This window comes from Bos javanicus, chromosome 8, assembly GCF_032452875.1.
Source record: "Bos javanicus breed banteng chromosome 8, ARS-OSU_banteng_1.0, whole genome shotgun sequence".
NCBI lineage: Eukaryota > Metazoa > Chordata > Mammalia > Artiodactyla > Bovidae > Bos > Bos javanicus.
Window position 1 is genome coordinate 102,364,850 of NC_083875.1, and position 265,982 is coordinate 102,630,831.

Here is a 265,982-nt window from a genome sequence, read left to right on the forward strand (position 1 = left end):
CCCGGGTTGAGAAAATCCCCTGGAGAAGGGAATGGCTACCCTCTCTAGAATTCTTGCCTGGAGAATTCCATGGACAGAGGAGCCTGGAGGCCTACAGTCCACAGGGCCGAAAAGAGTTGGACATGACTAAGTGAGTAACACTAACAATCTCCCCTTTGCTTTTTATTGTTCAGTCACTCACTTGTGTCCGACTTTTTGCGACCCCATGGACTGTAGCACACCAGGCTTCCCTGTCCATTACCAACTCCTGGAGCTTACTCAAACTCATGTCCATTGAGTTGGTGATGCCACCAAACCATCTCATCCTCTGTCACTCTCTTTTCCTCCTGCCCTCCATTTCCCAGCATCAGGGTCTTTTCCAATGAGGCAGCTCTTTGCATCAGGTGGCCAAAGCATTGGAGCTTCAGCTTCAGCATCAGTCCTTCCAATGAGTATTCAGGGTTGATTTCGTTTAGGATTGACTGGCTTGATCTCCTTGCAAGTCCAAGGGACTCTCAAGTGTCTTCTCCAGCACCACAGTTTGAAAACATCAATTCTTCAGCGCTCAGCCTTCTTTATGGTGCAACTCTCACAGCCATACATGACTACTGCAAAAACCATAGCTTTGACTATATGGACCTTTGTTGGCCAAGTGATGTCTCTGCTTTTGAATATGCTGTCTAGGTTTGTCATAGCTTCCTTTCAAAGAGCAGGAATCTTTTAGTTTCATGGCTGCAGTCACCGTCTGCAGTGATTTTGGAGCCCAAGAAAGAAAAGTCTGTCACTGCTTCCATTGTTTCCCCATCTATTTGTCATGAAGTGATAGGACCAGATGCCATGATCTTAGTTTTTTAAATGTTGACTTTTAAGCCAGTCTTTTCACTCTCTTTTCACCTACACATCAAGAGGCTCTTTAGTTCCTCTTCTGTATCTGCAATAAGGGTGGTGTCATCTCCATATCTGAAGTTATTGACACTTCTCCTGGCAGTCTTACCTCTAGCTTGTGCTTCATCCAGCCCAGCATGTAACATGATGTACTCTGCATATCAGTTAAATAAGCAGGGTGACAATAAACAGCCTTGATGTACTCCTTTCCCAAATTTGAACCAGTCTGTTCTATGTCTGGTTCTAACTGTTGCTACTTGACTTGCATACAGGTTTCTCAGGAGGCAGGAAAGGTGTTTTGGTATTCCCATCTCTTTAAGAATTTTCCACAGTTTGTTGTGATCCACCCTTTTGCTTTAAATGCAATCAAAATCTATATTAAAATTTCAGAGCATACATGCCAAACTATTAACAATGATTATCTCTCAAGGGTGATATTACAGAGAAAGTTTCACTTTTGTTAGATTGTTGGAATAATGTACTATGAGAAAAATACAGACATTATAATACAGCAAAGAGGTTAATATCTTATTGTTACTAATTAAATGAGTGGCAAAAAGTCATTGAACAACAAAAGGTACAGCGAGGAGTCCTGCTGGGAAGATTTGGTACATTGTCAGAAACCACTGTTGTATACGCAAAACCCCCAAGGATTTCTCCATTTCACCTTCTAAAGTAGGGTGTGCTATCTTGTGGGTGAAAGAAAAGAAAGTTTCAAGTGATCCCTGACTCTTCAAATGCCCTTGAAAGCACCTGCTCTTAGTCACATGGTATTGTTGGCTTCTGCTGCTAAGTCACTTCAGTCGTGTCTGACTCTGTGTGACCCCATAGACGGCAGCCCACCAGGCTCCCCCGTCCCTGGGATTCTCCAGGCAAGAACACTGGAGTGGGTTACCATTTCCTTCTCCAATGCATGAAAGTGAAAAATGAAAGTGAAGTCACTCAGTCGTGTCCAACTCTTAGCGACCCCATGGACTGCAACCTACCAGGCTCCTCCGTCCATGGGATTTCCCAAGCAAGAGTACTGGAGTGGGGTGCCATTGCCTTCTCCATTGTTGGCTTCTAACCATCAAATAATAATTTTACATTTGACTGAAGGAACCTAGAATATCTTAAAAGGCAAGTTGAAAAATTACAATGGCAAATTACAACACACTAAAGCAGTGTTTTCCAAATGGTAGGTTATGATCCATAAATGAGTCATTGAAATAATGTTGTAGGTTACAATCAACTTAAAAAAAAAAAACAGGGTAGTATACAATGGATTGAAATAAAATAGAAAAGTTAACTAGGTCTGGATAAAAAATTTATTTATGTGGGTTGTGGTCAACAAACTTGAGTGCATTATACACTTAAAAAATATATTATTATACAAGGTCAGGATTAGAAGAATCCTTATTTGATAATTTAAGATTAAACTTGTTTTTAACATCATGTGTGTGTGCTCAGTCATGTCTAATTCTTTGGGACCCAAAGGACTGTAGCCCACCAGGCTTCTCTGTCCATGGCATTTTCCAGGCAAGAATAACAGAGTGGACTGCCATTTCCTACTCCAGGGGATCTTCCCCAACCGGGGATCCACGCTGAGTCTCTTGAATCTCCTGCATTGGCAGGCGGATTGTTTATCACTGTGCCACCTGGAATGCCCCTTTTAACATATCCTTTGATATTTCAATTTAAGTTCATTTTCAATCTATGTGTTTGAAAACCACTAACACTGAAGAATTAAACTTGACAGACTTTAGAAGTCAAACTGAAGGCACATTTGCTTATTCTGTGATAATTGAAAAAATAGTAATACAGATTAGACCATCACATCCTGTTTTACTGATATAAAGCATTATTTTAAGGAACTTAAAATTTATGCATCCTCTTATTTCCCCTTTATAACGATCCTATAAAGAAATTTATGTTATTTTTGCCTTAATCCAAATCAGATTATAGCATATATCACAACGTTAACAAATTAACGTTTTGCAGTATTATATAATTGAGAATTTTAAAATACCAGTGCCATCTAGTGGTTATTCTCAACACGTTTCCTTTCTCTTGGGTATATACCCAAAAGTGGAATTGCTCTTCTGTATGTAGACATCCAGTGGCTGGTAACTATGCTTTAACTTTTGGAGGAACTGCAAAACTGTTTTCCAAAGTGGCTATGCTATTTTACATTCCCACCAGCAATGTTTGAGGGTGTCAACTACTTTACATCTTGGCCAACACAGTAATTTCCATCTTTTTTTTTTTTTTTGGCTGCACCAGGTGGCATGCAGGATCTTAGTTCCCTCACCAGGGTTGAAACTCAGGCCTCCTGCAGTGAAAGTGAGGAATCTTAACCACAGAACTGCCAGGAAAGTTGCTCCATCTTTTCTATTACAAATATCCAGAAGGCAATGGCACCCCACTCCAGTACTCTTGCCTGGAAAATCCCATGGATGGAGGAGCCTGGTGGGCTGCAGTCCATAGGGTCGATAGAGTCGGACACGACTGAGCGACTTCACTTTCACTTTTCACTTTCATGCATTGGAGAAGGAAATGGCAACCACTCCAGTGTTCTTGCCTGGAGAATCCCAGGGACGGGGGAGCCTGGTGGGCTGCCGTCTATGGGGTCACACAGAGTCGGACACGACTGAAGTGACTTAGCAGCAGCAGTGGGTGTATAGTGAAATCTCACTGTGGTTTTGATTTGTGTTTCCCTAATAACTAATGCTGTTGGGCCTCCTTTCATGTGCTTGCTGGTTGTTCACGTTTTCTTTGGAGAAATGTCTATTGCAGTCCTTTGCTCATGTTTAAATTGGAGGTTGCTCATCTTTTCCTTGCTGGAGTTGTAAGAGCTCTTGATAGATTCTGGATACCTTATCAGATGTATGATTTGCAAATATTTTCTCTCGTCCTATAGGTTGTCTTCACTTTCTTGAATGAATGGAGAGGATTTTTTTCACCTAACAGTTTCTATCATCACTCTTTTCAGAACACCCAATATGTCAACTCCTGGAGAAGGCAATGGCAACCCACTCCAGTACTCTTGCCTGAAAAATCTCATGGACAGAGGTGCCTGGTAGGATGCAGTCCATGGGGTCGCTAAGAGTCAGGCACGACTAAGCGACTTCACTTTCACTTTTCACTTTCATGCATTGGAGAAGGAAATGGCAACCTACTCCAGTGTTCTTGCCTGGAGAATCCCAGGGACGGGGGAGCCTGGTGGGCTGCCGTCTATGGGGTCGCACAGAATTGGACACGACTGAAGCGAGTTAGCAGCAGTAGCAGCAATATTTCAACACAGTGTTAAAGAATCTGCCTGCCAGTGCAGGTGACAGGGGTTTGATCCCTGGGTTGGGAAGACTGCCTGGAGAAGGAAATGGCAACACACTCCAGTATTCTCACATGGAAAACCTATGGACAGAGGAGGCTGATGGGCTGTAGTGCATGGGGTTGCAAAGAGTTAGACAGCCTAAAGAACACATTGGTTACTCCTCATTCCTCTTACATAGGGAGAGACCTTGGCTTTGCTTGGTCCAGCTGTATCTCCATCGACTAGCACCCATAATTGCTAATACTTCTTGAATAAGTAAATTCTCTGGAGTCTCTAAGGACCATATCATAGATGGAAAATTCAAATGCCTATGACACTGGAAAGTGATATAAATGAGTAAAGAGAGATATTTAATGGCTTCTGATAAAAGGGAGACTTCAGTTCAGTCACTCAGTCGTGTCCAACTCTTTGCGACCCCATGGACTGCAGCATGCCAGGCCTCCCTGTCCATCACCAACTCCCGGAGTTCACCCAAACTCATATGCATCGAGTTGGTGAGCACATATCCTATTTCCAGGTTAGTTTCTTCAGCTAGTCCTCACATAACAAGATTATCCTGTTCTACCTCTTCACCCTTGTTCTACCCTGTTCTACTCTCAGACAGCAAGGAGATCAAACCAGTCAATCCTAAAGGAAATCAGTCCTGAATGTTCACTGGAAGGACTGATGCTGAAGCTGAAGCTCCAAGACTTTGGCCACCTGATGGGAAGAACTGACTCCTTGGAAAAGACCCTGATGCTGGGAAAGACTGAAGGCGGGAGGAGAGGGGGGCGACAGAGGATGAGATGGTTGGATGGCATCACCGACTCGATGTACATGAGTTTGAGTGAGCTCTGGGAGCTGGTGATGGACAGGGAGAGTGCTGCAGTCCATGGGCCATAAAGAGGCGGACACGACTGAGCGACTGAACTGAACTGAACCTCTTCAAAACAGAATTTCTTCACGTCTCCCTAAAAGTATTGTGCCAGTCTCTAGTTCATTAGGGTAGCTGAGTTATGTCCAAGGTATACTACAAAAGCAATACTAAGTCCCAGAATTCACCTTATTCTAGCACTGAGCCTGGATGTTTCCTCGCCGAGACATTGACAAAGAGTAGAAAAACCAGAGTTAGCTCTGAGTTCTTCGGCAAGACTGACTACTGCAGAGCTCTGATTCAGAAGCTACTCCTCACCACAGGGCTGTCTAGCTGCACTCCGGCTGGCTTTAGTCCAGATTCAGTGGGAGAGTCGAAATGCGCCGCTGGCCGGCTTCTAGGAGAAGAGTGTGTTTATCTGCCCAGGAAAAGCGTTCCTAAGACGGGCCTCCCAGGGCGCGCGGGCAGCCAGGCGTCCTGGTGCCAGCGTGGACGGCGAGGGGACCAAGAGCCAAAGTCCGCTGGGAGGCAGCATCTCAGCCTTCAAGGTCCCTAATGCACATCTCAAATGGCCATCCTCCCCACGCCCCCCCGGCAAAGGAATTCCGCGTGGCAGCGCGGAAACGTTCATAGGCCGGGAAAAGGCGTACTCGGCGGCTGACGCGCCCAGTACCTCTAGACGCGCAGGCTGGAGACCAATTGTCACCGTAGAGACCCCGCAGGAGGGGCGGGGCGGAGTTGTTTCTCACAGAGCTTGCGCGTAGCGCCTGTTTCCAGAGGGCAGGCTGCGGAGCGAAGGAAACCAGCGTCGCGCGCCACCGAGGCCCACTGCGTGCGCAGGCGCACTCAGCCACCTCCCGCCTCTTGGAGCGCCCGGCACCTCCCCGCAGAGCTCGGGGGCGGGGCCCCAGGGGCGGGGTCTGGGGCGGGGCTAAATGCTGGGGGAAAATCAGCCTTTCTGTGGTCGCTCGTTGAGTCCGTTGTCGCCTCTGACTTCGATCTGCCGCAATCATGTTGCCCAACACTGGGTAAGCATAATTTGGCTCCGTGGGGGAGGAAACCGGGCCAGGCGGAGTGGATAGCTTGGGTGGCCCTGACCCGGCGGTAGGAGGATTAATGATACTGCTCGGAGCGATCTGGAACGCTGTTTGGCCCTGAATGCAATGTTCCTCTAACCTGCGGTAACTTGTGAAAAGTAGCGCAGAGGTATGTACTTCAGGGTGTCAGTCGTGTTAATATCTCACACATAAAGGATCCGGAGTGACGTATCCCGCTGCCTCTGGGGCGGGTCCCAATTTTGGGTTTAGACATACGGCTGCGTGTCCTGCTGGAAGTAGCGAGTTCTGGGTGAAAGGTCACCGGAACTCTTGTGCACTTAATGAGTCCCCCACTTGTTCAGAACTCTCAATTCTGGAAGGAGAAAATAAGGGGTGTTTAAAAAGGGATTTCAAGTTAGTAACAAACTAAGCTAACCTTAAAGGATGAGTGTCTTTGGCGAGGCTTTTTTTTTTTTTTTACTTTGAGATGATACTAAGTTGTGCTAAAATACACATAAGGTTTGCCATCGTCACCGTTTTTAAGTGTACAGTTAAGTAGTGTTAAATATGTTTGCACTGTTGTGCAACCAGTTTCCAGAACTTTTTCGACTTGAGAAGTAAACTCTGTACCCTCCTCCCATCCCATTCTGTTTTCCGTTTATGTACTGTATGGATGTTTTGAGCTGAGTGACATGTTCGTTCTGAAGTTAGCTTGAAACATACAGGCACGTGGCCAAAAGACTTAAACACCTCAGAACGGTGAGTTTCCTTATTCTTAACTTTCAATCCCCTACTTACTCTCTGGTGGGTTTCCAAAGGTACTCTGTGTATTTATAAACATATTTGGGTACACAATCCTAAACACGTACAAACACACTCCCCACTTTACAAAATAGTAGCAAAGCCCCGTTTTACATCTTGCTATTTTTACCTGTCATTTAATATGTCTTGGGACATATTTTCAGTACATTTAGATCCTTCTCACTTTTAATGTTCTATTTATTTAACCTACCCCCATCATTGGATGGGGCTTCCCTTCCCTGGTGGCTCAGAGGATAAAGCATCTGCCTGCAATGCAGGAGACCCGGGTTCGATCCCTGGGTTGGGAAGATCCCCTGGAGAAGGAAATGGCAACCCACTCCAGTATTCTTGCCTGGAGAATCCCATGGACAGAGGAGCCTGAAGGGCTACCATCCACAGGGTCGCAAAGAGTCGGACACGACTGAGTGACTTCACTTTCACTTTCATTTTCATCATTGGATACCGGATCATTTCTGCTTCAGTCATGTCCTACTCTGTGTGACCCCATAGACAGCAGCCCACCAGGCTCCCCCATCTCTGGGATTCTCCAGGCAAGAACACTGGAGTGGGTTGCCATTTCCTTCTCCAATGCATGAGAGTGAAAAGTGAAAGTGAAGTCGCTCAGTCCTGTTGAACTCCCAGCGACCCCATGGATTGCAGCCTACCAGGCTCCTCCGTCCATGAGATTTTCCAGGCAAGAGTACTGGAGTGGGGTGCCATTGCCTTCTCCGAGATCATTTCTAGTCTTCTGTTACTCCATCTTTGCTGCCATGATTATCCTTGTATTCACATATTCACATATCTTGTTTTTCACATATTTGAGTGTATCCACATAATAAATTCTTGGCAATGAAGCTGCTGGAGCAAAGAATGTAAGCATTTCAAATTTGATCAGTTCAGTTCAGTTCAGTCGCTCAGTCTTGTCCCACTCTTTGCGACCCCATAAATCGCAGCATGCCAGGCCTCCCTGTCCATCACCAACTCCCAGAGTTCACTCAGACTCACATCCATCGAGTCAGTGATGCCATCCAGCCATCTCATCCTCTGTCGTCCCCTTCTCCTCCTGCCCCCAATCCCTCCCAGCATCAGACTCTTTTCCAATGAGTCAACTCTTCACATGAGGTGGCCAAAGTACTGGAGTTTCAGCATTAGCATTATTCCTTCCAAAGAAATCCCAGGGCTGATCTCCTTCATAATGGACTGATTGGATCTCTTTGCAGTCCAAGGGACTCTGAAGAGTCTTCTCCAACACCACAGTTCAAAAGCATCAATTCTTCGGCGCTCAGCCTTCCTCACAGTCCAACTCTCACATCCATACATGACCACAGGAAAAACCATAGCCTTGACTAGACGAACCTTTGTTGACAAAGTAATGTCTCTGCTTTTGAATATACTATTTAGGTTGGTCATAACTTTCCTTCCAAGAAGTAAGCGTTTCTTAATTTCATGACTGCAGTCACCATCTGCAGTGATTTTGGAGGCCCCCAAAAATAAAGTCTGACACTGTTTCCACTGTCTCCCCATCTATTTCCCATGAAGTGATGGGACCGGATGCCATGATCTTCATTTTCTGAATGTTGAGCTTTAAGCCAACTTTTTCACTCTCCACTTTCACTTTCATCAAGAGGCTTTTAAGTTCCTCTTCACTTTCTGCCGTAAGGGTGGTGTCATCTGCATATCTGAGGTTATTGATATTTCTCCCGGCAATCTTGATTCCAGCTTGTGCTTCTTCCAGTCCAGAAGTTAAATAAGCAGGGTGACAATATACAGCCTTGACATACTCCTTTTCTTATTTGGAACCAGTCTGTTGTTCCATGTCCAGTTCTAACTGTTCCTTCCTGACCTTCATACAGATTTCTCAAGAGGCAGGTCATAGTTAATACCAAAAGCTCTCCAAAGAGGTTGCACGCTGAAAAGAATTAATGCGATTTCCTAACCCAATATACTGGTAAACAGCAAAATGTCTGATTAAAAAAAATACTTGTTTTGATAATAAAAATCTAACTAGAGAAAAAAATGGCACCTCATTATAGTTAAAATCTGCACCAAAGAGTGAGGAAGCAGATCTTTTTATATGTTTAAAGCAGCAGTTCTTGTTGAGGAGTATTTTTGATTCCCATAGGACATTAGGCAATATCTGGGAACACATTTTATTGTCACAATTTAGTGGGGTGCTACTGGCATCTAATGGGGGGTCCAGGGATGCTGGCAAACATCTTATAAGGCACAGGAGAGCCCTCTACAGTAAAGAATTATCTTGTCCAAAACGTCAATAGTGTAGAGATTGAGAAATCCTGGTTTAAAACCATCTGTGTATCTTTCCCTTTGCCTGGCTTACACAGTTAGGCTTTTGATTGATCTCTGAGATCTCTCTACTGAAAAGTAATTTGTTCTATATCATACATGTTAGAAAATTTTTCTCAGTGTTTTTTCGTTGCATCTTGAGTTTGATGATGCTATTTGTTTATCATGCAGAACCATGTGGTTTTATTGAATCAGAGTTATCAATGATAATCAAGTTATCTTTTAAGACTTTTGTGTTTTTGTGACAAAGCTATAAAAGGCCATCTTAAACAAAGATTTTTTTAATTTATAAGTATTCTTCTGGAATTTTTGTGGGCTTCCCCTGCCCCCTCCCCACCAACTCAGATTTCAGCATAGCAAGTGAGTTAGGAAACCCACTTCATTTTGGTTCAGATGGCTGGCTGTACAGTTTTTCCAGCACCATTTACTGACTATTTGTTCTTTCTGTTAAAAATTCCACCTCTGAATTCTTGTATGTATAGGGATCTTTTTTATTCTATTACTTTGGTCTATCTGTTCATGTACCAGTGCTAAATTATGTTAATTACTCTAATTTTATAAAGTGTTTTAGTATCTTGGAAGGCTAGTTACTGCCTCATCTGGATTTTTTTTTTCAGAATTTTCTTTGTTACTTTCAGATGTTTATTTTTCTAAATGAACTTTAACTTGTATAGTGTTTTTTGAAGTGATTGTTTTTTTTCTTTAAATAGTTAAAGATTCATCACATTTACCATGATTTTGAGGTACTAGGGAATTTTGGTATGTTGTAGTGCTAACTCTGCATTAGCAAGTTTTAGTCATCTACCAGTAGTAATGAGGAATTTGGAATCTTTTTGCTTTCTCACCTTCTATACTCTGGTTCTGATGCTTTAGAAATGGAGGTATAGACCCAGTGGTTTTCAGGTTAAGAGGAAAGCGGACTTTGCCCTTGTTTGTGCCAATGCCTGAGACCTTCAGCGTGAAAATACCCTTCATCCTACTGGGAATCAATCCAAGTGGACCAAAGGCAAAGGAGTAGAGCTTTTTTTTTTTTTTCTTAAATTTATTTTATTAAAGTATAGCTAATTTACAATGTTGTGTTAATTCCTGCTGTATGGCAAAGTGAGTCAATTATACATATATATGTACACACACACTAACATATATGTGTGTGTTAGTTGCTCAGTTGTATACGATTCTTTGCAAACCTATGGACTGTAGCCCACCAGGCTCCTCTGTCCGTGGAATTCTCCAGGCAACCATTCCCTTCGCCAGGGGATCTTCCCGACCCAGGGATAGAACCAAGTATCCTGCATTGTAGACAGATTCTTTACCGTCTGAGCCACCAGGGAAACCCACAAACATATATATGTATATATATAAACTGATAGCTTATGGGGAACAATGTCGGATTCGTGATCTCTGAAGAAGAGTTAGCTTTGGGACCAGGGATCAGGCTTGATCACTGAAGAGCTTTTGTGTGGCGGAGTTTTATTAAAGTAAGAAAAGAGACAGACAAAGCTTCTGACATAGACATCAGAAGGGGTCGGAGAATGCCTCCCTTTGCTAGTGTTAGCAAGGGAGTTATATACTTTTTAAATTAGTTATTACAGTAAATCAAAAGAATGTCTCAAGGTTGTAAAATTTTTACCAGACCCACTCCCACAATTTACATTTTAGGATAACAGATTAGAATTTAACAATAGAAAGATCCTACCAGACCCACTCCCATAATATACATTCTAAAATATCAGGGTTAATAGGAAGGTTTTCAGGAAGGAGAAACTGTCCTCAAGCAGGATACTTTGTTGTTATATAATCCCTAGTACAAAGTTGAAACTGAGTTGTTTGTTGTGTTATCATCAGTTCTGGGCTTAAAGGAAAAAAAAAAAAAAACAAACAAACATTTTATGTGATTAAGACTAAGAAATGTAGAGGGAAAAAAAAAGTTTGTCCTTTTCTCCTCCTCAAGAACCCCAGACCCCTCTCTCCTTGGGGAACCCCGGACTTCTTATCAACCTGCCTAGGAACTGACTCTCTCAAAACCATAATGGAAAAGGATATGAACATTCTTTTTCATGTGGGAGGATTAATGATACTGCTCGGAGCGATCTGGAACGCTGTTTGGCCCTGGATGCAGTGTTCCTCTAACCTGCGGTAACTGGTGAAAAGTAGCGAAGAGGTATGTACTTCAGGGTGTCAGTCGTGTTAACATCTCACAGATAAAGGATCCCAAGTGAGGTATCCCGCCGCCTCTGGAGAGGGTCCCAACTTTGGGTTTAGACATACAGCTGCGTGTCCTGCTGGAAGTCTCGAGTTCTGGGTGAAAGGTCACCGAAACTCTTGTGCACTTAATGAGTCCCCCACTTGTTCAGTTCAGTTCAGTTCAGTGGCTCAGTCGTGTCTGACTCTTTGCGACCCCATAAATCGCAGCACGCCAGGCCTGCCTGTCCATCACCAACTCCTGGAGTTCACTCAGACTCACGTCCATCCAGTCAGTGATGCCATCCAGCCATCTCATCCTCTGTCGTCCCCTTCTCCTCCTGCCCCCAATCCCTCCCAGCATCAGACTCTTTTCCAATGAGTCAACTCTTCACATGAGGTGGCCAAAGTACTGGAGTTTCAGCTTTAGCATCATTCCTTCCAAAGAAATCCCAGGGCTGATCTCCTTCAGAATGGACTGGATGGATCTCCTTGCAGTCCAAGGGACTCTCAAGAGTCTTCTCCAACACCACAGTTCAAAAGCACCAATCCTTCGGCACTCAGCCTTCTTCACAGTCCAACTCTCACATCCATACATGACCACTGGAAAAACTATAGCCTTGACTAGACAGACCTTTGTTGGCAAAGTAATGTCTCTGCTTTTGAATATGCTATCTAGGTTGGTCATAACTTTCCTTCCAAGAAGTAAGTGTCTTTTAATTTTATGACTGCAGTCACCATCTGCAGTGATTTTGGAGCCCAGAAAAATAAAGTCTGACACTGTTTCCACTGTTTCCCCATCTATTTCCCATGAAGTGATAGGACCAGACGCCATGATCTTCGTTTTCTGAAAGTTGAGCTTTAAGCCAACTTTTTCACTCTCCACTTTCACTTTCATCAAGAGGCTTTTGAGTTCCTCTTCACTTTCTGCCATAAGAGTGGTGTCATCTGCATATCTGAGGTTCTGGAAGGAGAAAATAAGGGGTGTTTAAAAAGGGATTTCAAGTTAGTAACAAACTAAGCTAACCTTAAAGGATGAGTGTCTTTGGCGAGGCTTTTTTTTTTTTTTACTTTGAGATGATACTAAGTTGTGCTAAAATACACATAAGGTTTGCCATCGTCACCGTTTTTAAGTGTACAGTTAAGTAGTGTTAAATATGTTTGCACTGTTGTGCAACCAGTTTCCAGAACTTTTTCGACTTGAGAAGTAAACTCTGTACCCTCCTCCCATCCCATTCTGTTTTCCGTTTATGTACTGTATGGATGTTTTGAGCTGAGTGACATGTTCGTTCTGAAGTTAGCTTGAAACATACAGGCACGTGGCCAAAAGACTTAAACACCTCAGAACGGTGAGTTTCCTTATTCTTAACTTTCAATCCCCTACTTACTCTCTGGTGGGTTTCCAAAGGTACTCTGTGTATTTATAAACATATTTGGGTACACAATCCTAAACACGTACAAACACACTCCCCACTTTACAAAATAGTAGCAAAGCCCCGTTTTACATCTTGCTATTTTTACCTGTCATTTAATATGTCTTGGGACATATTTTCAGTACATTTAGATCCTTCTCACTTTTAATGTTCTATTTATTTAACCTACCCCCATCATTGGATGGGGCTTCCCTTCCCTGGTGGCTCAGAGGATAAAGCATCTGCCTGCAATGCAGGAGACCCGGGTTCGATCCCTGGGTTGGGAAGATCCCCTGGAGAAGGAAATGGCAACCCACTCCAGTATTCTTGCCTGGAGAATCCCATGGACAGAGGAGCCTGAAGGGCTACCATCCACAGGGTCGCAAAGAGTCGGACACGACTGAGTGACTTCACTTTCACTTTCATTTTCATCATTGGATACCGGATCATTTCTGCTTCAGTCATGTCCTACTCTGTGTGACCCCATAGACAGCAGCCCACCAGGCTCCCCCATCTCTGGGATTCTCCAGGCAAGAACACTGGAGTGGGTTGCCATTTCCTTCTCCAATGCATGAGAGTGAAAAGTGAAAGTGAAGTCGCTCAGTCCTGTTGAACTCCCAGCGACCCCATGGATTGCAGCCTACCAGGCTCCTCCGTCCATGAGATTTTCCAGGCAAGAGTACTGGAGTGGGGTGCCATTGCCTTCTCCGAGATCATTTCTAGTCTTCTGTTACTCCATCTTTGCTGCCATGATTATCCTTGTATTCACATATTCACATATCTTGTTTTTCACATATTTGAGTGTATCCACATAATAAATTCTTGGCAATGAAGCTGCTGGAGCAAAGAATGTAAGCATTTCAAATTTGATCAGTTCAGTTCAGTTCAGTCGCTCAGTCTTGTCCCACTCTTTGCGACCCCATAAATCGCAGCATGCCAGGCCTCCCTGTCCATCACCAACTCCCAGAGTTCACTCAGACTCACATCCATCGAGTCAGTGATGCCATCCAGCCATCTCATCCTCTGTCGTCCCCTTCTCCTCCTGCCCCCAATCCCTCCCAGCATCAGACTCTTTTCCAATGAGTCAACTCTTCACATGAGGTGGCCAAAGTACTGGAGTTTCAGCATTAGCATTATTCCTTCCAAAGAAATCCCAGGGCTGATCTCCTTCATAATGGACTGATTGGATCTCTTTGCAGTCCAAGGGACTCTGAAGAGTCTTCTCCAACACCACAGTTCAAAAGCATCAATTCTTCGGCGCTCAGCCTTCCTCACAGTCCAACTCTCACATCCATACATGACCACAGGAAAAACCATAGCCTTGACTAGACGAACCTTTGTTGACAAAGTAATGTCTCTGCTTTTGAATATACTATTTAGGTTGGTCATAACTTTCCTTCCAAGAAGTAAGCGTTTCTTAATTTCATGACTGCAGTCACCATCTGCAGTGATTTTGGAGGCCCCCAAAAATAAAGTCTGACACTGTTTCCACTGTCTCCCCATCTATTTCCCATGAAGTGATGGGACCGGATGCCATGATCTTCATTTTCTGAATGTTGAGCTTTAAGCCAACTTTTTCACTCTCCACTTTCACTTTCATCAAGAGGCTTTTAAGTTCCTCTTCACTTTCTGCCGTAAGGGTGGTGTCATCTGCATATCTGAGGTTATTGATATTTCTCCCGGCAATCTTGATTCCAGCTTGTGCTTCTTCCAGTCCAGAAGTTAAATAAGCAGGGTGACAATATACAGCCTTGACATACTCCTTTTCTTATTTGGAACCAGTCTGTTGTTCCATGTCCAGTTCTAACTGTTCCTTCCTGACCTTCATACAGATTTCTCAAGAGGCAGGTCATAGTTAATACCAAAAGCTCTCCAAAGAGGTTGCACGCTGAAAAGAATTAATGCGATTTCCTAACCCAATATACTGGTAAACAGCAAAATGTCTGATTAAAAAAAATACTTGTTTTGATAATAAAAATCTAACTAGAGAAAAAAATGGCACCTCATTATAGTTAAAATCTGCACCAAAGAGTGAGGAAGCAGATCTTTTTATATGTTTAAAGCAGCAGTTCTTGTTGAGGAGTATTTTTGATTCCCATAGGACATTAGGCAATATCTGGGAACACATTTTATTGTCACAATTTAGTGGGGTGCTACTGGCATCTAATGGGGGGTCCAGGGATGCTGGCAAACATCTTATAAGGCACAGGAGAGCCCTCTACAGTAAAGAATTATCTTGTCCAAAACGTCAATAGTGTAGAGATTGAGAAATCCTGGTTTAAAACCATCTGTGTATCTTTCCCTTTGCCTGGCTTACACAGTTAGGCTTTTGATTGATCTCTGAGATCTCTCTACTGAAAAGTAATTTGTTCTATATCATACATGTTAGAAAATTTTTCTCAGTGTTTTTTCGTTGCATCTTGAGTTTGATGATGCTATTTGTTTATCATGCAGAACCATGTGGTTTTATTGAATCAGAGTTATCAATGATAATCAAGTTATCTTTTAAGACTTTTGTGTTTTTGTGACAAAGCTATAAAAGGCCATCTTAAACAAAGATTTTTTTAATTTATAAGTATTCTTCTGGAATTTTTGTGGGCTTCCCCTGCCCCCCTCCCCACCAACTCAGATTTCAGCATAGCAAGTGAGTTAGGAAACCCACTTCATTTTGGTTCAGATGGCTGGCTGTACAGTTTTTCCAGCACCATTTACTGACTATTTGTTCTTTCTGTTAAAAATTCCACCTCTGAATTCTTGTATGTATAGGGATCTTTTTTATTCTATTACTTTGGTCTATCTGTTCATGTACCAGTGCTAAATTATGTTAATTACTCTAATTTTATAAAGTGTTTTAGTATCTTGGAAGGCTAGTTACTGCCTCATCTGGATTTTTTTTTTCAGAATTTTCTTTGTTACTTTCAGATGTTTATTTTTCTAAATGAACTTTAACTTGTATAGTGTTTTTTGAAGTGATTGTTTTTTTTCTTTAAATAGTTAAAGATTCATCACATTTACCATGATTTTGAGGTACTAGGGAATTTTGGTATGTTGTAGTGCTAACTCTGCATTAGCAAGTTTTAGTCATCTACCAGTAGTAATGAGGAATTTGGAATCTTTTTGCTTTCTCACCTTCTATACTCTGGTTCTGATGCTTTAGAAATGGAGGTATAGACCCAGTGGTTTTCAGGTTAAGAGGAAAGCGGACTTTGCCCTTGTTTGTGCCAATGCCTGAGACCTTCAGCGTGAAAATACCCTTCATCCTACTGGGAATCAATCCAAGTGGACCAAAGGCAAAGGAGTAGAGCTTTTTTTTTTTTTCTTAAATTTATTTTATTAAAGTATAGCTAATTTACAATGTTGTGTTAATTCCTGCTGTATGGCAAAGTGAGTCAATTATACATATATATGTACACACACACTAACATATATGTGTGTGTTAGTTGCTCAGTTGTATACGATTCTTTGCAAACCTATGGACTGTAGCCCACCAGGCTCCTCTGTCCGTGGAATTCTCCAGGCAACCATTCCCTTCGCCAGGGGATCTTCCCGACCCAGGGATAGAACCAAGTATCCTGCATTGTAGACAGATTCTTTACCGTCTGAGCCACCAGGGAAACCCACAAACATATATATGTATATATATAAACTGATAGCTTATGGGGAACAATGTCGGATTCGTGATCTCTGAAGAAGAGTTAGCTTTGGGACCAGGGATCAGGCTTGATCACTGAAGAGCTTTTGTGTGGCGGAGTTTTATTAAAGTAAGAAAAGAGACAGACAAAGCTTCTGACATAGACATCAGAAGGGGTCGGAGAATGCCTCCCTTTGCTAGTGTTAGCAAGGGAGTTATATACTTTTTAAATTAGTTATTACAGTAAATCAAAAGAATGTCTCAAGGTTGTAAAATTTTTACCAGACCCACTCCCACAATTTACATTTTAGGATAACAGATTAGAATTTAACAATAGAAAGATCCTACCAGACCCACTCCCATAATATACATTCTAAAATATCAGGGTTAATAGGAAGGTTTTCAGGAAGGAGAAACTGTCCTCAAGCAGGATACTTTGTTGTTATATAATCCCTAGTACAAAGTTGAAACTGAGTTGTTTGTTGTGTTATCATCAGTTCTGGGCTTAAAGGAAAAAAAAAAAAACAAACAAACATTTTATGTGATTAAGACTAAGAAATGTAGAGGGAAAAAAAAAGTTTGTCCTTTTCTCCTCCTCAAGAACCCCAGACCCCTCTCTCCTTGGGGAACCCCGGACTTCTTATCAACCTGCCTAGGAACTGACTCTCTCAAAACCATAATGGAAAAGGATATGAACATTCTTTTTCATGTGGGAGGATTAATGATACTGCTCGGAGCGATCTGGAACGCTGTTTGGCCCTGGATGCAGTGTTCCTCTAACCTGCGGTAACTGGTGAAAAGTAGCGAAGAGGTATGTACTTCAGGGTGTCAGTCGTGTTAACATCTCACAGATAAAGGATCCCAAGTGAGGTATCCCGCCGCCTCTGGAGAGGGTCCCAACTTTGGGTTTAGACATACAGCTGCGTGTCCTGCTGGAAGTCTCGAGTTCTGGGTGAAAGGTCACCGAAACTCTTGTGCACTTAATGAGTCCCCCACTTGTTCAGTTCAGTTCAGTTCAGTGGCTCAGTCGTGTCTGACTCTTTGCGACCCCATAAATCGCAGCACGCCAGGCCTGCCTGTCCATCACCAACTCCTGGAGTTCACTCAGACTCACGTCCATCCAGTCAGTGATGCCATCCAGCCATCTCATCCTCTGTCGTCCCCTTCTCCTCCTGCCCCCAATCCCTCCCAGCATCAGACTCTTTTCCAATGAGTCAACTCTTCACATGAGGTGGCCAAAGTACTGGAGTTTCAGCTTTAGCATCATTCCTTCCAAAGAAATCCCAGGGCTGATCTCCTTCAGAATGGACTGGATGGATCTCCTTGCAGTCCAAGGGACTCTCAAGAGTCTTCTCCAACACCACAGTTCAAAAGCACCAATCCTTCGGCACTCAGCCTTCTTCACAGTCCAACTCTCACATCCATACATGACCACTGGAAAAACTATAGCCTTGACTAGACAGACCTTTGTTGGCAAAGTAATGTCTCTGCTTTTGAATATGCTATCTAGGTTGGTCATAACTTTCCTTCCAAGAAGTAAGTGTCTTTTAATTTTATGACTGCAGTCACCATCTGCAGTGATTTTGGAGCCCAGAAAAATAAAGTCTGACACTGTTTCCACTGTTTCCCCATCTATTTCCCATGAAGTGATAGGACCAGACGCCATGATCTTCGTTTTCTGAAAGTTGAGCTTTAAGCCAACTTTTTCACTCTCCACTTTCACTTTCATCAAGAGGCTTTTGAGTTCCTCTTCACTTTCTGCCATAAGAGTGGTGTCATCTGCATATCTGAGGTTCTGGAAGGAGAAAATAAGGGGTGTTTAAAAAGGGATTTCAAGTTAGTAACAAACTAAGCTAACCTTAAAGGATGAGTGTCTTTGGCGAGGCTTTTTTTTTTTTTTTACTTTGAGATGATACTAAGTTGTGCTAAAATACACATAAGGTTTGCCATCGTCACCGTTTTTAAGTGTACAGTTAAGTAGTGTTAAATATGTTTGCACTGTTGTGCAACCAGTTTCCAGAACTTTTTCGACTTGAGAAGTAAACTCTGTACCCTCCTCCCATCCCATTCTGTTTTCCGTTTATGTACTGTATGGATGTTTTGAGCTGAGTGACATGTTCGTTCTGAAGTTAGCTTGAAACATACAGGCACGTGGCCAAAAGACTTAAACACCTCAGAACGGTGAGTTTCCTTATTCTTAACTTTCAATCCCCTACTTACTCTCTGGTGGGTTTCCAAAGGTACTCTGTGTATTTATAAACATATTTGGGTACACAATCCTAAACACGTACAAACACACTCCCCACTTTACAAAATAGTAGCAAAGCCCCGTTTTACATCTTGCTATTTTTACCTGTCATTTAATATGTCTTGGGACATATTTTCAGTACATTTAGATCCTTCTCACTTTTAATGTTCTATTTATTTAACCTACCCCCATCATTGGATGGGGCTTCCCTTCCCTGGTGGCTCAGAGGATAAAGCATCTGCCTGCAATGCAGGAGACCCGGGTTCGATCCCTGGGTTGGGAAGATCCCCTGGAGAAGGAAATGGCAACCCACTCCAGTATTCTTGCCTGGAGAATCCCATGGACAGAGGAGCCTGAAGGGCTACCGTCCACAGGGTCGCAAAGAGTCGGACACGACTGAGTGACTTCACTTTCACTTTTACTTTTTCATATTCTTTTCCATTATGGTTTATCACAGGATATTGAATACAATTCCCTGTGCTACACAGTAGGCCCTTGTTGTTTATCCTTCCTATATGTAATAGTTTGTATCTGCTATGGATAGGGCTTTTTAAAGCAATAATTGGGACATTTTCATCTAAATACTTACATTTAAAAATTACTTTAACACTATGTATACTACCTTTTGTATAAAAAGGAAGGGAAAATTACACATACACACAGGATATGTTTTATATATATGTGTGTGTCTGCATATTTTTAAAAAAGGAAATATAATAAGGGTAAGTGGAAAATAAGGAATCTATAGACAAAGGATTGAACTTCTTTCAATACACACATTTATAAGGTTTGACTTTTTTATTGGCCACACAGTGCAGCTTGTGGGATCTTAGTTCCCCCAACCAGGGATGGAACCCAGGCCCTTGGCAGTGAAAGCACAGGAGTCCTAAGCACTGGACGACCAGGGAATTTCCAGATTTGACTTTTAAATCAAGTATAGGTTTTATAGTATCCCTCATCAAAGATGAGGGGAAAGTGATAAACTAAAGTGGACTGTCATCATAAACAGAGGACCTTAACTGTATATCAAGCTTTTCACATAAATATACATAGAAAAATAATTCAAATAATTTTAACATAGTAATTTGTATACCTTTAGAGACATCTGCTCTAAGGACAAGAGAGTACAGAGAAATCTTAAACTGTACTTGGTAGATTTATTATTGATAGTTGTATTAGTGTACTAATTTGAATACTGTTGCATCTTACAGTATTAATAAATATTAATAAAATTAATAAATATTAATATACCACCTCTTCTTGGTCTGATTCTTTAGCAGAAGAACTAGTGATCCTTACCCTTCCCTCTGCCACGAGTGAGAGTGTGTTCCTGGAGTCTTCTTCTCTTCTCTAACCTGTCTTTCCTTGATTGCTCAGTTGGTGAAGAATCCACCTACAATGCAGGTTCAATTCCTGGGTCAGGAAGATCTGCTGGAGAAAGCATAGGCTACCCAATCCAGTATTCTTGGGCTTCCATTGTGGCTCAGCTGGTAAAGAATCTGCCTGCAATGCAGGAGACCTGGATTCAATCCCTGGATTGGGAAGATCCTTTGGAGAAGGGAGGGGAAAGGCTGCCCACTCCAGTACTCTGGCCTGGAGAATTCCATGGACTGTGTAGTCCTCGGGGTCGCAAAGAGTTGGACACAACTGAGCAACTTTCATTTTACAACCCGTCTTACGGACTTCTTGTCCTTTTTCTGTTAGAAAGCCATGTCTTTGTTAGAATCCCATTCTTGTCACAAAAACTGTTAAGACCTGGAATTTGTATTTATCATGTTTAACATAAACAGTTTAAAGGTGTATATAACTTACCAGTGTCTGAAGTACATAAAATCCTATCATTCCCCCAAACAATACAAGGATCTAGAAAAGTTGAACTTAAGTCATTCCAGTTTAACTTTTGTTATTGTAATAATATATTTTAATTCTATTTTAACCTCTAAATGTTATTATTTATTATATCATTTATATTATTACTAATTAGCAGTATAAAAACTTTTTTTAGATTTCTGCACTTAATTTATCTTTGGCTTTTATTTCTTCCTGTAGCTCTGACCTTCCATCTGGAAACATTTTTTTTTCTTTCTTTAGTAAATAAGGCAGGAGAAAGAAAGAAAAAATATTTGGCTTGAAATGAAAGAAATAATGCTGTCATTATTTGCAGATGATATGATTATCTAAGTGGAAAATCAAAATAATGTACAACTAAATTACTAGATTTAATAAGAGTCTGATACACGGTCAGGATACAAAAGTCAATGATAAAAATTAGATTTCTGCACACAAGCAAAAGGGCTTCCCAGGTGGCGCTAGTGGTAAAGAAGTAAGAGACTCCGGTTCCATCCCTGAGTCAGGAAGATCCCCTGGAGGAGGGTAGGCAACCCACTGCAGGTGTTCTTGCCTGGAGAATCACATGGACAGAGGAGCCTGGTGGGCTACAGTCCATGGGGTTGCAAAGAGTAGGACACGACTGAAGCAACTTAGCATGCACTCACACGCACAAGTAACAGCCAGCAAGTACAGTACAATGGCTATAAAAATGAGAAGTTCAAAATCCAGAATATGGGTTGTTCTACAGATCTATATTCTTCAGCAAATAAATGGCATAAAGAAAACCTAAAATCTGTTATAGATTATAAGAGACTCAAAAGATGTACAGGCATACCTCATTTTATTTGTGCTGTACCTTTATTGCCCTTTGCAGATATTTTGTGTTTTACAAACTGAAAGTTTGTGGGAACCCTGCTTTGTCAGATGGTGGTTAGCATTTTTTAGCAATAAAATAGTTTTAAATTAAAATATGCACATTTTTTTAAGACATAGTACTATAGCATACTATAGCATATTTAAAAGACCACAATGTAAATGTAACTTTTATATACTAGGAAACCAAAGTTTGTGTGACTCACTTTATTTCAATATTCACTTTATTGTGGTGGTCTGGAATTGAACTTGCACTCTCTCAAGGTGTGTCTGTAACAAATTAATGCAATGTAAAGTCCTTACAGGATCCTGATTTGATCAAACCCACTGTAAAAAGATATTTTTGAGAGAGTTGTGAAACTTTGCATAAGGATAGGTACTAGTTGATTTTGAGGAATTACTGTTACTTTTCTTGGTTGTGATAATGACATTATTATATAAAAGTTGGAGGTACATACTGAAATGTTTGTAAGTGAAATTAAATGACTTTTGAGGTTTGCTTTCTGATAATTATTTTCAAAATTGTGATTGTTGTTGAATTGTTAAATAAACATGGATACTTATTACAGTATTTTTGTATTTTTGAAAATATTTGAAAATTCTATAATAAAAAATGGTCTTTAAGTAACTTTGCATTGATTGCGAGGGAAACTAGAGTAATTAAATAATGGGAAAATCTGATACCACCATGATTGGATGGTCAGAATATTACCTTTGATTACAGAGGGACATCCTGTGGTTCCGGGTGTGAAATAGAGAGTAATACCGTGTTCATGGACTGGAGCACTCAATGTCTTAAAGCTGGTGGTTCTTCTCACATTGTTGTGCTGTGTGCTTAGTCGCTCAGTTGTGTCTATTTGTGACCCCATGGACTGTAGCCCTCCAGGCTCCTCTGTCCATTGAATTCTATCAAAATCCCAACTGATTTTGCATGTGCAGTTAAATAAGCTAATTTCTAATATGTGGAAAAGCAAAGATCCAAGTATAGCCAAGAAAGCTGTTAAGATAGTGCAATCCATTTAACCAAATTAAACAGAAGACAGAGCCTAGAAATAGATCTGTTTGTTTCTGGAGACTCAGTCTGTGACAAAGCTGGCATTCAAGATCTGTGGGAAAGACAGGCTTTCAGACTGGAACTGTTGGTTGTCCATGTCGGGGAAAATGTAGGTCATCGGTCGGCATATGCCCTGGAGAAACTCTTGTACACGTGACTGGAAGAAGTGTACAAGATTCTTTTAGCACCATTGTTCATAATAGGAAAAAAAAAAAAAAACCTGGAAACCCTCCTCAAGGTCCATAAACAGTAGAATGACTAAATACCTAATAGTATCGGTTCAGTTCAGTCACTCAGTCGTGTCTGACTCTGCGACCCCATGGACATGCTCATATGCAAAATATTGTATATTAAATAAAGTAAGTGTAACTGTTTACACCAGTATGGATATGTCTCCATGTTTTGTGAAATAAGCAAACTATAGAATGGCATATACTGTATGAAGGGCTTCCCTGGTAGCTCAGCTGGTAAAGAATCCACTTGAAATGCAGGAGACCCGGGTTCAATTTCTGCATCAGGAAGATACCCACACCAGTATTCTTGGGCTTCCCTGGTGGCTCCCTTTATTCCTCCCTGGTAAAGAATCCACCTGCCAGTGCAGGAGATGTAGGTTCCATCTCTGTGTCAGGAAGATCCCCTGGAGTAGAAAATGGCAGCCCACTCCAGTATTCTTGCCTGGAAAACCCCATGAACTGCGGAGTCTGGTGCGCTGAAGTCTATGGGGGCGCAAAAGAGTCAGATATGACTTAGCAACTAAAACAACAAACAGCAACAACAAAAATGAAATTCTTTTTTGAGGGGAAGAAAGAATGTGTTTATTTCCTAGGGCTGCCATAACAAAAGACCACCGATTGAGTGGCTTCAAATGGAGATTTAAGTTCTGAAGACTTGAAGTCTGAAGTCCAGGTGTTAGCAGTGCCCTAGCAATGCTAGTGTTCCCTCTGAAATTATGAGCAGAACCCTTACTTGCCTCTCCCTAGCTCTGGTTATCATCGGCAGTCCTTGGCATTCTTAGTTGGTGGCTGCTTTACTCCACTCTCCACTTCTGTCGTCACACGGTGTCCTCCCTGTGTGTCTGTCTGTATGTAGTCTTTCTTCCTCTTCCAAAGGCACAGTCAAACTGAAGTAAGGATCCACCTACTGTCAGACGGTAAAGCGTCTGCCCGCAATGTGGGAGACCTGGGTTCAATCCCTGGGTTGGGAAGATCCCCTGGAAAAGGAAATGGCAACCCACTCCGGTACTCTTGCCTAGAAAATTCCGTGGATGGAGGAGCCTGGTGGGCTACAGTCCATGGGGCTGCCAAAAGTTGGACATGACTGAGCGACTTCACTTTCTTTTCTTCCTACTCCTGTATGACCTCATTGTAACTGATTACATCTGCAGCAACCCTGTTTCCAAATAAGGTCTCATTAGGGGATGCTGGAGGTTAGGACTTCAAAATACCCTAACACTTTGGTAGATAAAATTCAATCTATGACAGGGAGGTACAATTGTATTTTGGTGAATACAGTTCAATTTATAATAGCGAAATAGTGTTTGCTGAATTGGGGTTCAAAATCGATCATACGTGTTCATACACATAAGTGTTCAAAACTGTTCTTAGCTCCCACACTGTACACAAACAGATGGAGGGTCGGATTTGGCCCCTGGCTTAGACATAGATAAGTAGGTATTAGGAATAATGAAAAAAAAAAGGCAAGGAAATTAGTAATAATATTTAAAGTAGTTGTTACTTTGTGGGTCGGAAGGAAGAAGAAGGATAGAGAGGAGTAAACAGGTGGCTTCTAGGGTATTGATAATATTCTATTTCTTGGTATGCTTTTTATTTTGATCTTTAAGCTTTACACATTATTTATATATATTTTTTGTATTTTGTGGGTTTTTTTTTTTTTTTTTTTTACTAAAAGTAGTAAAAAGAACACCTCTTTATTCCCCTTCTTTCTTATTAAACCGTTTATTTCTTGTTTTGAAACACTTCTCCCACTTTTACCTCTGAACTTGCTTCTAAAGTGTAGTCTTTCTGATCTTGGCAAAAGCCTTACATTCTTTCCTAGCAAGCCTGCTTATCTGTTACCCTTGTCTCTGGTTACTGCCCCTTTTTCTGTTAGTCATTGTCACTTTGCTGCCCTCTCTTCAGCCTTCTCCTTGAACTTTATATGCCTTTAGAAAGTAAATAAGAAATGGGTTTCCTGCTCTGACTTAATTCAGGTTTTCTTCTCATCTAACACCTGAATAAGTAGAAAGTTAAAAGTGGGTGGTTGGATATATTATAAAAAAAGGGAATGGGCACGGAGAACTTCCCTCACATTTGGATCAGAGAATCTTTTGAACAACACCCACAGTTCTTTGTCAGCTTTCTATGTTTGTTTGTTTAACATCATTATTGAGATATAATTCACGCACCACACAATATACCCATTTAAAGTACACAATTAAATGGTATAGTCACAGAGTTGTGTACACACCACAGTCAACTTTAAAATATTTTTTCTATCCAAGAAAGAAACCCCATACCCCTCCTCCTCCCACCCCCAGTCCTAGGCAGCCTCTAGTCCTGTGTGTCTCTAGGTGTGCCTCTTGTGGATGTTTCATATAAATGGAATCATACATTATGAAGGCCTTGTGATGGCTTCTTTCACTGAGCATGTTTTCAAAGTTCATCCATGTGGACAGATCAGTACTTCATTCCCTTTTATTGCTGAATGTATCCCTTTGTATGTATTGATTTATAACACATTTTCAGTTCAGTTCAGTTCAGTCGCTCAGTCGTGTAAGACTCTTTGTGACCCCATGGACTGCAGCACTCCAGGCTTCCCTGTCCATCATCAATTCGCGGAGCTTGCTCAAACTCATGTCCATTGGGTCAGTGATGCCATCCAACCATCTCATTCTCTGTCACCCCCTTCCCCTCCTCCCTTCAATCTTTCCCAGCATCAGGGTCTTTTCCATTGAGTCAGTTCTTTGCATCAGGTGGCCAGAGTATTAGAGTTTCAGCTTCAGCATCAGTCCTTCCAATGAATATTCAGGACTGATTTCCTTTAGGATGGATTGGTTGGATCTCCTTGCAGTCCAAGGGACTCTCAAGAGTCTTCTCCAACACCACAGTTCAAAAGCATCAATTCTTCGGCACTCAGCTTTCTTTATAATCCAACTCTCACATCCATACATGACTACTGGAAAAACCATAGCTCTGATTAGACAGACCTTTGTTGGCAGAGTAATATCTCAGCTTCTTAATATGCTGTCTAAGTTGGTCATAGTTTTTCTTCCAAGGAGCAAACATCTTTTAATTTCATGGCTGCAGTCACCATCAGTGATTTTGGAACCCCTCAAAATGAAGTCTGTCACTGTTTCCATTGTTTCCCCATCTATCTTCCATGAAGTGATGGGACTGGAAGTTATGATCTTAGTTTTCTGAATATTGAGTTTTAAGCCAACTTTTTCACTCTCCTCTTTCACTTTCATCAAGAGACTCTTTAGTTCTTCACTTTCTGCCATAAGGGTGGTGTCATCTGCATATCTGAGATTATTGATATTTCTCCCAGCATTCTTGATTCCAGCTTGTCCTTCATCCAGCCCAGCATTTCTCATGATGTACTTTGCATATAAGTTAAATCAGCAGGGTGACAATATACAGCCTTGACGTACTCCTTTCTTGATTTGGAACCAGTCTGTTGTTCTGTGTCTAGTTCTAACTATTGCTTCTTGACCTGCATACAGATTTCTCAGGAGGCAGGTAAGATGGTCTGATATTCCCATCTCTTTAAGAATTTTCCACAGTCTGTTGTGATCCACACAGACAAAGGCTTTGATGTAGTCAATAAAGCAGATGTTTTTCTGGAACTCTCTTGCTTTTTTGATGATCCATCGGATGTTGGCAATATGATCTCTGGCTCCTCTGCCTTTTCTAAATCCAGGTTGAACATCTGGAATTTCATGGTTCACATACTGTTGAAGCATGGCTTGGAGAGAATTTTGAGCATTACTTTGCTAGCGTGTGAAATGAGTGCAATTGTGCAGTAGTTTGAACATTCTTTGGCATTGCCTTTCTTTGGGATTGGATTGAAAAGTGACCTTTTCCAGTCCTGTGGCCACTGCTGAGTTTTCCAAATTTGCTGGCATATTGAGTGTGGCACTTTCACAGCATCATCTTTTAGGATTTGAAATAGCTCAACTGAAATTCCATCGCCTCCAGTAGCTTTGTTTGTAGTGATGCTTCCTAAGGCCCACTTGACTTCGAATTCCAGGGTGTCTGGTTCTAGGTCATTGATCACACCATCATGGTTATCTGGGTCATGAAGCTCTTTTTTTGTATAGTTCTGTGTATTGTTTCCACCTCTTCTTAATAACTTATGCTTCTGTTAGGTCCATACCATTTCTGTCCTTTATTGTGCCCATTTTTGCATGAAATGTTCCCTTGGTATCTCTCATTTTCTTAAAGAGATCTCTAGTCTTTCCCATTCTATTGTTTTCCTCTATTTCTTTGCATTGATCACTGCTGCTAAGTCGCTTCAGTTGTGTGAGTCTGTGCAACCCCATAGATGGCCTCCCACTAGGCTCCCCCGTCCCTGGGATTCTCCAGGCAAGAACACTGGAGTGGGTTGCCATTTCCTTCTCCAATGCGTGAAAGTGAAAAGTGAAAGTGAAGTCGCTCAGTCGTGTCCAACTCTTAGCAACCTCATGGACTGCAGCCTACCAGGCTCCTCTGTCTATGGGATTTTCCAGGCAAGAGTACTGGAGTGGGGTACCGTTGGCTTTCTTATCTCTCCTTACTGTTCTTTGGAACTCTGCATTCAGATGGGTATATCTTTCCTTTTCTGCTTTGCCTTTAGCTTCTCTTCTTTTCTCAGCTATTTGTAAGGCCTCCATAGACAACCATTTTGCCTTTTTGCACTTTTTTTTCTTGGGGATGGTCTTGATCACTGCCTCCTGTACAATGTCACAAACCTCCGTCTGTAGTTCTTTAGGTACTGTGTCTATCAGATCTAATTCCTTGAATCTATTTGTTACTTATACTGTATAATCATAAGGAATTTGGTTTAGGTCATACATGATCAGTCTAGTGGTTTTCCCTACTTTCTTCAATTTAAGTCTGAATTTGGCAGTAACAAGTTCATGATCTGAGCCACAGTCAGGTCCTGGTCTTGTTTTTGCTGACTTTATAAGGCTTCTCCATCTTTGTCTGCAAAGAATATAATCAGTCTGATTTTTCTGTTGACCATATAGTGATGTCCGCGTGTAGAGTCTTCTCTTGTGTTGTTAAAGAGGATGTTTCCTATAAGAAGTGCATTGTCTTGGCAAAACTCTGTTAGCCTTTGCCCTGCTTCATTTCGTACTCCAAGGCCAAATTTGCCTGTTACCCCAGGTATCTCTTGACTTCCTACTTTTGCATTCCAGTCCCCTATAATGAAAAGGACATCCCTTCTGAGTGTTAGTTCTAGAAGGTCTTGTAGGTCTTCATAGAACCAGTCAACTTCAGCTTCTTCAGCATTACTGGTTGGGGCATAGACTTGGATTACAGTGATATTGAATGGTTTGTCTTGCAAACGAACAGAGATCATTCTGTCGTTTTTTGAGATTGCACCCAAGTACTGCATTTCAGACTTTTTTGTTGACTATGATGGCTACTCCATTTCTTCTAAGGGATTCCTGCCCACAGTAGTAGACATAATGGTCATCTGAGTTAAAGTTGCCCATTCCAGTCCATTTTAGTTCACTAGTTCCTAAAATGTCCATGTTCATTCTTGCCATCCCCTGTTTGACCACTTCCAATTTGCCTTGATTAATGAACCTAACATTCCAGGTTCCTATGCAATATTGCTCTTTACAACACTGGACCTTGCTTCCATCACCAGTCACATCCACAACTGGGCATCATTTTTACTTTGGCTCCATCTCTTCATTCTCTCTGGAGTTATTTCTCTACTCTCCTCCAGTAACATATTGGGCACCTACTGACCTGGGGAGTTCATCTTTCAGTGTCATATCTTTTTGCCTTTTCATACTGTTCATGGGGTTCTCAAGGCAAGAATGCTGAAGTGGTTTGCCATTCCCTTCTCCAGTGGACCACATTTTGTCAGAACATCTTCTCCACCGTGATCCGTCCGTCTTGGGTGGCCCTGCATGGCAAGGCTCATAGTGTTATTGAGTTAGACAAGGCTACAGTCCCTGTGATCAGTTATATATAACACATTTTACTTTATCCATTCATCAGCTGATGGACATTTAAGTTGTTTCCACTCTAGCTATTATAAGCAATGATGAGCATCTGTTAAATAATTATTAGCTTTTACGTAATTCCTTTTAAGTGGTATGTATTCATTGCAGAAAACTGAAAAACCCTGAAGAATATAAAGACTATGATAAAATTTATTCATAATCCCACCATTCAAAAGTAAGGTCCTTTTACAAATTTTTCAAAAAAAAACTTTAACACTTTTTCTGTGGGGAAAAAAAATATATGTTCATGTAGTTCATTAATTCCTCATTTCTTTTTAAGATTTACTCATTTGAGCAGATTTTGTTTGCAAAAATCATAGCAAATCCGGCCACTGCAGTTATAATTTATAGATCATTATACAATGGGAGTAATCAGGTATCAGATGGGGAAGGAGGAGGGTTTAGAGAAAGTTTGATAGAAGAGGAAACATGTTTTGTGAATATGTGCATGAGTTTTTGGTACTGATATCAATAAATAGAAACTTTGAGATTTCTAATAAGGCCATATTTGTTCTGTTGTAGGAAGTTAGCAGGATGTACTGTCTTCATCACAGGTGCAAGCCGTGGCATTGGCAAAGCGATTGCTTTGAAAGCAGCCAAGGATGGAGCAAACATAGTCATTGCTGCGAAGACTGCCCAGGCACACCCCAAACTTCCAGGCACCATCTATACTGCTGCTGAAGAAAGTATGTTTCAATAAATCGAGAATTTGCTGGAAAGTTTAATTATATCTTTCTGAAGTCTATCCTATAAATAATTTTATCTGGTTAAAGAAATATTTTGTCACCTTAGAGTGGTGTTTGGGGATCATTTTTCTCCCTAGCTTTTTTAAGTAATGGGAGTGATTTCCGTTAAAAATCATATGTCATGAGGCCAGTGGTTCTTGGATGAGAGCAAAGAGCAGAAGAGTAGAAGCAGAGGAAAGAATTTAAGAGGTGTATGGTGTGAATGAAAAAACGCTCCATGTTACCTGTTCTCTGCATAATTTGCAAGTCATTATTTTAATACTTTCAGGTCACAAACAGTTACTTTTTTTCTTTTAAAAAAGTTATTTACTTTTAATTGAAGGATAATTGCTTTACAATACTGTGTTGGTTTCTCCCAGACATTATCATGAATCAGCCATAGATATACATATGTGCCCTCCCTCCTGAACCTCCCTTCCGTCTCCCACCCCATCCTACCCCTCTAGGTTGTTACCGAGCCGAGGGAACACAAATAGTTATTGAGTGCTTATATTCAAGGCACTGTGCCAGGAGTGAGGGCTTCAGCTTCAGCTGATATGCTCGTTTTGTTAGTTATGTTAATAGTGCTGTGGTTATGTAAAGGGAATACATATGAAGCAATTATGAATGAAGTGATGCCTGGGATTTGTTTTGAAACATACCAGCAAAAAACGAAACAGAATTGGTGGTAGATAAATTTACTGCAAAACATGGTCAATCATTGAAGATAGTTAATGGATTCATGATAGTTCATTATACTATTCTTTATATTTTTGTACATTTTAAGAAATTTTCCATAGTAAACATCTTTTAAATTACCTTCCCCCCTTATTTCTTTTTAATAGCATTTTTAAAAATTGCCCTCTTTTTTGTTTGTTTTTTAAATAGAGATGACCTGGCTAGTCTGTAGATGGCTATGAATTCAGTCTGTCCTACAGCAGGACAGAGTTGCTAGTAGTTGGAAGACATCATTATTTATACTGATTTTCTGAAAATGGGGTACTTTTTCCTTTTGACTTATGTCAGAGGTGTGGTATCGATGAAAGTTTTAACATTTGAATGCATCTTTATTTATCCTTTGTAGTCAAAGCAGCTGGAGGAAAGGCCTTGCCATGTATTGTTGATGTAAGAGATGAAGAGCAAATCAGCAGTGCTGTGGAGAAGGCAGTGGAAAAATTTGGAGGTAGTGCCTTCATTCTGAGATAATTATTGAATATTGGTAAAGTATCGGTATAACTATCACTTTAATTTTTAACTTTCTTTTGATATGTTTACTCTTTAAGTCTTCAGAGTATAGCCAGAAATAGGTATTTGTTCCTACAGAAGCACAGTTTAAAACCATCTGATGAGTAACTGAATAATTGTTAAAAATTATTTTTAATATAACCAATCTCCCATCCAACGTAAAGTTAAGACCTTGACCATAACATATACATCTATACCCCAGATCCCATCCACTTGTTTTCACGTAACCCATCATTTGATGACTTTTTAATATTTATTGAGTAAAGTGCAGATTACCTATTGGCTTTCAAGACATTTCGCATTCTGATGTTAACAGACGTGTTTTGGCTCCATATTCTTTCTATATGCCTATGTAAACTCCCTAATCCAGCCAAAAGAGTTTGCTTCCATTTCCTTACCTTAATTTTGTCTCTTCATCTTTTCTCATCCCATTCCTGAAGCTCCTCAATGACCACTCCTCCACCTCCCACCCTTCCTGAAATGACCCCTTCTTTTTCTTTAGAAATATTTGTGCTTAAATCTCATCTACTTCATGAAGCCAATTTCCCAACTATGCAAAGTAATCACAAATGTACATTTTTCTTTCTCTGAATTCGTAGAACATTCCTTTGGTCCTCTTCTTGTAAAACTTCAGATCTTAGTATTTTTTCTTTTCCCCAAATTAATTCGTAATCTCCTAGAAGGCAAGTATTGGGAGTTGAATTAAGACTTTGATGGTATTATAGCATGGTATTTAGCTGTGTCCAAATCCTGTCCAAACCATTACCATTCTCTCCTTATATTATTCCAGAGACTGTATGTATATGCAGAGGATATTGGGGAACAAGGTAGTGCTTTATTAGCAAGTCTCATGCTTATAACCGCTAATGGAGAGTGCTATGTTCTTCTGGACTGGAGCACAAAGCTTTGACTCAAATGGGATCTCTTCCTTTAAATTCAAAATCTTACCCCTGGCTGGCAACCTTTCCCAAAGTAATGTGAATGCCCCTGAGAGAAGACGAGAGAGAATGCAAAATTACTGGGTGTTTTTTTTTTTTTTTTCCTTCTTCTTCTTACTGATAGGGTCCAAAATATGAAGGAAGAAGAAGAAGCCACATTCAAATGGGGGACCTTTATCTAAAATAACTTCTACCTACTAGGAAAAGTGACCAATTAGTGCCAGTTAGGACTTTACCTAATTAGTTTGAAAGTGAGACTTCTACCTACTAGGAAAAGTGACCAATTAGTGCCAATTAGGATTTAACCTAATTAGTTTAGCCACTCCTTTTTAGGGAGGAATTAAGGGATAAGGTGGTAAGGGTAGAAGAATAGAGCTTTTCCTTCCTCTGTATTCATCCAGTTTTAGTTCTTTCCATTGATCCATTGGTTCTGTCAACTGAGAGTGAATTTATCCTTTCTGGAGACGGAGATCATCAGAATGTAGGGGAGGACTGCTACCACCTTTGTCTGTGTCCTTTCTCAGTCTTAGTTTCTGTCCTCTAATTCTGTTAGAGAACATGAACAGTTCAGTTGTTGTCTGGTGTTGTCCCAAGAAACCTCTGAAATGGGTCAGGATGGACATTAACTATAGATACTGAAGGCCATACCATAATAAGCCCAGAATTCACCTCCTTTTTAACTTCCCATCTTGAATTCTAGCTGGATCCAGAAGGAGTTACACATTGTGTATTAGTGACAGCATAGTCCAAAAATATGCACCTGAGTGTCAAAATGTGAAGACCTCCACTTTCCAGGTTGGGGCTCTTCCAGAGTAGCTGGCATCTCACAAGTTTGTTTCTTCTCCTGTTGTTGCCACAGAGAATTTAAAGAGCCAAACTGAAATCTCTTTCTTGGAAGAATTAAAGCCCAGAAATCTCTCCTCTCCAATTTCCTAACTCTGTTTTGTCCCAGCCAAGGAAGTTTCACTCAGATGCATGGATGGTCTCGATTGGTTTAGCCACCATGGCTTAGATTGTCTTCCATTGAACCCGGCATCATTCCTTCAGCATCTTCAGTGTGGGATTGATCCAGCTTTGTCTATCAAGTGATCTACTTTCCCAGGAACAGACAGAGAAGATGAAAGGGACCAAAGCAAATCTTGTTTTTTGTTTCTTCAGAAGCCAGTTGATCCATATTAATTGATTTGGCATTCATATCCTGGAACTTAGCTGAGTTGGTAGAAATCTTCAGTCAAGAAGATATGCTTTGGACTTCCCTGGTCGTCCAGTGGTTAGGACTTTGCCTTCCAATGCAGGGAGTGCAGGTTCAATCCCTGGTCAGGGAGCTACGGTTCCATATGCCTCGCAGCCAAAAAACCAAAACATAATCAAGAGGTATGGTAAGAAGTTCAATGAAGACTTTAAAAAAAGAGAAGATATACTTTTCATATCTTTGGGGGAAGAAAATCTGCCAATGTATTTTGCTTCCTGTTGTTGAGATGGGCATCTGAAACACTTCTGTTTTCTTGCTAAAGTGCAAATTGGTGGTGGAGTTACCTCTCTTGGAATCTTCCCTAACATTTCCTTCCCTCCTCCTTAGGATCCACATTGATGTATTTAAAATATTTTGCTTTCCATTTGCCCATGAACTTCTGCTTTTCTGGCGTAATGATGCAGAATCTTAATTCTTTGGTGAACTCTGCTCGGCAACTCAACTGCTGCTACCTCCTAATCAGGATGGATGTCACATTTATGAGATGATTCAAGGCCTGCTCTTTTCTTCTCTCTGTATTTTTTTCCTCTAGATCTTCCAAGCCTTTATTTTTGGTTTGTTTGGTTTCAGTTCCATGCTGTGGTTGCTGCTGTTATGGTGTGGTTTGGAGTTTTGTAGGCCTTTGAAGTCTGCCTTTTAGAGAAGACTTTACCTTTCTCCTAACTTTTCTCTCTGCCAGGGAATTATCCTTAACAAAGTCCTGAGCAGTGGATGATGCTTTCCCTGTGCCCCTTGGGGACCTCTGCCACATAGTACTGCCTATCATCTTGCCTTCCTTCATCTTCAGAGTTTTTACGCCTTGAGTAGATTACACTATTTCATCAACCACAGATATAATATTTCCTGCCATCTTTTTTTCTGCAGCAGGCATACATGCCTTTTATTCTGTATCATTTCCCACCATTGTGCCCTGATTCATTAAAAAAATTTTTCTTTTTGGCTGTACCATGTGGCATGTGGAGTCTTAGTTCCCCAGCTAGGGACTGAACCTGTGCCCTTTGCATTGGAAGCCTGGAACCTTAACCACTGGACCACCAGGGAAGTCCCATCCCTGATCTGTTAGGTTGGTGCAGAAGTAATTATGGTTTCAGACCCTGAATCTTTATTAATCAAAATAGGAACCATTACAGTCAACACAATTTTGCCAACAAGAAATAAGTTTGTTTATCCTTGTAGTATAAAAATCCATGCTTTGGGATTCAACGAACTCTGGGAAAGCATTTTCTTCATCTTGTTGGTTGTAGAAGCATTTCCCCAGCAAAATGTTGTTGAGATGCTTGAAGAAGTGAGAGTTGGCTAGAGGACAGGTGACTATGGCAGATGAGGGAAAACTCTGTAGCCCAGTTCATTCAACTTTTCAAACGTTGGTTGTGCTAAGTGCAGTCAGGTGTTGTTGTAAAGAAGAATTGGGCCTTTTCTGTTGACCTGTGCTGGCTGCAGTCATTGAAGTTTTCTGTGCATCTCATCAATTTGCTGAGCATATTTCTCAGATATAGTGGTTTCGCTGGGATTCAGAAAGCTGTAGTGAACCAGGCTCGTAGCAGACCACCAAACAGTGACCATGACCCTTTTTCTGGTGCAGGTTTGGCTTTGGGAAGTGCTTTGGAGCTTCTTTTTGGTTCAGCCACTGAGCTGGTCATGGCCAGTTGTTGTATAAATTCCACTTTTTGTCACGTCACAATCCAATTGAGAAATGGTTTGTTGTTGTTGCATACAATAAGAGAAGACAGCACTTAAATGATTTTTTTTGATTTGCTGTCAGCTCATGAGGCACCCGCTTATCAAGCTTTTTCATTTTCACGTTTCCAATTTGCTTCAACAGCCAAATGACCACAGAATGGTCTGTTGAGTTCTTGGGTAACTTCTCGTGTAGTTGTAAGAGGACCAGCTTCAGTTATCCTCTCAATTGGTCATTGTCAGCTTCTGATGGTTGGCCACTACTCTCCTCATCTTCAAGGCTCTCATCTCCTTTGCAAAACTTCTTGAACCACCACTGCACTGAACGTTCATTAGTAGTTCCTGGGCCAAATGCATTGTTGATGTTGTGAGTTGTCTCTGCTGCTTAATGACCCATTTTGAACTTACATAAGAAAATCTCTTGAGTTTTGCTTTTTGTCTAACATTATTTCCATAGTCTAAAATACATATAAAATAAGCAGCAAGTAATAATTCATTAGCAAGAAATGTGCATTAAAATGATATATAACATAATCACATTTATTTAAGAATATATTTCAATATCAAATGGCAGAGTTCAACAATGCAAAACCTAAATTACTTTTGCACCAACCTAATATTTTTATTTGGCTCATCTGAGTCTAAAAATTTTGTTACCCCTTAATTGGACCCAGGTTTTTTTTCTTTATCATTGGCAAGTCAGATCCAGTTGGCACAATCCGTAGCTTCAGTCCTCATCTACTTTCATTTGCTTTGGGGCTCACTAGAGGATTTATTTGGCAAAAACAGAACTATATTCAGCAACATGGAACTGAACATTATTTTTCCTACAAAGTTAAAAGCACATTGTATCTCCTTTCTGACCACTTGCCCAGTCCCCATTTCTTTGAGAGATAAAGCTTCATCTAAATTATTTCATCTGATTGTTAATTGTCATTTGTAACTTTATTGCTACTTCAGTCTCGGGTATTCCTTTAGAAAGGTGGATGAATTCATTACATATTCTAATGTATTGTCTATGGATTATAAGATAAAGTCAAGCATGTATCTGCTAATACTTTTCAAGTAAAAGTAAAAGACCTGTTTTAAAACTGAAAAGTTAAAGACCTGTCTTTAAACTTAGAAATGCCTTAATAGTAGGCTTCCCTGGTGGCCCAGATGATAAAGAATCTGCCTGCAATTCAGAGACCCATGTTCTATTCCTGTGTCAGGAAGATCCCCTGGAGAAGAAAATGGCAACCCACTCCAGTATTCTTGCCTGGAGAATTCCATAGACAGAGGAGCTTGGTGGGCTACAGTCCATGGGGTCGCACAGAGTCGAACATGACTGAGCGACTATCACTCATTCACTCACTCACTCATAATAACCTCATTTAAACCATTATTCACACAATGTGAGAGAGGGGCAAAGCAAAGTCAACAGAATAGTAAAAGACATTTATGGCAACAGTCTAACCCCAGCAATAGAAGTTGTCATATATCTATTTGACAAAATATTAAATGTTCTTTAAAAAGAATTTTGGCAGCAACGTGGATGCAACTAGAGATGATCATACTAAATGAAGTAAGTCAGAAAGAGACATACCCTGTAGTATTACTTATATGTGGGATCTAAAATATGATACAAATGAACTTATCTATGAAACAGAAACAGACGCACAGACACAGAGAACAGACCTGTGGTTGCCAGGTGGGAGAGGGGTGGGGAGGGAAGGACTGGGAGTTTGGTATCAGCAGGTACAAACCATTACACATAGAATGGATGAGCAACGAGATCCAACCGTATAGTTCAGGGAGCTATATTCAATATCCTGAGATAAAGCATAATGGAAAAGAACATAAAAAAGAATGTATATATATGTAAAACTGAGTCACTTTACTGTATATCAGAAATTGACATTGCAAATCAACGTTACTTTAGTTTGAAAAAAAATGAATTATGAAGGCCATGTAGAAGTGCAAAAATGTGTTGAGATGCTTTTGTATTTTACCATTTTCATTTAACATTATTTAAGCTTGTAGCCATAAATGTTACATATGGATAAGGACTAGATAGAATATGCAGAAATAATTATGATTCTAGATTTAATTTATTTTGTGTATAAGTTTATCTACTTTGATGATTTGCCTAGAATTGAAACTCTGAGTCATTTCTACTTTCCCAGTTCCAAGACCAGAAAGGAGCTCTTTCATTTAAGTAAGGGCCTTCAAGGGAGAAGGGAGACCGGTGTCCTTGGAAGGAAGGCAGACCTTGGAAAGATGCTGGAGAGGAGGGAAAACTTTAAGGAAGTTGACCTAAGGTTTTGGAGACAAAGAGGGAATTAAGAGATCAGGAATTAGGAGAACAGATAAGGACGGAAGCGACAAACTACGGAGGACTAAGCGTCTTTGTGGTTTCCTGTGGAGCCCTGATGATGGGCTGACTTCACAGTGCCAGTGAAAATCATTTGCGTGCTGTTTTGACATAGCTACTGAGTCCTACGCTGGGAAATTGGTCAGTCATATTATCTAAAAGAAGTGTTTGTGAACTCAGGATTCAACTGTATAAATATTGTTTATTTCTTTCTGTTGTAAAGTCTAAATGACATTACTAAGAAGTTGATTATTTGAAAACAGGAATTGATATTTTGGTGAATAATGCCAGTGCAATTAGCTTGACCAACACATTGGAAACGCCTACGAAGAAAGTGGATCTGATGATGAACGTCAACACCAGAGGCACCTATCTTACGTAAGTTGAAGAGCTGTGGGACAGACTTTGCTGGTGGTCCAGTAGCTAAGACTCCTTGCTCCTAATGCAGGAGGTCCAGGTTCGATCCCTGGTCAGGAACTAGATGCCACGTGATACAGCTAATACCCGGAGCGGCCAAATAAATACTTAAAAGAAAAACATGGCTATGAGTGTTGCAGTGCTTTGTCAGAGAACTAGTTGTGAACATATTTGAATAGGTTAGCAATCAGTTTGAAATCTAGTCCATCCTTATTTGTATTTCTAAGTTTTAATTAAACATATCATCTCCAATGGGCTTCCCTCATAGTTCAGATGGTAAAGAATCCACCTGCAGTGCAGAAGACCTGGGTTTGATCCCTAGGTTGGGAAAATCCCCTGTAGAAGGGAATGGCTACCCACCCCAGTATTCTTGCCTGGAAAATTCCATGGGCTGAGAAGCCTGGAGGGCTACAGTCCATGGGGTCGCAAAGAGTCAGACACAACTGAGCAACTAACACTTAACTTATCATCTCCAGTATTATATGTGTTTGTATCATGTTAAATGCATGCTTATAGAGATTCTATAATAAGGCTCAACTGTATTTTTGAACAGTTGATCTTTCTTATACCCAGCTCACTTTATTCATTTATTCAAATGCCCTGTAGGCCTTTGAGCTTACAGCACTCAAAATAACATGATTCATGTGAAAGCTAAGAAGTGCAGTGCCTAGCACACAGTGAACTTAGCTGCTTTATTAAGCTCAAGATACTAGTATCTAAGTGTGGCGCTGAGTTTTCAGTATAATGAGTAAGATAGGGCATGTTGCCATGGAAAATGTACCTGGTTAGGGTTAGTGATGCTGAGGGTTAGGCAAGCAAAGTGCTGGTGGAAAGGTTTTGTCTAATAGATCAAAGGAGAAGCTCATGTTTATAATGTAAATAAAATGAACTTTTTCCTTTGAGTGTGAAATATGGTCTTATTGCTTGGAATAGGTTGTTCGTTTCCTATCAGTGTTTTGAGGTGCGGCTTCACTGTTCTAATGATTATCAGTGGTAATGTTGTTTGTCCTTCTTTCTCACTCCCATAATTATGAAGTACCTCTGGAATGGAAAAACAATATGTACAAAAACCCTTTACTTTACTGATATTAATTGTATTTGGTTTATAAACTTAAAATGACATTGTAGATGGTAACAAGAATTTTGTACATTAATAAGAAAGAAACTAACTTAAGAAGAATGGACTAGTTTCAAGTCCTAGAAGGTATTGAATGTGAAATAAAACTAAACACTATGAAGTTAGTAAGCTACAATATGTTATTAAGCTGTGTATTATAGCTTAATAGTTAAATATTTGAAAATATTGGACCTGTGTCTTTTGTAAAATACCTATCTTTTTGAATGGGATTTTTAAAAAAACAACTAAAATTGCCCCCAAAGGAATATTGCATTGTGTGTTGGCACAAATTAAGTTTGGTAATGTGTTGAGAATTAATATTATTAACTTACAGTTCCTTTGTGGTAGAAATACCATACCTACCAAGATGAAAAAAATCAGAATGTGTAAACTAATAATTTCAGTTGTTTATTTCATGTTTAATATATGTACTGTTCTAAGTACCTCATATATATTGTCTCATTTTAATCCTTTGGTCAGTCCTAGATAGTAGCAAGTATTACCAGCATTTGCAAATGAGAAAACTGAGAATCGGAATACTCTATGTATCTGCCCCAGATCACACAGTGAAGGGCAGAAGGAGACTTTGAACCCAGGTCTGTCTGACTTGGAATGATGTAGTTGAAGATAATCTAAGTTGGATTTAAGCCTAATGTGCTACTTACTTGATTGTTTTCATCAGGCAGATCATATTGTCAGGCCATTATATAAAGTTTCAAAGGATGAATATTAGTTGCTTTTCCTATCTTCATTCTTGATAAATGGGAAAAAAGCCAACAAAAGTATCCTATAAATTACTGAACAAGTTCAGTTGCTCTGTAGAAGTAGTTTAACATATGATTTAAAAAAGTAATGAAGCTGTTAGAAAGCTAGCAGTTTGACTTGTGTTTTCTTTTGCTTTCAGATCTAAAGCATGCATTCCTTATTTGAAAAAGAGTAAAGTTGCTCATATCCTCAATCTCAGCCCACCTCTGAACCTGAATCCACTGTGGTTCAAACAGCACTGTGGTAGGTGGTAGGTGAGGGGTGACTTGTTTAGTCAATCTGTTTCACATTAAATCAGTGTATTGATGATGTAATCACAGTTTGTACATACTGATAACATTAAGTTTTCTCTGCAGAAGTTGGTAGCATTTTGGTAAGTAGATTCTTAATCTTTTATCTGTCAGTTTTTAAATGGAGGTATAATTTACATTAAATAAAATGCATAGTTGTTAATGGTTGAGTCTGATGAGTTTTGACAAATAGATACACCTGAATAACCAATACTCAAATGAAGATATGGATATCCACCATCCTGGAAAGCTCCCTCAAGTACCAGTGGGTGTGTTTTACTGTATATAACTTATTCTTCAATAAAGTTGGTTAAGACTACCATGATTGACATGTATGCATTGCTGTGTTTTAAATGGATAGCCAACAGCAACCTGCTGTCTGGATCAGGGAACTCTGCTCAATATTATGTGACAGCCTAAATGGGTAAGGATTTGGAAGGGAGTAGATATGTGTATATGCATAACTGAATCACTTTGCTGTATACCTAAAACTAGCACAGCATTGTTGATAAACTCATATAAAATAAAATTTTAAAAAAAACTGTCCATGAATTACTTTACTTTTCACACCTAATGATGTAAGATGAGTATGCTAAATAACAGGCCTTCCCCAGTATCTCAGTGGTAAAGAATCCACCTGCAATACAGGAGACATAGGAGACATAGGTTCGATCCCTGGGTCAGGAAGGTCCCCTGGAAGAGGGCATGGCAACCCACTCCAGTATTCTTGCCTGGAGAATCCCATGGACAGAGGAGCCTGGCAGGTTATAGCCCATAGAGTTGCAAAGAGTCAGACATGACTGAAGTAACTGTGCTACAAAGACAGAAATATAGATCAATGGAACAAAATAGAAAGCCCAGAGATAAATCCACGCACATATGGACACCTTATCTTTGACAAAGGAGGCAAGAATATACAATGGATTAAAGACAATCTCTTTAACAAGCGGTGCTGGGAAAACTGGTCAACCACTTGTAAAAGAATGAAACTAGAGCACCTTCTAACACCATACACAAAAATAAACTCAAAATGGATTAAAGATCGAAACATAAGACCAGAAATTAAAAAACTCCTAGAGGAGAACATAGGCAAAACACTCTCCAACATACATCACAGCAGGATCCTCTATGACCCACCTCCCAGAATATTGGAAATCAAAGCAAAAAAAACAAATGGGACCTAATTAAACTTAAAAGCTTCTGCACAACAAAGGAAACTATAAGCAAGGTGAAAAGACAGCCTTCAGAATGGGAGAAAATAGTAACAAGTGAAGCAAATGACAAACCACTAATCTCAAAAATATACAAGCAACTCCTACAGCTTAATTCCAGAAAAATAAATGACCTAATCAAAAAATGGGCCAAAGAACTAAATAGACATTTCTCCAAAGAAGACATACAGATGGCTAACAAACACATGAAAAGATGCTCAACATCACTCATTATCAGAGAAATGCAAATCAAAACCACTATGAGGTACCATTTCACGCCAGTCAGAATGGCTGCGATCCAAAAGTCTACAAGCAATAAATGCTGGAGAGGGTGTGGAGAAAAGGGAACCCTCTTACACTGTTGGTGGGAATGCAAACTAGTACAGCCACTATGGAGAACAGTGTGGAGATTCCTTAAAAAACTGGAAATAGAACTGCCTTATGATCCAGCAATCCCACTGCTGGGCATACACACTGAGGAAACCAGAAGGGAAAGAGACACGTGTACCCCAGTGTTCATCGCAGCACTGTTTATAATAGCCAGGACATGGAAGCAACCTAGATGTCCATCAGCAGATGAATGGATAAGAAAGCAGTGGTACATATACACAATGGAGTATTACTCAGCCATTAAAAAGAATGCATTTGAATCAGTTCTAATGAGGTGGATGAAACTGGAGCCTATTACACAGAGTGAAGTAAGCCAGAAAGAAAAACACCAATACAATATACTAATGCATATATATGGAATTTAGAAAGATGGTAACAATAACCCTGTATACGAGACAGCAAAAGAGACACTGATGTATAGAACAGTCTTTTGGACTCTGTGGGAGAGGGAGAGGGTGGGATGATTTGGGAGAATGGCATTGAAATACGTATAATATCATATATGGAACGAGTCGCCAGTCCAGGTTCCACGCACGATACTGGATGCTTGGGGCTGGTGCACTGGGACGACCCAGAGGGATGGTATGGGGAGGGAGGAGGGAGGAGGATTCAGGATGGGGAACACATGTATACCTGTGGCGGATTCATTTAGATATTTGGCAAAACCAATACAATATTGTAAAGTTTAAAAATAAAATTAAAAAAAAATAAAAATAAAACCCTTAAAAAAAAAAAAAGAAGTAACTGTGCTAAATAACAAGATTTATGTACAGGTGCCTCCTTTGAGTTTATTGTATCATATACTTACTCCTTATTTCAACATAATTCCATAAAATTTGGAAAGGAGGACATTTGGAATAAGAACCCACAGAACAAAACTAAAACAAGTTCTGTTTTAATTGACTCCGTTAAATGAATTTGCAACCTTTTGTTTATGTTTTACTAGAAGTAGTCTTGCCAGGAAAATCCCATGGACGGAGGAGTGTGGTAGGCTGCAGTCCATGGGGTCGCTAAGAGTCGTGTCACTTTCCCTTTTCCCTTTCATGCATTGGAGAAGGAAATGGCAACCCACTCCAGTGTTCTTGCCTGGAGAATCCCAGGGACGGGGAGCCTGGTGGGCTGCCGTCTATGGGGTTGCACAGAGTCGGACATGACTGAAGCGACTTAGCAGCAGCAGCAACAGCAGTTTTCCTTTAAATGGCCAGTTTCATTGAAAAAAGGATAAAAAAAGAAACAATAATGTAATTTATCCCCATAATATTCAGAGGAATAAAAGTTTATTACTGCCTCTTTTTTTTTAAACAATTACTAGGATGGAAATATGTTAAAGTAGTTCATCCCTGATATATATAAAATTATTTACATAGAAAACTGTTCTTTTAAAAATAGTACATTAAAAGTTTTTGTGAAATGAAGAAGTGAAGTTGCTCAGTCGTGTCCGTCTCTTTGTGACCCCATGGACTGTAGCCCACCAGGATCCTCGGTCCATGGGGTTTTCCAGGCATGAATACTGGAGTGGGTTGCTATTTCCTTCTCCAGGGGATCTTCCCTACCCAGGGATCGAACCTGGGTCTCCCACGTTGTAGGCAGATGCTTTACCGTCTGAGCTACCAGGCAAGCCCAAAGTTTTTGTACTAATATAAATATTAAATAATTCTGAAAAATGTATCAAGGAAAAACAGTAATAGAAGGAAATTGGTTATTTATACTCACAAATTAATTTGTTTCCTAATTAAATTCTTGATGGTTTCTTTCAGCTTACACTATTGCTAAATATGGTATGTCTATGTGTGTACTTGGAATGGCAGAAGAATTTAAAGGTGAAATTGCAGTCAATGCATTGTGGCCTAAAACAGGTATGTACTTATGAAAGAAACCCATTTGTTGGATTCTCATTTATTGCCTTAGACACTCTCGGGTGGGTGCTGCTACCGCTAAATCGCTTCAGTCGTGTCCAACTCTGTGCAACCCCATAGACGGCAGCCCACCAGGCTCTGCTGTCCCTGGGATTCTCCAGGCAAGAACACTGGAGTGGTTGCCATTTCCTTCTCCAATGCATGGAAGTGACAAGTGAAAGTGAAGTTGCTCAGTCATGTCCGACTTAGCGACCCCATGGACTGCAGCCCACCAGGCTCCTCCATCCATGGGGTTTTCCAGGCAAGAGTACTGGGTGGGTGGGGTGAGTGCAAATGAGTAGATCATCAAAAGGAAACCTCAGTATGTCTGTTTGGAAACAAGTTCAGCTTTTTATTGTATGTGAAGGACCCTTTTCAGTCCTTCTATTTGACTACATGGTTGCTGTACTAGAAACACTAACACTGGAAGAGTCTCATAAAAGCCAATAGGAAGCCAGCTGCACTTCCCTAACCTTTTTTCCACCCTTGTCTTTGGTACCTTAAATTCTGCAGATTCTCTTGCAGTTACTTTTATTTTCTCCTCACACATCCCAGAAAATGCTTCTTTACTTTCTTGTACTCTTACTAATTTGTCTTTTTCCTTTATGAGAAGCTGACTTTTCTGTACTTTCACATAAGTTCTGAGTTCACAGAGTGTCTGGATCCCCTTTAGGTGACAGGGTAACCTGCCTATGGCTGGGCTTTGTATGCAGCTTTTGAGTTAAATGTACAGTGGAAGCTGATGGCTTGCAGGTTAGGGAACATGTTGTGTAAACATGAGGGGAGGAAAATGACAGAAAGGGAAGGCTTGTCCTACTTATCCTCCACTTATATATCAGAACAACTTAAAGGAAGAAAAAGAAAAAAAACTATTCTTATTCTACCTTTTTTTCATATATTTAATAGTGCCTATGAAAACCTTAACCTCTTTTATTTTCTTCACTCTAAATGACAATCCTACCCCACAAAAGTATGAAAAAGAGAAAACATAGTGGGAATCACTTTTTCATTTCACTTAAAAAAAAAATTAACAGAACCTTTGTTGCACTAACATCAGGACTCCAACATGTAAGTTAGTGTGACCCCTTTCTAGGGAATCTCCTTAGGGTCAATACAGGATTTTCCTGATTCTCCCCATTGGGTCATTTAATGTATTCCTATATCTTCTTGATATTGTTTATTCCCATTCTTCTTCCTTCTGGCATTGTTTTCTTTGTTCATTCATCACTCAACGAATATCTAGTGGACAGTTGCCATGGGGCAGACATTGTGCAGGGTTCAGTGGACACCTCTTTGGCCTTTTCAGCTCGTAAATGAGTCGGTTGATAGAGCTGTCTGCAAAAGAACATTTAATTCAGTATTTTGGCAAATTATAATGGTCCTAGAGGTGCTCTTGAATGGAACTGCCACGTACAGCAGTGTGGACTGTACCCAGAGTCGTAGCTTAGGAACAAAGGAGGGGTTTCTTTCACTTCCCATCTGCTGTGTGCAGGTGAGGACATTTCCTCAGCCCTGGCACTGGTGAGAGGCCTAATGGTCTATGCTATTGAAGCTGAGAGAACAGGAGGCTGTGGGGCAGAATTTATGGAGCCCTGGGATATGTTGCTAATGTAACTGTCAGGAAAATTTAGCCATTGCACCCAGCTCTCTCATCACCATCTTTGTTTTCTAATAAGAACTCCAGGAATTTAAAAAAAAAAGGTTTTTATGTGAAATGTAGTTGATGTAGGGCTTCCCTGGTGGTTCAGTGGTAAAGAATCCGCCTGCCAATGCAGGAGATGCAGGTTTGATCCCTGGGTTGGGAAAATACCCTGGAGAAGGAAATGCAACCCACTCCAGTATTCTTGTCTGGGAAATCCCATGGACAGAGGAGCCTGGCGGGCTACAGTCCGTGGGGTCGCAAAAAGGTCGGACACAACCTGGTGACTACAAAGCAGCAACACGGCTGATTTACAGTGTTACGGTAGTTGCAGGTGTGCAACATTGGCACTTGATGCTTTCGTACGTGGTGAACTGATCACTGTGATAAGTCTAGTAACCATCTGTCCCCATGCAAAGCTATTACACTAACATTCACCATATTCCTTATGCTACATGTTATATTCCTGTGGTTTATTATTTTATAACTGGAGGTCTGTCTCTCTTCATCACTTTCAGCTATTTTGCCCCACCCTGTACCCCACTCTCCTCTGGCAGCCACCTGTTTGTATCTGTCTGTTTTCATTTTGTTTTGTTCATTTATTTTGTTTTTCAGATTCCACACATAAGTGAAACCATATGATATTTGTCTTCCTCTGTCTGACATTTCATTTAGCATAATATGCTCTAAATCCATCCATGTTGTCACAGGTAGCAAGATTTCATTTTTTTAATGGCTGAGTAGTGTTCCATTGTGTATGTATGTATTATATATAACCACATCTTATTTATCTATTGATGGCCTTTTAGGTTGCTTCCATATCTGGGTTATTGTAAGTAATGCTGCAGTGAACATGGGTATGCATAAATATTTTTGAATTGGTGTTTTCATTTTCTTTGGGTAAATACCCAGAAGTGAAATTGCTGGATCATGTGGCAGTTCTATTTTTAACTTTTTTTTATGAGGAATCAGTTTTTTTTTAATATTCCATCTGCCAGTTTGACCAAGATTCCTTTATTTCCTAATCTACCAGGGTATCAGAACCATGATTTATTGCTTCTTCATTTCCCTTATGTTACTCTAGCAGACAAAATTCTTTTAAGATTTTCTAGAGAATGGTATTTGTTGCAATCAGGCAAAAGATGAGAGTGAAAAAACTGCTTCTACGATATTTTCAAACTACATGTCAAGACTCACTGGTGAGTCATGAAATCAATTTAGTGAGGCATGAAATCAATTTGGTGGATTGTGAAATTGATTTAGTAGATAGCAGCCAGAATTTTGTTGTTGTTTCATTTTATTTTTAATTGAAATAGAGAATATTAGAGAGCATTGCACATTGTAATAGTGTTTTTTGGTAAACTTTAAAACTTATATATGAATATCCTATATAAATGAAACATGCATATGTTTATGAGTGTTTATGTGTAGGTATTACGTGTTTTTAGTCTTGCTCATAAGAACTGTTACTTATTGTGAATCACAGTAAAACGGTTTAAAACTTGGACTTTTCTTTGCCTCTTTTTTTCAGCTTCTTTTCCTTCTCTCATCCTTTCTCAGCTTCCTCTCCCTGCCTTAATCACTGCTGTTTGCTGTTAAAGTTGATAGAGTCAGAAAGTTAGTATCTACATCTCCTTCACATCACTTACAGCATTTGAATTTAAATTACTGATAACAATAACAATAGTCGTTTAATGTCTTTCTTGCTAGAAAAGCTTCTTAAAGATATAGTATCTGTTTTGTCCATTTGGTTATCATCATTACAGACATTCAATAAATATTGATATTGATGAATGAATGAAGGCAGTATGATTAGTTTCCATGTAGGTCCATAACAGACATTCCAAATAAAAGGTTTATATAAGAAAGGGGAAGAATATTGTATGACTTGGAATGTGAAGGACATTATCAGGATTGGCAGGAGAAATCAGCTCACTACCTAGATCTTTGCTTTAGTTGAGATGTTCATTTTATTAATAGAAGGTTTACTTGACATCTTGGAACCCTTGGTATCGTTTGGGTCCTAGACTTGGATAATATAGTGAATTGAATTTACGGTCATGCTCCTTATGTTACATGGCATGATGAATGATGTAAAGGATACTTTTGAAACATAGCAAGAGGACCATGTAGCTCAGATGAAAAGTCAGAAAGGGAGGTCCTTTAATGAAACAATTGAAATAAGACTGAGGATGTTGGAATTAACAAGGAGAACTGAACAAGGCATTCTTGGCAGAGGGAACAACAGAGTCTGAAGTATGGGAAAATACTGGATGTTTGGTGGAACTGCAAGAAGGTGTTATGGTGTATCTATGATGGGGTGTGGACTTTTTATTTCCCTCTGAACTGGAGCGACTGGCGAATAGTTCGGATTGGCCTGGATGTTGGGGGGGTGTGAGGTTGTGGGTGAGACGGACAGACTGAGTCCAAGGGTTTTGATTGCCAAGTTTAGGAGCTTGAATTTTAACCTGTATTCAGTAGAGAGTCACTTTAGAATTTTAGAGGCAGGAGAGCAATAATAAGCAGAAGGCAAAGAGGAGCAGTGGTTTGTTGATGAGGTTTAGGAAGTTTAATTTAGCATCTGAATAGGCTAACTTGTAAGATTGTGGAAAGAGGAGGCAGGAAACCTAGCTAGAATATTGCATTATTTATGATGGAGGCACTGAAAATGGATTTGAAAGGGTGTTCAGGCTCCTCGCGGTTTCTGAGGCCTCGATTTAAAAGACACATCTTTTCTTTCTGGACCATATAGCGTGGTCCAGACGTGAAAACTCAGCTAACCAGGGAGGTCAAGGTGGCAGCTGGCCTCCGTGGTACTAGAAACCAAAACCAAAACTGGTTTCCATTTTCAAGGGACCTACTTATCAACTAGGTTAAGCAGTTTATACCATATTTCCTTGATTCTGAGATGCCCATGTTTTCAAGTTTACATCTTGGATACCAGGTTGCTCATATATAGTTGATGTGTTATAGTTTAACTGGCAGGTTTTTTCTCCTTGGTGGTTACACTTGATAATCAATGGTATCTTTGGTTCAGTGAGCACATACAAGAATATATGTGTATGTGCAGATACAGAGAACAGAGTAGCGGGTACCAGAGGGGAAGTGTGGGGAGGGTGAAATCGGTAAAGGGGATTAACTGTATGGTAATGGATGGAAGCTAAACTTTCGGTGGTTAGCATGCTGTAGTGTATACAGAAGTCTAAATATAAACACCTGAAACATCTATACTATTATAAACCAATTTATTGAGATAATTTTTTAAAAGATATTTTGAAAAGTTTTGGGAATGGATGGCAGTGATGTACTGCATTGTGAATGTACTTAATGCCAAAGAATTGTGCACTTAAAAGTGATTAATCTGAAATAAAACTAAGAATATACAAATGGGACCTAAGTAAACTTAAAAGCTTTTGCACAACGAAGGAAACTATAAGCAAGGAGAAAAGAGCCTTCAGAATGGGAGAAAATATTACCAAACGAAGCAACTGACAAAGAATCAATCTCAAAAATATACAAGCAGCTCCTGCAGCTCAATTCCAGAAAAATAAATGACCCAATCAAAAAATGGGCCAAAGGACTAAACAGACATTTCTCCAGAGAAGACGTACAGATGGCTAACAAACACATGAAAAGATGCTCAACATCACTTATTATCAGAAAAATGCAAATCAAAACCACAATGAGGTACCCTCACATGCCAGTCAGAATGGCTGCTATCAAAGAGTCTACAAACAATAAATGCTGGAGAGGGTGTGGAGAAAAGGGAACCTTCGTACACTGTTGGTGGAATTCAAACTAGTACGGCCTCTATGGAGAACAGTGTGGAGATTCCTTAAAAAACTGGAAATAGAACTGCCATATGACACAGCAAGCCCGCTGCTGGGCATACACACTGAGGAAACCAGAATTGAAAGAGACACGTGTACCCCAATGTTCATCACAGCACTGTTTACAATAGCCAGGACATGGAAGCAACCTAGATGTCCATTGGCAGACGAATGGATGAGAAAGCTGTGGTACATATACACAATGGAGTATTACTCAGCCATTAAAAAGAATGCATTTGAATCAGTTCTAATGAGGTTGGTGAAACTGGAGCCTATTACACAGAGTGAAGTAAGTCAGAAAGAAAAACACCAATACAGTATACTAATGCATATATATGGAATTTAGAAAGATGGTAATGATAACCCTGTATGCGAGACAGCAAAAGAGACACAGATGTAAAAAACAGTCTTTGGACTCTGTGGGAGAAGGCAAGGGTGGGATGATTTGAGAGGGTAGCATTGAAACGTGTATATTATCATATGTGAAGCAGATTGCCCGTCCAGGTTTGATGCATGATACAGGATGCTCAGGGCTGGTGCCAAGGGATGACCCTGGGCGATGGGATAGGGAGGGAGGCGGGAGGGGGGTTTTGGATGGGGAACACATGTGTGCCTATGGTTGATTCATGTCAATGTACGGCAAAAACCACTACAATATTGTAAAGTAATTAGCCTCCAATTAAAATAAATAAATTAATTTTTTTTTAAAAAAGGTTAATCTGAAAGAAAACCAATAACACGCACCTACGCCATCAAAAGGGCTTCTCCGGTGGTGAAGTACGCCTGCCAGTGCGGGAGACGTAAGAGATGTGGGTTCAATCCCTGGGTCAGGAAGATCCCCTGGAGAAGGGCACGGCAACCCACTCCAATAGCCTTGCCTAGAGAATCCCATAGACAAAAGAGCCTGGCAGGCTACAGTCCATAGAGTTGCAAAGAGTCGAACACAACTGAAGCGATTTTGCATGCACTCCAGCAAAAAAGTGGTTAAAATATATGTACATATGATTGAAAATGGTTAAAATATGTATTCATCTCTTTAGTAAAGCATTTTTTAAAAAAAGAAACAAAACTAAAATTATTTCTTGTGCTTAGAAGACATAAATTTTTTTTCATATACCAAGCTATAATCAGGAGGGCCATACTTTCCAGTTATTGCTTAATAAGACTTAAGTTTCAGGGTTGCTTTTAGGATTCTTGTGATCCAAGGCATATCAGCTTTCATTATAAATCTTGATTTTTTTTTTTTTTTGCCAGAAATCATCAGGGAATTTGATTTGATTCATCCTGTTATTAATCTGCTTTTATTGTCAGTTGTATTAGCTCTTGGGTTGGCCTGTTGACATTGTAAAACTTTTGTTGAGAGCAACTGCATGGCTCACTTCCTGATTTAGGGGGTTTATTCATGCCTTGTTTGTATTTTCCATAGAAAAGTAATTAAAGTAATGATAGGTTGTTTGGGAAACCATCCCTTATTCTTATATTGCATGTGTGTGTAAATACACACACACACACGTACATGACATATTCTTAATCATTTTTAAGACTTTGCATACCATTAATATAGTACACAGAGTGGAGTGTGTATGTATGCCTACGGTCTCATTGTCTGTATTGAAATATTTATAGAAAAATTCTTGAGTTTATAGGACTAAGATGATAACTGAACTCTACAAATGTTGATTAACAAAGTATGACCCATTAATCACATAGCGGCTAAGGGCCTGGCTCTGAAGTCCAGCTGCCAGCTGTTTGAATCCTAGCTCCTGTAACCTTGGACCTTAGCTCCTTGACCCCTCTGTGCCTGAGTACTGTCATCTGTAAAATGAGGATAATAATGGTGCATGCCTTGTGGAATTCATTCAGATAATATATGTAAAGTATGTAGCAGCATGCCCAGCACAGGGTACACTTCATAAATGTTAGCTGCTATTTTTCATTCATACGGTACCACTTCAAGAGTGAGGCCAGAGCTCTTGAACTATTGGTAAAGTTAAAAAATATATTCCTAGAAAAGGAATTTTAGTTATAATGTGAAGTATCTTCTAATTCAGTGCACTTGAGAAATTCCCCAAGTTCATGTGTACGCTTTGAAAGAGGGAAGTGTGCTAGGACGTAATTGCCATGAAAGTAGGGCCTTTGTGTGCTTTGCCCACTCATCTGTGCCCAGTACCCCCAGTAGTGCCTGCCTTTTTAAATGACATTCAGTAACTGTTGAATGAGGAAGAGTCAGTGGCTCTTAAAAACTACAAACTTTTCATCTTGTGGACTGAATTACATAGGTTATTTCAGTAAGTAATGATTTCAAATGGTGGTTTAACAGTAGAATGGAGAGGCGTTTATCTAAATTACTAGAAACTGAAGCCTAAAATACATTTAAACAAATTGATTTTCGTTGCTTTAAATGTAAATTGAGATAAGTTACTATTCACAACTTTGACAGTGCGTAATTAATAATGTAGTATTAATGGTAGAGTTTCAGGTTACTTCACAAAAACATAATTTAAAAATTATATGTATGGGACTTCCCTGATGCACAGTGTATAAGTATCCACCTGCCAGTGCAGGAGATATGGGTTCAACCCCTGGTCCAGGAAGATCCCATGTGCCTCAGAGCAACTAAGCCTGAGGGCCATAGCTACTGAGCCTGCGAGCCTTAGAACCTGTGCTCCACAGCAGAGAAGACGCCGCAGTGAGACGCCCTTGCACCGCAAGGAAGAATAGCCTCCACTCTCCACAACTAGAGAAAGCCCGCACCAAGCAGTGAGACTCAGTGCAACCAGAAATTAATTAATTAATTTAAAATCATATGCACCGAAAACAGTGGAAATTATATGCAAACATTAATAATAATTTTCTCTGGGGAGAAGGATTATAGTTTAAACATTCTTCCTTGGGACTTCCCTGGTGGTCCAGTGGTTAAGACTCGGAGCTTCCCCTGGATGGGGCATGGATTCATCATCCCTGGTCAGGGAACAAAACTGTGAGGTGAGGTGCAGTCAAAAAATAAACAACACTTTTTTTTTCTATTTCCTTCTCTTATTTTCTAGTATTTCATAAATGAAAGTAGTATCTGGATGTAAAAGGGCCCTCAAGTCCAACCAGTATTTATCAAATGTTTATGGTATACTTGTCATGGTTTTAGGCACTAGGGATACAGTGATGAGCCAGAAAGATAAAGTTTCTTTATTCTAGTAGAGGGAAAAGAGAAAATAAGCTTAGGAAAGGGACTCCATATTTTAGAGACAGGAAACCGAAGCCAAAAGATGTTAAAGTGGCCTGCCAAAAATCTCAGCGTAGTTGGCATAAAAATATCACTGACCTGATTTACAGTTCGGCGCTCTTGCTAGTATTCCTCACCGGCTTTCTTGTCTCTCAAGAACGGTATGCAAATTCTTTGAGCATTCTTAATCAGCAATCTAATTTCGCTGTGAGTCTCATGAAGGAGTCTTATATAAGGAAGTGTTGTGTAGAGTAAGGAACATGTGTTGTCTACCTAGTTATGTCAGTAAAACATTTGGCAAATCCTTTAAGCTCTCTGGACTGTGTTTTCATCACCTGAGCTATAAAGAGATAAATTGTCTTGCTTGTTCCTCACACAGTTCTGTTAATCAGTTTAACTTATGTCCGTGTATGTCTGTTTTCTCTACAGCCATACACACTGCTGCTATGGATATGCTGGGAGGATCTGGTGTCGAAAGCCAATGTAGAAAAGTTGATATCATGGCAGATGCTGCATATTGCATTTTCAAAAAGCCAAAAAGTTTTACGGGCAACTTTATTATCGATGAAAATATCTTAAAAGAAGAAGGAATAAAAAATTTTGATGTCTATGCCATTACACCAGGTAATGCATTTAGTTTTAAAAAGTAGTGATGTGTTTGTCCATGTTGTCTGCGACGGACATACATCTGTTTTGTGTACGTTTTATGTGATTATAACATTGATACACTCTTTTTAAAAACTGTCTTCCCAGGGAAGGGAAAGACCCAGACTAACACAACTTTCAAAAAAGAGAAAGGGAAAACAGAAGTGAGCCCGAAGACTTTTTAACAGATATACAGAAAAGGTCCCCTCAGCTTCTAACCCTTTCTAGATCTTAAAGCCAAAAACGAAAAATAGTTTCTGAAGTTGGTCTTAAAATAACATAGTAGAGATTTTGTTCAAGCACATGGTACAGATGATTCAGTGATAAGTTTCTTACAAAAACTTTCTTGTCTCTTTCCAACTGTTATCTCTTAAGTGCAGTCTAAGTGTAGCTTCATGATGAATGGTGAAGGTAACTCAACAGGGTCTGCCTCACATACCAGGCAGGGATTTGAGAAGTTCTCAGAAGACCCCTTGTTCAAAAATAATTCTTCCTGTTGTAACTACAGGGGATGATAGTGATGATAATGCATTTTTACTTTACATATAAAATATAATGTATAATAGACAATCATAGTCCCAAATGGGAATTGTATTTGTGCAGAAGTGTATTTTAAATATTAGTAATTAAGTTGAGCTCCTTGGTGACAGAAACCACATGTTTCTATTTGTATTGTCCCTGTCTCTTCAGTCTGAAACAAATTGAATGAAGTAGCTCTATATAGTTTAACAAAACATTTTTTTATATAGTGTTTATTTAACTTTCATAGCAGTCCTTTGAAGGAAGCAGTATTGTACAGAGATTAGGAATTGTGGAGTTTGGGAAGAGACAACCCAGTTCCCAGTTCTGTTTAGCTGCTCACTAGCGGGGCGGCCTTAGGCAGGTCACCTGTTTCCTCTGAGCCTCACTTTCTTTATCGGTTAAAATACGGGAAAGATAGCTTCTACACAGGATTTTTGTAAGAACTAAATGCAAAAATGTATATCATGTGCTTGGCACAGTGCCTGGCTTGTGGTACAATCAGAGTATTCAGTAGTTAATATTTGTAGTGGAAAGAGGTTCCAAGGAGATTAAGCCTTTGCCTAAGAGCAGTCAGCTGCTAGTAAGTGTCAGAACCTGAACCATACCCAGGTCTTCTGGATTCTAGTATAGTGAAACTGTCACTTTAGGTTTTAAAACTTGTCATTATACACAAAATTTTAAATTCAATTTAAATCAAAAATTCTATCATATTGTATTGAAAACAATATGATCATCTACTACAATTAAGTGTTAGGATATAACAAAGACTGGTGCATCCCTGCCCTCCAGTTTTTTTAATCTTCTGAGAGGGAAAAACAGACACACATTGACAGAGATGGAAACCAAGTTCTTAATGAGGAACCCCCTTGTCTTAAGGGGGCCAGGTAAGAAATGAGCCCTGAGTATTTTGGAGGGAGGTAGGACAGAAGGGTCGCATGAGTAGATGAGAAGGGGTAGAAAGCTCTGGGGAGAGCAGTTTAGGGCTTATCAACTCTGGTTGGATCTTAAAGATGAAATTTTCCATAGGAGAGGAGGATAACTACGTTACTGGAAAAGCGTTTTAGCTTAATGAAGGTAAGAGTTTGATATTCCTCCTGGGAGTCTTTTCCACAGCTCCAGAATGATCAGTGTAATAAAAACATATAATGTTTCTTAAACAGATGTTAAAATCTGAATGCAGAAGTTGTTCCATTAACCTGATTGTTTGGGGATCAATTTTTCAGGTCATCCTTTGTTACCAGATTTCTTCTTGGATGAACAGCCAGCTATGGTTACAAAGAAAGCAGACTCATATGGTAAGATGTAGACTGGATTTTCTGTGGGAAAATAAAGTTACTAGCTTACGTATATCTTCCAAAATGTAGAATTGTACATTTCTGCTTTTAAACTATTTCGTATTTGGCAGGAAGTTGGGGGCAGCGCACCATATGGCTTAAGGGATCTTAGTGCCGAGTCCTAACCACTGGACCACCAGGGAATTCCCTATTTTTGTAATTTAAACTAGACAAGTAATGTCGTAGTTAATTCTAGCAGAGGAGGTGTTTTTTTTTCCTTCTATTGGTAAGAAGTTTTTATTATATTCTTTTCATTTAAGGAAAAAAAAGTTGTCTTTAAAATGCACTTTTTAACAGTTTTATTTCTTTTCCTTGGCACCCTTTTTAGGTGTTTTGTGTTGATATTTTATTTTGAGGGAAAATGTGTCACGTTATAGTACGTCTGACACCATTCACAGAGTTTGTGCTATGAAATTAACTTCAAAGGAGGTTTGGATTTCTTTGTTTCCTTTTTTTAATTTAGAAACAACAGCTCCCTTAAATTGGTCCAGAGTTTACATTTTAATCTTTGTTGTCTGGCATTATGCCACTAACTTACTGAAAGGTGTCAGAAGAAACACTCTTCAGTGAAAACCCATTAGAGTTTCTCTCGGAGTTTATTAACAAGAATAGTGGTGCTTCCGCTGGACCCACACCTTATTTTCGTATTATAGACTGAGTCTCCTAAGTGACCATAGATTTTTTAGATGCGGTTAGAAAGTTGAAGACAACGTTTCTTCTGTACCTTTAGCAAACCTATAGAACCTTACTGCAATGCATTTTAGTCCCAAACCTTATTTCCAGCTTAATCTTTTTATTAAATTAGTTAATATTTCTGGCTGCACTGGGTCTTCGTTGCTGCTCTTGGGTTTTCTGTAATTGCGGTGAATGGGGCTACTCTTCATTGCAATGCATGGACTTCTCATTCCAGTGACTGCTCTTGTTGCAGTGTGTGGGCTCTAGAGAGTGGGCTTAGGAGTTGTGGCACACCGGCTTAGTTGCCCCTGGCATGTGGGATCTTCCCAGATGAGGGATCAAACCTGTGTCCCCCGAATTGGCAGGTAGACTCTCAACCACTGGACTACTAGGGAAGTCCTCTGTGACATTTCTAGGTTGTAGTTTTGGGAGTCAGGATGTCTCTGGTTTAGGATTCTCTGGCCAGGTGGTCCATGGCTCAGAGGCCTGTTAGCTCATCTCGTGTGTTAGTGATATCTACAGCAGCATTTTTAATACCTCAGTGATGTTACCAACAACAGGAATTTTAGTCAGCTCTAGTTAATTGGTATTCAGTTAGCCCAGAATTGAGATCAGAGGAAACAAGCAAAGGAATGAAGTTTTGGATATAGAGGTTAATCATAACTTACTAGACTCATTTTAGGAGAACTTGATTTCATTTCCTTCCCCAAAGTTTCCATGTTTGTTGTCTACTGACTGTCCCTTTGAAATATACTATGGTTTGTTTGTCTCCTATAGTTTTATTCTCTTGTGTAGTCATCATGCTCTGCTTAAATAGTCTAGGTGATAAATGATGCAATTTATCTCTTGGCAAGTGTCTTTCAAGACTACCCTGAAGTTTTCATTGCCGTCTCTTTGGCACCTCAGATGATACAGATGATATATCTTGATTAATGGACAAGTCACCTAAAGTAGTCACCTATTAGTAAGAGAGGTGTTCCAACAGTAATTGTATGATAAACTTAGTTCTGTCTGATGTGCCTTCTAAAACCAAATACATCCCTATATGTTTCCTGCCTCCAGAAACATGAAGCAAGCCTATGTCTTTGCCTTCTGCAGTTTTAGCAGCCTCTGCTGGGTCCAGTTCTGCTGAGTTTCTGTCTTAGTGCTATGCCCAGCCTGTATGTTGGCTATATAAAAATTACATAGTTAGATATAGAACACAATGTGGAGGAATATTACCCAGTCAGACTGCCTGGGTTGGGATTCCTGCTGTGCCACTTACTGCTGTGTAACCTTGGGTGGGTATTTCAGTTGCCATTTTTAGAACCTCACTCACTTCTTTTTACTTTAATTCTGAATTGCGTTTATTTTATTAAGCATACTGACGTGCTTTCTGAAACAAGATATGTTATAAACAGTAAGGAGAAACTAACTTTTTGTATTGACTTTATATCTGGTCACCTTCATGAGTTTTTGTTTTGTTTTGTTTTAGACTTCTAATAGTTTCTCATAGAGAAACAGTTACTGAAAGCATAGACTTTGGAGTAAGACAGATCTGGGTACGAGTCCTGTCCCTGCTACTTTTGTCTCTGACCTTGGACAAGTCACTTCAGCTCTTTGAAACAGTTTTCTCATCTCTTACTTTCCTTATACAAGTATCATGAGGTTAGGTATGATAGAGTATCATGTTGTGAATTTTATATAGCAAATTCTCTATATGCATAAGTTGGTATAATTATCATTGAGTAATTTCTTGAATTTCCTAAGTGGTCACACTTATCATCTGCATATAATAGTATCTTACAGGATTATTTCTGGCATGTATCTTAATATTACTGACTCAAACTTCCAGAAGCATTTGGAAATATTTATTGAAATTATTTGTTTTAGGTATTCTTCTTTTATTCTTAATTTTATTGAGAAAATCTTTAGATTTTATCCATAAGTAAGATGTTAGATGTTGGTTAAGATTTTTCATCAGTTATTTAGATTAATGTCTAAATTTTTGTTATTGTTTCCTATATTTTATTTTTTGTTCTGTTTTGAATACAGCATCAATTAGGGTAACTTTGTTTTTCCATGTTCTTTTTCTTGAAGGTTTGAAATGTCTCACTAAGTCATTTGAGTCTTTTCTGAAGTTGTTTCTTTGAAAATATTTTTACTTTCTCAATTAATGATTTTTTTTTTAAATGAAGAAACCCAGAACCAGCCATTTAAAGTTTTAAAATTTATTTAAGTATTGTCATGTAGTATTCATTTATAATTTAAGTTTTTTGTCTATTTTATCCCTTTTTATTTTATTTATTTATCCCTCTTTTGAGTTTATTTTTCTCTCCTTTTTTTTGGATTAGTTTTCTAGAAAGTTTTCAATTTTAGTGTATTTTATTATTTTTTGCTCTTAAGAACCAGGTTTTAAATTTTATTTCATTTTTCATACTTCTGCTTTTTTCTTTACTGATTCTTTACTTCTATTACAACTTTAAGGTATGATCTACATATACTCCAAACTCATCATTTTAAACTACGTCAGACAGTCAGTCAGTTCAGTCGCTCAGTCGTATCCAACTCTTTGCGACCCCATGAATCGCAGCACGCCAGGCCTCCCTGTCCATCACCAACTCCCGGAGTTCACTCAGACTCACGTCCATTGAGTCAGTGATGCCATCCAGCCATCTCATCCTCTGTCGTCCCCTTCTCCTCCTGCCCCCAATCCCTCCCAGCATCAGACTCTTTTCCAATGAGTCAACCCTGCGCATGAAGTGGCCAAAGTACTGGAGTTTCAGCTTTAGCATCATTCCTTCCAAAGAAATCCCAGGGCTGATCTCCTTCAGAATGGACTGGTTGGATCTCCTTGCAGTCCAAGGGACTCTCAAGAGTCTTCTCCAACACCACAGTTCAAAAGCACCAATTCTTTGGCACTCAGCCTTCTTCACAGTCCAACTCTCACATCCATACATGACCACTGGAAAAACCATAGCCTTAACTAGACCAACCTTTGTTGGCAAAGTAATGTCTCTGCTTTTGAATATGCTCTCTAGGTTGGTCATAACTTTCCTTCCAAGGAGTAAGTGTCTTTTAATTTCATGGCTGCAGTCACCATCTGCAGTGATTTGGGAGCCCATAAAAATAAAGTCTGACACTGTTTCCACTGTTTCCCCATCTATTTCCCATGAAATGATGGGACCGGATGCCATGATCTTTGTTTTCTGAATGTTGAGTTTTAAGCCAACTTCTCACTCTCCACTTTCACTTTCATCAAGAGGCTTTTTAGTTCCTCTTCACTTTCTGCCATAAGGGTGGTGTCATCTGCATATCTGAGGTTATTGATATTTCTCCCGGCAATCTTGATTCCAGCTTGTGCTTCTTCCAGCCCAGCATTTCTCATGATGTACTCTGCATATAAGTTAAATAAGCAGGGTGACAATATACAGCCTTGATGTACTCCTTTTCCTGTTTGGAACCAGTCTGTTGTTCTGTGTCCAGTTCTAACTGTTGCTTCCTGACCTGCATATAGGTTTCTCAAGAGGCAGGTCAGGTGGTCTGGTATTCCCATCTCCTTCAGAATTTTCCACAGTTTGTTGTGATCCACACATTCAAAGGCTTTGGCATAGTCAATAAAGCAGAAATAGATGTTTTTCTGGAACTCTCTTGCTTTTTCCATGATCCAGCGGATGTTGGCAATTTGTTCTCTGGATCCTCTGCCTTTTTTAAAACCAGCTTGAACATCTGGAAGTTCACGGTTCACATATTGCTGAAGCCTGGCTTGGAGAATTTTGAGCATTATTACTTTACTAGCATGTGAGATGAGTGCAATTGTGCGGTAGTTTGAGCATTCTTTGGCATTGCCTTTCTTCCTTTGGGATTGGAATGAAACCTGACCTTTTCCAGTCCTGTGGCCACTGCTGAGTTTTCCAAATTCGCTGGCATATTGAGTGTAGCACTTTCACAGCATCATCTTTCAGGATTTGAAATAACTCAACTGGAATTCCATCACCTCCACTAGCTTTGTTCATAGTGATGCTTTCTAAGGCCCATACTTAAAGTATGTAGTTAAGTAATTTTTAGTATATTCACAAAATTCTGCAACCATTTGATTCATTAATTTAAAATTTTCTTGCTTTATTTCTTTCTTTTTTGTTTTCTTTTTCAGATTGCATATTTTTGTTCTTTTCATGCTTGCTAGGCTAATACTTTATTTTTATTTCTTTAAAAATAATAAAATTATTTTGACTGCGCATTTACCCCCTTAATATAACTTTGTCCACATCCAAGAGATTTTGTAATGTACTTTAATCAATTCTGATATCATTTTAAATCAATTTATATATAAAAAGCTTAGTATAGAAAGAATAAAGAAAAATTCAAAAACCATGTGTAACCTGCCATCCAAATATAAATACTGTTTGTGTCTTGGTTTATTTGTTTCCAGTCACTTACATTTTCTGAAACTATAACTTAAAATTCATATCCACAAATATATATTTCACCTGATTGGATCATATTGTATTTAATTGTATATGCTTCATTTTACTTAATATTATATCCTGACTATTATCCATGTTTTCAAAAACAAATTTTTGAAATGGCAACTTAGTGTTGAGTGAATGTACTGTTGTATGAATGTACTGTTTATTTTAGTGGTTCATAATTGTTTCATTGTATAAATGTTACAGGATTTTCTTTTAGTAGATCACTAAAAGTGGATGATCAGGCAATGGGAGGGTTCCTGACACATATTACCAAGTTTCCTTCCAGAATTATAAATACTGGTTGTATATGAGTATCTCCCTCACTGCACTGTCAGCATTAAATATTGAAATATATATCTGAATTTTTTAATTGGCTTCTAAATAATAATACCTTAGTCCTTGGATCTTAAGTATTTCACCTTTAAAATCTGCTGGACTTTAGAAAAGGAAAAGGCTTTTACTGTTTTTTTAATTTGTCTGTGGAAGCATAATGGAAGGTAATTTGTATTCAACAAATTTAAGATACTTTTAATTGATTATATTGTCCTAGGTATATCTTTGTGCTGCTGATTAGATTTTATTTAATAGCCTTTGGTGAGTTTTATTGGGCAATATGCTGCTGCTGCCTCTGCTGCTAAGTTGCTTCAGTCTTGTCCGACTCTGTGCAACCCCATAGACGGCAGCCCACCAGGCTCCCCTGTCCCTGGGACTCTCCAGGCAAGAACACTGGAGTGGGTTGCCATTTCCTTCTCCAATGCATGAAAGTGAAAAGTGAAAGTGAAGTCACTCAGTCATGTTTGACTCTTTGCGACCCCATGGACTGCAGCCTACCAGGCTCCTCCATCCATGGGATTTTCCAGGCAAGAGTACTGGAGTGGGGTGCCATTGCCTTCTCCGATTGGGCAATATGACTAGGTATAATTTGAGTTGGGAAATAGATGGAGAACTGATCTTCAGCCTAAAGTATAGATTGTCCTTTGAGTTAAGTAACAAATTACTCTCACCTGTTTCTGGGTGCAGCCAAACTGCCCACAAATGATTCCAAGAGGATAAATAAAGACTTGTTCATGTTGAGGGACAGCTTCATACTAAGGGATACGAACAGTCCTGTGCACTGCAGATCTTCTCCCCTGGTCCATCGTATGCTGATTGGTCATTGCCAGTGGTTTAAGTGAATACAAAATGTTGCAACCTGTATTCCCATGGCCTTGGTTTCTAGGCAGTGGGGCCTTCATGAAACTAATACGTGGTTTGATCTCTCTCTTCATCAAGTGGGAGGGACCAATTGGACTGAAATTGGGAAAAGTAATGAGTTTGTGTGATTTAAGACATTTTGAGCCTTCTTTCTTTCAGAGTAGGCTATTCTCAGGTTTTACATGATTTTTACTTAAAGAGGCATTTCCATTCCCTGAAAGGAGGAGGCAGGTTCAATCCAGGGATGCAGTGAAAGTGAAAGTCGCTCAGTCATGTCCGACTCTTTGCTACCCCATGGACTGTATAGTCCATGCTATACAGTCCATGGACTATACAGTCCATGCATTCTCCAGGCCAGAGTACTGGAGTGGGTAGCCTTTCCCTTCTCCAGGGCATCTTCCCAACCCAGGGATGAAGAGACTAGGTGAATAAGTTTAATTTAGAGGTAAAATTGTTGAGGAGTTCACTTGGCTGTTGATTCAAGCTGCAGTTTCCAGTTCAATTCCACTAATTTATATAGTGATATTCTGATCTCCATCTTTCTGACTCCATGGTGTTCTTTCCTCATTTGGTTTTAGAACTCAGAGCTGATGATGAAGGAGTGATTAATTGTTACCACTAAAACTCCAGTAGTTTGTTTAGATCTATTTACTATAAACACTGTATAGTTTGTAATTTTTTTAACCTAATCTTGAGAGCTTTTTACTTGAAGAGTATAAACCATTTAGATTTGCAGTCGTAACTGATGTGTTTGGTTGTCATTCCATATGTTTGATTTGTGCTTTTAAGATGCCATTGAACATATTTAAGGTCATTTTGGTCAAATGGTAGCAAGTCTGTTCTGCTAATTAATTAATTTTGTGTGGCACCTTACATTGCCTGGGCCTTAAAAGCACTCACATCAATAACATTTTATAGGTGCTGTTCCAGAATTGAAAGAAGAGAAGACGCAGCCACCACCAAAAGCACGTTCTGGAGCTGTGGAGGAAACATTCAGAATTGTTAAGGACTCGCTCAGTGATGACATTGTTAAAGCCACTCAAGCCGTCTATCAGTTTGAACTCTCAGGTAACGGTTACTTCTGGTAATCTGTAGCTTTTATTGAAACAAAGTAGGGTATTTTCTATAGAAGTATATCAGCTTCCGGTAGTAATCACCTGGATAGATGGCTATATCCAGAATTCTTTACCCTAGAATGTAGACATTTAAGAATAGCAGATAACTACTGATTTGTATTTTTGTGTTTTCTTTTTGTTTTTTTTGCGTCTGTCAAAGCTCAGTTGGTAAATCATCTGCCAGCAATGCAGGAGATGTGGGTTTGATTCTTGGGTCAGGAAGATCCCCTGGAGAAAGAAATGGCAACCCACTCCAGTATTTTTGCCTGGAGAATCCCATGGGCAGAGGAGCCTGGCAGGCACAGTCCATGAGATTGCAAGAATCAGACATGACTTAGAGACTAAACCATCAACATCAAAGCTTTGGATTTGTGGTTATGTTGGGGTTCCTATATGTCAACCTATAATTACATCTACTTGTTTTAAACTGGTAGTTCACATATAAGTGATACACTTGTTTTCTACTTGTTTTTGTAGTTCTTATTTGTATTTTTAAGTTAATATCAGTGCATATGGACATATGTAAAATAAAATTTCCTTATAGATACTTCCAGTCTTACTTCCTTTCATACAACATCTTGGTGTATGAAATTGAGAGAAAATCTTATTTAGAAGACAGGTAGTATAATACAGTAATTTATTAACCATGGGCACCTTGCCTTTTTTTTGGGGGGGGGCTGCACCACACATGGCTTGTGGGATTTTACTTCCCTGACAAAGGACTTAACCTGAGCCCATAGCAGTGATAAGCACTGAGTCCTAACCACTGGACTGCCAGGGAATGCTCTTGCTATTTTTTAATCTTTGAGATTATTCTGATCAGTCTGAATGCAGTCAGCTTTTAAAATCTCTCAATATTTTTCTTCTCAGTACAGTTTTAATACATGTTAATGATAGTTTTAAGAATTAGCTACCACAGTCCCATTGCACACAAACTTTGACATTACCAATTCTTTTATCCTTTATCACTTCTACTTTATCTTAATCCATCTGCATCTTCTTGTTTTTACTTCCTTTCCCTAGAAGCCACAGTCCATTGCTTCAGTCACTGTCTTGCCTGTATCCTAAACTTCCTCACCTACTGCTTGTGTCACCAACTGTCAAAATCCTAGTCCTGGATGATCAGACTATCTGCCTGCTCCACACTTGAGTCCAGGCTGCCAAGTCTTGCTGGGAAAATGTGGGAAGGGGAGTCACACCACCAGTGAATCTGTACCAATAAAAATTCATCATTGGCCCTCTGCACCTGGGGTCTAAGCAGTACATCAGAATTCATTGTTTCCATAGTCAGCTTCTTGCCTCATTTTCCACAGTGACTGTTTTAAACCTTTCAGTGCTCCTCAAATCTCCTCTCTCTCCCTTTACCACTTTCCTGCACATTTCTGCAGATAATCCCACCTCCTCGTTCACAGAGGTAAGGGAAGCCAACAGATAGGAATTTATTTAGCTTCCTGCCATCTGATACCAAACTGATAGACCTCTCATCTTCCTCTCCCAGCAGGTCAAGCTCAACTCCAGATGCGTGCATCTTAAGCTTTAAGATCCATACTGATCCCCGCAGGGCATGCTAAAATGCAGAATCTGATTCAGTAGGTCTGAGGTAGGGTCTGAAGTCTGCATTTCTGACGTGATGACAGTATTGCAGTTCATGGATCACACTTTGAGTAGCAAAATTCTAGATCCCATTTTCTCTGGCCTCCTTAGGGAATATGTGTTGTCTCTTTCACCTGTTTGTCCTGAAGCCTCCTTCCCAGTGGCTTTTTAACATTCCCAAAGTCTGTTCTATCTTTAAAAAAAATACAACCCTTCCAATCACACTGCCCACCCCCCATCTTTCTTCTCCCTTTCAGAGCCAAACTTATTTTCACATACAACTCTCTCTGCTCTGGTGTCATTTTCTTCCATCCCCTGAATTTGCTCTCACCAAAGTCCTCAGTGACTTTTTTGTCACCAATGGGCATTTGTCATTCTTGCCTTGTCACCACTCTGCAACACTGGATACTGTTGACCACACTTTCCTTCTGGAAATGTCTGTTTGCTTTTCTTCTCTGTCTGTAATCATGCTTTGTCAGTCTCCTGTGCTACATGCTTCTCCATCCTTTTCTTAAATGTTGATAATCTTCAGGTCACTGTCTTGTAATTCTTTGTATTCTCCAGACTTTGTCTAGGAAAACCCCAACCACTCACATGGCTTCAGTAACCATCAGAGCTGCTTCCTTATGTATCTCTCTTTCTAGCCTGGTCAGACTTCATGTGACATTTTCACCCAGCTATCACAAAGATGCCTCAGTCTGAAAATGTTCATAATAATTCACCATTCCCAATACCCGCCTTTGGCACTACTTGTTAAATCTACTCTTCAATAATCCTCTCTCAGAAAAAAAAAAAAAAAAAACAACCCACCATTATTTATCCAGCTTCCCAAGCCAAAAACTAGCAAAGTAAATCATTCTTCTGCACCCTCCCTACCTTTCCTTCTTCATATGCAATCAGTTACCTAATTCTGTGGCACTGCTTTGATAAGTTCTCACTCACATATGCCAACTTTTACCCATTTTCACTGCTGTGATCCTGACCCAGGCATACAGCCTCAAGCTCCTGAACAGCCCCAGTCCCTTCCTAAACTGTCCTCTGCATCCTCTATTTATGTGTGGCTGCACTGGGTCTTCGCTGTCACACACGGCCTTTCTCCAGTTGTGCCGAGTGGGGCTCTTCTCTAATTACGGTGCATGGGCTTCTCACTGCTCTGGCTTCTCTGGTTGTGGAGCATGGGCTCTAGGGCAGGCAGGCTTCAATAGTTGCAGCTCATGGGCTTAGTTGCCCCACAACATGTGGAATCTTCCCAGACCAGGGATTGAACCCGTGTCCCCTGCATTGGCAGGCAGATTCTTTACCACTGGACCATCGGGAAAGTCCCTCTGCATCCTCTTTATCCCTCTCTAACATAGTATTCTCTACACTGCTGTAAAGTGCAAACCTAATGCCATTCTCCTTCCATGGTATATCCCATGGAATAAAGACAGGGACTGCCTTATGAGTTCATCTGAGGCCACCATCCACTCTCTTTCTATCTTCTGTACTTTTTCAGTTCCTCTTCTAGCAAATTCTTACCTAACTTTTAAATCTCTGCTTTGGCTGAACTTTCCTGACTCCACATTGCCCTCTATTTCGTCTTTTGCATGAACCATGTATTGCAGAGTGTTCAGAGCCTAGCCTAGTGCCTGGCACATAATAAGTTCTTAAATATTGAATTTTATAGAGGCCTGGGAATTTCAGCCTGGGTAACAGCATTATGTATGATTATTCTAACTGTACAGTTATTAAGAAGAACAGAGCTTCATTGACATTTATTTCTATATCTTTGTTTTCTGTGTAGGTGAAGATGGTGGAACATGGTTTCTTGATCTTAAAAGCAAGGGTGGTAATGTTGGATATGGAGAGCCTTCTGATCAGGCAGATGTGGTAATGAGTATGTCTACTGATGATTTTGTAAAAATGTTTTCAGGTGAGTTTTTAAATTTTACTAGTTGACTGATTGCTCAAGAAAAATTTTGTTCTAACATTTTTCTTTCAGTTCAGTCACTCAGTCACGTCCAACTCTTTGTGACCCCATGGACTGCAGCATGCTACGCTTCCCTGTCCATTGCCAACTCCCTGAGCTTGCTCAAACTCATGTCCATTAAGTCGGTGATGCCATCCAACCATTTCATCCTCTGTTGTCCCCTTCTCCGCCTGCCTTCAATCTTTCCCAGCATCAAGGTCTTTTCTAATGAGTCAGTTCTTCACATCAGGTGGCCAAAGTATTGGAGTTTCAGCTTCAGCATCAGTCCTTCCAAAGAATATTCAGCACTGCTTTCCATTATGATTGACTGGTTTGATCTCTTTGTAGTCCAAGGGACTCTCTCTTGAGAGTCTTCTCCAACACCACAATTCAAAAGCATCGATTATTTGGTGATCAGCTTTCTTTATAATCCAACTCTCACATCCATACATGACTACTGGAAAGACCATAGCTTTGACTATATGGACCTTTGTCAGTAAAGTAATATCTCTGCTTTTTAATATTCTGCTTTACATTACATTTTACTTTATCCCTTTTCAAATAATCAAGACTCAAACATGTTGTAGCAGTGCAATCTTAGTGACTATTTGTTGATTTGAAGAGTACCTAGTTTTGGAATGGTGATTCTTACTGTTACCTCTACTGACCTTTCTACTTCATCCAACAATGGGGCACAGATGTGAAAATACTCTTTTTTCATGACTGAAAAGCTAATAAGACAGTATTGGGAACTGAGAGAGAAATCAGAAGAACTCCTAGGTAGACTTCATTTCTGCCAATTGGACTAAGATATCATTTCCAATAACAGCTTGGAAACGGGAAGTGCTGAACTTAGCTGCAGCTCATCTATAGAGAGTAAGATCATGCTTCAGTCTTGCCAGCTACTGTAATAGGAAACTGTAGCCATATCCCATGGCCCAGTGACCCTGTTTCTGAGGAATCCATAACCAAGAAAAGCTTGTACATCATTTTCTATTCTGCCTATGTATCTTTAATTGTACTAGAAAAATGTTAGGGTAATCTTTTCTATTTTCTACTCTGCAACACAACTCCAGATGGGTAGTTAATTAACACATGTACTTATAGAGTGAAGTTGCTCAGTTGTGTCCTACTCTTTGCAACCCCATAGTATGTAGCCTGCCAGGCTCCTCCATCCATGGGATTTTCCAGACAAGAATACTGGAGTGGGTTGCCATTTCTCCAGGGGATCTTCCCGGGTTTGAACCTAAGAAGACCCAGGGATTGAACTTGGGGCTTCTTTATTGCAGGCAGACTCTTTACCATCTGAGCCACCAGCTCAAATACTGAAATAGTAGCACTTTAAACAAAAATATTATAACATTTTAGCCTCAAGATCCTACAGATTCATTTGAGTTATGAATGTTATTCTTTGTTCTCTTTTAACCTTCATAAATTGAGGGTCAGTCAGAATGTACTCTGTGGTGTGTAAATCTTGTTTTCCATTTCTAGCCCGGGATGCTCATGGCCTACATACTATCAGAGCCAGTTTGTGTTTGATGTGTATGATGTTACTAATGACTGAGGTTTCTTCAACATCTGCTCCCTGCCCCTATTTTTTAAACAGTAATGCTAAATATTCGTGGTTCAAAAATTAGAAAATATGCTTAGGAATAAGGAAAGTAAATAAAAATATCTTGATTGTACTACTGAAGAACGACCATCAGTTGATTTTTGGTTTAAAGTTTAAGCAAAATGTGTTTGGTTTAAATGCATTCTCCTTTAAGAAACCATAGCCATGTCTGTGACCTAATCTATATAGTGGATATGTTATAAATATAAAAAATATATATATATATTGAATGTATATAAATATGTATGTGTGCTTATAAAAACATGATTATATCGTTGTTTGGTAACCTTTTTCACTTATTACAACATCTTTTAATGTTAATGAAGAGTTATCTTTGTAATCATTTTTAATGGTTTCTTTAGTGTTTGTTTAGTATTTCAAAATCTGTTTCCCTGTAGGGCTTAAACACAGTGCTTTGGATGCTCAGTAAATGTTTGGAGATTTTGAACCTTATAAATATGTAATATTTTGAACTTAAAAATATTTAAAAATTAAAAAAATATTATTGTCATTTCACAAGTAGTTATAGCTCACATGTATATGATTACTGTTGAGTTAAGCAATATTCCCAATAATGGCTTGAGATAAAAGATTGTCTCCATTTTATAAAAAGAAAGACTAAAGTATTGATGAATTAAATAATAAATACAGAGTCACTTGGTGGGTGAGTCAATGTTGGAGTTAGGATTAGAATCCAAGCTAACTCCCAAGCTCTTACTCTTCTAAATCATTATGGTATTTTGCCCTTCAGAGGAGAAAGAGTCCAGTGACCTCTTTAATTTACATTTTATTTATGTAAAATAAACTTGTAACAGTGAACTTTACATTTATGTCTTTCTGTGAATGTGCCCCTGGATTGACTGGGGGAGGTCAGTCAGCTAAATGAGTAATTTATATATATATATATATATATATTTTTTTTTTTTTCTTACAAGATTTATAGCAGCAGTTCAGATTGGGAACAGATAAGCTTTGTTTCTGTTTCTTATGTCTTTTCATTCTTACTCTTTATCCCATCTACTCTCCTTTGAACTGGTGCAATTTAGGCCTCATATCGTAAGCATTTTCCTTTAAGAAACCATAGCCATGTCTGTGACCTAATCTATATAGTGGATGTGTTATTAATATCAAAAATCTCTCCTTTTGGCCAGTAGAGGCCACTGTATGGTAAAACATTATAACAAAAAGAAAATAAATTGTACAAGATTTACCTGATTAGTATTTTGGGAGGAGAAATACACACACACACACACGCATACATATAAAATTGTGCTTCAGATCAGATCAGATCAGATCAATCCCTCAGTCGTGTCCAACTCTTTGCGACCCCATGAATCGCAGCACGCCAGGCCTCCCTGTCCATCACCAACTCCCACCAACTCCCGGAGTTCACTGAGACTCACGTCCATCGAGTCAGGGATGCCATCCAGCCATCTCATCCTCTGTCGTCCCCTTCTCCTCTTGCCCCCAATCCCTCCCAGCATCAGACTCTTTTCCAATGAGTCAACCCTTCACATGAGGTGGCCAAAGTACTGGAGCTTCAGCTTTAGCATCATTCCTTCCAAAGAAATCCCAGGGCTGATCTCCTTCAGAATGGACTGGTTGGATCTTCTTGCAGTCCAAGGGACTCTCAAGAGTCTTCTCCAACACCACAGTTCAAAAGCATCAATTCTTCGGTGCTCAGCCTTCTTCACAGTCCAACTCTCACATCCATACATGACCACTGGAAAAACCATAGCCTTGACTAGATGGACCTTTGTTGGCAAAGTGATGTCTCTGCTTTTGAATATGCTATCTAGGTTGGTCATAACTTTCCTTCCAAGGAGTAAGCGTCTTTTAATTTTATGGCTGCAATCACCACCTGCAGTGATTTGGGAGCCCATAAAAATAAAGTCTGACACTGTTTTCACTGTTTCCCCATCTATTTCCCATGAAGTGGTGGAACCGGATGCCATGATCTTCGTTTTCTGAATGTTGAGCTTTAAGCCAACTTTTTCACTCTCCACTTTCACTTTCATCAAGAGGCTTTTTAGTTCTTCTTCACTTTCTGCCATAAGGGGGGTGTCATCTGCCTATCTGAGGTTATTGATAGTTCTCCCGGCAATCTTGATTCCAGCTTGTGTTTCTTCCAGCCCAGCGTTTCTCATGATGTACTCTGCATATAAGTTAAACAAACAGGGTGACAAAAGATTGTGCTTACTAGCAGTATTTTTCAGAACAGTTTTGTTAAAGTACAGTTTTGTTAACTTACATACCATAAAATCCACTTACTGTCAGTGTATATGATTTTTAGTAAATTTATAGGATTGTACAACATCACTTATAATCCAGTTTGAGAACATTCTATAACTCCTTCCAAAATCTCTGTCTCTTTGCAGTCAGTTCCTCTTTATTGCCCAACCAGCCCACACTGACTTGCTGTTTATAGATTTGCTGTTTCTGAACATTTCATATAAATGAAATTAAACAATATAGTCTTTCATTTTCTTTTACTTCATCCATCATGTTGTAGCATGTATCAATAGTTCAGTTCCTTTTCGTTGCTGAATAATATTCCATTATATGGATATAGCTCATACTTATCCACTCACCAGCTGGCAGGCATTTGGGTTGTTTTAAACAGCTTCCCTCATAGCTCAGTTGGTAAGGAATCTGCTTGCAATACAGGAGACCCCGGTTCTATTCCTGGGTCGGGAAGATCTGCTGGAGAAGGGATAGGCCACCCACCCCAGTATTCTTGGGCTTCCCTTTTGGCTCAGCTGGTAAAGAATCCACCTGCAATGCGGGAGACCTGGGTTCGACCCCTGGATTGAGAAGACTCCCCTGAAGAAGGAAAAGGCTACCTACTCCAGTATTCTGGCCTGGAGAATTCCATGGACTGTATAGTCCATGGGGTCACAAAGAATCAGACAAGACTGAGCGACTTTCACTTTCAAACAGTTTTTGGCTATTATGAATAATGCTGCCGTGAATATTTTCATACACATATTTGTATAGATATATATCTTCATTTCTGTTGGGTTGATTCCTAAGAGTGGAATTGATTATTTTCTGGGTAGAGATTTCCCGCTTGAAATTCATCTTCCCTTAGAATTTTGAAGTCATTGCTCCATCTTCTAAGATTACCATGGAGGATTTGATATTATTCTTTATTCTTAATCTTTTGTATCGACTCCTCCTCTTTCTGAAAGTTTTGGAATCAAAACGGTCTCTCTCTCTGTAGTGTTCTGAAACTTCACAATGATCCTAGGTGGTCTGGTCATTTTTCATTCATCTTCCTGGATAGTTGATGGGCCCTTTGGGAATGTATCTTATATTATTTCTTTGTTAGTTCTCAATTTTCTCACTTCTCACATTCTGAAGGAAATATTATATCTCTGATATAATGATCTCACATTTAAGGCCTTCTTATTCTTTCCTTTGTATTCCTTTACATATATATACATATATATCTGTAGATAGCTCAGTTGGTAAAGAATCCGCCTGCAATGCAGGAGACCCCAGTTAGATTCCTGGGTTGGGAAGATACACTAGAGAAGGCATAGGCTAACCACTCCAGTCTTCTTGGGCTTCCTTTGTGGCTCAGCTGGTAGAGAATCCGCCTGTAATGCGGTCGACCTGGTTTCGATCCCTGGGTTGGGAAGATCCCCTGGAAAAGGGAAAGGCTATCCACTCCAGTATTCTGGCCTAGAGAATTCCATGGACTGCATAGTCTGTGGGGTCGCAAAGAGCCAGACACGACTGAGCGACTTTCACTTTACATATATATGTATATAGTAAGGAGAGACTTCTTTTGAAAAGATTATTGTGTGTATGGGGGGGACTGGTTTGTGGAGAGAGGCTTTTTTAGTAGTGAGAGGAGGAGTATTGCAATAAAGAGACTGACTGCTGTGATCAGAAGAAGATTGCAAGTGTCTCCTTTCTATTATATTTTAATATTGTTGATGTATCAAAATCTTAATTTCCAAGAGTTCACTCACGTTTTCTCAGTTTCTTTCTTGTTCTTACTGTCCCCTTCTTCTTCTTCACTCTACTCCATTCTGTTCCCTTTCACCTGCTTCTCCCCCTTCCTTTCCTTCCTCTTTTCTCTCCTGCATTTCATCCCCTCCTCTTTTTCTCCCTTTCCAGGGCTTCTGCTCCTCCCAGACCCTTTCTTCCAGCATCCAGTTCTTAATACATTGTTACAGCTTCTCTTATCAATGAGGACATGAATTTTGTTTATTTACTACTTTTCCATTTTTCCTGCGCCTGCAGTCTGTTTCCCCCAAATTGCTTTCATCTGTTTTTGGTTTGGAGTGATCTATATATATATATATATATATATATATATATATATCAGAGATATTTGTCTCCATTTGATGTCCAAGCAGCAGCAGCAGCATCTTTACAGGCAAAGCTCTGTAAAGCTGATTGGAAGCTGTGTATGCATGAGTGGGGCTGTGGACTATGGTGGGTTTTACTAGAGAGTGAGAGAGCAAGCAGCAGTTTTTTAGCTGAAGCCTAACAGTGAAAAGACCGGGAAGTGAAAGCAGCAAGCAAAAACAAAGTTCTCTCCCTCCAGGAGCTCCTATTTATTATATGTTATTATTGCCTACAATTCTGTTTTAATGCTCTCCATTTTATATTCTGGCATTTCTGTGGTTAAAATACTGTTGAGACATACTTTGTATCTATACTTTTACTGTCATTTCTTAAAAATGTTATACTCATTTATGCCATTTGAGTTTTTGAATCTAAATTTGAAATATTAAGAGTTTTAATGAACTACAAAGGTTGAAAAATTAATTAAAATAGGTAGTATTTGTTTACTACAACTCATTTGAGGGCCATCTATTCTTTAGTGTTGTGTATCTAACATATAAATGGTACAGCTTTTTGACATCTTTTGTTGATTGTTGTTTTTATATTATCTCTTATAAGATACTGTTAAAATCTAAATCGAGGAGTTGGGATTCCCAAGACACTGATAAAAAAAATGGTATAAAAGAAATTTTTGTACTTCAGAGGTTTATAGAACTCAGAAATTCTTTTTTATAATGCATGTTCTTGAAGTGGTATATCCCTACGGGCATTAATGCTGCTTTTTCCTCTCTCATTTTCTCATTTTAGGGAAACTAAAACCAACAATGGCATTCATGTCAGGAAAATTGAAGATTAAAGGAAACATGGCCCTGGCAATCAAATTGGAGAAGCTAATGAATCAGATGAACTCCAAGCTATAAAGAAAAAAGAAAATATGTTGACTGCTAAGCTCAAAAAGTAAAAGGCCTCAACAGTTAAAACTGAATGTTTCTTTTCATCCCCATTATATTACAAGGATATGCATGTTTGTTCTGGAAAAAAAATAGAATTTCTGTATCTATAAGATTTGAAATTGTAATTAAAACAGCTATCCAACTAGACATAAGCATCATTAAGTAGTCTTGTATCTCATATACCATCATCTTCTAGGAAAAGTATTATTAGTGATCAGTCAGGGTCAGGCAGTAACATTAACTCTTTTCGTATCTTCTTCCTGTGTAAAATGAGACTAGACTGTTTTCAAATTTTCAGTTTAGGATTGTATACTAATGATATTTTAGGTTTAAAAATTTGTTTTAAAGAAGATCTTTTATAGTGCATTTTCAGAGAAATCATATAATAGACTACTTAATAAATACTGTTTGTGAATATGAATTAAAAACATTTTTTCATTTTGTTAACTACTTTTCTAAATGTAAGTTACCTATAGGAAAATATTATTGATATAATTCAACTAATTGCAGTATAGATCCTATTTTAAATTATGTAAGGATATTCTAAAATAAAATACTTTCTTTCCAGAAGCATGCACTTGGTCACAGTGTTTTGAAATGATAATATTAAAATAGATGGTTATGGGCTGAATGGTATGCCCCCTTCATATACTGAAGTCCTAACCCTGAAAATCTTAGAGCGTGATTGTGTTTGGAGGCCTTTAAACAATCAATTAAGTTAAAACCAGGCTTTTAGGGTGGGTCATAATCCATTCTGACTGGTATCCTTGTAAGAGGAAATTTGGACACAACACAGAAACCAGGGAGGCACAGAATGACCATGGGGGCGAGCAAGACGGCAGTCACCCGGAAGCCAAGGCGAGAGGCCCCGGAGGAAACCGAACCACTGACACCTTGATCTCAGACGCGTCTCCAGAAGTGGAAGAAACTTCTGTTGCTTTAGCCACCCAGTTTGTGGCATTTGTTATTGTAGTTCTAGCAAAGTAATACAATAGTTCGTTTGTATTTATGTTACAAACACAAGTTCCTGTGCCTGACCCACAGTGGAGGCCAACAAACGGAAACAAGGGAGTTTGGAGAAGAAAAAGGTTTATCATAGGGTCACCCACACAAGGAGAATGAACGGGTGGCTCCTGCCCAGAAAACCCAAACTCCCCAATTATTTTCAGGGAGAAGTTTTTAATAGGCAAACTTTGGGGTGAGGGCTGCAGGGTGTGTGACCTTATTCTGATTAGTTGGTAGTGAGGTAACAGGGAGGTGTGTCAGGAATCTTGACGTGAGCCTGAAGTTAACCATTCTCCACCTGGGAGGGGGAGCCTTAGTTCCTGCAGTAAAATCAAAAGTATTGTTATATATGTATCCCTTGAGGAGGAACCAGGACCCTGCCCCAAGGTGGTACTATTGCTTATGTAAGATTTTTTTTTTTTTTTTGATGTGGACCATTTTTAAAGTCTTTATTGAATTTGTTACAATATTGCTTCTGTTATATGTTTTAGTTTTTTTACCTCCAGGAATGTGGGATCTTAGCACCCCAACCAGGGATCAAACCTGAACTCCCTGCATTGGAAGTTGAAGTCCTAACCACTGGACCACCAGGCACTATTGTTTCTTGACTACTGCACCTCGCCTCACCTCCCCTCCGTTCTCTGATCAGCAACGGTTTGAATCTGCCCTTTGTAATTCAGTAGAGGTCAAGGAGGCTGAATGAAGCCTATTGAACACAGGAAAGTTTTGTACCTGGGACAGTCACATAGGGTCATGCTTTGTTCCATTTCTTTCTTTAAAAAAGCAAAACTTATTATTTTTTTTTTTAAATGCTCGTACTTTTTGTTGTTGTTCACTGTTCAGACTCTTGAGTCGTGACTCTTTGCAACTGTGTGCTGTGGACTGCAGCACACCAGGCTTCCCTGCCTTCACTATCTCCCAGAGTTTGCTCAAACGCATATCCATTGAGTCAGTGATGCTGTCCAACCATCTCATCCTCTGTTGCCCCCTTCTCCTCCTGTCCTCAATCTTTGCCAGCATCAGGGTACTTTTTAGTGATCCTTGACGGAGGGGTTGAACCCACGTCTCTTGTATCTCCTGCATTGGCAGGTGGCTTTCTTTACCACAACCCACTCCAGTGTTCTTGCCTGGAGAATCCCGAGCACAGCACAGCCTGGTGGGCTGCCGTCTATGGGATTGCGCACAGTCGGACACGACTGAAATGACTGAGCAGCAGCAGCAGCAGTGCCACCTAGGTTACAAAGGTGGGAGTCCTCGTGATAAAGATTAGTGCCCTTATAAAAGAGACCCCAGAGAGTTAGCTGATCCCTTTCACCAAGTGAGGACACAACAAGTGTTTGCATTTTCTTGAATTTTATTTTAATGGAATCATACAGTATATATTCTTTTCTGTTTGACTTCTTTCAATCTGCATGATTACTTTGAGATTTATTCTTGTCATTATCTATATCAATAGTTAATTCCTTCTTATTACTGCTGAGTAGTTTGTTATTATAGGAATATACCACAATTTGTCTATCCATTTACCTGGTGATAGACATTTGGGTAGTTTCCAGCTTTTAGCTATTAAAAATAAAGCTGATATGAATATTCATGTACCGAGTCCTTGTATTCTCTTGGGTATGAAATGGCTGGATCATATGGTATCTGTATATTTAACTTTCTAAGAAATTGCAGACTTTTTTCCAAATCAGTTGTACTATTTTTACATTTCATTAATAATGTATTGGATTTCATTTCTCCACATGCTCATTAACACTTGATATATTCAGTCTTTAAAATTTTAGCCATTCTAATAAGTATGTATTGGTATCTCATTGTATTTTAACTTCCAAATCTGATGCAATTGAGCATCTTTGCTGTGCTTAGTTGCTCTGTCATGTTGGACTCTTTGCAACCCTATGGACTGTAGCCCACCAGGCTCCTCTGCCATGGGGATTCTCCAGACAAGAATACTGGAGTGGGTTGCCATGCCCTCCTCCAGGGGATTTTCCCAACCCAGGGATTCAACCCAGGTCTCCCGCATTGCAGAGAGATTCTTTACCATCTGAGCCACTTTACATGTGCTTATTTGACATGTGTATATCTTGATGAAGTGTCTGCTCAAACCTTTGCCCACATTATATTCCATTGTTTATTATTGAATTTTGGGAGCTCTCTATATATATGTGAAGAACTGACTCACTGGAAAAGACCCTGATGCTGAGAAATATTGAAGGTGGGAGGAGAAAGGGACAACAGAAGATGAGATGCTTGGATGGCATCACCGACTTGATGGACGAGTTTGAGTAAGCTCTGGGAGTTGGTAATGGAAAGGGAAGCCTGGCGTGCTGCAGTCCATGGGGTTGCAAAGAGTCAGACACGACTGAACGACTGAACTGAACTGATATATATTCAGGATATATGTCATTTTCAGGTATTTGCAAATACTTTTGCCCTTTCAATAACTTGTTTTTTAATTCTCTTACCAGTGATACAACTTGAGATGGCGAAAGATTTAGATTTTTTTTTTCTCTTAACGAACTGCTTTCTGCTTTATTTCCTAACTTCTTGACTCTTCCATGAACAAGTTAGGAATCAGCAAATACTTTGAGGTGAAATGGTATGTACAATGCTGCTGCTGCTGCTAAGCCGTTTCAGTCGTGTCCAACTCTGTGCGACCCCATAGACGGCAGCCCACCAGGCTCCCCCGTCTCTGGGATTCTCCAGGCAAGAACACTGGAGTGGGTTGCCATTTCCTTCTCCAATGCATGAAAGTGAAAAGTGAAAGTGAAGTCGCTCAGTCATGTCTGACTCTAGCGACCCCATGGACTGCAGCCTACCAGGCTCTTCCGTCCATGGGATTTTCTAGGCAAAAGTACTGGAGTGGGGTGCCATGACAATGATTGACTCCTTTTACTGTGATTGCCTTTCTTCTGGAATTTAGCCTCTCAAGTCCAAGCTGCCCTGATAGACCTGATCTCCAAAATGTGTATCTCCAGCCCAATCAGACTGTTGAGAGCACTAGGGTGCCTCTGTGTGGTTTCTATACTTCTAGACACACATCAACAAAGCTCTGAGAAGGAAAGGTAGCTGAGGATGGAGTATTCACTTTAGTGTGTTTCCCTTCTTGCTGGGTTTTTGGGACTCTCAACCCTTGGCTGCCTGGGTGGTTGCTATATAACAGATTTATACAGCCTTTTTTATTTTAATGCACATTTTATAGTATTTTTGGGGGAGAGTTACTTGGTTCAACCAAGTACCTCATCATAGCTAGAAGCATGCATTATTTTAAAAAACTCATCAAGATGGAAATATCCTTGAAACAAGTGAGATTGCACTTAAAAAGTTCATTGTGATAAAAACAAATAATATAAAATTTATTTTTTTAACAATTTTAAGCGTACAGTTCAGTGGTTTAATTACATTTACACTGTTGTATAACAGATTTCTAGAACTTTTTCATCTTGCAAAACTAAAACTCTACATGGAACAGTAACTTTTCATATTCCCATCCTCAGTCTCTGGCAACCACAACACTCTGTTTCCATGATTTTGACAACTCTAGGTACCTTATACAAGTGAAGTCATAAAATATTTGTCCTTTTTGTGACTGGTTTATTTCATTTGGTATAGTGTCCTCAAGGTTCATCTATGCTGTAGCATGTGACAGGATTTCTTTTTTAAGGCTGAATAATACTCTGCTGCTGCTAAGTCACTTCAGTTGTGTTAGACTCTGTGCGACCCCATAGACAGCAGACCACCAGGCTCCCCCGTCCCTGGGATTCTCCAGGCAAGAACACTGGAGTGGGCTGCCATTTCCTTCTCCAATGCATGAAAGTGAAAAGTGAAAATGAAGTCGCTCAGTTGTCTGACTCTTAGCGACCCCATGGACTGCAGCCTACCAGGCTCCTCCGTCTGTGGGATTTTCCAGGCAAGAGTACTGGAGTGGGGTGCCATTGCCTTCTCCGGAATAATACTCTACCATATGTATATGCCACATTTTGTTTATCCATTCATCCATCCATGGATATCTGGGCTGCTTCTGTCTCTGGGCTGTTGTGAATAATGCTGCAGTGAACATGGGTTGCAAATACCTCTTCGAGGTCTTGCTTCAAATTCTTTTGAATATACACCCAGGGGTGGGAATTCTGGTTCATATGTTATTACATTTTTAGTTTTTCAGCTTTGTTTTTTTTTTTTTTTGGTAAGTTCCTTTTTGTGTATCTTGTATTTATTTGGCTGCGCCAGGTCTTAGTTGCTGCATGTGGAACTCTAGTCACCCAACCAGGGATTGAACCCAGAGCCCCTGTACTGGGGGCATGGAGTCTGAGCCACTGGACCACCAGGGAAGCCCCCAGTTTTAGTTTTTTGAGGAACTTCCCTAGTATTTTCCATTGTGGCTGCACACATTTTACATTTCTGCTAACGGTGCACAGGGTTTCCATTTTTCCACAGGATTATGTATTTGAAATGTGGCAATTAATTGGGGCTTCTTTGGACACATTATTTTGTCAAAAATTTTTACAGATTTTTAAATTCAGCCTTGACCAGGAGGAATGTTTACAGACAAAGGTGTTACGAATCCTTTTTATTTTGTTCAGAAGTTACTCTTTTCCTGCTCAGTCATATTCTTTCCTCTCACCTACCTCAGGGTAGGAGGGGCTGCGGCTTCCCTGTCACAGTTGGGATGAGGTCAATATGTAAGCACTGCTGCTGCTGCTGCTAAGTCGCTTCAGTCGTCTCCGACTCTGTGCGACCCCAGAGACGGCAGTCCACCAGACTCCCCTGTCCCTGAGATTCTCCAGGCAAGAACAATGGAGTGGGTTGCCATTTCCTTCTCCAATGCATGAAAGTGAAAAGTGAAAGTGAAGTCGCTTAGTCGTGTTGGACTCTTAGCGACCCCATAGACTGCAGCCCACCAGGCTCCTCCGTCCATGGGATTTTCCAGGCAAGAGTAGCACTACATATAGCTATTCAGATATGCTTTAAACGCTATTTATTATCATTATTATAATTTTGGAGACAGTGCTGTAGGAAGAGAAGAACACGGAGGCATACTACTTGGGATGAATCTGGGTTCCTCCAGCTACTATATGATTTGGGGCTGATTTCTAAGATCTCTGTGTCGCCTCTAGAAAGTGGCAGTGCTAACCCCACCCACTTCGTGGCATCTTTGGGATTACGTAAATCAGTATTCGCTAAGCACTTAGTGTGAACCCCAAGCACATAGTTCGTGCCACGTTTGCTAGATAAAATGAAGGTGGAGTGCACCTGGTCCCGCCTTACCTCCCTGGTGCCCAGGTGTGCAGGTGGTGTTACTGTATGCTTCCCAGGTTTTAATGTGTTTTAGGTGTTATTCAGCGATCTGGCTCCCTCCACGGGATGGGTGCGTGTGGTTTTAGTTGGATTTAGAAACTTCCACCACGCAACGTGACTGTGGGTTGCACATCTGTCGATGGGAAGTGTTCTTGCCAATGCCTGGGTGTAGAGGTGACTCCACTCAGCGCGTTAAAAGAGATGTCACACGCCTGACCAACGGAGTGTCCTGCAAGGTCTGATCCTGGCTTCTAGGGTGCAGCTGTACAGAGCTCCGAGGGGCAGCGGAGACCGCTGGCCCGGGAAGTGTGACAGAAAGGGGTGCTGCCCACTTGAGAACTCAGTGGGGATCGTGGATCCCACACCTGTCGGGCTGCGGAGACCGAGCTCGGGCGCGCGCGCGTGTGTGTAGTAGGAAGGTCGCTGCACACCGCCTCCGGGCAGCGACGGCCGTTAGCTCGGTGCGCGTCGTGGGAGGTGCCGTTACACACTTCCTGTGGGTCTCGCGGACCACGGCGCGTTTCCGGTGCCGGCTGGAGCCCGGGGTCCGAGCCCCCGCCCCGCGCGCCGGCCCCGCCCCGCCCGCGCCCCGCCCCCCGCCTGCCCGCCGCGCTCCGAGCCCGGCGCGCGGAGCCCGGGGCGCACGGAGCGGCGCGCGCCGGTCGGCCGAGTCAGGCTGGCGTCCCCCGCCCTCCCTCCCCGCTGTCCGTGGCGAGCCGGTGGCCCTCGCTGTTCCACTTGCCTTCGCTCCCCGGCCCCGCGGCCGCGCTCACTCCGTCCCTCCCCTCCGTCCCGCCCCGTCCAGCCCGCTCTGCCCGGCTCCCGCAGGCCCCCCTCGCTGCCCGCGTTCCTATGGACAGACGCACAGACACCTGCAGGTGGGTGAGAGCCCGTGCGAGGGGCGGGGACGAGCGCGCCGACGCTGCGCCCGGGGTGGGCAGCCCCTTTGTGTGGGGGGCGGCCGCACTGGGGTCCGCGCCGCCGCCCCCTCGGCGGCCTAGCGGTGACCCGGCTGAACCCTCCTTTTGTTCCTCTGCGGGGGCGGAGGGGGGGCGGGGGCGTGGAAAGGCGAGAGTCAGGGCTGAGAGCCGGGCGGCCGGACGTCGCCTGCGACGGGCTGGGGGGGCGGGAAACGGGTAGAGACCCCCGGCGACCGGGCCAGCGGCGGCGGCGGCGGGGCCGCGGCTCTGGGCTGTCTCTCCGGGGCCGGCCCGCCGCCGGCTGTCTCCTGGCGCAGCGGCCGGGGGCGCGCTGCGAGTCTGGCTCGCCGGCTCCAGCTCCAGGGTCTGTTGGAGGTGGGCAGGAGGGCGGGAAGGGGAGAAAAAAATCTCTCTTAGTTTCCAAGTCTCGAGGAGGTTACGGGAGAGAGAGGGAGAGAGGTGTTTTCGGAGCTCTGCCCGACTTGTTTCCCTCACTCGAGGCTCGCCGAGGTGCGTTTTGGGGCGTGTGTGAAGGAACGTGCATCGCTTCGGTCCCTTATTTATTGTTTCTAACGGAGGAGGGCTTTCTCCGAAGGGCTCTTCCGCCCCCCACCCGGTCTGAGGCTGCGCACAGTGCTTTGTGTTTGTTATCAAATACATCGAGATATAGATTTCCTTCGGGAGGAGGAGGTTGGGCTGACGAAAATCAAATCAAAATCAAAGAACGTTTTGTAGTTTTCTGGTAGTTTTCTTTCTTTCTTTCTTTTTTTAAAGATTAAGTGGGGACTTAAAGGGAGGAAATAAAAGATAAATATGGCTGTGATTTTACATATATGTATATTTTGTGTATATATAACTTTAGGGGGTAAAGTTTTGTTATTTCCCAGACTCCTTAGGATTAACATGACAGAATCTTCTACCTGTTAAATAGTTAACAAGCAAATCAGGTAGAAACAGCTTCCCTAGTGGAGATTAGTTAAACTGGAGTGTGATAAACAATTATCTAGCTTTCTGTTCAGGCTAAAACCTTTATTTTCGCTGATTTAAGATATGAGACCTTTCACGACGTATGGGGAGAACATGAATGTTAGAACTAATCATTTCCCCCTGTGATTATGCTCTCCCTGTTTTATTATATGTATTTCTGTATTCTCTGTTTATAACCTATCGCGTTGTATATGGTGGATAAAATTTTTGAAAAGTGTCGTGGGTGATGTTTCTGATTTATATTATTTCAGTTTTTCATGGACGGTTGCTATGTATTTTTAGATACTCAAATAATAAAGTCGAGTAAGCGCCCAGAAAATTAATTGTTCAGATTTTTAACGCAGGTATGGATTTATATCTTTGCATTAACCTCCGTCTACCTGGTCATTTCTGGAGGTTTTTTTTTTTCTTTTTTTTTTTTTGCCTATTGTGTGAGAATCCTTATTGACAAACTTAGATCTGATGATTACCGAGGAGATTAAGAAAAAAAGTTCTGTGGACACTAAGTTATATCTATAGCTATTTGTAGGAAATGGAATCTTTCTTAAAAAATAAAAAGTATTATCATCCAAACATGAAGAAATATTATGGTGGAAAAATATTTGCTATTTAAATTTTTGTTAAGTAAGATGTAGAAATTCGTCAGAAAACAATATACGGTAGCATCAACTAGGCAAACTGATTTTTGTCATTATAAAGAGGAGACAGTTTAAGTATGCCTAAAATAGTGGTCTTTTTCGAGGAGAAAAAGGTATCCTAGATTCTTGTCCTAGTTTTACATTAACAGATTAATATTATTGCATGCCTCATTTTGTATATGCCTGGAGTGTACATTATTATACTCTTAAAACTTAGAAGAGGCTACATCTAACAAAGATCATGCCAGCCTCTTTGATTAGTTCCTGCTTTGACTTCTGTCCTAGATTAGATAAATGAATTTAAACTCTGCACAGGGCTCTGTGCCAGGCACTGGTAAAACCCTTGAGCAGGATGCCTCTTCCTTTTCTAATAAGGATGGCCCAAAGAGGTTAAGTATAGAAATTTGTGCAGGTTTTATCATGAATGATGGAATGGAGTTCTAAAACACTCCCATGGTTGCAGCTCTCAGATACACACTCTTCATCAGCTCTCCCCAGTATTAAGAAAGGTAAGCTAACACATTGTATTGGTTTACATGGCTGTCAGTTGTGGCATTAAGGCTTAACAGAGAGTCACTGTGTAAACTAAACATTAAGAAAGTGTGGCCTTGCATTGAGAATTGCTTGGCAGAGTTGCAGCTGTGTCTAACAGTTTTCTGGGATTGGCACGGAGGATTTATTTGGGCTGGCTAAAAGGTAACACCTAGTTTTTTTTGTCTGTTTTTGTTTTTTGACTGTGATATGTAGATATTATTACTATTAAATAATTTGCTTTTTTACAATTAACAGTACTGTTTTAGTTAATCAAAGCATTCCAGATAATCTTTCATATTTCAACTAATTTTTCTTGAATATTGGTGTTTAGGAAGATGTAAATTATTTCTCACATCTCATGGTTTAAACTTTTTTGCTGCTTTGGATTATGACAAATGCTACTTCCAGAAATTGTGAATTTGTGCAAATCTGGATTTTTAAATATAGCTGAGTAGTAGGATCTGATATTTATCAGTTTTCTTTTTTTTTAAACACTAAGTTGTCCATGGTTAAATTTGACAGACTTTAAAATCCATAGGCTTTTTTAGTCTTTTCCTGTTTGTTGGTTATTAGTGTGTTGCCATTAAAGGACACTCAAAATGGCCACTTTATGTTACCTGGAACCCTCAAATGACTAGTATTATCATTAGTAATCACCACGGGGAAAGCTGCAAAGTTAACAATTATATTCTTTATATAATTTCTGTGACTTTCAAGTTCTTTTCAGGCAGCCTGTTGTAGATTGGGAAAGCAGGCCTGACTGTCAGAGGTGCGGACAGGGACCTCTCATTCCAGCCTTTATCGCCCTGCATTGTTTAAGAGCAGTACATACTCTGCTTCTCATGGAAAAATGCAGAATTCATTCTTGGATTAATATTCTGCTACCAGATGTATGAGGCTGGCTCTAAAGAAGCTTTTTCTCTTAAATACTGTCAAAAATAGAGAAGCTGAAGACTGGAGAGAAGCCATTTATTTTGAACAGTTTATTTTTTGACAGTTTGTGTTTGTAAAGAAACCTGCTCATAATATTTACTGAAGAGATCCACATAGTTGCCTGAAGAAACCCCACAGGTTTTCTTTTTTGCCTTGAAAAAAGTTTCCATAGAGCTTAACCCTTCTGTGGTACTTCTTGACTTAGCTTCTGATTAGTTGATTTATGGACTTTATTTACCAGCATGATTGGAGAATTCTTTAACTATACTGAAATTGCACTCTGCCTGTGCTCTCTTCTGTTTCCTAGGTAACAAATGCACTGCATAGATTCCATAATGAGGTCTGTGGTTGGCTAGTTACAGTGTAAATTCTGTTGTTTGGTAAAGCTTAGTCTCAAATTCAAATAAAGGTCAAGAAACTAAAAGTACTGAAAATGCAAATTTTTGCATTTCATCTTGTAGCCAGTGTCAACAAAGTTTAATACCCTTTTCTAGAGAAAGACAATTTATGCAGCATTATTCGGGTTTGTCTTGCACAGTCTCAAACTTAAACAGTTAAAGAGGTTTTTGAGTATTGCATATTGGTAAAACCAGTGTCTCTAGTGACAAAGAAGATGTATTTCAGAAACACTTTATCACACTTAATATAGAAAGCAAAGGGATGTGGTCTAGGACATCAGTAATTGGTCCTTTTGTACTGAAAGAAAAGTAGCATCAAAAGATGTCTCAAAAGATAAATTGTGCAACTTTATGTGAAAAAGAACTTTTAAAAACTCTAAGAAGGCGTTAAATCATTTAAGAAACTTTTAAAAACATTAAAAATCTCACCATAAAATGGTGCCGTTTTCTCCTAGCTTTTCCCCCCTCTAATCTGCTTGAATGTGGACTGGCCTGACGTCAGGGAGCAGGTCTTCAGGTTGGAGAATAGCTTTCCCTTCCACCTTACTTTACTCTCGGGCCTCTGTACCTCTGGATGCAGGCAAGAAGTAGTGCAGTTGCTAGCAGTTGTTACCTGTTTGTGTGTGTGTGTGTTTAAACCCACACAAATAACTTCCAAAGAATTCCATAAGTTGTTGTTTTTGTTCAGTGGCTAAGTCGTGTCTGACTCTTTGAGACCCCATGGACTGCAGCACACCAGGCTCCCCTGTCCTTCACTGTCTCCCAGAGTTTGCTCAGATTCATGTCCATTGAGTTGGTGATGCTAAATAACCATCTCATCCTCTCTGCCCCCTTCTCCTTTTGCTGTCTGTCTTTTAATACCCATTGCAAGTATCTTTTCATTTGATACCTGAAAATTGATTTTTATTTGTTAATCATCAAGGATTCCATTAGCTGAAATTAAAAAAAAATTCTTTTGAATTTTGGAGAATTATCCAGAGTTGCCCCCATTGGGCTTCTCTGATAGCTCAGTTGGTAAAGAATCTACCTGCAATGCATGAGATCCTGGTTCGATTCCTGGGTCGGGAATATCCACTGGAGAAGGGATAGGCTACCTACTCCAGTATTCTTGGGCTTCCCTTGTGGCTCAGCAAGTAAAGAATCCACCTGCAATGTGGGAGACCTGGGTTCAAAGCCTGGTTGTGAAGATCCCCTGGAGAAGGGAAAGGCTACCCACCCCAGTATGGAAACCTTGACAGACTTTATTTTATAAATAGGGCTTCCCTCATAGCTCAGCCAGTAAAGAATCTGCCTGCAGTGCAGGAGACCCGGTTTCTATCCCTGGGTCAGAAAAACCCCCAAAGAAGGAATTGACAACCCACTTTAGTATTCTTGCCTGGAAAATCCCATGGACAGAGGAGCCTGGTAGACTACAGTTCATGGGGTCACAAAGAGTCGGGCATGACTGAGCAACTAACACTTCACTTCACTCTCCCTTGCTTGGCTGAATTGTTTTTGGATTATTTATCTTTTTACTTAATTCACATTTCAGGAATAGGACACATCTTGGTTGGATTTGTCTGTCTCTTCTTGGTTTTCCTCAAAACTGACCCTTTAACCTTTTCTGTCCTCTTCTAATTGCCAGTATCGCATCCCTTCACTTTCCCCTTATCAATATCTTCCCTGTTTTCCCTTGTAAATACTTGCTGTTTAAACATTTTCATTGCTGCATATAAGCCATAGTCACCAGATAGAAAAAGCTCTACTTTGCTGTTTTGAGGCTTCATACTTACTGAATTATTATCAGTATCTGTGAACTCTTACCCGACTAGGACACTACTTTCTCTCTCCAGCCTGTATTCATTTGCAAGGGCTGCTGAAACAAAGTAAGACAGACTGGGTCACTTAAACAACAAAAATGTATTCATTTTTTACAGTTCTGAAAGCTTTAAGTCCCAGATCAAGATGTTGGCAGCGTTGGTTCTTCTCAGCCCTCTCTCTTTGGCTTGTAGATACCTGTTTTCTTAAGATATCTTCACATGGTACTTCCTGTGTGCCTCTCTGTGTCCTCATCTCCTTTCTTCCGATGAGACATCATTCTGTATCCTTAGGACTCACCTAAATGACCTCATTTTATTTTAATGCCCTCTTTAAGGCTCTATCTCCAAATACAGTCTCCTTCTGAAGTCCTGGGGGTTAGGACATCAGTGTATGGAGTGGGGGGAATACAGTTACAGCTCATAACAGCCTGTTCTTTCACCGGTGTCTTTCATGGGTTTCCCTGGTGGCTCAGATGGCAAAGAATCTGCCAGCAATGTAGGAGACCTGGGTTTGATCCCTGGGTGGGGAAGATCCACCTGGAGGAGAAAGTGGATGCCCATTCCAAGTATTCTTGCCTGGAGAATTCCATGAACAGTGGAGCTTGGCGGGTGACAGTCCATGGAGTTGCAAAGAATTGGACACAACTGAGCGACTGTCACCTTGTCTTTCATACATACATACATACATACTTCACTCCATGTGTGTAATTTTATAGTCGTTTTCATCTTTTTAATACCTTTTTTACTCAGCATTTTTTCACTTGAGTGCAGGGCCCAGTAGACAGCAACATCATCAACTTTGTATGCATTAAAAATAACCAAAATGGGTAGTTAAAGGCTTTTCATATTATTTTTAAATGCTTTATTTTGAATAGTTTTAAGTAGAAAAGTCTTAATCATTGGTTTCAAATGCAAGAGAATCTCAGTGGAGCCAAATATGATGAAACTGCTAATGCTGTTTTCTTATGAATTCTAAGAACCTGGTTCTTTTGGTGGTGTTTTTCAGATATTGGTCTTGATAACTTGCATGGTAAATTACACACCTTTCTGATCACTTCACACCTTCCTTGGCTGATGACTCTTGAATCTGATAACCACTCAGGGCATCTCTGCTGAATTTCAGATGTATGTACCAACCAGCTGGACACAATCATTTGATATTCCACAAACACTTCACATTCAGCATGCCCCAAACTTGACTTACCTTTCTCTTAAAATCCATGTCTTGTTAACTAGGGAACCATTCCCTAGCTTAGTGAGTGGTTCTGTCCATCCATTTTCCCAGTCCAGAAATTGAGTTATCTGTGACTTCTCCCTTATTCTCAGTCCTATTTTCTGTATAGAATCAAGGTCCTAAAGCAGTCAGTTCCTGCTCCCCAAGATTTCTCAGTTCTGCTGTTTGCCCCAGACAAATCACATACTACCCTGTCACCTTTGCCCATCATTGGTTTAGTTCTACACTTGCATATATTCAGTTTATAGCATAAGTCCTTGTGTTAAGCCTTCTGTAATCATTTGATAGTCTGAAACTCAATGAATCCTCATAAATAGCTCATGTGAGTATTATCTCTGTCTTTCACATTTAAAACTGTTTATCCGTGGCTTTTGTACTTGAAGGTCAGTTTGTCTGAATATAATTACTTGGCCTGCATTTTCTTCCCTCAAGAATCTTAAATATGCTATTCTGTTTTAGGATTTGGCAAATATTTTCTTAAAAAGACCAAATAGTAATTATTTTAGACTTTGTGGGCCATAGGTCACTGTCACAATTGTTTAACTGTGCCATATCAGTGCAAAAAATCCTCCGGCCAAGTGCGGGAAAGGCAAGAGACACAGACGAGTTCAGTCCCTGGGTCAGAAAAGTCCCCTGGGGTAGGAAATGGCAACACACTCCAGTATTCTTGCTTGGAAAATTCCATGGACAGAGGAGCCTGGAGGGCTATAGTCCATGGGGTCGCAAAGAGTCAGACACAACTCAGCGTGAACATGAGCATCCGTGCAAAGGCAGCCTTAGAGAATGTATAAATGAACAAGCATGTCTGTGTCCCAGTCAGAACTTCTATTTACAGAACTGGAAAGTCGGCATGTTTGGCCCGTAAGCTGTAGTCTGCTAAGTCTTACTATGTTGTATTCTGATAAAAATGTTGTTGTCAGAGTCTAATACCAGTATGATTTTCTTTAAGTGTCTTATCTTTTTCCCTAGATGCCGAAAAGACCTTTTCCCCTCATCTTTAAAGGCAGATAATTTTACTAGAATATATCTTAAATGTTGTCTGTCCTGTTAAGTTTTCCAGATATACAGTGTGTTTTATTATGTTGGCTCAGTTTTTTTAATAAATATTTTCATCAGTTTTATATTTTGGTATTTATTCATTTTCATTCTTTTGATTTTCTTCTTTGAGGTCTTCTGTTAAATTTATGTTGGATCTTCTTTGCTTATCTTTTATGTCTCTTCCTTCAAGTTCTTTTTAATTTTTTATATTTGCTGTATTTTTTCTTTTAATGTTTATTTGCTCGGCTGTGTTGGGGCCTAGCTGTGGCACGTGGATCTTTGGTGCCTCCTGTGGGGTCTTTTGTTGAGGTGCACACACTCTCTAGTTGTGCACATAGGTTTAGCTGCCCCGCAGCAGGTGGGGTCTTAGTGCTCCGACCATGGATGAAACCTGTGTCCCCTGCGTTGGCAGGCAGATTATTAATCACTGTCACCAGGGGAATCCACAGGTTTACTTTTTTAAGTAACTGCCAGACTTTTCCAGAGTGACTGTACCATTTTATATTCCCAGCAGCAGTACATCCAGTCTCTCCCCATCATTGTTAGCATTTGGTGGTGGTGCTATTTTTTATTTTAACTGTTCTGATGTGTGTTTAATAATATTGTAGTTTTAATTTGCATTTTCTTAATGGCTGATGTTATACATCTTTTCATTTGCCCATTTGCATCTGTACATCCCCTTCTGTGAAATGTCTGTTTGTGTCTTTTGTCTATTTTCTAATTGGTTTTTTTGTTTGCTTGTTTTACTCTTTTGAGAGTTCTTTATATGTTTTAGATACTAATCCTTTGTCAGAGATTTGGTTTGCAGATCCTTTCTTCCTGTCTATAGTTGTCTTTTGATCCTCTTCACATTGGCTTTCACAGAGCAAAAGTTTTAGTATTAACCAATTTTTCCTTTGATGGATCTTGCATTTGGTTCAAGTCTAAGAACTCTGCCTAGCCCTAAATCTCAGAGATCTTCTCCTGTGTTGTTTTGCAGTTAAGTGTATGATCCAGTTTGTGCTAATTTTTATTTAAGGTGTGAGGTTTAGGTCGAGGTTCATTTTTGCCTGTGGATGTCCAATTACTCCCGTAGCATTTGTTGAAAAGGCTATCCTTCCCCCATTGAATTGCTTTTGCACCTTTGTAAAAAGTTAGTTGAGCATATGTGTGGGTCTATATCTTGGTCTGCTCCATCTGTTTTTATGAGTAGATTTGAGGAGAGTCCAAAACTAAGCTTCTGCCACTATCCTGCTTGCTTAGAACTCCTTATTCCTTTGAATGATTTTTTGTTATTAGATTGGATATTGTTTTTTTTCCTATTGATTGAAGAGGACAGGTATCTGTGTAGGTTTAAAAAGAAGATAAGCAGTAATTTAACAATTTTGTAGTTTGTCTGTTTTATAATATAGTGATAAGCCCTTATGTATTTGCTTCAGAGAGTTTAATTCTTTTCTAACTTAGGTTGTTAACATTTTCATGACAGTTATGATTCAATAATGGAGAAGGCGATGGCACCCCACTCCAGTACTTTTGCCTGGAAAATCCCATGGATGGAGGAGCCTGGTGGGCTGTAGTCCATGGGGTCGTGAAGAGTCAGACACGACTGAGCGACTTCCCTTTCACTTTTCACTTTCATGCATTGGAGAAGGAAATGGCAACCCACTCCAGTGTTCTTGCCTGGAGAATCCCAGGGACGGGGGAGCCTGGTGGGCTGCCGTCTATGGGGTCGCACAGAGTCGGACACGACTGAAGCGACTTAGCAGTAGCAGCATGATTCAGTAATAATCTTTATTTATGTGGCATCTTGAGAAAACAAGAAACTCTACAATAAAGCATTTCTGTATAACTAAAATTTAACTCCTGGACAAAACTTAAGATTTTAATCCTTTTTAATGAAAATGGACCCCACGTGTAGTTTAAGTAAAGGTGGCATTTCAGTTGCTTTTAGAAATTTGCCAGAGGAATCATCTGGCATCTGGATGAGTCCAAGCAGATAGCAGAGACATTTTCAAGATTTTTTCACTGCCCTCCAAGTTCTCTTTTCTTACAGCTAATCCAAGGAAAGACTAATGTAACTCCTGGCCTAAGAGTTAAACTGATACAAATGATTAGGAGAAAAGCATACAAATTTGGCTAATAGTTTTATGTGCACATAGGAGTCTTCATAAGGAAATTGAAGACCCAAAGAAGCAGTTAGGATTGAGAGCTTTTTTGTATTTTTAACAAATGATAAATTTGTAGAGAAGACGTAGGCAAAGGAGTTTTAGCTAGGGCCTGTAAATTGTCAGACTAGGAAGTAAATGGGGACACTTAATTGAAGATAAGGGTTATTTTAGTAGGTTTGTTTGTATAGATGCATTCTGGCATTGACTCCTAGTTACCAGTGATAAGAATGTTCTTCTTTTCCTGTATAAAGAGGGCATCTTTCTCATGGGAAACTTTATGACCTGCTTTTAGGTAGAAAGAGGGAGGTCAGCCTTTTGTGCGTCTGATGATTCTCAAATGCCATCAGTTCAAAATAATCAGTATGCCAAAGCAGCATATTTTAGGGGATGGCACGTTATGAACCCCTTTTAAGTATAATTTACATTCAAAAATGAATGTGTCATGTGTACACTTGATAGATTTTTACAGATTGAACCTGTGACTAGCACTGTGATCAATAAGCAGTGTTATCAGCACCCCTGCAGAACCTCTTATATTCCTTCCAGTATCTAACACAGCCTTTCTGAAGAAAAACAGATACTCTGACTGCTGAGTAATGGGGTATATATTATATATGTTCAGCTTTAGTAAATACTGTTTGTTTTTCAAAGTAGTCGTATCTATCGATACCACCACCACCAGTGTGTCTCCGTTCTTGTTTCCCTTCCTCATGTTAATCATTTTGAAAAGCAGTTTGATAAAATATATCAAGAACCATAAATGTATTCATTCCCATTTATCTAGTGATTCTAGTAATTGCAAAGATAGGAAAAGATACTACAGAAGTGGATTTAGGGAAGCAGAGACCAGGGACCACAGGCTAAATCTGGCCTGATGCAGCCCCAATCCAGTCACAACCATTCCTTGTCTATGGCTGTTTTTGTGCTGTTTTAGTGGCAGATTTAAGTTGTTATAGAAAATGTCTGCCACCTAACCCTCTCCAGAAAAAACTTGATGACCCTTGCAATAAAGCATTATATGGAATAGTGCAAGATTGGCAATAACCAATATATCCATCATAAGGGAAGTTATTAGATAAATCCTGGTGTAAACATTTGATGGACTAGAACATAGCCATTTAAAATGGTGATTATAGAGGTTTTTCATCCAGCAAATATTTATTGGGCATTGCTATTTATTAGGCACTTTTCTAAGTGTCAGGAAATTAGTAGAAAAATTCCTTCCCTCATTGAACTTTCAGTTGAGGAGACAGAATAAACACGATAAATACGGAAAACAACAGAAGTGGGGTAAGTGCTAAGATGGAAAAAAGTAAAGCAGGGAAGGGAGATGTGAAACATTTTAGGGTGAGGGCTTGACATTTCAGTTGCTAAAGAAGACTTCACTGAGAAAATAGCTTTTGAGCAAGGACCTAAAATAAGTGTATGGACCTGACACTGAGGTAGATGGAGGAGGAACTTCTGAGGCAGAGGAAACAGAAAGGACAAAAGGCCAGAGTTGGAAATGTGACTCTGGTGTTCTAGGACTAGCAATAAGGCAAAGGGCTGCTGCGGAGAGGAGGGAAGAGTTCCAAGGGCTGAGCTTGCACAGGGTATTGGGTGATGACAGATCATGTAGGGCCTTGTGGCAGCATGAGAAATCCCTGCTATAAATTGTTCAGGTTTTAAAAAAAAGCTCTTTCCCTCTTCTACTTTCTCTCCCTCTTTCTCTGTTTAATAATGATAGTTATGCAAAGCAATACATAAGGAAAAGATTGGAAGAAAACACACTAACATGCTAATGTCCTGGGTTGTGAATTGTATTTTTCTTTTTGTTAAACGTTCTATAATTTTGAAGGCAGCTATGCTCACCATTGTAGCACCAATGCTTATAATTTGGCCATGTTTTATAATAAACATATTTTAAAACTTAAAAGGATTTTAAAGAAACTTAAAAGATATCTTTGTCTTTGAATACTTTAGAAATTGAGTACTTTAGATCCTCCTGAAGTTTATTGTAATCTGCTGGTAGGCAGCAGTGTCTTAAATCATCTGAGGAGTTGCTGCATTTTGGGGTTTTTTTTTTTTTGGTTGTTCCACCCTGGTGGCTCAGCTGGTAAAGAATCCACCTGCAATGCAGGAGGTCCCGGCTTGATCCCTGGGTTGGGAAGATCCCCTGGAGAAGGGAACGGCAATCCATTCCAGTATTCTTGCCTGGAGAATTCCATGGACAGAGGAGCCTGGCAGGTTACAGTCCATGGGGTCACAAAGAGTCAAACATGATTGAGTGACTAAGACAGACACACAAACACACACTCACACATACATGGCTGGCAGAATCTTAGCTCCTCAACTAGGGATTAAACTCAGGCCCTCGGCAATGAAAGCTAGGAGTTCTAATCACGGGGCCCGCAGGGAGTTCCCCATAGCTGTTTTTTTAATGATTAATTTTTCAGTGTTTGTACATTGTAGGAATGATCTGTTTTACATTTTAGCCCTTATATTTTATGGATAAGAAAACGATCAAGAGGAGAGAAAGAATTTGGGCTTCTAGTTCTTTTTTGTAGGTGTTTGTATGCTTCAGCACCATTTAATCTGAGGTTTTCTTAACACTTTAGTGATTTCTGTGATTAATAATTTACCTAATTTTTAACTTGAAAGTTCTTGCAAATAATAATGTCTAAATCTGTTCTGTCGATACCTTCTCAGCACAGAACTATTGTAGCAAATATGGTGATAGTAATGAATTCTTTTGACCAGCACCCTAGTTAAGAACATGGATTTGGGACTCAGACTGCCTCGGTTTAAATTTTGTTGCTGATCCTTATTGGTACTTAATCTCTCTGTGCTTTAGTTTCACATTTATAAAAAGGATATAATACTAAGTATTGGAGAAGGAAATGGCAGCCCACTCCAGTATTCTTGTCTGGAGAATCCCATGGACAGAGGAGCCTGGTGGCCTATGGTCCATGGGGTCACAAAGAGTCGGACACAACTGAAGCACACAGCATACTAAGTATATACCTCATAGGGTTGTTGTGAACATTAAATGAATTTATGTGAGCAGAAGGTGAGGCATATAGGACAGATTGTTATTGAGGTTTAGGTATCTACAAGGGAAGGCATTTAAACACTAGATCCTAGAGAAAATCAAGTTCAACAGATACTTCTTTATTGAAAGTCTGTGTATGCCTCTCTACTTTGACTTCATAGCTGGCACATAAACTTCCTGGTGGCTCAGACGGTAAAAGCGTCTGCCTACAGCATGAGAGACCTGGCTTCAATCCCTGGGTCGGGAAGATCCCCTGGAGAAGGAAATGGCAACACACTCCAGTATTCTTGCCTGGAAAATCCCATGGATGGAGGAGCCCGGTAGACTACAGTCCATGGGTTGCAAAGCTGGCGTATAGGAATTTATTAAGAATGTGTTGCTCAGTTGCTCAGTCATGTCCGACTTTCTGCGACCCCATGAACCGCAGCATGCCAGGCCTCCCTGTCCATCACCAACTCCTGGAGTCCACCCAAACCCATGTCCATTGAGTCAGTGATGCCATCCAACCATCTCATCTTCTGTTGTCCCCTTCTCCTCCTGCCCTCAATCTTTCCCAGCATCGGGGTCTTTTCCGGTGAGTCTGTTCTTTGCATCTGGTGGCCACAGTACTGGAGCTTCAGCTTCAGCATCAATCCTTCCAATGAATATTCAGGGTTAATTTCAAGATTGATTGGTATGATCTCCTTGCAGTCCAAAGGACTCTCCAGAGTCTTCTCCAGCACCACAACCTAATCATTTTAATCAACACAGTGGCTTCAAACAGTGTGCTATTGTAGCACTCACAGTATGTTCTTGTTCATTAGAAAAGACCCTGATGCTGGGAAAGGTTGAAGGCAGGAGGAGAAGGGGACGACAGAAGACCAGATGGTTGGATGGCATCACCGACTTGATGGACATGAGTTTGAGCAAGCTCCTGGAGGTGGTGGAGGACAGGGAAGCCTGGCGTGCTGCAGTCCGTGGGGTTGCAGAGTCAGACATGGCTGAACGGACTGAACAACAACAGTTGTAGCACTTACACTATAAACCCTTACGTATGGTTATCACAGTTCATGGAAAATAGTGTTTATTTTTATTTCAGTAGGAGAGACTCGTCTTAGATCTAAGTGGGTCATGTAGTGAGACGTGGGGCAGAATGAGTGGTAAAAGGTAAAGGACAGTGTCCAGCCACCTCTAGGGAAGATTGCTGGTTTACTGGAGCGTGCAAGAACTCTGCTTTGTGAGTATGTAGGTCAGGACAGTAAAGAACTCTATTAAATGGACACACAGTAGGGAAAGGGGATCAAATAGAGAGTGATACATGAGGCTGTGACTCTGTCCTTTGAGGTATATAACCAGGATTCTAGTATTTGGGTGTTCCCTAAATTCAGACAGGTTAAAGGCCATTGAGCTCACATAATGGTTGCATTTAAGAATTAACAATTTAAGTTTTTTTTCTAGAAAATGACAGTTTCCAAAATATCATATGGGAAAGCTTTTGGTAAAGTTTGAAATATGAAAAATAAAATTTAACTTACAGTGTACTGTGACGTTTTATTAAAACAGTGCGGGGAAAAAGTTAATTGTGTTTTCCTTCGTGTTCTTTGTTTTAGTTAAAGATAATTTTATACACATAGAATGTCCCTAATGTATTTTGTATGTTTGCCTATTTGTGGATTGCATAAGATTCTGTTGCTTTATACTCACTCGGAAAAAACGGAAATTTTTTTACAATGTTGACATTGTTCAGTGCTGTGTCTTCAGAAGTAGTCCTTCCTCAAGCTGCTTTTCTTAAAGAAATTTTTTAAACATATTTGGATCAGTGCAGATACGGTCAGCAGTGTTTCTGCCACAGGAGCTTTATAAGAAAGTTCTGCCTCCCTTGCAAAATCATGTGTTGTTACTTAGGGTTTCTGTGGGCACATTAATTTTGAATAGAACCTGGGAATGGTGCTTGTTAACTAGAAGTGTAGCGGTTTTAGTAGTGAGTTCCTAACAGGACTCCGGTACTGGAGTGCTCAGTAGTATATTGCTGTTGTAGCAGTTGTGGTATTTAATTGAACCTACAGGTCCTTGGGAATTTTTCTAGTTCATTATATTAAAGTGATTGGAAAGACTTCTGAGAAGTTTTCTAAAATGTAGTTCAGTGTTTATGGTTTAGTTAATAGTTAAGCTAAGGACTTTTAGGACCATTTAGGGGGAGGAGAAGGAAACCTTATGTTTACAGAGACCTTCGTGAAACATGAAACTGTGCCCCTGAATTAGCTTGTCTTGACCAGCCTCCTGCTGGTACACCAGGCTCTTGTCCTCAGATATGACTCCCCCTTAACACCCTTGTCAGTTACTCTTTTCAGGGCTTCAGTTGATACTTCAAATCCATGTAATTAATCTGGAGTGCTTAGGAAGGATGTGTGGGATCTCTCTTTAGGTTTAAAGAAATGACTATGAGTATTTTAATTTGATCCTTTTGAGTAGAAATCTTTGTTCTGTGTGATAAATGTATAGCATGTTAGCACCAAGGGAACTAAGTTTGTATCCATTGGACATCAGTCAAACTTTCTGTACTTGTACCATCAACTATGACTCTGTGAGAGTGTATCTTTTAGCTTTACTTGTTAATTCTTAATCTTTTTGTCTTTTTTTCACCCCTTTAGGAATCAGATTAAAAACTTTTCACTCTCAAGCAGCAAGGTCCTACTTAATGTAGCACAGGGAACATATTCAATATCCTGTAATAAACCATAATAGAAAATTAATATGAAAAAAGAATGTGTATGTGTGTACATTATAAAACTGAGTCTCTTTGATGTACAGCAGAAATTAACACGTTATAAGTCAGTATTTCAATAAAATACTTTTTGAAAAGAATAAAAAACTGCCTTCTCAGAAAGTGCACACTTGCACATGCAACATCTGATTTTGTATAAATTTTAGGAAGTATGTGGACCCCTGATGCATTATGCCAGCAAATTCTATTTTGTGTATTTTTGTTTTAGCATATGACTTTTTGTTTAAGGATAGAAACCTTAAAGATTTGAGATAAGGATTCGGAGAGTGAGCTCATGGGCATCCAGGGAAATTTTACTTTGTTGAAGGAGAAGAGGATAATATGGTTTTTTTTTCTTCATCAGAAATCCATTTAAACTGCTGTTTCTGATAAATGCGCTAGTAGTGTGCATCTGGGTAAATCAGTTTTCTGCACTATAGGTTTTAAAAAAATAGTGTCTCACTACTGGTGCACTCACAAAGGCAGTCTAGCAAGGAAAAATTAAAAAGCTTAAATTCTCATTCTCATTTCTATGGAATAAAGAGGGAGAATTCATTATGTCAAGCATTACAAATAAGCATGTATTAAAGTGGCTACATATGATGATTGCACATTGTTGGAACACCCCATGAAAGATAATTTGCATGGAAGATGATTATTCAGTAGGGCTTTAATTTACAAGAAACATTCCACCATTTAATTGAGCCCTTTTACACACACTGCTTCGCTTCAATAGATTGTGTTTGCTCCCTGCATATGTACAATGCCATAGGATGGTTTAAAATCTGATTCAGTCTAGCTGGAAGGTGAGACAGCAGCTGAAAGTCATGTCTTAAAAATATATATTATTAAACATTTGAGAATTGTTTTTTGTTTTGTTTTTAATATATTCTTACCATTTTGCTGTTGCTTTAAAAGTATGTGGTTGATGTACAATATTAGTTTCAGGTTTATTACATAGTGATGTACATTTTCATGCATTATGGATGATCACCATAAACATAATAATCATCTGTCTTCATACAAATTATGGCAGTATTACTGACCAAATTCCTTACACTGTATATTGCATCCCTGTGGCTTACTTATTTTATTACTGGAGGTTTGTACCTCTTAATCCCCTTCACCTATTTAACCCTCCCATCCCTAGCCCTCTCCCCTCTGGAATCCACCAGTTTGTTCTCTGTATCTATGAGTCTGTTTTCATTTTGGTTTTCTGTCTTACTTTGTTTTTAAAGTTCCACATATAAATGAAGTCATGTGGTGTTTGTCTTTCTCTGACTTATTTCACAAAAATTTTTAAACTTTTTATTTCTTATTGGAGTATAGCCGATTGACAATTTTGCAGTAGTTGCAGGTGGGTAGCAAAGGGACTCAGTCACACATACACAGGTGCCCATTCTCCCCCAAACCCCTCCCGTCCAGGCTGCCAAATAACGTTGAGCAGAGTGCCCCGTGCTATACAGTAGGACTTTGGTGGTTATCTGTTTTAAATATAGCAGAGTGTACACATTGATTCCAAACCCCCTAGCCCTTTACCCACCTTTCCCCTGCCTGGCGCCCGTAAGTTCGCTGTCTAAGTCTGCGAGTCCGTTTCTGTTTTGTAAGTAAGTTCATGTGTATCATTTCTTTTTAGATTCTATATATAAGGCTGTCATATGCTATTTCTCCTTCTCTGACTTATTTCACTCAGTATGACGGTCTCTAGGTGACATTATTTTGTTCTTTTTAATGGCTTGAGTAATATTCTAGTGTGTGTGTGTGTGTGTGTGTGTGTGTGTGTGTACCACATCTTCTTTATCCATTCATCTATGGATGGGCATTTAGGTTGTTTCCATGTCCTGGCTGCTGTAAATAGTGCTGCTGTGAACATGGGGGTGCGTGTATTTTTTTGAATTATAGTTCGATATGAATTATGTCTGCATACATGCCCAGGAATGGGATTGCTGAATCATATGGCCACTTGATTTTTCAATTTTGGGGGAACTTGCATACTGTTTTCCATAGTGACTACCATAATGTGAAAATTAACTCAAAATGGATCAATAAAAATATGTAAGAGCTAAAACTATAAAATAAATATAAACAAAATAATCAGAATTAAATTAAAATAAGTGACATTCAAATAAAGCAGAAGAAATATCATTCCTTGCTGTTTTTAACTCATTATTTATTTCTGTATAGATTGCTCTATAGAGCATCAGGTGGTTTTTATTAATCTATACTATTATTATACTAACATGAGACTTAACACAAATTAGATGTTTCTTTTTGATGTCTGAGATTATGATCATAGCATTGCAAACTGTTTAGGATCCTTTTGAAAGTATCATCTAATTTTTTTAATTGAAATGTAAGTTGATGTATAATATTATGTCAGTTGCAAGTGTACTACATGCTGATATCTCCCTACATTATGAAATGGTCACTATAGTAGGGTTAGTAATCATTTGTTTCCATACAAAGTTATTACAGTATTATTGACTATAGTCCTTGTGCTGTATACTGTATCCTCCTTGGCTTGTTTATTTTATTACTGAAAGTTTGTACCTTTTAATTCTCTTCACCTATTTTGCCAAACCCTTCAGCCTCTTCCCCTCTGGCAACCACCAGCCAGTTTGCTCTCTGTATCTGTGAGTCTGTTTTCATTTTGCTTTGTTTATTTGTTTTGTTTTTTGGATTCCACATATAAGTGAGATGATACAGTATTTGTCTTTGTCTACAGTATTTGACATTTCACTAAGCACAATACCCTCTGGATCCATCCATGTTGTCACAAATGGCAAGTTATCTAGTTTTTACGTGTTGGACACAGCGAGACATCACATGCTCTGGTATTTAAGTGTTATTTGACAGTAACAAAAGCGTTATCAAAGGCAAATATAGATGGCCTTTAGGAACTTGTTGCGGTTTTGAATTATTCTTGTGTCTCTTCTAAACATTTCTGTAATAATTTGTGCCTTTCTTCATGCCTGGTACATAGGTGTTCAGTGATTGCTTATTGGAAGAATAAATACTGTTTAAGAGAAGCAAAATAGGTGTGGTGATCATGAAAATAAATTCCAAATCATACAGTTCTTTCAGGCATTTCCAGCAGTTAAATATTGCTGCTACAAGTGATAATAATGAGAAGTGCTGATGTACATTTCAGAGCTCAAAAACATTTTTATACTAACTTGTTTCTGATAAAACTGCATGGGAATGATTTGATCCCCTTGGACTATGTTCATGTAATTGTTGAATTATTAAAGCGTTTAATTAGTATTTCAGTAAGTGCTAATATAAATACATCACTTTGTCTCTTGTTCCTAATTATGCAATATTGTGGGAAGTGGACCAGTATAATAGAGGAGAGGTGTTTCGGTCCCCTCGGTAATGTCATCTTAATTAAGATCAAAGAGTTCTTAAGTTTCATGTGTTTGGGAAAATGGCAAAGTGAAAACAGTTTTTTGCTATTTTACACTTGGCTTGATCGATTAAATTGGCTAATAGAGAGGAAGCAAATAATTCAAATTGCTTTTACATTTTAAAGACTCTTAAGATGGAAAATAGAAAAGACAAAGGTAGATAAACTACGTGTATATTATTTACAAGTAAATTTAATTCAGTCTAGCAATGGCTTTGAGTACAAGTACTACCCTTGAGTTGTAGATAAGATAATGTGTAGTATAATCTTGAGTAACTAGAGACAGAATGAGGATATTTTGAATTAGTTGTGCATTATTTAGTATGTCTGATAAAACAACAGCATATACCTGATGCTTTTACCACCACTTATATAACACTCTGTACTCCAGGTAAGTAGATATGTTGGTCCTAGGTGAACATTTTTACAGTCAAGAATTGTGGGCATCCTTTGTAAATTAACACCCACAAGCTTAACCTACAGATAAGAGAGTGGCAGGGGAAGCGGAAGCCCTGATCAGAAAGAAAACTGAAGGAACAGAAAAGTAAACAACACTTGAAACTGTGAGAAATAACATGGATTTTTTTCACTGTAACTATTCACTATAAGTATTCTAAAAGAGGAAAAAGCCCAGATCATCAAAAGTTTGTATTATTAAATACAAATAAATGTAAACTTTTCAGTTTCACTCTAAGTATTCTAAAAGAGGAAAAAGCCCAGATCATCAAAAGTTTGTATTATTAAATACAAATAAATGTAAACTCAGTTTCCAAAGTCAAACTACAAAGATTAAAAATGGGAGCTAGAAATGCTAATGTCAAGTTTTCCTTCTAGTAAACCTTTCTAGACCGTCTGTGGTTTGACCTCCAGCGTATGTTGGTCCTTTGAATTCTGTCCCCAGTTCTGGCATACAGTGCCTGGAGCTAGGCGGTGCTTACTAAACGATGTTTATATTTGATCTTTATTCTCCCTTACCATGTGACTTGCTAAGTTGCCATCTCCTTTGTTTTGTTTTCGATTCTGTTAATTTCTCCTTTTACCTTATAATCTCTTCTGTTTTCTTGTATCATGTTCAAGCTTGTTAATTTAATATTTAATTTTTAAATTTTTCAATCTTTTGAAACATTTTTTCTAATTTTCTAAAGCAGTTAAGGCAGTCCTCTTCCTGGGTCCATTAGTTTGCCTGTTCTCCTTGGGTTTTAAAGTGTGATATTCTTAGAGTCTTGTATTTCCAAATTACACACTACTATTTAAAATAGTATTTTAAAAATGCTTTTTATTTTGATTATTATTATAATTTTCAGGTTTGTTACATTTTTTTTAACAGGTTTTAAATTTTATTTTATTTTTGAACTTTACAATATTGTATTAGTTTTGCCAAATATCAAAATGAATCCGCCACAGGTATACCCGCGTTCCCCATCCTGAACCCTCCTCCCTCCTCCCTCCCCTACCCTCCCTCTGGGTCTGTACATTTTGATTATAAATAGGGTCTCAATGTTTTTTGGTTTGTTTTTTTTAATGTATTTTATTTTATTCTTTGGCCATGCCACATGACTTAAGGGATCTTAGTTCCCCAACCATGGATCAAACCCAGGCCCTCGGCGATAACATTGTGGATGGGGTCTTAACCATTGTACTGTCAGGGAATCCCCTGATCTGTATATGATTTGGGGCTTTGAAACTTTGAGAGTTTCTTTTTAGCATATTGCATTATCATTTTCCAGAAAGGTTCTATGTGCATTGAAAGAGTGTATTCTCTATTTGAAAAAAATTTTATATCTATTCTGGTCTAATTCTGTTTTTCTGATTTTCTCTTATCTGTTTTGAATCTATTCTTATTTATTTTTCATGTTATCAGAGTACAGTGTCTATTTTTGGCCCCAGTAAAAGTGAATTGGGCTGATTATTTTATACCTTTAAATGCCCTGAATGAAATGACTTTGTTTTGGTCCATATACTTGAATGATCACTGCTGGACATAGAATTCTGATTTTGAATAGCTTTTCCCCAAGAAACTATAGATCTTTCTTGTCCTCTAGTATTTTATGTTGCTGGTGAAGTAACTCACATTCTGTTTTAGTGCTTTATCCCTGATAACTGCTCTCCAGTAATAGCCACCCAAGTCTTAATACTGTCTTGGTATTTAGTATTCTACCATCTCTAAGTAGCTCTAGGCCAGCTTTCCTTTGCCTGAACCATGTTTGATATCTATCCTGTTGCTATGCTTCCTACACCTGTCTCAGCTCCTGGTGCCTTTGAAAGAACCATGAATGATTCCCTCCTCCTTGGTTCCATGCCGTGGACACGATTGGCTTGAAATATGCAGTCATTCTCATTGCTTGCTTTGACATAGACCCTGACCCTTGTTGAGCCCAATTGAGATCAGCTTCCTTATTTCCATCTGTCCTATCTCCTTTTCTGTGGCTTGATCCTTGGGTATAGCCATAAAGCTTATCCCCTTTATGCATGAGTCTACATGTGGGCAAGATGAATATACTAATTCAGGAGGACTTGGCTTAGCCCCTAGTGGGTCTTTGGTATAGCTGCCCGTGGCACTGGTACAGGGACTCAGTCTCATTATGTGGACCTAGTATTCAGCATCTGTCTTTTGGTCACAATAGGTAGAATGAAAATTTGAATTAACATGGCCCAGACTTCTTTTAGAGTCAAGTGGATGATGGGAGTACTCAAGGTGACGAGTGTGGGTGATCTAAATTAGCAAGATACAGGGCTGTGTGATGACAACTGGCCAGTATCTTTTCTGCCATCACAGCCATCCATCATTACAACTACTCATCCGAGGCTGATTTCTTTTTGGTGCTCATGACTCCTAATTTGAGAAGTGACATCAGAATCAGATGCTAAGGATAGAGGATGGTTTTGGAAAGATGGTGAGATTTTTCAGATAGACGCATTATTAGATATGTTGATTTTAAAGCACAAACCATGTGGCTTTAGAAGCTTTGTCCTGGATTACATGAAATTTAAGCCATTTGTCAGTCTGATCTCGGGCCTGGAATTTCCTCATCCTGGTTTACATTTTCGGAAGTCCTAGGGAAGGTAGTTTAGAATTTCTTAGTGAAATGTTTTTCTAAAAATGATTAAAAGTGAGCCTTTGTGCAAAATCATTCTGGAAGGTGTGTATATGAACATGTGCTCTAACATCATTTTAGTATAGGTTGTCAGTCTAGGCCTCTATGAAACCGGCCCAGTATTAGCAGGCACTGCCGAATCAGCTATTGAGGGGGTGTCAGGGTGCCATGTGGAGAGAGGAAGGGGCATTGGCTAGCTGAAGAGTGTACTCTGAGGTGCCATAATTAGTGAGCAGATGGGATCGGTGAATCTGCAAACTAGCAGAGGTGAGGTCAGGGGATAGGGCTAGTTTGGATGAGATGTGTTGTTCTGTAAAAATAATAGTGACCACTTATTGAGGATGGACTATGTGACTTGAGCGCTGAATATATAGCAAAACTGGAGAGGGGATTGACTGGAGTGGGCAGTGGCAGTCGTGCAGAGGTTTCTAAAAGCCTTTTTTTTTTTTTTTTTTTGCTGGACGTGATGTCAGTCTTTTACATGTGTTATCTTACTACAGCCGTAAAACCAAGGTACTATTATTTTCATCTTTAAAATGTGAAAATTGAGTCTTAGAGGTTAAGTGAATTGTTCAAAGTTATACAGCTAGTAATTGCTGGAGCCAGGATTTGAAACATATCTGTCTGATGCCAAAGCTTGTGCATGGTGTACTGACCCACTGTGTGCAGCAGATGAGATAAGACCTATGGGGTAATGTGTATCTTAAATTCTTTTCTTGAATTCTGAAAAAAAAAAAAAAAAGGCTCTAAGTTTGTCCTACTCTGTCTTAACAGACAGACTTAACAGGAACTTTGTCATGAATGGAAATTTGCAAGTAGCTCTTACATTTAAGATTTGTGTTTGGGATGAGGGCTGGTGTGTTCAGGATCCATCCAACAGTGCATCTGAGTGAGTTGCTGTATTGTTACAGGCGAGCCCACATCACACATATGATGCTATTTCAGGAGAGTTGGGTTCTTTCAAAGGCAGGTTGTTCCATCAGACTGGAAAGGTTTAAGTGTGGGTATTTTATCAGAACCATAGAAAATTCAATGTATATGACCTAAGCATGGTTGATAAAGTTGTTATTAGCATTTCTCTCTATATAAAGAACATGCTAAATCAAAACCCCAGATGGAAATACGTGGTAAAGTTGGCTCTGATTCAAATGGCTCCACTTTTATTCTTGGACCTATGGGTGGGTAGGCATTGCTTATGTGGAGAGTTGTGTTCTTAGAAGTCTCTGCATATATCAAATATGTTCCAAATGGGCAACCCCTCCTCATAGGTTAAAGCAGGATTTTTGAGTAAGATTTCATAACTGAGGGAGCACTGAGGATGGTAGTTGAATAATAAGCACAATTGTAGATCACATTACAGAGATTTTGAGCTATTCTTACCTTAGGCCCTTAGTCAACTCCACCCACCTCCCTCCCCACCCCCACCCCCCTTTACCCCCGCAGGCTTTTGCTGCCCTTGTTCTGTCCTGCAAACTGATTTACCATTTCTAATTTGAATTTCTAAAGAATGGAATTTTGTGGGTTTTTTGGTGTTTCTCTCCACCCTTCTTATTTCTCTTGTTGATTTCAGCTCTTTTTTTCAGTATTTTTTATTTTAAATTAAATATTTAAATTTCTTTCTAATTGGAAGATAATTGCTTTATAAGTTGTGTTGGTTTCTGCTGTACACCATAGTGAATCAGCTATAAGTATACGTGTATCACCTCTCTCTTGAACCTCCCTCCCACCCCCCCACCTTTTTTCAGTATTGATCCATCATTTCCCATCTGTATTCCCATGTATGCAAAGCCAACAAGATGTAATGGTGGCACCGATATTAGTGCCAAGGGATTAACAACTCTGAAGGGGGGAATTGTGTGTGTGTGTGTTGGGGTGGGTGGATTTGAGAACAGTCTAATAACAATGCTGTTGAAATAGAGTGTGGATGGATCCAACTAAGGATATGTGAAATCTCAAAACCAGAGCGCGGGTAGCGGTCCTGCACACGGACTGCAGGCATTAGCCTTCTTTCATATGTTTAGAACCACTTACAAATTCTTGGCTTTGGTGAGGCCCACAGTTGACGGGGATTCAGTTTAGTTAACTAGCCACAGTTTGTGCCACACCTTGGAATATGAGGGGAGAGTGTAACTGAGAAATATGCCTTTTGGGGGTGGGTAACATAAAATGTACTATCTTAACCCTTTTTAAGTGTGCAGTTCAGTGGCGTTAAGTACATTCACACCGTTGTGCTATCATCACTACCATCTGTTCCCAGAGAGCTCTTTTATGGTGCTCTGAGATGCTTTCCTTCATAAAGATGTTGAGTGGTGTTGTCTAGAACTTGCTGCGATGATGGAAATGTTCTAGAAATGTTCTCTTTCTGCACTGTCTGATATGGTCGCCATTAGCCTCATGTGGCTGTGAGCGTTTTGCATATGGCTGGTAAGGAACCAAAATTTTACTTATGTTTCATTAAGTTTTACTTTAAATAGCCACGGCAGAAGAGGGCTAGTAAGACTTCAGTGACCCTAGTGCCGCACTGATGCCTTAGGGGTCTTGCTGGATAGGGCTTTGATGCCTCCAAAGGAGTCACTGCTTACTGTCTAAGGTAAATTAGGACTGCATTTTCTCATAGAAATGATAAAAGTTTTTAATTGGCTGTTTCAAGTAGAAGTATAAGTTCTGTATTTCTGGTCAACACAGTGGGCTAAATGAATTTTTTTGGGTGACCTGAAAACCTAATCATAATAGCATTGTTTTATGATAAAATCCTTAATTGTAGTCTGTACCCGTTTATTTACCATCTGTGGGCCTCAGTCTTCTTGAAGAGACTTGCCATGTGTTGTATTTCCCCAGGTTCCCTCCACAGAGGGTTGCAACACAATGTATGTAAGGCAGATTTAACACATTTTGACTCTTAACTGGTGTGTCAGAGATAACTCCATCCCTAAAGGTATTTGGACAGGTGTTCGATATACTGAATAAGCAGAGAACATTTCACTGTGCTGGCTATGAGTTGACTGTGACATTTTCTTTTCTCCTTTATTCTGATTTCCCATTATTCACCCATTGCCCATCCTCTCAGGACCATAAACCCTAGAAGTACATTCTCTCCTGGAATCCACAGCAGTTGACCTCTCTATAAACATACAAATCTTGAGAAAATGAGCATTTCCTGTGGTTTCCATCTACTCATAATGGTTTGTTCTCAGTAAGGTGAAGTAGGCTGGTTCTGGGGACCACTGGCGGTCTGTGTGTTGCCTGCATTATTTGGCTGATCCTAATGATGCCATTACTGTTTATTGCTGCAATTATTCATATATAAAAGTAATTTTGCCCAGTACTTGTTACACGAAGGGAAATTTATTATGTATCTCTCTTGTAAGTAATTTTCTAGTCCTCATAGGGTCCCAATTGGTATTTCCTCTGGATGAGAGAAGCCACATTGTGCCCTTGATTATTGTTTCTGTTTTGTAGACTTACTGTATAGTCCAAATAGGAACAAACATACCCTTAACTTACTGAATCTGAGCACAAAGAGGACTAAAACAAAGGGACTCAGGCCCTGTTATTAAGGGCACTGGGAGTGGGAGAAGTTGGAAAACTCCCTTTACGGTTTTTTATTTGACTTATCCCTGTGAATTAATTCCCCTCAGTGCCATCCTAATCTTTGACTGTCAGGAGTCTTGATGTCCATATTTATTTAAGTTGTTCTACAGAGTTGAGTGAAAGTAACTCCCTTTGTACATTTTTGAGAAGCGCTAAACTGATTGAAGTTACTGGTTCTAAAAGCTTGGGAGGTGTTTGTGATGAAGTCATTCAGGCACTGACACGTTCATGTATCCACCTTTTCATCTCAGCTTTTAAATAGAAAGTATTTTCTAGGCATTAAGACACTTGGCTGTTTCATTTTCTTTACACTCAGTGTTCTCTTTGCCTGGAAATTTCCCCCTCACTCAGCTTCATGACTTGCTCCTTCGTATTTCTCAGTTCTCAGCTTGAGTCAGTTTTTCAGAATTACCTTCCTGAACCATCCTAATTAAGTCTCCTCAATAATTCTCTATCATATAGCTGTGCTTAGTTGCTCAGTCGTGTCCGACTCTTTGCAACCACTTGGACTGTAGCCTGCCAGGCTCCTCTGTGGGGATTCTCCAGGCAAGAATACTGGAGTGCGTTGCCATCCCCTCCTCCAGGGGATCTTCCCAATCAGGGATTGAACCCAGGTCTCCCACATTGCAGGTGGATTCTTTACCGTCTGAGCCACCAAGGAAGACCAAGAATACTAGAGTGGGTAGCCTATCCCTTCTCCAGTGGATCTTCCCTACCCAGGAATCGAATTGGGGTCTCCTGCATTGCAGGCACATTCTTTTCCACCTGAGCTACCAGTGAAGCCCATATCATATAGCACCTTGTTTAAATTCTTTTCCAGCATTTAACCATATCTGTGATTATTTCACGTCTGTATTTTATCTTAAGCTTCTTCTCTGATTGACCTTCAAGTTTCTATATCCACATACCTGTTAGACATTCATGCGTTTATTTATTCTTGAATATTTATTGAGTGTCTTCTGAGTACTAGATGCTAAGAGGACAAACACTCCTGGTCTCTGACATAATGTGTGAAGCTGCGTACTTGCTAACATTAGTGTGTAACTGAAATCAGTACTTGCTGCACGTCTGTAGTCATTCACAGACATGCACAGAGCAGCGAAAAATTAGAATTGATGCACACATTCCCAGCTGAAGCTGAACAGGGCAACGTTTGACCTTCTTATTTCACCTGTCATACTATACACAAATCTCTTTTTCATGGTCTATTTGGTGCCGTGTGTTTTTTGTGTATTTGTGCTTTTGTTGGTCTTTCCACTGTTCGTGGCCCCAGAGCGCACCAGAGTGCTGTGTAGTATTCCTAACACGAGAAGCTGTGATGTCTCTTACAGAGAAAGTACTTGTTAGATAAACCTAGACAGCATATTAAAAAGCAGAGACATCACTTTGCCAACAAAGGTCCATCTAGTCAAAGCTATGGTCTTTCCATTAGTCACGTATGAATGTGAGAGTTGGACCCTAAAGAATGCTGAGCACCGAAGAATGGTGCTTTTGCACTGTGGTGTTGGAGAAGACTCTTGAGAGTCCCTTGAACAGCAGGGAGATCAAACGAGTCAATCCTAAAGGAAATCAACCCTGAATATTCATTGGAAGGACTGCTGCTGAAGCTGAAGCTCTGATACTTTGGCCACCTGATGGGAAGAACTGACTCACTGGAAAAGACCCTGATGCTGGGAAAGATTGAGGGTAGGAGGAGAAGGGGACGACAGAGGATGAGATGATTGGATGGCATCATCAACTCAATGGACATGAATTTGAGCAAACTGAGGGAGATAGAGAAGGACAGGGAAGCCTGGCGTGCTGTATCCATGGGGTCACAAAGAGTTGGACACGACTTAGTGTGAACAGCAACAAAAGCTTTGTTCAGGCATGAGTTATAGCACTGTTGGCCATGAATTCAGTGTTCATGAATCAATACTGTACGTGTATTGAATAGGTATCGTTTAAACAGAAACACAGATAAAACAAAATCATGTGTTGTTCAGTTGGTGAAAAGTTTTTGACCAGAGGCTCACAGGAACCTAACCATATATTTCCTCTGGGAGTTCAGTATTCACTAATTCAGTGCAGTGATTTTCAGAACATAACCACTGCAGATAACAAGAATCAGCTGTACTTGTAAATTATATTAAGTGCAAAAAGGAAACAGGATGCTGTGATGCAGAGTGATTGATAAGAAAGAGACCTTCTTTTTGATTTGAACCTTTTCTGAGGTAACATTTAAGTGGAGATCCATGGAACAAATAGACAAAGAATATTTCAGGCAGAAGTAATGGCTCTAAGATGGAAGGAGCTTGATGTATTTAACGAAATGAAAGAAAAGCATTGTAGCTGGAGGAGGATAGCACATGATGAAGTTGGAAAAGAAAGCAAGAATTTGATTATGTTACCTTTTGGAGACCACACTGAGAAATTTAGTTTTGGAATATTTAATATGAAGGCATTGGCAGGTTTTAATTGCAAGGGTGAGATGATCTGCTTTATTATTTTTTTAAATAAAATTCACAAGATTTGCAGGTGAGGTTTTTTTAAAACATAATTTAATTTACATATTTAGCTATTTTTGGCTGCCCTGGGTCTTTGTTGCTGTGCATGGGCTTTCTCTAGTTGCGGAGAGCAGGGGCTCTCTTCATCTCAGTGGGCACGTTCTCACTGTGGTGGCTTCTCTCGTTGCAAAGCACAGGCTGTAGGGTGCAGGGATTCAGTGGCTGTGGCACGTGAGCTTGATTGCTGCGTGGCATGTAGGATCTTCCCGGACCAGGAATGGAATCAGTGCCCTGCATTGCAAGGCATACTCACAACCCCTGGAGCACCAGGAAAGCCCTGCTTTAGAAAGATAATTATATCTGCTGTGGGGGGAATGGATTGAAGATGGCAAGGGGTAAAATGGAGAAGTAAGAGGCATCACCATCCATATTCAATAATTGTCAGACTTGCCTATTTTACCTCCTAAATAGTTCTTAACTCTGTCCCCTCCCCTCTGTTTCAGTTCACCATCTTTGATCTGCTCCCACAACTTCACAACTGATAGCGCTCTGCCTGAACCCTGTCCCACCCATCTTTCCATGCCACTGTCTTCCTTAAAACCCTCTAGTGATTCCCTAGACCCCTGGACTGTCTGGTGCTCTTTGCCTCTCATGCACCAGCCATCACTACGCTTTGTACCCCGTAGACAGAACTTGTTTGGGCCCACCTGACCTTCTTTGTTTATGAATCCTTCTCCACCTGCCATCTCACTCAGAGTTAGATGCACTTTGGTATGCCCTCCCATGGTGCTCAAAGCAAGACCCTGATACTTAATCATTTTCTGTCTTTGTCATCTATGAATTGACCAGGTACTTAACTTTGTTTTTCAGTATTAGACTGTGAATTCTGTATATTTTGATTTTGAATCCCCAACATCCATCACAGTTTTTAGATTATAGTAAAGATAAAATGTTTGTTGCATGGATCTGTTAATGTTTTATAATTTCTTGGCTGGTGTTAGGTGATAGCTTATATTGTATTCTTTTTGTGGATGAAATTATAGAAATAAAACCAGTGTCACATAACATAAATGTTCATTTATTCATTCCAAAAATGTTTATTAGACTCCCTGGAGAACAGTGGAGCATGAGTAGTGAAAAAACAAAGTCCCTGCTGTCTTGGAACTTAGATGTGTGTATAATCTGTCTATTCCTGTATATCCATTTTGATCTCTCTGTCTGTCTACACACACACACACACACACACACACACACACAGTTGACCCTTGTACGACACATGTTTGAACTGCACGGGCCCACTTATACTCAGATATCTTTCAGTAAACGCTGTACTACTCCATGGCCTGCAGTTGGTTGGATTTGTGGTTGTGGAAGAAGGACAGATATGGAGGGGACTGACGATAAATGATATCTGGATTAACTCCCATGCTGTTCAAGGGTCATCTGTGTATTTGTGTGTGTGTGTGTGTGTACATGGATGTATGCACATGTATCTGTATATATACATGCCCTTTTAATTCTGAATAGTTTGTGATTTACGGAAAAGCAGTGAAGATAAAGTCCATTCTTTATTCCAAATCCTTAGTTTTTTCCTGATCTTCTTTTTCTGTCCACGATCCTATTCATGACCTCGTTACATTTGGCGTCATACCCTTTTTGGCTTCTCTGAGCTGTGGCAGTTTTTCGGAGTCTTTGTTTTTGATGACCCTGACAGTTTTCAGGAGTGGTGGTGCATTCTGTAGAGTTGAGAATGCCTCTCAGTTTGGGTTTGTCTGATTTTTTTTTCATGATTAGATGGGAATTACGGGTTCTTGGGGGAGAAGACTGCAGTGGTAAAGTGCCATTTTCAGCACATCATATTAATGGTGCATGCTATCAACATGCATTATCACTGTTGAGGCCTTGACTCAGATATCACTTGGCTGAGGTAGTGTTTATCAGGTTTTTACAGACTAAAGTACTACCCTCTTCCCTGGCCACCATTCTTTACTTTTTGGAAGGAAGTCACTATGTGGATCCCACATTTAAGGGTTGGGGAATGATGCTCCACCTTCTTGAGGAAGCTGCATTTACATAAGTTTTTCTGAATTCTTCTATACAGTAGACTTGTCTCTACTCTCCCATTTATTGGCAATCATTTATTTATATCAGTATGGACTGATGGATATTTATTTTATGACTTTGGTTTATAATCCAATTCTGCTTTATTTTATTGCTCAAATTGTTCTACTTTGGGCCATTTGGAGCTCTTTGAATTGGCTCTGTATTCCTTTGGCATATTCCTGTAGGTTTGTGTTTTGAGCATTTTCTTATTTTCTGATAATATCAGGGTGCTTGAATATCCTTTTTATTGAAAATTTAGTTTCCCTTCAGTGATTTCATGTAGAGTTTGAAAATAATTTGATGTGCTTATAGGGCTTCCCTGATGGCTCAGATAGTAAAGGATCTGCCTGCAATGCAGGAGACCCAGGTTCAATTCCCTGAGTTGGAAAGATCCCCTAGGGAAGGAAATGGCTACCCACTCCAGTATTCTTGCTACAATAAGCCACAGCCAGAGGAACCTGGTGGGCTACAGTCCATGGGGTTGCAAAGAATTGGACACTACTGAGCAACTGATGAATTTAAGACTATTATTAGGTAGATAAAACATCTTTCAATATTGATTGGTTTTATTTCTGTGATGATTTATGTAGCTACTTCTCATGTGTTCAGTTGCTTCAGTCGTGTCCGATTCTTTGCGACCCCACAAACCGTAGCCTCCCAGGTTCCTCTGGCCATGAGGATTCTCCAGGCAAGAATACTGGAGTGGGCTGCCATGCCCTTCTCCAGGGCATCTTCCCAACCCAGAGATTGAACCCAGGTCTCCATCATTGCAGGCAGATTGTTTATCACTTGAGCCACCAGGGAAGCCTAGCTACTTCTCATAGATAAATATATATATATATATATATGAGTTTTCTCAGAATATATTATGTTTATGATCAGTTTTATACATTCAGTTTGTTCAGATGTAATTTTTGCTTTGCAACTCATATTAGAGAACTTTTACATTTCTCTGGCTTTCAGAGAAATTTATGGTTGCCAGTAGCTGAGCAGATATCATTATGCTGGAAGTGTTTCAGTGATTATGTATGCTGAGTGGTAAGATTGCTTAGTCTAAAAAAGGACTCCATAATATTTGGCTTTTGGTTATAATTACCAGTCGTGCTTGCCAGAAATTAAGTTTAGCTTTTAGAAGCCTGGAATTCTTCATATGTTTATCTCTAACTAAATATTTCAGAGACTGTTATGAAACTGTCAGTAATTCCATTATGTATTATATGTTCAGCTTATTCTTGAGTTACAACTGATGGAATAACGAATGACATGTGATTATGCAACACCATGGGAAATGCTTAAGATAACGGCATGTAAACAGTAATATTTAGTTTGATTATAACTTTTGTTTAAAAGGAAATCTGAGTGACCCCAAGTACAAATAAAAGACTAGAAGGTAAAAACTGAAATTATTAATAGTGAATGCCTATTCTGTCTCTTATTCTGTGGTGTGACACAGCTTTCCTGTTATTTTCCAATTTAAAAAAAAGTTGGCATGTGTTACTTGTTTAATGAGGAAATGAGGGCATTTTTTTGAATTTTGGGAAAAGGATTTCTGTTAGTTGAGAATTTGTTTGCTCCATTCTGAATATTGAAAGTTAAATGGCCTTTAAAAAATATTCTGTAATTTGGTTGGTTTCTCCACTAATGATCTGGTGAGTCAGTTCTTATTTTTATAATAATAATACAGTTTACAGATTTAGACTATATCCTATTTCATTTAAAATCTTTAATAGATTTTCCTTCAATTATACACACAAATGGATCAGAGGTTAACATCTGGTGTTGATGTATTGAAACCATGACTTTGGTAATGGTCATCACTCCACTGGGGCAGCGGTGGAGACACAGGGCCTCAAAGGCCACAGAAGCCTTAGCTGCTTTGCTGCTGCTGCTGCTGCCACAGCTGCTAACAAGAGGGACCACATTTTGAGGGACAGCCTTACATTTCTCTCATAGGAGACTGATGGCCTCAATGGATACCTTGGGGAGCCTCTCTGGATTGAAAATACCTGTGCTATCTGCTTTGATTCTTCTTCTTATTTTTTTAGCTTATGGTGGTGAAGGGGAGGTGAACTGAGCCTTGGAAGTTGCAGAATAGCTTTTGTAGACTGATGTCTCTGGGTGTAGGTAATTGTAGTTTACAAACATGTTCCAGCCTTCACAAAACTTGCAAGAGTAACACAAAGTTGAGCTATTTCAAATCCTGAAAGATGATGCTGTGAAAGTGCTGCACTCAATATGCCAGCACATTTGGAAAATTCAGCAGTGGCCACAGGACTGGAAAAGGTCAGTTTTCATTCCAGTCCCAAATAAAGGCAATGCCAAAGAATGCTCAAACTACCACACAGTTGCACTCATTTCACACGCTAGTAAAGTAATGCTCAAAATTCTCCAAGCCAGGCTTCAGCAATACGTGAACTATGAACTTCCTGATGTTCAAGCTGGTTTTAGAAAAGGCAGAGGAACCAGAGATCAAATTGCCAACATCCACTGGATCATGGAAAAAGCAAGAGAGTTCCAGAAAAACATCTATTTCTGCTTTATTGACTATGCCAAAGCCTTTGACTGTGTGGATCACAACAAACTGTGGAAAATTCTGAAAGAGATGGGAATCCTAGACCACCTGACCTGCCTCTTGAGAAACCTGTATGCAGGTCAGGAAGCAACAGTTAGAACTGGACATGGAACAACAGACTGGTTCCAAATAGGAAAAGGAGTATGTCAAGGCTGTATATTGTCACCCTGCTTATATAACTTATATGCAGAGTACATCATGAGAAATGCTTGGCTGGATGAAGCACAAGCTGGAATCACGATTGCTGGGAGAAATATCAATAACCTCACATATGCAGATGACACCACCCTTATAGCAGAAAGTGAAGAAGAACTAAAGGGGCCTTTTGATGAATGTGAAAGAGGAGAGTGAGAAGGTTGGCTTAAAGCTCAACATTCAGAAAATTAAGATCATGGGATCCAGTCCCATCACTTCATGGCAAATAGATGGGGAAACAGTGGCTGACTTTATTTTTTTGGGCTCCAAAATCACTGCAGATGGTGATTGCAGCCATGAAATTATAAGACGCTTACTCCTTGGAAGGAAAGTTATGACCAACCTAGACAGCATATTAAAAAGCAGAGACATCACTTTGTCAACAAAGGTCTCTTTAGTCAAGGCTATGATTTTTCCAGTAGTCACGTATGGATGTGAGAGTTGGACTAGAAAGAAAGCTAAGCACCGAAGAATTGATGCTTTTGAACTGTGGTGTTGGAGAAGACTCTTGAGAGTCCCTTGGACTGCAAGGAGATCCAACCAGTCCATCCTAAAGGAGATCAGTCCTAGATGTTCATTGGAAGGACTGATGTTGAAGCTGAAACTCCAATACCTTGGCCACCTGATGCAAAGAGCTGACTCATTTGAAAAGACCCTGATGCTGGGAAAGATTGAGAGCAGGAGGAGAAGGGGACGACAGAGGATGAGATGGTTGGATGGCATCACCAACTCAGTGGACGTGAGTTTGAGTAAAGTCTGGGAGTTGGTGATGGAAGGGGAGGCCTGGAGTGCTGCAGTTCATGGGATCGCAGAGTTGGACACGACTGAGCGACTGAACTGAACACAAAGGCAGATGCGTTTACAATCTTTTCTTTTTGTAAAGCCTTAAAAAAAAAGTAGATCATACTTTTCTTTCCAAGTTTATGTTTAAAGATACATTCAAAGGAACATTATTTTTGGCCTTAAGCCAGAGGAAGATTTCTTCTATAAGACACTTGTCTGCCACTAGGAAATACTTTGACATGCAAGAGAAGAAAGACTGGAGTGATTATTTACTTGGTTGCCTCCTGGGCTGTTTTAATAGAAGATTCTGATTCATATATAAAATAGTGGAGTCATTCCCACAGCATTTGGTAACCTGACTCTGGAGTTAAGATTGCAACATCAAAACTGGGGTCTGCATTCTAGTAGTACCCTCATTTCATGATGTGAGGGGTATTAGATCCTCCAGTCTGCTGGTGTGCCAGTGTGTGGTATCAGCTTGTCCTGTGTCTTGATAGGGGAACGTACCTTTTAGTAGAATGCCCATGAATTCTTCATAATGGGATTGGTAAGTACACGAAAATGATAAAAAACTACAAAACTGCAGTGTTTCTTTTCTTAATAATGGCCCTTGGAGTAGCCCTTCAAAATCATTGCAATAAAACCTACCTATTCCAAAAATTATTTCAAAATTGAGATATAACTATATATCATATAATAAAAAACCATTGTTAACTTGTGGTCATGTCTACTTTACCCATCTTTATGTGTATATGTATATACACATATGTATGTATGTATATATGAAATTGTGTGCATATGCCCACGCATACTTTCTCACTGAACCATTTGAAAGCAAGTTGCAGACATGACACATCATGGCTTTCTTTTTAAGTACAGTTTGTCTGAACAGACCACCTGTTGCCCGGCTACTACTCCCTTACCCTCCTGTTACCCTCTCCTCACATTAGCACCCCCTATCTGGGTGACTCATATTGACATCCTAGTATGTAGCCTTCCATATTTATTCCATGCTGTTATAATTACACATACACATATATTCATATATGCAATTTTGTCTTGTTTTACAGAGATGAAATCATATGCACATTTTTCTGCATCTTGCTTTCCTTATATAAGCATACTTTGGGGAACACCTTTAAAAAAAGAAGTCAGTTGATATCACTGTAACTAATTTGTTTTTAATAACTTTTAGATATATTTCACATACTATAGATATGCCCATTTAAGCTAAATTATGCAATGTTTTTTCACATATTCGTAGAATTTTGCAATCCAATCACTCTCAGTCAATGAGAACATTTTTATCACCCTGAAAAGAAACCTGGTATGTATTAGTGTTTACTTTCAGTTTTCCCTCAAACTCACTCCTGTTTGTAAGCAAACAGTAGTCTACATTCTGTCTTTATAGGTTTGCCTACTCTGCCCATTTCATGTAAGCGTGATATGTATGCTTCCCTGGTGGCTCAGATGATAAAGAATCTGCCTGCATTGCAGGAGACTGGGGTTCAGTCCCTGAGTCGGGAAGATCTGGAGAAGGGACTGGCTACGCACTCCAGTATTCTGGCCTAGAGAATTTTGTGGTCAGAGGAACCTGGCGAGCTACAGTCCATGGGGTCGAAAGGAGTCGAACACGACTGAGTGACTAACACTTTCACTTCACTTTCAGTCCCATAAGTGACTTATTTCACTTGAGATAATGTTTTCAAGGTCCGTCCATGGACCATTAATATAATGTGTTCAAGCTCCCAATCCTGTGGCGCTCCTGCAGTCATCCCCTGCTGGCCTTCAGAGCCAAATGCTCTGGGGGCTCCTCTTTCTGGTGCCAGATCCCACACAGTCAGGGGCCTACCTGTGGGGCTGTACTCTCACTCCTGCAAGAAAACCTCTGTAATATAGTTATTCTCTAGTTTCTGGGTCGCCCACTGAAGGAGTATAGGGTTTGATTATATCATGAGTCCACCCCTCCTCCTAGTGATTTTGTCTTTATGTTTTTAGTTGTAGAGGATCTTTTCTGGTAGATTTCAGTCTTTTCTAATAAGGATGGTTGTTCTGCAGATTGTGATTTTGGTGTTCTCATGAGAAGAGGTGAACTTAGGGTCTTTCTACTCCTCCATCTTGGCTGCTCTCCAGAATATTTTTAATCATAAAAAGACATTAACTTTGGGGTGCTAATCCTGAAGGCTGGGAAGTCCAGAGTCATGGCACCGGCTGATTCGAAGTCTAATGAAGTCTTTCCTTCTCATTCACAGGCATCTTCTTAGTGTGTCCTTGTATTGTAGAGCTAGGTTAGCACATTTTGAGCAGTTTGAATGATGATGATGATGATTAGACTATTAATTTCTAATTTTTGATGGCAATCTCTTGTTCTAGTTTTAAGATTTTATGTTTTGGGATAAATACTGTTTATTGGATTAATGAAGTTTTCTTCTAACAGTAAAATTTTTAGTTAGGTAAAACAGAACAATCAAATCAGAGAATTAAATGGGAAAAAAACTGATGAAAAACAATTCTAAAAAGTAGAACAGAAATGATTAATGAAGGCAGAGAGGAGTAATCAGCTGATAGGATTGCTAGAAGTTCTTACATTCAGGCAAAAAAAAAATCCTGTTAGTCCTGAATGTATGCCAAATCAATATAGAGTGTTAGAGTAAAAGAAGAAAAGCAGAGAGATCCAAGAAGCACTGGGGTAGTACTGGTGCATGCCCAAATAGGTTTCATTGGGTAAATCCTAGGGCTAATGTATGCTTGGAGATAAAAGCCCTTCTAGAGGGAAGCATGCCAATTCACCAATAAAAACATATATTCTTAGCACTGTTTAAAGGAATGTTCATTTTGTCATAGGTTAAAACGTTGGATAGGTTAGTTGCCTTGAGAAATAATACTCTTCTTGAATATATACAATGAATATGATTATAGTCTCATGAATATATTCTTAACAAATCTATTGATATTCATTACATTTTAAACTGAGCTCAAAATTTCCCATTATGGTCAAGAGTACAGGTCATGAATATGAATATATGCTGATGAAAATGCGAATATCATCTTAATGAATAGTGTTGATATTCATTAAATTTTAAACCAGGTTCAAAAATTCCCCAATATGGTCAAGAACATAGCTCATGAATATGAATATAAACTTATGAAAATGTTCATGAATATATTGGTATTCATTAATTTTTAACCTGCGTTAAAACGTTTTCCCAGTAGGGCAAAGAAGAATATATTTGTGAATATATTCATAAGGAGGGTATATTCATGAATATAATCTTATAAAGAATATATTCACTTTTATTGAATATATTTGTTAAGAATATATTCATAAGAAAACTAAACCACTCTATAGCTCTTGCTTTTTTTTTTTTAAATTAAATAGTTCTTAAAATGCTGCTTTGAAAAGCAGCAAATACTAAATACTAAAGCAAATACTGAAATTTCGCTGGAATCTTCAAAGAGTGAAAGTATAAATTTGGTACATTTAGTGAATTGATCTGTTTATGAATTGGCTCCTAGTGAATAGTTTTTTGGCAAATTAATTTAGAACCCTCTCAACATCAGATGTGCATGCATGCTCAATTCACCCATGTCTGACTCTTTGTGATCCCATGGACTAGCCCGCCAGGTTCCTCTGTCCTTCACTATCTCCCTGAGTTTGCTCAAATTCATGTCCTTTGAGTTGGTTATGCTATCTAACCATCTCATCCTCTGCTGCCCTATTTTCTTGCCCACAATCTTTCCCAGCATCAGGGTCTTTTCCAGGGAGTCAGCTCTTTGTATCAGGTGGCCAGAGTATTGAAGCTTCAGCTTCAGCATCAGTCCTTCCAGTGAATGTTCAGAGTTGATTTCCTTTTGGATTGACTGGTTTGATCTTCTTGCAGTCCAAGGGACTCTTACGTGGAAGGGACTGTAGCAAATAGCTTCTGTTTCAGTCCCCTGCTTTCATCTTCCCAGTAAGGTTCAGGCTCTGTAGCTTGACCTTTGTAACTCTCCATGTTATTTCAGTCTATTTTTCTTAACTCCTTCTGCCATGTTCCTTATCTCCTCCATTCTCAAGCAAATGAAAATATTTGCTCTTCTCTGTACATCTTGAACTTCCCACCTTCTTTCCTTTACTCAACATTGTTTCCTCCCTATAATTCTGACATTCTGCATATCCCAACCCTATCCATTTAGTTAGTCTAAGTATTTGTTGAGACCTCATTATGTGCTTGGCACTGGGCTCAGAGCTGAGAGTGTAATGAATAAAATCATGCTCAGAGTGGATTTGAAAAGCCACTTCTGTTAACACTCTTAACAGAGGTGGACATTTAAGTAGGGTAACATAAGTCCCGGAGGAGCAAATGAAGTGGCACCTACAGAGTCTTTGGGTGGGGGGAACGGGGTTGAAGAAATGCCTCTAAATCATTGATTCTCATGGAATTGGGATAGAAGAAAGCATTTGACAATGTCTGGAGATATTTTTGTTTGTCGCAACTTGAGTGGGAGGGAGTGTGCTACTCACTTCTAGTGGGTAGAGGCCAAGGAAGCTATACATAGATCCTGTGCACAGAACGGTCACCACAACAAAGCATTATCCTGTCCAAATGTCAGTAGTGCTGATGGGTGAAAAACCTCGCACTAAATCAAGCTGCAAAGATTGAGTAGGATGATATTTAGTTAGTCCAAAAAAAGAGCAGTTTTTGTAAATATCTGAAGTTAGTTAAGATACCACAGCTGGAAACAAGAATGAATTAATATGGCTGGAGCTCAGCCTTTGAATGGGAATGAATTAGGTTAGAGCAGTAAGCCTCACTAGCAGGGCCTATATCCACATGCCTCAAAAAGCCATGTTGAGAAAATTGGAATGTCTTCTCCTTGGCTTTTTGGAGACTGATGGAGAGTGATTTTACTAGGCAAACCCTGAACACACACTAGGGTAAATTCACTGACAGGTAAACAGTTTATACAACTCTGGCACTTGATAACTAGTAACAAATCTGTTTATCAGTAGATACGATGGTAAAGCACTGTGACTGAGAACAGTTGTTCTATCACGTCTGAACTCTTCCTGGTTACTGTCTACTAAGGATTATTCATGAGGCTGTGTAAGGGAGGTCCTTGTTAGCTGAGGATAATTGGCACTGAGCCGCTTAAATTAGGGACAAAAATTTTATAGTAGCTAGTGAGGAGACTTGATGGGAGCTTTGTCTTGAGTGGTCCTCAAGACCACTCCCAGGGTTGATGACTTTCTGGGAATCACAGGAAAGCTCTTACACTCACTGTTACCATTTACTACAGTGAAAGAATATAGATTAAAGCTAGCTAAGGGAAAAGGCAGGTGGGTGAAGTCCAGGAGAAACCATGCATAGGTCAGACTACGTATTGTGGCCCAGTCTCAGGCATAGAAAATGCTCTTTATTAGGCAGGGTATTCCAGGAATTTAGGGGTTATCTCCCAAAAGTTGGTAAAGGGTTACTTCTCCTTTCATTGAATGTACAGGGTTTGAGCAACCCTAGCCTGCTGAATTGGAGAAGGCAATGACACCCTACTCCAGTACTCTTGCCTGGAAAATCCCATGGGCGGAGGAGCCTGGTGGGCTGCAGTCCATGGGGTCGCGAAGAGTCAGACACGACTGACCGACTTCACTTTCACTTTTCACTTTCATGCATTGGAGAAGGAAATGGCAACCCACTCCAGTGTTCTTGCCTGGAGAATCCCAGGGACGGCAGAGCCTGGTGGGCTGCCGTCTGTGGGGTCGCACAGAGTTGGACACGACTGAAACAACTTAGCAGCAGCAGCAGCAGCCTGCTGAATTAACCTTTTACTGCATGGGCTTTTTTGTTTTTTGTTTTCTTTAAGGTTTAAGGAAATTATGTTTTATTCCTGATTTAGTATGATTTTTTAAAAATTATGATAAAATCTACCATTTTGAGTGTACAGTTCAGTGGTATTGAATATATTCACATTGGACTTTATTATGCAGTCAAAACACCACTGTTCATCTCCAGAACTTTCTCATCTGAAATTGAAATTATATTAAATTGAATTATATGTACCTATTAAATGGTTACTCCCCATTCGAGTCTCCCTCAGCCCCAGGTCATTGCTATTCAACTTCCTGTCTCTTTGAATTTGATTGTTTCAGATAACTCATGTAAGTGCGATTATGTAGTACTGGTCCTTTTGTGACTGACTGACTTCGCTTAGTGTGGTATCTTTAAGGTTCATCCATGTTGTAGCATGTAATTAGAATTTCTTTCCATGTTCCAGCATGTAATTAGAATCTTTCCTTTTTAACACTTTTCTTTATTATACAGGCTTCAACTTGGGGGAAAAACCTAAATTAATAACAGTTTTTTTAAAATCTTGTATGTAACAAAATTTATATGATTGAAGCTCTGTGCTAACCCTTAGAATGAAGAAGAGCTAGAATGATCATTTGAGGGGCATGCTTTTCTGACAAAAGTATATGAGAGTACAATACAGTGCGCTTCGCCAGTCTCATCTCACGGAGCCAGGTCGGAAAAGAGATATTTTTGCAGAAATGTCCTTGGTTTCTTCAGTTTCCCTAAGGGCCTCTCTTAGTACCAGAAGATTTAATTCACTCTTTTTTGGAATATCTACTGTATCATCTTTGAGAATTCTCCACATTTGCTAACTGGTCTGAGTCTGCCAGACATTAATTTGTAAAAATGGTTTTGCATGTGATTAAAGCAGTTCTCCAGCATTTTTCAGCAACTTATTCAAATCATGCATTTTTGGAAAAGTTTGTAATTTCAGTTTACATTCATCCTGCTTTATGTGGGCTTCCCTCGTGGCCCACATAGTAAAGAATCTGCCTGCGATGCCGGAGACCTGGGTTCGATCCCTGGGTCCGGAAGGTCCCCTAGAGAAGGGAGTGGCTACCCACTCCAGTATTCTTGCCTGGAGAATTCCATGGACAGAGGAGCCATGGCAGGCTACAGTCCAGGGGGCTGCAGTCCATGGCATTGCAAAGAGTTAGACATGACTGAGCCACTAGCACTTTCACTTTTGGGGCACTTACGTGGTCAGGTACTTGCCATGTTCAAAAGTGAGAGAGTGACTTAAAGAGGTTCTAGTATTTAGAGAGGGAGTGAGGACTGGTCAGCTCATTGATGAATATTTGTGTTATGACAACTTTTGCTTCTCTTCACAGTCTCATGATAGGGTCATGGTTAATGTATCTGGATAATGAGGACTCTTGTATTTCATGAGAATAGTGAGTGAATGCTCAATAATTTGTTAGAAAATTTAGCTCATTAATTCACTCAGGGCCCAAAGTAAGTGAATGCTCCTCACAGAAATCCCACAGAATATGTTTCTTTAAGTTGTCATACTTTAAAAAGTTTGGCAGAATGACAGAAGCTTTTGGTTTTAAGCCTTCACAAGTTTCCCAGTTTCTAATGTCTTGTCTGCTCACTCTGTGTTCAAAGTACTTCATCCTTAGTGTTTATAGACCTAATGCACATGTGAGTATAGAAACAGATTGCCAGCCTACGGGCACCAACTCTGTGTCAACCAGAGTCATCACATGAAGCAGTCACTCTTAGCCTGAGAAGTCTGTAAATCAGAAATAACTGGACTTCCCTCCCGCCCCGCCCCACATCCTCATGAAACAGTGGTGCTTAATGTTCTAATATGTTATAATGTGGAGATGATTACCAAAAAATTATCAGCATGGGTGAATTGGGGAGTACTAATTTTGAAACAAGGAAAATCTTCCTTCTCTAGTACCTGGGGGTTATGGAGAAATGGATGCAGCTGTGGAAGTGCAAGGGAGGAGCTATCTCTTACTGAATGATGCAAGAGCTCAAGTTGGCATCAAGCTTGAGTACCATTTTTTGGAGCGCTGCAGCACATCATCCCTTTCTGATGGGCCAAGGGGTTGGGGAGCACACTGAGCCTGGTGTGGTTACAGGGTCCAGGACCATCACTGAGAGGTGGTGTAATGACAGAAATGGAGGCGTAGGGGCAGAAACGCAGGGTTGGTCAAGACTGAGAAATCTATACATGTAACTTATGATGTAAAAAAGAAAAAAGATCACATGTATAGTTGAGTAAATACTTGATAAAATCCAACATCCTTTAATTAAGAAACCTAGAACACATTTTTAACATAGTTAAAAGCTTACTAGGAACAAACATTTAACATGATAATTTGTTAACCTGGCCATAAAATTAAGAATCAGAAAATACTTTTGAAATGTAAGGGTAACAAAGAGGGATTTGTCTTCCCAAATATAAGAACATATTCAGCTACTGGGATTTTAAATGATTCAGTATTATCAAATAGATACATAGATCAGTGAATCAGAATATAAACTATAGAAATATATTTAAAAGCAAGGAAATTTTTGTGCTTTTGCAAAGGGACCATAATTCTCAACCAAAACCATATGACTTTTTAAATTCCTTTGCATTTCTTAGGGAAATGGTCTCTTTCTCTGAGTATGTACACAGATGAATGCTGTGGTCTTAAATTGGAGGATTTAGTCCTATTACCAGTGCCCTGAAATTCAAGTCATCTTGATACCTATTAAACCTTTTTCAGAGTTTCTAAAATATTTAGCTTTATGAACAAAAATAGGTTACTCACATTCTCAATTCCTGTCACTTACTCACCATCTCATCTGAAACAATTATTACCCTTTCAGTACTCACCATCTTCTTTCTTAAAAATGGGAGTCAGAATAGAGAGACTGTTAATAAGATATATATAGTAATTTCAAAATCTCATTCCCAGAAGCAAATATTTCACATTAATAAGAAAGACCTGTCCTGCCTTTCTGAGAATCAGTTAAGATATAAGAACTAATTTATGTATTACATAGCTATATATATAGCTGTATATTATGTAATTATATCTACACTTATTAAAAAACTTATTACCACATTTTAAATGTTTAAGATTTATCCACTCTGCATAAAGAAAATACATCTTTGTCTGAATGTTTCATCTTTTATTACATGCTTTAGAAGTGTAGCAGTAATGTAAACTAGAAGCTTTGTAAAATCTAGAAATTTTGGAAACAAGTGGCCAGAGGTGAGGTCTTAGAATTGAACCAGGCGTGGAGGTTCCTCTGCATAGAAATCAGTTCAATTCAGTGCTCAGTCGTGTCAGACTCTTTGTAACCCCATGGACTGTACAGCACACCAGACTTCCCTGTCCTTCACTATCTCCTGGAGTTTGCTGAAACTCATGTCCATTGAGTTGGTGATACCATCCAACCATCTCATCCTCTGGCATTCTCTTCTCTTTCTGCCCTTAATCTTTCCCAGTTTCACGATCTTTTCCAGTGAGTCAGCTCTTTGAGACAGGTGACCAAAGTATTGGAGTTTCAGCTTCAGCAGCAGTCCTTCCAATGAATATTCAGGACTGATTTCCTTTAGGATGGACTGGTTTGATCTTCTTGTAGTCCCAGGGACTCTCAGGAGTCTTCTCCAAACCACAATTCAAAAGCATCACTTCTTTGGCACTTAAACTTCTTTATGGTCCATCTCTCATATTCCTGTATGATTAATGGAAAAACCATAGCTTTGATTAGACAAATCTGTTAGCAAAATGATATCTTTACTTTTTAATATGCTATCTAGGTTTGTCATTGCTTTCTTTCAGGGAGCAAGCGTCTTTTAATTTCATGGCTTCAGTCACCGTCGACAGTGATTTTGGAACCCAAGAAAATAAAGTCTATCACTGTTCCCATTTTTTCCTGCATAGAGATGTGAAGAACGTATTGGAGTCAAAGGTGACTTGTAGGGTTTGGACTTCATCTAGTGAGGAGATGGTAATGCCATTTATTGCAGTATTAATTTGGATGTTAATTGTCAGGGTATGTACCTGATAACCAGATTTGTAGGGGTGGATGAGAGCATCATCTGGTGAGTGAGTAATATGAGAAGAATGCCAGGATTATTGATAAATTATAATTTTAAAAGTAAAAAAAAAGATGATGGATCCCAGCAAAGAAAACTGAGAAAGTAACAAGGCAGTATCATGGAATCCAAGGAAAATTAGAGTTTCTAGTAAGGCGAGAGCAGCTCTGAGAGCCACTGAGAGCTAAATGAGAGAACCGAGGCATGTCGGGTGAAGTCGTTGGCCTGGAGGTTACTGCTGACCTTGGTCAGAGCGGTTGCAGTGGACAGTAGAGCAGCGTGTTCTTGCACATTGTTCTCTGAAATCTGGTATCAGCCTTCCTTTACGTCGCTTACCAAGACGGGGCTGTATTTTCAGCTTCTAGGACAGATTCTTCATTATTAGACCTTTATGTCCTGGAAGATTCCATCAGGAGGATGAGGCTGTGTGAATTTAAACCCAGCTTTAGAATTGTTAACATCAGTCACTTTGAGATAGAATTTCAGTTTTTCTATTTACTGTGCTTCTTTGAGTGGGCTGTAAAGCCTGAATCATCTTGTCAAATCATGTTCATTGATGGGAAAGCCACTTTAAAAATGTCACTGAGTAATACTACTAGTCAGCACAGGGAACATTTGGAATGAATGGAATGCCGTTGTAATTGTAATTAGTTTTAATTCTTTTCTAATAGTAGTAGACATTATGCTTAGTATAAACTACAGAAATCAAAATCATGAATAACTGGGAGTTATCAAGAATTTGGAGGTTTTTAATGGGGTAAGTATTTTAGATACATTAATATTTTTAAAGCATTTTTTATATACTATCAGTACCAAATTATTGACTTAAGACTGAGGTATTTGTTTTTCATAAGAGTAGAAATTTTATTTAAAATTATTTTTTAAATTACTTATTTTCCTGGTAAAGGCGTAACTGGCTTATATGATATAAATGTGTATTTTAAGTTAGGACTTATAAATAGATGAGTCAAAGAGATGGTAAACAGCATTTGTTAGGAGGAAGTGGGTGAACTGTGGTGGAATGGGTTGTGTAAGAACTACTTCACATTGCTGCGTCTATTATCCTGACCCTGCGTGGTGTGCTTGGAGAAGGCAATGGCACCCCACTCCAGTACTCTTGCCTGGAAAATCCCATGGACGGAGCAGCCTGGTGGGCTGCAGTCTATGCGGTCGCTAAGAGTCGTACACGACTGAGCAACTTCTCTTTGACTTTTCACTTTCATGCATTGGAGAAAGAAATGGGAACCCACTCCAGTGTTCTTGCCTGGAGAATCCCAGGGATGGGGGAGCCTGGTGGGCTGCCGTCTGTGGGGTCGCACAGAGTCGGACACAACTGAAGCGACTTAGCAGCAGCAGCAGCAGCGTGGTGTGCTAGGATGTGGCAGGGTAGTTGCTAAAGGTGGTTTTATAAGGGGGAATTTCAGAACCTTTCTTAGGCCCTTTGCTTATGCTTATGCTTCTGCCTTACGGTAATCTCTTCTTTCCTTTTGCCCCCTCCACCTTCATCTATGAATTGCACTAATCCTTCAGCTCTTAGTTTAGATCCCACTTTCTCAGGGAAGCTTTCTCTGATTTCCCAGAATAGAACAAGTTTCTCTGCTTTTATGCTCTGTTAGCACTCAATATATATGACTTTGCAAAATTTTTATCACAATTGCAACAAAAATATTTCACGTATGATTAGTTGTTTGTCCCCTCCCACCCTGCTACCCTGAGCTTTGTGTAGTGACAGAGTGTGACTGTCTTGCTCACTAGTATTCCTAATGGCCTAAGGTCATTCAGTAATGGTAGATGAAGGGAAGTCCAGAAGATTGTTCTTTAGAAACACTGGGACTGAACTTTTAAGGTAGCTGCAGAATAAGTCCTGTATCGAGTTTAAGGATCTATATGCATGACTCCTAGGGATGTCAGGGTAACTGAGCCTTGTTCTGTGTTGCTGCTCTGAATTTAGGAGTGGACTTTGATGGGTCTGTGTTAATCTGAAGAGTCTGAGAAAGTTAAATGAGGACCTCATTCTTGACTGAGCATACCATACTGTAGTGTTATTTTTTTTAATCTCATTCTTCTGTGAGTGTATGGTGCTGTATCTCATGTTCTCTGTACAATATTCAGACCACCAAAATGGGGGGGAAAGCCCCTAATTTCAGTTGAACAGTTGTCAAGTAATTGTTCTGAGTGTTTTGTAGTATGAAAAGTTTAATCCTCACAATAACAGTATGAAGTTGGTGGTGTTCTTTTTTCTTTGGCCATGCTGTGAGGCATGTGGGATCTTAGTTCCCCCACTAGGGATCAAACCCACGCCCTCTGCAGTGGAAGCACAGAGTCTTAACCACTGGACCACCAGGGAAGTCCCTGAGGTTGATACTATTCTTACTGTCATTTTACAGATTAGGTAACTGGGGTGCGGAGAAGTGAAGTAACTTGCCCAAGGTCAGCAGCTAGCAAGTGGTAGAGTCACCATGCAAACTCAGGCATCTGGCAGTGGAGTGCCTGCTCTAATCCCCTGTGCTATCCCAGCCCACACGGGATGGCCCTTTGTACACTTCCAGAATAGTCTATGTACACAACTACTTTAGTTTTATTTTTTTTTTTTAATGTAAGATTGGTTTTGGAGGAGGGTTGGAGTTGGATTTCTAGAAAGTTTGATGTAACCTTCACTTAACCAGACTTATCCACAACTTCTACCAGTGAGGCGCTTTTTGGGAGACTTAGAAGTCCCTTTATCTACATTAGTCACTGGAGAATGTTCCTGATTCTTTGCTTTGCACCTGAGCGACCTCAACTTCCTTTTGTATCTGTCTTCCTATAATCCTTATTTTGATTTTCCGCATCTCATCTCTCAGGTAATCTCAACATTGACACTTGTCAGATGGTGTGTCTGCAGTCTCAGTTTAAGGTCATACATTTCATTCCCTTTCATCCTGAATTCCTGTATACAGAAACAGAAACGGGGGAGGGGACGTGCACCACTGAGATAAAGGAAAGTTAGCCGTCAGTTGCCAAGGTGACGCTTCCCTGTCTTTTCCCCCAGCACCATGACAAATTTAAGTAATTCCCTAAATGAACTCAAAATCCTTGAGTTCAGAGTTCACCAGGCTAATGCTAATGTCATTTTGTATGTCCAGTTTTTATCCTCTATATTATGATTGTGGAAAAATGTTCATATATACTTTACATCATTCCTTTTATCCATCTTTTGATACTGATCTATACGTATAGAGGATAGAAATGGTATGGACCTAACAGAAGCAGAAGATATGAAGAAGAGGTGGCAAAAATACACAGAAGAACTATACAAAAAAGAGCTTCACAACCCAGATAATCATAATGGTGTGGTCACTCCCCTAGAGCCAGACCTCCTGGAATGAGAAGTCAAGTGGGCCTTAGGAAGCATCGCTACAAACAAAGCTAGTGGAGGTGATGGAATTCCAGTTGCGCTATTTCAAATCTTAAAAGATGATGCTGTGAAAGTGCTGCACTCAATATGCCAGCACATTTGGAAAACTCAGCAGTGGCCACAGGACTGGAAAAGGTCAGTTTTCATTCCAATCCCTAAGAAAGGCAATCCAATGAATGCTCAAACTATTGCACAATTGCACTCATTTCACACGCTAGCAAAGCAATGCTCAAAATTCTCCAAGCCAGGCTTCAACACTACGTGAACCGTGAACTTCCACATGTTCAAGCTGGTTTTAGAAAAGGCAGAGGAACCAGAGATCAAATTGCCAACATCCGTTGGATCATTGAAAAAGCAAGAGAGTTCCAGAAGAACATCAACTTCTGCTTTATTGACTATGCCAGAGCCTTTGACTGTGTGGCTCACAACAAACTGTGGAAAATTCTGAAAGAGATGGGAATCCCAGACCACCTGACCTGCCTCTTGAGAAATCTGTATACAGGTCAGAGAGCAACAGTTAGAACTGGACATGGAACAACAGACTGGTACCAAATGGGGAAGCGAGTATGTCAAGGCTGTATATTGTCACCCTGCTTATTTAACTTACATACAGAGTATATCATGAGAAACACTGGGCTAGATGAAGCACAAGCTGGAATCACGATTGCTGGGAGAAATATCAATAATCTCAGATATGCAGATGACACCACCCTTATGGCAGAAAGCAAAAAGAACTAAAGAGCCTTTTGATGCAAGTGAAAGAGAGTGAAAAAGTTGGCTTAAAGCTTAGCATTCAGAAAATGAAGATCATGGCATCCAGTCCCATCACTTCATGGCAAATAGATGGGGAAACAGTGGAAACAGTGAGAGACTGTATTTTGAGGGGCTCCAAAATCACTGCAAATGATGACTGCAGCCATGAAATTAAAAGATGCTTGCTCCTTGGAAGGGAAGTTATGACCAACCTAGAGAGCATATTGAAAAGCAGAGACATTACTTTGCCAACGAAGGTCCTTCTGTTGGACCTTTGGTCTAGTCAAGGCTATGGTTTTTTCAGTGGTCATGTATGGATGTGAGAGTTGGACTATAAAGAAAGCTAAGCACAGAAGAATTGATGCTTTTGAACTGTGGTGCTGGAGAAGACTCTTGAGAGTCCCTTGGACTGCAAGGAGATCCAACCAGTCCATCCTACAGGAGATCAGTCCTAGATGTTCATTGGAAGGACTGATGTTGAAGCTGAAACTCCAGTACTTTCGCCATCTGATGTGAAGAACTGACTCATTTGCTGGGAAGCTGACCCTGATGCTGGGAAAGATTGAAGGCTAGAAGAGAAGGGAACGACAGAGGATGAGCTTGTTGGATGGCATCATGGACTCAATGGACATGGGTTTGAGTAAACTCCGGGAGTTGGTGATGGACAGGGAGGCCTGGCATGCTCCAGTCCATGGGATCGCAAAGAGTCGGACACAACTAAGGAACTGAACTGAACTGAACTCTATATATTCAGTTGTTTATTTGATACCTCCCTTTGGATATTTTAAAGGCACCTTAAACTAATATGGCATAAACCAAACTTTTTCTCAGTAGCCAAGTTCTTCCTTCCTTCTGCCTCCCAAATCTAATCTTTCATCTTCTGCATCTTAACTTGGTTTTCAAATCTGTCATTCTCATAAAATCCCTCCTACCACTATCCAGGGTGGGTTACCATTATATCTTGCCTGAATTACTGCATTCTCTCTCCTATCTGGATCCTTATCTCCAACTTGGAGAAGGCAATGGCACCCCACTCCAGTACTCTTGCCTGGAAAATCCCATGGACAGAGGAGCCTGGTGGGCTGCAGTCCATGGGGTCGCCTAAGAGTCGGACACGACTGAGCGACTTCACTTTCACATCTCACTTTCATGCATTGGAGAAGGAAATGGCAACCCACTCCGGTGTTCTTGCCTGGAGAATCCCAGGGACAGGGGAGCCTGGTGGGCTGCCATCTATGGGGTCGCACAGAGTCGGACACAACTGAAGTGACTTAGCAGTATCTCCAACTTGGCCCACTTCCAACTATTACCAGAATGATGATTCAAAAGTCACTTTCTTATAATCATAGAATACTTTTTTATTATCTCTATAATAAAGCCCAAAGTTTTTTTTTTTTTTTTTTTACATAGTCTAGAAAATCTTCTTGAACTGGTCCTTACCTGTTTTTTCAGATGCATCTTACACATTCTTCACTCCTTGTGGATCCCTCCTTAGATTCTTCTGTCCAGCCGTACTGAACAACTTCCATTTTCTCAAACGTTGTTCTCTGTGTTTTCTGAACCTTCAAATGGGACTCTCTTCCTGCCTCTCGCTCCACTAGCTTCTATGCATCCCTCTGTACGCAGCTTGCACATCATTAGGTAACTTTCCTTGACTCGTCTTGGTCCAGATTAGATGCCCATGCCTGTGTTCCTGTAACACCACGTTCTGTCTCTTTGTTGCACTTACTACGCTTGATTGCATGTCTTGTTTTATCGTTTGGCTGCCCTCTGGACTAAGCTCTGTGATGATGCAGACTATGAGTCTTTATCACGCTTCTCTTTCCAGGATGCAGCCAGTGCTTCGAAATGCTTAATTCACGTTTGTTGAAAGTATGGTTGACAGGTGACGTTTTACATTTGACTCAGTGAACACTGAATCTCTCTGAAGGCACATATTGTATACTCTTAGCCAAGAAACCTGACTAAAATGACTTTAAAAGTCAACTGAAATGGTTTTCAGTTTTCAAATTACCTTAACTGGTGTTGCAAAGTCAGACAAGGCATATACCCTTCATAGAAAGGCACACTTGTCTACCTGGGAGATAAATTGGGAGATTTTTATGTGTAAGTTGCATAGATTGTTCATGCTGTGCTATTAATATCAGTGATTCCTGAGTCTATTACTTTTTAAAGGGAATGGAACAAATCATCACTTCTAACCTGTACATTTGCTCTTCTTCCGATATTTGTCTTGATTGAGAACAGGTCTATTCTGGCTGGCCCTCAGGATAGAAACCTGGAAATTATTCCAACCTCTCTCTTCACCCTTGTTCCTCAAAAGCAGTTCATTCCCAGTTGCTGCCTGTTATCTTCTAACAGATCTGTACTCTCTTTCTCTTTGTTTTTAATTCCTTAGGCCTCTGGTCTAGACTTCTAAAATAGCCTCCTCTGCCCCTTGCTACCTTTTAATCTGCCTCAGAAATGATCTTTATACAAGTTTGGCCCATGCGTTTGTTTCTGGTTTAGGTCCTTCACAAGGTAAACTCTCCAGCTCTTTGATCATCATGCTTTGCCCCTGCATTTTTCTGCAGTTTAATCTTTTTCCGTTGTTCCCATCTTACATGACACAGGCCAGTAATATCTGAATCCTTATAGTTGCCTAAAGTCACCATACTGTTTCAAGTCACTGTGCCTTTGTGTAGAATCTCTTTCGGGAAGCAGATCCTGAGTTCCTTTGCATTCCTCAGCCAAGAAGTAGAATTAATCATTATCCCCATACTTGAAACATTTACTTACATTGTATTAATTAATTGACTTACACAGTGTGCTGTTAAACTCTGAACTTGTAGAAGTTAGGAACACTCTTTTTGTGTATCTTTTTTGGAATGCTTCATACAATGTCTTTAGTTTCCTGGGGCTGCCTAGCAAAGTACCACAAACTGGATGGCATTAAAAAAAACACATTTATTGTCCCGCAGTTCTGGAGGCTAGAAGTCCTAAATCGAGATGCTGGCAGGACCATGTTCTTTTTGAAAACTGCAGGGAATCTTTCCTCTTCCAGCTTCTCTCTGGTGGTTTGCTGGCGGTTTTTGGTGTTCCTTGGCGTGCTGCTGTGGAACACCAGTCTCTGCCTTGACTGTCACATGGCTTTCTCCGTAGGTATCTGTCTTCTTATAAGGACACCAGTCATGTTGGATTAGGGCCTTACCCTACCTCTCTATGACCTCATCGAAACTTAACTGTCTACATCTGCAATGACCCTGTTTCCAAGAAAGATGATTCTGAGGTAGTGGGAGTTAGGACTAAAATATATATTTAGAGGGGATACAACTTACTCCAGTTTAGCTTGTAAGTATTCAGTAGATATGTACTGAATTGAAATATAAATATATGTTATACAGTCATGATATATAATTAAAATATTTTTAGTGTGATTTTCAAAATTACTATGTACAAAGTATCTTTTACATTTATCTATTTCAAAAAATTACATAATAGTTACATGGTACTTGTGACATTTAAAAATTAATAAATATACTATATTAAAAGTAAAAGCAAGTATTATATTCTTTGAATTCTTTATTTTTAAGTCCACTTTTAATGTCTGTACTAATTTATATAATTTACATGTAAAAGTTTTGAAACAATAGATGTATTTTAAATTTGGAAAGCACATTGTAGGCCTCAATAGCAGTAAATACCCTGTCTATATCCTTTTTTTTTTTTTTGTCTATATCCTTTACTCTGTTTTTTTTAAGTTGTACCTCCTTTCTGCACACTATTTTACATTAATGTTGTAGCTTTTTTCTTCATATTTTTTTTTTTTTTGGAAAATCTGTTGAGTAGTTTTCCATATTTAACCTATATAATAAATTGTATTCTTTAATGGGAATATGGAGAAATTAAGCTTATGTGATCTACTTCTTAGGTTCTAAGAGTCCTAGTTAGTGGGCAAGTAAAATAGAAAGCTATGTCATCCTCAGTAAATAAGAAAACACAGGGTAACCTTATTTCTGTTTTTTTGTTTTTAAACAGCCAGTACTTCCCATTTTTTGTTTTATTTTCTTTTGTTTCTGGGTTTTTAAGTCACTGATCTGTTAGTTTAGTGAGACATCATCAGCTTTTTAGACCATACCCAAGTTTCCTTTGCACTGAATGTTACTCAGGGGAACTCTTGAAAGAAGTAACTATGTTAAGTGTGTTTAAGTTTAATGGATCTCCTCTCCATCCCTGATAAGGCCTAATAGTTACATTCCATTAACAATTGATGTAGTAAAATTTATTAGAATTTTTTTATGGCTAGTGCTTTTTGCATCCAAAGAAACTTTTGCCTACTCCAAGTTTACAAAGATAGTCTATGATTTCTTCTCAGAGTTTTCTAGTTTTAGGTTTTAGATTTAGATCTCTGATCCATTTTGAGTTGATTTTTATGTGTAGTGTAACTGAAGGTTGATTTTTTTTTTTAATTGATATCCAATTGATCTAGCACCATTTGTTGGAAAGATTTTCCTTTCCTATTGAATTATCTTTACAGTTTTGTCAAAAATCAGTTGACCAAATATGTGTGGGTCTGTTTTTAGATGCTTACTCAGTTCCATTGATGTACATGTCTTTTCTTTTGTCGGTACCCCCATGATCTTGATTAAAAATCTTGGAAATCATTTTAAGTCTTGAAATCAGGTAGGGTTAGTCTTCCAACTTTATTCTTATTTTAGAATTTTGCTTGTCCTAAGTTATTTGTATTTCCATATGAATTTTATGTGATAGAATTTTCATTGGGATTCCATTGAGTGTATAAATCAGTTCAGGATTGAATTGATCCTGAATTGAATCCTGAATTGATTGATCTTGAATTGATCCTAGGAATATTGAATCCTCCCAATCTACAAACATGGTATATATCTCTATTTATTTGGGTCATGTTTAATTTCTCTCATTAGCATTTTGTAGTTTTCAGTATAGAAGTCTTGGATTTATTCCTAAGTATTTAATATACTGGCTTCCCAGGTGGCTCACTGGTAAAGAATCTGCCTGCAACACAGGAGACTCAGGTTCAGTCCCTGGGTTGGGAAGATCCCCCAGAGAAGGAAATGGCAACCTACTCCAGTATTCTTGCCTGAGCAATCCCATGGATGGAGGCGCTGGTAGACTACAGTTAATGGAGTTGCATTAGTTGGACTTACTGACTAGTGACTTAGCAGCTAAACTACCACCACGTTTAATGGTATTAAAATAACAAATCCTTTGAAAGGTTCACTACCTCTTAAAGAGAGAGACTGCAACAACTGTGGGGCGATTGTTATAACCAAAGTCAGGTGAAAGCCAACTAGATATTCACAGTATTTGACTGGTAGCCCACTTTGTCAGGTTTTGGAAAAGTGACATCATTTTTTATACCTTTTTTTTTTCCTACAGAAAACTTTGTTCAAACTTTTGAAAAAAATATTTTCATGAGTCTTCTTTATACCTAGTGCTGGTTTAAGTTATTTTTTATCGTAATGTTACTTAAGTATGTTTATACATAAAATGCATGCTTATAGTTCTGATAAAGCTATAAATCAGAAAAGATATACAAATTCAACTAAGTAAAACTATAAAACCAACATAGGCTCAAGTTCACAACATTAATGTGCTAGAGGACTAGACTTGAGATAGTATTTTTCTACTGTTATATTGCTGGAAGCAGTATAGTATATTAATTAAGAGCACGGGCTCTAGAGTTAAGACCGAAGTTCAGATTTTGGCTCTACCATTATTTTTCCCAAGATGATAAGTTACCTAACTTATTAGGATTTTTGATAGAATTAGAATTATTAACATGTCAAGTCCTAGAGTAGTGCCTGGCAATCAATAATTGCTCAATAAATATTAACTGTAACAATTGTTTTATATTGTCATTCTGAAACCTAATGATTAATGTTAGGTTTGATGGTAGTAAGTCTGATTCTATGTTTAATATGTTTCTGATTTTGGCTTTAACGATATGAATACTAACACATAGAATGTCTGCTTACTTAGGTTAACATACGGTGTGGTGATAATAACTTTATAGCTTTGCTGATTTAGGATAATCAGATCTCATACTCAACTTAGACTCTGCTAGGCAGGCCTCCTTGAGGTTCAATTTTTTTTTTAATTTAATTTAATTTTTAAACTGTACATAATTGTATTAGTTTTGCCAAATATCAAAATGAATCCGCCACCGGTATACATGTGTTTCCCATCCTGAACCCTCCTCCCTCTTCCCTCCCCATACCATCCCTCTGGGTCATCCCAGTGCACTAGCCCCAAGCATCCAGTATCGTGCATCGAACCTGGACTGGCATCTCGTTTCATACATGATATTTTTAATGAGGTGTCCCATAATCTGTAACATTGAGTGTCTAATCCAATCATCATCCATATACAATTTGGGAAAATCTTTCCTGAAGTTATTTTGAATTCTTGAAAATACAGAAAAAGCATTATTTTTCAGCATAGAGCTTGTCATCAAACTGCTGAAGGAAATCAGCATATTCTAGAAACTATAGTTCATCCTTGAACTGCTTCTGGGTTAATCTGTGTATAATTTATAGTAGGAGCTCCATATCTCTGGTTCCTCAACAACCACGGATTCAATCAACTGTTGACTGTGTAGTACCGTGGTACTACTTACTATTGAAAACTACCAGTGTACAGGTACACCTGCACAGTTCAAATCCACATTGTTCAAGAGCTGGCTGTACCTATTCTCAGTAGTTTGAAAATACCTTGATTGCCTTATTTTTGATTCTCTTTTGTATAAACTTAGAATATATTGTAGTATATTGATAGCTATTCCTTGTCAGTTTAGACTCAGTTCATTTAAGTACCTTAAATATTAGCTAATTATGTTCTCATAACTACCAGTTAACATTGGTTGCCTGGTTAAATTATATTAATAGTAATACTGGAAAAATATTTTCATTTTATGGTACTTAAGAAAAGTTTAAGAGCCTCTTCATGAGATTGCAAGTGAGTTTCAGAATGTAATAAAAATGACTTATTATTACTACCTGTTCTTCTTAAAGTTGATGATTATTATAGAATTAAGTGGCTAAGCTTTTAATAAAATATAAAATTTTATCCACTTTGCCTTTTAATTATAACTTTTTTCTGGCCGTGGGTCTTTAGCAAACATACTATTTTACTTCTGTATGGTAACTTTTACCTGGACCAATAAGTACTTTTGACTTCCACAGGCATATACAGTTTTGTATTTTGATTCTGCCACATTTTTACAGTTTGAACAGTTATCATTTAAATTCTGTGCCATAATATATATGATTTTTTCCTATGAGCATGCCTATCATTTACTTCTTTTCTCATTAGCCTGTGACATTTAAAGAGGTGTATTACTTCACCATCACATATGCCATTTCAGTTCGGTTCAGTCACTCAGTTATATCCAACCCTTCGCAACCCCATGGACTGCAGCACACCAGGCATCCCTGTCCATCACCAACTCCCGGACCTTGCTCAGACTCACATCCATCGAGTCAGTGATGCCATCCAGCCATCTCATCCTCTGTCGTCCTTCTCCTCCTGCCTTCAGTCTTTCTCAGCATCAGGGTCTTTCTCTAATGAGTCAGGTCTTTGTATCAGGTGACCAAAGTATTTCGGCATCAGTCCTTCCAATATGCCATTTTCCTGATGTCAGATCATAATACTTTTCATTTGGCAATTAATAATGCAGAAAAGTAGTTTTGTATTTATATCTGGTAAAAATACATCATGAACAGGTTTCCCAACAAATGAAAGTTGAATGATGTCACTTTCGGTGATTATGGACACTAATGTGAGTATACATACAAAGGCAGAGCAGAACTGAAATTACAAGGCAATACTTAGATATAAGATTTAGATGATGCATAATATGCTTATATTAATTGTATTATGATAAAAATGAAAAGGGTTAACATTACGACATAGAATCGTAGCCCTCCCAAGGCTCATTTGTTGGATCCAGCCTGAGGAACGATTGTCCTAGAGCATAGTGCAAAGAAAAAGAAGGATTCTGCTGTAAGGTTTCTAAAACCAGACGTGAATGTTCTTTTTTTGTGTTAGCAGTTGCGTTTAGCTTTGTATAATCAAATACTCAGTGGCAGTGACTTAAGCTAGATCAGGGTTTAATCTTTCCCCTTATGTAACAAGGAATCTTAGGCAGTTCAGAGCTGATGCAGCGGCTCCATCATATTACCAAGCTCCTCTGGCTATTCTTTCCCATCCTTAAGTCCTTAATTCCTGTTCCTGAGATGACCTCTAGGGGTCCAGCCATCATGTCCTTGTTCCCAGCAGGAAGAAAGGAAAGGACAAAGGGAGAAAGGCAAAAACTGGACAAGTCTATATTTCTGAGGGCTTTGGCAGAAGCCCCACCCAGTGACTTCCGCTTGCGTATCATTGGCTATAACTGTGTCATATGATATTTTCCATATCAAAGGAAGCTGGGAAATATGTTTTAGGTGAGCATATTGCTGCCCCAACAGACTGGGACTCTGTAATAAATAAGAGAGAATGGATACTGGGTAGGCAAATAGAAGTCTCTGCCACACTAACTAAAAGCAGGTATGTTAAGAAAGTTCAAAAAACAAATACCAACGCCTCCCCCAGTCTTTCTCTTTTATCTGCATTTCTACTTTAAAGTTATATGAAAGGAATATGAATGAAATAAGATCCTAAATTGCTAGATCATGAAAGAAACATGAAGATCATAGTCCTGTCATTTTAGACTTAGAGATAATTAGTGAATTATTAGAGGCCAAAGACGTAAGTTCTAGAAGGAAAATCTGAAGTTCTTGACTCCCACACCAGTCCCTGGTCTTTTGATCTGTTGTGTCTGTGTGCTCAAACACTCAGTTGTGTCCGACTCTTTGCAACCCCGTGGACTGTAGCCCGCCAGGCTCCTCTGTCCAAGGGATTCTCCCAGCAAGAACGCCAGAATGGTTGCCATTTCCTCCTCCAGGGGATCTTCCCAGTTTGTGCTGCTTCATAAAATCTGGTTGTTCATGTATTACTCTCCTACATACACAAGACAGCTTGTTTCTGTTTACACCCTTGGGGAGAAAGTCCTCTTATCCCTTAAATGATTACAATAAAAGTCATAGGGAATTTCATGTTTCTTATTTGAGGGTCTTATATGTTGGTTTGTTAGTGTGGATGGTTCTTCCAGTATTTATATATTTATGCATTCACTCTTCATTTATATATTCAACATGTACAATAGATTATGAGATTTCAAGCACAACTGTATCTTATTAGTTTCTGTATCCCTAAGTAGGTCCTCATTGATGAATGAAAAATTGTGTCATAGTCCCTGTCCTCAGGTAATCCTTAGGCAAGTCTGGGAGATGGATAAGAAAGTCAGTGATAATGGTACAGTAAAGGCCAGGTTCTTTGAGATGATGGAAGTACAGGAAGAGAATCTAAAATCTCTGAGGTGCAAAGAGGATCTAGAATGACTTCAACAGAAGGTGGTCCTGAGGTCATCCCTGAATGGGTTTTCCAGGTAAAGAAAGAAGGCGGCTGCATATCAAGGCAAAGAAAGTTTTTAGCGGCCCAGGGCCAGTGAGAAACTGTGTTTAGGGAGGAGGAGGCCACAAGAAATGTGAGAGAAGGCCGTAGTAGAAAATGAGGCTTGGGACGTTGACTGTGGCCATGGCTGTATTAGAGAGGTTGTAGCACACATTATGAAATGTGTTAAAGGGTTTAAATTTACCAGACTCTGCTGATGGTGTGCCATGGAGCAGGGCAGAGAATAGAGGCTCAAATGCACCCTTCCGTGTGGTCACATGGCATTGCAGTTGGACCATGGCACCTTAGTACAGAGCCCACTGCCAGCGAGGTGCCTCTTGTTACTCCAGCTGCAGATGACCAGGGAACACACATCAAGATCCTTGTTCCTTCTCGCTAGTTCTTCCCAGGGTCTTCCTTTTGGCAGAGCCTTGTTAGACGTTTCCAATCGCACACAGATTCCGTCTGTACCTTTTTTCACTTTTTTTGCCTGTTATGTTGTCCACTCTTACCCAGTCAAGGACCCGTAACAAGTATTCTTTTTGACCTCTGTCCAATAAAGAATGATTTATTTCTATTTGGTAGTTGGTTATATACCAGCTTGTGTGTATAGGAACCTAAGATGGTAAAATAGACCGGATGAATCTTTTTAACCTGAATTGTGAGGTAAAGGCAGTGTTTCAGGAATTTCAGACAGCAAGAAGATGGGAAGCCTGCTCCTAAGACTTGGTTAGGGTCTGGCACCCGGCCTACCCATCCCTGCTTCTGGTCTGCAGCCTGCCCGCGCCCCATCCCAGCAGGGGCCTCTAGTGGCTCTCCTTTCAGTCTGTTTTCTCTTCTCTGTTAAAAGATTTTTCTTCCCCACATCTGATTTAGCCCCACATTTTCTTAATGGACTCCCAGTAATGTCATTTGTTTTCTGGTATCCAGCAGAAAACAGCCAGACTTCCCTTCTCTCCCATCCATCCTAGAATGAATCTGAGCCTTTGTTGACTCTTCCTCTAGTAATGAAGTTTATGGTGGTAGAAGGTGAAAGGGGAAGTTCATCCTCCTGGTTAATTGAACCTGTCTCTCTGTAAAGAGAAATGTGCTATGAAAGTAAAATGTGCTATGAGAAAGTTCACCTCTATTTTATTGCTTGTTTTTTTTTTCACTTTTTTTTCTTATGTAGACATTATATTAATAATAGTAAAGGAAATAACAGAAAATTCTCAAATCTCACAGCCAGAAACCATAAACTGTTTTTACTTTTCCCCTACATTCTCTTCCAGTCTCTGCCCATATACGTGATATTAACTGTTACTTTTATTGTGTGCCACCTAATCATAGTTCAAGGAAATTGAAGTGATTGAGATCTGGGAATATATTGGGTAATAATGGCTTCTTATTTTGATTATTTCCTTTTAGGAAAGACACTGCTGATCCTGTAACATGGAGGATTGCCTTCATACCTCATCTGAGAATCTATCCAAATTGGTCAGCTGGGCCCACAGCCATGGGACCATTTGCAGCCTCATTCCAAACCTGAAACATTTACTTTCAGAAGGTTCCCATGGGAACCTGACAGCAATGTGGGGCTGTAGTGCAGGCCACGCTTATCACTGGCCACTGACAGCTACTTGCAGAGCTGGCTCCCAGGAAAGGGTCTGTTTCCAGGATAACAGAAGTTTTAACTCTGATAGTCCAAGTATAATTGGTGTGCCCTCTGAGACTCAAACTAGCCCCGTTGAAAGGTACCCTGGGAGACCAGTGAAAACGAAGCTAGACTGTAATCGGACCAGAGACTCTTGTGACTTCTCTTATTGCAGTGAGCCCTCTGAACTGGATGAAGCTGTTGAAGAGTATGAAGATGAAAACACTCTGTTTGACATGGTTTGTGAGTCTTCTGTTACTGATGAAGATAGTGACTTTGAACCCCAACCGCAGAGGCCTCAAAGCATTGCGCGAAAAAGGCCTGGAATAGTACCATCTTCTCTTCATTCGAGCTCCCAAACTCAAATGATTGATGAATGCAGCAGTGATGTCATCATTAAGAAGATCAAACAAGAGATTCCTGAAGATTACTATATTGTGGCAAATGCAGAGCTGACTGGAGGGGTAGATGGACCAGCCCTGTCATTGACACAGATGGCAAAACCTAAGTCTCAGACTCATGCTGGTCCCTCCTTAGGGTCTGCTAAGCTGATTTCCCACGTAACATCTGCCATCAGCTCAGAGCTAGACCCACATGGTGTGTCCGCATCCCCCTCTGTGATGTCTAGACCAGTAGTCCAGAAGACCACCAGGGTATCTCTGGCTTCACCTAACAGAGGACCCCCTAGTTCCCATGGCACCAGCCAGCACGTGGCCATGCAGATGCCCGTGAGCACATCCCATCCTAACAAACAGATCAGCATCCCTTTGTCTGCCCTGCAGCTGCCAGGACAGGATGAACAAGTTGCTTCCGAAGAGTTCCTGTCCCATCTGCCCAGCCAGGTCTCCTCCTGTGAGGTGGCCCTTTCTCCCTCAGTTAACACAGAGCCAGAAGTGAGCTCCAGTCAGCAGCAGCCCCCAGTCGCTCCAACCATAACCACCGAGGCCACGGCACAGTGCATACCAGGTATGGCGCGTGAGGTGACAGAGTCCCTCGTTCACGTACATCAGAGACTTGTGCGCCGTCAGCACTCCTAAAACCTTTGGCCCAATTTGCTAGAATTTGGGCCTTTGTTATTCTCAGAAAGATAGAAATAATGAAATATAATATACTCAGGTGATATAAAAAGGAAATTCATCATCCAGTCGATGTACCTCAGGGCTGAGAGGACAGCTGTAGGATTGTGCTGTTGATATCACATGGCTAGATTTAAGGTTTATATCTGATCTGAAGCTGAATTTTTATATAGTAAAATGATTTTTGAAAGCTTTGCTCTCCTATCAGTATCAAGGTATTTGGTTACAGTTTTGAAGCCAAAATGATGTTGGGTTAGGCATATAACGAAAATAAACCTAATAATTTTTTTGCCACTATTATTTATAGGAACCAATTTAGCACTTTATTCATTTTAGTGGTGTGGCAATTTAAGACAGGTTTTTAAAAATAAAAACAAAACAAAACACCCAAATGTATCTGGAAGTAGTTTATCTTTTTTCTCAAAATATATAATAATCAGATAACTTGCATTTCTGAAATACATGGATCTACCTAGACTGGATTGAGAGGAGAAGAAAATAGTTACATGAGGCCCCTGTCTGTAATTCTAACATTCTAAACATTCTGTAATTCTAGCATTCAGTATTTATTTTATCTGAGCTGTTGTTATATAGAAGGGGTTTGAGTGTCATGCTTTTGGGTTCATGATTCAAATCTGATAGGCCAGAAGCGGAAACATGGAAGGGATGAACAGACACGCAGAGTACAATGGAGAAAGCAGACGTTCGTGGCACATTTTGGTTTCATATTAGTTCTTCTCATCAAGTCGTGTATTTCAGGAAAAGCTTCTGGAAGCCGAGAACCTATGCTTTTACCCTCTGACTTCCTGAAATGACATTGCTTTGCAAACATGCTTTCCCCATTTTAGTGTCAGCCTTAAGATTCCAAAAGGAAATCTTCAATTTATGATTTCCAAATATAATCTTGATATTAATAATAAAATATACAATGAAAATACTCATATCTGATTCAGAATTATGGTTTTCAGTTTATTCATCTTTCTTTTCAAAAGAACAGCTTTATTGAGATAAAATTCATGTATCTTAAAATAACTCTTTTAAAGTTTTACAATTTGGTGTTTTCTGGTGTACTCACAGAGTTGTGTAACTGTCGCAACTGTCTAATTTTGGAATATTTTCATCATCCCAGAAAGAAACCCCATACCCATTAGCAGTCATTTTTTCCCCTTGTCACAGCCCCTGTCAACTGCTAATCTACTTCTGTCTCTATAGATCTGCCTGTCGTGCACATTTCATGTAAATGGATTCTTATTTTATGGCCTTTCGTGACAGCCTTCTTGTACTACTTAGCATACTTTTTTTAAGGTTAATCTATGTGGTCGTGTCCTCGAGCATTATTTTCCATTTCATTATCAAATAATATTTCATTGTATGGATAGACCACATTTTGTTTTTCCTTCATCAACTGAGGGACACTTAAGTGGTCTCCAGTCTTTGGCTGTGGTAAATATTGCTGCTAATGTCATCTATGTACATGTTTCTTTTTTTTTTTTTTATGTACATGTTTCTGTGTGGACCTACGGACACGACTGAGCGACTGCACTGAACTGACATTTTCATTTCTGTTGGGCAGCTGTCTAGAAGTGGAGTCTCTGGTCATATGGTAGCTCCGTTTAACGTATTGAGGAGCTGCCACACTGTGTTCCAGAGCATCTTCACCATTTTACAGTCTCACCAACAATTTTAAATGATTCCTGCTTCTCCATATGCTCACCAGCACTTGTTTTCCATTAAAAAGAAAAAATTATCCTGCTGGGTGTGTGAAGTGGTGTCTTGCTGTGGTTTTAATTTGTATATCTTCTTTTGAGAAAAATTCGTTCAGATCCTTTGCCCATTTTCTAGTTATGTTGCCATTTTATTGGTGAGTTGTAAGGGTTCTCTGTGAATTCTGGCTTTAAGCCTTTTATTAAATATACATTTTGTAAATATTTTCTCCCATTCCTTGGGCTGTCTTTCCTTTGTCCTTCCTTTCTTGTTTTACTTCAATCACTTAATCACAAAATGGTCTTTGACTTAATCTTCACATCATAAGACACAACATTGTCTTTATTAGGCTGGTGAAAGTGTTTTCTAAGAAATCTGATTCTTTATATCTGTAGGATATAAGTAGTACCTTTTCACTTAAATAGTTGTGAATCTAGTTTACTTGTCCCCTTCCCCTTTTTGTGTGTGAAATAGGAGACAGCCTGACAACAGTTTCTACATGCTACTTGATGTTTGAGGATAGAATTCAGAAATGTGTCTTACAAAGTGGTCCATTAAAACAAAACAGCTCAGTAAAACTGCCGTCTGTGGCGTGTATCCTAATAATTTAACCATGCAGAAAGCACGTTGCAAGATTTCCTTGCATCTGCCTAGTGGATATCAGTCCACTGTACGTGTATAGTAAATTAGAAATTAAAGCTTGAACTAACTGTAACAGGAATCTCCTAAGGAGTGATCCTGATATTTTGATCCATTGTTCCATGAAAGATGTTATATTGTTAGGAAATTACTGGCTTTAGAGAAACACTTTGTGAACTGGAAGCATCAATGAGACAGATGAAAATCTGATTGACACTTTTCTTTAATGAGAGAGATATAAAGTTAACTTACAATTTACCTTTGTTTTGTGGAGCCCAAACTATGTTCTGTGCTCTTAAAAGTTTTATTTATTTATCAGTATTTGTGTTTTTTGCCTATTTGTAATAAAATGAAGTGAAGTGAAAGTCGCTCAGTCATGTCCAACTCTTTGGGACCCCATGGAACATAGCCTGCCAGGCTCCTCTGTCCATGGAATTCTCCAGGCCAGAATACTGAAGTGGGTAGCCATTCCCTTCTCCAGGAGATCTTCCCAATCCAGAGATCGAACCCAGGTCTTCCCGTATTGCAGGCGGATTTTTTACCATCTGAGCCATGAGGGAAGCCCTGATAGTAATGGAATAAATTTATTTGAAACATAGATTTTTTTAAAAAAGAAATTCAGAATCCAGCACATCCAAATGTATGTGGGTGAATATGTGCAGATGGACGATAAGCACTTACTGTGTAAAGCGTGCTTAGGACGAAGCAAGGAGAGGCTCTAGAAGAACTAGCTGAAAGCGACATCGGGCACTTTTAAAATGGATGTTATATACGCTCAAGTATTTATCAGATCATTGTAGAAATACTGTGTATCTTTGAATAATATTTTTAAAATAAATAATTTGACAAATGACTATTGAGTTAGCCAGAAACAAGAAGAAACTGTGCATTTTGTTTAGTTTTACTGATACCATTTAAATTCTGTTTCCTGGGAGTGCCTGGTGGGCCAGTGGTTAGGACTCCGTGCTTTCACCACCACGGCCCTTGGTTCAGTCCATGGTCATGGAACTAAGATCCCATAGGCTACAGCATGCCCCCTCCCCCTATTGGAAAGCCATTCTTATTTCTTTTCTATTCAGAACTAAACTCACAGAGTTATAAAATGTTAACAAGGTGTGGATAAAATTACCAATTTTCATGTTAGCTCTGTTAGAAAGCTCAACTCAAATCTTAGCAGTCATGCGTAAAGAGGATATCCATTGTTAGAAGAATTATTGTCTATTTCCAAGTGGTTTGGATTCTATTAATTTTTGAGATTTTTATGTAAATTTGGAGCATTTGTCACAAATTTAAATTTTTTATTGTATTATAAGTTGAGTTTTTATGTGTGTATTAAATATATATATACACACACAGCTTCCTTTATGATTTTGTGCAGGAACTCTCCCATTTTTTATTGAAGTATAGCTGATTTACAGTATTGTGCCAACCTCTGCTATACAGCAAAGTGACTCAGTTATACACATACATACTTTCTTTTCTTATATTCTTTTCCATCGTCTTTTATCACAGGATATTGAATATAGTTCTCTGTGCTACACAGTAGGACCTAGTTATTTATCCATTCTAAATGTAATCGTTTCCTCTGTTTGTATGCTGAGTCGCTCAGTAAAGTCTGACTCTTTGCAACCCCATGGACTGTAGCCTTCCAGGCTCCTCTGTCCATGGAATTCTCCAGGCAAGAATACTGGAGTGGGTTGCCATGCCCTCCTCCAGGGGATCCTCCCAACCCAGGGATCGAACCCAGGTCTCCTGCACTGCAGGCTGATTCTTTACCATCTGAGCCACCAGGGAAGCCCTACCGACCCGTCTCCCAGTCTGTCCCTCTTCCTTGCCCCATCCCCTTGGCAACCGCAAGTCTGCTCTCTGTGTCCGTGAGTCTGTTTCTGTTTTGTAGGGAGGTTCGTTTGTGCCATATTTAGATTCCACGTGCAAGTGATATCATGTGGTATATCCTTCTGACTTCAGTTAGCATGGTCATCGCTAGTTGCATCTGTGTGTGTGTGATAGTTGTGTTCAACTCTTTGTGACTCTGGACTGTAGCCTGCCAGGGTCCTCTGTTCATGGGATTTCCTAAGCCAGAGTACTGGAGTGGGTTTTCTACAGGGGATCTTCCTAACCCAGGGACTGAACCTTGGTCTCCTGCATTGCAGGCAGATTCTTTACCATCTGAGCCACCAGGCTGCAAACAGCATTATCTCATTCTTTTTTATGACTGAGTAGTACAGCAAATCTGGAAAACTCAGCAGTGGCCATAGGACTGGAAAAGGTCAGTTTTCATTCCAATCCCTAAGAAAGGCAATGCCAAAGAATGTTGAAACTACCACACAATTGTATTCATCTCACACACTAGCAAAGTAATGCTCAAAATTCTCCAAGCCAGGCTTCAACAGTATGTGAACCGTGAACTTCCAGATGTTCAAGCTGGATTTAGAAAAGGCAGAGGAACCAGAGATCAAATTGCCGATATCTGTTGGATCATTGAAAAAGCAAGAGAGTTCCAGAAAAAATCTGCTTTTGCTTTATTGACTACGCAAAAGCCTTTGACTGTGTGGCTCACGACAAACTGTGGAAAATTCTGAAGGAGATGGGAATACCAGACCACCTGACCTGCCTCTTGAGAAATCTGTATGCAGGTCAGGAAGCAACAGATAGAACTAGACACGGAAACCAGACATTTAGACTGGTTCCAAATGGGGAAAGGAGTATATCAGGGCTGAATATTGTCACCCTGCTTATTTAACTTATATGCAGAGTACATCATGCAAAATGCTGAGCTGGATGAAGCACAAGGTGGAATCAAGATTGCTGGGAGAAATATCAATAACCTCAGATATGCAGATGACACCACCCTTATGGCAGAAAGTGAAGAGGAACTAAAGAGCCTCTTGATGAAAGTGAAAGAGGAGAGTGGAAAAGTTGATTTAAAACTCAGCAGTCAGAAAACAAAGATCATGGCATCTGGTCCCATCACTTCATGGCAAATAGATGGGGAAACAGTGGAAACTGAGAGACTTTATTTTTTTGGACTCCAAAATCATTGCAGATGGTGACTGCAGCCATGAAATTAAAAGATGCTTGCTCCTTGAAAGAAAAGTTATGACCAACCTAGATAGCATATTAAAAATCAGAAACATTGTTTTGCTGACAAAGGTCCATCTAGTCAAAGCTATGGTTTTTCCAGTAGTCTTGTATGGATGTGAGAGTTGGACTATAACGAAAGCTGAGCACCGAAGAATTGATGCTTTTGAACTGTGGTGTTGGAGAAGACTCTTGAGAGTCCCTTGGACTGCAAGGAAATCCAACCAGTCCATCCTAAAGGAAATCAGTTCTGAATAGTCATTGGAGGGACTGATGCTGAAGGTGAAACTCCAGTATTTTGGCCACCTGCTGTGAAGAGCTGATTCATGGGAAAAGACCCTGATGCTGGGAAAGATTAAAGGTGGGAGGAGAAGGGGATGACAGATTATAAGATGGTTGGATGGCATCACCAACGAAATGGACATGAGTTTGAATAGGCTCTGGGAGTTAGTGATGGACAGGGAAGCCTGGCATGCTGCAATCCATGGAGTTGCAAAGAGTCGGACACGAGTGAGTGACTGAACTGAACTGAGTATTGCATTGTATACATGTACCACATTTGCTTTATCCATTCATCTGTCAGTGAACATTTAGTTTGTTTCCAGTGATGCGTCGAACTCCTGCCCTGGAAAGGATACCGAGACCAGTTCTACGCAGACCACACCACTGACTGTGGGAGTCAGATGGCAGTGTTCTTCCAGGGCCATTCTGGATTCTAATCTTAAAAGAGACAGCATACCAGAGATACCTACTGCTTTTTTTTTTTTGGAAGTCGCTTAGTCATGTCTGACTCTATGCAACCCCATGGACTATGCAGTCCATGGAATTCTCCAGGCCAGAATACTGGAGTGGGTAGCCTTTCCCTTCTCTCCCTACTATTATTTATATAGGGTTAGTTTTTGTTGTTGTTTTTTGGTTTTTTGATCATTTAGTTTTCTTTGTGAGGCAGATAGAGGAGTTATATATATATCATTCAAATGCTGGATGTACTAGAACAATGTTCTAATCTAAGGGATAAAAATATGCGTAAGTAAATATATGCTTATGTGTATATGTATGCATATGTATACATACATATACATGCAGACATAATTTTATAAGTTCCTTATTCCACAAGAAATATATGACTCTTCTTATCAGATGCACCAATACTAAATTTGCTTTCTTAGGCACAGTCTTTCCGGCACCTTCCTGCAGGAGGACGTGCAACACAAATTCTGAAAGCTAAGAGAAGCAGAATTAAAAGTCAGGCTTAGTTTATACCATCAGTTCCTCCTTGTTATAAAGGGGTGCTTATCTGAGGATTGATATGGCAGGGAGTGTGAGCACTGAGCTAGTAGAGCTTGGCCACTCAGAGTTTGGGATCAGACGTGCCTAGGTAGATTCCCAGCCCTGTCTCCTACTGGCCTTGTGACCTTAACTCAGTTCATTTCTGTGAGACTCAGTTTCTTCATTTGAAAAGTAATAACAATTGTCTGTCAGGATTGTTTGAGGACCAAATGCAAAGTATAGGTGAAGCACTAAAGAGAGTATATGACATATGATAAACATTCAGTGAACAGTAGTCTCCATCATTATTCTTTTCATTATCATTGTTGCTATTATTAGATTGTGCTCAATACTCTTGAATAGTCAAGTAGATTCTGATTTTGTGCATTAACATTCATTCATCTACTAAAATGGTCCATGAACCAGTATCACCTGGGTTCTTACTAGAAATGCAGATTCTCGGGTTCCACCCCAAACCCACAGAATCAGAATTTGCATTTTAATCATGATCTCTAGGTAATTTGTATGCACACTGAAACATGAGAAGCAGGGATGTAGGAAATGCAGGTTCCACGTTAGATGGCACATTGTTACTCCTTCTGACTGCACAGTGACTTTGAACACTCTTCCTGTTTGAGAGAATTCCCTCCTTTGTGTATACGCACTACCCCATTGGAGAGGCCAGAAACTCTCTTTTCCAAGTTGATATTTCAGTGAGGGCACAATCTTGTGACCTGAGGCTTTGCCATTCAAATGCACTCACTGTAGACTCTAACTAGAAGTACCTAAAACTTCCCTGGCCGTCCAGTGGTTAAGACTCAATGCTTACAATGCAGGGGGTATGGGTTCGAGCCCTTTTAGGGGAACTAAAATCCCACATGCTGCACAGCATGGCCAAAAATAAATAAGTAAAGAGGTCCCTACAGGAATCTGTTTTGGAAAATACATTCCAATTTCTAGAGGCAGCAGGAACAGGATTCCACCGTCCGAGGCCTAAGCTGGAGTTTGGTGGCTGGTTTGTCTCCACCAGGGCAAATCAGTGGCTTGACCACTTCCATATCTGGTTTCTTGGTGTTCTCGAAAATTATGTGGCCTTTATTAAATTCTTTTTCTGCCTAAACTAGCTAGACTGGGCTTTCATTGTTTTAAACAAGCTGGAGAAATAGAACCTCTGGATAATTTTACCCTTGAATTGCCTTCGGTAGTGAGTAGCAAAAATACAGAAAGTTTGGTAAGATCTAATAAGGGAGAGTGAGCTTTGTTTCATTAGGCCTCTTGTTGTTGTTGAGTTGGTAAGTCATGTCTGACTCATTGCAACCCCATGGACTGAAGCATTCCAGGCTTCCCTGTCCTTCAGTATATGCTGTCTATGTTTGTCATAGCTTTCTTTCCAAGGAGCAAGCATCTTTTAATTTCATGGCTGCAGTCACCATCCCCAGTGATTTTGGAGTCCAAAAAAAATAAAATCTGCCACTGTTGCCATTTTTTTCCCATCTGTTTGCTATGAAGTGATGATCTTAGTTTTTTGAATGTTGAGTTTTAAGTCAGCTTTTTCACTCTCCTCTTTCACCTTCATCAAGAGGCTCTTTAGTTCCTCTTGACTTTCTGCCATTAGAGTGGTATTATCTGCATATCTGAGGTTGTTGATATTTTCCCCAGCAGTCTAGATTCCAGCTCATGATTCATCATTCATTCAGCCTGGCATTTCACGTATTTTAAAAAAGCAAGGTGACAATATACAGCTTTGATGTACTCCTTTCCCAATTTTGAACCAGTCTGTAGTTCCATGTCCCATTCTAACTCTTGCTTCTTGACCTTCTTACAGGTTTCTCAGGAGGCAGGTAAAATGATCTGGTATTCTCATCTCTTTAAAAATTTTCCACAGCTTGTCGTAGACCTCTTAAAAGAAGGTAAGTGGACTAGATGCTTACCGAGTTTATTCATGCTTCTTCTCTTGTAATGCTCAGGGCGGCTTATTGGAGCTACCAAGCACTCTTCTCTTCAATCCCAACGCGTTGTGCACAGTACCCATGCAGTCATGTGTTGATAGGTAGTCAATGTTGAGAATGTATCCAGGGGGAAGTTAAATACCTGCTCCTAGGAGTTTCCAGGACTCACTGCTTGGTATTTGCAACATTATCTAAAAACAATGACTTTATTCCATTCAATTCTTCACTCACCTAATTGCACAAGGAGGAAATCAGGTCCCTCTCTCCCATTATGATACGGACTTCTTGTCCAAAGGAAGAAAGAGCAGGTCGAAACCTTGATGAAACTGCATATCCTTAAACGTGTTACTGACACTATGAACCTGTTAAGATATTTCTATCAGCACCCCTTCCCATAGCCTTTTGGAGGCTATCTTCTACCCTTCAGCCGAGTGTCACAGGTCTCAGTTGTTTCTGTACATGAAGATAACCACCTCTTAACTCTCCTGCCTGAGTGTCACAGGGTCTCCTGTCCGCTACCTAAGTGTCACAGATTCCCTTCTCCCCAGCCGATCAAAGGGCAGTTCTCAGAGTGGTAGTGGTGGTGGTGGGAGTTGTCTTAGGTTTTATCATGTGTAGCAGAACACCTGTGATCAGAATGAGTTTAAGGAACTGGGGATGGTGGTCTCCAGCCTCTGGCTGAGGGGCACTTTCCTCCTTCCTTCTTTCCTTCCTTTTTTGTAGTTCTTAGACAAGACAAAAGTTGTGGTTTTAAGTTAGTTTTTAGGCTTGTTTTCTACACTTGGGGAAGGGGATAGGGAGGAGATAATGTGATTAAGTACATACACCCTCTGTTCTAAAAAAGAATTGATTATATTGTCATGTCTTTTCAGAGTATTTAGGTTTTTACAAAGAAAGTTTTACCAAGGCAGTAATGAAAACCCATTATACCTTATATAATATAGTTTATTACTTATGATAACTTATATTATATATAACTTATTATAAAGCTGTAATAATTAAAGTGGAATAGTCTGACCAAAAAGATAGACAAATAGAGCGATGGAACAGAGTAGAGAACCCAGAAAGACACCTACACGTGTGTGGGAACCGTATGTGAAAGAGAGGTGTCATGGATCAGTGGGAGAGGATCCACCAGACAGTGGATGGCATTGCACAGGTCTCTCATGTAGAACAAGATAAAGTTAGATCCTTACCTCACATCAGGCATGATAGTAAGTCTCATATAAAGATCTAAATATGAAAATATAAAACTTGAAACAGCTTTAAGGAAATCTTGCTAAGTGGCCTTGGTGTTGGGAACAGTTTTTTAAATGAGACATGCAAAAAAAGCACAGACCATAAAGGAAAATATTGAAAATGCTGACAGCTATTAAAATTTTAACTGGGACAAGGGATATTGTAAAGTTAAAAGACAAGCAATAATCTGTGCGATTTTAATGCACATAACCAAGAATATTCATTTACAGAATATGTGAAGAACTGCCACAGATCAGTAGGGAAAAGGTCAAATAATCCAGTAGGGAAATGAGCAAGGGAAGTGAAGAGGCACTTCTAATAAGAGGAAACCCATATAGTTAATAAACATATGAAAAATGCTCAACCTCACTGGTAATCAAGGGAACGCAAATTAAAACAGCAATATGATACCATCAGAAAGGCAAAAATTATTAACTTTACTCCAAATGTTGCTTAAACTATGGAGAAATGCTGGCAGCAATATAACTTGGCACATTCACTTGGAAGAGCAATTTATAGTATCTTATAAAGTTAAGTGTGTGCATATCATACAACCTTGGAGTCCAGTTTCTAGGCACCTGTCCTAGAGAACTTCCTAACATGGAAAAGGAGAAAAGTACAGGGGTGTACATTGCAACTTTCTTTGTGATAACAAGGAAGAAAAATCGGTTAACAACCTTAGTGTCTGTCAGAAGATAAATTGTGATATATTTTTCAGTGGAATATAGACATCAGCCAGATCTGCATTAATTAGTATAGATATATCTTTGAAATGGAGTTGCAGAATAATAGATAGAGTACCAAACTTTAAAGTGAATAAACCTCACTGTGTGTTGTATGTTACGTTCTCACATACCACGTGTAGTTACGAAACGTAGGCTGGAAGGAGACATACCAGTACACGATGTGTGCCTTTGGGAGAGAGGAGGGATGACATTGAGTACACGGAAACTTGAACTGTATCTATGATGTTTTCTTTTAAAACTATGGAACATATTACATTATTAACATGTATTAAATCTGGCAGAAACACGAGTTCATGTTATATACAGGTAACAGAAGCACAGTGCTTCATTATGAAAATCTGGGCACACAACTGCCTAGGTTCAAGTCCCAGCTCCGTTACTTATTTTCTGGGTGACTTTGGCAGGTCATTTAACCTCTTTGTCTCTTAGCTTTATCATCTGTAAAATGAAGAAAATAGTGGATCTATTCTCTAGGGTTGATATAAGGGTTAAATTAATCCATATAAAGCCCTCTGGTTCATTGGTAAGCGTAATTTAGTATGCTTTTTTGTATGTTTTTAAATGTGAGTACTTTTATAATATAGCTCATGAAGCATCAAGTTGATTGTGGAATATTTATGAGATAAAGGCATTATGACATTGTTATTACTGAATATAGAAGGTTTTTTGGTAAGAAAGCAAATTTTACTAACATTGTCTCCCAGTATACTTGTTTATAGACAAAGAATTAGAGAATTAGTCTCACAGATTTCACTCTGGCTTTCCTCCTTATGATATGATGGGTGAGTTATTTTTTTGAGTTCTTCTATTGGAATGAATAAAAACCACAAAAGCAAAATGTCCTGTATTATCTGTATATATAGCACTTTCATTTCTAGGATCAACACCACTTGAGTTCTGTGAAGAAGGGATTGTTTCCTTTAGTTTACTGACTGGAAGTGAAGTACTAGATGATTTGCTTGGAGTTCCAAAAGTGTAGTTTCCTACTTTTTATCTAAGAGAGAAAGGGTTGGTACTCTGGTCCCTGGTCTCTTATCTCTGGCTGTCTTGGTGTAGGAATAGCCCACACCAAATTGTTTCTCCTCCCCTTTCTTTCATTTTTAGGTCATGCCTATCACTTTTCCAGAGTTTGGGCTGCTAGAGTATATCATAAAGCGATTATTTTTTCTGAGAATCATTTTTAGGAAAACCTAGGGTTTAATAGAAGGAGTCACTTAACCAGAAGCAGGAAACATGTATCACAGTCTCTTTTTCTACTAAACCCCTGGACAAGTTGCTTGCACTTCAGTTTATTAAACATTTATTGCAAGATCTGCTCTGTGACAGGACTAGTGAAAATACAAAGATGAATGGCAGATTCCCTGACCCCAGAATACCGTTGCGTAGAGAAGGAGGCAGACAGACCAACAAGACCATATCTAAGAGGTATATAAAATGCTGTGGAACACATGAAACGCAATTGTCTCAGCCTTTGGGACCCAAGGAAGGGTATTTCAGGGTGATGGAGCGACATGAGCAAAGACATGGGCGCATGAGCACGCAGGGAGGCAAAGGTCTGAGTGTGGTGCGAGTGAATTTCAAAGAGGCCAGGAGAGCTGCTGCTGGAAAGATGGACTGCAGCCACCTGTGGAAGACTGCACGTGAAGTCACAAACTTAAAGGGAGAGCAGAGGAGCACAGTTCCTCTGTGTGATCTTAGAAGATCACCCTGAGAGCAATGGGGAAGTAGGGACTGGGACTGAGGACTGTTTTACAGGGTAAAAATTGCAATAATTCAGATGGGAAATGGCAGTAAATGCTCAAATGAGGCAACAACAAAGGCATTGGAGAGCAGGAGACAGGTAGATGATTTGGGAATTTGATGATTTGATGATTTGATGACTTCTCTGTCCAAGGCGCAACACTGATTTAAGTAACACTGAAAGATCTTCAGGACCCCCAATACTTATAATATATTCAAGGTTCTCTGTATATAGGATGAAACAGCCATTAAGAATTCTGAAACATGCTATGACCATTTATTCAGCAAATATCTATTGGAAGCCTACCAAGTGCCAAGTCCAGGTTGGGTACTGCAGTTACTCAATGGACAAGTAATGAACAAGACAAAAACATGATTCTTACTCTGCCTGCCCTCTAAATGGGAGACAGGCATTTAACTCTTCCTCTCTCAAAACATTCCTAGTTTGAAAAAAACAAAACCTTGTCTTATATCCTGAGCTAAGATGCTGTTAAACTATCAGTGACTTTATAAGACTGAGTTATTTGCCTTTAGAGAGCATATTTATGAAGATGAGGGTGATGTATGGCTAAAAGTGATGAAGTGAACAATTAGGCCACTATGATAAATGAAAGGAAGGTCTTTCTCAGCTGGGAATTAAAAGTACGGGGGCTACAGGCAACCTATTTCACATCATAATTTATTTGAGACACTTTTTACATACCTAAAAATAACATGAACTTAGTTCAACTTGTAATATTGCTTATTTTTACAGACAACTAATGATCTTTCTTTAAGAATTACAAATATAATTGTTTACTAGTTTTCTGAAAGGCAGAAGTAGAAAATCAAGTTAATTGCTCTCAGTTGTACAAATGCATAATTTTCTGAGAAATTAATCAGTTTTATCAGCTTTTTTCCCCAATACTTCACTTCTTTTTTAAGTATCATTTGTCTTAATATTTTACAGGAAAATCTTCCCAGTTGACTTTTTATTTCTTTAAAATAGAGGCATTTTTCTATTTTACCAGTAAAAGTAGCAGAAACTGTTGTTTTTATATATTTAAAGCTGATCAGCATATGATTGAGACCTCCCAGATATGCAAAATGCATCCAAATACAGGAGCCTAGCAAATTGCTGTAAACCTGAAGATCTAATTCTCTTCAGTGAATTTGGATTTGAGTAAGACTGCTAGGAAACCAGGCGCCAGTTCAGAATTGAGGAGGCATTGACCTTGATTTTCTAGCCATGGTATTCATCCCTTGTGGTCTGGAGAGATGAAATAATGTACAACCTGTGGGCAGACAAGTCAGTGTCAGAGTACCGCAGTCTTAGCTTCAGACGTCATCCCTGTTTCTGTTTCCTGAAAGAAGCAGCAGGCTCCTCCCGCTCCTCCCAGATTGAGCTGCCTGACCATCTTGGGTCTCAGCAGGGGTGGGCAGAGTGCAGGTGACCTACTGTAGTCAGGCCCAGCAATAACTTCTCTTTCAGTCTGGATCTCATTTATATAACTAATGGCTTGTGTTCCCAAGGGTGTATTAGACCCAGAAAAAGTATTTATGTAACATGGCAAAAATGATGAGTTGTGCTTCTGTGACTGCAAGGTAATTTTAAGCTTTATTTTAGATGAGAACAGTGATGAGTACAGTGATCAGAGAACAGTAAATCTGACTTAGTGATTGATGCATCCTAGGTGCTTTATTGACTTCAGTTATGATACATGTAGCAGCCTGATTCTTCAGTACTGCCCTAAAACTTTGATTGCTTTCTTAGACAAAAACAATAATTTTATTGCCTTCTTCAGTGTTCTTCATTTTTGTCAAAGTTATTAATGTATTTGGCAGTCCATAAATGCTGAACAATAACAGTCTCACCTCATCTTTCATAACCTCATAATTCCACTCTTCAAAGGAAACTTCTTTTGAGTCTTTCTATTTTTAGTTCTTCCAAAATTTGAAATAAACTGTTTATACTTCTGTTTCTTGATTTTTTTTTTCTTGGTTTATCAACTTCAGAAAATACCTTCAGATTCCTTGTTATCAATGGTGAGGATTTAACTCAGTTTGTATTACCCTCCCATTATTTGATTATAACGTCACTAAAACACACAGTTCCCAACAGAAAACTAAAGATAATGAAAGAAGAAATAAATATGCTTTCTCAACCCAAGGGTGAAGGTGTTAGTGTTCATATGCTGCCTTCTGCTGTTCTCCCCCTCTTCTTGTCATCTTCTTAACTTCACAGGATTGTCAGGATTTTCATTTTCTTCTGTGGCCATAACTGGTCTTTTCTTCTTTATCCTTAGGTTGACTGTAAACATCCAAAACCATTTATATTGTTTTGACAGTGTACATATTGTGCATAACTATTAGTGTTCTCAGATTGAATTACTTTTCATTTTGATGAATTTCACAGCATTTGGGACACTGAAAGGAGAATGTTCCTAAGGGCTGTTATGTGGATTAATGACTCAATCCATGTAAAGGGTTTAAAACTGCCTGGTACAGAGAGTAAGTTCTCACCAAGTATGTCCCAGCATACTTTCAGAGCTGTTAAAATGTGAAGAAGTGCATCTTACAGTCAGTGAAATATGGTATGATTTTAGTTTGGGGGTTTTGTGTGTGTATGTGTTTTCCTAAGATTTTGGTAGCATATTTTGACAAAAGAACAGTGTGCTCTTACATAGCTTTGTGGTCCCACCAACGTTCGCACATTGGGCCTTCAGCCTTGCTGCTGCAGTTTGGACAAGTTGATTTAATGTAAGCCTGAGGTAACCCTCCCACCTATCCTGAGTTTCCCCCTGGGTTGTAACCACTGTTCTCTAGATTTCATGTTTCCCTTTACTTTCTCCTTTTTTTTTTTTTTGGTGGAGTTCATCAAATAATTTCCCAAGAATGGATAGGTAGGAAGTAAACTTTGAGTCTTTAAATTGCTGAAAATTCCTTTCTGAAATAACTTTTGAAAGTTTTCCATTAGTACTTGTTTCTTTTATGAAGATTATAGTTATAATAATTTGTCAAATCTTTGAGAATTTAAATTCAATTAAAAAAAACTACTTTCTGTCTTTGAATTTTTTTCCTTTCTTGTCTGTGTTCTTTTTTCTTCTTTCTTCTCTTCAGTGCAGCCGCTTTTCTTCTGATGTCTCACCTAATTGTTCACATTGAAGAACGCAGGACAGGAATCTGGTGTTGGTTTCTTCTCTAGTTGTGTAAATAGGTTTGCTTCCCCTCGGTCCTTTCCTGAGTGAAATGTAGGTATTGCCAGGCAGGGCTCTGTAGAGAGAAGAGTTGGAAAATTGGTGACTGGTCAGCAGGCCTCCAAAGGCAGGTCTCAGGCACCAGCGTGACATTAGAGGCCTCAGCTCTCCTGCCATGACGTGTTTGTTCAGTTTTCTTAGCAGTTTTGTCTGGCCCTTTTAGCATCTGCAGTCGTGTGAACAGGAGCATCTCCCTCTGTGTCCTTGGGCATGCAGGCCTGTTCCTGTGATGGGGCTGGAGCCAAGTTCAGGGTCCCTTCCGATTTTCCAGGGGCACGGATGAGTGTATCTCCTGCGAGGTCCCTATGTCAACCTGACTGTTGGTGACTGTGGCTGGGATGGGCCAGAGCCCTGTTGCAGGCCCTTTCAGAATCTCCAGACTAAGTTGTGTGGGCTTCCCTCTGGGACTCCACACCGCAGCCAGGAGAAGCTGGAGGCACTTAGGGTCCACAGCCAGAACCGAGATCTGTACGCTATTACCCAGCCTATGGGTGGGCGTGACTCCTTCTGCGTCTCTTGGCATATAGTGCTGGTGACAGGATCACAGCCACACGGGGGCGTAGCTGAGTCCCTCATGATATGGCACTGTTTCTGGCTCTGTAACCAGGACCGTAGTCGGTGAGTCAGCCACTTGGGCGCGAGCTTGCCTTCTCAAAACAGCCATCCTTGCTCTTGGACTGTACCAGGGTTTCACAATCTCTGACCCAGTCCCAAAGCTCCCACAAAGGCACTTTTGTACATGGATAGATGCCAGATTGTTGTTGGGAGACAGGGTGGGGATGTCTTACTTGGCCACCTTGCTGATGTCACGCCCTGAGAAATTTAAAAATTTGATAATTTAAGTATTACTTAATTTTTTACCTAACTTCATTCAGCAAGAAAAATAAAGGATCTTTATGATCCTAGAATGTGCTGTGCCTGTAAATTTGACTTTAGGGTTTGGTTCAGTGAATAAGAAATACATATTTATTAATACCTGAAATGATATTTCATATAGTATTTTTAGTCTCTGGAGTATATTCAGATTTATGTTACAAGTCATTAGCTTTTCAACACCTTCATACTGTTATAATTACTGCTGCTAAGTTATTATTTTATATAATGGAAAACAGCCATCTCATTGTTAAGAAAAGGGCTTTATTTTCCTGTTTTGCCTGTACTTATAAATGTGCAATAGAAAGCCAACCCATATAGATAAATATTAAAATTTTTATTTTATAATGAACTTTTCAAAAATATGTTTTGTTATTATCCATTGACTCAATTAAGAGGAATTGGCATCTTCCTATCCAATGGGTTATTACTTCTTGGATGGAATCTAATGAATATTAATAGCATCACTCAGAAAAGGAGGGGATAATTTATTAGAGTTTTGTGCATTTTCATTTTTACGTGTTATCTGTTTTCTTTTACTCTATGTGCCATACATCTTTTGTTTCTGAGTTGATGAATAATTCCTTTGTGGTTTTTACTGTATTATACATTTTCAGTAAAAGATACTGTCACATTTTGATCCTTATTAATTAAGATATGCAGTTCTGTAGATTGCATGGACATTTAAAGGAAGAAATGGTTTCTAATAAAAAGAAGTTTTCTGTAACCATTTCCATTGTGATATACCATTTCATCTCCTAAATTCATCAAATGTTGCCTCATGTATTGTGCTTGAGTTTGTTCTCACTCATTGAAGCCATAGAATTTTAGCAAACTCATGAACAGTCACTTTTCAAATACTCAGTACTGACATACTGATGAACTGTTAACAACAAATGGTGATGATTGTTTTACTTTCAAAATCCTCGTCAGTAGGCAGGGTCATATACGGTTAGCTCTCTGATTACTGCATGCAGAATAGCAGTTATAATAGCTAATACTTACAGACTGCTTATTATCTCACTAATTACTTCTGGTAACTCAGTTCTCACAACTCTGTGAAGTTAGGACTATAATTAACTCCATTTCGCAGATGAATAAACTAAGGCAAAGGCAGGTTGAACTTGCCCAAGGTCAGACAATAAGAGGATGGGGGAGCTGGGATTCTCAGCTAGGCAGTCTGGTTCCCAGGTTTCATGCTCTTCACCACTAGGCTATTCACCGTGGTGATTCTTCTCCTACACATTTCAGCATTCATCATTTTAGCACGTAACAGGCCTCTTAGGATGTGGCCCAGTTTTCCCTTAGTTTTTTTCATTTCCCCAAAACTTTGCCAAAACTTTTACTCTTCTTTTTTAGTTCCAGTTTCCATCTGCTTTTATTGTCTAATTGTCTCCACCACAAGGGGATGAAAATTAACAGTTGAGGAGACGTGTACAGATGTGCCTACAACAGTGCCTATCGTGTTGAAGCACCAAATATATTTTTATTAAGTGGTGAACCAAATATGCAAATACAAAAATTTCCGGAAAGAAAATAAGAGATAACGTTCATTTCCTGTTTGTTTTAGGAAAATTCATTATGGCTGCTGTGTGGAAAACAGTTTGAAAAGGGGCAAGAGTGGACATAGGGAATTCTCAATAGCTAAGAAAGGAATTTCTGTGAAATCAGTGGATAATAAATCCAGTTCTAAACTCTTATTAAAGTCTTAAAATATGTGATTTCAGATGATCAAAAGGAATATGTCAGAAATAGTAACTTATCCAGGAATTACCATGTTAAAGTTTTCCTCTTAAATGTGAGACAGAGCAATATTTTCAGAAAAAAAATTGCAAGAAAAGTGTATAGTTAATACAGAATGGACTAGACTCTTGGTGATTAAAGAATACTATTTTTAATTAAAATTTTAAATTGAAGAGATATATACCAAAATGTATCCAGTGGCTGTCTTTGAAGGATGGATTTATGGGCAGTTTTTCTCCCTTTTTTAACCTTTATTTTCTGGGGAAATTTTTTATATTAAGTGTGTCACTTTTATGATAAATGAATAAAATTATTTTTATTATTAAATGTGTTACTTTCATGATTAATGAATAAAATTATTTTTATTAGGGGAAGTATACTTGATCTTTTCCTCAGGTAAATAGGTACCCGTGTGAATAAAGGGCCATTAAGCCATATGTTTTTAGTGTGGGTTTAAAAAAAATTTTTTTTAATTGAAGGATAATTGTCTTACAGTGTTGTGTTAAGCAGTTATCCTCCAATTAAAAGTAAAAAATTTTTTAATGTATTTTAAAAATTTTCAGTATTTCTAACTTAGAAAATGCTTACATATGTAAAGCATATTTAAGAGTATGTAAACCCACTGAGGGAAAATGCATTCATGGCTGAATTCTTGAACTGCACAAGGACTAAGATTTACTTTTGAAAAGGGGTTAACATTCAAGAACATTTTACTCAGGAGTCAGATTTTGAAAGACAGGGAAAGGACACACAGAGGTTGGTGAAATAGTGCCTGTTTCACAGTGTTCCGCACTAGAAACGAACGGAGTTGTCATGAAATAAACTGAGTAGGAGAGTCACGCTGTGAAGCATGTGACTTCAGGACTGAAACCGTGGAAAATATGAACATCACATCTCCAGTGAATCCATGTATCTTCTGTGACTGACCTAAGTCAAGTAAAAATTAAAAAACAAATTCTTTTTGGAAATTGGGTATTAAGTGTTGTATATCCAAGTCTGATAGCAGCTCACTGTATATTTTATGTATCACACCAGCAGCAGATACTTCAGACACATCAGAAGGTGTTGTTGATTCAGTGTCTCTGGCAGTATAATAAAAAAAAATGCAGGAGAAATCTCTAGTCTCTAATAAGCAGTATATCAATGAGCGCTGTCAGATTCTGTAGAAAATTCCACAACATGATTTATTACATTAATTACAGTCATGTGGGTTTCATGCTGCTAAGCTTGAAAATGCAGCCACATTCGAAGGTTGATTTAAGAATATATTTTGGCCCAGATGAAAGTGCTCCTTATTGTGATTAATACAGTACAATATTTATTCTCTCGTTCTACGCTTTCGCCTTTGGAATACTAAATTTCTTTTCTGTGACTTGAAATTAAGTTTGAGATTTGAGAAGCTTCATCTAGTTTTTTATTCATGCCTGTCATCTGGTCTCCCTTTTGCCTTTTGTGTCTCCTTAGTTTGTCACGGAATGTTGAATCTCCTCTTTGTGAAGCCTGTTTGAATTTACTCCCTTCTAAGCAAGCATGGCTGGCCTTGAGCTTCCCTAGCTAACGGGGCTGCCCTCAAGACTTCCTGCGTCACAGTTGGGCTGCTGCATCTCTTTTTGAGTAGGAGGAGCAATTGAGGAAAAATCTTCATTTTCTTCATTTAATTCAAAATAGCAGCCTTCTTAGAAGAGAGAATTCCATGCTTATACCTTTGTTTAGTGCCTTACTGGAGTCATACAGTCACATCTTCTTACAGTGACACACTGAGCTTGTCAAATCACAGGATTCTAGGTCATGTGGAATGAAAGGTCTCCTGAGAGCCGTTTTAGAGATAGATGTTAACTCCAGTTGTTTCCATGTGCCCATGGTGGGATATGTTCACTTATGCCCAGTGTTGGTGGCCTTTATAAATCTGTCTTGGAAGAATTAGTAAATATTTGCTACAGATTAAAGCATCAGTAGAGAAGGACTCAAGTGAAGTAGGAAGATGTTGATTTAGTGAGTTGGAAGACATTTCTCAGCAGTGATATGTATAAAGAGTTGAATTAGATTATTTATGTGTCCAACACTGAGCTAAGTGGTTTGCTTTCCGACCTTAATTCTCATACAACTCTAAAGACATAGGTACAATTATTATATCCATTTTAACAGTGGAAAAAACCGAGGCTTAAGTTTAAAAGCGTATGCAGATTCACATAACTAGTTAAGTAGCAGAGCTGGGATTTGAACATAGGTGTTCTTATCAGCAGGAGCCATTAACCATTCACTACACTGCCTACATCAACTGCCCTGAAGGATGGAGCAGGCAAGGTTAGAGTTTAAAAATGATGTTTGGCAATTAGGGAAGCAGTATTGAACTTAATAAATTTGGAGGTATTATGAAAGAAAAAATCTGAATCCAGTGGGTTTCAGAGGGAAACAATTCTTTGACTCATCCGTTGTTTTGTTGGATGACAATATTAGTCCAGCATGATTTTTTATAGTATTTTTCACTGAATAGAAGTCACTTAAACACTTAGGAAGCACCTCTTCTGTCTGGGACATAAAAACGTTCAGATTGGAAAATTTGGCCATCCCAGCAGTGTGGCAGCTGCTGTGAGACTTGGGCTGAGGCTTATTTGAAAGAAGAGTCATTTTCTAGGCCTTGTAGGGGGAAGTAGAGATGAAGCTCTGTTTTTCAAAGCATGGCCTATTCACCCACAGCTCTATTAGAACCACCTGAGAACTCATTAAAAATGGAGACTCTGCACCCTGTTGGCCATAAATTAATTCCTTGTTGCAAGGATCTGCAAGTCAGTGCCTAGTCTTTACACAAGTGATGTCTTACCTTACCTTACAAACATAGCTCCTTGGCCTGATTTAATTCATATATGCAGACAGCAGTGAATATGGGTGAGGAAGAGGCCTCAGTTTCTTTGGCCTGCACTTTGTTTATTTAATAAATACTGGTGTTTTTTGTGCTCTATTTTTTTCTAAATTTTTATCAAGGAGAGAACTGTCCAGAGATTCTAGAGTCACATGCTGTACAACCAGGAGAAATGAGCAGATGACTAATGTTTAAGTGATTTCTGCTTCAGTGAAAAATACTATCAAAAATCATACCAGACTGACTGGTACTATTGTGCTAAATTTTCATGCTCCTGAGTGTATATGTAAGAAATATATTTTACTTCCATTATTGGAAATGATTAACCGAGCATAAAAATAATTTGCTGGTCAGATAGCTATAATAGCATATAAGTCTGGCTTCAATTAGTTAATGTTAACAATCCTAGAAAATAGCCTGAGTTTTAAGGTTTTAAGGAAAAAGCATTGAAATGTGCAATGAGTTGAGTGTTTAAAGGAGAAAGAAGACATTGACTTTTTAATACATTTTATGGTAGTTATAAGGGTATCTCACTTTGTTTTCTACCTATAAAGTAAATATACCTTTTTTTTTTTTTTAATAAATTTACAGGGGTTAGAAGCTATTGCTGTATTTTAAAAATGAAACATGAATATTGACAAATATGACTTTGGATCCCCTCACAAAATTAAAGTAGGCCTTGATCATAAGATTACCAACAAGGGCATATTTTTTTAAAGTACCAAGATCATTTTCCTTGAACATAGAAAGAGTCGTAAGAAAATTTATATCAAATGAACATATGTATAGAAGAAGTAAGAACGTAGTAGATGGATGACGCCAAAATGCCAGTATAATCTCTTTTTAAAGTGGAGGTTAGGATTGGGGGGATATATTGATTTTTGTGGATATATTAATTCTGGTATGGTTAAAGAATTACTACTTGTTTTTTCTTATCCCGATAGTAAGATAAAGATACTGTCCTGTAGCAATTTGTGTGAGAGCTGATAGATCCTTATTTCTTAAGGAAATAGCCCTAGGAAAAGCTTTCAGTGGGCTTATAAGTCATTTCATTATTACAGACATCCAGATCACTGTTCCTGACCACAGCTGACTCTGAAGAACCTTAATAAAGGATAAAGTGACTTTGAGACTCTGTGAGTCCCCAAATTGAATTTTATGTCACCTATTTTAATTTTTAGTTCTTCCCAAATGCAGTCAGTACAGTTGGTCTAAAGTATATTGTATAATTATGCACACAAAGTTATTTCAGAAACTGTCCTTTCAGCTTTGATGTTACTTCATTCAACAAAATATGAATGGTTATTGAATGCTCCTACTTCTCAAGAGCTTTTTCAGACCCTGGGAATAAAGCAGCAAAGTCCTGGCTTTTACAGAGCTCACAGCTCACCTGGGCAGAGATAAATGCTAAATAGGTTGTTGAGTAAATATATATTATGTTAGATGGTAGTAGGTATATGGAAGAAAATAACAGCATAAGAGGAGTAGAGACTGTCAGAGGTGGAGAAATGTTGGGTTGATTTTTTTTTTTTAAGTAGCTTCTACTTTTTTAAGTAGCTTTCTTAGCATGTGGAGGATCTTTGTACTTAGTACATTCAGTCTCCTTTCCTTAATGTATATCTTTATAATTACTATATAAGACTCTCTAAGTGTCCATCCTGCTGGCTTGGCTTTATTCCCCTTCTCCCACTCGCGAACCAGGGTCAGTGTTTCACAGTCCTCATGAGCACACACCTCCCATCCCGCTTTATTCCCCTTCTCCCACCCATGAGCCAGGGTCAGTGTTTCACAGTCCTCATGAGCACACACCTTCCCATCCCTTGCCCTTTGCGCATGCGGTTCTTCCTGGAATGCTCTGCCTTCCCGTTCTGTGTAACCAAGTGATGCCCATCCTTTAATACCTAACCCAAATCTCTGTTCCCCCATGGTATAGAGCTCCAACCCATCTCAAACTCATTTTGACTTCTCTCTCTTTTCTTTCTGAATTCCTGTAGGATCTGCAACCCATGCCACAAACTCAGTGCCTAATTACACAGTCGTGCATGGTCTTTTTAATTAGTTTTATGTGTGTTTCTTCTCTCTTCGATGCCATCTGTGTAAGCATCAGACTTGCCTTTGACTACACCCCACAAGTCGTCTTAAAATGCTAGGTAGGGCACAGTGTGTACTCACACATGTGGATTAAATATTAATTCCACTGCAGCCTCATAAATATAAATCTACACACCAGATTTCTTTTACTTTCTTTACTTTTCAAATTTAAAATATACTTTTATTTAATAAGCTTATGGGCTTATCTTTCACTGGTTTATAAAGAGAATTTGAACATCATTTCTGTATCAAGTAAAAAGACAAAATAGTCTTCTTGAACGAGTTAGAAAGAAGTTAAACATCAGGAAATGTTTAAATGTTTCTTATTGCTTCAGATGTATGGCTTTAATAAAATCACAAAAGGGATGAGATAGGTAAGTTTATTTTTTGTTAAATTGAGTACCACAGCAATAGGAGTAAACTGCTCTGAACTTAAATCTAACATACATCTCCTCAGATTAAATGAGAACACAAGATACTGAACTAATTGTGTGTTTTCTCATGCTATCTCCTAACAAGGGAGGAAATAATTGGATTAATGGGGCATAGAGACTATGTAAATAAGTACAGAAAAGCTCTCTGCATAAAAACTTTGCGAAGGCTTTCCAAAGAGTCCCTGGGCCGGTGCTGAGGCTCTTTCCTGGGGCCCTTCTCCAAATCATAGATCCCTTGAAAGTCAGTAATCTAAAACCTTTCAGTCTGTTGGCTACATTTGTCAAAGGCCCATGTCACTACACTAGTTTTATGGGGTGGCTTCTCTTTTTTAGAAACTTTGAGTACGTTTTAGTAATAAATATTATGGCAATAAATATTATGGATGGTACAGGCAAGAAATAAGTAACCATTGATCTGAAGAACCAGGGTCACTCACATCTTCTGTGTACTGAGCTTATCCACTCAACTTATAACCAAAACCATACTAGTGATAGTGATAACAGCAGTAGCCCAGCAGGCTTGTGATGTGGTGAGAAGGGAGGTAATCTAGACTGAAGGTCTGGGGGAGGGGCAGACCTTCTTAAGATCCATTTTTGCAAGCCATGCATGTCCAGAAGTTCTCCCTTTTTGTATCAGACTTAGACCAAAATTCAAGATGTTGAGTCATTTAAAATATATGTGCAGGATCTGTGGATTTAAAACTATTGGTACATATCCAGGCAGTCTTCAAACCCAGTCACCATTTGGTAGCTCTAGTGTGCTGGAACACATGCTGGCTACTCAGAATTCACAGATGATAAATACATGAAAAGCAATGTAATTAATGGGGCATGAGTGAAGTCGCTGAGTCGTGTCCGACTCTTTGCGACCCCATGGACTGTAGCCTAACCAGGTTCCTCCGTCCATGGGATTTTCCAGGCAAGAATACTGGAGTGGGTTGCCATTCCCTTCTCCAGGAGATCTTCCCAACCCAGGGATTGAACCCAGGTCTCCTGCATTGTAGGCAGATGCTTTACCACCACCAGGGAAGATTAATGGGGCATAGAGACTATAAATAAGTATAGAAAAGCTATCTGCTTTAAAACTTCATACCTTTTCTAATACCCTTTCTTGGAGGGGAGGTGGGTGTTGACTTGGATGTTCTGCTTGTTCCCTCAGGCTCTGACCTTCTGCTTCTACTGAAGAGGTTCAGGTTATGGATCATTTCATTGTCTGGGAATGTTTTCCACCAAATCATGCAGATGTGAACTAACCCCTATTTTAATATAGAGCAGAGTTTGTTGAAGATTTTCTTAGCATGGGAGGAGATAGGTTTATATCATAATAGAGTAGTACAAATCTGACCATGTAGTTTTCTGAGCAACTAGTTTTGTTAGGGTAAAATGCAGTGTATTAATAATGACTTACAGACACGACCCGACGACATCTGGCCTGTGGGTTTTCAGACCTCTCCTTGTGCCACTGTCCTTTGGATCACTTTTCTCTGGGTACACTGACGTTCTTTCAGGTCTTCTAACTCAGTTTCCATTGTAGGAGCTTCTCACGTGCTGTTCCCTCCTATAGTTAGTTAAGTCACTTCAGTCGTGTCCGACTCTGTGCGACCCCATAGACGGCAGCCCACCAGGCTCCCCCGTTCCTGGGATTCTCCAGGCAAGAACACTGGAGTGGGTTGCCATGTCCTTCTCCAATGCATGAAAGTGAAAAGTGAAAGTGAAGTCACTCAGTCGTGTCCGACTCTTAGCGACCCCATGGACTGCAGCCTACCAGGCTCCTCCATCCACGGGATTTTCCAGGCAACAGTACTGGAGTGGGGTGCCATCGCCTTCTCCTACTTCCTCCTATACTTTGTGTAATCGGCTTCTCATTTTCAGGTCTCACCTGAAAGGTCTTAGAGTCCTCCCTGGAACATCCATCCTTAAGCAGGTCATTTAATTCTTTTTCAGAGTACTCAGTTGTTTTACTTCATAGCACTTGTCAGTTTGTCTAAAATTTATTTATTTGTGTTATTGTCTGTTTCCTTCAGTCTATGATACATTCCACAAAAACACTCATCCATTCATACGCAGTTTACTTAATTCCTGACATGTTTTAGTTACTTATTAAATGTGCTTGAAATGTGGCGGGCCCAGCAGGACTTGATGGATTAGCTGTAGCAGGGAGGGAAAGCAGGTGTCAAGGATGGTACTCGAGTTTCAGGCTAGGGAACATAGGCTGGTGGTGGAGGCACTGACTGGGTGGAAGAGCAGATTTGTGGAGACAGGGCTAAGCTACGTTTTAGGTCTGGGTACTTACATTGATTAGGCTGGTGTGTGAGGGTCAAAGTAGGCAGAGGAAACGTGATTCTGATGCTTACTCATTCATCGTTTGTAAAACTTAGTTTCTAACTGTTAAATGCCCGATCTGTTTAGAAAATAAAATTTGTACTTGCATATTTTGGACTGCCACCTTGTCTTCTTCATCCAGTTTTCAAGACCTTTGGGATTTTACCCACATTCAGTTTAAATTGTTATTAATCACAACTTCCTTGATACAATAAAAGCATTGTGCTCATCTCAGTGCATTTTATTCATTAATGACAGTGGCTCATTTAGTTTGTCTGCTAAACCATATACATACTTCTTTTAAGAAAATAGAAAGTGATCTTTATCTTTGTGTTGAAAACAATTTTTGTTGTTATTTAGAATCCAAATTCTATTTCTTACCACATGCATTCAAGCAAAATTTAATGAAGTTTGCTGAGCTCTTGATGAATGCCAGAATCTTTCAGGAATGTAACACTACTTCATAGAGTATATTCCATGGATCAGAAAGCATTCAGTGAACATTTGTGGGATCCCTGTTCAGTGCAAGGCACCAAGTCAGGGACTAGAAGTTGCAACAGTTAGAAATTCCCTGGCGGTCCAGGGGTTGAGATTCTGCACTTGCAATGCAGGGGACCCAGTTCGACCCTGATGAGGGAACTAAGACCCCACATGCTGCGTGGTGTGGGCCAAAAATAAAATTAAAAAAATTAACTGAAGTTGCAGCAGTCTCATTCAGATACAAAGAGCTGCATCAGAATTCTGACTACTGTTTGAGAGCACTTCAAGACAAAAAGCAGCAGAAACAAACATTTTCTCAAATAAAACTAGAAATCTTCAGCTGGAACCATGGTATGTAAAGAAAGGCTGCCAAATGCAGTGATGAAACAGGGATTTGGATATGCTGCTAAGAGAAATGTGACTGTAACTATCAGATGGAGCTGTGAGACCTCAGCTTTCTTCTGCTGAGCAGCAGAATTAGCAGTCACTGTTGGACTCCCCTTGTGGTAGCACTTCCATAGCAGGGACCGTGGGTTTCCTCCTGGCACAGGGAAGTTCCGCGTGCAGTGGGATGTGGCCAAAAAATGAAAAAATTAATAATCACTTTTGAAGAACTGGAATGGCGAGCTTGGGTTGGTGATCAGAGCTTCCCTGGCCCCTGTTTGCCACCAGAGAATAGTAGAGGAAGCAGGACTGAATAGAGAACCACGGACACACTTGCCGTCTTTGCAGGAAGTCACTTGCTGTGGTGATAAGACAGTGGAGAAATGCTTGAATTTATGGCTTGGAAGGGCACACTGTGTACCAGAAGAAAAAAAGATGGATGCACAGTAAAGTTATAGCCATTCACAGATACAGAAATAATCATTTAGCTACGCAGCTCCCACTCCTATAATGCAATCAAGAGATCCCTAAGGGAGAAAGATTATGCTGACCGTTGGCTTCTCTACAACGTTGATCACCTCTGTTAATTAACAGCTACGTGGCTGTCTAGGAGGAAATATGTTAGTACCTGCCTTAAACTAAAGTTAAATTTTATTTGGCTTCTCAAAGCCTTTGATATCCCCAGAGTACATAACACAATAGGTTTGAGATGGAAAACTCGATCTTCATCTGAGAAAAATAGGTTTTAGAGAAGATTCCATGTGAAAGTTGAAGAACTGGAAATGTTTCCCCTAAAGTTGTCTATGAATGTTTATTTCTTAAAAAGTCTTTGTTTAAAGTTTGAAAACTCTTGTGATAAATGTTTGAACAAGTAGCCACAATGAACAGATGTGCTGACCACTTTGGCTTTGCACATAAACAGGGAAGTCAGCATGGTAAAAGGTTAAGGTGGCTTCACCTTTCTAATGGAAAGATATACATTTTTATTGTTGATCCAGAAACAGTTTCAACCAGAAGAAGGTAGCACAGCCAAAAGTTAAGTCTAATGAAGCATAAAATACACTGTTGTGTATTGGAATTTTGGAAATATCTCAAAAATATGCCTATAAAAATATCTAATTAGCTAGCTAGCTTAGTGATATTTTTTTCATTTTATACGTTACGAGGACTTGAGCGGTTATACCTTACAACTGTCATTTTAAAATAATAATGGACATTCATAAATGTGTACAATACAAAAATAGTGTGCTTTGTGAATAAAATTCAACTTATTAGAAATTTTATTTTTCTTATTTGTGGTTATTTCAAAGACTTCCTACTGAACAGCCTTACAAATTAAAGTTTTCCTAAATAAAATAATTGGGATAAACAAAATAATTTTATATTATACTTTAGAGTCAGAAATTATATTTTTATGTTGTTTTAAATTAACCTTAGTGTTTGCCTCTCAACATCCTTAGGATAACCTGGTTTTTCTATTGTGTGATTTCATTTTTAGAATTTCTCTTTTGAGTTTCACCCAGACCATGTCTGACATAATTGTGGTAATTTTGACAAATGTTTTCATTGTTAATGTTAACATCCCAATTTTAAATTACATGTTACTGAGAGGAAATTGTTTAAATGATACCGTTGAATTTAATCATTGTTTTAAAAAAATCTAGTAAAACAGAGTAGGGCTTCCTTCATAAGCCCTAAACACTGGAACTTTTTCTCAAAGTGTGTTCTCTTGAACCTTACCCTGAGCCTAGAGGTAATGCTAAATGCAGATTCCTGGGCCTGACCTAGGAATCTGATTTTGATTGAGGATCTTAAGTGATTCTGAAACTTACTGAAGTGTGAAAACCGCTATTCCAGAGCAACATTACTTAATCATGAGTGATTCATAATGGAAAGAGGTACCTCCAATCTTTGGTGGCAGAATATAAATAATAAATTAATAAAGTACAACTATCCAGGAAACATACCTCCTTCCTGACATCTTGTTTATAATAGCCTTACTCAGATTTCATTGTCCTTTCTTTTTAGCTATGAAGTTTTATCCTCATTACTTTCCCAAAACACCAAATTTTGTGTGTGTTGAAATATAGTTGATGTATGGTATTATATTAGTTTCAGGTATATTACACAATTATTTGACATTTGAATACATTATGAAATGATCACCACAATAAATCTAGTAACCATCTGTCCCTATACACAGTTATTATACTATTCATGGCCATAATCCTCATGCTGTGTATTTCATCCTTGTGAATTATTTATTATATATACCTCTTACTCCCCTTCACCTATTTTGCCCCACCCTTCCACCTCTTTACCATCTGACAACTACCCATTTGTTCTCTGTATCTGTGAGTCTGTTTTCATTTTGCAAAACATAGAATATTTTTTATCACTTTTTATAATCTGCCCTGTAATTACATACGGAATATTTATAAACTATGTTTACCTGAATTGCTGTAGAATGTCACATTAACTGCTATAAATGATCTATTTAGTAATTATTAAATATAGATCTCTATAGAGTTAATGCTAAATAACAAATTTGAATATTTTTGTTTTAATTCAATAAAATGGAACCAGTACAACCTCTGGTTTCACAAATGAAGTGGTTCAAAATGAGTATGTTGCTCTCATGGGGCCCTTGCACACTGCATTAGGATAAGTAGCACATTTCTGTTATTTTCTTTTTTCCCCCCCTAAAACAAAGGCTACCTCTAATTTCACTCTTTCCACAAATCTTCGTGCACTAAACTATGTGCCAGTGACATGAGAAGCTCGTTTTGACGATACTGAGTCATCTCATGTCTAGTACATCATTTGTGAAACTGAAGTTGGCTATTATAATGCAACAGGTATGTAAATAACATTTATCAGTGATCTCTGTAAAATTGTTTCCTTCTTCCCCTTTTCATTATAAAAGGAAACTTTATTTCAGAGTAGAAAGTGCATTGTCTGAACTCATGAACACCCTCTCTATCCCTCCCCTCCCCAATTTGTTGCAGACCAGGATGAAAGAGCAGCTGAGCTCAGCAGGGAGCAGAACGAGAAAACCATCCGGAGCACACAGACTGCGCTCCGCAATTTCCGGGAGTTCCTCATCTCCAAGTATCCTTCTGAAACAAGAGAGATCTATGTCATCCCTTGCAAGGAATTGGATGCCTACCTGGCCTCTTTCTTTGTGGATGCCAGGCAGAAGGATGGATCCGAGTATGAACCCAACAGCTTGGCCAATTACCAGTGTGGACTTGAACGGTACCTAAAAGAACACAGGTATGGCTACAGTATCACCAGGGATAAGGAATTCAAGCGCTCCCAAGAGGCACTCAAACAGAAGCAGATTGAACTCCGCTGCAAAGGAAAAGGAAATAAGCCACACAAGTCCATGAAGCTCACCTTTGCTGATGAGCTCATTCTGCGAAAGAGAGGGCTGCTAAGTCGCTATAACCCTGAGGGCCTGCTCAACCTCGTCTGGCTCAACAACACAAAAGCTTTTGGGCACTGCACAGGCTTCCACGGGTCTACCTTGAAGTGGGGTGACATTCGGCTCCGGGTAACAGAAACGGGACTGGAGTACTTGGAGTGGATGGGTCAAGACACTGGTGACCTAAATGCCAAAACCAAGAGAGGGGGCACAGACTCCCGTGTGTATGCCACCCAGCACGCGCCACAGACTTGCCCCGTACAGGACTATAAGGAGTATGCCCAGCGGCGGCCTCCTGCCATGCGCTATGAGGATGCCCCTTTCTACTTGTCCATCAAGCCAGTTGTGAACTTGGCGGCTCTGCATTGGTACAACTGCCAGGCCCTCGGCAAGAACAAGCTGGCCAAGATGGTAAAGACCATGTGCGAGAAGGGGAACATCCCGGGCAGGAAGACCAACTTCAGTGTGTATCAGAGCTGCAGCACCTTGTCCGAGGCCCAGAGCAACCAGCTGGTGCTTATCTGTAACAATCTGAGCCAGCAGGCCGCCCAGTCAGTGGCTGGGCACTCCAGCAGTGGCAATTTCATCGTCTCTGCCTCCTATGACTCGTCCTCAGACACGGCTTGACCAGGTGGCTTGGGCAAGATCCCAGTCTGGTTATTGTGTCCAGAGAAACTGTGATTAAGCACTGGTTCTTGTTCCCTTTCCTCTGCCCTCAGTATTAACTTTATACAAATATAAATATATAATATATTTTTCTTTTTACAAATAAGTCAATGCAGATAGTTTAGTATTACTGACATAGCATTTATAGGCTTAAAACAAATGTACTTGTGGTGATGAAATGTAATTACTGTTAAAGACTTTACAAAACCATATTCTCAGGCAACACAAACTAGAGAAGGAGTTTCGTTTTTGGAGTTTTTTTAAACTGTCAAAAAGGAAACTGAGAGTCAGCCTAGATACTTGTGTCCTCAACTCTTGCTTTTCCTTCCCACCCCCCTGCCTCTCATTTTTAGTCTATTTAATAAATGGCAGTATCTTTTTAATTTTTAAAATTCTCCATTAATCAGGAGGAGACAACACTAACTTTCCTGCTTACGCAAAACTGTCAGGTCCAGAATATGAAAATGTTGATATCAACTGGACAGATTTTTATATGCTTTTTTTTAAGAATAGTTAGATTTTAACTTCTCTGCCTCATTTTTTGCAATTTATGAAAATCTAGATGTTTAGCTAACTTGTTGTGGGGCAAAGCGGGTGAGAAGGTGGGAATGAAGGTGCCGTTCTTTTTAGAAGCTGTATAATTTTTAATATGCAAAGTCCAATATTATGGCAAAAAAAGACTGTTACTAGCTCATTTTTATTGTTCTTGAACCTGAATAGAATTTTTTAGTTGTTTTCTAAGAAATCAATGTAAATGAAATTTTATTATCAGATTTACAAGAAATTTAAAAAACTACCAAAGCTTTGAAATGTTCCCAAGCATTAGATTGTGTATCAAACATAAAGAGAGAGTAGAAAATGGAAAAGTCTTACTGAAAATCGAGAAACACTAGTCAGGACCACAAAAAACTTATACTCTTCGAAGCCCAAATCCCCTGACTATTTATTAGGACTGAATTTCAGTCTTTTCCCAAGGGGATTGCTTGACTCTGTAGTTGTGATCAAAGGAATATTGACACTCACTTTAGGTAACATTTTGTTATCAAATTTAGTTGAATTCAAAGCACTCTTGAACATGTGCTGTTTCTGCTACAGTAAATATAAATGCATTTATGTGTGATAATCCTCAATCATAATAATTATAATTTTGATTAAGCAACCCTTCGTGGTGGTTTTTCCAAGGTCTTTATTTTTAAGCCTGTGGTGAATTATTACTTGAGATACTTTAATAATAATAAAGGAGTTTAGATGAGCAAGGTTCCTATCCTGTATAATCATTAACACATTAAAAAAAAGTCCCAATCTTAATTGTTTTGTTGGATCTGGGCTTCCTGTTGGCAAGTATTTGTTCTTCAAAGCATCCTCGTAATTCACATTAGCTAGGAAGGTAGGTGGCATTTTATGTTTTAATTATACGACCAGGACACATTTTGTTTTGATTTGCTTTGTTGAGTCATCCTGTTAGCTGAGCTTTCCCATGACCAGGCAGCTCTTCCCAACACTAAGTTATAAACACATAAACCCATTTCTCTAAATTGTGACCTTTCCTTGGCTTAGGAGTGGGAAGTCTGCCATGGCCTTTGTGTTAAGCAATCAGCTTCATTTCATGACTTTTCTGTCATAGAGAAGCAGCCAAAAACAAGACCAGAAGATACCTTTCTTTAATTTTTTGTGTTAGTGATGATGATAGCCACTAGTTTTGAGCCACTCTCTGCGCCAGCAGTGTGTGTGCTTAGTGATGCACATGCTCTCCTTATATAAGTAGAACTAATTTATGAAAATTAGAAAATCCAGATAAGCATACAGAAAACAAAATATATACTCATAAATCTGCTAGCCAAAAATAACCACTGTTAATATTGTGTTGGCCAGAAGGTTCATTCGAGTTTTCCCATAACATCATATAGAAAACCCAAACAAACTTTTTGGCCAACCCAATATTTTGGTAACTATATATTCAAATTTCAGTACATACATATTTATTTCTGTATACGTAATCTTTAATCCCTTCCACAACTTTGAAAAGAAGGCTAATTATCTCCATTTTACGTTGAGATCAATCCATAACAGGTTATATGCTAGGGAGATGGTACTGTTGTCTGACTCCAGAGTTTTTTCTGTTTACCTGAGTTCCAGCCTGTAATTAGTTTCCAGTGATTTGAGCCAGAGATGGGGACACAGTGTCTTCCCATCTGTCAAGTCGATCTGATTAAAAGGAAGACTGAGTGATCTTTCATAATGGCACACTGTCTGTCCTCTAGTCCCCCCTCTTCTGCTTATTTTGAACCACAGAGCCTCATTCTCCCTGTTCTCTTGAAAAACATTCCTCTTCTTATTCTGTAGTGGGCTCAGAAATGCACATGACAGCCTACTGTGGAAGAACTCTTTTTAAAACAATTTTTCTTTTTTAACATAGGTTACCTCTCATAAAAAAAGATTTACATCGTGCATTTTGTTTTTGCATTGACATACTTTTAAAAATTCTTAATTTGTTATTTGACAGCAAAGTAGGTTTGTCATGGGGAAGGTTCGTCAGTATGCTCTTAGAAAGCAGAACTAGGAAATTTCGAATTTCTATTTGTGTATGTATATTGAGGTACAAAAGTGAAAAGCTCCTGTTTAATCCTCTAGCATTTTCATTTGGAAGAATGCAGATTGTGAATTATTTTTTACTTATTTATATTTTGCTTTAGTAACTTAAACCAAATAGGAACGTTGTGACATTTAGATTTAGAAAACTGTCTTCCGAAGAGTGACTTGGTAGAATTTTCACTGAATTGTATTATCTGGGATAATTAAATTATGAAAAATTATTGGCAGCTACCTCTAAATTTTGTGTTTTTGTATAAACGATACTGAGGATATACTACTGCCAGATGCCATATTTTTTATTTGTTATTTTAACTTTAAAAAACGTACATCCATATTGTGGCAGTAGTAGATGCCAAAATCGTGTTTGTGCTTTAGCAAAAATTCAGCAGTCCAGCAGTCTTCACTATAACTGACCGTGTTGCCTTTCCAGGCAATCCCATGGTTCATACAAAAACAATAAGACCGTATTTGCAAAGTTTACACTTTAAGGTCAGTGTAATGTCATGTAAGAAATTTTCTAGTGCCCCTCCTGTGACTGGAAGTTTTGGTCTGTCTACAACTAAAATGCCAAACCCCTTTGTCAGCATCTGGATGACATAGCTGCATAATTTAGTTTTTCTTCTATATTCATGTGGGTGACTGGCTATTGAACATCGTAGATGGTAGCAGTTTTTTTAAAAAAAATCAAACATAGTGCTTGAAAGGTTAGAGATATTCAGGATGTTTATCCAACGGAACTTACTCTGAAGAGTCCATCTGTTTCCATGGTTAGGGCTGGTCTGAATATGATTTATAATATATCAGGTACTTGAAGTATTTTTATTATAGTTATTTTTCCCTGTATTAAATCACTTCTGATCTGCAGAAGAATGTTCGAAGTGAAGATCGGGTCTCCCTGGTTAGCCGATACTTTCATTGAATTAATTTGTCTAAGTCACATGGCTTAGGTTCTAGGTACCGTGAAATCAGACGACTTAACTGAGATGAAAATTTATAGTCATATCATCAAATACTTGAAAACCTAGTGTCTAGAGACTAAGAGGGGTACAGAGATGTATAAAATAGTTCCTGCCTTCAAAAGGTTTATAAAAGATACCGTGATAAAAGTTTGATTTCATTTTTGAGAGCCCAGCAAAATACTCTATGCCAGGACTATTTTGCATAGTTTCTCGAACTTTGTACTCATACTATCTGACCATTATTTAGCCATTTAATGTGTTGGTTTGTTGTAGAATATTTAATACTGCTTTGAGTATTTTGTGGTGGATCTTCCTTAGACCCTGTTTTAAAGTCAGTAATAAGACAAAGCCATTTCTACACCATCCAATGTGTTTACATAGAGGCACACATGCATAGGAATGTGCAGATGATTGTCCGTGGGTGCCGGTTATCCCAGTTACTGAGTTCTTACAGTGTACCATGGTACTGAGTACTTCTAGATTGTTTCACTTAATTCTTACAATTGCCTGTGAGAGTATCATCATTTCTCTTTTACAAATGAGGAAAGCCAGAAAAGTCAAATAGGTTGCCCACATCACTTAATACATAAGGGCATCAGGAGCGGAAACTAGATCCAGATACCATTAAGCACTGGCCTTTTCTGCTGTAGCTGCCTGTTCACCAGATGATTTACTGTGCTTCTGTGGACTCTCTGAAGTGATAAATTATAAATGGAATTCCTGGTGTAATAAAATCATCCATATTTTTTCAACTCTGAATTGAGAGCAGCGCCCTCACCTGGCTATTTGTTGGCATAAAATTGTATAAGCCCCTCTAACTGGTTCTTTTGAGATGAAACATTCAGCAAAGTTTTTACTTTTTTTTTGCTTAGCCATGAATAGAGCGCAAAAGTTTGTATCATTCTTTAAAGAACTCTTAGTTTTGTCTTCTGAATGTGCATATGCACAAATAATTATATTTTTAACAAATGGTTGTCCTTTGTTTTTATCCCATGTAAACCAAAAATCCTATTTCAAAAGTTTCTTCTAATTTAGACAGAAACAGGGGAGGTTCTAGGCAGAGGGAATAGCTCTCTTAAGCCCAGGAGCTGATATTGTCATCCACTAGATACTGAATTTTGATTGCCAGTCTGCCAGAAAGTTTAGTCTTCTCTGCAAATCGGTGCTAGCAAATTAACTATTTAATAGAGGATTTTGTTATTATTTTGTTTTGGTTTTTTAATCAGTCAGAATTGTTTTTATCAGAAAGCCTGGTGGCTCAGACAGTAAAGAATCTTCCTGCAATACAGGAGACCCAGGTTCGATCCTTAGGTTGGGAAGATCCCCTTGAGAAGGGAATGGCTACCCATTCCAGTACTCTTGGAATTCCTGAAGAATTCAATGGACAGGAGAGCCTGGTGAGCTACAGTCCATGGGGTCACAGAGTTGGATACGACTCAGGGACTAACACTGCAGGAAAATGCTATCCTGTGATTCTCAGTATTGGAGATCAACTAGAACCACTCAAATTTTTTCTACTTTGACTATCTCCACAGTTTTAGATATTAGAGACAGACACTTCTGATTTTAATCAGCTTTCTTCTGATTAGTTTTCTTTATCTACAGGAAAGAAAAATTTTGATCTTTGTTCCTCTGGCCAACATAAAGCTGTACTATTTAACATCTATAGATAAAAACTCTCTACCATGTGATAACAGAAATAAATTTCTAAACCTAGGGAGAAAAATCTGGGAGAGTGTATGATAATTTATTACAGTAAGGTATTTTTAAAAGGTTTATTCATGAAAAAGTAGTTATAAATACTAAGGAATTAACAAGTTCTTTATCAATCAGTGTGAAAGATCTCTCTCAAATAGAACTCCTTTATACAAGGTATTATTTATCTCTACATGTCTACCATATGATATGATTTAGTTACTTAATAAGAAACACATCATTGGCAAGGGCATCCTCGATTATTTTTTGTTTCATTTTTCCCTTAATGCATGGTATTCAAGCATGGTATTCAAATAATTGCTTCTTCTCCCCACTGAATTTGGCTGAGGTGATGAATGCATAGCTTCTCATAAGGCAAAGTGATGAAAATATGATTTTAAAAGATCTTGTCATGCAAAATTCTGGGATAAAGAAATGTACTACGTGATCATCCTTTGGTGGTAGGTGTAATTTTTTAAATACGTCTATTTATTTGGCTGCACTGGGTCTTAGTTTGGCATGAGGTATCTAGTTGCTGACCATGGATGGAACCCAGACCCCCTGCATTGGGAGCACAGTCTTAATCACTGGACCACCAGAGAAGTCTCATGGTGGTTGATCTGTATCTAATGATACAAAAACAGAAAAGAGGGGATGATTTTGCTAAACCCCCTACAACTGTGATTTCACTTTCTAGACAGAAAAGAAAGAATCGAAATCTCTCGTACACCGCCCTATTTGTGAATTGACTGATTGGGCCTGCCAAGGCTGAAGGAAACACATAATTTGGTATTGAAGATTGCATTAGTTTTTGAAAGAAAGCATTGTAATACCTTTAAATTGTGTTTTTATGTAAACCATGACTTTATTGAATTAGACTCTTTAATTAGGTCATAGTACTAATTTGATCAGAATATTAATTAGGTCAGAGTATTAAAGTAACCTTCATCTTTATTGAGTGAATTATAATCATAAAGGCTAGACCTAGAAACGGAGAAGGCAATGGCAACTCACTCCAGTACTCTTGCCTGGCAAATCCCATGGACGGAGGAGCCAGGTAGGGTAGTCTGCAGCCTGGTAGCCTGGTAGCTGCAATCCATGGGGTCGCTAGGAGTCGGACATGACTGAGCGACTTCACTTTCACTTTTCGCTTTTATGCACTGGAGAAGGAAATGGCAACCCACTCCAATGTTCTTGCCTGGAGAATCCCAGGGACGGGGGAGCCTGGTGGGCTGTCTATGGGGTCGCACAGAGTTGGACACAACTGAAGTGAGTTAGCAGCAGCAGACCTGGAAAGGACCTAGGATCATCAGGCCTGGTGATTTTCAGTGCTGTGAGGAGTCACCATGTCTTCTTAGGAGGCGGGGGCAGGGAGGGCAAACAGATGGATGGAGATTGCATAGGGAGCACTTTCTAAAACAGATCCCCCAGGAATTCTCATGTTCCCTGTGCTCCTAACTTCTTACTTGGAGACTCACTAGACTGAATGAACTACCTCTATTACATATCCTTCTTGTGTGCCAGGCTGGAAAATAAGATTGGAAACATCTCATCTAATCCATCCCTCTTGTTTTATAGAAGAGAGAAACAGCCCCAGAGAGTTGAGATGAATACCTAGATGTACACACTTTGTTAGAATCAGAGCCGAAGTGTAATCCAGACACCCTGACTTCCAGTCTGTAGATAGGGCTTAGGAAGAACAACCCTACATTCCCACTGAGTAAGAAGCGGTATCCTTTTCTTGTTTTGAAAATTTTAATAGTTTTTTAAGCTCTCAAGTTTCTATTAAGAAATAGATTCAAACTGCCAGTTTCCAAATAGGCTATTTTGCATGTGAACTTTTACATTTCATTGTATAATGTTATACCTGGATTACAGCAACTTCTTTTGAGATTTGATGGGATAATCCTTAAATATAATCAGTCATCTTTTAACATCTTTCAGCCTACCCCATTTATATTCAGTTTTCATTTCTAGAGGAGAAACAAACTATAGTTTTCAAATATGTGAATTCCAGTCATAGATTATGAACTTAAAAAGTAACTTTTTATTTAAAGTGGTATTCTTTTGACTATCCAGATATATAGCATCTGTATTATTGGGTTTTTTAATGTACTTTCTTTTTTAGTCTGGAAAGTTTTTAGTTTGTAGGTAAAATCGTCTTAGAGGGTTGGGACATCTTGAATCAAAACGATTAAATTTTTATCAACATAACTAGGATGTTTGTGAAATGTATTTAGAGATAGACAGGGGAAGGAAAATGGGAACTAATGAAAGAGGCCTACAGCAGGAAGATCCACAGATACAAACTGTAAATTTCTATATTATCCACATTACTCTTCTAAACAAGGATTCAAACAAGTATACTTTAAATCTCACAAATTTTTATTTTGTAAGTTATATTTACCAGATCATAGTTGACGATGAAAGATGAAATTCTAAGATGTTAAAAGGTACAGGGGAATTATTTGTCTTTTGAATGCAGAGTTGGATTTTTCTAGGGTTCTAATGTTCTTGGTGTTACACTGGACTTAGACATTTTTCCGTCATACACTCATTTTAAGGAGCTTTAAAAATGCTTTGGCATAGTTTATTTATTTGTGGTAAGTAGAATTAGGAAGAATCAGCAATATAGAGTCCTAACAGTATTTGTGCATACTGTATTTAAGTGATTTTTATGCCTGTTTACTTTCTGTGATTCTTAAATTTTATAAATCAAATACCTTAGCATACTTCCACTAGAAATTAATTTATAATTGATTATTTATGCTGGATGAAGTAGAAGTTTCATTTTAGTATTAATCCACTCAGATTAACTGAACTTTTATATCTACAATTCATTATATTACAACTTTTTAAATAGCATTTATAACAAAAGAATTTTGTTTTATAAAGTATTTGTTACAAAAAAAAAAAAACAAAACACCATCTTGCCAAAAACCATTACAGTCTCTATGCATTGTGTATATTCTGTGATGTCACTGTTGAGATTTTGCATGTTGTTGTAGGTGCTCTTTCATATGTGTGTTTGTGGTGTTTATGTGGAATTGTTAACCATTGCTGCTATCACTTATTGTAGTTAATCTGAAAAACTGTGCGAAGAGGCTGTGCCCGTCAACATTTGTACGTGTGACTTGTGAAAGTACGTACTTCGCTGTTTGATACTTTGAGCCAGTACTTAGTGGCCTCTACAGAAGGAAGTGTTGTAGTTGTCAGGTGATGCCAACGTCAAAATCTTGCTTCATATTTATAATTCCAGGTCAGCTTTCCTTCTGCACTTTCCCTAACTCTTTGAAAGGGAAACATTTGTAAAAAGAGAAAGCAAGAATTCTGAGCTTTCCTAGTACCCCCCACCGTAAATTTTTTTTCCCCCAATACTAGAGAAATTCCATAGAATGTCAGTGTAGCAGCATAATTTCCCTTGATCTAGGTATTTTAGGTTGAAGAATATAACAACAGAAGACTGTGGTGGCGGATACATTATCTTTGTTGGTTATCATGCCATATTGTCTGAATTTCATTTAATAGAGTATTTAGCATTTTCCTTTTGTTTATAAGGGACCATGAAAAGCCCAGCTTCCCAGGTGGCTAGGTGGTAAAGAATCCACCTGCAAATGCAGAAGACATGGGCTTGATCCCTGGGTTGGGAAGATCTGGAGGAGGAAATGGCAGCCCACTCCAGTAGGCTTGCCTGAGAAATCCCATGGACAGAGGAGCCTGGCGGACTACAGTCCAAGGGGTCACAAGAGTCAGACATGACTTAGCAACTAAACAACAATATGAAAACCCCGGAGTTCCCAAATATTAACTTTTATATTCAGCATCTGCATAGACTTATAACATACCTGGTTGTCTTATGACCATCAGAATCCTTTCATGCCCACCTGTCTTTAGTTTGCTTCCTGATATTTGTGACTTGCCTCAACAATTCCCAACTTACTGTGACATTAGAATATTATTTCAGTGGGTTAATTCTACTTTATTAAAATTTAATGGAGGTAAATTGCATACGTACTTAATACATTATTGGGCTTCCCTTGTGGCTCAGCTGGTAGAGAGTCCACTTGCAATGCGGAGACCTGGGTTTGATCCCTGGGTTGGGAAGATTCCCTGGAGAAGAGAAAGGCTACCCACTCCAGTATTCTGACCTGGAGAATTCCCTGGACTCTATAGTCCATGAGGTCGCAAAGAGTCGGACACAACTGAGTGACTTTCACTTAAAATGGAAGGGAAATATCATAAAATGTTAAGAAAAAAGGCTCTTCTTAAAGAACCTTTTCACACCAACTTTGCAAAACTCCTCACTTCAAGTGCAGGATTTCCTTCTGTCTGTTCAGTGGGTTTATACTTATAATATCCTTATAATAAAGGGACAGTCTTCTGAGTTACATTGAGGCTTTCTGTGTGACTGTCGGTGACAGGCAATACTGTATTTGGAAACGTTGCTTCTGAAATTCTGGTTTAATTCTAAGAATATTAAAATGAATTCATCAAAGCCCCGGCCACTTCTTTGCTTATAGGAAAAGAAGGGTATATTTTATGTTGAGCCTTTTCTCCAGAATATGCTTTAAGCATTTGTTACTCAATGGAGGTGACAAAGAAATAAAGGAAATTCAATTATGTATGTTCTGAAGAAATCATGTCCTTGTACAGTGGCCTCTGGAGTGACACAAAAATATTTCTTGTTTCCTGCATCTGGAGTTTTCAGGCAAGATCTTTGTACTTAGAATTCTGTTTATATGAACACCAAAGATTCTGGCATGATATGTCCTGAAACGATTAAATAGCTATGGATACATTTATTGAGTCCTGCTTTTGGGTTTATTTGCCCTCTTTGGGTCTTTTGTACATTTTGTATGTCTGTCCTGAGGCCTTTATGCCTAGGGCAACTTTTTAATCAAATAATACATATATATTTATTAGGTTTCTAATGTATAGAGTTTGTTCTCACCATGACTTTAAACTTTATTTCATTGCTAAAGTTAGACATAGATTTGCCAGATTAGCCTCATAGTTTGGACATTTTTTGTTGTAACCTGAAAATGTAGCTTATAACCCCATAGGCCTGGTAGATGATGACTAGAAACATTTTGGATTCAGTAGAATCTCTTATAGAAACTCATTTATTTGTTAATGTAAAGAACTTGGTGATTTCATAAAATGAAAGCTGTATACAACTTAAGTTCTTCCATCTTTCTTGTAAGAATGACTTTAAGATTCTTTTTATTCTACCACTTATAAGTTAATTGGGAATAAAAAGGTAGATTTACCAATTTAGTATAATTTAACACTAAGCATCTGTTTAGAAATGTAATCACCACAGTTAATACTTAGAAAAGTCATATAGAAAAATACAGTACTGTTCTTTGAAGATGGATTTATTTCCCCCCTTTTGATGGATTGTCAATATGAATGTATATTTTCTGGCCACTTAGCTTTTAATTGATTTACGTGAAAAAAAGCATATGTGTGCCTGTTCACTCAAACCATATTTAAAATTCTCTTTTTAAGCTGCTACAATTATAATATATGAAAGAAGAAAGAGAAAGGTGAATTGAGGAAGAGGGAAATTTCTGTTAATATTTAAAATGTGTAACTGTGATACCCTTGGTTAATTAATCCTCTGCCTTTTGATATTTGTAATAATACAGGAGAATTTTTTTGTTATTAAGAATATACTGTTGGTTTCATTTTTGTTTTGCTGCTCACTGATCTTTAACACCAAGATGTTTTCATCTTTATCAGTTCAGTTTTTGCTTCATATTTGTCTGTGTACCTGTGCTCTAAATAAAATTATAGTTTTATGTCCCAGTGGCTTATTCTGTTATGTGATAATGGTTATCTCTAATGTAGTGTGACTTTCTATCGTTTTCAGTATTTGTTGGTACAGCCTAAAACTTATAGAAATAAAAAAATCCAATAAAATCAGTTAATGAACATCAGTGATGTCTCCATAATGAGAGCGTGCTTTAATCCTAGTGTTTTATCTGTGGTTGGGTATGACTAGTCTTCATTCATTTACTCAATGGTTTTCTGCAAAGCTGGCTGATTTTTTATAGCTACAACAGTTTAAAAGGCGAGTTAAACCACAGTTAAAAAAACTTGTCCTGTCACCACGCATTAGCCCAGGTTACAGTCAGTGCAGACTGAGCAGAGCGTTCTGCGTCAGTTGTTTTCTAACCACTGAGGAGGGCAGGTCATGCAAGTGCTCAGACGAAGCTCCTGAGTAGGGAAGACACTTTCGGAAGGCGTTTATAGCTAATTAATCATATGCTTCCTGGAGCCCCAGGCCTAAAAGTCCTGTTGGTGGAGCAGAAGTCTCCACTGCAAACTCGGTCTTTCTGTCCATCTGTGGAGTTGTGTCAGCCAGTTGTATGAAGTCATGCCAAGCTAAGTAGATGTCAGGTTCTAGACTTCCTCATTTTTAGGAAAATTTTTCGGTTCAGATACAATTCTCTGTGTGCAATTTGTTGCATTTAGCACATTTGACAATGTTCTTTGGAATAGGAATGGTTGTTCAAAGTGATTATAATTATCAGTTTCACACATCCTTGTTGTGTCACTAAGATTATTTAATAACCCCCCAGAAAATATAGTGTTTTCTCTCACAGTTCATTATTTTGCAAAAGTGCAAATAAATTTCTTCCATATCTGTGGATAGTCTCCCAAAGTATTTATTCATAGAAAGCTGAATATTCCTAATAGAAATAATTACTGTATTTTTGTATTATAATACTTTAAATTGTATTGGAAACTACTTTATACATAGTTATAACTAAGTTTGTGTTTTTAGAACTCTAGACACAAGGGATTCATCTTTAAATGTGTTCACAAGTTAAGCATTTAAAATGTAACAAATTTTATTTTCCCAGTAGGGGAAGAATATTAGAATTTAAGTTGAGGAATATTTACCCTACAAGTCAGAAAATGTTTTCTTTTTAAAAGTTTTATTCATCTATTTTAAATTAATGATAATCTTTTCTAAGAAGATTTCAAATTACTAAAAATAACTAATATGTATAAAATATTTAATGTTGGTACTATATCTAAAAAGTAATCTTTAAAAAAACATTGAATTTGGTGGCAAACATTTTCAGACTGAATATTTTTTGCTTTATTGAAATTCATAATGATCTAAAAATGTGAAAGCAATAATTGCCTTGCTTTTTTAAGCATTATTTACTCTCCGTGATAAATTGTAGAGTTTTGGTTTCCCAGTGCATAGAGTTATGTTTATACTATGCTGTAGTCTGTTAAGTGTGCAATAAGCTTTATGTCTAAAAGAACAAGTGTGCTTTTCCACAGTGGCTGCACCAGTTTTCATTCCCACCAACAGGGCACAGTTGTTCCTTTTTCTCCACATGCTCACCAACACTTACGTTTTTTGTCTTCTTGACAGGTGTGAGGTGGTATCTCATTGTGGTTTTGATTTGCGTTTGCCTAGTGATAAGTGATGTTGAGGATCTTTTCATGTGCCTGTTGGCCATCTGTATGTCTTCTTTACATAATACTTGCTTTCTTGGTTCCTTATTTTGTTTTTAATTTGTCTCAAGTTTTGCTTGATAGGTTGCAGATGTTAGACTTTTGTTTTTGTTTAACTTTTTCTGGCTAATACCTTTTATTTACTCTCTGATTTGAAAATACATTCTAATAGTTAATTTCTTTCATTTTTTTGTTTGTTTTTAACAAATTTAAATATATATATTTAATATAAAAATTAATTCACATTGGTCATCTCTCCCTTTTTTTCTTCTTTGTTCCTTATTCTTCCCAAAGAGGATGAGATCCTAATCATATTTTTTAATATCTTTCCTCTCTTCTTTTTCCCTTATTATTGAAATTATGGGGAATTTTAGTTCAAGATTTTGTTCCATCACACCCCATCTCTTTTCATAGTCTTAACAGTTGTGTTGAGCTCAGTTGCCACATTACCTAGCGTTAGGAGTAAATTATTTGCTTCTCACTCACTATACCTTGTACCCAATATCTTTCCCTCTCTTTGATTCAGTTTTTCTTTTGTTTGCAAATATCCATGACCTTTTTTTAATTTTTTTTTTAAGAAAGGGTGTTTGGATGATACTCTCTTTATGATTGATAATACCTTTCTTTTTCAAGTGATACTTTAGTTAGGTAATAGAATTCTTAATTTTGGTTGTTTTCCCTCACAACTCTGAGTAGACTTGAGTCAATGTATTTTAGTATTTGGTATCACAGCTGAAAAATCTAATTCTTGTTACTGTCGCAGTGGCTCTCCACAGCCCCTGCTCTAGAAAGATTACAAAGTTTTCTTTTTGTTCTCAAGCTTTGGAAATTTCACCAAGATATGTTTATGTGTCTTTTCAATGTGTGTGTTAGACAGTTCATGAACCTTAACACTCTTAAGGATTAAAATCTTTCTTTGATCAATGGGGTTTTCATATGTCTTGGATTATTTTATCCTGTTCTCTAACTTTTTCTTTTAAATTCTTATAAGATGGATTTTTAGTTTCATTAGTCTATCTTGTATGCCTCTTAGCTTCACTCTCATCAGTTTTTTACTACTTTGCCTGCCCTTCATGGAAAAGTGCTTCCTAGTAACTAATTTGTCCTTTAGCCATGTTCATTCTAATACTCAGCTCTTCGGAGGATTTTTAAAATGTGTTTTTCCATCATTTAAACTTTCCAGGATCTTTCTTGTTCTTCTCTTTTCCTTTTTTAAAAAAATTAATTTTTATTAGAGTATAGTTGCTTTCCATTGTTGTGTTAGTTTCTGCCGTTCAGCAAAGTGAATCAGCCGTACATGTACATGTCTCCCCTCTTCTTTGGATTTCCTTCCCATTTAGGTCACCACAGAGCATTCATTAGAGTTCCCTGTGTTATACAGTATGTTCTCATCAGTTATTTTATACTAGTGTCAATAATGTATATATGTCAATCCCAACCTCCCAGTTCTTCCCACCCACCCCCTTTCCCCTTGGTTCTCTTTTCCTTTTGCAATAAGAGCTGTTCTTGTTTTAAGTATGCATTATCCTCTCAAACCTCTGTATTGATCTTTTAAATTCTTTTTTTTTTTTTTCTGGTTTTCTGAATTGTCTGTTTTCAAGTAGAGGATAGGGAACATGAAATTAGTTGCTCTGCTTGTATAACTTGTTAACTTCCACGCCTTTAAGTTTTACCCAGTTGCCAGGTGATGCTTGTTTGTATGCTCACATTTTAAAATGAAAGTCTGGATTTAACATTGATAGCTTATAGGGATTTCCTTAGACCATGTTCAAGGGTCCTGTTTGAGCCTGGGCAGAGCTCACTTTTGTGGGTAATAGTTGAGCACAGGGTTCTGCAGGTGGACTTCACCCGGCTGTAATGCTGGACAAAGAAGTATCCATGAAGAAGCTTCCCTGCACGGTATAAAATAGAAGACAGGCTGGGAGCCAGGAGCCCTCTCCAGTGTAGACACAGCAGGGGTGCTACCTGAGTGATGGAGCACGTTGGGGGTTTCTTACTTTTTATAGCTGCTTTCCTGTTCTCCCCTCTCTATCCAGTGGGGCCGCCCAGAGTTACCGTAGGCAGTGCCCCCTTTTCTCTCTGACCTTGGGGGTAGTAGCCTTCCACTGCAGATCCACTCACTTTACACACTGTGCTGTAAATGATGTAAGTGGAAGCTGTGTATAGAAAGTAGGATAATCGTTCAGATCTGGCCATCCTTAGGCTCTACTCCCACAGCCCCTCCTAACTCTGAGCTCAGAGTTTGCCTGTTCTCTAGTGGGAAACATTCAAAGGCTTCTTTAGTAGTCCCTCCTTTTCCCTGTATTCAGCTGTAAGTTCTTACTTTTGTTTGTTTCTTCATGAGGATGCTCTCCTAAAAATGTCCCCAGCAACACAACACTACAACTTATACTCAGAATTTTTAAAAAGCAGTTAAAGAGACATAATTTAGTCCTTAAATACAGTCAATAAGGAACCGTGTATGCTGTTTTATTTTCACAGATTTCTTTTCCCATTATGTAAGCATACAAGCATTCTTTCCCTGTTTCTTTATATACTAGGACTTGGTTTCCATTTTCAGTGTACAGTCTTTGTTTCTGTGATAGAAAATTAAATTATTTAAGCCCTTATAATTGTTTAATGTAATAATTAAACTTAGGCATCCTGTCTTGCAATGTACTCTTTTCTACTCCTATGTATATTAAAGTGATAGGGACTAGACTGTGTTGCAAATAAGTCATTTTTGTATTGTTGTTCAGAAAAGCTATAGTGAAACTATAGTGGTTATTTAAATCAGACTTTTGAAGGTTAGTCTGAGTAAATTGGGAGGCAAGGATGTTTTTCAGAAGCACAAATGGCTAGTACCTAAATTGTGTTCCTTACTAAACGCTGTATCCCTATAGTACCTGATTCCTTTGCTGTAGTGACCAGAGTGGAGTCAGCAGGACCCAGGAGCAAACCAAGAGTTGGCTGTAATATTTTCCAACTCCATGACTTGGGACAGCACAGTGCCTGGTACAGAGAGAGTACTTCAGTAAATACTGGATTAATGATGGATGAACTTACTAAGTGTATGAGGTTCAGATTCCTTACCTGTAAAATAGGTATAACAGTAGGATTGCTTAGAGACACAGATAATTTATATGACCCTTAGCCTATAGTGAGCATTTAATTAGTGCTGGACATAATAGTAAATTTTATACTAGAATTCTTTCATTAATATCAAGCAAGTCCCAGAAATAATAGAAGCTACATGTCAGTTTAGGAGGGTGGTGAGAGGAATATGCCTACATGTCTCAGCTGCTTTGGAAAGCATTTCTAGCATTGTTTCTGTCTTACTTTAAGCATTTATTAAAGCAGATTGTGTGTTCAGCAATTCAAAGCCAACTTAAAGGGTGAAGACACAGTCTTAAGGAGCATATAAACCAACTGAAGAGATCTTCCAGGCACAATTAGATTATTAGTTCTAAGGAATAAGAAAGCAAATGTGGGGCTCATACCCAAAGCCAGAATAAGGGAGTTGGATTGTAAGGGAAACGAGTTTGCAATTGGAATTGAAAAAACACGCTGTTTGATCGGCACAAAGACCTGAGTGAGATTTCTCAGGGTGTGTGGGGAGGGGGTGATGTGGTGTCTTGGGCACAGGTGGATGCTGGAAAGCACAGGAGGCTGGTGGTTTGGGTTCCTCACTGGGAGCAGAGACAGGCGAGGTGAGTCAGATACAAGCACTTTGCAGATCACCTTGGTAATGTGTTAGCTATGGGTTTTGCTGTTTCTCAGCCTTTTTGAGCCTGGTTTGAATACAGAAACATTCCAAAGTGGGTCGCAATCACTGGTTAGAGTACAAGTTGGCATTGTTTTAACTTTGTGGTGGTTTTTACCTTGACTTTTTTTTCTATCGAAAGACAACAATTTGAACAGTTTAAGCCCAGCTTTAGTAGATCACAGTGTGAAGAAAGGCCAGATAGTTATAGATTTAGCTGTCTCTTTGGCAACCAGTGGACACATTGAAAAAGAAGAGTCTTCATCTAAAATCATTTAGCAGTTACAATTTACAATCTTTTCACTCTCAGATGAGAGCCTGTCTGGTGTACCCCTTCTCTTTCCCTAATATTCTACTTGACCTTCCATTCAGATTCTGAGCTAACAGATGGGTTGTAGATTCAGGGTTGAAATCTCTGTCTGTCAGTTTGTGAAAAGAAATAAAGAAATATGCTAATACCATTTAATTTGAAGCTGCCCAGAATGACACATAACACTTTTGAGACTATTACAGAAAAATAACAGTTCTACATGTGCTTAAGGTAAAGAGGAAGAACGTATAACTTGTCTTCCCTTTTCTTTCCCTTCTTTCTAGTTGAAATGCTATGTTTTTCAGTGAAAATTTTAGAATCATTCTTTGTTTCTCCTTGTTCATTTTTCCACAACTGTTACTGTAATGCCTGCGTTAGTGCATCAGTTAGTATATATGGCAAAATTTGGGGGATTAAATCCAAGGATACTGCATGATTTAAAGTTAGAAATATATTTTTATATATATATACTATATTATATATTATATACTATATTCTATATATAGATATATATATAGATATATATATATACTATATTCTAATATAGATATACTTGATAGAAACTTTCTTTTCTTAAAGGGTTGTCTCCTAGAAGTTTTCTGTTATTTAACATGATCCAAAGGTTTAATTCTCCAAAGATGGGAATGGCAAATTATTTTAATGCCTTTTATTGTTTTTCTTTCTAGCCTATTCTACTAAGCTCAACAAATTTCCTGTATTTAATATTAATGATGACTTGAATGATCTATGTACCAGTGCAGTAAGCCCAAACACGACCAAAGCCACGCGGTATGCCCTGAATGTGTGGCGATATTGGTGCATGACCAATGGGCTCAAAGATCACACAGACATCACCAAGGTAAGAAACTCTTGACTTTACTTCTCCTTACAGCCAGCTTTACTGAGCTTGCCTGTGTCAGGCAGGGTGCTAAGCACTGTGGGGAACATGGAACAGGTGCTTTCTGTCTGGGGAAACTTGGAAAAGACCCTAAAATAGAAAAATATCCACAGTACAAAGAAGAATTTAAATGCCAAAAAATCCAGATGGGTAAATTAATTTCACTTTGTTGAGACTGACAAAGGAATTGATACTTAAACTTAATTTTGTATTTTGAGAAAGAGGTAGAGTTTCAAGAGAACTGGATAAAGACATGAGTCTTCTAAATGAATCATGTAAGAAAGAGTAAAATTCAGAGGGACATATTCACCTGCCTGCAGCAGAGGCTTTGCGTATGGGAACAATGAACTATAAAAGCTGGATTCTCATAACCCTTAAATGCCAAGCTAAAATCTTATGAATATTGGCCACTAAAGATTTTTCCTGTGTTTCTTTATAAGGAGAGATTTTATTTGAAAGATGACTGCAGGAGCAGCAGGGAAGGGACTGTCGTAACAGGGAGAACACTGACCATAGGATCTGCAAGTGTCCTAAGGGTCAGGTGAAAGGGAAACACTGAATTTTTTTTAACAGGAAAGAATGTAAGAAATGTAACATTTTAGAGCAATTAACTGGAAGTGATGAGCAAAAATGTATTTGATAGATTCTTAATTTTCCCAGTTGTAAAACAAGCTCTTAAAATCTCTTCTAACTTGAAATGTTTGACAGTTGCTAATAGAAGGAAAAATTCTAGGACGTATAGAGACAGAAGTCAGAAAGAAAAACACCAGTACAGTATATTAACGCATATACATGGAATTTAGAAAGATGGTAATGATGACCCATTACGTGAGACAGCAGAAGAGACACAGGTATAAAGAACAGACTTTTGGACTTTGTGGGAGAAGGCAAGGGTGGAATGATTTGAGAGAATAGTATTGAAACGTGTATATTACCATGTGTGAAATAGATGACCAGTCCAAGTTTGATGCATGAAACAGGACACTCAAAGCTGGTACACTGGGACAAACCAGAGGGATCGGATAGGGAGGGAGGTGGGCGGGGGGTTTGATATGGGGAACACGTGTAAACCTGTGGCTGATTCATGTCAGTGTAAGGCAAAAACCACCACAATATTGTAAAGTAATTAGCCTCCAATTAAAATAAATTAATTTTTTAAAATGTAGAACAAGAGAGGTATAAAATCACCATAGAACACCACAATGATAATTGCTACAGGCAAGATCCACTGGTACTGGCAAAATTAGTGGTGAAAGTTTAAAGATAAACAGGATTTTTGTGTTGTGTCAACGTAAGACCCTCTTAAATATGTACTAGAGAGAAATAGTAACTATTCAGAGGAGAACCCTGGCAGATGCCACTTTAATAGTGATCAAGATTAATATTTCCCATGTGCTTAGAACAACACATTGCATGTATGGGATTTTTTTCTTAAAAATTAATAACTTCAGTGTACTCATGATAAAAAAAGCAGACAAATCCAAATTGAGGAAAATTCTACAAAATGCTTAACTGGTACTCTCCAGATGTATCAAGGTCACAGAAGATATTAAGATAGAGAAATGGTCACAGTTCGGAGGAAACGAAAGCGTGCTGCATTCCGTGCGGTTGCAAAGAGTTGGACATGACTGAGCGACTGGACTGAACTGAAGGAGACATGACAACTAAATGAAATGTGGGATTATATTGGTCCAGGAAGAAAATTTTACTGGAAAATGGGGAAATATGAGTCAAGTCTGAAGTTTAGCTAATAGCATTGCAAGAATGTTAATTTCCTGGTTTCAATAACTGTTCTGTAAGATATTAACATTAGGAGAAGCTCAGTGAAGATTCATTGGGGACTCTCTCTACTATTCTTGTAAGTCTAAAATTATATCAAATTAACATTTTTTTAAGACAAAAAAGAAGAGAAATACGTACTTTGATTTGGTTATGTTGCTGCTGCTGCTAAGTTGCTTCAGTCGTGTCCGACTCTGTGCGACCCCATAGATGGCAGCCCACCAGGCTCCGCCATCCCTGGGATTCTCCAAACAAGAACACTGGAGTAGGTTGCCATTTCCTTTTCCAATGCAGGAAAGTGAAAAGTGAAAGTGACGTCGCTCAGTCGTGTCCGACTCCTCGAGACCCCATGGACTGCAGCCCACCAGGCTCCTCCTTCCATGGGATTTTCCAGGCAAGAGTACTGGAGTGGAGTGCCATTGCCTTCTAAATAATAGATACATCTGCCAGATGGATATGTCAAATAAGCATTTGGGAACATGAATTTCAAACATGGGGGAAGTATTAAAGCCGGAAGTCTAGATTCAGAGGTGTTGCAAATAGAAGTCAAAGTTGAAGCCCAAAGGCGAGCGATACCTCTAGGTCTGGGTGATGTGTTTAGGGTACCAACTAAAGATAAAGTAGGAAATCCACGTTTCTACTTCTGGAAGCATGGTGCCCTAGATACTGTGAGGGACCTTTGCAAAAAGGAATGGAGTCATCCAAGGGCTGAAACTGAAGTGGTGTGAGATAAGCACATCTGAAAATCAGGCTCTCCCCTCAGGGCTTATGTTAATAGCATCCTTTGAGGAAGGAAAGTGACTAGGAGTGAAACTGAAGAATCCTTTATTGAGAAGACCCTGAAAGGGTCTAAAGAAGTTCTAAGTCAATAACATACCCTGGCTCCTTGCAGAGTCATATGCTAATAATCTTTGAAGGAAAACATCCAACATGTAGATGCAAATTTTTCACAGGTTAATAAAGATCAACTAAATATGTGCTCATTAAAAAAAAAAAAATCACGAGTCACTTAAGGAAATAAACCACCATGAATGAGAATGATTAGAAACAGAAAACAGATTTAGACAGCAGGAACTTCAGATAGTAGATTATAGGCTAAGCATGTATGTAATGTTTGTTGAAAGAATGAAAAGAATTATAAAAATGAACAAGCAACACCACACTAATCAAAATGATCCAGCAGATCATTTCCACTTGTGATCATAAGGGAATAGAAGGGCCCAGAATTACCCTCTGTAACAACCGGAAAACTGAGCAGAATGTTTGGAATAAGTCTTCCAACAGAGCAGACAACACAGGCTTGATCCCTAAGACGAGTGCCACCCCCTCTCAGGCTCTCTGCCTGGAGACAGTTTCTAAACTTCAGGGTAGAGAGGGGAGCCCAGACTGAGCCTGGCAATCTTGCTGAGTTGAGGGGAGACAGAAACAGAACTCAGGGAGGATGGGGACATGAGAACAACTAAAAAGAAACTACAACATTCATTGAAAAGATGGAACAATTCCAGAATTTAATAATGTAAAATCCATAGTTTCTAGCATCCGATCAGAAGTTGCTATTCATGGGATGGGAACATGTAACCCATACCCAGGAGAAAAATTAGCTAAATCTTTCACTTCCAACCAATTTGTTGAAGGAGATTTGCTCTCCTGCCAAAAACAACCAAAAAGCAGACAAATGATACAACTAATATGCAGGTTACTATGTAACGCACACAGGGCCGTGATCTCTGAGAGACGGGAAACAAGGTGAGCCTTAGGTGCATCCCAGCGTGCTGCCTTGAGAATCTGCGGGGCTGTGGTGCAGGGAGAGGGCATGCAGGCAGAGCCCAGCACCCGTGCTGAGTTGAGGAAATGGAGCTAAGAGTCCAGAGAGACCCAGGTGACTAGAACTGTCATAACAGAATATTTGAAAGTGGAGTTACCCAGAAAGAAAACCTGAGGGAACTGAACATATTCCATCTCAAATATTGAGCTGAATACCGATCAACATCTGCATGTGAGGAAACTGCCTGAGGAGGTCAAAATGAAACACCTGAAGAATGAAAGGTGTTAGAACCTGGGGCTCCACCGAGCTGGAGATAGTGCCTTTCCCCACCGGTCAGACTGGAGAGACCTCAGGATTCACTCGGTAGAGTATTCAGAGAGGTCTTGCATCACATGTGGAGAAGAATTAGCCATGGAACAAACTTTGCTGTGATCCCACCCAGCAAATCTTAAAAGCAAGACCCAGCTACATGAAAAGGTAGGACATCACTAATCATAGGGGAAATGCAACTCAAAACCACAATGAGCTGTCACCTCACATCTGTTGGGATGGCCATTATCAAAACAGGAACTACCATACAATCCTTTATCCAAAGGAAGTGAAAACATTAATTCAAAAGGATATATACACCCCTCTGTTCATTGCAACATTGTTTACAATAGCCAAGACATAGAAGCAGCCTAAGTGTCCATAGATGGATGAAGAATATATGGTGTTATATACACAGTGGAATATTACTCAGCCATAAAAGGGAAGAAAATCTTGCCATTTGCAACAACATGTTTGAACCTCGAGGGTATTATACACTCAGTGAAATAACTCAGACAGAGAAAGACAAATACCATGTGATCTCACTTTTATGTGGAATCTAAAAGCAAAAACCTCAGAGCACACAGAGCAGACTGGTGGTTGCTAGACATTGGGAATGAGGGGTATTGAAATGGGTGAAGGTAGTCAAAATGCCTGGGCATGTAATGTTACAGCTTGTTGACTACAGTGAATAAGACTGTATTGTGTATTTGAAAGTTGCTAAGAGAGTAAATCTTAAAAGTTCTCAATACAAGGAAAAAAATTAAACTATATGTGGTGATGGCTGTTGACTAGATTTATTGTGGTGATCATTTTGCAATATATATATTTCAAAACATTATTTATATACCCAAAACTGATACAATGTTATATAGAAATTACATCTTAATTTTTTAATGAAGAAAAAGCAAGACCCAAAAGGATCCAACAGTTTCTAAGTAATTTAACTATGTCCTAGAGCAAACCTTAACAACATTTATAGGATTATAAAAATATCCAGACCCCAAGAAATAAAATTCAGAATGTGTGACAACTAAGCAAGAATTTGCAGACATGCCAATAAGCAAGAAAATATATCACTTAAAAAATGAATCAATCAAAACCAATCCAGAACTGATACAGATTTTAGAATTAGCAGACAAGGACATTAAGCAGTTATTTTGACGAAGATAAAAGCACATGAAAAGATGCTCAACTTCATTAGACCTCAGGGAAATGCAAGTCTAAACCACATGAGATTCTACTTCACATTCAGTAGGAAGATTAGAATGAAAAAGAAAAAGATAATAACAAGTGTTGAAATTGGAACCTTCATACGCTCTTACACGGTACTGGTGGGAATGTAAAATGATGCAGCTGCTTTGGAAAGTCTGGCAGTTCCCTAAAAGTTAAACATAGAGTTACTGTATCACCCAGAAATTCCATTCATGGACATAAACTCAAGAAAATTTAAAACATATATTTATGCAAAAACCAGTACACAAGTGTTTGTTGTAGCATTATTCACAGTAGCCAAAATATAATCCAGACAACCCAAATGTCCATCAGCAGATAAAGGGATAAACAAAATGTGGCATATCCATACAATGGAATATTATTTGTCAACAAAAAGAAATGAAGTACTGATACATGGCTTACAGCATGGATGAACCTTGAATGTGTTATACTATGTGAAATCTCAGACACAAAAGAGCAAATATGTCTTATTCCATTTATGCAAAGCACGTAGAACAGTCAAGTTTATAGAGATAAAAAGTATAATAGAGATTACTAGGGGTGGCAGGAGGAGGAAATGTGGAGTTACTGTTTAATGAGTACAGTTTCTTTTTTAAAAAATTCTGGAAATAAGTAGTGATGCGAATGTACTTTTAGTGCCACTGGATGGTACACTTGTAAATTATTAAGATGGTGAATTGTATGTGTATCTTACTGAAATAACCTAGCAAATCAATGTAAATGTAACAATTCACCTTCATTCATAAAAATATAAAAACTCATCTCTTCTCGTAGGCCCTCATCACCATTTCTTCAGCCCTTAACCTTAACGTTTTCTAGGCCAGAGGGTCTTGTCTTCCAGACTTTGTGAAGTCGCTATGAAGACAGTTATCTGTTACTGGGAAGCTTTCCGCTTCCTTGCAGGAACCCGTGGAAAGAGCCGCAGCCCCACAACCTCCACAGCTTGGGTAACATACATACATCCCAGATGGTGAAAATATCTCACCTGTCCAGTTGAGTGTGCCTTCTGGGTAGTTTCTCCTGTGTTGTCTAGAGGAATGTGGATGAAGAAGAAAATGTATTTCAGTCCTCTGTCTCACATGGGCCACTTAAATATTTTTTTTTTTTTAAACTTTGCATAATTGTATTAGTTTTGCCAAATATCAAAATGAATCCGCCACAGGTATACATGTGTTCCCCATCCCGAACCCTCCTCCCTCCTCCCTCCCCATACCATCCCTCTGGGCTGTCCCAGTGCACCAGCCCCAAGCATCCAGCATCATGCATCGAACCTGGACTGGCAACTCGTTTCCTACATGATATTTTACATGTTTCAATGCCATTCTCCCAAATCTTCCCACCCTCTCCCTCTCCCACAGAGTCCATAAGACTGTTCTATACATCAGTGTCTCTTTTGCTGTCTCGTACACCGGGTTATTGTTACCATCTTTCTAAATTCCATATATATGCGTTAGTATACTGTATTTATGTTTTTCCTTCTGGCTTACTTCACTCTGTATAATAGGCTCCAGTTTCATCCACCTCATTAGAACTGATTCAAATGTATTCTTTTTAATGGCTGAGTAATACTCCATTGTGTATATGTACCACAGCTTTCTTTATCCATTCATCTGCTGATGGACATCTAGGTTGCTTCCATGTCTTGGCTATTATAAACAGTGCTGCGATGAACATTGGGGTACACGTGTCTCTTTCCCTTCTGGTTTCCTCAGTGTGTATACCCAGCAGTGGGGTTGCTGGATCATATTTAAGGCATCACTTAAATATTTTTAATGATAAATTCTTAAGAAAAGCCAGTCTCTTAGAGAATCAGCAGTATTCAGTTAAAAGGAATTGTGGCATCAAGGTCTACAGTCTTTAATCTCACTTTTTTGGTCCCAGTGCAAGGTATTTTGAGTCTAGTTGTGTCTCTAAAGATAGATATAGCTAGCAGCAGACAAGATAGTTACAGCTGTTGATCATGGTCTGGCAGCTGGCTTCTCTGGTGGCACAGACAGCATAGAATCCACCTGCAATGTGGGAGACCTGGCTTTGATCCATGGGTTGGGAAGATCCCCTGGAGAAGGAAATTTCTACCCATTCCAGTAGTCTTGCCTGGGAAATCCCATGGACAGAGGAGCCTGGCAGGCTTATAGTCCGTTAGGTCACAAAGAGTCAGACATGACTGAGCAGCTAACACTTCACTTCAGACCTCAAATTTAGTTTCTTTATTTTTTTAAGGAGGAAAGCAAGGAATCAGATCAGACTTCAATTCATCTCAATAAGCAGAATGAACCCTGCCAGTCTCACTCTTTCATTACCCTGTGGTCTACTACATGTGTTCCACAGAGTGTTTTTTCTTCATAAATGTAATCTAATCCTCACTAATACGTCTTTCTCAAAGTTGCTGTCTCATTGATTTATATATTCCTTAGCCTTACTGAGAAAATAGAGTCTCTTGAAGTTTGTATCTGTCTTTCTCAATAAATGGAAATTTGGTAGCTACAAAAGTGAAATCATTTTTGTTGTCAGCAATGGTTACTTGAAGATTTGTTTTGTTTTCCTATTAGAGCATATATAGTTCATGAGCATTTTCTCCACTTTCTTCATCCCTTGTTCAAGATTATCACAAAAGAAAGTTCGAGGCATTCCCCAAAATTAACTCTTGGTTTTACATGTCTTACAATTCTTTAAATTGCCAAGGATTACTACATAGTTCCAAAACTTTGGGATTTATCAGCAAGTCAGTCTTCTTATACTGTTCTTTCCTATTTAGAATCGTCTGCCCCATGACCAAGTTCTTATTTCTCTTTGGTCATTTTCACATCAAGGAAGCCAGGTTTGCAATCCATAGTGAATTTAATGTAGTAAATCTATTCAGAGTGGCTCATGGAGGGAAATAGTTTTTGGCAATGTTTTCATAACAAATTAAAGACCTGGAGGAATGACCATCATCCAAAACTCAATCTGAGAAAACGAAGGAGGCAGCCAACATGGGCCAGAATGAAGAGTTTCTTGTGTGCCGAGAATATAAATTTTGTGACTTGACATTTCTCCAGGAATTGCTTTTGCTATAATTTTTCTTTGAAACTTGTGGTATAAATCAAGAGAAATGATCTGCACCCTAAGTCAGCTTGATTCTCTTGACTCTGAGGTTAACTCCTTGCTTTAACCCACGTTTGTCCATGCATGGGGTATCAATGATAACAGTTCAGACATGCTAGTGGGGATCTTCAACATAAAGAACCAGTTGTGTATGAGATGTCATTCTTGCTTTCAGGAAGCTTTCAGTCCACTTTGAGAGACCTATAAATGGGGGGCTTCCCTCATGGCTCAGTGGTAAAGAATCTGCCTGCCAATGCAGGAGACATGGGTTGAATCCCTGATCCTGGAAGATCCCACATGCTGCGGAGCAACTAAGCCCTTGTGCCACAACTACTGAGACTGTGCTCCGGAGCCTGGGAACCACAGCTAGTGAGCCCACGTGTCTGCAGTTACTAAAGCCAGCACACCCTAGAGCCAGCAGTCCATGCAAGAGAAGCCACTGCCATGAGGCCCACACACTGCAACCAGAGAGTAGCCCCCACTCTCTCCTAACTAGAGAGAAGCCAGAGCAGGAATGAAGCCCCTGCACAACCAAAAAGAAAGAAATAAACACAGTTATTTGTTCTAAAAAGATTCATGAGATCCCACTTGAGAGAGTAACTTGCTCAGGGAAGCTTGAGTGGTCTTCTATTTTGAGCTAGATCTGAAATTAGGAATAGAGGTTTTCCAAATAGAGAAGATTAGTGGGGGAAAAAAGCTTTCTAGATAGAGGAAGTAGCATATGCAAACACTTGGAAGCATGGAAGAGCCTTGTGGTTTATATGACTGGCACAGAGTTCAGTGAGGCTGGAAAGCAGAGTATAAAGAAAATTATCACACAAAAAATAGATGTCCTTTTCATCATAGGGGACTAGAATGCAAAAGTAGGAAGTCAAGAGATACCTGAAGTAACGGGCAAGTTTAGCCTTGGAATACAAAATGAAGTAGGGCAAAGGCTAACAGAGTTTGGCCAAGAGAACCCACTGGTCATAGCAAATACCCTCTTCCAACAACACAAGAGACGACTCTACACATGGACATCACCAGATGGTCAATACCAAAGTCAGACTGATTATATTCTTTGCAGCTGAAGATGGAGAAGCTCAATAGCAAAACAAGCTCTACAGCAAAAACAAGACCAGGAGCTGACTGGAACAGATCAAGAACTCCGTAATGCAAAATTCAGACTTAAATTGAACAAAGTTGGGAAAACCACTACACCGTTCAGGTATGACCTAAGTCAAACCCCTTATACTTGTACAGTGGGAGTGACAAATAGATTGAAGGGATTAGATCTGATAGACAAAGTCCCAGGAGAACTGTGGACAGAGGTTTGTAACATTGTACAGGAGGCAGTTATCAAAACCATCCCCACGAAAAGGAAATGGCAAAATGGTTGTCTGAGAAGATCTTACAAATAGCTGAGAAAAGAAGAGAAGCAAAAGTCAAAGAAGGAAAAGAAAAATATATCCATCTGAATGCAGAGTTCCAAAGAATAGCAAGCAGAGAAAAGAAAGGAGGAGCAAGAATAGCAAGGAGATCCTCAGTGATCAGTGCAAGGAAATAGAGGAAAATAATAGAATGGGAAAGACAAGAAACCTCTTCAAGAAAATTAGAGATACCAAGGGAACATTTCATGCAAAGATGGGCACAATAAGGGACAGAAATGGTATGGACCTAACAGAAGCAGAAGATATGGCAAGAATACACAGAGTCAGTTGGCACAAATACAGAGTCAGTTCAGTTCAGTTGCTCAGTTGTGTCCAACTCTTTGTGACCTCATCAGGAGAACTGTACAAAAAAAGATCTTCATGACCCAGATAACCATGATGGTGTGATCACTTACCTAGAGCCAGACATCCTGGAGTGTGAAGTTAAGTGGGCCTTAGGAAGCATCACTATGAACAAAGCTAGTGGAGGTGATGGAATTTCAGCTGAGTTATTTCAAATCCTAAAAGATGATGTTGTGAAAGTGCTGCAATCAGTATGCCAGCAAATTTGAAAACTCAGCTGTGGCCACAGGACTGGAAAAGATGAGTTTTCATTCCAATCCCAAAGAAAGGCAATGCCCCAAAATGTTCAAACTATCGCACAGTTGCACTCATTTCACACGCTAGCAAAGTAGTGCTCAAAATTCTCCAAGTCAGGCTTCAGTGGTACGTGAGCCAAGAACTTCCAGATGTTCAAGCTGGTTTTAGAAAAGGCAGAGGAGCCAGAGATCAAATTGCCAACATCCATTGGATCATAGAAAAAGTGAGAGAGTTCCAGAAAAAATTTACTTGTGCTTTATTGATTATGCCAAAGCCTTTGACTGTGTAGATCACAACAAACTGTGGAAAATTCTTAAGGAGAATACCAGACTACATGACCTGCCTTCTGAGAAACCTGTATGCAGGTTGGGAAGCAACAGTTAGAACCAGACATGAAACAATAGACTGGTTCAAAATTGGGAAAGGAGTACGACAAGTCTGTATATTCACACCTTACTTGTTTAACTTATATGCAGAGTACATCATGAGAAATGCCGGGCTGGATGAAGCACAAGCTGGAATCAAGATTGCCGGGAGAAATATCAGTAACCTCAGATATGCAGATGACACCACCCTTATGGCAGAAAGTGAAGAGGAACTAAAAAGCCTCTTGATGAAGGTGAAAGTGGAGAGTGAAAAAGTTGGCTTAAAGCTCAACATTCAGAAAACGAAGATCATGGCATCCAGTGCCATCACTTCATGGGAAATAGATGGAGAAACAGTGGAAACAGTGTCAGACTTTATTTTTTGGGCTCCAAAATCACTGCAGATGGTGATTGCAGCCATGAAATTAAAAGACACTTGTTCCTTGGAAAAAAAGTTACGACCAACCTAGACAACACATTAAAAAGCAGAGACATACCTTGCTGACGAAGGCCCATCTAGTCAAAGCTATGTTTTTTCCAGTAGTCATGTATGGATGTAGGGTTGGGCTATAAAGAAAGCTGAGCACCAAAGAATTGATGCTTTTGAGCTGTGGTGTTGGAGGAGACTCTTGAGAGTTCCTTGGACTGCAAGGAAATCAAACCAGTCAATCCTAAAGGAAATCAACCCTGAATATTCATTGTAAGAACTGATGCTGAAGCTCTACTACTTTTGCCACCTGATGCAAAGAGCCGATTCGTGGGAAAAGACCCTGATGCTGGGAAAGATTGAAGGCAGGCAGAGAAGGGGACAACAGTGGATGAGATGGTTGGATGGCATCACTGACTCTATGGACGTGAGTTTGCGCAAGCTCCAGGAGTTGGTGATGGACAGGGAAGCCTGGTTGTGCTGCAGTCCCTGGGGTCGCAAAGAGTCAGACACAACTGATCAACTGATCTGAACTGAACGGATAGGAACAGGATGGGGAGAGGTCGTGGTGTCCGTCTTTCCAAGCAGTCTCCTGTTGTATGGAAGCAGATTGTGAAGACTTGCATATAAGGGAAAGATTTGGAACTTATCCTAAGGGCAACAGGAAGCTATCAGAAGTTACTTGTTTTATTTTTAGACACTAAGGTAATGGGATTTTCTGCTCAAAACCTCTTATGTAAGAAACCAGCGCTGTCCTGCAGTCCCCGTGGTTGCCACGGAAGCCGTTACGCTAGTAAGTGGTCCACCCTTTCGTCAGTTGTTTGCATCAAGAGTGGGCCAGTCGAAATCCTCCCTTCATGTTTTTTGTTCTACTGAAAATAAGGGTTGGCCTTTTGCTAATATTTGAAGCTGTGAGATAGAAACCTTGTGGAGTGCTAGGTGGCTACATAAAGAAAGCTGCTTTGTACAGAGAAGCAGAAGGTGAGAGATGGAATCCTGAAGGCCTTGGAATCCACCAATTCTGATAGCCCTCTTTGCCTAGGCGTGTCCAAGTCTGGTCTCTCTCTCGTAACCACAGGAATCCCAGCTAATACAAAGAGAGGTTAACACCTGCAGGTAGGGAGTTTCAAATGACAGCATAAAAATCTGAAACCAGCTGAGTTTGGGGTCATTGTAATTGGAAGTTATATTAACTCTTACTGGTATGTGAGAAAGCTACTGCTTTTTATATTTTATGTGCAGCTACTCTCCTCTTTCTGATGGCTTTTTGACTGAATCTCTTGGAGTTTCCTAGACCAACATTTAGATTATCAGAGAGGTTATATTTTGTCTTTTTCCTTTCCTGTATGCATATATACGTGTGTGTGTGTGTGTGTAATTTCTTTTTCGTCTCTTGGTCAGACTCTTTAGAGCAGTGTTATGTAATAGCAGTGATATTCATCATTCTTATCTTATTCCTCACTTCATGAAAAAAGATTTTAATGTCTTCATCTTGGGTATAGTTTTTATAGTTCATGTCTGTAAAATAGTCTTCATCATGCTGAGAGGGTATTTTTTCTTCCAATCTGAGTTTAGTTTGAATTTTTTTTCTTTTAATTTATTTTTTGGTTGCACTAGGTCTTCGTTGCTGCACGCAGACTTTCTCTAGTTGCGGTGAGCAGGGCTGCGCTCCGTCGTGGTGCTCCGGCTTCGCATTGCGGTGGCTTCTCTTGTTACGGAGCGCAGGCTGTAGGTGTGCGGGCTCCGGAAGTTATGGCTCTCGGATTCGGTAGTTGGGACTCTCAGCTCGAGAGCACTGGATCAGTAGTTGTGGCATACCGGCTTAGTTGCTCCCAGACATGTGGAATCTTCCTGAACCAGGGCTTGAACCAAGATCCCTGGCATTGGCAGGCAGATTCTTTTATATACTGTGCCACCGGGGAAGTTCCTAGTTTGGATTTTTAAAAATTTGAAATGGGGTAGCACATTCTTTCAAATAATTTTTCAGTAATTATCAAGTTCATATTACTTTTCCTTAGAATATGGAATAAGTTAGTTACCTTATTTATTACATTTGAATCGTCCTTACATTCTGTCATAATCCCTGCTGGTCTCAATGTCCATTGCTTTCCTGCAGTCCTGAATTTGATGTGATATCATAAGCAGCCCAGAGCCATGTCCTTGTTTGCATGGTTCTAACATGTATACATTTTGTTTAACATTTGTGCCTTGCAAAACAGAAATCACCAGTATTTTACTTACTACATTTATACTCATATACTTTGTTTTTTGATATAATATCTGACAGAGTTGGATTAGGGGAAAAAATGAAGAACGCTTCTTTTTTCTGTGCTCTGAAATTGTTTAAATACAAAAGAAAAGCTGAATTGACTCCATAATGCCATTTCTTTATGAGTGACATCCATCTTTGGCAATCATTTCACTCAGATCTTTTACCTCTTATTGAACCAACTTTGGTAACTTATATTTTACTAGGGAATTGTTCAGGTTATTTATATTTTCAAATTAATATGAATAAAGTTTATAATATTCGTTGTTTTTGGTACTTATAGTCTTTCTCATTCCTGAAATTGTCTATATGTATATTTCCTTTTCCTTCTCTTTCTTTCTGTCATATTTGCTAGGATCTTTTCCAGTTCATTAATTTGTTTTATTTTTATTGATTCATTCTATTTTTGAATTTGATCTACTTTTTCTAGCCTTTTGTGTTGAATAATGTTCTCATATTTTCAATAAAGTATCTAACAAAGTCATTTAAGGCTGTGATGTTTTTGGAATGTATTTGGACACATCTCGTACATTTTGATATCTAATGTTTTCAGTTTGGTTCATTTTATTTTACTTTACAATATTGTATTGGTTTTGCCATACATCAACATGCATCCACCACGGGTGTACATGTGTTCCCCATCCTGAACCCCCTCCCACCTCCCTCCCCATACCATCCCTCTGGGTCATTCATTAATGTATAATTCTGTTTTTATTTTCTCTTTGACCCAAGGGCTCTTAGAAGAATGAAAGTTACCTGTATAGTGTCTACTTTTAAAACATTTTGTATTGAGACGATCTTTTGTCCTAGAATGTGTATTCAACCTAAATTGACAATGAGCAGGGTCTGGTTTTATCTTTATGACTTCCTCTTGAAAGTAAAGCTTTCTTTCCAGCCAACCTTCCTGCTCCTCCTACCATACCTAAGGAGCAGTCTTTAATTGTCAGTATAATCATTAAGTTTTTCATATCTTTTGAGCAAATATTGATATTGAAACTCTGTGGAGCATTAAGTCAGAGATATTTCCAGACTTATTCAGATAAATTCAGGTAAAAAATCAAGGCAAAATCTTGCTGTACAAATTGCACATGTCAGTCGTCCTTCTCTATAGAATGTTTCATACCAGCTGTGCCACACAGTGCAGAGATCAAGGAAATTAATGTTGGAATGATTCAGTTTGATCAGTTTAATTCAGGCATGGTTCAGAGAGGATGGTTGGATTTTATTGAAGAGGAGGGAAGGAAATGATTTGCTAGAGAAGAGAAGAAAGGGCTTTCCAGAGACAAATAGTTACAAAGGCCAGTAATAAAACATATGTGTATATATACTTCTGTTGTATGTATATGTGTTCATTACTGTTTACAAACCCTTTCATGTCCACTACTTTAAGCATTACAGTAATTCTTTGAGAAGGTATAATTATTATTTCCTGTCTTGTTGCTTGAAACACTGATGTCTAAAGAGCCTAGTGTGGAACCTAGATCTCCCTAAGCATTACAATAATTCTTTGAGAAGGTATAATTATTATTTCCTGTCTTGTTGCTTGAAACACTGATGTCTAAAGAGCCTAGTGTAGAACCTAGATCTCCCAGCGTGAGGCCCACTGTTTTTTCCATTATTTCATGCTAAGAAGGCAGCCCTCTAGAGGGTTGTCCCCAGCACAGCCCCCAGTGAGGATCAGGAGAAGGAAGGAGGGGTCTGGCTACCTGGGTGTCCGCAAAACGTGTAACCTCAGTGTTTGTCTCATTTGAGATCCCTGCAGTGAAGTTGAACGAGTTGCTCGAGAACTTTTACGTCACCGTAAAGAAGAGTGACGGCTCAGACTTCCTGGCCACGTCACTGCACGCCATCCGCCGAGGCCTGGACCGCATCCTGAAGAACGCAGGGGTGGGCTTCTCCATCACCAGCAGCACCTTCAGCTCGTCCACCAAGAAACTCAAGGAGAAGCTGTGGGTGCTGAGTAAGGCAGGGATGTCAGGGGCCCGCTCTCGCAACATCGTCTACTTCTCCGTCTCGGACGAGGAGGAGATGTGGCAGACGGGGTGTCTGGGGGATGACAGCCCTATCACGCTCCTGTCCACCGTGGTCAAGTACAACAGCCAGTACCTGAACATGAGGACGCTGCAGGAGCATGCCGACCTGATGTACGGCGACATCGAGCTGCTTACAGACCCGCAGAACCATTCCTACTTCGCCCGGACAGACAGCGTCAAGCGGGAGAGCCGGAGCGCTTCCACCCGCGTTTGCCATGGCAAGATCTACCACGAGCATTCCAGGGGCCACAAACAGTGTCCTTACTGCCTCCTCTACAAGTACATGTATGTCCACCGGCCGCCCACCCAAATGGAGGCCAAGTCCCCTTTCTACCTTACAGCCAGGAAGGAGGCTGCAGACATGGGCAGGGTGTGGTATGAGGAGCAGAGGATGGGCCTGCGGTCTCTTCGGGGAGTTGTCCCGAACTTAGCCAAGAAGGTCAAGCTGGAAAACTGTGAGAACTTCACCTTCGTCTCATTCACTCAGGTGTCCAGAAGGCTCAGCTCCCACAGCTGCTGCCAGTGAGTGCCCCCTGCGTCCTGGCCACTACCCGACTCATCCTAGTCAGGGGGCGCTCCCCCCTGCAGCCAAGGCTAGAGCTCCGAGGCCGCCGGGATGACCATAACTTCATGGTCAGGGTGTGGGACTTCCTGTTTCTTTGACTTCAGATTTGTTTTTTTAACTGAAAGTAGACAAGTGAAGATTTAGAATGTTTTATCCAGATGTGTGTCACCTCTGTTAAATTATAGAATCTAATACAATGTATAAATGACTACATACACAAGAGCAAAGAAGTTCATTTTATCTAGTGCCTTTTTAGCACAGATTTTCTCAAAAAAAAGAAGAAAAAAAACTTTCAGTAGTCATTAAAAAAAAAAAAAAATCCCAGTAGCCTAGTAGCTTTAGAATGTTTTGAAGACTCTAAACACTTTAATGAATTACAGTAAGGATCTAGGAGGAGAGAGGCAGACAGGTTAACTACTTCCGGGAGAAAACTTGTGCTTGGCACTCCTCTCTATGTTTGGTTGGTGGATAACTTGACCCTGCAGAGCATGCAGCCTTGCTTGGTGGAAGGTCATGGAGCTCCACTCAGTCATGCTGATAGAAAAGCAGGGCTGCTCTCAGCCCTGGGAGGAACTTGAGCTCTGCATCAATGGAGACAGTTTTATGAAAAAAGATTAATACACCAAACAGTGCTTGTGAGAACAAGATTTCCAGTGAACGAGGTGGTTCGAGGGAACATCCTGCAGTGAGAGAAAGTGTCTTGGAAAAGCGATCTGTGATCAAAACGTGAAAAACCTCCTGAAGCAGAAGTGCCTACATTTTCTTTCTCAGTGTGCTGTGAAAGCTGTTTTCGTTTGAACACTGTTTAGAGGTTTTTTGTGTTTTTTTTTTCATCTGTTCTTTGTGCCCTGCAGTTGTTCTGTCAGCATATAGCACTGGATCTGTAAAACAACTGAAAGTAATTTTCAGGCTTAACCAGGAAAAAAATCCAACAAAATAAGCTGCAAAGAAAAAAAAAATCCCCAAATGTGTTTTTATTAAAGAGTTTTGAAGTATATTTGTCAAAGTACGACTCTTTCAGCCACAAGAGATGTCATCATTTGAGGTTGGCACCAATGCTTGGCACACGATGATGTGCCAGCCTACCAGGTAAGCAAACCCAGCATCAAGGACATAATGGTAAAAATCAGACCGGTGATAGGTTATTAACAGTGTGAACACATTTCACTCAGGTGGGATTTAATCTGACCGTATGTTATTCACACATTAACAGAAAGTTACAATAACTGCTCTCAATTATAAATGAAAAAAGGAACCCAAAGAGTACTAATTGACAAAAATAACTTCTAGGGAATCTTCATTTTGTATCTGAGGAAAGACTGCCACAACCTCACACCATTTTGTTCCTGTGTGTGCTTTCTAACCCACAGTTAAAATTCCAGTATACGTTCATTTTGCAGGAGTCCTAAAATTAGTCATATTTCTTTTTCAAAATTTTGTTTCAGTATTAATTGTTTTTAAAAAATCATTCACTGGCCCTTGAAATATGTAATACTTCCTTTACTGGAGAGGACTCAACCAATGCTGCCTTAAGGTTTCATGTTATTCCCTTTTTAGTTCCTGCAACACTTATTTTATTAGTTGATCTTTCCTGAATGTAGATTAACTTTGGTATGTCTCCATCTGTGTGTAAATAACAGGTAATATGTAATAAGCAGTATTATAAGCTATTGACTACTGTTCTGTTGTGGTTTCCTATAGGGATTTTAGGATTTTGATTAAAAAGAGACAGAACCTGAGGTACAGTTTCCCTCACTTGCTGAACACCCAAAGGAAATTTCACTTGAAGATAGCAAATGGTCATTTTTCTTGTCAGTACTGCTCCTAAACAGAAATATAACCTATGTGAAACTGTTGGGCAGAGCCTGCAGCCTAATTAATAAGACTTCCATCTTTATTTTAAATAGATTCAAGAAAAAATTGCCGTTAGGTGTCGCTGGGATCTTTTCAGATTTTAACGTTTCCAAAAGTAGTAATAACTGATCCAGAGGCTATAATCTTTCTGTCGACAGTGGCTTTTCATCAGCTGAATAACAGTCTCTGCCTCAGCTTTGTCGCTTATCACCCATGTGGTGAACTTTCAACCCTCAGAGTTCTAAAGGGGATGATTATGATTAGAGTCAGGAGGTAGAATCTCCAGTGATGCCTGATGGAAGGAAAGAGTCATTATCTCATTGTCCGAACTGCCCTTCATCAAACTGCCCTAAATGCCCTTCCCGTTCCTCCTTGGGGACTGGGAGTGAGAAAGAGCACATGTATCAGGGGTTGCTCTGCGCCATCCACTGTGTATTTGTATGTAGGGGTGTGTGTGTGTGTGCACACACACTTTAAGCTTATAGGTAGGAACACGTAATAAACCCGCTAACCTGGCAAACATCTGTCCTGCTACACGGCTGTGTCCACGGTCAGACGATCTAAGGGGGCTGCATAGCTAGCTCGCTAGCCTTCAGAGCTCAGGCCGTCGTTCTGTCTTTTCAGCCAGCTCTAAATCATACCTGCTGGGATCTCGGGGATTTTCTCCTCTTGGCCTGATAAGCCAGCGGAAGGGAGAACCCCAAGAGAAGAAAGGGGAAGGTTATGAGTACTTTCTCCACTTACCTGTAGTTGTTGTTTTTTTTTTTTTTAATTCATAAGTGGAATTGAGTAGGGGGAATTGGCATGTTCACAGAGGCAGAAGTTGCCGTGGCTCCTGTCAGGAATGGTGGGGCTGAAGGTACTTCGGGAGGACCCCGCAAGTCCTGTGGGTGAGCTCTTGCCTGCAGTGTTTCTGCATCTGCTCTAAAGGGAGCCCTGCTTGCTTGGTACCTCCTCCCCAGAATCTCCCCAGTCTCCCCTGGGAAGTTTATTCTGCCAGAGACACCTGGGGCATCAGCTTTAAGGGAGTGATTCATTGAAATGTAAAGGCGTTAGCACAGCACTGGACACACAGTAATTATGCAATAAGTCTTCCCTATTTAGTTACAGTCTTTGGGAAAAGCAATAATGATATTCAGCTAATCTGCTTTATACCACTTATTCCTTCCATGATGGAAAGTCTCCTTTAAACTGTTAAACTTGAAGAGGAAACCAAACCTTATAATCTGGTCACATTTATACCCAACACATCAAATTCTACCTCCTACACCTCGAAGCCCGGATACCTCAGATATAAGCAAAAACGATTAAAGAATTTCAGAGAAGCCCTGAGAGGCTTTGTGAGAAAGCTTTCCATTGTTTACTGTGTTTGCAAAGGGGAGTGTTATGGGAAAACCTAACCAAAGTTGTGAAAGGATTGGTCTCCTCAGTGATGTGGCATTTCCCAGCTTTCCTTGGGTTATGTGCTGTATTAACCTGCCCTGACTGACTCATGGTGTTTGTAGAAGTGTGAAACTCTTGTTACTTTGATTTTTATCTCAATTCAGCCTTATTAGAACATCAAGCACTGTGCCTACTTCTATCAGCATGTTCATAGACAGCCGCGGAGAAAATCTAGACAAAATAGTCCTCCCATAGAAGCGGAAGCCTCTGGCTATACAGGAAGGATGGCCAGATTGGCAGCGCCTTCTCTCCTCCGGTGGTCAGTGCTGGTCTCCATTTCCTCAGCTGTGCGGTGAGATGATTGGAATTGATCATCTCCAGAGTGGTCAGTGTTAACGTCCCTGCAGTTCCTTAAGGCCATCTAGTCAGGAAGTGGCAAAACCAGGAGGCAGAATTCCTAATTCCTCAAGACCATACACTTAGTCTCCTCAATGAGTGCTTCTCAGTATATTGGAATGCTTTCTTTAGGAATAATAATTTTCTTCAAGTTTCACAACTCCTTAAAATTAATATTTTGTTACCTCTGGAGGCAGCAGAATATTGATTATTTTTCTTAGATTAGGCCAACACCTAATGACCATTGGTAATTAACATGTATTGTTACCACTTAAAATGTTTAAATATTACGCTTATCAGATAATACATCCCTTTGTTGCTTTTTTTGAAATCTGGATTGCTCACCATTTTTGAGCTAGTAACCAATTACCTTTAGCCATCCAGGAATACAAACAATGAAGACCTCAAAGAAGAGTTACCTCATTTCCTCTAAGGAGCTCCAGTTTAGTCTAAGTTAAGGCCCATACATACTGAGTAACTGTTAACCAACAGCCCTGAGCCGAAGAATACATTAAAAGTTTCAAATTCATGTGTATCTTTAAATGCTTTTACTTTGGGGGTGATCTTTTAATGATGCTCTATTTTAAGAGAAAACAAATTTGTTTAGGCAGAGTTCTTAGGTAGGAATCTTTGTTGTATTTTCCCATATAAATTATTATCTGAGCAAAAACATGAGGGGGAGACTGGTGATGACCTAAAGCCGAACTCCCTTTCTAAGGGAAGAGGTGGCTTTGGGAGATGAGAACTAGTTTATCTGGAAATTGCTCTGTTCTGTACCCATGTATCCTGACACCGGGGGGTTTCCTAAAACTCCCCCGGGGGAGGTCTCCTGTCCTGGCCAAGTTCACCAATTATGATGATGATGGTTGTCAGCACTTCTAGTTCTTTACAGCCCAAGAAATCCAGAGAAGTTCCTTATGTTTTCATTGTTGATCAGAATCAGATTTTTATGCTCAATTAAAATACTGTATTATTTATCTAATGTGGTTCATTTGGAAGTTAATAATTTCAGGAAATAGTTATTAAGACCCAGAAAAAGATCACTGGATTATATGTAGATGCATATTGCTTCCATTAATATTAAAAGCAATTAGGTAGATCCCTCCCTGACATTGAGATGAGAATGGGCTCCTAAATAAAACAGTAAAACAGATTTGATTAATTTACATTTAGCCGTAGTTATTGTTACTGATTTACTCCAATAAGTTTCTGAAAGATTCAGATTTGACTATGGTAAGTGCTTCTCATGGCTGCCTTGTATTCTCATTTAATTCTCACAACAGCTCTGCAAGCTAGGTCTAATTATTCCTATTAACTGAGAAACCAAGGCTAAATCTCCCTAAGTCTCACAGAGTTAATAAATTGGAGAACTTAAGTTTGAGCCCAAGTCTTCTCACTCCAAATGTGCTCAAGGCATTGATGGTCCAGTGGTTAAGACTCTGTGCTCCTAGAGCAGGAGACATGGACTCCAACCCCAATCCCTGGTCAGGAACTAAGATCTCACATGGGTAGCCAAAAAAACAAACAAAAACCCCAACCCTAAACTACCTTCTTCAGGCCCAAAGAGGTCAATTTATCACAGAGCTTTTTTTTTTTTTTTTTAAATGTTGGTTTTTTGGCCACACTGTCCAGTATGTGGGATGTTAGTTTCCCAACCAGGGATCAACCTATGTCCCCTGGAATGGAAGCCCAAGTCTTAACCACTGAACCACCAGTGAACTCCCTATCACAGAGCTTTGAAAAATTAAACAGTTTCTGCTTGTTTGGGAAATATTTTTTCTCAAACCATATTGTGTCATACCTTGTATGTGCTTTCTCACTAATTCAGTATTTTTATATAATTCAATACTTCCTGGAAAGCCTGATTGTTTTTTGTGAATGAGTATGACATCGTCTGCCTATCAAGAACCTTCTGTGTTTATCCAGTAAATTACTTGTGTTATCTTTTGTCCACCTTAAAGGGAGATGATCATGCCAGTTTAGTCTAATAAAAGTCAAGTCGTTTACAAAGTGTACCTCTTTTGACATGGGTATTACTGCTGAAATGTAAAGGACCTCCTAACCTACATCACAATTATATGCTCAGGGTTTTTACTTTTGCTTTTTAATTTTGACATCAGAGAATTTTTACAATCTTTAGGCTAAAGCATGCTTATAGCAAAATATACTTATTTAGTCATTTGTTTTCTGTTCTTTCCTTTATGAGTACATGTTTTTCTGTTATGAGACTTAAAAAAACAAAAGGCTCTGGTTGTTTTGATTGTTAACTCTGAGATAGCCTAGGCAAATCCCCCTATTTTACCATTAAGAAATGGAAACTCAGAGATACCAAAGAGCCCATCCAAGGTCAGCAAGACAATAAGTAGTGGAGTGAAGACTAGAAAATTAATCCAGAATCTTCCTTCTATACCATAGCTGGGAAGATTTGGATTTTTTTAAAATTCATTAACGGGACTGCGTCTGGCAGAACATCTGGCTAGCAGAAGCCTCTGGTGAGTTCCAGCCTTCCCAGAAAAACACTCATAAAGACCCAGAAGAAGGCTGCCTCTCAATTCTAGAATCTAGGAGAAATCTTACAATTTACAAGGCATCTGGAGGCGGACTGAGAAAAAACGTTTCAGGTTGTAGCTTACTGCTTTCTTTTGTTTTGACTCATGAAACAGAGGTTCTGTGAAACAGAAAATCTGAAAGGTATTTAATACTTGTTCTCATTAACCATGTCTGTCTCCTTACTCAAAGCCCTGGCGCTAGAGAAGTAACTGGCTTATCCTTTCTCTTAACCAGATTCTCTGTCCTGCCCTTTCTTCCGTCTCCCCAGCCACCTCCTCTTCATTCAGTCCAACTCCAAGTCCTGGGGCTAACACGTGAGCAGAAAGCAGAGAGGGCCTATCAGTGGCATCATGCGTTTTGAGAAAAACACGGGAACAGTAGATAAGCAAGTAGCAGAATATGCAAATATTGTGATTTTTCACATACAGTGTAGGATCAGAGAGAGATCCAGAAAACCAAGCAGTAAAAAGGAAGAGGATGCCACTTCAATAGCAAAGTGTGAAAGTAGAAATTGGGCTTGGAAATATGCACATCTCTTTACCCTCAACCTGTACATCCAAAAGAAGGGATTTGACAAACACTTAGGTGGACAGATGGCATAACCAAAGGCAAATACGGAGTTTGAGGGATAAGGACAGCATTTAAGTATGAGAATAGAGAAAAAAACGGGGCATTAAAAAAAAATACGATTGAACCAAGGAAAATGAATAGCTTCCACAACACTTGAAAATGAAAGTGATCTGCAGGGAACAAAATTTTAGAATTCTCTGTGTCATATTTGAAGGAACTGAAGAGTCACTTCTATGTGGCAGTAATATGTTACCTTAAGATGGGGATGGACTAAACGAGAAAGACAGTGGAATACAATGAAAAAGACCAGAAAGAAGGATTTCAAGGGAGCTAAAAACACAGTAACAGATTAAAATCCACATTGGAAATAGAAAATAATACTGATGCTTAAAAAAACTAAACGTGAAGGACAAACTTGATATTTTCTTCCTAATGTTCTTTCAAAAGAAACAGGAGAAGAAAATATGGGAAAGATAATGGATTCAAAAAACAGAACATTAGCTAAATACTACTGACATTTGCTTTCCTGATGGGAAGACCAGATTGACAAAAAAAATCATTAGACTATAAAAATGAAACCTTCCCTGAACGAAATGAAAATCTGTGTTTAGATTGAAAGGTCTCACTGCATTCCAGGCCAAAAGTGAAATTTGTTCCTAATCACCTCCTGGCAAAATTTTAAACTACCAGGGAGAGAGAATGAAAAATCCTGCAGCCTTTCATTCAGTCAGACTCCAGACTGACTTTTCACTGTTGCACCAAGTAAGTGCCACGAAACAATAGGGAATTCTGAGGGGGAAAGTGACTCTGGGATATGATAACATTTATGTGTTGTACACAGTTTATGTGTAAAGATAAGGGACATATTCTTATGACATTCAAGAAAGAAACCATATTATGTACTATTCTTATAAAGATATACTGCAACCTACAAAGCTTGGTTAAAATTTTTTTTTTTTTTTTTACTGAATATGATTTCAAGGGACTCTGCAGTATCAGATCATTACCCACTAGAAGAAAGATATGTTTGCTTTTAAATAGATAATATGGCCAGAAGCCACATATCCCAAAATGCCCAAAGTCCTCACTCACTAAATGGACTGAACTAATACAAGAAAATGAAAAACAGTTGCCACCTCACAGCATCATATTTCTTCATTTTTTAATTACTGAAGTAATACTTGATCCCAAATAGTTCAGTTGGTAAAGAATCCGCCTGCAATGCAGGAGACCCCGGTTTGATTCCTGGGTCAGGAATATCCTTTGGCGAAAGGGATAGGCTACCCACTCCAGTGTTCTCGGGCTTCCCTTGTGGTTCAGCTGGTAAAGAATCTGCCTGCAATGCAGAAGACCTGGGTTCAGTCCTTGGGTTGGGAAGATACCCTGGAGAAGGGAAAGGCTACCCACTCCAGTGTTCTGGCATGGAAAATTCCACGGACTCTATCAGTCCATGGGGTCACAGAGTCGGACACAACTGAGCAACTTTCACTTTCATAGTATAAATAGAAAATTTAGATATCTTTTTACAAGTATAATTGCTCTATTTTCCTCACTACCATTTAAAACACTATCTTGATGGTCCCTTGCTTCCATATGAGAACAGGGAGGGGGGTCCCCACGTTTGTCTTGGAGTCTGAGAGCCCAGACCAGAGCTTGTGGAGGCCGTCCTGTGTGCTTCTCCACTATTCCCAAACTCAGAACTAACAGCAGGTGCAAAAGTAGAAAATTACAGAAGATAAATGTGTGTTGTAACAAGAGACCAGGAGAAATGAAACTTGTTTTATAAGAGTACAAATGCCAGAAAAGTTCAGTTTCAACAACAGAAACTGGCCAGAGGCATTTGAGGGGCTTTCCTCAGCTGTAATTGAAGTTTTACGTAATTGTGTTTAAATTCAGACAGTAAGAGAATAAAAGCAGTAAAAACAAAAGAGCTCACTATGTTACTTCCAGGGTCTACAGTGTCAGTGTTAGAACTTAAACCTGGGTTGCTTCGTTTTGGTTTTCATTTGGTTGCACTGGACAGACTTGAAAACACCCAGTAATACTGAGTATCGTTGACCTTGCCCAGGTCCTTCCTGGTGGTATGAAGGTTTTGTCTGTGCCCCCAAGTGGTCATGACAATTGAAACTGGAATTTACATTTTAAACAGCCTTAGCACGTTTGCTTTAAATTTAGCGATAGAAAAGTGAGTTGGTTGCTTTGCGTTTGTTTAGTTTTTCTTCTGAAGCACAGCAAAACCTCTTCCAGATGGAAGGAGTCTCTTATGGATAAATTCCAAGTGTAACCTTTCGCAGGGTCTCCTCTTGCTTGGCTATAACTGACAAAAGTCTGTTCACTCTAACTATTTGGACAAGAAACATGATGCTTTTATTTAAAATGGTAATGCTTTCTCTGTAGTTGTATGTTCCAAAAGATAGCAACAAAACTGTGTCCTGATGTTTTTGTTGTCTTGGATCTTTTTTTTAATGTAGAGAGGCTGTCCATAATTTCTTAATACTGGGAACATCATTCTGAATGACAGAGGAAATGGTCAATACCTTGAATTATTTTATTGTATCATTTTCAACTTTTTCTTTCTTCCTCCAGTGTGGCCTGCACATTTACTCCTATTTTTGTGCACATGTGATCTCCTGAGTGGGAAAGCGTGCAAAACCTTGATTTTCTGTCATAAGAGTGTCAGGGTTTCTTGTTCATTTAGCCCAGCCCTCTCATTGATAGTCTAGTGGAGTCTTAACGGTTTGCAAGGTTCTGGGTTTTTTTTTTAAGCTGTTGGTGTATTGTTCGGTTTGGTTTATGTACATGCAGCTTGACTGTTTAACCCAGATTTTTAAAAATAAAATGTTAATGTATATTTTATGTCTGTTTTATTAAAATAACTGAGTCGTTTTAACTTACTCAGCAGTATGTATGGTTTCTGGATTTTTTAATTTTAGTATCATGTTTCTGGAAATATGTTTTCCTTTGTATTTTGCAAAATGTTAGGATATTTTGAGCTGCTCTGTACCTGTATCCTGTGTCTCCTGGCTGTTGCTCTGGGTGAAATAGTTCTGACTGACTCTCCCTCTGGTTCTTTGACTTGAGTTTCTTCACTAGGTGGGCTGAGAGCCCATTTGGGAAACTCTCAAATCCTTAAGTATTTTTCAGAAACTTGTTTCTTAGGAATGATCTTAACTGTTGTATATAGAGCAATAAATTTCAGTGACTGTATATTGACCATTGTATATATGTCTCTAATGTTTTTCTGCTCTTTAAATTAGTATTTATGACTTTGTTGTTGTTCAGTCACTAAGTTGTGTCCGACTCCGCGACCCCCATGGATTGCAGCATGCCCAGGCTTCCCTGTCCTTCACTATCTCTCCACGTTTGCTCAAACTCATGTCCATTGAGTCGGTGATGCCATCCAACCATCTCATCCTCTCTTGCCCCCTTCTCCTGCCCTCAGTCTTTCCCAGCATCAGGGTCTTTTCCAGTGAGTTGGCTCTTTGCATCAGGTGGCATTTATGGTTTTAAGGGAGTGCATTTAATCCTGAAGCCTTTTAAAGTTGAAATTTACTGCTCTCTAGATATACAAGAGTTAAAATCATTCCTAAGAAACAAGTTTCTGAAAAATACTTAAGGATAAGTATAATGTGGTAATAGTGAAAAGATGAGAAGTTTCCTTCACAGTTATTGACCCTAAAGGCAGATTTCATCTCTGCTCATTGTTTTGCTTATAATTTTTAAAAAGACTCCTGAACCAGTTAAAAAATTTGATGAGTGCTATAGGTCATCTTCTGAAGAAGATCCATATTTGCATGCAACATTACACATATAAACCCACATTTAAAAACTTCTGCACTAGATTTCTAAAAGTTATCTTTTTGAGATTTATGCTAAAATAGTTAAGAATCTGTTTCAAAATAATCCAGAGGGATAGAGAAGGTGGAGGTGTAGATAGTACATAAACTGGCCTCAGAGTAGATCATTATGAAAGCAGATCATTGGGTACAGGAGAATTCATTATACTCTCCTGGGTTTTTGTAGATATATTTGAAATTTTCTCTAAGGCAGAGTTTAAAACAAACACACAAAAAAATTCTTTTATTAGAGATTCCCCAACCCTCCTCACCAATTGTAGAGATTCACAGAATTTTCAAGCTGAAAAGAAGGACCTAAGGAAAGACAAGAGTAACGATGCTGATAAGAAAGATCCTCTAGATAATACCCGAGGGAAATTTTCAGGCAAGAATGCTGAGTTGCAGTAGTAAGGGCAAAAACAAGTGAAATTTCTACCAGATGGGAACACATTTTTGTCTCTCAGTTTAATATAGAGAGAAGATCTGGGGAACTCCTGATTCCCGTGGTCTTAGGTATGACGTGGAGATGGGTACAACAGGTCTCTAACGATGGAGATGTGATCCACCACACTGAAAGTGCTGTGAAGATGGCCACCCTGAGCTGGGGTCCCAAGGGCCTGGGGTAGCACAGGGCTTTCTAGGCCTTGAGGACAAATACTCCTCACTGTGTTGCTCTGGAAACTACATGCTACCAGAATCTTGGAAGAACAGAGAACCTGCAGACAAGGGCCAGCAAGGGTGCAATTGTAGGGTAGACAGACACAGAGGTGTCCATGGCCTGGTGCCCCCACTCTCCCTTGGTGTCAAGACAGTATCTCTCAATGCCTGAGGGTCTCTCTCGTGACCCGTGCCTTTTGGCTTGTTTCGGTCTGTCCATCTCCTCTTTCTCACTCTCCCAGATTAGAACCTGGAGCCCCAGCCGGTGTGCAGCCTGTCTACCTTCCCCAGCACATTTCCTTTTCCGTTTCTGCTCAGTTTCCATTTTATTTCCTGCTCTGCTTAGGACCGTTTTCACTACCGTTTTTGCTGGGAACACACCAGGGACAGACACGAAAGACATTAAACAAGATCTATTTCAGCAATAAACAAGCTTCTTGTATTTCTCATGGGATCCCAAAGAAATAAGGATGAGAAATAAAAATTCCTGCCGGAGTATTTACAATGTACTCAGCTGTTGAAATGTTCCAAATGCAATCAAGGAAGTAATTTAGTACATTTCTAATACACTTAAGTATGGTAATAATGTGTAAGAGTTTGGTCACATTTAAAGAACCCTGTGAATCTTTCAGGACATTATTACAGAATCTAACGCCCACCAATAGCAAATAACATTTTCGACAGTTAATACTGTATTTGTGGTTTGCTGTTGTCGGTCCCTAGGACAATGGCCCAGAATTGAAAGGATATAATTGAGTCTTCCCCTAGGCAGGGGACAGCATGATCCGGATGGCTCCTTTTGTCCTACTGTCTCAGGATATGTGCAGACTATGTACAGTCCTCTGTCACGCATTTCTCCCTTAGTGTAACAACCCAGACAGGGCACTGTTGCCCAAGTGCCAGTCATTCATGTCCCTCCTCCACAATTCTGTGATAGCTATTCTGTTATTTACTATTTTTTTTTAAATGATCCATTTTTTTTTAAACTTGAATTTATTTTAAAGCTAGAAATAAGTACTTCTTCAAAAATCAGAGTTCCTGGAGTCAAACCTCTCAGGTTCAGATTCCAAGTCTGCCTCTTCCTAGTTCTGTGATCATGGGCAAGGTATTTGACCTCTCTTTGCCTCCATTTCTTCATCTTTAAAATGGATATAATAATATCTACCTTGTAGGGTTGTGGTGAGGATTGAATAAGGATTTTAACATATATAGAGCACTTAGTACAATGACCAGTACCTAGCAACTGTCAAAAAATAATAACCATTAGCTATGGTTGTTTATGGGCTTCCCAGACGGCACTAATGACAGAACCTGCCTGCCAGTGCAGGAGATGTGAGAGAGAATGGGTTCGATCCCCGGGTTGGGAAGATCCCCTGGAGGACGGCCTGGCAGTCCACTAGTATTCTTGCCTGGAGAATCCCATGGACAGAGGATCCTGCTGGGGTACAGTCAATAGGGTCGTAAAGAGTTGGACATGACTGAAGCGACTTACCACACACGCATGCCTGGTTATTTATATTGCCACATAATTGCTGTATTACTTGCAGTACATTGAGATAAAAATGCATAACTACTGAAGTTAAAAATGTTCACCCATATACACCTCGAGAATCCTCTCTAGCATAACACAGTAACCACCCTGTGGGAGCAGCTTGGCCACCATTCTCCTTGGCTTCCACGACTTAAGGCCTCACTGTCTCCCAGTTTTTTCGCTGCGTCTCTAGATTCTTTTTCAGGCACCTCATCCGTTGACTCTCATTCATACTGACTCAGTTTTATACACTTGGTCAGGGTGATTTCACCCACTGCCAGGGCCTGAGCATAAGCAGACCTATGTTATCGAAACCTTTCTCAACTGGGGCTCATCCAAACCACAGAACACAGAACTCGACTCAACTGCCTGTTCGCTCAGTTCTCCCAGGGACAGCTAGTGCCTTTCTAGATCAGGGGAGAGATGTTCCTTCCTTCCAGATGGTGAGGCCTTAGTGCTTACGGTTCTAGCGGAAGCCCAGCTGAGAAAGGCTCCCCAGCCCCCTGGCCCACCGGCACGTCTCCCTAAGGAAATGGCACCCATGTCCACCGTGCTGCCCGAGGCAGAAGCCTGGCAGTTATTCTCCGACCTCCGTCTTCCCTCTTCCCCGTTCCCCTCCCATCCTCCATTGTGTTTCCGTCTCTGGATAATCCCACTACTAACTTAGTGTTAGTAGTGTGAGTTGCTCAGTCATGTCAGATTCTCTGTGACCCCAAGGACTGTAGCCCGTCAGGCTCCTCTGCCCATGGGATTTTCCAGGCAAGAATATTGGGTTGGGTTGCCAGTTTCTTCTCCAGAGGATTTTCCCAACCCAGGGATCAAACCCGGGTCTCCTGCATCGCAGGCAGATTCTTTACCATCTGGGCTACAGGGAATAATTCTTGAATTTCTTCCCTTCCCATTCTCCTTTCTGCCACCAGCTTGGTCAGCCCATACCATTTGCCCCAGGATGACATACATCAACCTCAGTGGTTTTCGTGCCTCCACGATTCTATCCTCCACTGCTCCTTTGGAAAATCTCAGTACCTGCACACCTTATTACGTCATTTTCCCACCCATGGCTCTCCAAAGCCCTTATGATAAAGCTCCATATCCTCCATGTGGATGCCGGCTCGTGCTGTTACCCCATTCTCTCCTCTCTGCATTGGGCCAGCGCCTCCTTCACCTCTGCCTGGCATACCCTCTCCTTCCACCCACTCCTCTACCTTCACCCCTTTCTTTTGTGAAAGTCTTGATCTTCAGTTTTCGTCTAGCATGCTGGACACGTGAACTCCTCCTCTAAGGAGCAGCCGATGCTCTTGGGTTAGCAGCCTCGCGAGTTAGCAACTTTGAACTGGACCTACTAGCTGGTCACTGTCGCCCTACAGGGCCACTCCCATCCCCAAGGAGCCAGGTGTGTTCAAAGGGAGCAGCTGAGCCTTTGCCCCACGAATTGGCTAACCTGGGAGAGCAGGCAAGGGGCTGCGCTTCAGCTGTGGCTACTCAGAGCCTGTCTTTCCACTGTTGGATGTTTTCCTAAGAGAACTTGAATTAATAGATGAGTAATGAATAATGAGGGGCTGGCACACACTCCTGTTTTCTTAACAGAATTATGGCTGCCAGATTCACTGTGTTTGCTACAATATTGCAAGGCTCTGGAATCTCCTGGGAGACTCCTAGTAGATACAACATCTGTGGCATGGAGATGGTTTCCAAAAGATTGCACTGAAAAATCATCCAAAGAGGTACAGCTATGTTGGTTTTGACCAAAGAGTTTTAACTGGCACCCATGGCTGGGCTTCAAGGAGTCTAGGAATCCCCTAAGATTATAGGCGTAGTTTGAATGTCTGTGTGTACATTTGCTTGGGGAGAGGGTCCATGCTGGGGACCAAGATGCCAGTTTTCTCTTTGGATGATTAGACTTATTTCATTTATTCATTAAAATGAACACTTGTTATAATTTGCCAGACACTATCCTAAGCACAGCTTCCCCGGTGGCTCAGCGGTAAAGAATCTGCCTGTGATGCAGGAGATGTGGGTTGAATCCCTGGATTGGGACAACCCCTTGGTGGAGGGCACAGCAACCCACTCCAGTATTCTTGCCTGAAGAATCCCATGGACAGAGGAGCCTGGCGGACTACAGTCCATAGGGTTACAAAAAGTAGGACACGACAGAAGTGACTGAGTGTGCACGCAACCTAAGCACTGGGGGCATATATCAGTAAAACACACATACACAGAAAAGTATCTGCACTTACAGCCCTTATATTCTAGTGGGAGAAGGCAGATAATTAAAAAGTTAATTACATTCTATATTAGAGGGTGCCAAGCATCACAGAGAAAAAGTAAGCAAGGTTGTTTTGAGATGGATGAAGTTTTGAATACAGTGGTCCGAGAAGGCATTACTGAAAAGATAACATTAAGTAAAGACTTGAGACCTCTGAGAGAGCAAGCTACGTGGGTAACAGCGTGGGTAACGGGGAGAAGAGCGTGCCAAGCAGAGGGGTCAGCAGTGAACACCGGGGGGTATCCCAGTCTCTTCAAAGGTACTTTTACTTGACATTAAGGCAGACAGCAGGGTCTGAGAAAAGATCACCACCTCCCGGCAGAGTGGAACCGCTGAGCATCTCCGGTCAAACCATTTTCTGTTGGATGGACCAGGCTAGTCTGTCTAACCAAAGCGGCAGAGAATATCACTCTGGACCAGGGAGCAACATTCATTATCAGTCAAACCTGTTAGTTTTAACACGAGTTAGAAAAACTAACTAAACTGTTAGTTTTCACGAGGTGAAAGCACATATAACTTTTGGCTCAAATTTCCAATCGTCATTTTGGTCACTGGCCATTTTCAGGAGATCAACAGCCTCTCAGTAGAAAAGCTTACTAACTGTAAGGGAGAAAGAGAGTATATTAAGATTCAAGGGGGAGAAAATTTTAACTTTGATTGCCTGTTTTCAGCTAAATTCTCTTTGTTCCAACAAATAGACTCATTTGACAACATTTTGTAGATTTGTAATCCATTATGAAGATTTTGGCTTTACTCCTAGTGAGATGGAAACTTATTAAAGACATGATCTTACATTAAAATTATGGTAAAATATATATAAAATTGATCATCTTAACCATTTTTAAATGTTACAGTTTAGTGGCGTTAGGTACATTCACATTATTATGTAACCGTCACAACTATCCATTTCCAAAATTTTTTCACCACCCAGTAGTGTAACTCTGCTAAGTCGCTTCAGTCGTGTCCGACTCTGTGCGACCCCATAGACGGCAGCCCGCCAGGCTCCCCGTCCCTGGGATTCTCCAGGCAAGAACACTGGAGTGGGTTGCCATTTCCTTCTCCAATGCATGAAAGTGAGAAGTGAATGTGAAGTCTCTCAGTCGTGTCTGACTCCTATCGACCCCATGGACTGCAGCCTACCAGGCTCCTCCGTCCATGGGATTTCCAGGCTAGAGTACTGGAGTGGGGTGCCATTGCCTTCTCCCAGTGTAACTCAGTACCCATTAAACAATAACTCATTTCCCCCTTCTCCCAGCCCCTGGGTAACCACTGCTCTACTTTCTGTTTCTGGTGAATTTGACTGTTCTAGGCACCTCATGCAAGTGGACTCATACAATATTTGTCCTTCTGTGGCTTCTTTCAGTTAGTATATGGCTTTGGGGTTCATCTATGTTGTAGCATGTATCAGAATTTCATTTCTTCTTAAGGCTGAATATCCCGTTGTATGTATATACCACACTTTGTTCCTTCATCCGATGATGGCCATCTGGGTTATTTCCGCCTTTGGCTCTTGGGAATAATGCTGGTATGAATGTGGGTGCACACATACCTGTTTGAGTCCCTGCTTTCAGATCTTCTGAAGTGGAATCCCTGGATCACATGATAACTCTGTGTTTAATTTTTTGAGGAGCCATCCTACTGTTTTCCACAACAGTTGCACCATTTACACTCCCACCAACAGTGCACCAGTGTCGCCACATTCTCACCATCACTTGTTTTCTGGGTTTTGTTTTGTTTTGTTTTTGTTTTACAACAGCCATCCTGGGTCTGAAGTGGTCTTGTTGTGGTTTTTTATTTGCATTTCCCTAATGATTAGAGATGCTGATCATCTTTTCAGAGGCCTTACGTACATTTTTAAAGTATCAAGTTGGCCAAATAGTTCATTCAGGTTTTTCCATAACATCTTATGGAAGAACCCAAAGGAACTCTTTGGCCAGCTGAATATCACTCTGGCTGCTGTGTTGAAATTCTCAACTGTGAGGTGAGATGAAGGCCAATTAGAGGGGCTTCCCAGGTGATTCCAGGTAAACAACCCGCCTGCCAATGCAGGAGATGAAAGAGACACAGGTTCAATCCCTGGGTCTGGAAGATCCCCTGGAGAAGGGAATGACAACCCACTCCAATATTCTACCCCGGATGGACAAAGGAGCCTGGCGGGGTACAGTCTACATGGTCGCAGAGTCAGACACGACTGAAGCGACTTAGCATGCATACACACAGTAGTCTGGGTATATGGTGTTGGTGGCTTGGAACAAGATGATAGCAGTGGAACTTGGGAAGGAAGAGGGATAAGATAAGGTAAGGAGGTATGGCCCATCCAGGTAAGGAGCATGGCCCAAGTGGCGACTGGAGAAGGGGGAGGGCAGTCTCTGGAACCCAGGATGTCCTCTGGAACCCTGGGAGACTAGGGTATTAGTTCACACCAAAGTGTTTGCCTGTATCCACAGGACAGTAGCAGGGATAACACAGGGGAGGAGACAATCTGGAGTAGGACACAGGACCTGAAGGAATGTAAGGGAGCGCCTAGGCAGGATCCTTGGCAATGGCGGTGCTGGCGTCTTTAAGGGGAGGAGGGGGCAGGCATTTTTAAGAAGTGAATTTTGAAAGAAAATAAATGTTCTAAAGTGGCAATGGTCAGTGAGCCAGACACTAGGTGAACCTGCAGCCGGGATGCGAACCCCTGATCTGCCCCCGTGAGAGACACCAGAGACCTGTAGACCTTGAGAGGAAGGCAGGAACTAGGAAGAGCTCACACCTGTAGATGTATTTTGGTGATTGAACCAAAGGAATTCCAGAGATCACAGCAGGGTATCATCAGGAAAGGACACGTTGTGGGAGGGTTGGGGGCCGCGGGTGCATGGCCAGAGGCTGAACTGCAAGGAAGGGAAGCCCTGGCAGCTCACTCTGGTGTTGACTGAGAGCGGAAGGCCAGCAATGGGGGCAGCACTGGAGGCGAGGTGGGAGGAGTTCTGCTCTCTCACCCGCTAGCTGTGTGCCTAAGAGGTCACTTAGCAAGGTCATACATCCTGTGTTTCAGTTCAGTTCAGTTGCTCAGTCATGTCCTACTCTTTGCAATCCCATGCCAGGCCTCCCTGTCTGTCACCAACTCCCAGAGCCTACTCAAACTCATGTCCATTGAGTCGGTGATGCCATCCAACCATCTCATCCTCTGTCGTCCCCTTCTCCTCTTGCCCTCAATCTTTCCCAGCATCAGGGTCTTTTCCAGTGAGTCAGCTCTTCGCATCAGGTGGCCAAAGTATTGGAGTTTCAGCTTCAACATCAGTCCTTCCAATGAACACCCAGGACTGATCTCCTGTAGGATGGACTGGTTGGATCTCCTTGGAGTCCAAGGGACTCTCAAGAGTCTTCTCCAACACCACAGTTCAAAAGCATCAATTCTTCAGCACTCAGCTTTCTTTATAGTCTAACTCTCACATCCACACATGACTACTGGAAAAACCATAGCTTTGACTAGATGGACCTTTGTTAGCAAAGTAATGTCTCTGTTTTTTAATATGCTGTCTAGGTTTGTCATAGCTTTTCTTCCAAGGGGCAAGTGTCTTTTAATTTCATGGCTGCAATCACCATCTGCAGTGATTTTGGAGCCCTCCAAAATAAAGTGTGTCACTGTTTCCACTCTTTCCCCATCTATGCCATGAAGTGATGGGACCAGATGCCATGATCTTAGTTTTCTGAATGTTGAGTTTTAAGCCAACTTTTTCACTCTCCTCTTTCATCAAGAGGCTCTTTAGTTCTTCTTTACTTACTGCCATAAGGGTGGTGTCATCAGCATATCTTAGGTTATTGATACTTCTCCTGGCAATCTTGATTCCAAATTGTGCTTCATGAAGTCCAGCGTTTCTCATGATGTACTCTGTATATAAGTTAAATAAGCAGGTGACAATATACAGCCTTGATGTACTCCTTTCCTGTCTTGGAAACAGTCTGTTGTTCCACGTCCAGTTCTAACTGTTGCTTCTTGACCTGTGTACAGACTTCTCAGGAGGCAGGTCAGGTGGTCTGATATTCCCATCTCTTGAAGAATTTTCCACATCTTGTGTTTAGCTAGCTACTTTAATCTAGCTTAAACAATAATGAGAGCTTATTACTCCCATACATACCCTTCCAAAGAGGAAGGGCAGCACTTTAGGAACTGACTCAGCTGTGCAGTTACGTCCTCAAGGACCCAGTTTCTTTATATTTCTCTGTTGCACCTCTTATGGTGGTGGCTTCATTCTAAGACTGGTTTCACCTCATGGTCACATGGTGGCTGCCAAGAATACTCAGGAAAAAAATGCATTATTTCCTTCTAGACATGGACTGGAAGAAGCACAAGCTGGAATCAAGACTGCTGGGAGAAATATCAGTAACCTCAGTTATGCAGATGACACCACCCTTATGGCAGAAAGTGAAGAGGAACTCAAAAGCCTCTTGATGAAAGTGAAAGTGGAGAGTGAAAAAGTTGGCCTAAAGCTCAACATTCAGAAAATGAAGATCATGGCATCTGGTCCCATCACTTCATGGGAAATAGATGGGGAAACAGTAGAAACAGTGTCAGACTTTTTTGGGGGGCTCCAAAATCACTGCAGATGGTGACTGCAGCCATGAAATTAAAAGACGCTTACATCCTTGGAAGGAAAGTTTTGACCAACCTAGATAGCATATTCAAAAGCAGAGGGATTACTTTGCCAACAAAGGTCCGTCTAGTCAAGGCTATGGTTTTTCCAGTGGTCATGTATGGATGTGAGAGTTGGACTGTGAAGAAGGCTGAGCGCCGAAGAATTGATGCTTTTGAACTGTGGTGTTGGAGAAGACTCTTGAGAGTCCCTTGGACTGCAAGGAGATCCAACCAGTCCATTCTGAAGGAGATCAGCCCTGGGATTTCTTTGGAAGGAATGATGCTAAAGCTGAAGCTCCAGTACTTTGGCCACCTCATGCAAAGAGTTGACTCATTGGAAAAGAGTCTGATGCTGGGAGGGATTGGGGGCAGGAGGAGAAGGGGACGACAGAGGATGAGATGGCTGGATGGCATCACTGACTCGATGGATGTGAGTCTGGGTAAATTCCGGGAGTTGGTGATGGACAGGGAGGCCTGGTGTGCTGCGATTCATGGGGTCGCAAAGAGTCGGACACAACTGAGCGACTGAACTGAACTGAACTGAGACATTTAGAATGACTCCCTTTTAGTAGCAGTCTCAGAAAAATGTACACACACCTCTATACACCCAGAAAACCTCTCCAGCAGTCTCACTGGGGTTGAATTTGGGTAACATGTCCACTCTTGAACTAGTTCTCATGGTCTGTGAAATGCCGTGTGTCGACTGGCTATGGCAAAAGGGAGTTGTCCTGATCAGTTTGGAGCATGTAAGGCCCACCTGTTGCTGAGACAGTCAGCATATTGGCTGTAATGGGGAAGGCTCATGCTGAATAAAATCTGAGTATTGTCAAGAAGATGGGATTTCCAGGTGACTTGATGGTAAGGAATCCACCTGCCGATGTAGGAGACAGGGGATGCAGGTTCAATCCCTGGGTTGGGAAGATCCCCTGATGTAGGAAATGGCAACCTACTCCAGTATTCTTGCTTGGAGGATCCCATGGACAGAGGTGCCTGGCAGGCTACAGTCCCTAGGGTCACAGAGTTGGACATGCCTGAGCGGCTGAGCATGCACACACTATTAGGAAGGAGAACGAGTAGATTACTAAGAATGTCTGTCTACTCATAAACTGAGCCATCATGCAGACTCAACGAATACTGTGCAAGGGTGCCGTGCTTCTTCTTTCTTAACGGTTCTTGGAGGTAGCACTCTGGAAGAGCTGTGGGAGAGACGAAAGGCAGATGGGGGTGGAAGGAGGTGAGGAAACAAGAAGTTTGAGTTAAGGATCCAAGAACTAAATGGAAGAGAGCGGAGCTGGATGGGACTAGAGCTGAGGCATGGATGTAACGAGAGCATGCCTGTCTGAATTCTCAATAGAAATTAAGAGTAAATATTCCTCTGGTGCCTTCCAAGTTCCCCTTTCCCCAGAGCTGGTTAGGGCCTAATTTGTTCATCTCTGTACCTGTCTGTGCTCAAAAATGTTCAGTTGCTCCCAGCTGTTTTATGTCAGGCTAGAGACATTTGCCTCACCCTGGAATTCCAAACTCTCTAGAATGAGTACAGCCTGTGTTTGGCCTCATTTCTAATTATTGCTGTATACCAATTTTTCCAGTGGTCATGTATGCATGTGAGAGTTGGACTATAAAGAAAGCTGAGTGCAGAAGAATTGATGCTTTTGAACTGTGGTGTTGGAGAAGACTCTTGAGAGTCCCTTGGACTGCAAGGAGATCCAACCAGTCCATTCTGAAGGAGATCAGCCCTGGGTGTTCATTGGAAGGACTGATGTTGAAGCTGAAACTCCAATACTTTGGCCACCTGATGCGAAGAGCTGACTCGGAAAGACTGAAGGCAGGAGGACAAGGGGATGACAGAGGCTGAGATGGTTGGATGGCATCACTGACTCAATGGACATGAGTTTGGGTGGACTCCGGGAGTTGGTGATGGACAGGGAGGCCTGGCATGCTGTGGTTCATGGGGTTGCAGAGTTGGACACAACTGAGCGACTCAACTGAACTGAACCAATTTATCCAAATCCGTCCATACAAATCAACCAAACAGGACTTTTGGTTGCTTCACAACGCCCCCTACACCAGCTCTCCTGCCTGCCTTTGTGCAGGTTTTTCCTATGCTGTGAATATTGGTCTACCACCACTCCTGGCCGAATCTCTCATTTCAAAAGCCAAATTCAAATGACTGTTCTCTGAAGGAGCCTTCACTAGTCCTACGCTCATGTAGTCGTCCCTTCCTCAGTACTGGTGTGCTGTTAGCCTTTGCTACTAGTGTCGCCTGCTCTAAACTGTCAGATTCTTGAGGACAGTGAAGTTCTCCTCCTCCATCCATGTTCATTCTTTTGTTGTTGTTCGGTTCCTAAGTCATATCTGACTCTTTGCAACCCTATGGACTGCAGCATGCCAGGCTTCCCTGTCCTTCACTATCTGAAGTTTGCTCAAACTCATGTCCGGTAATGAGCATGAGCTCAATGAGCTCAAACTCATTGAGCCGGTAATGCTATCTAATATCTCATCCTCTGATGCCGTCTTCTCCTGCCCTTGGTCTTTCCCAGCATCAGGATCTTTTCCAGTGAGTCAGTTCTTCGCATCAGGTGGCCCAAGTACTGGAGCTTCAGCTTCCGCATCAGTCCTTCCCGTGAATATTCAGGGTTGATTTCCTTTAGGATTGACTGGTTTGATCTCCTTGCTGTCCAAGGGACTCTCAAGAGTTTTCTCCAGCACAATTCATTCTGTATTTGCTCATTTAAAAAACTATGGGTGTCTACTGCACACCAGTCACTATGCACACAGAGGTGAGGAAGCCGCACTGAGCAGACACTGGTTGGGCTTAATGCTACTGAAAAGGGACTCATGCCCGCTGAAGGGATTCCAATTAGGGGGACCAGCTGCACTAACGAACTGACGTCCTCTGTTGATATTCCGTTTCTGAATGTAACCATATCTGCCAAAACATTTGCCTCAACAGGACTTAAATGCATAGCAAGGTTGAGTTTTTATTGCCAAAGTAAAGCAAAGAACTAAGACAACTTAATGAGACAGCTTAAAATTTTTTCAGGAAAAAAATCAGCCTTTGAAATTACTGAGTCATTTCAGTTTTTATTCCAGAGTCATACAAAGCACTATCATCTGTATTATTTAGAAGTGGCTTTCAAAACATTTTTGCCATGACTCATAGTATATTAAAAAAAAATACCCTTTACATCACAATTCAGGTCATATTCATTCATTCCTTCATTAAGTATTGACCACCTACTATATGCCAAATACTATTCTCAGCAGGATACAGTAGTAAACAGGAAGAAGAACAAAAGCCCTTGCCCTCAAAGGCCTTACATGCAGGTGGAGCCTATGATAAAGTAAACTCACAAACGCACAGAAAAGGAAGATTCACGAACCAGAACCTCCTATTTCTACATGCCATGTACTCTGTTATTTTCTATTAAAAAAAAAAGCGGGCCACACCCCATTCAGCCATTTAGTTGGCCTCTCAACTCGGTAATGTATTGAGACCTGCACTCTGAAAAATACTGGTCTAGGTACTTTATGCATTAGGCCGTGTGTGCATTGTTCCCCTTTTACAGACGAGACAGAGCGACAGGGAAGTCCTAAGGTTAAGTGGGTTAGCCACACTCGCCTGCACCCGAGGGAGCACCGCTGGGGCCCACTGCCACCCTCCCCATTATCCTCTGCGGTCCTTGCTGTCGCAGCCCCTACTCTGATGATGAAATCCTGAGCTCTGCCTGGGGCAGACCTTCTCTCCCTGCCAGGGAAGACCGCATTAGTACCTTCTAGGCCCGACTAGACCGCGTGGCTCAGGTTTGGCTGCTCCCTGGCCCGCATTGGATGCTGCTTCCTCGCTGCTGCACCAGAGTGGGCTCCTCTGCACTGCGGCTTCTTTACAAGCAGGTCTTAGCTCTTCCCTTTAAAGCACAGTGCTTTACAGAGCAGGCGTTAGTAAATACGCATGGAACTGAACTGAATTTGTAAGGAGAGGGGTAGAGGAAGTGCTTACAAGACAGGACTGAAAGATTCAGATGTTTAGGTGATATATAAGGGCTGAGACCAGAAAAGATACCACTGGGAAAAAAGATCTTTTCACCCAGGTTATAAAAGTTACATGTTTGGTAGAAGCATCAATAGCATAAAAACTATTCAATCCAAAAATGTTATATCCCTAGCATCAGTAGATTTAGAATGATGCCAGTTGCTCAGGGATTGCACGGAAGAGTAACTTACATTGATTCAAGAAAAGAAGGGCCAAGGCTAGCTGTGTGAACCTGGACAGGCAGAGGCAAAGGCCCGGGTGCTCGCCAGCAGTGGGAGAAAGGGCACCTTTGCTGTAACGGTGACCATTACAGTGGGGACAGCTGCCAACTTCGCAAATGAGGAAAACCAGTCCCAATTCTCAACAGAGAGAATCTAAATGGCACAGCCATATCTAGAACTGTCCACTCCTGCTTCGTACAGTTTAGGTGAGATGGGGCTGAGTGCATGGAACAAATACCTAAGGGAAGGAAGGAGAATCTGTTCAAAAAGGGACATAAACTTTTCTAATTCTTGACTCAAACTGTAACTTCCAGTTTAAAATCTCATCCTACCACCAGACAGGATGGGGACTTAAGGCCAAGATGAGGTCAGTTATAAAAAATACTATATCTGTGATATAGTGTAAAACATAATTTCAATCCTATTAAAAGTAAAAAAAAAAATACTGTTAGCTCAATGACCTCTAAGGTTCAGGGACGTACACATGTATGGATTTTTAGATATCGTGAACACTGAATTCTCTAGCCCATGGTTTTCAGACTTTATTTTGAATTAGAGACACTAATTGCATAGGACTAAGGTAGTTGACTCATTGGAAAAGACTCTGATGCTGGGAGGGATTTGGGGGCAGGAGGAGAAGGGGACAACAGAGGATGAGATGGCTGGATGGCATCACCAACTCAATGGACATGGGTTTGGGTGAACTCCGGGAGTTGGTGATGGACAGGGAGGCCTGGCGTGCTGCAGTTCATGGGGTCGCAAAGATTCAGACATGACTGAGCAACTGAACTGGATTGAACTGAACTGAAGGTCAGTTGTGGGGACTGCATATTTAAGTAAGCATCCTGTATTCTGTTCAAAGTTGTATCATGTTGAGAAACTTGCTTAACCTAATTCTTTCCTCTTTAACTGAAAAGGGGCTCAACTTTGCTTCTAATTAGAGCAAAAATGGGCAATAAAACTGTTCAGGCACACCATTTATGTAGTAACACTAAATAAGAGCATGTACAAAATTTAAAGCTATATTTCTTATTGTTTTTAATAGCATTTAATCACATAATTTACAGTGGCATAGGTTTATAAAAGGTATTTACGACTGGCTGGTAACTTACTCGCATCTTGGGTTTTCTTTTAAAATTGAGAATAGGGAAACTAGTTAAAGGATATTTTAGGATCTGATGACTATAAACACAAAAGGTACACTGATATCAATTCTATAAACAGCAAATGTGAATGTAGCTTAAGCCTATTGGTTCACATTTTTAAAAAGCACCCTCATTTGTTTATAAAGTACTTTAAATGGTTCTTGAAACTCTACTGTAGACATGATATATTCAGTCCAACTAGTTTGGAAGGTGGGTTTTGTGACCACATCCAATTTGGGGTCTGATTCAGAATTAAAAATCAAACTGCCTTACACACAGATTATAGTCCTGAGCAGCAGCATCAGTTCCCAGATAATACAGCTTCCAGAGCTTTCATCATCCTGGTCAGCCTTCTTTTTTTGCTTTCACTTAAATATATCTTTCTTTTAAAGAAACAAAACATATAAAAAAAAGTCCACCAAAATTCTGAAAGTCACAGTTTGTATAGCACTGAATGATAGTAGCTTTGGCATTTGATATTACAAAGTCACTTCCGTTACAAATGTTTTCTTCATTCTGGGTCAAGGCGAGGTAAAACAGGAAGAATGAGATTCCCAAATGCAGAATCTTGAGTTATGAAGTATCCCGATGAATGTGCATGTGCATGCTAAGAGAGGTTTAAAAAAAAGAAAAAAAGGCAATTTAGTTATTAAGAGTCACAGTTCTTCAACCAAGGCATTAAAATTACTTACCCTTTCTGAGTGCTTAAGACCAAATTTGTTTTAAAAGCCAGTTCTGCTGCTGCTAATTTTGTTTAAATACACAGAAGATCTACAATAATAAAAAATTCACATTAACAAGTTGCACCAGGTACTAATTTATCCTCCCTACTCTCTTCCTTGTGGTTCTCATCAGTCAGTAATTGAGTCAAAGACGTGAATTACTTTGTTCCTGGAAGTGGGAAGGAAAACTAGCAACAAGGTCCCAGAGTGCTCTGCCCTTGGTCAATAAAGCAGGAGAGTGAGAAAGAACGGCAGAAGTTGGAAGGAGAAGGGGGAAGGCAGCTGATGGCTGGTGATTAAGATGCCAACATTTTGTAGAGAATGCTGGAATGTAAATAACAAAACCACCAGTGATGTCCTTTGTCACTAAACAAAGGACTGTTTATAGGTGGTCTAAAGGGAGATGATCTTTAGTGTAATGTCCCTTGCAATTCTGAGATTCTAAGGCTTAAAAGCATCAGTAACACTGTCTTGTCCAAGGTCTCTGAGAATCTTAAATTATCCAAGATCAATGAAATACTAAAACTGTTCATCACAGTCAGTTTTTTTAAGATGATGGGTTGTCAGATTTCCATATTAAGAGTTAAGTCTTGCTCAGTCGTGTCCAACTGTTTGCGACCCTACAGACTACAGCCCACCAGGCTCCTCTGTCCATGGGATTCTCCAGGCAAGAATGCTGGAGTGGGTTGCCATGCCCTCCTCCAGAGGATCTTCCCAACCCAGGGATTGAACCTGTGTCTCTTATGTCTCCTGCATTGGCAGGTGGGTTCTTTACCACTCAGATCAGATCAGTTGCTCAGTCGTGTCCGACTCTTCGCGACCGACCCCATGAATCGCAGCACGCCAGGCCTCCCTGTCCATCACCAACTCCCAGAATTCACCCAGACTCACGTCCATTGAGTCAGTGATGCCATCCAGCCATCTCATCCTCTGTCGTCCCCTTCTCCTGCTGCCCCCAATCCCTCCCAGCATCAGACTCTTTTCCAATGAGTCAACTCTTCACATAAGGTGGCCAAAGTACTGGAGTTTCAGCTTTAGCATCATTCCTTCCAAAGAAATCCCAGGGCTGATCTCCTTCAGGATATACTGGTTGGATCTCCGTGCAGTCCAAGGGACTCTCAAGAGTCCTCCAACACCACAGTTCAAAAGCATCAATTCTTCGGTGCTCAGCCTTCTTTACAGTCCAACTCTCACATCCATACATGACCACAGGAAAAACCATAGCCTTGACTAGACGAACCTTTGTTGGCAAAGGAATGTCTCTGCTTTTGAATATGCTATCTAGGTTGGTCATAACTTTCCTTCCAAGGAGTAAGCATCTTTTAATTCCATGGCTGCAGTCACCATCTGCACCATCTGCAGTGATTTTGGAGCCCAGAAAAATGAAGTCTGACACTGTTTCCCCATCTATTTCCCATGAAGTGGTGGGACCGGATGCCATGATCTTCGTTTTCTGAATGTTGAGCTTTAGGCCAACTTTTTCACTCTCCACTTTCACTTTCATCAAGAGGCTTTTTAGTTCCTCTTCACTTTCTGCCATAAGGGTGGTGTCTTCTGCATATCTGAGGTTATTGATATTTCTCCTGGCAATCTTGATTCCAGCTTGTGTTTCTTCCAGTCCAGCGTTTCTCATGAGATACTCTGCATATAAGTTAAATAAACAGGGTGACAATATACAGCCTTGACGAATTCCTTTTCCTATTTGGAACCAGTCTGTTGTTCCATGTCCAGTTCTAACTGTTGCTTCCTGACCTGCATACACATTTCTCAAGAGGCAGATCAGGTGTTCTGGTATTCCCATCTCTTTCAGAATTTTCCACAGTTTATTGTGATCCACACAGTCAAGGCTTTGGCATAGTCAATAAAGCAGAAATAGATGTTTTTCTGGAACTCTCTTGCTTTTTCCATGATCCAGCGGATATTGGCAATTTGATCTCTGGTTCCTCTGCCTTTTCTAAAACCAGCTTGAACATCAGGAAGTTCACGGTTCACATGTTGCTGAAGCCTGGCTTGGAGAATTTTGAGCATTACTTTAGTAGCATGTGAGATGAGTGCAACTGTGCGGTAGTCTGAGCATTCTTTGGCATTGCCTTTCTTTGGGATTGGAATGAAAACTGACCTTTTCCAGTCCTGTGGCCACTGCTGAGTTTTCCAAATTTGATGGCATATTGAGTGCAGCACTTTCACAGCATCATCTTTCAGGATTTGGAATAGCTCAACTGGAATTCCATCACCTCCACTAGCTTTGTTCGTAGTGATGCTTTCCAAGGCCCACTTGACTTCAGATTCCAGGATGTCTGGCTCTAGGTCAGTGATCACACCATCGTGATTATCTGGGTCGTGAAGATCTTTTTTGTACAGTTTTTCTGTGTATTCTTGCCATCTCTTCTTCATATCTTCTGCTTCTGTTAGGTCCATACCATTTCTGTCCTTTATCGAGCTCATCTTTGCATGAAATGTTCCTTTGGTATCTCTGATTTTCTTGAAGAGATCCCTAGTCTTTCCCATTCTGTTGTTTTCCTCTATTTCTTTGCATTGATCGCTGAAGAAGGCTTTCTTATCTCTTCTTTACCACTAGCACCACTCAAAACAGATATGCTGACCATTAAAAAAAGAATCCAAGCAACAATAAATCAGTAAGACTATCAAAGGACATAACAGCATGACCAATTTGAAAAATATATATGTACTATTAAACTAGCCAGCCAGTTTGGCTTCTTGCGTTCATTCAGGCCATCCAAATATCCTACACTCTTTTGTGCACAAGCAGTCTCTTCCCAGGTGCGGCAAAAAATCAATCATGACCACTTCAACAATATAAAAGATACTTTCATTACTCCTGTATTGCTCCTTCAAATCCTTTGGGCATGACTGAACATCAGCAAACCACTGCAATTATGTATGGAACATTTTTATTGATATTGCTCCAATGCAATACAAAATAAGAACTGTGCTGGTTTCCAAGCCCCCGGAAATCTCTGGTGAGACAAGAATGTCAGTCACACTTTTCTTACCTGCAAAGCTGCCTTCTGCTGGGCTGCAATATGCTGCTGCTCAGCGTGGTCCCGGAAGTCCTTGTTGAGGGCGGGTCTCGAGAGCGCAATGCTAAAATGAGAATCTTAGTTACTTGACTATTTAGAGACTCCTTTACTTCTGAATCACATTTGTCATTAGATATTCTATATAGGGATTATTTAAAAAACAAAACATCTTCCTGAATAAGTCTTTTCCCCTTCTTCCACTGTTTACATTAATTTATATGGAAAAGCCCATACATATTATTTACTAGTGCTTCAGATTATCTCCTTTTTATCAATGATTTATGGCCTTCTGCTTTCAAACTGATCTGAGGTACTCTGGTCTATCATAAAGTTACATTTATGATGAAAACTAAAGAGCTGACTATTTCAAGCAGATGGTAGAGCATACGAAGGCAGGGTTCAAACCTGACACATTTGAAGAAATTTATGGTTTAGTAGGACTGGAGGTCTGGAGAGGGGAGAAGTGGGTTGTCAAAACATGAGTCTAGGAAGGAAGGCAGGTACCAGGACATGTACAGCCTTGTGAAAGAAATCAAGAAATTCGATTCCTAGGCCAGGAAATTAAACATAAGAGAGTGATAAATGCTTGGAGACGGAAGTGAGAGGGAATAATAAACAATTAAAGTTCATGTTTCTGACTTTGATTACTAGTAGATCTGTACCACTCATGGCAACAAGTAAGCCAAGAATACTAAGTAGGTAGAGAGGGGAGATGAGTTCAGTATGAAACACACCAAGTGTGAGATGCCTGTAGGACATCAAAGTGCAGATGTCCAGGAGGCAGTCTGGTGCTTGAGAGAGGAATGGGCTAGAGATGTAAGCGTGTAAAAGTTATCAGCACATAAATAACAGGCTGTGAAAGTGGATGCAACTGCCAGTGAAAAGACGCAGACTGGGCGACTGGGTCTAGAACAGAACTCGGAGGAATACCAACATTCCAGAGACAGGCAGTGGAGAAATGGCTAAAATAGACACCAAGACAGTATAACGGTGAATGAATGCTCGGAGGAATACCAACATTCGAGAGACAGGCGGTGGAGAAATGGCTAAAGTAGACACCAAGACAGTGTAACAGTGAATGAATGGAGGCCAAGAAGAGTCCTTTAAGGAGGAGGAAGCTGTATACAATGGAATAAAAAAATAAAAAGCTTGTCATTTGTGATGGCAAATACCATATGAGCTCACTTATATGTGGCATCTAAAAAACAAAACGAAAACAGACTTCTATACACCTGAATCTAACACAATATTGTATATCAAGTATATGCCAATAAAAATTAAAAAATTAACCAGACTCACAGATAAACAGGTGGTTAACAGAGGGAAGGGGTGTGAGGTGGGAGAAACAGGTAAAGGGGATTAAGAGGCACCAGCCCGTTGGAAAATAAAGAGGTCACAGGAATGTAATATGCAGCATAAGAAATGTGATCAACAATGTTGTAATACCTTTGTGTAGGGACAGACGGTTACTTACTGTAGTGATCAGATCACAATGTACGCAGATGTCAAATCGTTATGCAGTAAACCTGCAGCTAACACAATACTGTACAGTAACTACATTTCCATTTTTTGAAAAGGAAGAAATCAGTGGTTTCAAATAATGATAAGCAGTCTAACAAGAAAAGGACTTTGGTTCATCAGATTTAGCCACAAGGAAGCTGCAAGTGACCTGGGCTCCAACCCATTCTTTGGGGCTAGGGTGGGGAGGCCTGGAAGTCAGACTGTAGTAAGCTAAGGAGTCAGTAAGTGAGAGAGCAGAGATGAGCAGGTACGGACAACTCCTTTAAGAGATCTGCCTGAAAGAGAGAAGGGGAAGTTAAGGTGGTGGCTGCAAAGAATAATGGGTGTCAGGGAAGAGATTTAAGATAGCAGAAATGAAATAAAGATCATTAAGCTACCTCAATTTTACCTACTTGGCATAATGCTTAAAAAGTGGGACATTAACAATAATTTCATGAATAACAACAACCAAAAAACACAAAACTCTTTTCTTTTTTTTGCAAGTAGCCTGTAGAGAAAATTAAATATTCTGATTAGAATGAAAATATTTAAAATCTAATCAATTTTTAAAAATCTAATTTCTTCAAATCCAACTAGGAAATAAAACGTCACATGTTAAAGAAACAAATCACTGCCAACCAATTTTAATTCTGTCCAAGACACTTTTTATATCACTAAATACAAAAACCAGATTATTCTTCTATACCTAGCTCCAGGATGATTTGTTGAAGATTGGTTCTGCATTAGTAACTTTCTTTTTTCTTTGTCCAGTTCTGCCAAGATTGCAACTCTATTTTTGTTTTGAAAACCTAAAATAAGAGAGGGGGGGCGGAATGAGAAAGAAAGAAAACAGATTAGAGCTATTTTATAAGCCTAGGCTACCTAGACATCCAGAAAGCAAAACTTTATTCTCTAACATGATAATAAACTACTAGTAAGCAGTTTCCTTCTCTACTGCCTGTCTTCAACCAACTGTAACGGCATTATACGCAGATAAAAGCAAAGTATAATACTGACTGAGGACTTTTAAGAGTGAGTTCTACAGAATTTTAATCGCCAAAGATGGGTAACAGCATTTGTTTCTTAAAATCTCTGCGGCCCCAAATCCTGCAGGGACCAATCTCTCCCTTGCTCAGTCAATCTCTGAAGTGGAGATTTTCTTAGTTCTCAGTTTTAGGAGTCTTTATGAATGCCTCTTTCATGGAAGTGGAAAGCATGAAAAGTACTAGATATACTCAGGTCAAAACTGTATTTCTTTTTCTCAACACTTTCATTCAGAAATGACACACACAGTCTTTCAAGGAACAAGTCAAAGAATTGCAACTGACTAGCAAACAGTTCTGTGAGAGAGATGGAACGTAACTGAAAGGGAAAGGCTATGGTCAGGTCTATCGGGCTCTTATTTTCTGATCTTGTCTGATGTCCCAAAATTGTACTTCCTTCTTGACCTTTCAAAAATAATTTATGTGTCAGTTTTTGCACAAAACATTTACTATATTATAGACATATATAGTCAATAGAACTTAAGTAACAATAATAGCTTATTTCAAACTCGAAACTTAAGACAAAATACTAGGTAGTCTATTTGTTACATGAAGTGCATTATGCTTAGTCACTCAGTTATGTCTGGCTCTTTGCGACCCCATGAACTGCAGCCCTCCAGGCTCTTCTGTCCATGGGATTTTTCAGGCAGGATTACTGGAGCAGGTTGCCATTTCCTCCTCCAGGGGATCTTCCTGATCCAGGAATTGAACCTGAGTCTCCTACACTGGCAGGCAGATTCTTTACCACTGAGCCACCCGGGAAGGTGAGTTATGTGAAGCAGTTAAGTATAATTTTCTAGAGCAAGATTCTCCCACTGTCAAGGTTTGCACAAACTTAACTCAAGGGCATAGATACATAAAACTGAACTTCTATTACAGTCACTACATGCACTGTTTTAAGACAAACCATCCTTGCCATAATTCAGTATTTTACTTTTATGATGTTTTACATGTATCTTAAAGGTAAAGGTAACTTTTACATTCTTAGAAGCATAAGGGTAGTAAAACATATTATCTCATGTACAGTAGGAAATACTATTTCTTTATAACTAAACTTTTTCCTAATAAAATTATTTTATAATGCAGCACACTCTAAAAGTTCCACTTTTAGAACTATAACTCTGTCTCCATTCACAATCATATGTACCCTCATTTCCACATTCATTTATAGAAACATTTTAATACCACACATTTCTGTGTCACTAAAAATATTCTGGAATAACCAGCATTACATCAAATTGCACTTAAAACCTTATAGCTAATAATTCACATTGTGTGAATAGTTCTATGACACTTAAACAAGGACTAATAGGAAATCTTTTTATTGAAAAAATCTAAAACTAAAGAATGAAAATTACTGTTTGATAAGTGCGGGTATGGATAATATACTTTCCAATTACAGTTATTATACTGCTTTCATAACTGATTATTTTTAAAGATATTTAAAAAACTCAAATCTTTCAAGTAGTTATCTTACAAGCTATATACTCTTCACAACTCTACAGTGAATCGAACTATATCATCCTGAGGGAGCTGTTTAGGGGGAGGTTCCCTGGTGACCTACTGGTCAGCACGGCACGCTCTCAGTACCATGGCCTAGGTTCAATCCCTGACTGGGTAACCGAGACCCTACAAGCTTAGTGAGTCCCGTCCTCAAAAAAACAAAACAGCCATTTAGTATCGGAGGAGTCCATTCCTCCAGTTAGTTTATTGGTTTACTAATAAACTATTAGTTCAACATGTTTTAAGTTATTTATTGTGTATAAATGACATACATACAGGCGCTAAGGCAGATGCTAAGAATGCAACGATGTGTCACAACTTGACTTCATTCTAGCTCTCATGGTTCTTAAAACATTCCAGTGAAGATAGAGATTATCAAATAATTACACAGATGAATGTATAATTAAAGTCTAAGATGAGCAGTCTGAAATAAAGAAATAAAATTCTATCAGCATTTATAACAATCACTGTGGGACTCAATGTTGAATCAGCCTGACTCAGACTGGAAGGAGGGGGAGCAGTGTCAAAGCAGTCTCCTCCAGGAAGGAATGTTTGAGCTGAAATGTTAGACGAATTAGTTTAACGAGGGGTGGAGGGACAAAATAACCCTTCCCCTGGTAGAAAGATCATGGAAGCTACAAGGTTGAGAATAGACTAGATAAGAGAAAAAAAGCCAGTAGAACAAGCTAGAGGTGAGAGGTTGTTTATGGCCAGAGAGATGAACAGACATGACAAACCCAAGAGCTTTCGGGCAGTTAAATCAACAGGACAATCAGAGAATCAATAGGAAATAAGGAATAATCATGTCCAACTCTTCACAACCCCATACTGTAGCCCGCCAGGCTCCTCTGTCCATGGAATTTTCCAGGCAAGAATACTGGAGCAGGTTGCCACGTTTTTGGAGGGTAGGAAGGCAGAATATTATTCTGCCTCCTTAATGATACATAAAATGTATTCAGTGTTTCAAGCTTATACTAATTCAGGAGAGATTGCCTGCGTCTAAGTCTGAGTTAAGTAGTAGCAGTATCTGGTCTTCTAGATAGCTAGTTAATGGCAAACACTTCCTATAACTTGCAAGATTAAAAAATTCAACTCTTAAAAAAAAATTATTCAACTCTTAGCCACCTTTCAGAATTTGCTGAAAACACAGATCAGGGAAAAGAATAAGCCCTGATGTCTGATCAGGTGATCTCCCTGTGTTCAAGTTCTTTCTCTCTTAGACCCCAAGGACTTATCCCTTTAAGCTGCTGCCTCTTTTTCTATCCATTGAGGTTCCTTGTCTTCATCAGTGGCTAAATAAGATGATGAAATCTCTTCTGCTTGAATCACCCTTTCCTCCTCACTCATTTTTCATTTCCTCTTACAGATAAACTCATTTCTCTGAGTTTATTTATAGTAAATAGTTTTAGTATTTTTAGATTTTATAGTTAAGATTTTATATTTTAGAGTTTATAGTAAGGATTTTCTGCTTAATAACAGCTGCATAAGAGATACAAAAATAAAGATGAGGTCTTTTGCCCCTAGTTTAGAGCTCCCAATTTTTTCTTGGATGCTCTAATTAGAATGTTCTAACCCACAGCAAAAGTGCAGTGTGGGAAACAATCAACAGGGAACCTGGGCACAGACTCAATTTGGGTTCTCATCTCAGTACTACCAGTTACTATTTAATATTGGGAAAATTACCTCACTATGCAGGACCAATGGGCATAACAATGACAACTTTAAAGGATGGTTATATGAAATACAGTAAATATAAATAAAGTACCTAGCATACTGCCTGCCACGTGATTCATTCAGTTCAGTTCAGTCACTCAGTCGTGTCCGACTCTTTGTGACCCCATGAATCGCAGCACGCCAGGCCTCCCTGGCCATCGCCAACTCCCAGAGTCCACCCAAGCCCATGTCCATTGAGTCGGTGATGCCATCCCACCATCTCATCCTCTTTTGTCCCCCTCTCCTCCTGCCCTCAATCTTTCCCAGCATCAGGGTCTTTCCAAGGAGTCAGTTCTTTGCATCAGGTGGGCAAAGTATTGGAGTTTCAGCTTCAACATCAGTCCTTCCAATGCTTACTAAATACTAGCTATTACTTTTATTATCACTTAGTGTTCTCTGTCATTTAGTTTGTTAACCTCACTAGATTCTTTAAAAAATATATATATATATTTATTTGGTTGCGCTGAGTCTTAGTTGAGGCATGTGGGATCTAGTTCCCTGACCAGGGATCCAACCTGGGCCCCCTGCATTGGGAGCCCAGAGTTTTAGCCACTGGACTACCAGGGAAGTCCCTCACTAGATTCTTGTCAGCCCCATTCTGACAATTCTCTTTCAGTAAACAGGTTTCCATTACAAAGGGTACAACTGATTAGCACAGCTTTCAAGGTTACACTCACATGACTGGCCTCCCAGGTCAGTCTGAATGGACCTGGGGATCACAAGCTCTCTTTTACTATACAAACAATCTGATTCTAGTTTATGTAACATTCTGCCTCAATTCAGTTTCATTCCTACTTGAACCTGGGCCTATAGATCAATTCCAGCACCAGAAAACTACCGTAGTGCCTTTGCCTTGGCAATGAAAAATGAGACAAAAAAAATCTAGCTTTATTTATTTAGAAATCTAGCTTTAAAAAATCAACTCCAAATTGTGTCTTTGCATCCACACTCTCATCTTTAAAAAAGGTACAAATATAAGAATTTTAAGGTGATTTTTATGCATCACTAGGATAAATTCTTTTTTTTTATTTTTTTTAAATTTTTTATTTTTTTATTTTTTTTCTCAATTAATTTTATTTTATTTTTAAACCTTACATAATTGTATTAGTTTTGCCAAATATCAAAATGAATCCACCACAGGTATACATGTGTTCCCCATCCTGAACCCTCCTCCCTCCTCCCTCCCCATACCATCCCTCTGGGTCGTCCCAGTGCACCAGCCCCAAGCATCCAGCATCCTGCATTGAACCTGGACTGGCATCTCGTTTCATACATGACATTTCACATGTTTCAATGCCATTCTCCCAAATCTTCCCACCCTCTCCCTCTCCCACAGAGTCCATAAGCCTGTTCTATACATCAGTGTCTCTTTTGCTGTCTCGTATACAGGGTTATCGTTACCCTCTTTCTAAATTCCATATATATGCGTTAGTATACTGTATTGGTATTTTTCCTTCTGGCTTACTTCACTCTGTATAATAGGCTCCAGTTTCATCCACCTCATTAGAACTGATTCAAATGTATTCTTTTTAATGGCTGAGTAATACTCCATTGTGTATATGTACCACTGCTTTCTTATCCATTCATCTGCTGATGGACATCTAGGTTGCTTCCATGTCCTGGCTATTATAAACAGTGCTGCGATGAACATTGGGGTACACGTGTCTCTTTCCCTTCTGGTTTCCTCAGTGTGTATGCCCAGCAGTGGGATTGCTGGATCGTAAGGCAGTTCTATTTCCAGTTTTTTAAGGAATCTCCACACTGTTCTCCATAGTGGCTGTACTAGTTTGCATTCCCACCAACAGTGTAAGAGGGTTCCCTTTTCTCCACACCCTCTCCAGCATTTATTATTTGTAGACTTTTGGATCGCAGCCATTCTGACTGGTGTGAAATGGTATCTCATAGTGGTTTTGATTTGCATTTCTCTGATAATGAGTGATGTTGAGCATCTTTTCATGTGTTTGTTAGCCATCTGTATGTCTTCTTTGGAGAAATGTCTATTTAGATCTTTGGCCCATTTTTTGATTGGGTCATTTATTTTTCTGGAGTTGAGCTGTAGGAGTTGCTTGTATATTTTTGAGATTAGTTGTTTGTCGGTTGCTTCATTTGCTATTATTTTCTCCCATTCTGAAGGCTGTCTTTTCACCTTGCTAATAGTTTCCTTTGATGTGCAGAAGCTTTTAAGGTTAATTAGGTCCCATTTGTTTATTTTTGCTTTTATTTCCAATATTCTGGGAGGTGGGTCATAGAGGATCCTGCTGTGATGTATGTCAGAGAGTGTTTTGCCTATGTTCTCCTCTAGGAGTTTTATAGTTTCTGGTCTTATGTTGAGATCTTTAATCCATTTTGAGTTTATTTTTGTATATGGTGTTAGAAAGTGTTCTAGTTTCATTCTTTTACAAGTGGTTGACCAGATTTCCCAGCACCACTTGTCAAAGACATTGTCTTTAATCCATTGTATATTCTTGCCTCCTTTGTCAAAGATAAGGTGTCCATATGTGCGTGGATTTATCTCTGGGCTTTCTATTTTGTTCCATTGATCTATATTTCTGTCTTTGTGCCAGTACCATACTGTCTTGATAACTGTGGCTTTGTAGTAGAGCCTGAAGTCAGGTAGGTTGATTCCTCCAGTTCCATTTTTCTTTCTCAAGATTGCTTTGGCTATTCGAGTTTTTTTGTATTTCCATACAAATTGTGAAATTATTTGTTCTAGCTCTGTGAAGAATACTGTTGGTAGCTTGATAGGGATTGCATTGAATCTATAAATTGCTTTGGGTAGTATACTCATTTTCACTATACTGATTCTTCCAATCCATGAACATGGTATATTTCTCCATCTATTAGTGTCCTCTTTGATTTCTTTCACCAGTGTTTTATAGTTTTCTATATATATTAGTTTCTTTAGGTAGATATATTCCTAAGTATTTTATTCTTTTCGTTGCAATGGTGAATGGAATTGTTTCCTTAATTTCTCTTTCTGTTTTCTCATTATTAGTGTATAGGAATGCAAGGGATTTCTGTGTGTTGATTTTATATCCTGCAACTTTACTATAATCATTGATTAGTTCTAGTAATTTTCTGGTGGAATCTTTAGGGTTTTCTATGTAGAGGATCATGTCATCTGCAAACAGTGAGAGTTTTACTTCTTCTTTTCCAATTTGGATTCCTTTTATTTTTCTGCTCTGATTGCTGTGGCCAAAACTTCCAAAACTATGTTGAATAGTAATGGTGAAAGTGGGCACCCTTGTCTTGTTCCTGACTTTAGAGGAAATGCTTTCAATTTTTCACCATTGAGGATAATGTTTGCTGTGGGTTTGTCATATATAGCTTTTATTATGTTGAGGTATGTTCCTTCTATTCCTGCTTTCTGGAGAGTTTTTATCATAAATGGGTGTTGAATTTTGTCAAAGGCTTTCTCTGCATCTATTGAGATAATCATATGGTTTTTGTTTTTCAATTTGTTAATGTGGTGTATTACACTGATTGATTTGTGGATATTGAAGAATCCTTGCATCCCTGGGATAAAGCCCACTTGGTCATGGTGTATGATCTTTTTAATGTGTTGTTGGATTCTGATTGCTAGAATTTTGTTAAGGATTTTTGCATCTATGTTCATCAGTGACATTGGCCTGTAGTTTTCTTTTTTTGTGGGATCTTTGTCAGGTTTTGGTATTAGGGTGATGGTGGCCTCATAGAATGAGTTTGGAAGTTTACCTTCCTCTGCAATTTTCTGGAAGAGTTTGAGCAGGATAGGTGTTAGCTCTTCTCTAAATTTTTGGTAGAATTCAGCTGTGAAGCCGTCTGGACCTGGGCTTTTGTTTGCTGGAAGATTTTTGATTATAGTTTCAATTTCCGTGCTTGTGATGGGTCTGTTAAGGTTTTCTATTTCTTCCTGGTCGAGTTTTGGAAAGTTGTACTTTTCTAAGAATTTGTCCATTTCTTCCTCATTGTCCATTTTATTGGCATATAATTGTTGATAATAGTCTCTTATGATCCTTTGTATTTCTGTGTTGTCTGTTGTGATCTCTCCATTTTCGTTTCTAATTTTATTGATTTGATTTTTCTCCCTTTGTTTCTTGATGAGTCTGGCTAATGGTTTATCAATTTTATTTATCCTTTCAAAGAACCAGCTTTTGGCTTTGTTGATTTTTGCTATGGTCTCTTTTGTTTCTTTTGCATTTATTTCTGCTCTAATTTTTAAGATTTCTTTCCTTCTACTAACCCTGGGGTTCTTCATTTCTTCCTTTTCTAGTTGCTTTAGGTGTAGAGTTAGGTTATTTATTTGACTTTTTTCTTGTTTCTTGAGGTGTGCCTGTATTGCTATGAACTTTCCCCTTAGGACTGCTTTTACTGTGTCCCACAGGTTTTGGGTTGTTGTGTTTTCATTTTCATTCGTTTCTATGCAAATTTTGATTTCTTTTTTGATTTCTTCTGTGATTTGTTGGTTATTCAGCAGGGTGTTGTTCATCCTCCATATGTTGGAATTTTTAATAGTTTTTCTCCTGTAATTGAGATCTAATCTTACTGCATTGTGGTCAGAAAAGATGCTTGGAATGATTTCTATTTTTCTGAATTTACCAAGGCTAGCTTTATGGCCCAGGATGTGATCTATCCTGGAGAAGGTTCCATGTGCCCTTGAGAAAAAGGTGAAATTCATTGTTTTGGGATGAAATGTCCTATAGATATCAATTAGGTCTAACTGGTCTATTGTATCGTTTAAAGTTTGTGTTTCCTTGTTAATTTTCTGTTTAGTTGATCTATCCATAGGTGTGAGTGGGGTATTAAAGTCTCCCACTATTATTGTGTTATTGGTAATTTCTCCTTTCATACTTGTTAGCATTTGTCTTACATACTGCGGTGCTCCCGTGTTGGGTGCATATATATTTATAATTGTTATATCTTCTTCTTGGATTGATCCTTTGATCATTATGTAGTGACCTTCTTTGTCTCTTTTCACAGCCTTTGTTTTAAAGTCTATTTTATCTGATATGAGTATTGCTACTCCTGCTTTCTTTTGGTCCCTATTTGCATGGAAAATCTTTTTCCAGCCCTTCACTTTCAGTCTGTATGTGTCCCCTGTTTTGAGGTGGGTCTCCTGTAGACAACATATGTAGGAGTCTTGTTTTTGTATCCATTCAGCCAGTCTTTGTCTTTTGGTTGGGGCATTCAACCCATTTACGTTTAAGGTAATTACTGATAAGTATGATCCCGTTGCCATTTACTTTATTGTTTGGGGTTCGAATTTATACACCATTTTTGTGTTTCCTGTCTAGAGAATATCCTTTAGTATTTGTTGGAGAGCTGGTTTGGTGGTGCAGAATTCTCTCAGCTTTTGCTTGTCTGAGAAGCTTTTGATTTCTCCTTCATACTTGAATGAAATCCTTGCTGGGTACAATAATCTGGGCTGTAGGTTATTTTCTTTCATCATTTTAAGTATGTCTTGCCATTCCCTCCTGGCTTGAAGAGTTTCTATTGAAAGATCAGCTGTTATCCTTATGGGAATTCCCTTGTGTGTTATTTGTTGTTTTTCCCTTGCTGCTTTTAATATTTGTTCTTTGTGTTTGATCTTTGTTAATTTGATTAATATGTGTCTTGGGGTGTTTCGCCTTGGGTTTATCCTGTTTGGGATTCTCTGGGTTTCTTGGACTTGGGTGATTATTTCCTTCCCCAGTTTAGGGAAGTTTTCAACTATTATCTCTCCTCAAGTATTTTCTCATGGTCTTTCTTTTTGTCTTCTTCTTCTGGAACCCGTATGATTGGAATGTTGTAGCGTTTAATATTGTCCTGGAGGTCTCTGAGATTGTCCTCATTTCTTTTAATTCGTTTTTCTTTTATTCTGATTCATTTATTTCTACCATTCTATCTTCTAATTCACTAATCCTATCTTCTGCCTCTGTTATTCTACTATTTGTTGCCTCCAGAGTGTTTTTAATTTCATTTATTGCATTATTCATTATATATTGACTCTTTTTTATTTCTTCTAGGTCCTTGTTAAACCTTTCTTGCATCTTCTCAATCCTTGTCTCCAAGCTATTTATCTGTGATTCCATTTTAATTTCAAGATTTTGGATCAATTTCACTATCATTATTTGGAATTCTTTATCAGGTAGATTCCCTATCTCTTCCTCTTTTGTTTGGTTTGGTGGGCATTTATCCTGTTCCTTTATCTGCTGGCTATTCCTCTGTCTCTTCATCTTGTTTAAATTGCTGAGTTTGGGGTGTCCTTTCTGTATTCTGGCAGTTTGTGGAGTTCTCTTTATTGTGGCTTTTCCTCGCTGTGTGTGGGTTTGTACAGGTGGCTTGTCAAGGTTTCCTGGTTAGGGAAGCTTGTGTCGGTGTTCTGATGGGTGGAGCTGTATTTCTTCTCTTTGTTCAGTCGCACTGTGGGGAGGGAGGGAGGGATGCTGCAAACAAATAACACTGGCGTGCGCTCGCAGTGCCTCAGCCACACTGGGTCTGCCCCCGCTCACGGCGCGTGTAGCCTCCCTGCCCACACTGCTCGGGCTCTAGGTTGTTCCGCCGGGAACAATCCGAGGCTGGCCCTGGGTTGCATGTACCTCCCAGGTCCAAGCCGCTCAGGTTCAGGCACTCGGGTAGTCCTCAGAGGCGCAGACTCAGTTGAGCCTGAGTTTTGTGCTCTTCCCAGGTCCGAGCAGCTCAAGTAATGAGGTGTTTGGCGAGCGCCAATGCTGCGACTTATCGCCTCCCCGCCACTCGGTTATCTGGGTGTAAAACCGGCGCACCTTCTCAGGCAGATGTTAACCGTCCAGACCCCCAAAAAGTTTTAGTTAGCAAAGAAGCCTGCTTACAGTTTTATAGATAATGTCTCTCTGGGGCTGCGATTGCCCCCTTCCGGCTCTGGCTGCCTGTCACCGGAGGGGGAAGGTCTGCAGCTGGCTATCTCTGTTCAATTCTTTGTTCCGTGCGCGGGCCTGGCGGTGTCTTAGGTTGGGGCTGGCTTTTCGCGTGGTAGATATCCCACAGTCTGGTTTGCTAGCCCAAATTATTTCGCTCAGATAGTGCTCAGGGTATTCAGGCCAGATTCTTACTCTAAGCGATGCAGCCCACGCTGCGCCTCCCTGCCCAGCCCCCGCTTGCTAATGGCGCGTGCAGGCGTCTGCGCTGCTTCTCCACTGGGGGAGTTACCATAGGACTCGCAATCTTCGAGTTTTAATTGTTTATTTATTTTTTCTTCCTGTTATGTTGCCCTCTGTGCTTCCAAAGTTCGGCACAGATTCGGCAGTGAGAAGGTTTCCTGGTGTTTGGAAACTTCTCTCTTTTTAAGACTCCCTTCCCGGGACGGAACTCCGTCCCTCCCTCTTTTGTCTCTTTTTTTGTCTTTTATATTTTTTCCTACCTCCTTTCGAAGAGTTGGGTTGCTTTTCTGGGTGCCTGATGTCCTCTGCCGGCATTCAGAAGTTGTTTTGTGGAATTTACTCGACGTTTAAATGCTCTTTTGATGAATTTGTGGGGGAGAAAGTGTTCTCCCCGTCCTACTCCTCCGCCATCTTGGCTCCTCCCCTAGGATAAATTCTTAATTGAGAGGTAGCATACCTTAGCACAAGCCTGAAGGGTAAATTTGCTTTCCTTCTGGAACATAGATGGTTTAGATACTTGGGTCTGAGGTCACCAAGACACCTCCCAGGAGCTATGCTACTCCAATCCTACACAGCATCCTGAAATCACAGCTAAGAACATCCGAAGTGGGCCCAAATCAATAGTTCCCATCACTGGATTACAGGAATTACAGTTATTACTCCAAGCATTATGAGATAACGATAAAAGAACTAAAAGAACTAAGATGTTACTTAGTTTTTCACCAGGTTTCTCTGTGTAGCTAAAATCAGGTTAGACGAAATCTCCCAACTGCCAACACATGATCAAGGACTCTGATATTTGCCAGTCATGAGAGCCTCTTTCCATAGGAATGGTACTTGGCCAAATTCCAGTTTGACAATCTGCCTCTACATATTAAATTCTCAAAATGTTACTTATCAATCAAATAATTGTTATGAACCCATCAAATGTTCTACACTATGATGAATGCTAAGGAGAATTGAGAGACTTCAGTAACTGTCTGAAGAGCCTGTGAAATTTAGCAGTTCAGATTGCTACTGTAGTATGATAAGACTGCTAGATCTAAATAAAAGATGGCCTGTCCCCTACAGTAGAGACATTAATACATTACACCAGACAGATGAAGATTTTTGTAAAAGTCATTGTTCTTTCAGTTATTATTGTCAGATAATTATGGAACTTTGTCTTCAATCTTCATAGTAAGTAGTTCCAATACACATAAACAGTACAGAAGTAATTTAACATAAAGAGTAAAATGCAGTAGCTCCAAATAGTTTCTTTTCCCTGAGAGTTTCGGAGTCTATGGACTCCCTCTGCTGGTGTCTAATAGCAGCAGCTCATGACACCAAAAAATCACTGACAAAAGAGCAACAGAAGTCAAAGGACTAACCTATTTAGGGGAGGTTTCATAGTGGATTTGACTACGGATCAATCAAAGGCAACAGTAAAAATGATTGTGTTTTATTCCAACTGCTTAAAAAAATTATAAATCTTGAATATCTGTGCTATTACAACAGAAGGATAAAAACATTTATTTTGTTTTCATTTGGACTTCATGATGTGACTTTTAGAAGCATATTTTCTCTCCAAAATGGATTTCTCTTAGTTTCATTTTGGTTCAAATTAAAATTTTAATCTGAATCCCTATAACCTGTTGAAAAGAAGAGGTCAAAGACCACAGGGGAAGGCTGACCTGTAATTAGTCCATAGAACACACAAATCACTCTTGGGTATTTGAGAGAACAGAACTGCATTAGCTGGTTACACCCAGTAAAGCGGTCACCACAGCTAGGTTTTTACAATACCGCACTTCTATAAAGGGCTTCCCAGGTGGCTTGGTGGTAAAGAACCTACCTGCCAAGGCAGAAGACTCAGGTTCAATCCTGGGAAACATTCCCTGGAGAAGGAAATGGGAACTCACTCCAGTATTCTTGCCTGGAAAATCCCATGGACAGAGGAGCCTGGCAGGCTGCAGTCCATGGGGTCACAAAGTGTTGGACGCAACTTAGCAACTTAAACTTTCACACCCAGGATGGATTTTCTAATTCCAAGTACCCTTTGAGGAACTGCCCCATTTTGACTGCTTTGTGTAAAAATAAAGACTGTTGTTTAAGACAAAAAAAAAAAAAAAAGTGAGCAAGATTTGAGCTGCTGCAGCCCAACGTAAAGGAGACAAGAATTTGTTTGGAGTATGAGTTGAGCCAAGCCATCTGCTAGAACAAAAATCACATTTCAGAGGAATATAACAGAATCCAGGGTCTCTATAACCTATTAGTCATAGTACCCAGATTTCATAACAAGTCACTAAGTGTAGTAAGAAACTTGGGCTTCCCTGGTGGCTCAGCTGGTAAAGAATCCACCTGCAATGTGGGAGACCTGGGTTCCATCCCTGGGTTGGGAAAATCCCCTGGAGATGGGAAAGACTACCCATTCCAGTATTCTGGCCTAGAGAATTCCATGGACTGTACAGTCTATGGGGTCACAAAGTCGGACATGACTGAGTGACTTTCACTTTTACAGTAAGAAAAAGAAAAATGTGACCCATGCTCCAAAAAAAAAAAAAAAAAAAATGCGGTCAACAGAAACCAACTCCAAAATGATCTAGGTGATGTAATTAGCAGTGACACAGAACCTGTATCTAGACTCTTAAAAAAAAACTGATAATAAAAACAATTTTTTAAAAAAATAAGCAAAAGGAAGTCTGAATAAACACTTCACAAAGATTTGCAATGGCTAATAAGCATATTAAAAAGTGCTCAACATTTGTCATCAGGGAAATGCAAGCTAATACTATAATGAGATGTCACTTTTACACCCTCTAAAATGGCTAAAATTGAAAAGACCAATAGTGCTCTATAGGGAGCAACCAGAAATATCACACTTTACCAGAAGGAATGTAAAGTACACTCCACTGCTCCACTCCTAGCTATTTATCCAAATATCTGCAAAAGGACTTAACAAATATTCAAAGCAGCTTTATTCACAATGACGCAAACTGACAGAATCCCAAAGTCTCCAAAAAGGAAAACGAATAAGGAAACTGTGGTAAATTCATGCAATGGGATACTGCTGCTGCTGCTGCTAAGTTGCTTCAGTCGTGTCTGACTCTGTGCGACCCCAGAGACGGCTCCCCTGTCCCTGGGATTCTCCAGGCAAGAACACTGGAGTGGGTTGCCATTTCCTTCTCCAATGCATGAAAGTGAAAAGTGAAAGTGAAGTCGCTCAGTCGTGTCTGACTCTTAGCGACCCCATGGACTGCAGCCTACCAGGCTCCTCCGTCCATGGGATTTTCCAGGCAAGAGTACTGGAATGGGGTGCCAATGCCTTCTCCCCAATGGAATACTAGTCTGCAGTAAAAAAGAATAAACAGTTGATACAAGGCACAACATGGATGATTCTCACAGACAGTACAGTGAGTGTGAGGTGGACACAAACATGTTTACATGACGTTTAAAATGAAACACGACTAAGCTTAGTTTAAAAATAAGATCTGTCAAATAGACGCTTAATTTTGATACGGAGAGGAAAACAGAAGTTTCAATTTTTCAAGTAGGTTTGTAAGTTTGTAAGTTTCACAAGGTGGAACTGAATACTTTCTGGAGATTAAACTTTGTTTTTGAAAACTTATTTTTAAACAAAACAAAAACTCCTTACTCGGGATGTTTCTAACTTGATTTGCTTAAGGGAGCTCTTAACACACATGAAATGTGTATGGAAAGTTTTTCAAGCAAATGAAAATAAAGGCATGGATATGGCCCAATGACAACATTAACTTCTTTAAAAGTGGTTCTTACCTCAAGTAAAAAAGTAAGAGAACTAATGTCAGAGGAGGACCTAAGTTTACAATGTGAGCAATATTAACACAGATTAAAATATAGGATTTAGATGTTCCAGGTGTTCAAGCTGGATTTAGGAAAGGCGGAGAAACCAGAGATCAAATTGCCAACATCTGCTGTATCATCAAAAAGCAAGAGAGTTCCATAAAAATATCTACTGTTTCACTGACTATGCCAAAGCCTTCGACTGTATGGACCACAACAAACTCTGGAAAATTCTTACGGAGATGGGAATACCAGACCACCTAACCAGAGAAATCTATACACAGGTCAAGAAGCAACAGTTAGAACTGGACATGGAACAACAGACTGGTTCCAAATCGGGAAAGGAGTACATCAAGGCTGTATATTGTTACCCTGCTTATTTAACTTATATGCAGAGTACATCATGAGAAATGCTGGAGTGCATGAAGCATAAGCTGGAATCAAGATTACCGGGAGAAATATCAATAACCTCAGATATGCAGATGACACCACGCTTATGGCAGAAAAAGAAGAAAAAAAGAGCCTCTTGATGAAAGTGAAACAGGAGAGTGAAAATTTGGTTTAAAACTCAACATTCAGAAAACTAAGATCGTGGCATCTGGTCCCATCACTTCATGGGATATGGGGAAACAGTGGAAACCGTGACAGATTTCATTTTTGGGGGCTCCAAAATCATTACAGATGGTGACTGCAGCCATGAACTGAAAAGACGTTTGTTCCTTGGAAGCAAAGTTATGACCAACCTAGACAAGATATTAAAAAGCAGAGACATTACTTTGCCAACAAAGGTCCATCTAGTCAAAGCTATGGTTTTCCCAGTAGTCATGTATGGATGTGAAAGTTGGACTATAAAGAAAGCTGGGCACCATAGAATTGATGCTTTTAAACTGTGGTGTTGCAGAAGACTCTTGAGAGTCCCTTGGACAGCAAGGAGATCCATCCAGTCCATCCTAAAGGAAATCAGTCCTGAATAGTCATTGGAAGGACTGATGCTGAAGCTCCAATACTTTGGCCACCTGATGTGAAGAACCGACTCATTTGAAAAGACCCTGATGCTGGGAAAGAGTGAAGGCGGGAGGAGAAGGGGGACAACAGAGGATGAGATGGTTGGATGGCATCACCGACTCAATGGACCTGAGTTTGAGTAAACTCCGGGAGTTGGTGATGGACAGGGAGGCCTTGCGTGTTGCAGTCTATGGGGTCACAAGGAGTCGGACGTGACTGAGTGACTGAACTGAATATATAGGATTAATAGATATTAAGGATGTTACATATAGGTGAAGAGCTGACTCATTTGAAAAGACCCTGATGCTGGGAAAGATTGAGGGCAGGAGGAGAAGGGGACGACAGAGGATGAGATGGTTGGATGGCATCACCAACTCAATGGACATGGGTTTGGATGGACTCTGGGAGTTGGTGATGGACAGGGAGGCCTGGCAGGCTTTGGTTCATGGGGTCGAAAAGAGTCGGACATGACTGAGTGACTGAACTGACTGACATATAGACAAAATGATGGAATTGCTTCAAATATGCGATTTTACTTTGCTAGTCTTTTTTTTTGCTATTCATTTTTAATTCTGCCTACAATAACTGCCCTATGCTAAATTTTCTATCAAAATACTTTACTACAGAAGGGAAAAGTTCCTAGGAATAAAAGAAATTCCAGGATGCACTTACCTTGTCCTGAAGGGTTTGCTGCCATCTTCCTATTTTCTGTTTCAACTATGTTCAGGGGTCAGCACTTTACAAACACCTGTAAAAAATAATGTGTACACACTTATCTTCATCTCTTCAGAAACATATGTCTGAAAGGCACACAACTTAAAGCAAGAACCTCAAGTTATTTAGAGGGCTCAGTTGCTCCAGTCATGTTTGACTTTGCGACCTTAAAGCCTGCAAGGTCCTCTGTCCATGGGATTTTCCAGACAAGAATACTGGAGTGGGTTGCCATTTCCTACTCCAGGAGATCTTCCTGACCCAGGGATGGAACCAGCGTCTTTTATGTCTTCCACATTGTCAGATGGGTTCTTTACCTCTAGCACCACCTGGGAAGCCCACTTAGAGAGTGAAAGTCAAATGTTTATTCTTGCAGATGTTGATACCAACAGTTAGCATTACTCTCTTTAATTACATCATTAGGTTATGTTTACCAAATACTACCAAATGTATCAACTAATTGATGGTATCAATGCGATTACAGGGCTAGGAAGCAAAAACCACTCAACTATAGTGCCTCTGGATTCATTTAAGATACCTAGCTAACAACTCGGGGAAGGCAATAGCACCCCACTCCAGTGTTCTTGCCTGGAGAATCCCAGGGACAGGGGAGCCTGGTGGGCTGCCGTCTCTGGGGTCGCACAGAGTCGGACACGACTGAAGCGACTTGGCAGCGGCAGCAGCAGCAGCTAACAACTACTGTGTATACTACTTAAGGCTAAAAAGGGAAAAAAGACGAATATATATCTATATATAGATATAGATATATCTATATATATAGAGAGAGTGCAGTATATACTCTGCACTCTACACTATATGACTGAAATTAGTTATCTTATTTATCACCACTTTATAAATGGGGAGATTGTGCCCACGGTCACGAAGCTAGTGCGAATACTGTTAGTTTTAAACTTCGTGCTTTTGAACTAGGCCTTGGGTAGATCCCAAATGAGCACACCCTATTCTTGCTCTCATGAAATGTATAATCCAGTGGGAAAACACTGTCTCATTCAAGCAACCATACTAAAAGTTTAACACGCGCTTTTTACAAGGCGTAAACAACGCTCTGTGAGCAGAGACGAACTGATTCTACTGGCGACGAGGTATGCCTTCTAATATGCGCACGAAAGGACAAGAGCTAGTAAACACATGTCGGTTTTGAACAAAATAATGTTAGGTGTCTCCTGCGGCTTAAGTACAGAGGAGGCGAAACCGGGTTAGGAAGGGAGGAACAAGAGGGCCATCTTGTGATGGGGGACGTCAAGTAGGGACGTGACAAGGTTGTACCAGCGTCTCAGAAGGGTCCCTGGGGCGTGCGTGGAGGGCTGGCACTGCGGCTGCGGCCGAGACCCAGGACAACACGGGGAGTGAATGCTGGGAGGCAAAGCTGACAGGGAAGCCACTACCCTATAGCAAGGGATGGCGGCAGCAGGTCAGCGCCGGGGCCACACACCTCCATAACCGGTGCCGCCAGGCGATCCTACTTACCGCGAGGCGGAAGAGCCAGGACCGCCTAGCCGTCAGGTCGCGTTCTCCAAGGGGGCGCGACCACTTAAAGACCCGCAACTCGAGCTCAACTTGCAACTCTACAACCCTCCCGCGCCCGCTGCTCTTCCGCCTCCCGGAGACTTACCCACGAGGGAGCGGAAGTCCCGCCTCCCGCCTGGACCCAACTGCCGCTCCTCACGGTGATTCGTACTTTAACTGCCAACCTCATGCATACGCCACTTCCTTTCCAAAGAGTGGCAGCCAGAGAGGCTCAGGGAGCTTGCAGGCCGGGGGCGGGCCCGAAAAGGGCGGGGCGCGCAGTGACGTAGGGGCGGGGCAGAGACAGAATGGGTCCCTAGCACCGCAAGTAGCTATTCCGTCCAGACCGCTGGGGGGAGAAAAGCCACCAGCCCAGCAAGTGTGAATCCCCTTAGGTTGGGACTGAGGCGGAGCTGCGGTTGGCCCTCGGAGAGCGAGCTTTAACAACCATCTTGGGGTTGCGCATCTTAATGTACACAAATCCCGGGGATACTTTTCTACTTTAATTAAACATAAGCACTAAAGTTGTAGAAATTTTTTACTGCTGTGCAGTTGCAATAATGTGTATTTAAGGAGTGGATATGCCACATCTCAGATCAAGAAGTCACTCCTTGTAGGATAGCCTGATGCCAGCACAGTAGAGCTGCATGCCTATCAATACATTGTCTAGTCAGATCTGAAACCACAGTTTGAAAAAGGAAAATGTTAAAGTTTTCAAAATGTAAACTCTTAAAAAAGAAAAGAAAAAGATCTGTGTTTTACTGGATATATTGGTCAATGTGCCTGCTCAGTCATGTCAGACTCTTTGCGACATGACACGGACTATATATAGCCCACCAGACTCCTCTGTCCATGGAATTTTCCAAGCAAGAATACTGGAGTGGGTTGCCATTTCCTCCTCCAGGGGATCTTCTCGACCCAGTGATCAAACCTGCATCTCCTGAGTCTCCTGCGTTGGCAAGCAGATTCTTTACCACTGTGTCACCCATCTATCTAGTCAATAGTTCAGGTAAGTTTGTTGTTGTTGTACAGTCTCACAGCTGTGTCCAATTGTTTGCAACCCATGGACTGCAGCATGCCAGGCTTCCCTGTCCTTCACTATATCCTGGAGTTTGCTCAAACTCATGTCTGTTGAATTGATGATGCCATCCAACAGTCTCGTCCTCTGTCACCCCCTTGTCCTTCTGCCCTCAGTCGTTCCAAGCATCAAGTTCTTTCAATGAATTGGCTCTTTGCATCAGGTGGACAAAGTATTAGAGCTTCAGTTTCAGCATCAGTCCTTCCAATGAGTATTCAGGGTTGGTTCCTTTAGGATTGACTGGTTTGATAAGTATGTAAATCCTACATATCTACTAGTGGAAAGTCCAAGACAAAAGGAATGCATGTGATATACCTGGGGCTCTGTTAACTGGTAAGGAAACTCCCAGGTAACAGTCTGTGAGGTGCCTCCTTCTGAAGCCAGTATGATAACTTGTTTAGTCACTAAGTTGTGTCCAACTCTTTTGTGACCTCACAGACTATAGCCCACCATTCTCCTCTGTCCATGGAGTTTCCCAGGCAAGAATATTGGAGTGGGTTGCCATTTCCTTCTCCAGCTTCCTGACCCAGGGATCAAACCCGTGTCTCCTGCATCGGCAGAATTCTTAACAGCTGGACTACCAGGGAAGTCCAGACTGATTGACTTAAAATAGAAACTTTTATTTTGCCACTGTTCTGTCCCTTTAATTAAATAGACTGAACCCTACTGTTTTCAATGGGCTATATAGAGGATTCATGACACTTCTTTAAGCCCTTCTGGGGCCTGGCAGCCTGAATGCAGTGTAGTGCTTCATGTCATCTCCTCTAATGTGGTCACCTGTAAGGGACCAGGTTTCCAGGACATGCCAGTGTCCTCGAAATCCCCAGAAGAGTGCTAAGCAGGTACACCTGCTGATGGATCTTTAAACATAATGAAGCATAAATGTGCCCTTCCGTTCATTTACAATAGAAGTTTAATAAAAATACAGGCTGAATGATGTGTCCTTTTCTATAGGATGCTTTTGAGTGTGTAGGCCAGAATCTCACTTTTGCTTGAAAAGCTGATCTAATCCTTTCGTCAAATGATTTTAGCAGGCTGATTCTTAACCACTGGCACCACCTGGGCAGCCCCCCAGGACCTTGTGGTCAGCATGCAATCCTGAATTCTGGAACCTATGCATATAAATGTTATCTTATATGGGAGAAGGGTCTCTGCAGATGTGATTTCATTAAGGGTACTGAGGTGGGGAGAGTATCCTGGATTACCCAGGTGAACCCTGAACACAATCACAAACATCCTTATAAGAGAGAGAGGGAGAGTTGACACAGGCAGAAGAGAAGATGTGTGATCACGGAGGCAGAGCCTGCAGTGATGAAGCAACAAACCAGTGAATTCCTGACAGCTCCCAGGAGCCGAAAGAAGCAAGAATATTCTCCCCTCCATTAGTTTCAGCACGAACTGATTTTGGACTTCTCATCTCCAACACCGGGAGAGGATAAATTTCTATTGTGTACAGACACCGAGTCTGTGGTCATCTGTTACAGCCTTCACAGGAAAGTAATACATTTCTTTTCACTCAGAGCACATGCGAGAGTACCTGAGAAACAAATGCTGGAAAGACTTTTTTGTCTGGGTTGCATTTTCATGAAATGATTCAGACTTATAAAAATATATAATAATGTAATAGACACCATGGAACTTACTTTACTGGCTGAAAAACAAAACATTTCAAGTATATTTGAATTCTTCCAGACACCCTTCCTCCACTGTGTTCCTCTCAATCCATATCTGAGGTAAGTCACTCTCCTGAATTTGGTTGTCATTGCTCCAATACATATCTTTAAAATTTTGCTACATTGAATTCCTAAAACATATTCAATTGTTTAAAACTTATAAAAATGTAAACATTCTATCTTGCTCTCTATATGATATATATATATATATGTATATATATTGTTTTGCAGTTTTTCTTCTTTTTTGGTAATTGTGCTATTTCGTAATTGTGGTAATTGCGGAGAAGGCAATGGCACCCCACTCCAGTACTCTTGCCTGGAAAATCCCATGGACAGAGGAGCCTGGTGGGCTGCAGTCCATGGGGTCACTAGGAGTCGGACACGACTGAGCGACTTCACTTTCACTTTTCACTTTCACCCATTGGAGAAGGAAATGGCAACCCACTCCAGTGTTCTTGCCTGGATAATCCCACGGACGGGGGAGCCTGGTGGGCTGCCATCTCTAGGGTCGTACAGAGTCGGACACAACTGAAGCGACTTAGCAGCAGCAGCAGCAGCTATTTCCTTGAATACTTTCTACATGCAAAGTAGCATATTGGGCAATGTGGATGATACTAGACAAATTGGACAGGAAATTTTTGCACCAACATTATCCTGTTAAAAGAGCTATTACAGTATTTCCCCATGGTTTTAAAGGAAGGCTCCTACTCAGTAAGGTCAATCCAAATAATGCAGAAAGCTTCAAATAAGAGTTTATTGGGGGGTTTAAGAATTGCAGTTCTGGAGACAGATTTGGGTAAAACCAGAAGAGTGTTCTGGGGAAGATAAAGTGTCAGGGGCTTATAAAGGCAAAAGCCATAATAGAAGAGTACAAAGTACAGAGCCATGCGCTCGGACAGAAGAAAGGGAATGTGTATCCTGAAGGGATGGCTGTCACAAGTTGCTTTAAGGCGAGGGTCCATTAAATATCTTGAATTTCTGGAACTTTGGGCAGATGCTCTGGATGCTTCTTAATAAGACAGTAAGTGGTCAAAGGTCAGATTGCCATCTGGGCTGAGACGTACATAAGGCATACTTCCTCAGTGGCCTCCCAGCTGTGTTTTATTTAAAGAAAAATTTTTTAGGTCCCACTACACAGCTTGAAGGATCTTAGTTCCCCCACAAGGGATCAAACCCGACCCAACTCCCCAGTAGTAAAAGCACAGAGTCCTAACCACTGGACTGCCAGGAATTACCCTGGCTATACTTAAAGAGGTCTTTTAGCAATTCTGACTCCATTTTCATTTTTCTTGAACAGTATCTACCATCTAATATCTAAATATGTGACTATAACTTTGAGCTAATAACATGCCTATCTCTCTTCTTACACTGATGCAGTTTAAAGCATGTGATTATCCCAGAGCAAACATCATTTTATCATTTTGAGAAATCTTTTCATTGGCAACACCAGGTATGATCATTTTCTATACTTTATTCCTAACACCTGTAAGGCAACAACTCCCACTTATCTTTATAAGATTTTCAAGGTAAATATGACAATACTTATCAAAAGTAAGAGTTGTTTACAACTTAATTACAGAAAAAAACTCACAAAATTGATTCATTCAGATTACTACATTAAATTTTATGTGACACTGATGTATTGGCAAACTTGGCCACTATTCACAGTGTCAAGAGGATGCCTTTAGCAGCTGCATGCATCTTTGGGTTTGCTTGCCTCTTCCACCAGTTTTCTCTATTCAAGATTGTAAACTTTCATCTCTGGCACAATGTGAAGTCACTTGGCTTTCATTTGGCCCAGTACTACCAATAGGCCCAAGCAAAAGAGGCTCCTGCCTCCACCTTTTAGATGGTCTTGCATAATACACACATGTACACACACGTTTTTTTTTTTTTTAATTGGGGGTTATTACTTTACAATATTGTAGTGGTTTTTGCTCGACATGAATCAGCCATGAGTGTACATGTGTCCCCCGTCCTGAACCCCCTCCCACCTCCCTCCCATCCCATCCCTCTGGTTTGTCCCAGTGCACCGACTTTGAGTGCCCTGTTTCATGCATCAAACTTGGACTGGTGATCTATTTCACATATGGTAATATACATGTTTCAATGCTGTTTTCTCAAATCATCCCACCCTCGTCTTCTCCCACAGAGTCCAAAAGTCTGTTCTTTATATTTGTGTCTCTTTTGCTGTCTCGCATATAGGGTCATCATTACCATCTTTCTAAATTCCATATATATTTGTTAACATACTGTATTGGTATTTTACTTTCTGACTTCCTTCACTCTGTATAATAGGCTCCAGTTTCATCCATCTCATTAGAACTGATTCAAATGCATTCTTTTTAATAGCTGAGTAATATTCCATTCACACGCACGTTCTTTAAGGAACAGATGAGAACCTCTGGCCCTTGGCACTGGCCCAACACAACCTAGAGCCTAGAACATCTGCTCCTAACACTACTCAAGCCCCATGGAAACACTTCATATCTCTTGCCTTCTGCTTCTAAAGCGAAAGGCAGCTGGGCTGAAATCCTGTGCAGGTTTATTGGTCTTGTCCACACTGAGGTCTGGGTAGGGGAAAAACGCAGTCTCCCTCCTGTATGTCTCCTTTACACTACTGTCACACTCACAACACTTCCGACAGCAGAAGTGGGGGGGCTGGTTCACACTGTTCTGAGACACCAGCTGTGCTGCACTCAGTCGTGTCCTACTCTTTGTGACTCCGTGGACTGCAGCCCGCCAGGCTCCTCTGTCCAGGGGATTTCCCAGGCAAGAGTACTGGCACGGGTTGCCATTCCTTCCTCCAGGGGATCTTCCCGACCCAGAGATTAAACCTTCGGTTCCTGCATCGGCAGTCAGATTCTTCTTTACTGCCGGGCTACCTGGGAAGCTGGATACCAGCTGAGTGCTCTGCAATTTAACTCCATTCTGACACCATCCACCTGAAGATAGCATTAGACCCTCCAGGGTAAGGGCTCAGTCTCAGGAGACTGCCCCCACCACCACCCCCAGTCCCCTCAATCACAAGTAGGTTACCCACAGCTTCTGTCTGACTTGGCTACAATTTGGCGGTTCCCGTTACCTCCTTTCCACCAGGATTTGATTATAGGCTGCTGCTGCTGGTGCTGCTAAGTTGCTTCAATTGTGTCCAACTCTGTGCAACCCCATAAACGGCAGCCCACCAGGCTCCCCTGTCCCTGGGATTCTCCAGGCAAGAACACTGGAGTGGGTTGCCATTTCCTTCTCCAATGCATGAAAGTGAAAAGTGAAAGGGAAGCTGCTCAGTCATGCCGACTCTTAGCGACCCCGTGGACTGCAGCCCACCAGGCTCCTCTGTCCAGGGGATTTCCCAGGCAAGAGTACTGGAACAGGTTGCCATTCCTTCCTCCAGGGGATCTTCCGCACCCAGAGATTAAACCTGCGGCTCCTGCATCAGCAGATTCTTCTTTACTGCTGAGCTACCTGGGAAGCTGGATACCAGCTGAGTGCTCTGCAATTTAACTCCATTCTGACACCATCCACCTGAAGATAGCATTAGACCCTATAGGGTAAGGGCTCAGTCTCAGGAGACTGCCCCCACCACCACCCCCAGTCCCCTCAATCACAAGTAGGTTACCCACAACTTCTGTCTGACTTGGCTACGAATTGGCAGTTCCTGTTACCTCCTTTCCACCAGGATTTGATTATATGCTAGAGGAACTCAAAGAACTCCGGGAAACACCTGTGCTTAGCAGTGATAAAGAATACAGTCGAACAACCAGATAGAGATACATAAGGTGAGGTCTGGAAGGATCCTGAGCTTAGGGGCTTCTGTCACGGTGGAGTTGGGGTGTATACTCTCCTGGTATGTGGGGACTTCACCAGCCTGGCAGGTCTCCAAATCCCATACTTTGGGATGTTTATGGAGGCCTTATCATGTAGGCATGGTGAATCATTAATTCCATTTCCAGCCCCTCTCCCCTCTCTGGAGACTGGGGAATAGGGCTGAAAATCCCAAATTTCTGATCATGACTTGGTCTTTCCGGTGGTGATTTAACTACCATCCAGGAGCCCACCCAGAATCACCTCATTAGAACAAACCCAATCCTATTACCCAGAAAGTTCCAATGGATTTAAGAACCCTGTTTCAGAAACCAGAGGCAAAGGCCAGCAATTAGAATAGCAGATGCTCCTAGTGTTCTTATCACTTAGGAATTCACAAGAGTTTCACGAACTCTGTGCCAGGAACGAGGTGGGGAATGGGAGGCAGAAACCAATATATATTTTTTCTATTTTCTCACAAGGTCAAAAATGGACACTGCTTTTTGGTGCAAGGAATAGTTAAGGAGCAGAAGTCCTTAGGTAAGAAGGAAAACAAATTATTAACTTCTAAATACCAGGTGAATTCAATAAATTCTTGCACAACCAACAGTCATTTCTCTTTAGTGCTGAATGTCCATTTCTTTGCTTTTCTTCTTATTCTCACTTGTGATTCTGGAGTTGCTCATGAGTTAGTACAGTTGGACTATGGCTGAGGGACATTTTTGCAATATTAAACAATTGTACTCTCATATTTGTATATGTATCGGTTTATATGTACTAGGAAAGTGAAAGTGGCTCAGTTGTGTCTGACTCTTTGCGACCCCATGGACTATAAAGTCCGTGGAATTCTCCAGGCCAGATTACTGGAGTGTGTAGCCTTTCCTTTCTCCAGGGGATGTTCCCAACCCAGAGTGAAGCATAATACTGATTCTTTACTGTCTGCCTCTAGTTATTGCTTTAAGAGATGGTAAAAATTGCAATATAAGATAATTTATGATATAAAATATATTTTAATATACTATGATAATCATTTATCATATGTATCCCCATTTCCGTGTTTTAATATGGTATATAAAATTTGGTTCATTTCTGAATCTAAATATTAAGAATTTAATCAGCAACTTCAGTTGTTTACTTTCCAGAGAACATGTTTTCTTCAAATTGAAATTAATTTTTAAAACTGTCTTGAGAAGTACAATCACTTGGAAGACTTTGTCCAGTTTGACATTACTTTTGTTAAATTAAACAAGGAGGCCATTAGGCTGAGGTGGCTCTAAAGCTGTGGCAAACCCAAAGGTAAGCCTGTAAATGACTCAAGGTTATGAAATTGAACAACCAATCACTAACAGCCAAGTAGTCTTTAAGTTATAGACAACCCATCACTTCTTTACTTCTGCCCTTTCTCCTGAAGTCTCTCCCCAGCTCCTATCCATGGAGCACTCCTAACCACTTCCGGTTTGGCACTGTCTGATTCAAGTAGATTTTTGCTTGAATAAACTCTTACAATTTTTGAGAAATACTCTTAGAACTTTGAATACACCTCAGTTCATCTTTTTTTTTTTAAATTGTAGCATAGTTGCTTTTCAGTGTTGTGTTAGTTCCTGCTGAACAGCAAAGTCAAGCAGCTGTATGTACACATATATCCCCTCTTCTTTGCATTTCCTTCCCATTCAGGTCACGAGAGTAATGAGTAGAGTTCCCTGTGCTATACAGTCATTCTCTGTAGTCATCCATCTTACACATTGTAGTTTTATATGCCAATCCCAATCTCCCAGTCACCTCGGTTTATCTTTGAACACACCATTTATGTGAAAAATCTTATCATCTTATAATGTAAATATTTTGCTGCTATAAAGGCAAGAGAAATTAATTTTATAAACTGTTTATATATTTATTTTGCTACTCATATTAAATATCAACAGACCCCCCCCAGATATGAAAAATAAAGTTTGTTGTCCTTGATATTTAGCCAGTTTTCAGTCATCTGGGGGCTTCCCAGGTGGCACTGTGGTAATGAATCTGCCAGCCAATGCAGGAGACACAGGTTCTATCCCTGGGTCAGAAAGATCCCCTGGAGAAGGAAATGGCAACCTACTGCAGTATTCTTGCCTGGAAATTTTCCATGGACAGAGGAGCCTGGCAGGTTACAGTCCATGGGGTTGCAAAGAGTTGAACACAACTGAGCACACGCACAGTCATCTGGATCTGCTGTGTGTGTGTGTTAGTCACTCAGTCATGTTGTATTCTTTGCAATCCTGTGTACTGTAGCCTGCCAGGCTTCTCTGTGCATAGAATTCTCCAGGCAAGAATACTGGAGTGGGTTGCCATTCCCTTCTCCAGGGGATCTTCCCAACCCAGGTATTGGGCCCAGGTCTCCTGCATGGCGGGTGGACTCTTCATCATCTAAGCCACCAGGGAAGCCCATAAATCTGGGTCCTGAGTGTAACTTTCAGCACCATCTTGCTACACTGCTTAGCAGTTAGAAAGACAAGGCCTCATGCCTGCACAGTCTCACTACCTCTGTATAATGAAGATGAGTCTGTGGGCCTGCATGATCGTTTATCACCATGTATAAAGCACAGAAGGGGCTGGGCAGAGCAGGCCTGCCCTGAGCCACCAGGGTGGCAAGGATCTGGGAAGAGCTGGTGGCGCGTTCAAAGGTTTGGGGAAGGCTCAGGAGCTCTGCCTTAGGGAAGCAGGAACTATTCTGCTGCTGCTGCTGCTTCTAAGTCGCTTCAGTTGTGTCCGACTCTGTGCGACCCCATAGACGGCAGCCCACCAAGCTCCCCGTCCCTGGGATTCTCCAGGCAAGAACGCTGGAGTGGGTTGCCACTTCCTTCTCCAATGCATGAAACTGCTCTTCTATTTTAGAGCTTTTCCTGCATCTTTAGAGAGTAGTGTTTTTTTCCTTTCCACCTTTTTTTCTTTTTCATTATCATTACCTGTAGAGGGGAACGGTTAATGAGATTTCAGATTTCCCAAGCGAAAATAAATAACTAAATACTAAGGAATCAGATTTTGTTGGGGGTGGGGGGGCTGAGCTTTGCCAGGCCACAGCCATTGTAATGTCTAAGACTATTTGCTCCCCTCACCGGCACCCAAGAACTGGTTTTCACCTCGAATCTTTGGGAATGCATGTTATTGAAGGATGCTGCTGCTGCTGGGAACGTTGCTTGCCACCAAGGCATGCTCTCTTCTTAGACTTTGCCCTGCCTGCTTGTATTCCTCATCTTCTGAATCCCTAAGGATGAGTTCAGCTGCACGTTACAGGGATCCCCATTAAACTGCCTGAGACTTTAGGGATGTGTGTGTGTGTGTGTGTGTGTGTGTGTTTAAAAATATTTATTTACTTGGCTGTGCTGGGTCTTAACTTGGTTGCAGCTCACAAGATCTTTGATCTTTTGACAAGGCATGCAGAATCTTTTGTTGCAGCATTCAAACTTAGTTGCAGCATGTAGGATCTAGTTCCCTGACCCGAGATTGAACGCGGTCCCTCTGCATTGGGAGTGCAGAGTCTTAGCCACTGCACCACTAGGGAAGTCCTGGGATGTGCATTTTCCATTTAAGAAGGCCGGAGTTAAGTGTAGTGGCTCAATGATGCCGTCAAAGACACACTTTACATTTATGCGCTCAGTGATCCTCGGGGTATTGGGAACGTCTCGCTGGTGGCCACAAGATGGCGGTAGCAGCTCCAGGCATCAGGGCCTCACAAGGCTGCATTTGAAGGGAGAGGAAGACAGGGACACAAGCAGTCATGAGGGGCAAACGAGGGACAGCCAACTCACAGCTGCTCACATTTCTTTCCTTCTTGCTTACTTCCTCCCTCCTTTGCCTTTTGGCTTTACCTGAAGTAGCATTCTGCTAACCCACACCACATCAGGAGGGGCGCGAGCAGTAGAATTAACTGGTCAACCTCACGCAGGTTATTTAACACCGCTGAGCCTCAGCTTCCACACTTAGGAAGTGAGGGTCATAGACTAGATGCCTTATGTAGGTAAGCTGTTTACTGATGTATTACATAAGGGCTCACAGATCAGAAAAGTATTGCTTGATGAATTTTTACAAAGAACTAGAAAGCAATGGCACCCCACTCCAGTACTCTTGCCTGGAAAATCCCATGGATGGAGGAGCCTGGTAGGCTGCAGTCCATGGAGTCGCTAAGAGTCGGACACTACTGAGCAACTTCCCTTTCACTTTTCACTTTCATGCATTGGAGAAGGAAATGGCAACCCACTCCAGTGTTCTTGCCTGGAGAATCCCAGGGACAGGGGAGCCTGGTGGGCTGCCGTCTATGGGGTCGCACAGAGTCGGACATGACTGAATCGACTTAGCAGCAGCAGCAGCAGCCGCCTCCCTATTAAGAAACAATACCATTACCTTAGAAACCTTCACAAAGGTAACACTATTCCACTTTTACCTCAGTACATCAGTTTTGTCTGTCTTTGAACTTTATACAAATGGAATCAGCTGGAGACATTCTTTCATATCTGGCTTTTTTCACTCAACACTATGTTTGTGAAATTCATTCACCATGTTGCATCTGTTTTGTTTTGTTTTTTTTTGGCCACGCTGTGCAGCTTGCAGGATCTCAGTTTCCCATACCAGTGATTGAAGCCAGACCACCGCACACAGTGAAAGCCTAGAGTCCTAACCACTGGACCACCAGGGATCTCCCCACCACGTGTTTCTTCATTCTCCTTGAGGTATAACATTATATTTGTGTCACTACGCTGTTGACAGTCAGGTGGGTTTTTTCTAGTTTTGGTTACTATAAATATCTGCTTCTTTTGAGATTTTGGAATCCATCTTTTCTTTTTTGCGGGAGTGGACCATGCTGTGCAGCTTGTGCGATCGATCTAGCTCCTTGACCAGGGATGGAACCCATACCCCCTGCATTGGGAGCAAGGGGTCTTAACCACTGGACTATGAGGGAAGTCCCTCTTGAATCCATCTTTTGATGAATATACATATGCATTGTTTGTATGTTTTAGGAGTGGAACTGTTGAGTCATATGATGTCTGAATGTTCCTTTTCTAGATGCTTTTTAAAGATCATTCCTCGTGATGGAACCAAAGACTATCACGGGTCACACAGCTAATAAACAGGCTTTCCATTCTGTCCAAAGATTCACTAATAAGCCTCAATACCAAGGCTTCCAGTACTCGTCAGCTCAATACTCTTCTCCAGCCTAGCCTCTCAAATGGGTAGACACTACAAGGAATATACATACACCTACGCACTCCAGAGCCATCTTGTAAAGACAGTCAGGTAACTCTGTACTGGCAATGAATCACATTTCTGTGGCCAGATGAAGCTCTGGGAAGCCTGCAGGGTTAGCTAGAGAAGTCTGGAGTGGGGAGCTCTGGAAAACATCTACTTCATTGTGAGGGTCTTTACAACCAGAGCTTATATGAATCTGTCAGCAGATAGTTCATCTGAGCTCTTTGCCCAGATTTTAAGCACCTGGTAAATGGTCAATAAAAATAAGCATAAAATTAAGGGCAAAAGGACCAAATAATTAGAATTTTATAAGAGAAAATTGCCTTTCTAAGCAACTTTTCATCAAACAGGAAAATTTTCCAAAGTAACAAGTTTAAAAGTGCTATTGACAAAAAGAGGCATATCAGTATATGATTTAGAGAAATGGGTGGAGCTATGAGAAACAGTATTTCTTAAAGTATTGTCTGTATAGACCAGAATCAGCATCACTAGGATGTTGTTTTAAGAAATACAGATTCCAGACACCATCATCCCTAAATCAGACTCTCTTAGGTGGGTCTAGAAAGTTGCATCTTAACAAACTTACTGGTGGTTCTTAGGCACCAACTCCACCATCTGTATTACATTCCCTGCTGCAGAGGGTCTCCACGCTTTCAAGCTAGGAGTTTCTACATGGAAAGATGAAACAATCCTCTCACTTACCCACAAGCTTCTCTGCTGTTTCTGGGGTAAGTTCTAATTTCTTGTTTGCAAAAGGCCTCCAGTGGACCTTCTGGCTTTTGCTTTTTCCTGGGACATCACTGGCTAAATTCAACTGGGCACACAATTTTGCCTCTGTTGGTGATAGCGCCTTCTCAGTTGCCCCTCTTGTTGGAGGCGGCCCGCTGTGGCTTTCTACATGTCACTCTGAATGCCCTCTGAAACCCTCCTTTGTCCTCATCAGCCGTCCACTTCAGAAGTGGTGGTGTTATTTTGAGGCAGGGTTTGGGATGTCATATAAAATAAAGCTATGATTGTATGAAAAACCAGAAGAGGATAAGCAGCTAATACAAACATGAATAAGGCCTAAGCACATGCTGTACCAGGGGAGGGAAAGAGAGAATGCTTTGCTGCGACTCTGCTTTGTTTCTGAGGTCTGGGTGCTCATGGAAAGCCCTGAGACTTGCTATGACGTTTCAGGATTCAGGCGTACTTACCGAATTCTGGGGCCTAAGGCCCTGTCTTCTGCAAGGTTCCAGCCTAAGTGCCTGGGAGTCCTTATGGACAGGGATTAGGGGCCTGGGAGGTGGGGGAAGGCCCCATGCTGTGTTCTTGGGTTCTGCGGGCACCTCCCCTATGCACACACATCCAGTGCATTTTCCTCAGAGCTGAGCCCTAGAAACCCAAGCTTCCTTCCATAAATTCCAGTCAACAGTACAACCTTTCGCTCCGACACAGACACTTCACATTTCCTCCTTGCCACCATGTTGCTCTGAAAAACTTTTAGTAGAAGCACAGGCGCATAGTCCGGGACACTGGCTCTATTTCAGTGACAGTTTTCCACCACAAAGAACACTGAAATACAACAGGAAATGGTAAGTATGAATAGGCCGTCCTGGGCTAAATTTGAATGGTGGAAACTGTATTCCAAAATGTTTTCCATAGAAGTTCACTTTCTTTAGTTTTGATGACTACCCACTGGATCATTGTGGCCACAAGCCATTGACCAACCAGGAAACTGGAAAATAAACTGTTTCATATGGGCTTTCAGAGACTTTGTTTTGTTTTTGGTTTTTTTAAATGGTAGGAGCATAGAAAAATGATACACTGACCCCAAATGAGCAAATAGAGGAGTTTGGAGAGTAGCATGTTTATGAAAGCTTTATGATTATCATTTCATAAGAATAGTAGAGAAAGCACAGAGGGAAAGAAAGGGGATTAAAATTTAGGGAACATCTATCCATGCCAGCATTTTGCTGGGAATGTTAGATAG

The 265,982-nt window shown here is 40.0% G+C and overlaps 3 protein-coding genes across 16 annotated transcripts; 2 read left to right on the forward strand and 1 right to left on the reverse strand.

Moving 5' to 3' along the window:
* Positions 1-5,941: 5,941 nt before the first annotated feature.
* On the forward strand, positions 5,942-74,526 carry HSDL2 (hydroxysteroid dehydrogenase like 2). Of its 5 annotated transcripts, none has more exons than XM_061426501.1 (11): positions 5,942-6,058; positions 29,144-29,307; positions 30,431-30,529; positions 37,075-37,189; positions 39,250-39,353; positions 42,759-42,857; positions 52,015-52,209; positions 53,976-54,047; positions 61,325-61,474; positions 64,898-65,026; positions 71,784-74,526. In XM_061426501.1, the coding sequence occupies exons 1-11, from the start codon at positions 6,042-6,044 to the stop codon at positions 71,894-71,896; spliced, it is 1,257 nt and encodes a 418-aa protein (XP_061282485.1). In that variant the 5' UTR covers positions 5,942-6,041; the 3' UTR covers positions 71,897-74,526. The 5 variants fall into 5 exon arrangements, 4 of the variants coding, with proteins under 4 accessions (XP_061282485.1, XP_061282487.1, XP_061282489.1 ...); XR_009738216.1 differs by lacking the exon at positions 71,784-74,526 and adding an exon at positions 63,020-63,121 and having other exon boundaries at positions 5,948-6,058; XM_061426503.1 differs by lacking the exons at positions 64,898-65,026; positions 71,784-74,526 and adding an exon at positions 61,687-62,068 and having other exon boundaries at positions 5,946-6,058.
* A 4,495-nt stretch (positions 74,527-79,021) lies between these two features.
* Positions 79,022-212,193, forward strand: KIAA1958 (KIAA1958 ortholog). Of its 5 annotated transcripts, none has more exons than XR_009738217.1 (5): positions 79,022-79,110; positions 137,809-139,000; positions 187,460-187,632; positions 202,667-204,601; positions 206,914-212,193. XR_009738217.1 is itself a non-coding variant. In XM_061426512.1 (5 exons), the coding sequence occupies exons 2-5, from the start codon at positions 137,833-137,835 to the stop codon at positions 203,471-203,473; spliced, it is 2,232 nt and encodes a 743-aa protein (XP_061282496.1). In that variant the 5' UTR covers positions 79,022-79,110; positions 137,809-137,832; the 3' UTR covers positions 203,474-212,193. The 5 variants fall into 5 exon arrangements, 4 of the variants coding, with proteins under 4 accessions (XP_061282496.1, XP_061282494.1, XP_061282492.1 ...); XM_061426512.1 differs by adding an exon at positions 168,909-168,992 and having other exon boundaries at positions 202,667-212,193; XM_061426510.1 differs by having other exon boundaries at positions 202,667-212,193.
* A 13,941-nt stretch (positions 212,194-226,134) lies between these two features.
* INIP (INTS3 and NABP interacting protein) lies at positions 226,135-253,696 on the reverse strand. Of its 6 annotated transcripts, none has more exons than XM_061426528.1 (5): positions 253,629-253,696; positions 250,670-250,745; positions 234,542-234,644; positions 232,309-232,399; positions 226,135-229,179 (listed from the first exon to the last, which is right to left on the reverse strand). In XM_061426528.1, the coding sequence occupies exons 2-5, from the start codon at positions 250,692-250,694 to the stop codon at positions 229,084-229,086; spliced, it is 315 nt and encodes a 104-aa protein (XP_061282512.1). In that variant the 5' UTR covers positions 250,695-250,745; positions 253,629-253,696; the 3' UTR covers positions 226,135-229,083. The 6 variants fall into 6 exon arrangements, with proteins under 6 accessions (XP_061282512.1, XP_061282510.1, XP_061282509.1 ...); XM_061426526.1 differs by lacking the exon at positions 253,629-253,696 and adding an exon at positions 252,342-252,424; XM_061426525.1 differs by lacking the exon at positions 253,629-253,696 and adding an exon at positions 252,197-252,281.
* Positions 253,697-265,982: the final 12,286 nt, after the last annotated feature.

Bases quoted from the DNA above. Each gene is read 5' to 3' on its own strand.
- KIAA1958 (XM_061426512.1), top strand. From the start codon at position 137,833: ATGGAGGATTGCCTTCATACCTCATCTGAGAATCTATCCAAATTGGTC. The intron at 139,001-168,908 runs GTATGGCGCGTG...AATTTGTTGCAG, and splicing joins CACGGCACAGTGCATACCAG to ACCAGGATGAAAGAGCAGCT. The intron at 187,633-202,666 runs GTAAGAAACTCT...GTCTCATTTGAG, and splicing joins ATCACACAGACATCACCAAG to ATCCCTGCAGTGAAGTTGAA.
- HSDL2 (XM_061426501.1), top strand. The intron at 29,308-30,430 runs GTATGTTTCAAT...TATCCTTTGTAG, and splicing joins CTATACTGCTGCTGAAGAAA to TCAAAGCAGCTGGAGGAAAG. The intron at 37,190-39,249 runs GTAAGTTGAAGA...TTTTGCTTTCAG, and splicing joins ACCAGAGGCACCTATCTTAC to ATCTAAAGCATGCATTCCTT.
- INIP (XM_061426523.1), bottom strand. From the start codon at position 245,506: ATGCCGGCAGAGGACATCAGGCACCCAGAAAAGCAACCCAACTCTTCG. The intron at 234,645-245,451 runs GTAGGAAAAAAT...CTCTTATTTTAG, and splicing joins ACCCAACTCTTCGAAAGGAG to GTTTTCAAAACAAAAATAGA. The intron at 229,180-232,308 runs GTAAGAAAAGTG...AACCTCTCTTAG, and splicing joins AGCAGAAGGCAGCTTTGCAG to CATGCACATGCACATTCATC.